At 44.5% G+C, this 288,358-nt stretch overlaps 2 protein-coding genes across 5 annotated transcripts; one reads left to right on the top strand and one right to left on the bottom strand.

Annotated features, from left to right (window-relative positions):
• Positions 1-51,531: 51,531 nt before the first annotated feature.
• LOC139575398 (COUP transcription factor 2-like) lies at positions 51,532-60,397 on the top strand. The gene is made up of 3 exons (XM_071400325.1): positions 51,532-52,759; positions 54,157-54,684; positions 57,176-60,397. Exons 1-3 carry the CDS (start codon positions 52,294-52,296, stop codon positions 57,448-57,450), a joined length of 1,269 nt encoding a protein of 422 aa, XP_071256426.1. The 5' UTR covers positions 51,532-52,293; the 3' UTR covers positions 57,451-60,397.
• A 30,080-nt stretch (positions 60,398-90,477) lies between these two features.
• On the bottom strand, positions 90,478-284,880 carry mctp2b (multiple C2 domains, transmembrane 2b). 4 transcript variants are annotated; one of them, XM_071400321.1, is made up of 23 exons: positions 284,721-284,879; positions 205,831-206,501; positions 183,211-183,270; positions 178,174-178,297; positions 137,579-137,721; positions 137,192-137,268; positions 134,092-134,206; positions 133,754-133,783; positions 124,840-125,043; positions 124,628-124,758; positions 120,821-121,007; positions 118,675-118,768; positions 116,578-116,680; positions 116,259-116,361; positions 111,841-111,942; positions 105,505-105,579; positions 105,294-105,413; positions 102,242-102,355; positions 101,594-101,635; positions 99,359-99,468; positions 94,180-94,289; positions 93,865-93,962; positions 90,478-91,562 (listed from the first exon to the last, which is right to left on the bottom strand). In XM_071400321.1, the coding sequence occupies exons 2-23, from the start codon at positions 206,401-206,403 to the stop codon at positions 91,488-91,490; spliced, it is 2,790 nt and encodes a 929-aa protein (XP_071256422.1). In that variant the 5' UTR covers positions 206,404-206,501; positions 284,721-284,879; the 3' UTR covers positions 90,478-91,487. The 4 variants fall into 4 exon arrangements, with proteins under 4 accessions (XP_071256422.1, XP_071256423.1, XP_071256424.1 ...); XM_071400322.1 differs by having other exon boundaries at positions 124,840-125,004; XM_071400323.1 differs by lacking the exon at positions 183,211-183,270 and having other exon boundaries at positions 284,721-284,880.
• Positions 284,881-288,358: the final 3,478 nt, after the last annotated feature.

Raw genomic sequence — 288,358 nt, 5'->3', positions numbered from 1 at the left:
TCACTGCCTGACTGGCAAGCTGGCTGACTGACTGGCTGGCTGCCTGACTGGTAAGCTGGCTGAGTGGCTGGCTGCCTGACTGGCAAGCTAACTGGCTGGCTGGCTGCCTGACTGGCAAGCTGGCTGACTGCCTGACTGGCAAGCTAACTGGCTGGCTGGCTGGCTGACTGACAAGCTAACTAACTAACTGGCTGGCTGACTGGCAAGCTAACTAACTGGCTTGCTGGCTGACTGGCAAGCTAACTGGCTGGCTGGCTGGCTGACTGGCAAGCTAACTGGCTGGCTGGCTGGCTGACTGGCAAGCTAACTGGCTGGCTTGCTGCCTGACTGGCAAGCTAACTGACTGGCTTGCTGGCTGACTGGCAAGCTAACTGGCTGGCTTGCTGCCTGACTGGCAAGCTAACTGGCTGGCTGGCTGGCTGACTGGCAAGCTAACTGGCTGGCTGGCTGACTGGCAAGCTAACTAACTGGCTGGCTGGCTGGCTGACTGGCAAGCTAACTGGCTGGCTGGCTGACTGGCAAGCTAACTGGCTGGCTTGCTGGCTGACTGCTGTTGTCATCACAACACACTACTATTCACTCTTTATTCTGGTCTTTAAGAGACATTTCTGATCAGTTTTATCCACATTAACAGGCCTCCTCCGGCCTGGGATGATTGTTCTAAGCCAGACAACACAGTGGTAGTACTGGCTGGGTAGAATTCAGTGGTTTTTGTCAGGGCCACAGGAGGTGGAGTTGTTGTCGTCTGTCATGTGTTGTCCTCTCTGGGTGCAGATAGACAGGGTCAGTCCTGACCTGATCCATCAGAGTGTCTGTCTGACTGTTCTCCTCAGGTCTCCTCTGGCCTGGGATGATTGTTCTGAGCCAGACAACACCGTGGTAGTCTGTCATGTGTTGTCCTCTCTGGGTGCAGGTAGACAGGGTCAGTCCTGACCTGATCCATCAGAGTGTCTGTCTGACTGTTCTCCTCAGGTCTCCTCTGGCCTGGGATGATTGTTCTGAGCCAGACAACACCGTGGTAGTCTGTCATGTGTTGTCCTCTCTGGGTGCAGATAGACAGGGTCAGTCCTGACCTGATCCATCAGAGTGTCTGTCTGTCTGTTCTCCTCAGCTCAACATATCATAGGAAATCTCTTTCAGTTCCAACCAGTCCCAATGAACATATGGAAGCATCCCCACTAGATAATCTGAATGATTTAAGCTTATGATTGTCTTTTGATTCTGACTGGTTGTTTGGTCCTAGTCCATCCTCTTAAAGGAGGAGCTAGTTGAACCTGCCATTAAACCAATGTTTAATTTGATAGACAGGTTTGCTAATGGGTTAGCAGGTTAGAGTTCCACCACAGATGATAGACAGGTTTACCAGCAGGCTAGTGAGTTAGCAGGTTAGAGTCCCACCACAGATGATAGACAGGTTTACCAGCAGCCTAGTGGGTTAGCAGGTTAGACTCCCACCACAGATGATAGACAGGTTTACCAGCAGGCTAGTGGGTTAGCAGGTTAGAGTCCCACCACAGATGATAGACAGGTTTACCAGCAGGCTAGTGGGTTAGCAGGTTAGAGTCCCACCACAGATGATAGACAGGTTTACCAGCAGGCTAGTGGGTTAGCAGGTTAGAGTCCCACCACAGATGATAGACAGGTTTACCAGCAGGCTAGTGGGTTAGCAGGTTAGAGTCCCACCACAGATGATAGACAGGTTTACCAGCAGCCTAGTGGGTTAGCAGGTTAGAGTCCCACCACAGATGATAGACAGGTTTACCAGCAGGCTAGTGGGTTAGCAGGTTAGAGTTCCACCACAGATGAGTTGGAGATAGGGTTGCAAAATTCCAGTAATTTCCCCAAAATGTCATGGTTTTCCAGAAATCCTAGTTGAAAGATTCCAGATTTCCTGCTTATTCCACCCTGATTGGATGATTCCAGATTTCCTGCTTATTCCACCCTGATTCCGGGAACCTTCCAGGTAGGATTTCTGGAAAACGTGGTAATTTTACTCGAGTTTTGCAAACCTAGTTAGAGTTAAAGATATATTGAAGATAGTGATAACCCCCATAGAGAGATCATCTCTAGATCATGTTTTAACCACTCATCAACTGTAATCTGTTTTATAGAAGAAGTCTAGAATGTTCTGGCACTACATATGGCTGAACTCTTTACTTCATTCACTGTGGTGTTAGTAAATGTGTGGACGTCACTGCACCAGACTCAGACAGAGATCATTACTTCAACTGTTTGGACACTCAACACCCTCTGGTTCTTCTTCTGAAACGCCGTATTCAGGAGTTTTCCAGGAGCTTTTCTAACCAGGAAGAACTCTGGGCTCTAGTCATGATCCAGGAATAACTCTGGGCTCTAGTCATGATCCAGGAATAACTCTGGGCTCTAGTCATGATCAAGGAAAATGGTTGTCAGTTCAACCATATCGCTGGCTGTTTGGCAACGATATTGTTCTGCTTATCATATGAATGTATTTTATTTGTTCATTTAGAATGTTTCTCCTTGATAGACTTTTATGAAAAGTGGTAGCCATCAAGAGAAAGCTATAACTTCCAAAAGCATATTATAAAAAACACTAACAGTGGCAGCAGGTGATAATATTATTTTGATGAAAAAGCTTGCTGATTTATGCATGTAAACATATATTCAGTATGTCACTTGCACGGACATGGGAGTGGCTGATGGGTTACATCTATATTGAGCAGTTATTAGCCTTCAGTTCCAGAATGTTCCAGAAGACTTTATCAAAATGCATTGTGACCAAGACTAAACAGTTCTCTCATGGATAACGGTCAAATACTGACCCGGTCTCACAAAAAGAAGTCTGACTTTTAGTTTTTAGTAAAACGTACATTATATTTTAATGTGTTATGCGTCAAAAACATAACACATACTCATCTGTCGAGCTATCTACCACTGAAACAATTGATGTATTTATCCTTTGTCAAGGTTATAGTAGGACCATGTTATAGTATGACCAGGTTATAGTAGGACCAGGTTATAGTAGGACCAGGTTATATGACCAGGTTATAGTATGACCAGGTTATAGTAGGACCAGGTTATAGTAGGACCAGGTTATATGACCAGGTTATAGTAGGACCAGGTTATAGTAGGACCACGTTATAGTAGGACCAGGTTATAGTATGACCAGGTTATAGTAGGACCAGGTTATATGACCAGGTTATAGTAGGACCAGGTTATAGTAGGACCACGTTATAGTAGGACCAGGTTATAGTAGGACCAGGTTATAGTAGGACCAGGTTATAGTAGGACCAGGTTATAGTAGGACCAGGTTATAGTAGGACCAGGTTATAGTAGGTCAGAGTACCAAGGGATGTAGGACCAGGTTATAGTAGGACCAGGTTATAGTAGGACCAGGCTATAGTATGACCAGGTTATAGTAGGACCAGGTTATAGTAGGACCAGGTTATAGTAGGACCATGTTATAGTAGGACCAGGTTATAGTGGGACCATGTTATAGTAGGACCATGTTATAGTAGGACCAGGTTATAGTAGGACCATGTTATAGTAGGACCAGGTTATAGTAGGTCAGGGTACCAAGGGATGTAGGACCAGGTTATAGTAGGACCAGGTTATAGTAGGACCAGGTTATAGTAGGTCAGGGTAACAAGGGATGTAGTACCAGGTTATAGTAGGACCAGGTTATAGTAGTACCATGTTATAGTAGGACCAGGTTATAGTAGGACCATGTTATAGTAGGACCAGGTTATAGTAGGACCAGGTTATAGTAGGTCAGGGTAACAAGGGATGTAGTACCAGGTTATAGTAGGACCAGGTTATAGTAGCACCAGGTTATAGTAGGACCATGTTATAGTAGTACCAGGTTATAGTACCAAGGGATGTAGGACCAGGTTATAGTAGGACCATGTTATAGTAGGATCATGTTATAGTAGGACCAGGTTATAGTAGGACCAGGTTATAGTGGGACCAGGTTATAGTAGGACCAGGTTATAGTAGGACCAGGTTATAGTAGGACCATGTTAGAGTAGGACCAGGTTATAGTGGGACCATGTTATAGTAGGACCATGTTATAGTAGGACCAGGTTATAGTAGGACCATGTTATAGTAGGTCAGAGTACCAAGGGATGTAGGACCAGGTTATAGTAGGACCAGGTTATAGTAGGACCAGGTTATAGTAGGACCAGGTTATAGTAGGTCAGGGTAACAAGGGATGTAGTACCAGGTTATAGTAGGACCAGGTTATAGTAGCACCACGTTATAGTGGGACCATGTTATAGTAGGACCAGGTTATAGTGGGACCAGGTTATAGTAGGACCAGGTTATAGTAGGACCAGGTTATAGTACCAAGGGATGTAGGACCAGGTTATAGTAGGACCATGTTATAGTAGGACCAGGTTATAGTAGGTCAGGGTACCAAGGGATGTAGGACCAGGTTATAGTAGGACCAGGTTATAGTAGGACCAGGTTATAGTAGGTCAGGGTAACAAGGGATGTAGTACCAGGTTATAGTAGGACCAGGTTATAGTAGCACCAGGTTATAGTGGGACCATGTTATAGTAGGACCAGGTTATAGTGGGACCAGGTTATAGTAGGACCAGGTTATAGTAGGACCAGGTTATAGTACCAAGGGATGTAGGACCAGGTTATAGTAGGACCAGGTTATAGTAGGACCAGGTTATAGTACCAAGGGATGTAGGACCAGGTTATAGTAGGACCAGGTTATAGTAGGACCAGGTAATAGTACCAATGCATGTAGGACCAGGTTATAGTAGGACCCGGTTATAGTAGGACCAGGTTATAGTAGGACCATGTTATAGTAGGACCAGGTAATAGTACCAATGCATGTAGGACCAGGTTATAGTAGGACCAGGTTATATGGTAGGACCATGTTATAGTAGGACCAGGTTATAGTACCAGGGGATGTAGGACCAGGTTATAGTAGGACCGGGTTATAGTAGGACCATGTTATAGTAGGACCAGGTTATAGTAGGACCAGGTTATAGTAGGACCAGGTTATAGTAGGATCCAGGTTATAATAGGACCAGGTTATAGTAGGACCAGGTTATAGTACCAAGGGATGTAGGACCATGTTATAGTAGGACCAGGTTATAGTAGGACCAGGTTATAGTAGGTCAGAGTACCAAGGGATGTAGGACCAGGTTATAGTAGGACCAGGTTATAGTATGACCAGGTTATAGTATGACCAGGTTATAGTAGGACCAGGTTATAGTACCAAGGGATGTAGGACCAGGTTATAGTAGGACCAGGTTATAGTAGGACCATGTTATAGTAGGACCATTTTATAGTAGGACCAGGTTATAGTACCAAGGGATGTAGGACCAGGTTATAGTAGGACCAGGTTATAGTAGGACCAGGTTATAGTAGGACCAGGTTATAGTACCAAGGCATGTAGGACCAGGTTATAGTAGGACCAGGTTATAGTAGGAACAGGTTATAGTAGGACCAGGTTATAGTATGACCAGGTTATAGTAGGTCAGAGTACCAAGGGATGTAGGACCAGGTTATAGTAGGACCAGGTTATAGTAGGACCAGGTTATAGTAGGACCAGGTTATAGTAGGACCAGGTTATAGTAGGACCAGGTTATAGTAAAATATTTACTAAATAAGCTAAAGTAAAAAATTGTAAAAACACAATAACTTAACAATAACGAGGCTATATACAGGGGGTACCGTAACGAGTCAGTGTGCGGGGATACAGGTTAGAGATCATTTGTACATGTAGTTAGGGGTGAAGTGACTATGAATAGATAATAAACAGTGAGTAGCAGCAGTGTACAAAACAAATGGAGGGGGAGGGGAGTCAATGTAATAGTCCGGTGGACATTTGATTAATTGTTCAGCAGTCTTATGGCTTTGGGGTAGAAGCTGTTAAGGAGCCTTTTGGTCCTAGACTTGCCGCTCCGGTACTGCTTGCCGTGCGGTAGCAGAGAAAATACTCTATGACTTGGTGATTGGAGTCTCTGTCAATTTTATGGTCTTTTCTCTGACACTGCCTATTATATAGGTCCTAGATTGCAGGAAGCTTGGCCCCAGTGATGTACTGGGCTGTACTCACTAACCTCTGTAGCGCCATACCAGGCAGAGATGCAACCGGGTCAGGATGCTCTCAATGGTGCAGCTGTATGACTTTTTGAGGATCTGGGGACCCATGCCAAATCTTTTTCTCCTGAGGGGGAAAAGGTTTTGTTGTGCCCTCTTCACAACTGTCTTGGTGTGTTTGGACCATGATAGATCATTGGTGATGTGAACACCAAGGAACTTGAAACTCTCAACCCGCTCCACTACAGCCCCGTTGATGTTAATGGGGGCAAGTTCAGCCTGCCTTTTCCTGTAGTCCACAATCAGCTCCTTTGTCTTGCTCACATTGAGGGAGAGGTTTTTGTCCTGGCACCACATGGCCAGATCTCTGACCTCCTCCCTATAGCCTGTCTCATCGTTGTCGATGATCAGGCCTACCACTGTTGTGTTGTCAGCAAACTTAATGATGGTGTTGGAGTCGTGTTTGTCCACTCAGTCGTGGGTGAACAGGGAGTACAGGAGTACAGGAGGGGACTTAAGTACACACCCCTGAGGGGCCCCCGTGTTGAGGATCAGCGTGGCAGACGTGTTGTTGCCTACCCTTACCACCTGGGGGCAGCCCGTCAGAAGTCCAGGATCCAGTTGCAGAGGGAGGTGTTTAGTCCCAGGGTCCTTAGCTTAGTGATGAGCTTCGTGGGCACTATGGTGTTGATCGCTGAGCTGTAGTCAATAAATAGCATTCTCACATAGGTGTTAATTTTGTCCAGGTGGGAAAGGGCAGTGTGGAGTGCGATTGAGATTGTGTCATCTGTGGATCTGTTGGGGCGGTATGCGAATTGGAGTGGGTCTAGGGTTTCTGGGATGATGCTGTTGGTATGAGCCATGACCAGCCTTTCAAAGCACTCCATGGCTACGGATGTGAGTGCTACGGGCGGTAATCATTTAGGCAGATTACCTTTGCTTCCTTGGGCACAGGGACTATGGTGGTCTGCTTGAAACATGTAAGTATTACAGACTCAGTCAGGGAGAGGTTGAAAATGTCAGTGAAGACAATTGCCAGTTGGTCCGTGCATGCTTTGAGTACACGTCCTGGTAATCCATCTGGCCCCGCGGATTTGTGAATGTTGACCTGTTTAAAGGTCTTGCTCACATCGGCTACCGAGAGCGGTATCACAGTCATCCAGAACAGCTGGTGCCCTCGTGCATGCTTCAGTGTTGCTTGCCTGGAAGCAAGCATAAAAGGCATTTAGCTCGTCTGGTAGGCTCGCTTCACTGGGCAGCTTGTGTCGTGGGTTTCCCTTTGTAGTCCGTAATACTTTTCAAGACCTTGGGGCGGCAGGGTAGCCTAGTGGTTAGAGCGTTGGACTAACTGAAAGGTTGCAAGTTCAAATCCCCGAGCTGACAAGGGACAAATCTGTCATTCTGCCCCTGAACAGGCAGTTAACCCACTGTTCCCCGGCAGGCCATCATTGAAAATAAGAATTTGTTCTTAACTGACTTGCCTAGTTAAATAAAGGTAAGAAGAAAAAGAAACATCCAACGAGCATCAGAGCTGTTGTAGTAGGATTCAATCTTAATCCTGTATTGACGCTTTGCTTGTTTGATGGTTTGTCTAATGTTGTGCTCTTATCCTGCATTGGTATAGGCTCTGAGATTTAAATAGGCAGTGATGTATATACAGGGGGTACCGGTACAGAGTCAATTTGGAGACTATATACAGGGGGTACCGGTACAGAGTCAATGTGGAGGCTATATACAGGGGGAACCGGTACAGAGTCAATGTGGAGGCTATATACAGGGGGAACCTGTACAGAGTCAATGTGGAGGTTATATACAGGGGGTACCGGTACAGAGTCAATGTGGAGACTATATACAGGGGGTACCGGTACAGAGTTAATGTGGAGGCTATATACTCCTAGTTGTCAACTCCTAGCTGTGTCTCCCTGCCTGGCTGCTGGGTCATAAACTAAACTAACTCCTAGATGTGTCTCCCTGCCTGTCTGCTGGGTCATAAACTAAACTAACTCCTAGCTGTGTCTCCCTGCCTGTCTGCTGGGTCATAAGCTAAACTAACTCCTAGATGTGTCTCCCTGCCTGTCTGCTGGGTCATAAACTAAACTAACTCCTAGCTGTGTCTCCCTGCCTGTCTGCTGGGTCATAAGCTAAACTAACTCCTAGCTGTGTCTCCCTCACTGTCTGCTGGGTCATAAACTAAACTAACTCCTAGCTGTGTCTCCCTTCCTGTCTGCTGGGTCATAAGCTAAACTAACTCCTAGCTGTGTCTCCCTCACTGTCTGCTGGGTCATAAACTAAACTAACTCCTAGCTGTGTCTCCCTTCCTGTCTGCTGGGTCATAAGCTAAACTAACTCCTAGCTGTGTCTCCCTTCCTGTCTGCTGGGTCATAAGCTAAATTAACTCCTAGCTGTCAACTCCTAGCTGTGTCTCCCTGCCTGTCTGCTGGGTCATAAGCTAAACTAACTCCTAGCTGTGTCTCCCTGCCTGTCTGCTGGGTCATAAACTAAACTTTTTATTTTATTTTATTTTTTTATTTCACCTTTATTTAACCAGGTAGGCTAGTTGAGAACAAGTTCTCATTTGCAACTGCGACCTGGCCAAGATAAAGCATAGCAGTGTGAACAGACAACACAGAGTTACACATGGAGTAAACAATAAACAAGTCAATAACATGGTAGAAAAAAAAAGAGAATCTATATACAATGTGTGCAAAAGGCATGAGGTAGGCAATAAATCGAATAATTACAATTTAGCAGATTAACACTGGAGTGATAAATCATCAGATGATCATGTGCAAGAAGAGATACTGGTGTGCAAAAGAGCAGAAAAGTAAATAAATAAAAGCAGTATGGGGGGTGAGGTAGGTAAATTGGGTGGGTAGTTTACAGATGGACTATGTACAGCTGCAGCGATCGGTTAGCTGCTCGGATAGCAGATTTTTAAAGTTGTTGAGGGAGATAAAAGTCTCCAACTTCAGAGATTTTTGCAATTCGTTCCAGTCGCAGGCAGCAGAGAACTGGAAGGAAAGGCGTCCAAATGAGGTTTTGGCTTTAGGGATGATCAGTGAGATACACCTGCTGGAGCGCGTGCTGCGGGTGGGTGTAGCCATCGTGACCAGTGAACTGAGATAAGGCGGCACTTTACCTAGCATAGCCTTGTAGATGACCTGGAGCCAGTGGGTCTGACGACGAACATGTAGCGAGGGCCAGCCGACTAGGGCATACAGGTCGCAGTGGTGGGTCGTATAAGGTGCTTTAGTAACAAAACGAATGGCACTGTGATAAACTGCATCCAGTTTGCTGAGTAGAGTATTGGAAGCTATTTTGTAGATGACATCGCCGAAGTCGAGGATCGGTAGGATAGTCAGTTTTACTAGGGTAAGTTTGGCGGCGTGAGTGAAGGAGGCTTTGTTGCGGAATAGAAAGCCGATTCTTGATTTGATTTTGGATTGGAGATGTTTGATATGAGTCTGGAAGGAGAGTTTGCAGTCTAGCCAGACACCTAGGTACTTATAGATGTCCACATATTCTAGGTCGGACCCGTCCAGGGTGGTGATGCTAGTCGGGCGTGCGGGTGCAGGCAGCGAACGGTTGAAAAGCATGCATTTGGTTTTACTAGCGTTTAAGAGCAGTTGGAGGCCACGGAAGGAGTGTTGTATGGCATTGAAGCTCGTTTGGAGGTTAGATAGCACAGTGTCCAAGGAAGGGCCGGAAGTATATAGAATGGTGTCGTCTGCGTAGAGGTGGATCAGGGAATCGCCCGCAGCAAGAGCAACATCATTGATGTATACAGAGAAAAGAGTCGGCCCGAGAATTGAACCCTGTGGTACCCCCATAGAGACTGCCAGAGGACCGGACAACATGCCCTCCGATTTGACACACTGAACTCTGTCTGCAAAGTAGTTGGTGAACCAGGCAAGGCAGTCATTAGAAAAACCGAGGCTACTGAGTCTGCCGATAAGAATATGGTGATTGACAGAGTCGAAAGCCTTGGCCAGGTCGATGAAGACGGCTGCACAGTAATGTCTTTTATCGATGGCGGTTATGATATCGTTTAGTACCTTGAGCGTGGCTGAGGTGCACCCGTGACCGGCTCGGAAACCGGATTGCACAGCGGAGAAGGTACGGTGGGATTCGAGATGGTCAGTGATCTGTTTGTTGACTTGGCTTTCGAAGACCTTAGATAGGCAGGGCAGGATGGATATAGGTCTGTAACAGTTTGGGTCCAGGGTGTCTCCCCCTTTGAAGAGGGGGATGACCGCGGCAGCTTTCCAATCCTTGGGGATCTCAGATGATACGAAGGAGAGGTTGAACAGGCTGGTAATAGGGGGTGCGACAATGGCGGCGGACAGTTTCAGAAATAGGGGGTCCAGATTGTCAAGCCCAGCTGATTTGTATGGGTCCAGGTTTTCCAGCTCTTTCAAAACATCTGCTATCTGGATTTGGGTAAAGGAGAAGCTGGGGAGGCTTGGGCGAGTAGCAGCGGGGGGGGCGGGGCTGTTGGCCAAGGTTGGAGTCGCCAGGAGGAAGGCATGGCCAGCCATTGAGAAATGCTTGTTGAAGTCTTCGATTATCACGGATTTATCGGTGGTGACCGTGTTACCTAGCCTCAGTGCAGTGGGCAGCTGGGAGGAGGTGCTCTTGTTCTCCATGGACTTTACAGTATCCCAGAACTTTTTGGAGTTAGAGCTACAGGATGCAAATTTCTGCTTGAAAAAGCTGGCCTTTGCTTTCCTGACTGACTGCGTGTATTGGTTCCTGACTTCCCTGAACAGTTGCATATCGCGGGGGCTCTTCGATGCTATTGCAGTTCGCCACAGGATGTTTTTGTGCTGGTCGAGGGCAGTCAGGTCTGGAGTGAACCAAGGGCTATATCTGTTCTTGGTTCTGCATTTTTTGAACGGAGCATGCTTGTCTAATATGGTGAGGAAGTAACATTTAAAGAATGACCAGGCATCTTCAACTGACGGGATGAGGTCAATATCCTTCCAGGGTACCCGGGCCAGGTCGATTAGAAAGGCCTGCTCGCAGAAGTGTTTTAGGGAGCGTTTGACAGTGATGAGGGGTGGTCGTTTGACCGCGGACCCGTGGCGGATACAGGCAATGAGGCAGTGATCGCTGAGATCTTGATTGAAGACAGCAGAGGTGTATTTGGAGGGCAGGTTGGTCAGGATAATGTCTATTAGGGTGCCCATGTTTAGGGATTTAGGGTTGTACCTGGTGGGTTCCTTGATGATTTGTGTGAGATTGAGGGCATCAAGCTTGGATTGTAGGACTGCCGGGGTGTTAAGCATATCCCAGTTTAGGTCACCTAACAGAACAAACTCTGAAGCTAGATGGGGAGCGATCAATTCACAGATGGTGTCCAGGGCACAGCTGGGAGCTGAGGGGGGTCGGTAGCAGGCGGCAACAGTGAGAGACTTATTTCTGGAGAGATTAATTTTTAAAATTAGAAGTTCGAACTGTTTGGGCATAGACCTGGAAAGTATGACAGAACTTTGCAGGCTATCTCTGCAGTAGATTGCAACTCCTCCCCCTTTGGCAGTTCTATCTTGACGGAAAGTGTTATAGTTGGGTATGGAAATCTCAGAATTTTTGGTGGCCTTCCTAAGCCAGGATTCGGACACGGCAAGGACATCAGGGTTGGCAGAGTGTGCTAAAGCGGTGAGTAAGGCAAACTTAGGGAGGAGGCTTCTGATGTTGACATGCATGAGGCCAAGGCTTTTTCGATCACAGAAGTCAACAAATGAGGGTGACTGGGGACATGCAGGGCCTGGGTTTACCTCCACATCACCCGAGGAACAGAGGAGTAGTAGGATGAGGGTGCGGCTAAAGGCTATCAAAACTGGTCGCCTAGAGCGTTGGGGACAAAGAATAAAAGGAGCAGATTTATGGGCGTGGTAGAATAGATTCTGGGCATAATGTGCAGACAGGGGTATAGTGGGGCGCGGGTACAGCGGAGGCAAGCCCAGGCACTGGGTGATGATAAGAGAGGTTGTATCTCTGGACATGCTGGTCTCAATGGGTGAGGTCACCGCATGTGTGGGGGGTGGGACAAAGGAGGTATCAGAGGTACGGAGAGTGGAACTACAGGGTCCATTGCAAACCAAAACAATGATAATGATAACTAGCCTGAACAACAGTATGCAAGGCATATTGATATTTGAGAGAGACATACAATAAGGCATAAAGTGATTGCAGGTCTTGATTGGGAGAGCTAGCTAAAACAACAGGTAAGATAACAGCAGCAATAACAGGGTGCTAGTCTAACACAGCAACAACAGGTAAAAATGGCGACGACTAGGCAGAGAACTAACTCCTAGCTGTGTCTCCCTGCCTGTCTGCTGGGTCATAAGCTAAACTAACTCCTAGCTGTGTCTCGCTGCCTGTCTGCTGGATCATAAGCTAAACTAACTCCTAGCTGTGTCTCCCTGCCTGTCTGCTGGGTCATAAACTAAACTAGCTCCTAGCTGTGTCTCCCTGCCTGTCTGCTGGGTCATAAGCTAAACTAACTCCTAGCTGTGTCTCCCTGCTTGTCTGCTGGATCATAAGCTAAACTAACTCCTAGCTGTCAACTCCTAGCTGTGTCTCCCTGCTTGTCTGCAGCCAGCGTGCTGTACGTGGTCCGAAGTGCACCGGTCTATGGCAGATCTTAAGTATGTTCCAAATGGCACCCTATTCCCTATATAGTGCACTACTTTAGACCAGGGCCCTATGGCACCCTATTCCCTATATAGTGCACTACTTTAGACCAGAGCCCAATGGCACCCTATTCCCTATATAGTGCACTACTTTAGACCAGAGCCCTATGGTCCTGGTCAAACCTCTGGTCTAAAGTAGTGCATTATAAGGGAAGAGTGCTTTATAGTGCAGTATTCCTACTGCTTATTGCTTTCTTTTCTTCCCAGCAGCAGCAGGACTGTTTTCTTTAGGCACCACGGTGCTGGAAGCCTTTAGCCTTGACCACTGAATCAACAGCATGGCCTATAGGTTCTCTCCCAGAGCCCTGAGTACCAGGCCATTAGGACCTGATGGTCCTAATGTTGGAGTGTAGCGTCAGGTAACCTTGACCACTGAATCAACAGCATGGCCTATAGGTTCTCTCCCAGAGCCCTGAGTACCAGGCCATTAGGACCTGATGGTCCTAATGTTGGAGTGTAGCGTCAGGTAACCTTGACCACTGAATCAACAGCATGGCCTATAGGTTCTCTCCCAGAGCCCTGAGTACCAGGCCATTAGGACCTGATGGTCCTAATGTTGGAGTGTAGCGTCAGGTAACCTTGACCACTGAATCAACAGCATGGCCTATAGGTTCTCTCCCAGAGCCCTGAGTACCAGGCCATTAGGACCTGATGGTCCTAATGTTGGAGTGTAGCGTCAGGTAACCTTGACCACTGAATCAACAGCATGGCCTATAGGTTCTCTCCCAGAGCCCTGAGTACCAGGCCATTAGGACCTGATGGTCCTAATGTTGGAGTGTAGCGTCAGGTAACCTTGACCACTGAATCAACAGCATGGCCTATAGGTTCTCTCCCAGACTCATGGATAGAAATGTTGGAGTGTACAAAGGCACAACAAGCATCATTTTAATCTTTTTTTCTGGCTTGGGCTCATAAGCCTATGCATAGACTGTAATATACCTATGGGTGTTTTGACTGAATCATCACTTTAGAAAGCGCTGTCCATTTGGTTGTATTAGGCTTTGAAACAACATCCACAGCAACCAAGTTTTACACTGTTTCAACCAGTTTTAACAGTAAGAGGCTGTTTTGAGGATAAGTGTTTCATGTGATTTTCCATGGCATTTGCAATAGTGTCAGAGTGGTTGGAGGGACAATAGAGCCCTGAGTACCAGGCCATTAGGACCTGATGGAGGGACGACAGAGCCCTGAGTACCAGGCCATTATGACCTGATGGAGGGACAATAGAGCCCTGAGTACCAGGCCATTAGGACCTGATGGAGGGACAATAGAGCCCTGAGTACCAGGTCATTAGGACCTGATGGAGGGACGACAGAGCCCTGAGTACCAGGCCATTAGGACCTGATGGAGGGACAACAGAGCCCTGAGTACCAGGCCATTAGGACCTGATGGAGGGACGACAGAGCCCTGAGTACCAGGCCATTAGGACCTGATGGAGGGACAACAGAGCCCTGAGTACCAGGCCATTTGGACCTGATGGAGGGACGACAGAGCCCTGAGTACCAGGCCATTAGGACCTGATGGAGGGACAACAGAGCCCTGAGTACCAGGCCATTTGGACCTGATGGAAGGACAATAGAGCCCTGACTCCCAGGCCATTAGTACCTGATGGAGGGACGACAGAGCCCTGAGTACCAGGCCATTAGGACCTGATGGAGGGACGACAGAGCCCTGAGTACCAGGCCATTAGGACCTATGGAGGGACAATAGAGCCCTGAGTACGGGGCCATTAGGACCTGATGGAGGGACAATAGAGCCCTGAGTACCAGGCCATTATGACCTGATGGAGGGACAATAGAGCCCTGAGTACCAGGCCATTAGGACCTGATGGAGGGACGACAGAGCCCTGAGTACCAGGCCATTAGGACCTGATGGAGGGACAACAGAGCCCTGAGTACCAGGCCATTTGGACCTGATGGAGGGACGACAGAGCCCTGAGTACCAGGCCATTAGGACCTGATGGAGGGACAACAGAGCCCTGAGTACCAGGCCATTTGGACCTGATGGAAGGACAATAGAGCCCTGACTCCCAGGCCATTAGTACCTGATGGAGGGACGACAGAGCCCTGAGTACCAGGCCATTAGGACCTGATGGAGGGACGACAGAGCCCTGAGTACCAGGCCATTAGGACCTATGGAGGGACAATAGAGCCCTGAGTACGGGGCCATTAGGACCTGATGGAGGGACAATAGAGCCCTGAGTACCAGGCCATTATGACCTGATGGAGGGACAATAGAGCCCTGAGTACCAGGCCATTAGGACCTGATGGAGGGACGACAGAGCCCTGAGTACCAGGCCATTAGGACCTGATGGAGGGACGACAGAGCCCTGAGTACCAGGCCATTAGGACCTGATGGAGGGACGACAGAGCCCTGAGTACCAGGCCATTAGGACCTGATGGAGGGACAATAGAGCCCTGAGTACCAGGTCATTAGGACCTGATGGAGGGACGACAGAGCCCTGAGTACCAGGCCATTAGGACCTGATGGAGGGACGACAGAGCCCTGAGTACCAGGCCATTAGGACCTGATGGAGGGACAACAGAGCCCTGAGTACCAGGCCATTTGGACCTGATGGAGGGACAACAGAGCCCTGAGTACCAGGCCATTTGGACCTGATGGAAGGACAATAGAGCCCTGACTCCCAGGCCATTAGTACCTGATGGAGGGACGACAGAGCCCTGAGTACCAGGCCATTAGGACCTGATGGAGGGACGACAGAGCCCTGAGTACCAGGCCATTAGGACCTGATGGAGGGACAACAGAGCCCTGAGTACCAGGCCATTAGGACCTGATGGAGGGACGACAGAGCCCTGAGTACCAGGCCATTAGGACCTGATGGAGGGACAACAGAGCCCTGAGTACCAGGCCATTTGGACCTGATGGAGGGACAACAGAGCCCTGAGTACCAGGCCATTTGGACCTGATGGAAGGACAATAGAGCCCTGACTCCCAGGCCATTAGTACCTGATGGAGGGACGACAGAGCCCTGAGTACCAGGCCATTAGGACCTGATGGAGGGACGACAGAGCCCTGAGTACCAGGCCATTAGGACCTATGGAGGGACAATAGAGCCCTGAGTACGGGGCCATTAGGACCTGATGGAGGGACAATAGAGCCCTGAGTACCAGGCCATTATGACCTGATGGAGGGACAATAGAGCCCTGAGTACCAGGCCATTAGGACCTGATGGAGGGACGACAGAGCCCTGAGTACCAGGCCATTAGGACCTGATGGAGGGACGACAGAGCCCTGAGTACCAGGCCATTAGGACCTGATGGAGGGACGACAGAGCCCTGAGTACCAGGCCATTAGGACCTGATGGAGGGACAATAGAGCCCTGAGTACCAGGTCATTAGGACCTGATGGAGGGACGACAGAGCCCTGAGTACCAGGCCATTAGGACCTGATGGAGGGACGACAGAGCCCTGAGTACCAGGCCATTAGGACCTGATGGAGGGACAACAGAGCCCTGAGTACCAGGCCATTTGGACCTGATGGAGGGACAACAGAGCCCTGAGTACCAGGCCATTTGGACCTGATGGAAGGACAATAGAGCCCTGACTCCCAGGCCATTAGTACCTGATGGAGGGACGACAGAGCCCTGAGTACCAGGCCATTAGGACCTGATGGAGGGACGACAGAGCCCTGAGTACCAGGCCATTAGGACCTGATGGAGGGACAACAGAGCCCTGAGTACCAGGCCATTAGGACCTGATGGAGGGACGACAGAGCCCTGAGTACCAGGCCATTAGGACCTGATGGAGGGACAACAGAGCCCTGAGTACCAGGCCATTTGGACCTGATGGAGGGACAACAGAGCCCTGAGTACCAGGCCATTTGGACCTGATGGAAGGACAATAGAGCCCTGACTCCCAGGCCATTAGTACCTGATGGAGGGACGACAGAGCCCTGAGTACCAGGCCATTAGGACCTGATGGAGGGACGACAGAGCCCTGAGTACCAGGCCATTAGGACCTGATGGAGGGACAACAGAGCCCTGACTCCCAGGCCATTTGGACCTGATGGAAGGACAATAGAGCCCTGACTCCCAGGCCATTAGTACCTGATGGAGGGACGACAGAGCCCTGAGTACCAGGCCATTAGGACCTGATGGAGGGACGACAGAGCCCTGAGTACCAGGCCATTAGGACCTGATGGAGGGACGACAGAGCCCTGAGTACCAGGCCATTAGGACCTATGGAGGGACAATAGAGCCCTGAGTACGGGGCCATTAGGACCTGATGGAGGGACAATAGAGCCCTGAGTACCAGGCCATTATGACCTGATGGAGGGACAATAGAGCCCTGAGTACCAGGCCATGAGGGACCTGATGGAGGGACAATAGAGCCATGAGTACCAGGCCATTAGGACCTGATGGTAGTTAGCTATTTTTTTGTGTACTACCACATCCACTTAGTGTGATATGTTTGGTCCTGCAATTATTTATTTTTTTGTGCAATTTGATCACGGACTGCATCTTCAAGGAAGTACAGTGAAATTCCAATTCTCTACTATGCTTTATAATAAGGACCATTTGGAATTGGAATTTGGTTTACTTTTTGAATTGGCTGGAATTGAAATGGAATGGACACCAACCCTGTGGTGAACCTGGGCTGACCACGTTCATAAAGGTTGAAGGGGAACCCTGGGCTGACCACGTTCATAAAGGTTGAAGGGGAACCCTGGGCTGACCACGTTCATAAAGGTTGAAGGGGAACCCTGGGCAGACCACGTTCATAAAGGTTGAAGGGGAACCCTGGGCTGACCACGTTCATAAAGGTTGAAGGGGAACCCTGGGCAGACCACGTTCATAAAGGTTGAAGGGGAACCCTGGGCTGACCACGTTCATAAAGGTTGAAGGGGAACCCTGGGCTGACCACGTTCATAAAGGTTGAAGGGGAACCCTGGGCTGACCACGTTCATAAAGGTTGAAGGGGAACCCTGGGCAGACCACGTTCATAAAGGTTGAAGGGGAACCCTGGGCTGACCACGTTCATAAAGGTTGAAGGGGAACCCTGGGCTGACCACGTTCATAAAGGTTGAAGGGGAACCCTGGGCTGACCACGTTCATAAAGGTTGAAGGGGAACCCTGGGCTGACCACGTTCATAAAGGTTGAAGGGGAACCCTGGGCTGACCACGTTCATAAAGGTTGAAGGGGAACCCTGGGCTGACCACGTTCATAAAGGTTGAAGGGGAACCCTGGGCTGACCACGTTCATAAAGGTTGAAGGGGAACCCTGGGCTGACCACGTTCATAAAGGTTGAAGGGGAACCCTGGGCTGACCACGTTCATAAAGGTTGAAGGGGATCCCTGGGCTGACCACGTTCATAAAGGTTGAAGGGGATCCCTGGGCTGACCACGTTCATAAAGGTTGAAGGGGAACCCTGGGCTGACCACGTTCATAAAGGTTGAAGGGGAACCCTGGGCTGACCGGGTTCATAAAGGTTGAAGGGGAACCCTGGGCTGACCACGTTCATAAAGGTTGAAGGGGAACCCTGGGCTGACCAGGTTCATAAAGGTTGAAGGGGATCCCTGGGCTGACCACGTTCATAAAGGTTGAAGGGGAACCCTGGGCTGACCACGTTCATAAAGGTTGAAGGGGAACCCTGGGCTGACCACGTTCATAAAGGTTGAAGGGGAACCCTGGGCTGACCAGGTTCATAAAGGTTGAAGGGGAACCCTGGGCTGACCACGTTCATAAAGGTTGAAGGGGAACCCTGGGCTGACCAGGTTCATAAAGGTTGAAGGGGAACCCTGGGCTGACCACGTTCATAAAGGTTGAAGGGGAACCCTGGGCTGACCACGTTCATAAAGGTTGAAGGGGAACCCTGGGCTGACCACGTTCATAAAGGTTGAAGGGGAACCCTGGGCTGACCACGTTCATAAAGGTTGAAGGGGAACCCTGGGCTGACCACGTTCATAAAGGTTGAAGGGGAACCCTGGGCTGACCACGTTCATAAAGGTTGAAGGGGAACCCTGGGCTGACCACGTTCATAAAGGTTGAAGGGGAACCCTGGGCTGACCAGGTTCATAAAGGTTGAAGGGGGCAGTGGGGTGTTGGTTTGCGTTAGAAGGTGATAAACACACCAAGCTCATGGCACTTTGCAGGAAATCTTTTAAAACTATAAAGGCATTGAAATATGAAAATATCCTCTACCTGTATTTTAAACATGTCAGACTTTAAGATATGGTCCAAATGCTTCTTTCAATTTATTTGATCTTTTTTCAAAATGCATACATTTATATTTAAAAATGTTAAGTTCTGTATATGACTTGTAAAAGATGACATGATTGTATGTTCATTGTAAATACATTAAATACTATTTTAGTTTTTACTATGCCCTGTTGGTCCTCCTTACTGCAACACAGTATTTATAGGCTACTGTCTGTTGATGTCCTATTACACTATTATACTAGTAATAATATATTAAGTTCCTGTTGAAAAATAAGAGAAGTTTCTGTTTATGACATACAGTATTTTCCCTCCCTGTCCAGCAGATGGCACTGTTGAGCATATAAAATCCATCCCCTCTTACAGTCATACTGCCCAATGACTAAGGCCGGGATTCAATCCCATTGCTCCTTTTCGGCTATGCACCATTTAAAAGCAATGTTACCACGGTAACATTACCATGATTACATTCAAAGCAAACACTGCAGACGTTGAATAATGACATAACATAGATAGATAATGACAGTATAATAACATAGATAGACAATAACATTATAATGGAATAGATAGATAATGACATGTTATAATAACATAGATAGATAACGACATTATAATGGCATAAGTAGATCATGACATGACATAATAATATAGATAGATCATGACATAAAAGCATAGATTGATAATGACATTATAATAACGTTTTTATTTTTTTATTTCACCATTATTTAACCAGGTAAGCTAGTTGAGAACAAGTTCTCATTTACAACTGCGACCTGGCCAAGATAAAGCAAAGCAGTGCGACAAACAACACAGAGTTACATGGAATAAACAAGCGTACAGTCAATAACACAATAGAAAAAAAAGGAAGTCTATATACAGTGTGTGCAAATGGCATGAGGCGGTAAGGCAATAAATAGGCCATAGTAGCAAAGTAATTACAATTTAGCAAATTAACACTGGAGTGATTGATGTGTAGATGATGATGTGCAAGTAGAAATACTGGTGTACAAAAGAGCAGAAAAGTAAATAAAACAATATGGGGATGAGGTAGGTAGATTAGGTGGGCTATTTACAGATGGGCTATGTACAGCTGCAGCGATCAGTTAGCTGCTCTGATAACTGATGTTTAAAGTTAGTGAGGGAAATATAAGTCTCCAGCTTCAGTGATTTTTGCAATTCGTTCCAGTCAATGGCAGCAGAGAACTGGAAGGAAAGGCGGCCAAAGGAGGTGTTGGCTTTGGGGATGACCAGTGAAATATACCTGCTGGAGCGCGTGCTACGGGTGGGTGCTGCTATGGTGACCAGTGAGATATACCTGCTGGAGCGCGTGCTATCATTATCTATCTATGTTATTGTGTTGTTATCGTGACCATTGAGCTGAGATAAGGCAGAGCTTAACCTAGCAAAGACTAGATAGATAATGGCATTATAATAATGACATTATAATAACACAGATAGATAATGATATTATAATAATATAAATAGATAATGACATGTTATAATGACATAGATAGATAATGACATTATAATAACAGATCAATAATGACATAATATAAATAGATAATGACATGTTATAATGACATAATATAAATAGATAATGACATAATATAAATAGATAATGACATGTTATAATAACATAGATAGATAATGACATAATAACATAGATAGATAATGACATTATTATAACATAGATAGATGACAGTATAATAACATAGATAAATATTGACAGTTTAATAACATAGATAGATAATGACATTATAATGGCATAAGTAGATCATGACATGACACAATAATATAGATAGATAATGACATTATAAAAGCATAGATTGATAAAGACATTACATAATAATATAGATTGACAATGACATAATAACATAGATAATGACATTTTAATAATATAAATAGATAATGCCATGTTATAATAACAGATCGATAATGACATTATAATAACGTAGATAGACATAATAATATAGATTGATAATGACATAATAATAACAGATCGATAATTATATAATAATAACATAGATAGATAATGACATTATAATAACATAGATAGATAATGACATTATAATAACATAGATAGATAATGGCATTATAATAACATAGATAGATAATGACATTATAATAATATAGATAGATAATGGCATAATAATATAGATTGATAATGACATTATAATAATAACATAGATATATAATGATATAATAATAACATAGATATATAATGACATTATAATAACATAGATTGATAATGACATTATAATAACATAGATTGACAATGACATTATAATAATATAGATAGATAATGACACGAGGTTATAATAACATAGATAGATAATGACATGAGATTATGGCCTAGGGTGATCTAGCGGTTTAACCCGCTGCCTCCTATTGACATACACTGCTGCAGCATGGGTTTGAATCTGGCCTGCTGCTATTCAGCACACTCTCCTCTTTCCTCTACCTCTGTCAGACAATAAACACAACAACTAAATATGTGAGGAGTGGGACTGACCCACTCATACAAAAATAACTCAAAGAAAACCTTCTGCCTTTACTTTGAGAGGTGCAGGGTTACCCTAACCAACCAGATTCAATGTTAGCTAGCTAACATTAGGCTATAACCAGCAATGCAAATTAAGTTCTGATTTGAATAATATTACTATACAGATCATACATGTAACGTTAGCTAGCGAGTCAGCAAGCTAACGTTCGCTAGCTAGCGAACAGTACGCTTTAACTTGCAATTAAAATTACTTTCTGACAAAATTAGAAACTTGTAATATCTGAAAATGTAGCTAGACTCTTACCCATGATGAACGCTTCACACTGACTGGAACCATTTAACTCTGTTCTGTTTGTAGCTACATCTTGTTTGGCCAGCGTTGTGTCAAGTCACTCCGGTTCACACTGACCGGAACCATTTAACTCTGTTCTGTTTGTAGCTACATCTTGTTTGGCCAGCGTTGTGTCAAGTCACTCCGGTTCACACTGACTGGAACCATTTAACTCTGTTCTGTTTGTAGCTACATCTTGTTTGGCCAGCGTTGTGTCTAGTCACTCCGGTTCACACTGACCGGAACCATTTAACTCTGTTCTGTTTGTAGCTACATCTTGTTTGGCCAGCGTTGTGTCAAGTCACTCCGGTTCACACTGACTGGAACCATTTAGCTCTGGTTTGTTTGTAGCTACATCTTGTTTGGCCAGCGTTGTGTCAAGTCACTCCAGCTTCACACTGACTGGAACCATTTAACTCTGTTCCGTTTGTAGCTACATCTTGTTTGGCCAGCGTTGTGTCTAGTCACTCCGGTTCACACTGACTGGAACCATTTAGCTCTGGTTTGTTTGTAGCTACATCTTGTTTGGCCAGCGTTGTGTCAAGTCACTCCAGGTTCACACTGACTGGAACCATTTAGCTCTGGTTTGTTTGTAGCTACATCTTGTTTGGCCAGCGTTGTGTCAAGTCACTCCAGGTTCACACTGACTGGAACCATTTAACTCTGTTCCGTTTGTAGCTACATCTTGTTTGGCCAGCGTTGTGTCAAGTCACTCCGGTTCACACTGACTGGAACCATTTAACTCTGTTCCGTTTGTAGCTACATCTTGTTTGGCCAGCGTTGTGTCAAGTCACTCCGGTTCACACTGACTGGAACCATTTAACTCTGTTCCGTTTGTAGCTACATCTTGTTTGGCCAGCGTTGTGTCAAGTCACTCCGGTTCACACTGACTGGAACCATTTAACTCTGTTCTGTTTGTAGCTACATCTTGTTTGGCCAGCGTTGTGTCTAGTCACTCCGGTTCACACTGACCGGAACCATTTAACTCTGTTCCGTTTGTAGCTACATCTTGTTTGGCCAGCGTTGTGTCTAGTCACTCCGGTTCACACTGACCGGAACCATTTAACTCTGTTCTGTTTGTAGCTACATCTTGTTTGGCCAGCGTTGTGTCAAGTCACTCCGGTTCACACTGACCGGAACCATTTAACTCTGTTCCGTTTGTAGCTACATCTTGTTTGGCCAGCGTTGTGTCTAGTCACTCCGGTTCACACTGACTGGAACCATTTAACTCTGTTCCGTTTGTAGCTACATCTTGTTTGGCCAGCGTTGTGTCAAGTCACTCCGGTTCACACTGACCGGAACCATTTAACTCTGTTCTGTTTGTAGCTACATCTTGTTTGGCCAGCGTTGTGTCTAGTCACTCCGGTTCACACTGACCGGAACCATTTAACTCTGTTCTGTTTGTAGCTACATCTTGTTTGGTCAGCGTTGTGTCTAGTCACTCCGGTTCACACTGACCGGAACCATTTAACTCTGTTCTGTTTGTAGCTACATCTTGTTTGGCCAGCGTTGTGTCTAGTCACTCCGGTTCACACTGACCGGAACCATTTAACTCTGTTCTGTTTGTAGCTACATCTTGTTTGGCCGGCGTTGTGTCAAGTCACTCCGGTTCACACTGACCGTGGCGTGTGCAGACAGTAGCCCATCACTTTTTCCAACTGATAATTCAGGGCATCAATGTTGTTGAGAAAAGTAGCAAAACGTTTGTAGTTCTCGATGGCTGACATGATATCTTTCAAAATACTGAACAGCTCCGGTTATAGACAGAAGCATGGTACATGGTAGACCAATCCAAACTCATCTCCCGGCAAATCCAGCTCATCCATTATCTCAACCAATCATGGCTAGCGGGAAGGTTCCTGACTTTTTCCGTGGCTACACCAACTAGGCTCGTAATTTTAACAATTTTAGTTGTATTTATGTGTGTCGGAACATTGTTAATTAAAAGACATTGAACCAACATCGCATAGCCGTTGAATTGGGTCACTATCATTCTAATTCTAGAGGGTTTAGGCGAGTTTCATTCCGGAACTGTGGAAGGGCCGCATTCTAGCATGATTGAAATGTAAAGGTCATTTCCGATTGAGGGAATGACCTTTACATCACCACATTGTTAAGACTACATTCAGTTCCTGGTCTGAAAACATCACCACATTGTTAAGACTACATCCAGTTCCTGGTCTGAAAACATCACCACATTGTTAAGACTATATCCAGTTCCTGGTCTGAAAACATCACCACATTGTTAAGACTACATTCAGTTCCTGGTCTGAAAACATCACCACATTGTTAAGACTACATCCAGTTCCTGGTCTGAAAACATCACCACATTGTTAAGACTATATCCAGTTCCTGGTCTGAAAACATCACCACATTGTTAAGACTACATTCAGTTCCTGGTCTGAAAACATCACCACATTGTTAAGACTATATCCAGTTCCTGGTCTGAAAACATCACCACATTGTTAAGACTATATCCAGTTCCTGGTCTGAAAACATCACCACATTGTTAAGACTACATCCAGTTCCTGGTCTGAAAACATCACCACATTGTTAAGACTATATCCAGTTCCTGGTCTGAAAACATCACCACATTGTTAAGACTATATCCAGTTCCTGGTCTGAAAACATCACCACATTGTTAAGACTACATCCAGTTCCTGGTCTGAAAACATCACCACATTGTTAAGACTATATCCAGTTCCTGGTCTGAAAACATCACCCCATTGTTAAGACTACATCCAGTTCCTGGTCTGAAAACATCACCACATTGTTAAGACTACATCCAGTTCCTGGTCTGAAAACATCACCACATTGTTAAGACTATATCCAGTTCCTGGTCTGAAAACATCACCACATTGTTAAGACTACATCCAGTTCCTGGTCTGAAAACATCACCACATTGTTAAGACTACATCCAGTTCCTGGTCTGAAAACATCACCACATTGTTAAGACTATATCCAGTTCCTGGTCTGAAAACATCACCACATTGTTAAGACTACATTCAGTTCCTGGTCTGAAAACATCACCACATTGTTAAGACTACATCCAGTTCCTGGTCTGAAAACATCACCACATTGTTAAGACTACATCCAGTTCCTGGTCTGAAAACATCACCACATTGTTAAGACTATATCCAGTTCCTGGTCTGAAAACATCACCACATTGTTAAGACTACATCCAGTTCCTGGTCTGAAAACATCACCACATTGTTAAGACTATATCCAGTTCCTGGTCTGAAACATCACCCCATTGTTAAGACTACATCCAGTTCCTGGTCTGAAAACATCACCACATTGTTAAGACTACATCCAGTTCCTGGTCTGAAAACATCACCACATTGTTAAGACTACATCCAGTTCCTGGTCTGAAAACATCACCACATTGTTAAGACTACATCCAGTTCCTGGTCTGAAAACATCACCACATTGTTAAGACTATATCCAGTTCCTGGTCTGAAAACATCACCACATTGTTAAGACTACATCCAGTTCCTGGTCTGAAAACATCACCACATTGTTAAGACTATATCCAGTTCCTGGTCTGAAAACATCACCACATTGTTAAGACTACATTCAGTTCCTGGTCTGAAAACATCACCACATTGTTAAGACTACATCCAGTTCCTGGTCTGAAAACATCACCACATTGTTAAGACTACATCCAGTTCCTGGTCTGAAAACATCACCACATTGTTAAGACTACATCCAGTTCCTGGTCTGAAAACATCACCACATTGTTAAGACTACATCCAGTTCCTGGTCTGAAAACATCACCACATGGTTAAGACTAAATCCAGTTCCTGGTCTGCCATGTGTTGAAAACAGAGCCACAGACAAAACATCAACACATTTTATTGAACCCTTTTTTTACCAGGTAAGTTAACTGAAAACATTCTATTTTACAGCAGCGACCTAGGGAATAGTTACAGAGGAGAGGAGGGGGGATGAATGAGTCAAAACTAAACTGGGGATTGGGTTTGGGCCAGATTGGGAGTTTTGTCAGGACACCCTTTTAAAGTCCGATCCAAAAGACAGCACCCTACACAGGGCAATGTCCCCAATCACTGCCCTGGGGCATTGGGATAAGTTTTAGACCAGAGGAAAGGGTGCCTCCTACTGGCCCTCCAACACCACCTCCAGCAGCATCTGGTCTCCCATCAAGGGACCAACCAGGACCGAATAAAGAACAAGAAGGCCCGCACACTGTGAAAGCTCCCAATTCCCTGCTTTATTGACAACGTTTCCATCTGAAAAGGATCTTCGTAAGGTCAAACAAACCAACCAGGACCGATCCTGCTTAGCGTCAGAGGCAAGCCAGCAGTGGGACGCAATAAATCACTATTTACAAATACTTTATTTCCAACTGTATTTCACAGGCAAACCCATCATAGAAAACATCACAGACGCCACCTACGGGAGCAGAAAGACTATCTATGTGATCAGCTGTGATCAGCTGTTCTTGCAGTGGTGGGTTAACATTACTGAAGGAGCCATACAACACATTACCATGTTACCATGTTACCATTCCCACCTCAACAAATTACCATGTTACCATGTTACCATTCCCACCTCAACAAATTACCATGTTACCATGTTACCATTCCCATCTCAACAAATTACCATGTTACCATGTTACCATTCCCATCTCAACAAATTACCATGTTACCATGCACACCTCAACAAATTACCATGTTACCATTCACACCTCAACAAATTACCATGTTACCATGCACACCTCAACAAATTACCATGTTACCATTCCCATCTCAACAAATTACCATGTTACCATTCCCATCTCAACAAATTACCATGTTACCATGCACACCTCAACAAAACAAATTACCATGTTACCATTCCCATCTCAACAAATTACCATGTTACCATGCACACCTCAACAAATTACCATGTTACCATGTTACCATTCACACCTCAACAAATTACCATGTTACCATGTCACCATTCACACCTCAACAAATTACCATGTTACCATTCACACCTCAACAAATTACCATGTTACCATGCACACCTCAACAAATGACCATGTTATCAAATAAAATGTTCTACTCAAAAATGTTCTTCTATTCGGCCTGTGGTGCCTCCAACAGGTGGGTCTAATGTCCTGTTCTCACAGGGGAAATTACAGCCTCAAAAGGCTTCTTTTGGGGAATAAAAAATTACTTCTGTTGCAAAAGGTTGATAAAAGAAAAAGTATTACTGCTTGGCAGACAGTGTCTCTTTGCAAACATTACCAAAAATCTAATTACACCCGTTGGTGCTTTTCAGAAAAAAATATGTTGGAGCTTTTAGGGTTAATTTAAAAGTTTTTTTTAAATGATGAAGCAATCGCAGACTGTGTCTTGAAGAATGCCTCTAAATCTATTAGAACGATGTGATATACAACATAATCTATTAGAACGATGTGATATACAACATAATCTATTAGAACGATGTGATATACAACATAATCTATTAGAACGATGTGATATACAACCTAATCTATTAGAACGATGTGATATACAACATAATCTATTAGAACGATGTGATATACAACATAATCTATCAGAACGATGTGATATACAACCTAATCTATTAGAACGATGTGATATACAACATAATTTATCAGAATGATGCGATATACAACATAATTTATCAGAATGATGTGATATACAACATAATCTATCAGAACGATGTGATATACAACATAATCTATTAGAACGATGTGATATACAACATAATCTATTAGAACGATGTGATATACAACATAATCTATTAGAACGATGTGATATACAACATAATCTATTAGAACGATGTGATATACAACATAATGTATTAGAACGATGTGATATACAACATAATCTGCATACTACACCATTGTATTTGGTACAAATCATTCCTTAAGTGCTAGACCTCAGCTGAATCTGGTAATGAATGGTGTGGCTGTTGAATAAGTTTAGGAGACTAAATTATTTGGCGTTACCTTAGATTGTAAACTGTCATGGTCAAAACATATAGATTCAATGGTTGTAAAGATGGGAGAGGTCTAGCTGTAATAAAGAGATTCTCTGCTTTTTTGACACCCCACTCCAAAAAGAAGTTCTGCAGGCTCTAGTTTTGTCTAATCTTGATTATTGTCCAGTCGTGTGGTCCAGTGTTGCAAGGAAAGACCTAGTTAAGCTGCAGCTGGCCCACAACAGAGCGGCACGTCTTGCTCTTCATTGTAATCAGAGGGCTGATATTAATACTATGCAGCCAGTCTCTCTTCGCTAAGAGTTGAGGAGAGACTGACTGTGTCACTTCTTCTTTTTATAAGAAACATTAATGTGTTGAAAATACCTAATTGTTTACATAGTCAACTTACACACAGCACTGACATACACACTTACCCCACCAGACATGCCACCAGGGGTCTTTTCACAGTCCCCAAATCCAGAACAAATTCAAGAAAGCGTACAGTATTATATGGAGCCCTTATTGCATGGAACTTCCTTCCATCTCATATTGCTCAAATAAACAGCAAACCTGGTTTCAAAAAACAGATAAAGCAACACCTCACGGCACAACGCCTCTCCCCTATTGGACCTGGATAGTTTGTGTGTATGTATTGATATGTAGTGTGTGGGCCTTTTTTTAAATGTATGTAGTTCTGTTTTTGAGCTGTTCTTGTCTATTGATGTTCTGTATTATGTAATTCTGTATCATGTCATTCTGTATTATGTCATGTTTTCTGTGGACCCCAGGAAGAGTAGCTGCTGCTTTTGCAACAGCTAATGGGGATCCTAACAAAATACCAAACTCCAGCACCACTACAGTAACTACAACAACACTGTCCACATGCTGCCCACAGATCAAGGCCCAACTCCAGCACCACTACAGTAACTACAACAACACTGTCCCCATGCTGCCCACAGATCAAGGCCCAACTCCAGCACCACTACAGTAACTACAACAACACTGTCCCCATGCTGCCCACAGATCAAGGCCCAACTCCAGCACCACTACAGTAACTACAACAACACTGTTCACATCCTGCCCACAGATCAAGGCCCAACTCCAGCATCACTACAGTAACTACAACAACACTGTCCCCATGCTGCCCACAGATCAAGGCCCAATTCCAGCATCACTACAGTAACTACAACAACACTGTCCACATGCTGCCCACAGATCAAGGCCCAACTTACAGAGCCTTCAGAAAGTACTCACACCCCTTGACTTTTTCCACATTTTGTTGTGTTACAGCCTGAATTTAAAATTGATTAAATTCAGATTTTTTGGGGTCACTGGCCTACACACAATATCCCATAAGGTCAAAGAGGAATTATGTTTTTCAAAATGTTAACAAAATGAATTAAAAATTAAAAGCTGAAATGTTTTGAGTCAATAAGTATTCAAGCCCGTTGTTATGGCAAGCCTAAATAAGCTTAACAAGTCACATAATAAGTTGTGTGGACTTGATTTCTGAATGACTACTACACATACAATTATCTGAAAGGTCCCTAAATCGAGCAGAGGATTTCAAACACAGATTCCACAACAAAGACCAGGAAGGTTTCCAAAGCCTCAAAAAGCAGACATTGAATATCTCTTTGAGCAGGGTGAATTTATTAATTACACTTTGGATGGTGGATCAATACATCAATGGAGGCTGTTAAGGGGAGGACGGCTCATAATAATGTCTGGAGCGAATGGAATAACATCAAACCATGTGTTTGATGTATTTGATACCATTCCACTTGCCCATCCTCCCCAATTAAGGTGCCACCAACCCCCTGTGCAATACATCCAGTCACTACAAAGATACAGGCGTCCTTCCTAACTCAGTTGCCAGAGAGGGGATTTCACCACGAGGCCAATGGTGACTGTAAAACACAGAGATGAATGGCTGTGAAAGGAGATAACTGAGGATGGATCAACAACATTGTAGTGACTCTACAATACTAACCTAAATGACAGACTGAAAAGAAGGAAGCCTGTACAGAATACAAATATTCCAAAACATGCATCCTGTTTGCTACAAGGCTCTATAGTAAAACTGCAAAAAATGTGGCAAAGAAATTAACTTTATGTCCTGAATACATAATATGTTTGTGGCGAATCCACCGGAAGTAGCCACTAGAAGTCAACCGCTCATGGAAACAGAGAGAGAATAACTGGGTATCCCTCTGAAGATATATATATCCCCAGCTTGATAGGGAGGAGATGACACGTCGCCCCTCTGTGTCCCAAAGTCACAGGAGTCATGAAGCTGGCTGCTCTTTGTGGTGGACGCCATGACACGTCGTCCCTCTGTGTCCCAAAGTCACAGGAGTCATGAAGCTGGCTGCTCTTTGTGGTGGACGCCATGACACGTCGTCCCTCTGTGTCCCAAAGTCACAGGAGCCATGAAGCTGGCTGTGCTTTGTGGTGGACCCCATGACACATCGCCCCTCTGTGTCCCAAAGTCACAGGAGTCATGAAGCTGGCTGCTCTTTGTGGTGGACGCCATGACACGTCGTCCCTCTGTGTCCCAAAGTCACAGGAGCCATGAAGCTGGCTGCTCTTTGTAGTGGACGCCATGACACGTCGTCCCTCTGTGTCCCAAAGTCACAGGAGTCATGAAGCTGGCTGCTCTTTGTGGTGGACCCCATGACACGTCGCCCCTCTGTGTCCCAAAGTCACAGGAGCCATGAAGCTGGCTGCTCTTTGTAGTGGACGCCATGACACGTCGTCCCTCTGTGTCCCAAAGTCACAGGAGCCATGAAGCTGGCTGTGCTTTGTGGTGGACCCCATGACACATCGCCCCTCTGTGTCCCAAAGTCACAGGAGTCATGAAGCTGGCTGCTCTTTGTGGTGGACGCCATGACACATCGCCCCTCTGTGTCCCAAAGTCACAGGAGCCATGAAGCTGGCTGCTCTTTGTGGTGGACGCCATGACACGTCGTCCCTCTGTGTCCCAAAGTCACAGGAGCCATGAAGCTGGCTGCTCTTTGTAGTGGACGCCATGACACGTCGTCCCTCTGTGTCCCAAAGTCACAGGAGTCATGAAGCTGGCTGTGCTTTGTGGTGGACCCCATGACACGTCGTCCCTCTGTGTCCCTTCAAAATACTTACCACAATTCACAAAACCACACACCCAAACTGCAAAATACCTCATATATCCTGCAAAATGAAGCACTGCAACCAAAACTACATATAGCATTATCAAACTCAAACGTTTGCACGAAATGGCACACACTTCATTCATATTACCAGATTTTTGTCTAACCAACTACACACTGTTGGGCGTAAGGAAAAGCCCTCTCATCTTTAGTATGCTTTGCCATAATACTAAAATAGTTCAAATTGTAGAAAATTCTTCCGATGCACAGAAATATTTGCAGATACACACACATGCTGTTGAAACATGTTATTTTTTATTTTTCACCAAACAAGTCAGTGCAACATATGCACAGCAGATATATTTACATTGGACTGAACAAAAATATGCTCACAAAAAAACAGTAAACTGAAAAAGAAAATGTGCAGAAAAAATATATTGAAAAAAAGAGGCAAGAAAACTAATTAGGCAGCATCTTGCCGCACAGCTGGGTCTGGCCACAACGCCTCGTCCACATCACAGCTGGGTCTGGCCACAACGCCTCGTCCACATCACAGCTGGGTCTGGCCACAACGCCTCGTCCACATCACAGCTGGGTCTGGCCACAACGCCTCGTCCACATCACAGCTGGGTCTGGCCACAACGCCTCGTCCACATCACAGCTGGGTCTGGCCACAACGCCTCGTCTCACAGCTGGGTCTGGCCACAACGCCTCGTCCACATCACAGCTGGGTCTGGCCACAACGCCTCGTCCACATCACAGCTGGGTCTGGCCACAACGCCTCGTCCACATCACAGCTGGGTCTGGCCACAACGCCTCGTCCACATCACAGCTGGGTCTGGCCACAACGCCTCGTCCACATCACAGCTGGGTCTGGCCACAACGCCTTGCCTCACAGCTGGGTCTGGCCACAACGCCTCGTCCACATCACAGCTGGGTCTGGCCACAACGCCTCGTCCACATCACAGGCAACAGCTGGGTCTGGCCACAACGCCTCGTCCACATCACAGGCCACAGCTGGGTCTGGCCACAACGCCTCGTCCACATCACAGGCCACAGCTGGGTCTGGCCACAACGCCTCGTCCACATCACAGGCCACAGCTGGGTCTGGCCACAATGCCTCGTCCACATCACAGGCCACAGCTGGGTCTGGCCACAACGCCTCGTCCACATCACAGGCCACAGCTGGGTCTGGCCACAACGCCTCGTCCACATCACAGGCCACAGCTGGGTCTGGCCACAACGCCTCGTCCACATCACAGCTGGGTCTGGCCACAACGCCTCGTCCACATCACAGCTGGGTCTGGCCACAACGCCTCGTCCACATCACAGGCAATATCATATGCTCGTCTGACCTCTTTATTTCTTTGAGAGTTTCTCTCAAACGGCACCTTATAAAGTTGTTTCATTCTGATTTGGTTTCGCTTGAGAATGCGAGCCAATGTGGACAGACTGACTCGTTGAATGTTGTTGAATATGGTGTTGTCTTGGATGATGTGGCTTTGAATTTCTCGTAATCTGATTTTATTATTTTCCAAAACCAAGTTTACAATGGCAGCTTCCTGTTCCCCGGTGAACATTTGGCCCCTTCCTCCACCATGGTTGCGTCTCTCAGTCCTTTAGAAAAAAAAAAATAAAAAAATATAGGGCTTGGACAATGCAGCCTAAAGATATTTCCCCCGCAGTAAATTCTACAGGAAATGTGTGCAGTTAGTGTATGACATCAGCCATTCATGAAGTAAACAGGTGTCACCCAAGTGATACACTATGACATGGGGTGTACTACATTGTGTGAAAGAAATGTTGGTTACATACCTGTACTCCAGTCTAAATGTCCGGATGACACAGGCGACAGTAAAACGGCTCAAGTTGGGCTGCACTCTCTGTCCAGCCTCTCGCATTGTCAGCCCATGGTTGATGACATGATCAACTAAGGTTGCTCTGATTTCATTTGAAAGTTGTTGTCTTCTTTGGCCATGAACTCCTCTACCAGCTCTACCCCTACCTCTCACTCTTCCTCCCCCTCTCATTCTCACCCTTCCTCTTCCTCTTCCTCTCTCTGCAACGGCTTCCATTGTTGTTGTAAAACAAAAGGTGCTCACCTGTGGTCTTTTCATAGTGCTTACTTCCTGATTGAAGTGGTAACAATTAACCATAGGGGCCTGTGGGCGCACAGTGTGTTGTGAAATCTGTGAATGTATTGTAATGTTTTTTAAATTGTATAACTGCCTACATTTTGCTGGACACCAGGAAGAGTAGCTCCTGCCTTGGCAGGAACTACTAAGGATCCATAATAAATACAAACTCAACACATCACTGAGTACCACTCTTCATATTTTCAAGCATGGTGGTGGCTGCATCATGTTATGGGTATGCTTGTCATCGGCAAGGGAGGTTTTGTTAATCATAAAAAGAAACGGAATAGAGCTAAGCACAGGAAAAATCCTAGACAAAAACCTGGTTCAGTCTGCTTTCCAACAGTTCATCTTTCAGCATGACCGTAACCTAAAACACAAGACCAAATATACATTGGAGTTGCTTACCAAGATGACATTGAATGTTCCTGAGCCTAGTTCCAGTTTTGACATAAATCGACTTGAACATCTATGAAAAAAAACTTGAAAATGGCTGTCTAGCAATGATCAACAACCAACTTGACAAAGCTTGAAGAATTACAAAAAAAGAATAATATGGAAATATCATACAATCCAAGTTTGCAATGTTCTTAAACTCACAGCTGTAATTACTGCCGAAGTTGATTCTAACATGTACCGACTTAAATACTTATTAAATCAAGATATATTACTGTTTTATTTTTCATATTTTTTTTCTCTCAATTAAATAAATGTTAATTTAAATTTGTAACACAACAGAAAGAGGAAAAAGTAAAGCAGTGTGAATGCTTTCTGAAGGCTCTGTATCTAACATGATGACAAAGCTGTAAAACATGAATATCAACACCATTGGTGTTTAATATGTTTCAGCATGAAATATCCTTTATGTATTTGTTTACACACTTTCATTTATCTTACTATGTCAACAGGTGTTTGTTGTAAATGTTTTGTCGCCAAACTGTTGGCAGTTGTGAAAAAAGCCAAGAGTTGGCAGAGTTGCAGAGTTAATTGAAAATAAAATGCCATAGTTTATCAGATGCTTCTTTTCATTAATTCATTTTCTCTTTAACCATATAGACTATCTACTAAAAACTAATGGACAATATGGATACAGATATACAAAATGAATACTATATATGAATTACCAAAGTTACCATAGATTGCCATAGATTACCTGTTAATTACCATAAACAACTGAATATTCCGGTAACTTTGGTAAATTACTGGTACATTTGAAACCCTTCTTGTGTTACTTTATCCTAAAAGCTTTCCACAAAACTGAATCTGCTGTGTTCTCTCTCTCTCTGTGTGTGTGTGTGTGTGTGTGTGTGTGTGTGTGTGTGTGTGTGTGTGTGTGTGTGTGTGTGTGTGTGTGTGTGTGTGTGTGTGTGTGTGTGTGTGTGTGTGTGTGTGTGTGTGTGTGTGTGTGTCTGTGTGCGTCTGTGTGCGCGCGTGTGTGTGTGTGTGTGTGTGTGTGTGTGTGTGTGTGTGTGTGTGTGTGTGTGTGTGTGTGTGTGTGTGTGTGTGTGTGTGTGTGCGTGTGTGTGTGTGTGTGTGTGTGAGAGAGATCTGCTGTGTGTATTACTGTCAGTCCGGAAATGAGTGTGTATGTGGGGTAATCCTTCATAGGGATGATGACTCTAGGGTTAAAGGTTAAATAGGACTTTGTACTGGGTCTAATGAGGGTGTGTTGGCCCTGCTTGGAGAGAGGTCACCATGCCATCAGACAAATACTACATGTTTCCTAGTAGTAGTAGTAATAGTAGTAGTTATATTAATACTATTAGTAGTAGTATTATTGTATATGTCTTTGTTAGTTTGTAAATATATCTTAAACTCTGCCACGGTGCGTCTGTTTAGTTTGCTTTGTAATTGTATCTTGCCATGTAACTAAAATGGTTCCATGTTTTCCAGTGGAGAGAGAGAGAGCCTTGGGGTTGTGGGACAGGATATTGTCCAATCTCCAGTCATTTAGTCATACAGTAAAGGTTACTCTTACAGCTGTGTCCTATCTCCAGTCATTTACTCATACAGTAAAGGTTACTCTTACAGCTGTGTCCTATCTCCAGTCATTTACTCATACAGTAAAGGTTACTCTTACAGCTGTGTCATGTTCTACGTGTTATTAGAACTTGTGCCATACAGAAAATAACTTCTAAAAAAAGATACTTAAATTGAAGTGGAAAATGGTGTAAAGACAGAAATGGTCTGTTTTGGTAAACTCTGGTCAATAGTAAGGGCAGTAGGGAGTGATTCTGTTTTGGTAAACTCTGGTCAATAGTAAGGGCAGTAGGGAGTGATTCTGTTTTGGTAAACTCTGGTCAATAGTAAGGGCAGTAGGGAGTGATTCTGTTTTGGTAAACTCTGGTCAATAGTAAGGGCAGTAGAGAGTGATTCTGTTTTGGTAAACTCTGGTCAATAGTAAGGGCAGTAGGGAGGGATTCTGTTTTGGTAAACTCTGGTCAATAGTAAGGGCAGTAGGGAGGGATTCTGTTTTGGTAAACTCTGGTCAATAGTAAGGGCAGTAGAGAGTGATTCTGTTTTGGTAAACTCTGGTCAATAGTAAGGGCAGTAGGGAGGGATTCTGTTTTGGTAAACTCTGGTCAATAGTAAGGGCAGTAGGGAGGGATTCTGTTTTGGTAAACTCTGGCCAATAGTAAGGGCAGTAGGGAGTGATTCTGTTTTGGTAAACTCTGGTCAATAGTAAGGGCAGTAGGGAGTGATTCTGTTTTGGTAAACTCTGGTCAATAGTAAGGGCAGTAGGAGGTGATTCTGTTTTGGTAAACTCTGGTCAATAGTAAGGGCAGTAGGGAGTGATTCTGTTTTAGTAAACTCTGGTCAATAGTAAGGGCAGTAGGAGGTGATTCTGTTTTGGTAAACTCTGGTCAATAGTAAGGGCAGTAGGGAGTGATTCTGTTTTGGTAAACTCTGGTCAATAGTAAGGGCAGTAGGGAGTGATTCTGTTTTGGTAAACTCTGGTCAATAGTAAGGGCAGTAGGAGGTGATTCTGTTTTGGTAAACTCTGGCCAATAGTAAGGGCAGTAGGGAGTGATTCTGTTTTGGTAAACTCTGGTCAATAGTAAGGGCAGTAGGGAGTGATTCTGTTTTGGTAAACTCTGGTCAATAGTAAGGGCAGTAGGGAGTGATTCTGTTTTGGTAAACTCTGGTCAATAGTAAGGGCAGTAGGGAGTGATTCTGTTTTAGTAAACTCTGGTCAATAGTAAGGGCAGTAGGAGGTGATTCTGTTTTGGTAAACTCTGGTCAATAGTAAGGGCAGTAGGGAGTGATTCTGTTTTGGTAAACTCTGGTCAATAGTAAGGGCAGTAGGGAGTGATTCTGTTTTAGTAAACTCTGGTCAATAGTAAGGGCAGTAGGAGGTGATTCTGTTTTGGTAAACTCTGGTCAATAGTAAGGGCAGTAGGGAGTGATTCTGTTTTGGTAAACTCTGGTCAATAGTAAGGGCAGTAAGGAGTGATTCTGTTTTGGTAAACTCTGGTCAATAGTAAGGGCAGTAGGGAGTGATTCTGTTTTGATAAACTCTGGTCAATAGTAAGGGCAGTAGGGAGTGATTCTTGGAATGGTTGATGTGCAGTAAGCTTGACTATTGTTGCCAAGGATTTGCCCTGCTTAACTTGGCTAACTGGATTTACTATTAGCTCCAATGGCAGCCAAGGTTGAGGATCATCAGATCACCTTCCTATTGATGCTGGAGCTGTGATCTCATACAGACTAACTCTGTAGCCTGTCTGTAGCCCGTCTGTAGCCTGTCTGTCTGTAGCCTGTCTGTCTGCAGCCTGTCTGTCTGCAGCCTGTCTGTCTCTCTGTCTGCCGCCTGTCTGTCTCTCTGTCTGCAGCCTGTCTGTCTCTCTGTCTGCAGCATGTCTGTCTGCAGCCTATCTGTCTGTCTGCAGTCGGTCTGTCTGAGGCCTGTCTGTCTGTCCGTCTCTGTCTGCAGCCTGTCTGTCTGTACCCTGTCTGTCTCTCTGTCTGCCGGTCTGTCTGTCTGCAGCCTATCTGTCTGTCTCCCACATAACAAAAAGGACATTACAGACAAAAGACTTTACAATTTACATGACATGTAGTGTGTGTATCTATCAGTTACACATACATGTCAGTACATACAACCAGTAGGTCACATGTCAGTACATACAACCAGTAGGTCACATGTCAGTACATACACACAACCAGTAGGTCACATGTCAGCACATACAACCAGTAGGTCACATGTCAGTACATACAACCAGTAGGTCACATGTCAGTACATACACACAACCAGTAGGTCACATGTCAGTACACACAACAAGTAGGTCACATGTCAGTACATACACACAACCAGTAGGTCACATGTCAGTACACACAACAAGTAGGTCACATGTCAGTACACACAACCAGTAGGTCACATGTCAGTACATACAACCAGTAGGTCACATGTCAGTACACACACACAACCAGTAGGTCACATGTCAGTACATACAACAAGTAGGTCACATGTCAGTACATACACACAACCAGTAGGTCACGTGTCAGTACATACAACAAGTAGGTCACATGTCAGTACATACAACCAGTAGGTCACATGTCAGTACATACACACAACCAGTAGGTCACATGTCAGTACACACAACCAGTAGGTCACATGTCAGTACACACACACAACCAGTAGGTCACATGTCAGTACATACAACCAGTAGGTCACATGTCAGTACACACACACAACCAGTAGGTCACATGTCAGTACATACACACAACCAGTAGGTCACATGTCAGTACATACAACCAGTAGGTCACATGTCAGTACATACAACCAGTAGGTCACATGTCAGTACACACACACAACCAGTAGGTCACATGTCAGTACATACACACAACCAGTAGGTCACATGTCAGTACACACAACCAGTAGGTCACATGTCAGTACATACAACCAGTAGGTCACATGTCAGTACATACACACAACCAGTAGGTCACATGTCAGTACATACGACCAGTAGGTCACATGTCAGTACATACAACCAGTAGGTCACATGTCAGTACATACACACAACCAGTAGATCACATGTCAGTACATACACACAACCAGTAGGTCACATGTCAGTACATACAACAAGTAGGTCACATGTCAGTACATACACACAACCAGTAGGTCACATGTCAGTACATACAACCAGTAGGTCACATGTCAGTACATACACACAACCAGTAGGTCACATGTCAGTACATACACACAACCAGTAGGTCACATGTCAGTACACACAACCAGTAGGTCACATGTCAGTACATACACACAACCAGTAGGCCACATGTCAGTACATACACACAACCAGTAGGTCACATGTCAGTACATACAACCAGTAGGTCACATGTCAGTACATACAACCAGTAGGTCACATGTCAGTACATACACACAACCAGTAGGTCACATGTCAGTACATACACACAACCAGTAGGTCACATGTCAGTACATACACACAACCAGTAGGTCACATGTCAGTACATACAACCAGTAGGTCACATGTCAGTACACACACACAACCAGTAGGTCACATGTCAGTACACACACACAACCAGTAGGTCACATGTCAGTACATACACACAACCAGTAGGTCACATGTCAGTACACACAACCAGTAGGTCACATGTCAGTACATACACACAACCAGTAGGTCACATGTCAGTACATACAACCAGTAGGTCACATGTCAGTACACACACACAACCAGTAGGTCACATGTCAGTACATACAACCAGTAGGTCACATGTCAGTACATACACACAACCAGTAGGTCACATGTCAGTACATACACACAACCAGTAGGTCACATGTCAGTACACACAACCAGTAGGTCACATGTCAGTACATACACACAACCAGTAGGTCACATGTCAGTACACACAACCAGTAGGTCACATGTCAGTACATACACACAACCAGTAGGTCACATGTCAGTACATACACACAACCAGTAGGTCACATGTCAGTACATACAACCAGTAGGTCACATGTCAGTACACACAACCAGTAGATCACATGTCAGTACATACACACAACCAGTAGGTCACATGTCAGTACATACACACAACCAGTAGGTCACATGTCAGTACATACAACCAGTAGGTCACATGTCAGTACATACAACCAGTAGGTCACATGTCAGTACATACAACCAGTAGGCCACATGTCAGTACATACAACCAGTAGGTCACATGTCAGTACATACAACCAGTAGGTCACATGTCAGTACATACAACCAGTAGGTCACATGTCAGTACATACAACCAGTAGGTCACATGTCAGTACACACAACCAGTAGGTCACATGTCAGTACATACACACAACCAGTAGGTCACATGTCAGTACAGACAACCAGTAGGTCACATGTCAGTACAGACAACCAGTAGGTCACATGTCAGTACATACAACCAGTAGGTCACATGTCAGTACACACAACCAGTAGGTCACATGTCAGTACATACAACCAGTAGGTCACATGTCAGTACATACAACCAGTAGGTCACATGTCAGTACATACAACCAGTAGGTCACATGTCAGTACATACACACAACCAGTAGGTCACATGTCAGTACATACACACAACCAGTAGGTCACATGTCAGTACACACAACCAGTAGGTCACATGTCAGTACATACACACAACCAGTAGGTCACATGTCAGTACATACAACCAGTAGGTCACATGTCAGTACACACAACCAGTAGGTCACATGTCAGTACATACACACAACCAGTAGGTCACATGTCAGTACATACACACAACCAGTAGGTCACATGTCAGTACATACACACAACCAGTAGGTCACATGTCAGTACATACACACAACCAGTAGGTCACATGTCAGTACACACAACAAGTAGGTCACATGGGGGAGAGGCGTTGTGTCGTGAGGTTTTGCTTTAAGTGTTTTTGAAACCAGGTTTGCTGTTCACTTGCACTTCATAAGATGGAAGTTCCATGCACTCATGGCTCTATAATACTGTACTTTTCCTTTAATTTGTTCTGGACCTGGGGACTGTGAAAAGACCCCTGGTGGCACGTCTGGTGGGGTATGTGTGTGTGTCAGAGCTGTGTGTAAGTTGAATGTGCAAACAATTTGGAATTTCCATCACATTTATGTTTCTTATAAAAACAAGTAGTGACGCAGTTAGTATTTCCTCAACTCTTAATCAAGAGAGACTGGCATGCATAGTATTTATATCAGCCCTCTCATTACAATGAAGAGCAAGACATGCCGCTCTGTTCTGGGCCAGCTGCAGCTTAACTAGGTCTTTCCTTGCAGCACTCGACCACACGACTGGACAATAATCAAGACAAGACAAAACTAGAGCCTGCAGGACTTGCTTTGCGGAGGGTGGTGTCAAAAAATCTGACAGACCTCTCCCCATCTTTACAACCGTTGAATCTATATGTTTTGACCATAACAGTTTACAATCTAAGGTAGCACCAAGTAATTTAGTCTCCTCAACTTGCTCAACAGCCACACCATTCATTACCAGATTCAGCTGAGGTCCAGAACTTACGGAATGATTTGTATCAAATACAATGCTCTTAGTTGTAGAGATGTTCAGGACCAGTTTATTACTGGCCACCCATTCCAAAACAGACTGCAACTCTTTGTTAAGGGTTTCAGCGACTTCATTAGCTGTGGTTGCTGATGCATATATGGTTGAATCATCAGCATACATGTACACACATGCTTTGTTTAATGCCAGTGGCAGGTCATTGGTAAAAATAGAAAAAAGTAGAGGACCTAAAGAGCTTCCCTGCGGTACACCAAACTCTTCATGTTTGACATTAGAGAAGCTCCCAATAAAGAAAAAAAGAAAACAGAAAACCCTCCGTTTATTAGATAGCTCTGAATCCACGTCATGGCAGAGGTTGAAAAGCTGAAGCACAGAGGGCCTTCTTTTCACTACGGCATTTAGGTTAGTATTGTGGAGTAACGCCAACGTTGTTGATCCATCCTCTGTTTTCTATCACAGCCATTAAACTCTGTGTTTTAAAGTCACCATTGGCCTCATGGTGAAATCCCAAAGCAGTTTCCTTCCTCTCCGGCAACTGAGTTAGGAAGGACGCCTGTATCTTTGTAGTGACTGGATGTACTGATACACTATCCAAAGTGTAATGAAAAACGTCACCCTGCTCAAAGGGATATTCAATGTCAGCTTTTTTAAAATCTACCAATAGGTGCCTTTTTTGCGAGGCATTGGAAAAGCTTCGTGGTCTTTGTGCTTGAACCTGTGTTTAAAATGCACTGCTCGACTGAGGGACCTTAGGGTTAGGGTTAACTAATACCCCTCAACACCAGGATGGAGTGTAAACGAATGCCCCTCATCACCAGGATGGGGTGTAAACTAATACCCCTCAACACCAGGATGGGGTGTAAACTAATAACTTCAACACCAGGATGGAGTGTAAACTAATGCCCCTCAACACCAGGATGGGGTGTAAACTAATACCCCTCAACAACAGGATGGGGTGTAAACTAATACCCCTCAACACCAGGATGGGGTGTAAACTAGTACCCCTCAACACCAGGATGGGGTGTAAACTAATACCCCTCAACACCAAGATGGGGTGTAAACTAATACCCTTCAACACCAGGATGGAGTGTAAACTAATACCCCTCAACATCAGGATGGGGTGTAAACTAATACCCCTCAACACCAGGATGGGGTGTAAACTAATACCCCTCAACACCAGGATGGGGTGTAAACTAATAACCCTCAACAACAGGATGGGGTGTAAACTAATACCCTTCAACAACAGGATGGGGTGTAAACTCAATACCCCTCAACACCAGGATGGGGTGTAAACTAATACCCCTCAACACCAGGATATGGTGTAAACTAATAACCCTCAACAACAGGATGGGGTGTAAACTAATACCCTTCAACACCACACGTTTGTGATTTGGCCCTGCAGGTGGTAACAATTAGTAAATCTGGCCCTGATGTACACCTACAGTACAGTTCTTCCCTACAGTACAGTCCTTCCCTACAGTATAGTCCATCCCTACAGTCCTTCCCTATAGTACAGTCATTCCCTACAGTATAGTCCTTCCCTACAGTCCTTCCCTACAGTATAGTCCTTCCCTACAGTCCTTCCCTACAGTATAGTCCTTCCCTACAGTATAGTCCTTCCCTACAGTCCTTCCCTACAGTCCTTCCCTACAGTTCCTCCCTAAAGTCCTTCCCTACAGTATAGTCCTTCCCTACAGTACAGTTCTTCCCTACAGTACAGTCCTTCCCTACAGTATAGTCCATCCCTACAGTCCTTCCCTATAGTACAGTCATTCCCTACAGTATAGTCCTTCCCTACAGTCCTTCCCTACAGTATAGTCCTTCCCTACAGTCCTTCCCTACAGTATAGTCCTTCCCTACAGTATAGTCCTTCCCTACAGTATAGTCCTTCCCTACAGTCCTTCCCTACAGTCCTTCCCTACAGTTCCTCCCTAAAGTCCTTCCCTACAGTATAGTCCTTCCCTACAGTACAGTCCTTCCCTACAGTCCTCCCCTACAGTCCTTCCCTACAGTACTTCCCTACAGTACTTCCCTACAGTATAGTCCTTCCCTACAGTATAGTCCTTCCCTACAGTCCTTCCCTACAGTCCTTCCCTACAGTATAGTCCATCCCTACAGTCCTTCCCTATAGTACAGTCATTCCCTACAGTATAGTCCTTCCCTACAGTCCTTCCCTACAGTCCTTCCCTACAGTCCTTCCCTACAGTATAGTCCTTCCCTACAGTCCTTCCGTACAGTACAGTCCTTCCCTACAGTATAGTCCTTCCCTACTGTCCTTCCCTACAGTACTTCCCTACAGTACAGTCCTTCCCTACAGTACAGTCCTTCCCTATAGTACAGTCCTTCCCTACAGTGTAGTCCTTCCCTACAGTATAGTCCTTCCCTACAGGACAGTCCTTCCCTACAGTCCTTCCCTACAGTATAGTCCTTCCTTACAGTATAGTCCTTCCCTACAGTACAGTCCTTCCCTACAGTACAGTCCTTCCCTATAGTACAGTCCTTCCCTACAGTGTAGTCCTTCCCTACAGTGTAGTCCTTCCCTACAGTATAGTCCTTCCCTACAGTATAGTCCTTCCCTACAGGACAGTCCTTCCCTACAGTACTTCCCTACAGTATAGTCCTTCCTTACAGTATAGTCCTTCCCTACAGTACAGTCCTTCCCTACAGTACAGTCCTTCCCTACAGTATAGTCCTTCCCTACAGTATAGTCCTTCCCTACAGTATAGTCCTTCCCTAGAGTCCTTCCCTACAGTCCTTCCCTACAGTAGAGTCCTTCCCTACAGTATAGTCCTTCCCTACTGTCCTTCCCTACAGTACTTCCCTACAGTACAGTCCTTCCCTACAGTACAGTCCTTCCCTATAGTACAGTCCTTCCCTACAGTGTAGTCCTTCCCTACAGTATAGTCCTTCCCTACAGGACAGTCCTTCCCTACAGTCCTTCCCTACAGTATAGTCCTTCCTTACAGTATAGTCCTTCCCTACAGTACAGTCCTTCCCTACAGTACAGTCCTTCCCTATAGTACAGTCCTTCCCTACAGTGTAGTCCTTCCCTACAGTGTAGTCCTTCCCTACAGTATAGTCCTTCCCTACAGTATAGTCCTTCCCTACAGGACAGTCCTTCCCTACAGTACTTCCCTACAGTATAGTCCTTCCTTACAGTATAGTCCTTCCCTACAGTACAGTCCTTCCCTACAGTACAGTCCTTCCCTACAGTATAGTCCTTCCCTACAGTATAGTCCTTCCCTACAGTATAGTCCTTCCCTAGAGTCCTTCCCTACAGTCCTTCCCTACAGTAGAGTCCTTCCCTACAGTATAGTCCTTCCCTACAGTACAGTCCTTCCCTACAGTCCTTCCCTACAGTATAGTCCTTCCCTACAGTCCTTCCGTACAGTACAGTCCTTCCCTACAGTATAGTCCTTCCCTACAGTATAGTCCTTCCCTACAGTCCTTCCCTACAGTCCTTCCCTACAGTCCTTCCCTACAGTATAGTCCTTCCCTACAGTCCTTCCGTACAGTACAGTCCTTCCGTACAGTATAGTCCTTCCCTACAGTCCTTCCCTACAGTCCTTCCCTACAGTACAGTCCTTCCCTACAGTACAGTCCTTCCCTACAGTCCTTCCCTACAGTACAGTCCTTCCCTACAGTACAGTCCTTCCCTACAGTACAGTCTTTCCCTACAGTACAGTCCTTCCCTACAGTACAGTCCTTCCCTACAGTACAGTCCTTCTCTACAGTACAGTCCTTCCCCACAATACAGTCCTTCCCTACAGTACAGTCCTTCCCTACAGTACAGTCCTTCCCTACAGTCCTTCCGTACAGTACAGTCCTTCCCTACAGTATAGTCCTTCCCTACAGTATAGTCCTTCCCTACAGTATAGTCCTCCCTACAGTATAGTCCTTCCCTACAGTCCTTCCCTACAGTCCTTCCCTACAGTCCTTCCCTACAGTCCTTCCCTACAGTATAGTCCTTCCCTACAGTCCTTCCGTACAGTACAGTCCTTCCCTACAGTATAGTCCTTCCCTACAGTCCTTCCCTACAGTACAGTCCTTCCCTAAAGTACAGTCCTTCCCTACAGTACAGTCCTTCCCTACAGTACAGTCCTTCCCTATAGTACAGTCCTTCCCTACAGTACAGTCTTTCCCTACAGTACAGTCCTTCCCTACAGTATAGTTCTTCTCTACAGTACAGTCTTTCCCTACAGTACAGTCCTTCCCTACAGTACAGTCCTTCCCTACAGTACAGTCCTTCTCTACAGTACAGTCCTTCCCCACAGTACAGTCCTTCCCTACAGTACAGTCCTTCCCTACAGTACAGTCCTTCCCTACAGTACAGTCCTTCCCCACAGTACAGTCCTTCCCTACAGTACAGTCCTTCCCTACAGTACAGTCCTTCCCTACAGTACAGTCCTTCCCTACAGTACAGTCCTTCCCTGGTGCTCTCAGTACAGGGACATCTGCCTGGTGCTCTCTCAGCAAGTAGAGCATCTGATTGGTCTGGGACATCTGCCTGGTGCTCTCTCAGCAAGCAGAGCATCTGATTGGTCTGGGACATCTGCCTGGTGCTCTCTCAGCAGGTAGAGCATCTGATTGGTCTGGGACATGTAAGTGTGTCGTTGACTACAGTTAACACCAGTATGCCGCTAGGGGGCATCAGATTACCGACCAAACAAACCCAGTCTGCCACTAGGGGGCATCAGATTACTGACCAAACAAACCCAGTCTGTCACTAGGGGGCATCAGATTACTGACCAAACAAACCCAGTCTGTCACTAGGGGACATCAGATTACTGACCAAACAAACCCAGTCTGTCACTAGGGGGCATCAGATTACTGACCAAACAAACCCGGTCTGCCACTAGGGGGCATCAGATTACCGACCAAACAAACCCAGTCTGTCACTAGGGGGCATCAGATTACTGACCAAACAAACCCAGTCTGCCACTAGGGGGCATCAGATTACTGACCAAACAAACCTGGTCTGCCACTAGGGGGCATCAGATTACTGACCAAACAAACCCGGTCTGCCACTAGGGGACATCAGATTACCGACCAAACAAACCCAGTCTGCCACTAGGGGACATCAGATTACTGACCAAACAAACCCGCTCTGTCACTAGGGGGCATCAGATTACTGACCAAACAAACCCGCTCTGTCACTAGGGGGCATCAGATTACTGACCAAACAAACCCGCTCTGTCACTAGGAGGCATCAGATTACTGACCAAACAAACCCGCTCTGTCACTAGGGGGCATCAGATTACTGACCAAACAAACCCGCTCTGTCACTAGGAGGCATCAGATTACTGACCAAACAAACCCAGTCTGCCACTAGGGGGTATCAGATTACTGACCAAACAAACCCGCTCTGTCACTAGGAGGCATCAGATTACTGACCAAACAAACCCAGTCTGTCACTAGGGGGCATCAGATTACTGACCAAACAAACCCGCTCTGTCACTAGGAGGCATCAGATTACTGACCAAACAAACCCAGTCTGCCACTAGGGGGTATCAGATTACTGACCAAACAAACCCAGTCTGTCACTAAGGGGTATCAGATTACTGACCAAACAAACCCAGTCTGTCACTAGGGGGCATCAGATTACTGACCAAACAAACCCAGTCTGCCACTAGGGGGCATCAGATTACTGACCAAACAAACCCAGTCTGCCACTAGGGGGCATCAGATTACTGACCAAACAAACCCAGTCTGTCACTAGGGGGCATCAGATTACTGACCAAACAAACCCGCTCTGTCACTAGGAGGCATCAGATTACTGACCAAACAAACCCAGTCTGCCACTAGGGGGCATCAGATTACTGACCAAACAAACCCAGTCTGTCACTAGGGGGCATCAGATTACCGACCAAACAAACCCAGTCTGCCACTAGGGGGCATCAGATTACTGACCAAACAAACCCAGTCTGCCACTAGGGGACATCAGATTACTGACCAAACAAACCCAGTCTGCCACTAGGGGGCATCAGATTACTGACCAAACAAACCCAGTCTGTCACTAGGGGGCATCAGATTACTGACCAAACAAACCCAGTCTGCCACTAGGGGGTATCAGATTACTGACCAAACAAACCCAGTCTGCCACTAGGGGGCATCAGATTACTGACCAAACAAACCCAGTCTGCCACTAGGGGGCATCAGATTACTGACCAAACAAACCCAGTCTGTCACTAGGGGGCATCAGATTACTGACCAAACAAACCCAGTCTGTCACTAGGGGACATCAGATTACTGACCAAACAAACCCAGTCTGCCACTAGGGGACATCAGATTACTGACCAAACAAACCCAGTCTGCCACTAGGGGGCATCAGATTACTGACCAAACAAACCCAGTCTGCCACTAGGGGGCATCAGATTACTGACCAAACAAACCCAGTCTGCCACTAGGGGGCATCAGATTACCGACCAAACAAACCCAGTCTGCCACTAGGGGGCATCAGATTACTGACCAAACAAACCCAGTCTGCCACTAGGGGGCATCAGATTACTGACCAAACAAACCCAGTCTGCCACTAGGGGGCATCAGATTACTGACCAAACAAACCCAGTCTGCCACTAGGGGGCATCAGATTACTGACCAAACAAACCCAGTCTGCCACTAGGGGGTATCAGATTACCGACCAAACAAACCCAGTCTGTCACTAGGAGGCATCAGATTACCGACCAAACAAACCTGGTCTGCCACTAGGGGGCATCAGATTACCGACCAAACAAACCCAGTCTGCCACTAGAGGGCATCAGATTACCGACCAAACAAACCCAGTCTGTCACTAGGAGGCATCAGATTACCGACCAAACAAACCCAGTCTGTCACTAGGAGGCATCAGATTACTGACCAAACAAACCCAGTCTGCCACTAGAGGGCATCAGATTACCGACCAAACAAACCCAGTCTGTCACTAGGAGGCATCAGATTACTGACCAAACAAACCCAGTCTGCCACTAGGGGGCATCAGATTACCGACCAAACAAACCCAGTCTGTCACTAGGAGGCATCAGATTACCGACCAAACAAACCCAGTCTGTCACTAGGAGGCATCAGATTACTGACCAAACAAACCCGGTCTGCCACTAGAGGGCATCAGATTACCGACCAAACAAACCCAGTCTGTCACTAGGGGACATCAGATTACTGACCAAACAAACCCAGTCTGTCACTAGGAGGCATCAGATTACTGACCAAACAAACCCAGTCTGCCACTAGGGGGCATCAGATTACTGACCAAACAAACCCAGTCTGTCACTAGGGGGCATCAGATTACTGACCAAACAAACCCAGTCTGCCACTAGGGGACATCAGATTACTGACCAAACAAACCCAGTCTGCCACTAGGAGGCATCAGATTACCGACCAAACAAACCCAGTCTGTCACTAGGGGGCATCAGATTACTGACCAAACAAACCTGGTCTGTCACTAGGGGGCATCAGATTACTGACCAAACAAACCCAGTCTGTCACTAGGAGGCATCAGATTACTGACCAAACAAACCTGGTCTGTCACTAGGGGACATCAGATTACTGACCAAACAAACCCAGTCTGTCACTAGGAGGCATCAGATTACCGACCAAACAAACCTGGTCTGTCACTAGGAGGCATCAGATTACCGACCAAACAAACCCAGTCTGCCACTAGGGGGCATCAGATTACTGACCAAACAAACCCAGTCTGCCACTAGGGGGCATCAGATTACTGACCAAACAAACCCAGTCTGTCACTAGGGGGCATCAGATTACTGACCAAACAAACCCAGTCTGTCACTAGGGGCCATCAGATTACTGACCAAACAAACCCAGTCTGCCACTAGGGGGCATCAGATTACTGACCAAACAAACCCAGTCTGTCACTAGGGGACATCAGATTACTGACCAAACAAACCCAGTCTGCCACTAGGGGGCATCAGATTACTGACCAAACAAACCCAGTCTGTCACTAGGGGGCATCAGATTACTGACCAAACAAACCCAGTCTGCCACTAGGGGGCATCAGATTACTGACCAAACAAACCCAGTCTGTCACTAGGAGGCATCAGATTACTGACCAAACAAACCCAGCCTACCTTAATATGGTTCTCAATCAGAGGAAACGTCAAACACCTGCCCCTAATTGAGAACCATATCAGGCAACACATTTAACCCAACATAGAAACACATAACATAGAATGCCCACCCCAACTCACGCCCTGACCAACTAAACACATACAAAAACAAGGAAAACAGGTCAGGAACGTGACACTAATAGAGGAGGAAACTACATGTATTACAACCAGTATGCTGTCTAAATGTAATATAATTTATCCCTGTTACAACCTAATAGAGGAAACTACATGTATTACAACCAGTATGCTGTCTAAATGTAATATAATGTATCACTGTTACAGAGCTGTATGGAGCCATTTAATACCCAGTGGTAGGCTATATATACAGACACACAGGGAGATACAGAGCTGTATGGGGCCATTTAATACCCAGTGGTAGGCTATATATACAGACACACAGGGAGATACAGAGCTGTATGGGGCCATTTAATACCCAGTGGTAGGCTATATATACAGACACACAGTGAGATACAGAGCTGTATGGGGCCATTTAATACCCAGTGGTAGGCTATATATACAGACACACAGGGAGATACAGAGCTGTATGGGGCCATTTAATACCCAGTGGTAGGCTATATATACAGACACACAGGGAGATACAGAGCTGTATGGAGCCATTTAATACCCAGTGGTAGGCTATATATACAGACACACAGGGAGATATAGAGCTGTATGGAGCCATTTAATACCCAGTGGTAGGCTATATATACAGACACACAGGGGGATACAGAGCTGTATGGAGCCATGTAATACCCAGTGGTAGGCTATATATACAGACACACAGGGAGATACAGAGCTGTATGGGGCCATTTAATACCCAGTGGTAGGCTATATATACAGACACACAGGGAGATACAGAGCTGTATGGGGCCATTTAATACCCAGTGGTAGGCTATATATACAGACACACAGGGAGATACAGAGCTGTATGGAGCCATTTAATACCCAGTGGTAGGCTATATATACAGACACACAGGGAGATACAGAGCTGTATGGAGCCATTTAATACCCAGTGGTAGGCTATATATACAGACACACAGGGAGATACAGAGCTGTATGGAGCCATTTAATACCCAGTGGTAGGCTATATATACAGACACACAGGGAGATACAGAGCTGTATGGAGCCATTTAATACCCAGTGGTAGGCTATATATACAGACACACAGGGAGATACAGAGCTGTATGGAGCCATTTAATACCCAGTGGTAGGCTATATATACAGACACACAGGGAGATACAGAGCTGTATGGAGCCATTTAATACCCAGTGGTAGGCTATATATACAGACACACAGGGAGATACAGAGCTGTATGGAGCCATTTAATACCCAGTGGTAGGCTATATATACAGACACACAGGGAGATACAGAGCTGTATGGAGCCATTTAATACCCAGTGGTAGGCTATATATACAGACACACAGGGAGATACAGAGCTGTATGGAGCCATTTAATACCCAGTGGTAGGCTATATATACAGACACACAGGGAGATACAGAGCTGTATGGAGCCATTTAATACCCAGTGGTAGGCTATATATACAGACACACAGGGAGATACAGAGCTGTATGGAGCCATTTAATACCCAGTGGTAGGCTATATATACAGACACACAGGGAGATACAGAGCTGTATGGGGCCATTTAATACCCAGTGGTAGGCTATATATACAGACACACAGGGAGATACAGAGCTGTATGGGGCCATTTAATACCCAGTGGTAGGCTATATATACAGACACACAGGGAGATACAGAGCTGTATGGAGCCATTTAATACCCAGTGGTAGGCTATATATACAGACACACAGGGAGATACAGAGCTGTATGGAGCCATTTAATACCCAGTGGTAGGCTATATATACAGACACACAGGGAGATACAGAGCTGTATGGAGCCATTTAATACCCAGTGGTAGGCTATATATACAGACACACAGGGAGATACAGAGCTGTATGGAGCCATTTAATACCCAGTGGTAGGCTATATATACAGACACACAGGGAGATACAGAGCTGTATGGAGCCATTTAATACCCAGTGGTAGGCTATATATACAGACACACAGGGAGATACAGAGCTGTATGGAGCCATTTAATACCCAGTGGTAGGCTATATATACAGACACACAGGGAGATACAGAGCTGTATGGAGCCATTTAATACCCAGTGGTAGGCTATATATACAGACACACAGGGAGATACAGAGCTGTATGGAGCCATTTAATACCCAGTGGTAGGCTATATATACAGACACACAGGGAGATACAGAGCTGTATGGAGCCATTTAATACCCAGTGGTAGGCTATATATACAGACACACAGGGAGATACAGAGCTGTATGGAGCCATTTAATACCCAGTGGTAGGCTATATATACAGACACACAGGGAGATACAGAGCTGTATGGAGCCATTTAATACCCAGTGGTAGGCTATATATACAGACACACAGGGAGATACAGAGCTGTATGGAGCCATTTAATACCCAGTGGTAGGCTATATATACAGACACACAGGGAGATACAGAGCTGTATGGAGCCATTTAATACCCAGTGGTAGGCTATATATACAGACACACAGGGAGATACAGAGCTGTATGGAGCCATTTAATACCCAGTGGTAGGCTATATATACAGACACACAGGGAGATACAGAGCTGTATGGGGCCATTTAATACCCAGTGGTAGGCTATATATACAGACACACAGGGAGATACAGAGCTGTATGGAGCCATTTAATACCCAGTGGTAGGCTATATATACAGACACACAGGGAGATACAGAGCTGTATGGGGCCATTTAATACCCAGTGGTAGGCTATATATACAGACACACAGGGAGATACAGAGCTGTATGGAGCCATTTAATACCCAGTGGTAGTCTATATATACAGACACACAGGGAGATACAGAGCTGTGTTATCAGAAATAAACCAATGAACGTGCGGCATGCTAGTTCATCTCTCTAAACCCCGATCTCTCCAAAACCAATGAGAACTCTATTCCGGTAAACCAATAGGCCTAGTTTCCACCTGGTACTGGGCCTTCTCCATTCGCGCACAGACCAAAGGACTTCCTCGCTCCTTATATGGCTGACCCGCTCAATGGAGACGTCAGAGGCACACCCGTCTTGTCCAAGCACATTATCCCATTCTACAGGACACGTCCAGCCATCATCAGAAACCGCTTTCTCTCGCCGTTGTCTTTCTTTTTTACGATAACTTCTATCTCATCGGAATAGCACGAGCCACGGTGCAGCTGTTTTCATGAACCCAGTTCTAGTTGCTGCGTCACCGCCTCGGCTCCATACAACACCGGGTATCTGATTAGTGTGCACCGTTCTACTGGGTTGGATAGAGGGAATAGAGAATGACTCACATGTTGGAAAAGGGAAAATGCTTTGACTCCAGTGTGGATTGTGACTGGATGCAGGTGTGTGTTTCTGATGGTGCATCACTCAGACTGGGTTGATTCTCTGGACCGAGCTATTTAGAAATGTTACTTTAATTTGCTGAGTGGCTAACTATATTCAGTCAGAACTACCCGCACTTTACATACTGTTATGCTTTATGCATCTTAATTACTGAATACAACGATGCAATAATTGTGTATTTATATATTTGTGCCTTTACTTGTCGACACCCGCGGGCAGCACACTGGGGTAACAACGAAACGGAAAGTTTGGAAACATTGACGGATAGATATGGCGATGGTAACGTGGAGAAACGGCGAGGACGATGTCGCCCGCGACTCTCAGGGCGGAATCTCTTCCCCCGTCTCTCAAGTCGGACCGTTATCCCTCTCTACCGACCTAACGGGACACCTCAGTCCCATATCCTCTCTGGATATCCCCTCAACACATCAGACACCCCACGGCGCTCATTCAAGCAATACATCTCATTCTATCACTAGCCAAACGTGGACTAACTCCGTGGACAAACAACAGCCGCAGCAGATCGCGTGTGTGGTGTGCGGGGATAAATCCAGCGGGAAGCACTATGGCCAGTTGACATGTGAGGGGTGTAAGAGCTTCTTCAAACGGAGCGTCAGACGGAACCTCTGCTACACCTGCCGCGCTAGCAGGAACTGTCCCATTGATCAACACCACAGGAACCAATGCCAGTACTGCCGCCTCAAGAAATGTGTCAAAGTGGGAATGCGGAGAGAAGGTAAACACGCGTGTTTCTCATCTCCCTTTAGGTCACTATAGCCTGTAGCTGTAGTCATTACAAGCCAATGATTTAAAACCAAGACAGATTCTCTAAAGATAAGGTTCGTAAACTCAATACATTATAACAACATATTCATACGTGTAGTTCAGATAGGCTATAAGATAATATAACACTGTTAAATCTCCATTATTGAGCTCCTAATAATAGTCTCCGTGCTGTTATTGTCCATGAGCTTATTGTCTCAGAGGAATAAAGGCAGTGGGTTGTGTGTGTTTTTCCACGCGTAGAAAGAGTTCTATAGGATCTAGAACCTTGTAGGAATCAAGCGCTAGAACCCGTTTCGTTCCATCAGGATTGGTAGGCATGTATTCAGACGGACACGCCGTTATTCACTACACTTACCAGTAGTATCTGTCACCTTGTAGGCCAACGCACCGTTATCTACCAGACATTAATATATCACCTTGTAGGCCAACGCACCGTTATCTACCAGACATTAATATTGATATATCACCTTGTAGGCCAACGCACCGTTATCTACCAGACATTAATATTGATATATCACCTTGTAGGCCAACGCACCGTTATCTACCAGACATTAATATTGATATGTCACCTTGTAGGCCAACGCACCGTTATCTACCAGACATTAATATTGATATGTCACCTTGTAGGCCAACGCACCGTTATCTACCAGACATTAATATTGATATATCACCTTGTAGGCCAACGCACCGTTATCTACCAGACATTAATATTGATATGTCACCTTGTAGGCCAACGCACCGTTATCTACCAGACATTAATATTGATATGTCACCTTGTAGGCCAACGCACCGTTATCTACCAGACATTAATATTGATATGTCACCTTGTAGGCCAACGCACCGTTATCTACCAGACATTAATATTGATATATCACCTTGTAGGCCAACGCACCGTTATCTACCAGACATTAATATTGATATGTCACCTTGTAGGCCAACGCACCGTTATCTACCAGACATTAATATTGATATGTCACCTTGTAGGCCAACGCACCGTTATCTACCAGACATTAATATTGATATGTCACCTTGTAGGCCAACGCACCGTTATCTACCAGACATTAATATTGATATGTCACCTTGTAGGCCAACGCACCGTTATCTACCAGACATTAATATTGATATGTCACCTTGTAGGCCAACGCACCGTTATCTACCAGACATTAATATTGATATGTCACCTTGTAGGCCAACGCACCGTTATCTACCAGACATTAATATTGATATGTCACCTTGTAGGCCAACGCACCATTATCTACCAGACATTAATATTGATATGTCACCTTGTAGGCCAACGCACTGTTATCTACCAGACATGAATACTGTCTCTGTCTCGTTGTATCACAGCCGTTCAGAGAGGGAGGATGCTCCCTACTCAACCGTACCACGGTCAGTTCTCCATAACCAGCGGAGACCCTCTCCAATGCCACTCCTACCTATCTGGATACATCTCCCTGCTCATGCGAGCCGAGCCCTACCCCACCTCCAGATACAGCACGCAGTGTATGCAGTCCAACAACCTCGTGGGGATCGAGAACATCTGTGAGCTGGCCGCCCGGATGCTGTTCTCGGCGGTGGAGTGGGCCCGAAACATCCCCTTCTTCCCCGACCTCCAGATCACCGACCAGGTCGCCCTGCTCCGGCTCACTTGGAGCGAGTTGTTCGTGCTGAACGCGGCCCAGTGCTCAATGCCGGTGCATGTGGCTCCTCTCCTGGCCGCGGCAGGGCTGCACGCCGCCCCCATGTCGGCGGAGAGAGTCGTGTCTTTCATGGACCATATCCGGCTCTTCCAGGAGCAGGTGGAGAAGCTGAAGGTTCTGCATGTCGACTCAGCCGAGTACAGCTGCATTAAGGCTATAGTTCTCTTTACGTCAGGTAAACACACAACGCTATGCTTCACTGCTGTTTACTATGACTGGTATCAATACAAACCGAAACATAGACTAGCAGCACCCTCATCGGCAACAGGAACAGCTGTAGTTGTGTTCCCCAAATCACCACAAATGAAGTATATCAATTACCCCTCAAATTCACTTTTCAACCAATCCTACGAGTTGAATGCAGAATGTGGAAACGTAAGAGGTCTACTATAAATACCTTCAACAACATTGAGGCAATTGGACTCAACAACGTTCGTGAATTATATAAATATATGATGATTTTATATTTTTGTTTTTACAATAATTAATTCAGCATGGTTATTATATAGGCCCCTGTGAATTATATGATATGATTAATAATATTATTGGGCGTTTGATTTAATTAATTTGATTTATTTTCAAACTAATAATAATTATTATCAAAATATGTTACAGGCTAATTTTGCTAGGTGAATGTCCTACAGACATGTAGGTTATTCACCTATCATCAGCCACACAACTTAACCATTACCGACAGAAAATTTTAATGTTTAATAATAAAGAATAAAGAAAAGTCTACCTATATTTAATTTCGTTTTGCAGAATTTCTTAAATGCCGTAATGTATTTAAACAACTAGGCCTGAGCCTAAAAGGTCTTATGGTGGCGAGATGAATGAACATTCATTTTTTATGTCCTATAAAATAAAATAAAATGAAATCATGTATTTTGTCAACTCAAGTCGATGGATGCCTTGACTGACGGTAAAATAAATAGTATTAGACTCGTCACAGCAGAGCCAGGAGCGGTGTTCTGTGCACGTGTTGTAGAACCAGGCCAGAACCCGTTATTCACCCCTCTATTGTAGCGCTGCTACACTCAGGAAAAACGGTGTCTTCTAGAACCTAAAAGGGTTCTTCGGCTGGCCCCATACGAGAACCCTTTGAATAACCTTAGAACCCTTTCCACAGAGGGAAGCCAAAAAAAGGTTATTCTATGGGGACAGTCGATGAACCCTTTTGGAAGCCGTTTTTCTAAGCGTGTATCCTCAGATAACATGGAGGTAGCAACATGGACAGCACCACAGCGTTGCATTCAGAATTATGTTTTTAAATCTGCTTTTAAAAAATGCATTTGAAGAGTGCATCTATAGTGTGGAGCAGTCTGAGTAAAGGCCTATAGGACTGTTTGTAATGTTATTGCGGACCCGTTTCATTTCAAAGACTGGGTTGTACGTTCTAAAGCCCCGTTTATTATGCATTTCAGACCCGTTTTATTTAGCAGACAGGGTTGTACGTTCTAAAGCCCCGTTTATTATGCATTTCAGACCCGTTTTATTTAGCAGACAGGGTTGTACGTTCTAAAGCCCCGTTTATTATGCATTTCAGACCCGTTTTATTTAGCAGACAGGGCTGTACGTTCTAAAGCCCCGTTTATTATGCATTTCAGACCCGTTTTATTTAGCAGACAGGGCAGTACGTTCTAAAGCCCCGTTTATTATACATTTCAGACCCGTTTTATTTAGCAGACAGGGTTGTACGTTCTAAAGCCCCGTTTATTATGCATTTCAGACCCGTTTTATTTAGCAGACAGGGTTGTACGTTCTAAAGCCCCGTTTTATTTAGCAGACAGGGCTGTACGTTCTAAAGCCCCGTTTATTATGCATTTCAGAACCGTTTTATTTAGCAGACTGGGTTGTACGTTATATAGGCCTGTTTGTGATGTTATTTCGGACCCGTTTTATTTAGTAGACAGGGCTGTACGTTATATAGGCCTGTTGTGATGTTATTTCAGACCCGTTTTATTTAGTAGACAGGGCTGTACGTTATATAGGCCTGTTTGTAATGTTATTTCAGACCCGTTTTATTTAGTAGACAGGGCAGTACGTTATATAGGCCTGTTTGTGATGTTATTTCAGACCCGTTTTATTTAGCAGACAGGGCTGAACGTTATATAGGCCTGTTGTGATGTTATTTCAGACCCGTTTTATTTAGCAGACAGGGCTGTACGTTATATAGGCCTGTTTGTGATGTTATTTCAGACCCGTTTAAATTCAAAGAGAGGGCCGTGTTCTATTGATAAGCCCCTGTAGCGCCATTTTGAGTTAAGAAAATACGGCATAATTTGCTTTGTCTTGTTTTTAACGCAGTTAAATTGATTTCATAAATTGGAGTGGGCCTATATAGGCATACAACATACTGTATTAACAATAGCCTATATTAATACTGATTTCGAAAAATTACAGTAGGCGTTAAATGTCTATGCCGTATTTGCTGGATTTACACAAGCAGCCCAATTCTGATAGTTTGCCCAATTATTGGTTAAAGAACTGATCCGATTGATCAAAAGAGCAAAAACAAGATCGGAATTGGGCTGCCTGTGTAAACTCAGCCATTGTGTACTTTGTAATTAATTGATGATCTAATATTAGCCAATATTGCATTGTACACGAAGAAGATAAGCCTATATTATTGATAATGATTTCTGATTTGAATTCTGTTTTTATAGATGCGTGCGGTCTGTCAGACGTGACTCACGTGGACGATCTTCAGGAGAAGTCCCAGTGCGCCCTGGAAGAGTACATCAGGAGCCAGTACCCTAACCAACCGAACCGGTTTGGGAAGCTACTACTCCGTCTGCCCTCTCTACGCACCGTCTCCTCGTCCGTTATAGAACAGTTATTCTTCATCCGGTTGGTCGGAAAAACACCAATAGAAACTCTCATTAGGGATATGTTGCTTTCCGGAAGCAGTTTTAATTGGCCTTACATGTCGATGCAGTAGAATAAGAAAATTCCAGAACACTCCAGGAAGGGAATCATAGAACTAGAATGGTTCTATGGATGGAACCTTAGACACTGTCAGAGGAACAGGCAGCATTCTAAAGCAGTTCACAACCTTTATCTGTTACTGTACCACCAACTAAATGTTGCTCTGCCCGGACTACCCCTGGAGTACCCTCTCAGGTGCATTTTACCAGTAGGCCTGTGGTCTCAGGAGTCTTCTCCAGTACCTCCTGAGGATAGGCCAAGTACCCCCAGGGGTCCTAGTGCCCATGGTTGGGAACCACAGTTCTAAAGCATGAAAAGAGACAGATTAAATGGCAGGGATCCTCCTTACAAATCATGATTTTGGAAACAAAAAATAGTATTTATTTGACCCTGTATGTATATTTATTGTGCTTGTTAATAATTTGTTTTATACAAATGTTTTTCATTTGACCCTGATAAGAAAATGACAAGGGAATAGTTATAGTTTTTTCCTACTTAGTCTTTTGTCCAAACATGTCCTTCTGTATAATGTGCTGCAAACATGGCACTAAAAACATGAATAGTTTCTTTAAATATGTCAATGAACACAGTAGTCCAGGGGTACTCTAATACTATTAGAGATTATCTGGTCACACAGATGTCCTAGATGGCAAAGGTCCGGATGGATACTGTCATTAGAGATGACCCGCTCACACAGATGTCCTAGATGGCAAAGGTCCGGATGGATATTGTCATTAGAGATGACCCGCTCACACAGATGTCCTAGATAGCAAAGGTCCGGATGGATACTGTCATTAGAGATGACCCGCTCACACAGATGTCCTAGATGGCAAAGGTCCGGATGGATACTGTCATTAGAGATGACCCGCTCACACAGATGTCCTAGATGGCAAAGGTCCGGATGGATATTGTCATTAGAGATGACCCGCTCACACAGATGTCCTAGATGGCAAAGGTCCGGATGGATATTGTCATTAGAGATGACCCGCTCACACAGATGTCCTAGATAGCAAAGGTCCGGATGGATATTGTCATTAGAGATGACCCGCTCACACAAATGTCCTAGATAGCAAAGATCTGGATGGATACTGTCATTAGAGATGACCCGCTCACACAGATGTCCTAGATGGCAAAGGTCCGGATGGATATTGTCATTTATTTACATTTACATTTAAGTCATTTAGCAGACGCTCTTATCCAGAGCGACTTACAAATTGGAAAGTTCATACATATTCATCCTGGTCCCCCCGTGGGGAATGAACCCACAACCCTGGCGTTGCAAGCGCCATGCTCTACCAACTGAGCCACACGGGACCAGTGTAACAGACTCTCACAACCCATGTGACCCAAACCGTTCCAATTCTACACATTTTACATGTCTTCTGTGTGTTCATATGATACCAGGAGTCAAATCCCGACCGAATTAAATGTGAAAATGTTATGTTTAAAAAAAAAATGTTTTAACTTGTTCTGGGTCCTACGGTCCTTATTGAGTATGGCTGGTATAGTGCACCATATCGCCAGTTCATGTTACCACCATCCCACTGACAGAACTATATTCATGTTACCACCATCCTACTGACAGAACTATATTCATGTTACCACCATCCCACTGACAGAACTATATTCATGTTACCACCATCCTACTGACAGAACTATATTCATGTTACCACCATCCTACTGACAGAACTATATTCATGTTACCACCATCCTACTGACAGATCTATATTCATGTTACCACCATCCTACTGACAGAACTATATTCATGTTACCACCATCCTACTGACAGAACTATATTCATGTTACCACCATCCTACTGACAGAACTATATTCATGTTACCACCATCCTACTGACAGAACTATATTCATGTTACCACCATCCTACTGACAGAACTATATTCATGTTACCACCATCCTACTGACAGAACTATATTCATGTTACCACCATCCTACTGACAGAACTATATTCATGTTACCACCATCCTACTGACAGAACTATATTCATGTTACCACCATCCTACAGACAGAACTATATTCATGTTACCACCATCCTACAGACAGAACTATATTCATGTTACCACCATCCTACAGACAGAACTATATTCATGTTACCACCATCCTACTGACAGAACTATATTCATGTTACCACCATCCTACTGACAGATCTATATTCATGTTACCACCATCCTACAGACAGATGGGTTCCAGTTGAAATTAGTTAAGTCATCATTGTAAGTATCAGGATATATCTGGTAACTTTCATGTGGTGGTTTGCCTGCGTTTCTACATCATTAACAAATAAAGTCAATTTGAAAAAGCTATTTTCACTCCTTAAGAAGATACATAATTTAGGGTTTCCACATGGACAACTAAATACTAGGTCATTCATCAGATGTAATGAGCAGTGTGGTTGGGAATGACTTCCTCAGTCATATACTGTATCACTGCAGTGTATTGGTAACCTTCATCAGATGTAATGAGCAGTGTGGTTGTGAATGACTTCCTCAGTCATATACTGTATCACTGCAGTGTATTGGTAACCTTCATCAGATGTAATGAGCAGTGTGGTTGTGAATGACTTCCTCAGTCATATACTGTATCACTGCAGTGTATTGGTAACCTTCATCAGATGTAATGAGCAGTGTGGTTGGGAATGACTTCCTCAGTCATATACTGTATCACTGCAGTGTATTGGTAACCTTCATCAGATGTAATGAGCAGTGTGGTTGTGAATGACTTCCTCAGTCATATACTGTATCACTGCAGTGTATTGGTAACCTTCAATACTTTCTGCTGCAAATGACTGCAGCTGATGTGCTTGTGTGTGTGACCTCTTTTATTGATACAAATTCTGTTTGAGGTTTGTTGATTTTGAAACAACACTCTGATGTACTGCGGCAAAGTATTGCCACACCATATTAAATGATAAATCATGATTTATTAATAAAAGGTATTTCTCATTAAAATGTCTCTAGTTCCTGTGTGTGTGTGGACACAGTGCTGCCGTGGAATGTGATACTGGTGTGATCAGGAGTTGTTCCTTCCAACTTGACGTTCTAAATCACAGTAATCTCTTTCTTAGACTGGCGCCATACCGGTGTCAACATTCATTGGAGTTTCTGCCATTTCACGTTACGATATTTCAGAAGCCAACCAACCATAGAGAGCTACTGTATTCAAAAAGCAATCATGCAGTCAATGGGTCGTAAAACATGTGTCGCTTTGGATAAAAATAGCCCAGATGTATTTTCATGACTGAAAAATACAAAATAATAATAGTTTCCTTTCAAATGTACGTCTAACTTTGTGCACAAAACATTACTTAACCAGATGTAGGCTGACGAGGTTGTCTTGCTTATAGGCCTATTTGAAGGCTTATAGACAAATATTTCTCATTTACGCCCTGTTTATTCCAACATCTACACTGAACTAGGTCTACAGTTGGCCTGGGTTTATAGGCCTGACACGGTCTAATAAAATCTCTCCATTATAAATCCTTGCGTTGCCAGGTAAACTCTAGTCAACAGGGCGTGAGAGCAGGCGGCCGATTACGATTGGCTCCCGCAGAGTCGTGTATTAGCGCACGGACAGCGACCTAATGAGCGCCCCCTCAGAGCGGTGTCACACGACGTTAAACCGGAGGGACCGCAATATATTAATAGCTCAATATTTAGCCCACCACAATACACAGGCCTATACGTAGTATATGTTATAGGTAGGCGAAAGCTTTCTGTTTGGGCATACCGTTGACAGTCTTCCAACAGCTTCTTAACTGAAGGTCTACATAATGTAATATTGATATATAAATAACAATATACGTTGAATTGTTCGTTTAAAAGTCTACCATTAGACCTGGCCTACATCTATTTTATAATCGCCTTATCAAATATTGTAAGCCTAAAAACATTAAATTAGTCCCAACATTAATTTTTTAAAGTGTAACCTTTATTTAACAAGGCAAGTCAGTTAATAACAAATTCTTATTTACAATGACGGCCTACCAAAAGGCCTCCTGCAGGGACTGGGGCTGGGATTAAATACATAAATAAAAATAACATATGAATATAGGACAAAACACACATCACGACAAGAGAGACAACACAACACTACATAAGAGACCTAAGACAACAACACAACAAGGCAGCAACACAACATGGTGGCAGCACAACATGGTACAAACATTATTGGCCACAGACAACAGCACAAAGGGAAAGAAGGTAGAGACAACAATACATCACACAAAGCAGCCACAACTGTCAGTAAGAGTGTCCATGATTGAGTCTTTGAATGAAGAGATGGAGATAAAACTGTCCAGTTTGAGTGTTTTTTGCAGCTCGTTCCAGTCGCTAGCTGCAGTGAACTGAAAAGACAAGCGACCCAGGGATGTGTGTGCTTTGGGGACCTTTAACAGAATGTGACTGGCAGAATGGGTGTTGTATGTGGAGGATGAGGGCTGCAGTAGATATCTCAGATAGGGGGGAGTGAGGCCTAAGAGGGTTTTATAAATAAGCATCAACCAGTGGGTCTTGCGACGGTATACAGAGATGACCAGTTTATAGAGGAGTATAGAGTGCAGTGATGTGTTCTATAAGGAGCATTGGTGGCAAATCTGATGGCCGAATGGTAAAGAACATCTAGCCGCTCAGAGCACCCTTACCTGACGATCTATAAATCACGTCTCCGTAATCTAGAATGGGTAGGATGGTCATCTGAATCAGGGTTAGTTTGGCAGCTGGGGTGAAAGAGGAGCGATTACGATAAAGGAAACGAAGTCTAGATTTAAGGAAAATATGACGTCAAAGATGATTCATTTATTTATTTTAATTAACAGGCCTATCGAATGTTTGTGTTTAGAGTTTTAAATAGCAAACTAATAATTCTACTCATTAGGCCCAGACTACTGTCATGCGGCCATTTTAGTAATGAACTAAACTTTAGACAGACCACACATGAGATGCCTTATAAAAAGCAGCAAGAGAAAAGACCTTGTAAAATAAATAGTCTTAACTTGACATACACTTTATTTGCCCCATAACATACGGAATTTGACACTTTTAAATATGAGGCTACCTATAGGTTACCGCCACGGGACTATCACCGCCACTGAGGCCTATAACCTTTTGATTCGATATAATATAAACTTTACTTTTGCGGTGATTTCATTATAGTTGATCATTTATAAAATAAAAAATAAACATACGCCCATTTGTATTTCATAAAAATAGTTAAGAGATCTGCAATGTTATTCTCAGAATTACGTTTTTATTGTTGTGTTATAAATTGCTTTCATTTTCTAGGTGTTGACCCAAACTGTTGACGTCATAGGCTTTACTTTCCTCTAAAGAACATGTAACGAAAACAGTTAAAACAGTTTAGGTAAATGTGTCAAATAGCGACGTTAAGATGTTAGCTAATACCCACATCACCCCATACCTCAACTCTAAATCCTCTTTTCAAGTCGATTTTCTTAATGACCTTTGAACTTTAGTTGTCAAATGGCCAATTCCAGGAATGCGGCGTAAGCTAGTCACAACTTCAGGCCTTTAACATTTATAGGAGTATCATTTAGAAATTCCAATCGTAGTTATATTGACTGTGGTTTATTTGATGGGAGTTGGAGGACTACGAATATAATAGACAGAGTGAAAACACCTTTAAAGAGATGGAACTCCTCAGCAGTTTACCCGCTGAACTTCTATAAATGTATTGAGTTAGGATTTATTCACATTTCAATTGTTACATCCCACGGAAATTGTTTATTGTTCTCCCTTTTGAGGAATAGACCTATCAACAAAGATAGAGACCTAGATGTATACTAGTGGAATAGACCTATCAATAAAGATAGCGACCTAGATGTATACTAGTGGAATAGACCTATCAATAAAGATAGTGAACTAGGTGTATACTAGAGGAATAGATAATCAATAAAGATAGTGAACTAGGTGTATACTAGAGGAATAGATAATCAATAAAGATAGTGAACTAGGTGTATACTAGAGGAATAGATAATCAATAAAGATAGTGAACTAGGTGTATACTAGAGGAATGGATAATCAATAAAGATAGTGAACTAGGTGTATACTAGAGGAATAGATAATCAATAAAGATAGTGACCTAGAGGAATAGACCTATCACAAAGCTAGTGAACTAGATGTATACTAGGCTTTTCTGTCTGAAACAATATTGAATTATAATGGAAGGAAATTGTCATTATTAAATTGAGTCACTAGTATTGTTTAACTATATGTAATTACAGTAATAAGTCAGGCTGTAACTGCGTAATTTAATATAATCTGTGAGCAAATGATGCAATCTGTTCACCTTCTAAACTCCACAACTTGTTCATGGATTAAAGTTTTTCTTTGAATTTTACGGTAATATTACATAGATGGTGTGATCATTTCAACTCTGTTTAATTGACATTTTTCAATCCAGACTCAGCATCTTTTATTCTATACAAACACGATAGATTTTTCTCAAATACAAATTCACGCAAATTCAACCCACTATTTGTTTTAAATATTGCAGACGGACAATTAAACCAGACCTATTTTGATATCTTCTGACCCAGAAAATGTTGCGGTAGCTCTATAGTTGAAACCGTTCTGTGAGGACTGTCGTTGGCCAATCAGATGTCTAACGTGCCCTCCAGGTCCGGATAATAGAACGCCGGAAGACGTTCAGCAAACCCACGGATAATAATGACTTGTTTTAAAATCCGACAAACCATTTCTGTTTATGAAGGTAATCGAGCCTACACCAGGCTACTTGCCCAAAGCCCTACAATGACAATATCGCATTATTTCGATTTTGAAAAGATATCAAAATACAGTTTGAAAAGAGTAAAATGCTTGAAGAATATCCTAAGTAAATAACATCGAAATGCGCTACAAATAGACGGCAGTCAATGAAGAGAATGAGAAGTAGCCACGAAGATGGATATATACAGGAAGCATAAGGATATGACCATACATCACACCACTAAGATGGATATATACAGGAACCATAAGGATATGACCATACATCACACCACTAAGATGGATATATACAGGAAGCATAAGGATATGACCATACATCACACCACTAAGATGGATATATACAGGAAGCATAAGGATATGACCATACATCACACCACCTAGATGGATATATACAGGAACCATAAGGATATGACCATACATCACACCACTAAGATGGATATATACAGGAAGCATAAGGATATGACCATACATCACACCACTAAGATGGATATATACAGGAACCATATGACCATACATCACACCACTAAGATGGATATATACAGGAAGCATAAGGATATGACCATACATCACACCACTAAGATGGATATATACAGGAACCATAAGGATATGACCATACATCACACCACTAAGATGGATATATACAGGAAGCATAAGGATATGACCATACATCACACCACTAAGATGGATATATACAGGAAGCATAAGGATATGACCATACATCACACCACCTAGATGGATATATACAGGAACCATAAGGATATGACCATACATCACACCACTAAGATGGATATATACAGGAAGCATAAGGATATGACCATACATCACACCACTAAGATGGATATATACAGGAACCATATGACCATACATCACACCACTAAGATGGATATATACAGGAAGCATAAGGATATGACCATACATCACACCACTAAGATGGATATATACAGGAAGCATAAGGATATGACCATACATCACACCACTAAGATGGATATATACAGGAAGCATAAGGATATGACCATACATCACACCACTAAGATGGATATATACAGGAAGCATAAGGATATGACCATACATCACACCACCTATGGAGATTCAGAGGGACTGTAGGGCATTGTTTTAGGATAGATCTATATAATAACTAACTATACCATAGAAATATAACGTAATTCTCCGTGGTGAATAGTCAAATCAAAATCAAATCAAATTTATTTATATAGCCCTTCTTACATCAGCTGATATCTCAAAGTGCTGTACAGAAACCCAGCCTAAAACCCCAAACAGCAAGCAATGCAGGTGTAGAAGCACGAATAGAATATTATACTACTTAAGTAAAAATACTTGAACATACTTAAGTCATTTCTTAAGGTATCTGTATTTGACTTTATTAATATTTGTGACAACTTTCACTTCATATCATTCCTAAAGAAAATCTGTCCTTTTTACTCCATTAATTTCCCCTGCCACCCTAATGTACTGTTACATTTAGAAGGCTCAGGCAGGACGGCAATATGGTCCAATTCACCATCCATCCCTGCTGCCTCCGATCTGGCGGACTCACTAAACACAAATACTGCGTTTGTAAATTATGTCTGAGTGTTGGAGTGTGCCGTTCTGTCCATAAATTAAAATAACTACAAAATGGTGTCCAGTTTGCTTAATAGAAGGGATCTGATGTATAACATTTACTAAAGTATGACAGCTGACTAGTTTCTCCACCAGCGGTCATCAAATCAAATTGTATTTGTCACATGTGCTGAATACAACAGGTGTAGTAGACCTTACAGTGAAATGCTGAATACAACAGGTGTAGTAGACCTCACAGTGAAATGCTGAATACAACAGGTGTAGTAGACCTTACAGTGAAATGCTGAATACAACAGGTGTAGTAGACCTCACAGTGAAATGCTGAATACAACAGGTGTAGTAGACCTCACAGTGAAATGCTGAATACAACAGGTGTAGACCTCACTGTGAAATGCTGAATACAACAGGTGTAGACCTCACTGTGAAATGCTGAATACAACAGGTGTAGACCTCACAGTGAAATGCTGAATAGAACAGGTGTAGACCTCACTGTGAAATGCTGAATAAAACAGGTGTAGACCTCACAGTGAAATGCTGAATACAACAGGTGTAGTAGACCTTACAGTGAAATGCTGAATACAACAGGTGTAGGTAGACCTCACTGTGAAATGCTGAATACAACAGGTGTAGACCTCACTGTGAAATGCTGAATACAACAGGTGTAGTAGACCTTACAGTGAAATGCTGAATACAACAGGTGTAGGTAGACCTCACTGTGAAATGCTGAATACAACAAGTGTAGACCTCACTGTGAAATGCTGAATACAACAGGTGTAGGTAGACCTCACTGTGAAATGCTGAATACAACAAGTGTAGACCTCACTGTGAAATGCTGAATACAACAGGTGTAGTAGACCTTACAGTGAAATGCTGAATACAACAGGTGTAGTAGACCTCACAGTGAAATGCTGAATACAACAGGTGTAGTAGACCTTACAGTGAAATGCTGAATACAACAGGTGTAGTAGACCATACAGTGAAATGCTGAATACAACAAGTGTAGTAGACCTCATAGTGAAATGCTGAATACAACAGGTGTAGACCTCACTGTGAAATGCTGAATACAACAGGTGTAGTAGACCTTACAGTGAAATGCTGAATACAACAGGTGTAGTAGACCTTACAGTGTAATGCTGAATACAACAGGTGTAGTAGACCTTACAGTGAAATGCTGAATACAACAGGTGTAGTAGACCTCACAGTGAAATGCTGAATACAACAGATGTAGTAGACCTCACAGTGAAATGCTGAATACAACAGGTGTAGTAGACCTCACAGTGAAATGCTGAATACAACAGGTGTAGTAGACCTTACAGTGAAATGCTGAATACAACAGGTGTGGTAGACCTTACAGTGAAATGCTGAATACAACAGGTGTGGTAGACCTTACAGTGAAATGCTGAATACAACAGGTGTAGTAGACCTCACAGTGAAATGCTGAATACAACAGGTGTAGACCTCACTGTGAAATGCTGAATACAACAGGTGTAGACCTCACTGTGAAATGCTGAATACAACAGGTGTAGTAGACCTCACAGTGAAATGCTGAATACAACAGGTGTAGTAGACCTTACAGTGAAATGCTGAATACAACAGGTGTAGTAGACCTTGCAGTGAAATGCTGAATACAACAGGTGTAGTAGACCTTACAGTGAAATGCTGAATACAACAGGTGTAGTAGACCTTACAGTTAAATGCTGAATACAACAGGTGTAGTAGACCTCACAGTGAAATGCTGAATACAACAGGTGTAGTAGACCTCACAGTGAAATGCTGAAAACAACCTTACAAGCCTTAGCCTGAAGTTAAGGGCCCTTTTTTCTCCATTTCCGCCTGACTGACGTGCCCAAAGTAAACTGCCTGTTGCTCAGGCCCTGAAGCCAGGATATACAGATAATTGGTACCATTGGAAAGAAAATACTCTGTAGTTTGTAGAAATGTTAAAATAATGTAGGAGACTATAACACAATAGATATGGTAGGAGAAAATCCAAAGAAAAACCAACCAGATTTTTATTTTGAGAGCCTATGCTCTTACAATGGAAAGTATAGGGAAATAATTAAATCTAGCTCCCAGTATGAAATTCCTATGGCTTCCACTGGGTGTCAGTAGTCTTTGGTCAAGGTTTCAGGCTTGTTTCTTCCAAAATGAGTAAGAATAATGAGTTTTAGTACAAGGACATATGCTTGGAAATTTGTGTGCGCACGCACAATGAAGACAACGTGCACCTGCTAATATCGCTTTCCTATTGAACATACTTCTTTCCGTATTAAATATTATAGTTTGATTACATTTTAGGGTATCTGAGGAATAAATAGAAACTGATTTTGACTTGTTGAAACAAAGTTTAGGGGTAGAGTACCGGATTCCGATCTTGGCATGTTGAACGAGTGGATTACTCAAATCGATGGCGCCAACTAAACTGACTTTTTGGGATATAAAGAAGGATTTTATCTAACAAAATTACACTGCGTGTTATAGCTGGGACCCTTTGGATGACAAATCAGAGGAAGATTTTCAGAAAGTAAGTGAATATTTAATTGCTATTTGTGAATTTATGAAACCTGTGCAGGTGGAAAAATATTTTGATGTGGGGCGCCGTCCTCAAACAATCGCATGGCATGCTTTTGTTGTAAAGCCTATTGTAAATCGGACAGTGAAGTTAGATTAACAAGAATTTAAGATTTAAACCGATATAAGACATTTCTATGTACCTAAATGTTTAATATCCATCATTTTTATGATTATTTATTTGAATTGCCGGAGGTTGTCCTGCTAGCGGGATGCCTAACCTTAGGAATTTACCAACAATGCAGTTCAAGAAATAGAGTTAAGAAAATATTTACTAAATAAACGAAGGTCAAAAATTTAAAATAACACAATAAATAACAATGAGGCTATATACAGGGGGTACCGGTATATGTGATACATGTCCAATAGGATAAAGCTGCTACAATCACACAGCACAACAACCACTCACAAGGGGCCAATTAGATAGCACACACACCGGTAGACAAGAGGAAGTAGTGATGGTGAACATGACCGACCACCTATAAACATACTGGTAGAATAGAGGAAGTAGTGATGGTGAACATGATTAACCACCTATAAACATACTGGTAGAATAGAGGAAGTAGTGATGGTGAACATGATTAACCACCTATAAACATACTGGTAGAATAGAGGAAGTAGTGATGGTGAACATGACCGACCACCTATAAACATACTGGTAGAATAGAGGAAGTAGTGATGGTGAACATGACCGACCACCTATAAACATACTGGTAGAATAGAGGAAGTAGTGATGGTGAACATGACCGACCACCTATAAACATACTGGTAGAATAGAGGAAGTAGTGATGGTGAACATGATTAACCACCTATAAACATACTGGTAGAATAGAGGAAGTAGTGATGGTGAACATGACCGACCACCTATAAACATACTGGTAGAATAGAGGAAGTAGTGATGGTGAACATGATTAACCACCTATAAACACACTGGTAGAATAGAGGAAGTAGTGATGGTGAACATGATTAACCACCTATAAACATACTGGTAGAATAGAGGAAGTAGTGATGGTGAACATGATTAACCACCTATAAACATACTGGTAGAATAGAGGAAGTAGTGATGGTGAACATGACCGACCACCTATAAACATACTGGTAGAATAGAGGAAGTAGTGATGGTGAACATGATTAACCACCTATAAACATACTGGTAGAATAGAGGAAGTAGTGATGGTGAACATGACCGACCACCTATAAACATACTGGTAGAATAGAGGAAGTAGTGATGGTGAACATGACCGACCACCTATAAACATACTGGTAGAATAGAGGAAGTAGTGATGGTGAACATGATTAACCACCTATAAACATACTGGTAGAATAGAGGAAGTAGTGATGGTGAACATGATTAACCACCTATAAACATACTGGTAGAATAGAGGAAGTAGTGATGGTGAACATGATTAACCACCTATAAACATACTGGTAGAATAGAGGAAGTAGTGATGGTGAACATGACCGACCACCTATAAACATACTGGTAGAATAGAGGAAGTAGTGATGGTGAACATGATTAACCACCTATAAACATACTGGTAGAATAGAGGAAGTAGTGATGGTGAACATGATTAACCACCTATAAACATACTGGTAGAATAGAGGAAGTAGTGATGGTGAACATGATTAACCACCTATAAACATACTGGTAGAATAGAGGAAGTAGTGATGGTGAACATGACCGACCACCTATAAACATACTGGTAGAATAGAGGAAGTAGTGATGGTGAACATGATTAACCACCTATAAACATACTGGTAGAATAGAGGAAGTAGTGATGGTGAACATGATTAACCACCTATAAACATACTGGTAGAATAGAGGAAGTAGTGATGGTGAACATGACCGACCACCTATAAACATACTGGTAGAATAGAGGAAGTAGTGATGGTGAACATGATTAACCACCTATAAACATACTGGTAGAAGAGGAAGTAGTGATGGTGAACATGATTAACCACCTATAAACATACTGGTAGAACAGAGGAAGTAGTGATGGTGAACATGATTAACCACCTATAAACATACTGGTAGAACAGAGGAAGTAGTGATGGTGAACATGATTAACCACCTATAAACATACTGGTAGAATAGAGGAAGTAGTGATGGTGAACATGACCGACCACCTATAAACATACTGGTAGAATAGAGGAAGTAGTGATGGTGAACATGATTAACCACCTATAAACATACTGGTAGAATAGAGGAAGTAGTGATGGTGAACATGACCGACCACCTATAAACATACTGGTAGAATAGAGGAAGTAGTGATGGTGAACATGATTAACCACCTATAAACATACTGGTAGAAGAGGAAGTAGTGATGGTGAACATGATTAACCACCTATAAACATACTGGTAGAATAGAGGAAGTAGTGATGGTGAACATGATTAACCACCTATAAACATACTGGTAGAATAGAGGAAGTAGTGATGGTGAACATGATTAACCACCTATAAACATACTGGTAGAATAGAGGAAGTAGTGATGGTGAACATGATTAACCACCTATAAACATACTGGTAGAATAGAGGAGGTAGTGATGGTGAACATGATTAACCACCTATAAACATACTGGTAGAATAGAGGAAGTAGTGATGGTGAACATGACCGACCACCTATAAACATACTGGTAGAATAGAGGAAGTAGTGATGGTGAACATGATTAACCACCTATAAACATACTGGTAGAATAGAGGAAGTAGTGATGGTGAACATGATTAACCACCTATAAACATACTGGTAGAATAGAGGAAGTAGTGATGGTGAACATGATTAACCACCTATAAACATACTGGTAGAACAGAGGAAGTAGTGATGGTGAACATGATTAACCACCTATAAACACACTGGTAGAATAGAGGAAGTAGTGATGGTGAACATGACCGACCACCTATAAACATACTGGTAGAATAGAGGAAGTAGTGATGGTGAACATGATTAACCACCTATAAACATACTGGTAGAATAGAGGAAGTAGTGATGGTGAACATGATTAACCACCTATAAACATACTGGTAGAATAGAGGAAGTAGTGATGGTGAACATGACCGACCACCTATAAACATACTGGTAGAATAGAGGAAGTAGTGATGGTGAACATGATTAACCACCTATAAACATACTGGTAGAATAGAGGAGGTAGTGATGGTGAACATGATTAACCACCTATAAACATACTGGTAGAATAGAGGAAGTAGTGATGGTGAACATGACCGACCACCTATAAACATACTGGTAGAATAGAGGAAGTAGTGATGGTGAACATGATTAACCACCGATAAACATACTGGTAGAAGAGGAAGTAGTGATGGTGAACATGATTAACCACCTATAAACATACTGGTAGAATAGAGGAAGTAGTGATGGTGAACATGATTAACCACCTATAAACATACTGGTAGAATAGAGGAAGTAGTGATGGTGAACATGATTAACCACCTATAAACATACTGGTAGAATAGAGGAAGTAGTGATGGTGAACATGACCGACCACCTATAAACATACTGGTAGAATAGAGGAAGTAGTGATGGTGAACATGATTAACCACCTATAAACATACTGGTAGAAGAGGAAGTAGTGATGGTGAACATGATTAACCACCTATAAACATACTGGTAGAATAGAGGAAGTAGTGATGGTGAACATGACCGACCACCTATCAACATACTGGTAGAATAGAGGAAGTAGTGATGGTGAACATGACCGACCACCTATAAACATACTGGTAGAATAGAGGAAGTAGTGATGGTAAACATGACCGACCACCTATAAACATACTGGTAGAATAGAGGAAGTAGTGATGGTGAACATGATTAACCACCTATAAACATACTGGTAGAATAGAGGAAGTAGTGATGGTGAACATGACCGACCACCTATAAACATACTGGTAGAATAGAGGAAGTAGTGATGGTGAACATGATTAACCACCTATAAACATACTGGTAGAATAGAGGAAGTAGTGATGGTGAACATGATTAACCACCTATAAACATACTGGTAGAATAGAGGAAGTAGTGATGGTGAACATGATTAACCACCTATAAACATACTGGTAGAATAGAGGAAGTAGTGATGGTGAACATGACCGACCACCTATAAACATACTGGTAGAATAGAGGAAGTAGTGATGGTGAACATGACCGACCACCTATAAACATACTGGTAGAATAGAGGAAGTAGTGATGGTGAACATGATTAACCACCTATAAACATACTGGTAGAATAGAGGAAGTAGTGATGGTGAACATGATTAACCACCTATAAACATACTGGTAGAATAGAGGAAGTAGTGATGGTGAACATGATTAACCACCTATAAACATACTGGTAGAATAGAGGAAGTAGTGATGGTGAACATGATTAACCACCTATAAACATACTGGTAGAATAGAGGAAGTAGTGATGGTGAACATGATTAACCACCTATAAACATACTGGTAGAATAGAGGAAGTAGTGATGGTGAACATGACCGACCACCTATAAACATACTGGTAGAATAGAGGAAGTAGTGATGGTGAACATGATTAACCACCTATAAACATACTGGTAGAATAGAGGAAGTAGTGATGGTGAACATGATTAACCACCTATAAACATACTGGTAGAATAGAGGAAGTAGTGATGGTGAACATGACCGACCACCTATAAACATACTGGTAGAATAGAGGAAGTAGTGATGGTGAACATGATTAACCACCTATAAACATACTGGTAGAATAGAGGAAGTAGTGATGGTGAACATGATTAACCACCTATAAACATACTGGTAGAATAGAGGAAGTAGTGATGGTGAACATGATTAACCACCTATAAACATACTGGTAGAATAGAGGAAGTAGTGATGGTGAACATGATTAACCACCTATAAACATACTGGTAGAATAGAGGAAGTAGTGATGGTGAACATGATTAACCACCTATAAACATACTGGTAGAATAGAGGAAGTAGTGATGGTGAACATGATTAACCACCTATAAACATACTGGTAGAATAGAGGAAGTAGTGATGGTGAACATGACCGACCACCTATAAACATACTGGTAGAATAGAGGAAGTAGTGATGGTGAACATGACCGACCACCTATAAACATACTGGTAGAATAGAGGAAGTAGTGATGGTGAACATGATTAACCACCTATAAACATACTGGTAGAATAGAGGAAGTAGTGATGGTGAACATGATTAACCACCTATAAACATACTGGTAGAATAGAGGAAGTAGTGATGGTGACCATGACCGACCACCTATAAACATACTGGTAGAATAGAGGAAGTAGTGATGGTGAACATGATTAACCACCTATAAACATACTGGTAGAACAGAGGAAGTAGTGATGGTGAACATGATTAACCACCTATAAACATACTGGTAGAATAGAGGAAGTAGTGATGGTGAACATGACCGACCACCTATAAACATACTGGTAGAATAGAGGAAGTAGTGATGGTGAACATGACCGACCACCTATAAACATACTGGTAGAATAGAGGAAGTAGTGATGGTGAACATGACCGACCACCTATAAACATACTGGTAGAATAGAGGAAGTAGTGATGGTGAACATGATTAACCACCTATAAACATACTGGTAGAATAGAGGAAGTAGTGATGGTGAACATGATTAACCACCTATAAACATACTGGTAGAATAGAGGAGGTAGTGATGGTGAACATGATTAACCACCTATAAACATACTGGTAGAATAGAGGAAGTAGTGATGGTGAACATGACCGACCACCTATAAACATACTGGTAGAATAGAGGAAGTAGTGATGGTGAACATGACCGACCACCTATAAACATACTGGTAGAAGAGGAAGTAGTGATGGTGAACATGATTAACCACCTATAAACATACTGGTAGAAGAGGAAGTAGTGATGGTGAACATGATTAACCACCTATAAACATACTGGTAGAATAGAGGAAGTAGTGATGGTGAACATGATTAACCACCTATAAACATACTGGTAGAAGAGGAAGTAGTGATGGTGAACATGATTAACCACCTATAAACATACTGGTAGAATAGAGGAGGTAGTGATGGTGAACATGATTAACCACCTATAAACATACTGGTAGAAGAGGAAGTAGTGATGGTGAACATGATTAACCACCTATAAACATACTGGTAGAATAGAGGAAGTAGTGATGGTGAACATGATTAACCACCTATAAACATACTGGTAGAATAGAGGAAGTAGTGATGGTGAACATGATTAACCACCTATAAACATACTGGTAGAATAGAGGAAGTAGTGATGGTGAACATGACCGACCACCTATAAACATACTGGTAGAATAGAGGAAGTAGTGATGGTGAACATGATTAACCACCTATAAACATACTGGTAGAAGAGGAAGTAGTGATGGTGAACATGATTAACCACCTATAAACATACTGGTAGAATAGAGGAAGTAGTGATGGTGAACATGACCGACCACCTATCAACATACTGGTAGAATAGAGGAAGTAGTGATGGTGAACATGACCGACCACCTATAAACATACTGGTAGAATAGAGGAAGTAGTGATGGTGAACATGACCGACCACCTATAAACATACTGGTAGAATAGAGGAAGTAGTGATGGTGAACATGATTAACCACCTATAAACATACTGGTAGAATAGAGGAAGTAGTGATGGTGAACATGACCGACCACCTATAAACATACTGGTAGAATAGAGGAAGTAGTGATGGTGAACATGATTAACCACCTATAAACATACTGGTAGAATAGAGGAAGTAGTGATGGTGAACATGACCGACCACCTATAAACATACTGGTAGAATAGAGGAAGTAGTGATGGTGAACATGATTAACCACCTATAAACATACTGGTAGAATAGAGGAAGTAGTGATGGTGAACATGATTAACCACCTATAAACATACTGGTAGAATAGAGGAAGTAGTGATGGTGAACATGACCGACCACCTATAAACATACTGGTAGAATAGAGGAAGTAGTGATGGTGAACATGATTAACCACCGATAAACATACTGGTAGAAGAGGAAGTAGTGATGGTGAACATGATTAACCACCTATAAACATACTGGTAGAATAGAGGAAGTAGTGATGGTGAACATGATTAACCACCTATAAACATACTGGTAGAATAGAGGAAGTAGTGATGGTGAACATGATTAACCACCTATAAACATACTGGTAGAATAGAGGAAGTAGTGATGGTGAACATGATTAACCACCTATAAACATACTGGTAGAATAGAGGAAGTAGTGATGGTGAACATGATTAACCACCTATAAACATACTGGTAGAATAGAGGAAGTAGTGATGGTGAACATGATTAACCACCTATAAACATACTGGTAGAATAGAGGAAGTAGTGATGGTGAACATGACCGACCACCTATAAACATACTGGTAGAATAGAGGAAGTAGTGATGGTGAACATGACCGACCACCTATCAACACTGTAAGAGGACAAGTATGTGTTCCAAATGGCACCCTACTCCCTACATAGTGCACTTCTATTGACCAGAGCCCTACTCCCTACATAGTGCACTTCTATTGACCAGAGCCCTACTCCCTACATAGTGCACTTCTATTGACCAGAGCCCTACTCCCTACATAGTGCACTTCTATTGACCAGAGCCCTACTCCCTACATAGTGCACTTCTATTGACCAGAGCCCTACTCCCTACATAGTGCACTTCTATTGACCAGAGCCCTACTCCCTACATAGTGCACTTCTATTGACCAGAGCCCTACTCCCTACATAGTGCACTTCTATTGACCAGAGCCCTACTCCCTACATAGTGCACTTCTATTGACCAGAGCCCTATAGGGAATAGGTTGCCATTTGGGACACAGCCCAAGTGTTTCGTGTTCCCTCCAGCCCTCAACTTGTCCCCAGACTGCCCTTTTAATCCCCTGCCCCCTGGTATGTGTTGGTGACATCACACCGATCCCCGCCCCTCCCTCCGGCCAGGCCTGGCGAGTCGATCGGGAGACTGACTGGCTCCATTCTCTGACCTCTGCCATTATCAAGATGGCGTCTGTCTGTCCGTCCGACAGGCTCAGAAGAGGATTGATATCATGGATACACATTACAGACAGATGAGAGATACTACATCTACTGTAATATAAGTATTGCGTGGCCAGCCTTCCAACATCCCATCTCATTCACTCCACTACGGTAAGAAGCCTGGGTTTTGGAGGCTACAGTAATATCTACTGGAACTGTTAGCATCAACAACATAATCCAGGAAGGAGACCAATCAACTGAAGGACTGTTCTGATGTTGCTATGAGACAGATGCAGAGGAACTTCTCTGAAAAGGTTGGCCATGACGTCTCCTGGAGGATCCCTCCTAAAGCTCCATCTCAAATGGTACCCTATTCCCTATTTAGTGCCATAGGGCTCTGGTCCGGATAACATGCCCTCTGATATGACACACTGAACTCTGTCTGCAAAGTAGTTGGTGAACCAGGCGAAGCAGTCATTAGAAAAACCAAGGCTATTGAGTCTTCCGGACATCATGTTACACAATACATGTATGTTTTGTTCGATAATGTGCATATTTATATCCAAAAATCTCAGTTTACATTGGCGCGTTACGTGCAGTAATGTTTTGATTCCAAAACATCCGGTGATTTTGCAGATAGCCACATAGTTTCACAGAAATACTCATAATAAACATTGATAAAAGATACAAGTGTTATTCACAGAATTAAAGATAGACTTCTCCTTAATGCAACCGCTGTGTCAGATTTCAAAAAAACTTTACGGAAAAAGCATAATCTGAGTACGGCGCTCAGAGCCCAATCCAGCCAAAGAAATATCCGCCATGTTGGAGTCAACAGAAGTTAGAAAATACATTATAAATATTCACTTACCTTTGATGATCTTCATCAGAATGCACTCCCGGGAATCCCAGTTCGACAATAAATGACTGATTTGTTCCATAAAGTCCATCATTTATGTCCAAATAGCCACTAGTTGTTAGCGTGTTCAGCCCAGTAATCCATCTTCATGAGGCGCGAGCACTACGTCCAGACAAAAACTCGAAAAGTTCCGTTAAAGGTCGTAGAAATATGTCAAACGATGTATGGAATCAATCTTTAGGATGTTTTTAACATAAAACTTCAATAATGTTCCAACCGGAGAATTCCATTGTCTGTAGAAAAGCACTGGAACGAGAGCTAACTCTGTCGGGAGAGTCTGAGACACTCTGCCAGACCCATGACTCATTCAGCTCCCATTCCCCCCTCCATTATAGCAGAAGCCTGAAACAAGTTTCTGAAGATGATTGACATCTAGTGGAAGCCTTAGGAAGTGCAACTTGACCCCATAGACACTGTATATTCGATAGGCAATGAGTTGAAAAACTACAAACCTCAGATTTCCCACTTCCTGGTTGGATTTTTCTCAGCTTTTCGCCTGCCATTTGAGTTCTGTTATACTCACAGACATCATTCAAACAGTTTTAGAAACTTCAGAGTGTTTTCTATCCAATACTACTAATAATATGCATATATTAGCATCTGGGACTGAGTAGGAGGCAGTTCACTCTGGGCACGCTATTCATCCAAAAGTGAAAATGCTGCCCCCTATCCCAAACAGGCTTAAAACAGGCAAATCAAATTGTTTGGGGACAGACTTGGTGGAGACAACCGAGCACTGAAGGTGATCCTTGGTAAAGATTGCCACTCCCCCACCTTTGGAAGATCTGTCTTGCCAAAAATGGTTATAACCAGAAAGGTTAACATCAGTATTCAAAACACTCTTCCTTAACCACATCTCAGTAATGACCAACACATCTTGATTGGAACTGTGAACCCACACTTTAAATTGATCCATTTTAGGTAATAAGCTTCTAGTGTTAATGTGCAGAAAACCCAGGCTTTTGCGAGAGCAGAAATCAGTGAAGCAGATATCAGAGCACAAGTCAGATTACAATGAAGAGCAAGACGTGCCGCTCTGTTCTGGGCCAGCTGCAGCTTAACTAGATCTTTCCTTGCAGCACTGGACCACACGACTGTTTAAAAAAACAGAGCATCTCTTTATTATGGACAGACCTCTCCCCATCTTTACAACCATTTAATCAATATGTTTTAACCATAACTGTTTACAATCTAAGGTAGCACCAAGTAATTTAGTCTCCTCAACTTGCTCAACAGCCACACCATTCATTACCAGATTCAGCTGAGGTCTATAATTTAGGGAATGATTTGTACCAAATACAATGCTCTTACTTTTAGAGATATTCAGGACCAGTTTATTACTGGCCACCCATTCCAAAACAGACTGCAACTCTTTGACTTCATTAGCTGTGGTTGCTGATGCGTATATGGTTGAATCATCAGCGTACATGGACACATGCTTTGTTTAATGCCAGTGTCAGGTCATTGATAAAAATAGAAAAGAGTAGAGGACCTAGACGGCTGCCCTGTGGTACACCACACTTTACATATTTGACATTAGAGAAGTTTCCATGAAATAAATATTTTGAGTTTAGAATGGATCGGCCTTACGGTTGAAAAGTCATAACTCAAGAGGTTAAGTTTAGAATGGATCGGCCTTAAGGTTGAAAAGTCCTAACTCAAGAGCCTTAAGTTTAGAATGGATCGGCCTTACGGTTGCAGGCTGTAAAGCTCTTATTGGTGGCTTCATTGAGGCAAGGCCATGACAACTGGTGTGAGCTGTGAGGACAAAGAGAGGAGAGAGATGTCTATAGACTGGGAGAACAGACAGAGACAGCACATCTGATCTGGGGGACACCTCTCTCAGACGCCTCCGGCCTCCCCCTCTCTCTCTCACTCCCATGACCCCTCGTCCCCACTCCATCTCCATAAAGGATCCTCTCTCCTTCTCTCCGTCACTCCTTCCCCTGACCCCTCGTCCCCACCACGTCTCCATAAAGCAAAGCTTCCTCTCCCTCTCCCCTGCTCTCTGTCTCCACTTCTCTCCCTCTCTCCTGGTCTCCTTCCCCAGTGTCTCCATAAAGCCTGTGGTGGTCATTATTTTGGGCAGATGGAGGAGAGGTTAGCGTCTGTCACTCCTGAAGAGGGGATCGTAGGGATGACAGAGAAGAAAGAGCTCATCAGAGAAAAGACCAGAAGCAGGAGGGAGCTTTTCATTGGTGTGAAAGACGTTGAAGAGGATAAGGAGCGCTGGGAAGCGCTGGGCATACAAATAGTCTCTCTAGAATGGGCTTAGAGCCTCTAACCCTGGCCATTTGAATGGGTATGGCCGTTCTACTCATTCTGGGGTCCCCTGTCCTCACAGTCAGCTGACAGAGAGAAAGAGAAGAATGGCAGGGTTCAAGGCCCTCTCTAGGACCCACACAATAGGAGTGGCTCGCTCTTCTTCTCCTTTCAGACATGTAGCTTGAATATCTCCAGATGAAGATGGCAGAAGCCCTGAGAGAGAGATTCCACAAGGCTGTGAACGATCTGAGAGGCAACATGGGCCTTCTATGCCATCAAAAGGAACATCAAATTTGACATAACAATTAGGATCTGGCTAAAAAATACTTGAATCAGTTATAGAACCCATTGCCCTTTATGGTTGTGAGGTCTGGGGTCCGCTCACCAACCAAGAATTCACTAAATAGGACAAACACCAGATTGAGACTCTGCAAATGTCAGAGATTAAGATACAGTCGAATAGTATAGAATACAGTATATACATATGAGTAATGCAAGATATGCAAATATTATTAAAGTGACTAGTGTTCCATTTATTAAAGTGGCCAGTGTTTTCAAGTCTATGTATATAGGCAGCAGCCTCTAATGTGCTAGTGATGGCTATTTAACAGTCGGATGGCCTTGAGATAGAAGCTGTTTTTCAGTCTGTCGGTTCCAGCTTTGATGCACGTGTACTGACCTCGCCTTCTGGAGGATAGTGGGGAGAACAGGCAGTGGCTCGGGTGGTTTTTGTCCTTGATGGTCTTTTTGTCCTTCCTGTGACATCGGGTGTTGTATGTGTCCTGGAGGGCAGGTAGTTTGCCCTTGGTGATGCATTGGGCAGAACACACAACCTTCTGGAGAGCCCTGCCGTTGCGGGCTGTTGCGCTTTCTTCACCACACTGTCTGCGTGGGTGGACCATTTCAGTTTGTCAGTGAAGCATTCCACCTTCTCCACTGCGGTCCTGTCGATGTGGATCGAGGGGTGCTTCCTCTGCTGTTTCCTGAAGTCCATGATCATCTCCTTTGTTTTGTTGACGTTGAGTGAGAGATTATTTTCCTGGCACCACACTCCCAGAGGCGTGAGGCTGTCTCGTCATTGTTGGTAATCAAGCCTACTACTGTTGTGTTGTCTGCAACCTTGATGATTGAGTTGGAGGCCTGCTTGGCCACACAGTCATGGTGAACAGGATGGGGTTTGTGGGGCCCCAGCGTTGAGGATCACCGAAGTGGAGGTGTTGTTTCCTACCTTCACCACCTGGGGGCGGCCCGTCAGGAAGTCCAGGACTCAGTTGCACAGGGTGGTGGGGTACTGTTGTATTGTAGGGTGGTGGGGTACTGTTGTGTTGTAGGGTGGTGGGGTACTGTTGTGTTGTAGGGTGGTGGGGTACTGTTGTGTTGTGTTGTAGGGTGGTGGGGTACTGTTGTATTGTAGGGTGGTGGGGTACTGGTGTGTTGTGGGGTGGTGGGGTACTGTTGTGTTGTAGAGTGGTGGGGTACTGTTGTATTGTAGGGTGGTGGGGTACTGTTGTGTTGTGTTGTAGGGTGGTGGGGTACTGTTGTGTTGTAGGGTGGTGGGGTACTGTTGTATTGTAGGGTGGTGGGGTACTGTTGTGTTGTAGGGTGGTGGGGTACTGTTGTATTGTAGGGTGGTGGGGTACTGTTGTGTTGTGTTGTGTTGTAGGGTGGTGGGGTACTGTTGTGTTGTGTTGTGTTGTAGGGTGGTGGGGTACTGTTGTGTTGTAGGGTGGTGGGGTACTGTTGTGTTGTATTGTAGGGTGGTGGGGTACTGTTGTGTTGTAGGGTGGTGGGGTACTGTTGTGTTGTGTTGTAGGGTGGTGGGGTACTGTTGTATTGTAGGGTGGTGGGGTACTGTTGTGTTGTGTTGTAGGGTGGTGGGGTACTGTTGTATTGTAGGATGGTGGGGTACTGTTGTGTTGTAGGATGGTGGGGTACTGTTGTGTTGTAGGGTGGTGGGGTACTGTTGTGTTGTGTTGTAGGGTGGTGGGGTACTGTTGTGTTGTAGGGTGGTGGGGTACTGTTGTGTTGTAGGGTGGTGGGGTACTGTTGTGTTGTATTGTAGGGTGGTGGGGTACTGTTGTGTTGTAGGGTGGTGGGGTACTGTTGTATTGTAGGGTGGTGGGGTACTGTTGTGTTGTAGGGTGGTGGGGTACTGTTGTATTGTAGGGTGGTGGGGTACTGTTGTGTTGTAGGGTGGTGGGGTACTGTTGTATTGTAGGGTGGTGGGGTACTGTTGTATTGTAGGGTGGTGGGGTACTGTTGTGTTGTATTGTAGGGTGGTGGGGTACTGTTGTGTTGTAGGGTGGTGGGGTACTGTTGTGTTGTGTTGTGTTGTAGGGTGGTGGGGTACTGTTGTGTTGTGTTGTGTTGTAGGGTGGTGGGGTACTGTTGTGTTGTAGGGTGGTGGGGTACTGTTGTGTTGTATTGTAGGGTGGTGGGGTACTGTTGTGTTGTAGGGTGGTGGGGTACTGTTGTGTTGTGTTGTAGGGTGGTGGGGTACTGTTGTATTGTAGGGTGGTGGGGTACTGTTGTGTTGTGTTGTAGGGTGGTGGGGTACTGTTGTATTGTAGGATGGTGGGGTACTGTTGTGTTGTAGGATGGTGGGGTACTGTTGTGTTGTAGGGTGGTGGGGTACTGTTGTGTTGTGTTGTAGGGTGGTGGGGTACTGTTGTGTTGTAGGGTGGTGGGGTACTGTTGTGTTGTAGGGTGGTGGGGTACTGTTGTGTTGTATTGTAGGGTGGTGGGGTACTGTTGTGTTGTAGGGTGGTGGGGTACTGTTGTATTGTAGGGTGGTGGGGTACTGTTGTGTTGTAGGGTGGTGGGGTACTGTTGTATTGTAGGGTGGTGGGGTACTGTTGTGTTGTAGGGTGGTGGGGTACTGTTGTATTGTAGGGTGGTGGGGTACTGTTGTATTGTAGGGTGGTGGGGTACTGTTGTGTTGTAGGGTGGTGGGGTACTGTTGTATTGTAGGGTGGTGGGGTACTGGTGTGTTGTGGGGTGGTGGGGTACTGTTGTGTTGTAGAGTGGTGGGGTACTGTTGTATTGTAGGGTGGTGGGGTACTGTTGTGTTGTGTTGTAGGGTGGTGGGGTACTGTTGTGTTGTAGGGTGGTGGGGTACTGTTGTATTGTAGGGTGGTGGGGTACTGTTGTGTTGTAGGGTGGTGGGGTACTGTTGTATTGTAGGGTGGTGGGGTACTGTTGTGTTGTGTTGTGTTGTAGGGTGGTGGGGTACTGTTGTGTTGTGTTGTGTTGTAGGGTGGTGGGGTACTGTTGTGTTGTAGGGTGGTGGGGTACTGTTGTGTTGTATTGTAGGGTGGTGGGGTACTGTTGTGTTGTAGGGTGGTGGGGTACTGTTGTGTTGTGTTGTAGGGTGGTGGGGTACTGTTGTATTGTAGGGTGGTGGGGTACTGTTGTGTTGTGTTGTAGGGTGGTGGGGTACTGTTGTATTGTAGGATGGTGGGGTACTGTTGTGTTGTAGGATGGTGGGGTACTGTTGTGTTGTAGGGTGGTGGGGTACTGTTGTGTTGTGTTGTAGGGTGGTGGGGTACTGTTGTGTTGTAGGGTGGTGGGGTACTGTTGTGTTGTATTGTAGGGTGGTGGGGTACTGTTGTGTTGTATTGTAGGGTGGTGGGGTACTGTTGTGTTGTAGGGTGGTGGGGTACTGTTGTATTGTAGGGTGGTGGGGTACTGTTGTGTTGTAGGGTGGTGGGGTACTGTTGTATTGTAGGGTGGTGGGGTACTGTTGTGTTGTAGGGTGGTGGGGTACTGTTGTGTTGTGTTGTGTTGTAGGGTGGTGGGGTACTGTTGTGTTGTGTTGTGTTGTAGGGTGGTGGGGTACTGTTGTGTTGTAGGGTGGTGGGGTACTGTTGTGTTGTATTGTAGGGTGGTGGGGTACTGTTGTGTTGTAGGGTGGTGGGGTACTGTTGTGTTGTGTTGTAGGGTGGTGGGGTACTGTTGTATTGTAGGGTGGTGGGGTACTGTTGTGTTGTGTTGTAGGGTGGTGGGGTACTGTTGTATTGTAGGATGGTGGGGTACTGTTGTGTTGTAGGATGGTGGGGTACTGTTGTGTTGTAGGGTGGTGGGGTACTGTTGTGTTGTGTTGTAGGGTGGTGGGGTACTGTTGTGTTGTAGGGTGGTGGGGTACTGTTGTGTTGTAGGGTGGTGGGGTACTGTTGTGTTGTATTGTAGGGTGGTGGGGTACTGTTGTGTTGTAGGGTGGTGGGGTACTGTTGTATTGTAGGGTGGTGGGGTACTGTTGTGTTGTAGGGTGGTGGGGTACTGTTGTATTGTAGGGTGGTGGGGTACTGTTGTGTTGTAGGGTGGTGGGGTACTGTTGTATTGTAGGGTGGTGGGGTACTGTTGTATTGTAGGGTGGTGGGGTACTGTTGTGTTGTAGGGTGGTGGGGTACTGTTGTGTTGTAGGGTGGTGGGGTACTGTTGTATTGTAGGGTGGTGGGGTACTGTTGTGTTGTAGGGTGGTGGGGTACTGTTGTGTTGTAGGGTGGTGGGGTACTGTTGTGTTGTAGGGTGGTGGGGTACTGTTGTGTTGTAGGGTGGTGGGGTACTGTTGTGTTGTAGGGTGGTGGGGTACTGTTGTATTGTAGGGTGGTGGGGTACTGTTGTATTGTAGGGTGGTGGGGTACTGTTGTGTTGTAGGGTGGTGGGGTACTGTTGTGTTGTAGGGTGGTGGGGTACTGTTGTGTTGTAGGGTGGTGGGGTACTGTTGTGTTGTAGGGTGGTGGGGTACTGTTGTGTTGTAGGGTGGTGGGGTACTGTTGTGTTGTAGGGTGGTGGGGTACTGTTGTGTTGTAGGGTGGTGGGGTACTGTTGTGTTGTAGGGTGGTGGGGTACTGTTGTGTTGTAGGGTGGTGGGGTACTGTTGTGTTGTAGGGTGGTGGGGTACTGTTGTGTTGTAGGGTGGTGGGGTACTGTTGTGTTGTAGGGTGGTGGGGTACTGTTGTGTTGTAGGGTGGTGGGGTACTGTTGTGTTGTATTGTAGGGTGGTGGGGTACTGTTGTGTTGTATTGTAGGGTGGTGGGGTACTGTTGTGTTGTAGGGTGGTGGGGTACTGTTGTGTTGTAGGGTGGTGGGGTACTGTTGTGTTGTAGGGTGGTGGGGTACTGTTGTGTTGTAGGGTGGTGGGGTACTGTTGTGTTGTAGGGTGGTGGGGTACTGTTGTGTTGTAGGGTGGTGGGGTACTGTTGTGTTGTAGGGTGGTGGGGTACTGTTGTGTTGTAGGGTGGTGGGGTACTGTTGTGTTGTAGGGTGGTGGGGTACTGTTGTGTTGTAGGGTGGTGGGGTACTGTTGTGTTGTAGGGTGGTGGGGTACTGTTGTGTTGTAGGGTGGTGGGGTACTGTTGTGTTGTAGGGTGGTGGGGTACTGTTGTGTTGTAGGGTGGTGGGGTACTGTTGTGTTGTAGGGTGGTGGGGTACTGTTGTGTTGTAGGGTGGTGGGGTACTGTTGTGTTGTAGGGTGGTGGGGTACTGTTGTGTTGTAGGGTGGTGGGGTACTGTTGTGTTGTAGGGTGGTGGGGTACTGTTGTGTTGTAGGGTGGTGGGGTACTGTTGTGTTGTACGGTGGTGGGGTACTGTTGTGTTGTAGGGTGGTGGGGTACTGTTGTGTTGTAGGGTGGTGGGGTACTGTTGTGTTGTAGGGTGGTGGGGTACTGTTGTATTGTAGGGTGGTGGGGTACTGTTGTGTTGTAGGGTGGTGGGGTACTGTTGTGTTGTAGGGTGGTGGGGTACTGTTGTATTGTGTTGTGGGGTGGTGGGGTACTGTTGTGTTGTAGGGTGGTGGGGTACTGTTGTATTGTAGGGTGGTGGGGTACTCTTGTGTTGTAGGGTGGTGTGTACTGTTGTATTGTAGGGTGGTGGTGTACTGTTGTGTTGTATTGTAGGGTGGTGGGGTACTGTTGTGTTGTAGGGTGGTGGGGTACTGTTGTGTTGTAGGGTGGTGGGGTACTGTTGTGTTGTAGGGTGGTGGGGTACTGTTGTATTGTAGGGTGGTGGGGTACTGTTGTGTTGTAGGGTGGTGGGGTACTGTTGTGTTGTAGGGTGGTGGGGTACTGTTGTGTTGTAGGGTGGTGGGGTACTGTTGTATTGTGTTGTGGGGTGGTGGGGTACTGTTGTGTTGTAGGGTGGTGGGGTACTGTTGTATTGTAGGGTGGTGGGGTACTCTTGTGTTGTAGGGTGGTGTGTACTGTTGTATTGTAGGGTGGTGGTGTACTGTTGTGTTGTATTGTAGGGTGGTGGGGTACTGTTGTGTTGTAGGGTGGTGGGGTACTGTTGTGTTGTAGGGTGGTGGGGTACTGTTGTGTTGTAGGGTGGTGGGGTACTGTTGTGTTGTAGGGTGGTGGGGTACTGTTGTGTTGTAGGGTGGTGGGGTACTGTTGTGTTGTAGGGTGGTGGGGTACTGTTGTGTTGTAGGGTGGTGGGGTACTGTTGTGTTGTATTGTAGGGTGGTGGGGTACTGTTGTGTTGTAGGGTGGTGGGGTACTGTTGTGTTGTAGGGTGGTGGGGTACTGTTGTGTTGTAGGGTGGTGGGGTACTGTTGTGTTGTAGGGTGGTGGGGTACTGTTGTATTGTAGGGTGGTGGGGTACTGTTGTGTTGTAGGGTGGTGGGGTACTGTTGTGTTGTAGGGTGGTGGGGTACTGTTGTGTTGTATTGTAGGGTGGTGGGGTACTGTTGTGTTGTATTGTAGGGTGGTGGGGTACTGTTGTGTTGTAGGGTGGTGGGGTACTGTTGTATTGTAGGATGGTGGGGTACTGTTGTGTTGTGGGGTGGTGGGGTACTGTTGTGTTGTAGGGTGGTGGGGTACTGTTGTGTTGTAGGGTGGTGGGGTACTGTTGTGTTGTAGGGTGGTGGGGTACTGTTGTATTGTAGGGTGGTGGGGTACTGTTGTGTTGTAGGGTGGTGGGGTACTGTTGTATTGTAGGGTGGTGGGGTACTGTTGTATTGTAGGGTGGTGGGGTACTGTTGTGTTGTAGGGTGGTGGGGTACTGTTGTGTTGTAGGGCGGTGGGGTACTGTTGTGTTGTAGGGCGGTGGGGTACTGTTGTGTTGTAGGGTGGTGGGGTACTGTTGTGTTGTAGGGTGGTGGGGTACTGTTGTGTTGTGTTGTAGGGTGGTGGGGTACTGTTGTGTTGTAGGGTGGTGGGGTACTGTTGTGTTGTATTGTAGGGTGGTGGGGTACTGTTGTGTTGTAGGGTGGTGGGGTACTGTTGTGTTGTAGGGTGGTGGGGTACTGTTGTATTGTGTTGTAGGGTGGTGGGGTACTGTTGTGTTGTCGGGTCGAATAGTTGTGTGGAAGCTAGGTAGCGAGGTAGCAGACAGCCTGGTAGCTTGGTGGGTGGGTTGTGTGGTAGCTAGTTAGAACATGACTGAATGCCTGGTAGCTTGGTGGGTGGGTGGTGTGGTACCTGGGTAGCAGATAGCCTGATAGCTGGGTGACAGACAGACATAGACAGATAGCCAGTCAGAGACAGACAGTCAGATAGACTGTAAAAGTATCCGTTGAGTTAAATCATGCTGTGTTTATTGTATGGAGAGAGAAACTCTTCATCTGTGGTCCTCATTCAGAAATAACACCAATACATGACATCAGGTGTTTAAATATGGACATATTGGTCCCATAGCATTCAGCAACATGAGCATGTTCAGGACCATCAGGAAGGTAGAGGGAAGAAACATTTCAGTCAAACAGCCAAGACACACAATATTACACATTCAGTGTGAAGGTTAGGCATTGTATAACATGTAGTACATCAAATAATACATATAGTATTAAAGCTTTTTACCTGCTATACTGTATATAATGATAGGAGAAATGTTGAGGGTCTTGAATGTTTACATGATACTGTATATAATGAGGATAGGATAAATGTTGAGGTCTTGAATGTTTACATGATACTGTATATGATGAGGATAGGAGAAATGTTGAGGGTCTTGAATGTTTACATGATACTGTATATGATGGGAATGAGGATAGGAGAAATGTTGAGGTATTGAATGTTTACATGATACTGTATATAATGAGGATAGGAGAAATGTTGAGGGTCTTTAATGTTTACATGATACTGTATATAATGAGGATAGGAGAAATGTTGAAGGTCTTGAATGTTTACATGATACTGTATATAATGAGGATAGGAGAAATGTTGAGGGTCTTGAATGTTTACATTATAGTGTATATAATGAGGATAGGAGAAATGTTGAGGTATTGAATGTTTACATGATACTGTATATGATGAGGATAGGAGAAATGTTGAGGGTCTTGAATGTTTACATGATACTGTATATAATGAGGATGAGGATAGGAGAAATGTTGAGGGTCTTGAATGTTTACATGATACTGTATATGATGAGGATGAGGATAGGAGAAATGTTGAGGATCTTGAATGTTTACATGATACTGTATATGATGAGGATAGGAGAAATGTTGAGGGTCTTGAATGTTTACATGATACTGTATATGATGGGAATGAGGATGAGGAGAAATGTTGAGGTATTGAATGTTTACATGATACTGTATATAATGAGGATAGGAGAAATGTTGAGGGTCTTGAATGTTTACATGATACTGTATATGATGGGAATGAGGATAGGAGAAATGTTGAGGGTCTTGAATGTTTAAATGATACTGTATATGATGAGGGTAGGAGAAATGTTGAGGGTCTTGAATGTTTACATGATACTGTATATAATGAGGATAGGAGAAATGTTGAGGGTCTTGAATGTTTACATGATACTGTATATGATGAGGGTAGGAGAAATGTTGAGGGTCTTGAATGTTTACATGATACTGTATATGATGAGGGTAGGAGAAATGTTGAGGGTCTTGAATGTTTACATGATACTGTATATAATGAGGATAGGAGAAATGTTGAGGGTCTTGAATGTTTACATGATACTGTATATGATGGGAATGAGGATGAGGAGAAATGTTGAGGTATTGAATGTTTACATGATACTGTATATAATGAGGATAGGAGAAATGTTGAGGGTCTTGAATGTTTACATGATACTGTATATGATGAGGATGAGGATAGGAGAAATGTTGAGGGTCTTGAATGTTTACATGATACTGTATATGATGAGGATGAGGATAGGAGAAATGTTGAGGGTCTTGAATGTTTACATGATACTGTATATGATGAGGATAGGATAAATGTTGAGGGTCTTGAATGTTTACATGATCCTGTATATAATGAGGATAGGAGAAATGTTGAGGGTCTTGAATGTTTACATGATACTGTATATGATGAGGATAGGAGAAATGTTGAGGGTCTTGAATGTTTACATGATCCTGTATATAATGAGGATAGGAGAAATGTTGAGGGTCTTGAATGTTTACATGATACTGTATATGATGAGGATGAGGATAGGAGAAATGTTGAGGGTCTTGAATGTTTACATGATACTGTATATGATGAGGATAGGATACATGTTGAGGGTCTTGAATGTTTACATGATCCTGTATATAATGAGGATAGGAGAAATGTTGAGGGTCTTGAATGTTTACATGATACTGTATATGATGAGGATAGGAGAAATGTTGAGGGTCTTGAATGTTTACATGATCCTGTATATAATGAGGATAGGAGAAATGTTGAGGGTCTTGAATGTTTACATGATACTGTATATGATGAGGATGAGGATAGGAGAAATGTTGAGGGTCTTGAATGTTTACATGATACTGTATATGATGGGAATGAGGATAGGAGAAATGTTGAGGGTCTTGAATGTTTACATGATCCTGTATATAATGAGGATGAGGAGAAATGTTGAGGGTCTTGAATGTTTACATGATACTGTATATGATGAGGATGAGGATAGGAGAAATGTTGAGGTATTGAATGTTTACATGATACTGTATATAATGAGGATAGGAGAAATGTTGAGGGTCTTGAATGTTTACATGATACTGTATATGATGAGGATGAGGAGAAATGTTGAGGGTCTTGAATGTTTACATGATTCTGTATATAATGAGGATAGGAGAAATGTTGAGGGTCTTGAATGTTTACATGATACTGTATATAATGAGGATAGGATAAATGTTGAGGGTCTTGAATGTTTACATGATACTGTATATGATGAGGATGAGGAGAAATGTTGATGGTCTTGAATGTTTACATGATACTGTATATAATGAGGATGGGAGAAATGTTGAGGGTCTTGAATGTTTACATGATACTGTATATAATGAGGATAGGAGAAATGTTGAGGGTCTTGAATGTTTACATGATACTGTATATGATGAGGATAGGAGAAATGTTGAGGGTCTTGAATGTTTACATGATACTGTATATAATGAGGATAGGAGAAATGTTGAGGGTCTTGAATGTTTACATGATACTGTATATGATGAGGATGAGGAGAAATGTTGAGGTTCTTGAATGTTTACATGATACTGTATATGATGAGGATGAGGAGAAATGTTGAGGTTCTTGAATGTTTACATGATACTGTATATGATGAGGATGAGGAGAAATGTTGAGGTTCTTGAATGTTTACATGATACTGTATATGATGAGGATAGGAGAAATGTTGAGGGTCTTGAATGTTTACATGATACTGTATATGATGAGGATGAGGAGAAATGTTGAGGTTCTTGAATGTTTACATGATACTGTATATGATGAGGATAGGAGAAATGTTGAGGGTCTTGAATGTTTACATGATACTGTATATGATGAGGATAGGAGAAATGTTGAGGGTCTTGAATGTTTACATGATACTGTATATAATGAGGATAGGAGAAATGTTGAGGGTCTTGAATGTTTACATGATACTGTATATAATGAGGATAGGAGAAATGTTGAGGTATTGAATGTTTACATGATACTTCTGATTTTAGATATGAGGGGGGGGGTTGTACACTGAGGACCAAGTAACATCTCAATATGGTGCATTCTATAAAGAAAGTCTAATCCAGAAATATTGATTATTATTGATTATTATTTCATTATCTGTAAAAACACATTTCAACCTGATCTAGATTTACAGCAGAAAGAACGGTAGAATAAGACATTAGATATCTACTGACGGGCTAAAGCAGCTGTTGATTCATTCATATCTCTCTCTTAACAATATAAAAAGATCATATTCTGAAACTTTAACAACTACAATTGTTGATACTTTCAACAGAAATACATTTTAGTCAGAAAAGTCAGAAAAGTGGAGAAGAACAAATCAGGATAAAACTGTTTTTGATTCAAAAGTATCTTACAATAAACAAAGATAAGGTAACAATATTATGAAAAGTGTTGAGGCCGTCTTGATGTAGAGTAGATGGAAACCATGCTGGTGATCTTTAGCCTGCTGGTTTTACAATATCCATGTCTGACTGCTAATATACACTGAACACAAATACAAACACAACATGTAAAGTGTTGGTCCCATGTTTCATGAGCTGAAATAAAAGATCCCAGAAATGTTCCATACGCACAAGAAGCTTTTACATCCCTCTATTAGTGAGTTGCCAAGATAATCCATCCATCTGTATTCCTGCCCCGTCATGTGAAATCCATTGATTAGGACTGAAAGAATTCATTTAAATTGACTGATTTTCTTCTATGAACTGTAAGTCAGTAAAATCTTTGAAATTGTTGCATGTTTCTTTGCCATTTTGTTCAGTATAGATGCCATGTAGCAGAAGCTTTTATCCCAAAGAGACTTAGTTATGCGTGTATACGTTTTATACATATGGGTGATCTCAGGAATTATACCCACTATCCTGGCACAGCAAATGCCATGTTCTACAACCCGAGCTACAGAGGACCTGTAACTCAGGAGCAGTTTTCTAACTAACTCTGAACATAGAGGAACGTGATCCAGATATGGCCTGCATTTCCTCCACTATACGCCCAGTTTCACACAGGGCACAACAGTCTGAGGCGGCCACAGTGTGCATGGCCATGTCTTCCATTGGGAACCATCACTCCTCCATCACCTCCTCTCGATGGTTCTCTTCCTCCTCAGAGGACTCTGGGCGCTCCAAGTCTTCAGCTCACTGTACTGCACCTACACACAGAGGAATATAGCCTGGTATCATTCATAACAGCAGAGCTGCAGGGCTACAGTGTCTGAGGTCATACTACCAGTTGAGGTCACAGTAGCTCTCAACTAGTGTTGTAAAATTCTGCTAAACTTCCCCAATTGGAGGATTCACACATTTCCTGTTTATTCCCTCCTGAATCCATGAATCTTCCAACAGATTTCCCCCAAAAAACTACAACTTTTGGCAAAGTTAACAGAATTTTGCAACCCTACTCTCAACTCTGTGGTGACAATAGTCACAGAGGTGATCAACTCTGTGGTGACAATAGTCACAGATGTTAGCAACTCTGTGGTGACAATAGTCACAGAGGGGATCAACTCTGTGGTGACAATAGTCACAGATGTTATCAACTCTGTGGTGACAATAGTCACAGAGGGGATCAACTTTGTGGTGACAATAGTCACAGAGGGGATCAACTCTGTGGTGACAATAGTCACAGAGGGGATCAACTCTGTGGTGACAATAGTCACAGAGGGGATCAACTCTGTGGTGACAATAGTCACAGAGGGGATCAACTCTGTGGTGTCTTCGCTCGGCAACTGAAAGGCACCTAACCCTAACACCTTGTATAATCCACAAGGGATGTTAGGGAGGAAACATCATAACAGAAATTAGACCGGGCTATAATTACACAGGCAACAACCAGGTAACATAGAAACAACCTGAGGGGTTTACAGCAGAAAGCAGCGCTGAAAGACTAGAGGTTTACTGGCTTCCTGAATCTGATCTAGAGGTTTACTGGCTTCCTGAATCTGATCTAGAGGTTTACTGGCTTCCTGAATCTGATCTAGAGGTTTACTGGCTTCCTGAATCTGATCTAGAGGTTTACTGGCTTCCTGAATCTGATCTAGAGGCTATAACCTGTAATACTAGAGGTTTACTGGCTTCCTGAATCTGATCTAGAGGTTTACTGGCTTCCTGAATCTGATCTAGAGGTTTACTGGCTTCCTGAATCTGATCTAGAGGCTATAACCTGTAATACTAGAGGTTTACTGGCTTCCTGAATCTGATCTAGAGGTTTACTGGCTTCCTGAATCTGATCTAGAGGTTTACTGGCATCCTGAATCTGATCTAGAGGTTTACTGGCTTCCTGAATCTGATCTAGAGGTTTACTGGCTTCCTGAATCTGATCTAGAGGCTATAACCTGTAATACTAGAGGTTTACTGGCTTCCTGAATCTGATCTAGAGGTTTACTGGCTTCCTGAATCTGATCTAGAGGTTTACTGGCATCCTGAATCTGATCTAGAGGTTTACTGGCTTCCTGAATCTGATCTAGAGGTTTACTGGCATCCTGAATCTAATCTAGAGGTTTACTGGCTTCCTGAATCTGATCTAGAGGCTATAACCTGTAATACTAGAGGTTTACTGGCTTCCTGAATCTGATCTAGAGGTTTACTGGCTTCCTGAATCTGATCTAGAGGTTTACTGGCATCCTGAATCTGATCTAGAGGTTTACTGGCTTCCTGAATCTGATCTAGAGGCTTACTGGCATCCTGAATCTGATCTAGAGGTTGACTGGCTTCCTGAATCTGATCTAGAGGCTTACTGGCATCCTGAATCTGATCTAGAGGTTTACTGGCTTCCTGAAATCTGATCTAGAGGTTGACTGGCTTCCTGAATCTGATCTAGAGGCTTACTGGCATCCTGAATCTGATCTAGAGGTTTACTGGCATCCTGAATCTAATCTAGAGGTTTACTGGCTTCCTGAATCTGATCTAGAGGTTTACTGGCATCCTGAATCTGATCTAGAGGTTTACTGGCTTCCTGAATCTGATCTAGAGGCTTACTGGCATCCTGAATCTGATCTAGAGGTTGACTGGCTTCCTGAATCTGATCTAGAGGCTTACTGGCATCCTGAATCTGATCTAGAGGTTTACTGGCTTCCTGAATCTGATCTAGAGGTTTACTGGCTTCCTGAATCTGATCTAGAGGCTATAACCTGAAAAGGGTAATTCCACCCCTTTTTAAACTCCTCTTCATTATGTCCAGCACCACACCAGTGTCTACATATGTGAATAACGACACATTTCTATGTTCTGTAGTTACAAACATAAGAAGAAAAGGTCCTTTAAAAGTGCACTGGATGACATCATCACATATGCAGGGTGTGACTTCTCATGCAGAGTTTCTACATTGACATGTGATAACTTTCCAGGCAGGAAGAGCATTATCCGGCTCCCCGGCAATCTCACAGTCTTCCTAAATCACTGTTTTATCTGTTGAAAAGTGGTGGGATTGCCCTTTAACCTTCTATAGACACTTACCTTGTGGACATCTGAAGGAACTCTCCTCAGGAAATCAAACACCTCATTGTTGTCGATGGCGTACGGAGCCCGTAATTTCTTGGTGAATTTATTAATTCCTGAAAACAGACATTCAGGAGAAGCTAAATAAAACAGTCTGTATAAACCAGTAATCTGGGTGGATCTGATGCAGCTATAATTCAATAAAAAGGAAAAGGAACAAGTGTATGATCCTGTATTGTTTTGGTGTATTTGATATGATGACCTCATGAAATCAATTGACATGGAAATGGACAGAAGTTCTAGATATCTTAACAAAAGAGAACATGCCCTTACCCCATACTAGAAGGATATATCGTACAGGGATGAAGTATGTCAGAACTGTTACTGTCACCAGGATCAGGAAGGCTAAGTTGGAGAGGAACGGTACTGACCAGTTAAAGGTGCTGAGGAAGAGGACACAAATACATATTCATATTGAGGAGAAACACAATACATATTCATATTGAGTAGAAACACAATTCATATTGATTAGAAACACAATACATATTCATATTGAGTAGAAACACAATACATATTCATATTGAGTAGAAACACAATACATATTCATATTGAGGAGAAACACAATACATATTCATATTGAGGAGAAACACAATACATATTGAGTAGAAACACAATACATATTCATATTGAGTAGAAACACAATACATATTCATATTGATTAGAAACACAATACATATTCATATTGAGTAGAAACACAATACATATTCATAGAGGAGAAACACAATACATATTCATATTGATTAGAAACACAATACATATTCATATTGATTAGAAACACAATACATATTCATATTGAGGAGAAACACAATACATATTCATATTGAGGAGAAACACAATACATATTCATATTGATTAGAAACACAATACATATTCATATTGAGGAGAAACACAATACATATTCATATTGAGGAGAAACACCATACACATTCATATTGAGTAGAAACACAATACATATTCATATTGAGTAGAAACACAATACATATTCATATTGAGGAGAAACAAAATACATATTGAGTAGAAACACAATACATATTCATATTGAGTAGAAACACAATACATATTCATATTGATTAGAAACACAATACATATTCATATTGATTAGAAACACAATACATATTCATATTGAGTAGAAACACAATACATATTCATATTGATTAGAAACACAATACATATTCATATTGAGTAGAAACACAATACATATTCATATTGAGGAGAAACACAATACATATTCATATTGAGGAGAAACACCATACATATTCATATTGAGTAGAAACACCATACATATTCATATTGAGGAGAAACACAATACATATTCATATTGAGTAGAAACACAATACATATTCATATTGATTAGAAACACAATACATATTCATATTGATTAGAAACACAATACATATTCATATTGAGGAGAAACACAATACATATTCATATTGAGGAGAAACACAATACATATTCATATTGAGGAGAAACACAATACATATTGAGTAGAAACACAATACATATTCAGATTGAGTAGAAACACAATACATATTCATATTGATTAGAAACACAATACATATTGATTAGAAACACAATACATATTCATATTGATTAGAAACACAATACATATTCATATTGAGGAGAAACACAATACATATTCATATTGAGGAGAAACACCATACATATTCATATTGATTAGAAACACAATACATATTCATATTGATTAGAAACACAATACATATTCATATTGAGGAGAAACACAATACATATTCATATTGATTAGAAACACAATACATATTCATATTGATTAGAAACACAATACATATTCATATTGAGGAGAAACACAATACATATTCATATTGAGGAGAAACACAATACATATTCATATTGAGGAGAAACACAATACATATTCATATTGATTAGAAACACAATGCATATTCATATTGATTAGAAACACAATACATATTCATATTGAGGAGAAACACAATACATATTCATATTGAGGAGAAACACAATACATATTGAGTAGAAACACAATACATATTCATATTGAGTAGAAACACAATACATATTCATATTGATTAGAAACACAATACATATTGATTAGAAACACAATACATATTCATATTGATTAGAAACACAATACATATTCATATTGAGGAGAAACACAATACATATTCATATTGAGGAGAAACACCATACATATTCATATTGATTAGAAACACAATACATATTCACATTGAGTAGAAACACAATACATATTCATATTGAGGAGAAACACAATACATATTCATATTGATTAGAAACACAATACATATTCATATTGATTAGAAACACAATACATATTCATATTGAGGAGAAACACAATACATATTCATATTGATTAGAAACACAATACATATTCATATTGATTAGAAACACAATACATATTCATATTGAGGAGAAACACAATACATATTCATATTGAGGAGAAACACAATACATATTCATATTGAGGAGAAACACAATACATATTCATATTGATTAGAAACACAATGCATATTCATATTGATTAGAAACACAATACATATTCATATTGAGGAGAAACACAATACATATTCATATTGATTAGAAACACAATACATATTCATATTGAGGAGAAACACAATACATATTCATATTGAGTAGAAACACAATACATATTCATATTGAGGAGAAACACAATACATATTCATATTGAGGAGAAACACAATACATATTCATATTGATTAGAAACACAATACATATTCATATTGATTAGAAACACAATACATATTCATATTGAGGAGAAACACAATACATATTCATATTGAGGAGAAACACCATACATATTCATATTGAGTAGAAACACAATACATATTCATATTGATTAGAAACACAATACATATTCATATTGAGTAGAAACACAATACATATTCATATTGAGGAGAAACACAATACATATTCATATTGATTAGAAACACAATACATATTCATATTGAGTAGAAACACAATACATATTCATATTGAGTAGAAACACAATACATATTCATATTGATTAGAAACACAATACATATTCATATTGATTAGAAACACAATACATATTGATTAGAAACACAATACATATTGATTAGAAACACAATACATATTCATATTGATTAGAAACACAATACATATTCATATTGAGGAGAAACACAATACATATTCATATTGAGGAGAAACACAATACATATTCAAATTGAGGAGAAACACAATACATATTCATATTGAGGAGAAACACAATACATATTCATATTGAGGAGAAACACAATACATATTCATATTGAGGAGAAACACAATACATATTCATATTGAGGAGAAACACAATACATATTCATATTGAGGAGAAACACAATACATATTCATATTGAGTAGAAACACAATACATATTCATATTGATTAGAAACACAATACATATTCATATTGATTAGAAACACAATACATATTCATATTGATTAGAAACACAATACATATTCATATTGAGGAGAAACACAATACATATTCATATTGAAGAGAAACACCATACATATTCATATTGAGTAGAAACACAATACATATTCATATTGATTAGAAACACAATACATATTCATATTGAGTAGAAACACAATACATATTCATATTGAGGAGAAACACAATACATATTCATATTGATTAGAAACACAATACATATTCATATTGATTAGAAACACAATACATATTCATATTGAGTAGAAACACAATACATATTCATATTGAGGAGAAACACAATACATATTCATATTGATTAGAAACACAATACATATTCATATTGATTAGAAACACAATACATATTGATTAGAAACACAATACATATTCATATTGATTAGAAACACAATACATATTCATATTGAGGAGAAACACAATACATATTCATATTGAGGAGAAACACAATACATATTCATATTGAGGAGAAACACAATACATATTCATATTGAGGAGAAACACAATACATATTCATATTGAGGAGAAACACAATACATATTCATATTGAGGAGAAACACAATACATATTCATATTGAGGAGAAACACAATACATATTCATATTGAGGAGAAACACAATACATATTCATATTGAGGAGAAACACAATACATATTCATATTGATTAGAAACACAATACATATTCATATTGAGGAGAAAGACATTACATATTCATATTGAGTAGAAACACAATACATATTCATATTGATGAGAAACACAATACATATTCATATTGAGTAGAAACACAATACATATTCATATTGAGGAGAAACACAATACATATTCATATTGAGGAGAAACACAATACATATTCATATTGAGTAGAAACACAATACATATTCATATTGAGTAGAAACACATTACATATTCATATTGAGGAGAAACACAATACATATTCATATTGAGTAGAAACACAATACATATTCATATTGAGGAGAAACACAATACATATTCATATTGAGGAGAAACACAATACATATTCATATTGAGGAGAAACACAATACATATTCATATTGATTAGAAACACAATACATATTCATATTGAGGAGAAAGACATTACATATTCATATTGAGGAGAAACACAATACATATTCATATTGAGTAGAAACACAATACATATTCATATTGATGAGAAACACAATACATATTCATATTGAGGAGAAACACAATACATATTCATATTGAGGAGAAACACAATACATATTCATATTGAGTAGAAACACAATACATATTCATATTGAGTAGAAACACATTACATATTCATATTGAGGAGAAACACAATACATATTCATATTGAGTAGAAACACAATACATATTCATATTGAGGAGAAACACAATACATATTCATATTGAGGAGAAACACAATACATATTCATATTGATTAGAAACACAATACATATTCATATTGATTAGAAACACAATACATATTCATATTGAGGAGAAACACAATACATATTCATATTGAGTAGAAACACAATACATATTCATATTGAGGAGAAACACAATACATATTCATATTGAGGAGAAACACAATACATATTCATATTGATTAGAAACACAATACATATTCATATTGATTAGAAACACAATACATATTCATATTGAGGAGAAACACAATACATATTCATATTGAGGAGAAACACCATACATATTCATATTGAGTAGAAACACAATACATATTCATATTGAGGAGAAACACAATACATATTCATATTGAGTAGAAACGTGATAAAACATTATTGCAGGAATATAACACACTATCTAATTATTCTATATTTCAATGATAAAACTAAGTAATTGACATGCACAAACCAGAACCATGTACAGAATAAATGGATGGACAATTAAAATAAATACATGTCAAAACCACAACACCGTGACAAATCAACATTTATGGACAATTAAAATAAATAAATGTCTAATTCAGACTAAAATGCTCACTTCTTAATTCTCTCCCCGAAGCATGCGATTTCCTCCAACAGGTTTTGGACAGTGATGACAGTCTCTTGAACCATGTGAATTTTTTCCATCAAACCTCTCTTCTCGGATTCCTACAACATTAAAGGACCAGTCAGTTGTACATGTCTTTAGATTCCTCCAACATTAAAGGACCAGTCAGTTCGACATGTCTTTAGATTCCTCCAACATTAAAGGACCAGTCAGTTCTACATGTCTTTAGATTCATCCAACATTAAAGGACCAGTCAGTTCAACATGTCTTTAGATTCCTCCAACATTAAAGGACCAGTCAGTTCGACATGTCTTTAGATTCCTCCAACATTAAAGGACCAGTCAGTTCTACATGTCTTTAGATTCCTACAACATTAAAGGACCAGTCAGTTCTACATGTCTTTAGATTCCTCCAACATTAAAGGACCAGTCAGTTCGACATGTCTTTAGATTCCTCCAACATTAAAGGACCAGTCAGTTCTACATGTCTTTAGATTCCTCCAACATTAAAGGACCAGTCAGTTCTACATGTCTTTAGATTCCTCCAACATTAAAGGACCAGTCAGTTCTACATGTCTTTAGATTCCTACAACATTAAAGGACCAGTCAGTTCTACATGTCTTTAGATTCCTCCAACATTAAAGGACCAGTCAGTTCTACATGTCTTTAGATTCCTCCAACATTAAAGGACCAGTCAGTTCTACATGTCTTAGATTCCTACAACATTAAAGGACCAGTCAGTTCAACATGTCTTTAGATTCCTCCAACATTAAAGGACCAGTCAGTTCTACATGTCTTTAGATTCCTCCAACATTAAAGGACCAGTCAGTTCTACATGTCTTTAGATTCCTCCAACATTAAAGGACCAGTCAGTTCTACATGTCTTTAGATTCCTCCAACATTAAAGGACCAGTCAGTTCAACATGTGTTTAGATTCCTCCAACATTAAAGGACCAGTCAGTTCAACATGTCTTTAGATTCCTACAACATTAAAGGACTAGTCAGTTCAACATGTGTTTAGATTCCTACAACATTAAAGGACCAGTCAGTTCAACATGTCTTTAGATTCCTCCAACATTAAAGGACCAGTCAGTTCTACATGTCTTTAGATTCCTACAACATTAAAGGACCAGTCAGTTCAACATGTCTTTAGATTCCTCCAACATTAAAGGACCAGTCAGTTCTACATGTCTTTAGATTCCTCCAACATTAAAGAACCAGTCAGTTCAACATGTCTTTAGATTCCTACAACATTAAAGGACCAGTCAGTTCGACATGTCTTTAGATTCCTACAACATTAAAGGACCAGTCAGTTCGACATGTCTTTAGATTCCTACAACATTAAAGGACCAGTCAGTTCAACATGTCTTTAGATTCCTACAACATTAAAGGACCAGTCAGTTCTACATGTCTTTAGATTCCTCCAACATTAAAGAACCAGTCAGTTCAACATGTCTTTAGATTCCTCCAACATTAAAGGACCAGTCAGTTCTACATGTCTTTAGATTCCTCCAACATTAAAGGACCAGTCAGTTCTACATGTCTTTAGATTCCTCCAACATTAAAGGACCAGTCAGTTCTACATGTCTTTAGATTCCTCCAACATTAAAGGACCAGTCAGTTCTACATGTCTTTAGATTCCTACAACATTAAAGGACCAGTCAGTTCAACATGTCTTTAGATTCCTACAACATTAAAGGACCAGTCAGTTCTACATGTCTTTAGATTCCTCCAACATTAAAGAACCAGTCAGTTCAACATGTCTTTAGATTCCTACAACATTAAAGGACCAGTCAGTTCGACATGTCTTTAGATTCCTCCAACATTAAAGGACCAGTCAGTTCTACATGTCTTTAGATTCCTACAACATTAAAGGACCAGTCAGTTCGACATGTCTTTAGATTCCTCCAACATTAAAGGACCAGTCAGTTCTACATGTCTTTAGATTCCTACAACATTAAAGGACCAGTCAGTTCGACATGTCTTTAGATTCCTCCAACATTAAAGGACCAGTCAGTTCTACATGTCTTTAGATTCCTACAACATTAAAGGACCAGTCAGTTCTACATGTCTTTAGATTCCTCCAACATTAAAGGACCAGTCAGTTCGACATGTCTTTAGATTCCTACAACATTAAAGGACCAGTCAGTTCGACATGTCTTTAGATTCCTCCAACATTAAGGAAGAGAACAGAAAGGAAATGAAACCTAATGGGAAACTATGCTACCTTTTCATCTTCATCGTCTTCATCGCCCAAGTCCATATTCTCCTAGAAAGAAAAGATGAGTAGAGTGAAGGATAGGAAATGCCCAGACCCGGTTCACCATATTAATCCAGACATTATTATGAGCTGTCCTCCCCTCAGCAGTTCTATAATCTAGGGGATAGTGGTAATAGTTCTAGAATCTAGGAGATAGTTGAAATAGTTCTAGAATCTAGGGGATCGTGGTAATAGTTGTAGAATCTAGGGGATCGTGGTACTAGTTGTAGAATCTAGGGGATCGTGGTACTAGTTGTAGAATCTAGGGGATAGTGGTACTAGTTGTAGAATCTAGGGGATAGTGGTAATAGTTGTAGAATCTAGGGGATAGTAGTACTAGTTCTAGAATCTAGGGGATAGTGGTAATAGTTGTAGAATCTAGGGGATAGTAGTAATAGTTCTAGAATCTAGGGGATAGTGGTAATAGTTGTAGAATCTAGAGGATAGTGGTAATAGTTGTAGAATCTAGGGGATAGTAGTACTAGTTCTAGAATCTAGGGGATAGTGGTAATAGTTGTAGAATCTAGGGGATAGTGGTAATAGTTGTAGAATCTAGGGGATCATGGTAGTAGTTCTAGGGGAATAGGACTGTTTGGAGCGAGGCTCTGTACTGACCAGGTCCTGGTTGGCCCGTCCAGATGCAATCTGAAGATAGTTCCATGTTATGAGCAGAACCAGACAGAGAGGCAACATGTAGAACTCCCAATGCCACACCGCCAGCAGGAATATCTAGAGGAAGAGATGAGAGGACAGGAGAGAAGAGGAGAGGAGGAGAGAAGTAGGATAGGAGAGAGGGGAGCGGAGTAGGGAAGGAGATGAGGGGAGAGGAGTAGGGGATGAGAGGGGAGGAGGAGAAGAGAGGAGCGGGGAGGAGTGGGGGAAGAGAGGAGAGGAGAGGCAGGGACGAGAGGGAAGGAGAGAAGAGGAGGGGAAGAAAAGAGAGGAGGAGAGGGGAGGAGAGAAAATGAGAGAAAAGGAGGGGAAGAGGAGATGAAGAGAAGAGTAAAGGAGGAGAGGAGAAGGAAGGGGAGAGGAGGAGAGGGGAGGAAGGGAGTAGGGAGGGGGAAGAGGAGGGGAGAGGAGGAGAGGGGAGGAAGGGAGTAGGGAGGGGAGATGAGAGGAGGAGGAGGGGAGAAGTAGGGGAGGAGGGGAGAGGAAAGGAGAGAAGCAGAGGAAAAGAGAAGAGGAGAGGAAAGGAGAGGAGTAGGGGGGGAGAGGAGGGGAGGAGAGGAGGAAAGAGGAGAGGAAAGGAGTGGAGAACAGGGGAGGAGTAGGAGGAGAGGAGAGAAGAAGAGTAGGGAGGGGAGATGAGAGGATGAGTACAGGAGAGAAGGAGTACAGGGGAGGAGTAGGGGAGAGAAGAGGCGGATGGGAGAGGAGGGGAGGAGAGGAGAAACTGATAAAGGGTCACTTCATTAATTGAACGTCAAATACATGACATATACTGTATTTACCATACACTCAATCTCTTCTTCTCCTCTAGTGGAACCATTCTACACTGTATCTGAGGGCTGAGGCTAGATCCTACCCTCTCACAGTACATATACTGTATTTACCATACACTCCATCTCTTCTTCTCCTCTAGTGAGACCATTCTACACTGTAGCTGAGGGCTGAGGCTAGATCCTAACCTCTCACAGTACATATACTGTATTTACCATACACTCCATCTCTTCTTCTCCTCTAGTGGGACCATTCTACACTGTAGCTGAGGGCTGAGGCTAGATCCTAACCTCTCACAGTACATATACTGTATTTACCATACCATCTCTTCTTCTCCTCTAGTGAGACCATTCTACACTGTAGCTGAGGGCTGAGGCTAGATCCTACCCTCTCACAGTACATATACTGTATTTACCATACCATCTCTTCTTCTCCTCTAGTGAGACCATTCTACACTGTATCTGAGGGCTGAGGCTAGATCCTAACCTCTCACAGTACATATACTGTATTTACCATACACTCAATCTCTTCTTCTCCTCTAGTGGAACCATTCTACACTGTATCTGAGGGCTGAGGCTAGATCCTATCCTCTCACAGTACATATACTGTATTTACCATACCATCTCTTCTTCTCCTCTAGTGGAACCATTCTACACTGTAGCTGAGGGCTGAAGGTAGATCCTAACCTCTCACAGTACATATCTATAGCAGGGGCTAGAATCTGTCCTCTCACAGTACATATCTAAAGCAGGGGCTAGATCCTAACCTCCCACAGTACATATCTATAGCAATGGCTAGATGCTAACCTCTCACAGTACATATCTATATCAGGGGCTAGATCCTGTCCTCTCACAGTACATATCTATAGCAGGGGCTAGAATCTGTCCTCTCACAGTACATAACTATAGCAGGGGCTAGATCCTGTCCTCTCACAGTACATATATATAGCAGGGGCTAGATCTTATCCTCTCACAGTACATATCTATAGCAGGGGCTAGAATCTGTCCTCTCACAGTACATATCTATAGCAGGGGCTAGATCTTATCCTCTCACAGTACATATCTATATCAGGGGCTAAAATCTGTCCTCTCAGTACATATCTATAGCAGGGGCTAGATCCTATCCTCTCACAGTACATATCTATAGCAGGGGCTAGATCCTGACCTCTCACAGTACATATCTATAGCAGGGGCTAGATCCTACCCTCTCACAGTACATATCTATAGCAGGGGCTAGATCTTATCCTCTCACAGTACATATCTATAGCAGGGGCTAGAATCTGTCCTCTCACAGTACATATCTATAGCAGGGGCTAGAATCTGTCCTCTCACAGTACATATCTATAGCAGGGGCTAGAATCTGTCCTCTCACAGTACATATCTATAGCAGGGGCTAGATCCTACCCTCTCACAGTACATATCTATAGCAGGGGCTAGAATCTGTCCTCACAGTACATATCTATATCAGGGGCTAGATCCTGTCCTCTCACAGTACATATCTATAGCAGGGGCTAGACCCTGACCTCTCACAGTACATATCTATAGCAGGGGCTAGAATCTGTCCTCTCACAGTACATATCTATAGCAGGGGCTAGATCCTATCCTCTCACAGTACATATCTATAGCAGGGGCTAGAATCTGTCCTCTCACAGTACATATCTATAGCAGGGGCTAGATCCTAACCTCCCACAGTACCTGAAACAGTGGAGTTATTGAAGTTAGTTCCAAGAAAGCTGCTTGTGAAAAGGAGTGAGCGGCTGAATGGCAGGCTAGCTGGTGCAGCAAAACACATCACAGCATTGATTCACATTATCACTGAGCGAGAGAGAGAGAGAGAGACAGAGAGAGAGACAGAGAGAGAGACAGAGAGAGAGACAGAGAGAGAGACCGAGAGAGAGAGACCGAGAGAGAGAGACCGAGAGAGAGAGACCGAGAGAGAGAGACCGAGAGAGAGAGAGAGAGAGAGAGAGAGAGAGAGAGAGAGAGAGAGAGAGAGAGAGAGAGAGAGAGAGAGAGAGAGAGAGAGATAATTCAAGGAGAGGCTGACTGCTACAGAGACAGAGAGAGAGAGATTCCCATATTGAGAACACCAATTGACTTGAAATGGGGAACCCCCTGCTAGGAATTGTGGTTGTATGGGAGAAACTGCAGCTGGTGCTGCTACACTACAGTACATCTAGTTTGGTAATGCTACGTGTAGATGTTGAAAAGGGTGAATGCCTCACCAGGAAGGCTATGAGACTCCTCTGGAAACTCTCCCACTGGAAACAGCTCCTGATGTACTGGAATGTGGACTGCACTGCTCTGTATAGGTTACGCACGCGGAGCACGTTCCGCGCCAAGATCTGGAAGGAATACAGAAATACACGTTAAAAAGATGCTACCAACAAAATGTCTGCCTGTTACACAATATTTTAACTATGGAGATTCATTTACCTTTTTAGAAAACTTTGGATTGTCTTCCAAGAATTTCTTCTCCTTTGGTTTAAATGTTCTGATAGCTGCTCTGACCTAAAAACACAGAGAGAGATGGAGACACAGGTTGTTCCTGTTTAAATGGAGAGATGGAGACACAGGTTGTTCCTGTTTAAATGGAGAGATGGAGACACAGGTTGTTCCTGTTTAAATGGAGAGAGATGGAGACACAGGTTGTTCCTGTTTAAATGGAGAGAGATGGAGACACAGGTTGTTCCTGTTTAAATGGAGAGATGGAGACACAGGTTGTTCCTGTTTAAATGGAGAGAGAGATGGAGACACAGGTTGTTCCTGTTTAAATGGAGAGATGGAGACACAGGTTGTTCCTGTTTAAATGGAGAGATGGAGACACAGGTTGTTCCTGTTTAAATGGAGAGATGGAGACACAGGTTGTTCCTGTTTAAATGGAGAGAGAGATGGAGACACAGGTTGTTCCTGTTTAAATGGAGAGATGGAGACACAGGTTGTTCCTGTTTAAATGGAGAGAGGGATGGAGACACAGGTTGTTCCTGTTTAAATGGAGAGAGAGATGGAGACACAGGTTGTTCCTGTTTAAATGGAGAGAGAGATGGAGACACAGGTTGTTCCTGTTTAAATGGAGAGATGGAGACACAGGTTGTTCCTGTTTAAATGGAGAGAGATGGAGACAAAGGTTGTTCCTGTTTAAATGGAGAGATGGAGACACAGGTTGTTCCTGTTTAAATGGAGAGATGGAGACACAGGTTGTTCCTGTTTAAATGGAGAGAGAGATGGAGACACAGGTTGTTCCTGTTTAAATGGAGAGAGAGATGGAGACACAGGTTGTTCCTGTTTAAATGGAGAGAGAGATGGAGACACAGGTTGTTCCTGTTTAAATGGAGAGAGATGGAGACACAGGTTGTTCCTGTTTAAATGGAGAGAGAGATGGAGACACAGGTTGTTCCTGTTTAAATGGAGAGAGAGATGGAGACACAGGTTGTTCCTGTTTAAATGGAGAGAGATGGAGACACAGGTTGTTCCTGTTTAAATGGAGAGAGAGATGGAGACACAGGATGTTCCTGTTTAAATGGAGAGAGAGATGGAGACACAGGTTGTTCCTGTTTAAATGGAGAGATGGAGACACAGGTTGTTCCTGTTTAAATGGAGAGAGAGATGGAGACACAGGTTGTTCCTGTTTAAATGGAGAGAGAGATGGAGACACAGGTTGTTCCTGTTTAAATGGAGAGATGGAGACACAGGTTGTTCCTGTTTAAATGGAGAGATGGAGACACAGGTTGTTCCTGTTTAAATGGAGAGATGGAGACACAGGTTGTTCCTGTTTAAATGGAGAGAGAGATGGAGACACAGGTTGTTCCTGTTTAAATGGAGAGAGATGGAGACACAGGTTGTTCCTGTTTAAATGGAGAGAGAGATGGAGACACAGGTTGTTCCTGTTTAAATGGAGAGATGGAGACACAGGTTGTTCCTGTTTAAATGGAGAGAGAGATGGAGACACAGGTTGTTCCTATGTAAATGTATGTATGTATGTAAATCTATGTTCGACCAATGAACTAAAAGGGATTGACTCCAGCACCTCTCTGATTAGATCACGTTAAATCCATCTGTGTTCTAGTTCACACCGTGAACGCACAAACAGTATCTGACAGGACCATCTGTATTAAACATCATTACAGATGGCCCTACAGTACAGTATCTGACAGGACCATATGTATTAAACATCATTACAGATGGCCCTACAGTACAGTATCTGACAGGACCATCTGTATTAAACATCATTACAGATGGCCCTACAGTACAGTATCTGACAGGACCATATGTATTAAACATCATTACAGATGGCCCTACAGTACAGTATCTGACAGGACCATCTGTATTAAACATCATTAGAGATGACCCTACAGTACGGTATCTGACAGGACTGGTCCATCTGTATTAAACATTATTAGAGATGACCCTACAGTACAGTATCTGACAGGACCATCTGTATTAATCATCATTAGAGATGACCCAACAGTACGGTATCTGACAGGACTGGTCCATCTGTATTAAACATCATTAGAGATGACCCTACAGTACGGTATCTGACAGGACTGGTCCATCTGTATTAAACATCATTAGAGATGACCCTACAGTACAGTATCTGACAGGACCATATGTATTAAACATCATTACAGATGGCCCTACAGTACAGTATCTGACAGGACCATCTGTATTAAACATCATTAGAGATGACCCTACAGTACGGTATCTGACAGGACTGGTCCATCTGTATTAAACATTATTAGAGATGACCCTACAGTACAGTATCTGACAGGACCATCTGTATTAATCATCATTAGAGATGACCCAACAGTACGGTATCTGACAAGACTGGTCCATCTGTATTAAACATCATTAGACATGACACTACAGTACGGTATCTGACAGGACTGGTCCATCTGTATTAAACATCATTAGAGATGACCCTACAGTACAGTATCTGACAGGACCGGTCCATCTGTATTAAACATCATTAGAGATGGCCCTACAGTACAGTATCTGACAGGACCGGTCCATCTGTATTACACATCATTAGAGATGACCCTACAGTACGGTATCTGACAGGACCGGTCCATCTGTATTAAACATCATTAGAGATGACCCTACAGTACAGTATCTGACAGGACCGCTCCATCTGTATTAAACATCATTACAGATGACCCTACAGTACAGTATCTGACAGGACCGGTCCATCTGTATTAAACATCATTAGAGATGACCCTACAGTACGGTATCTGACAGGACCGGTCCATCTGTATTAAACATCATGACAGATGACCCTACAGTACGGTATCTGTCAGGACCATCTGTATTAAACATCATTAGAGATGACCCTACAGTACGGTATCTGACAGGACCGGTCCATCTGTATTAAACATCATTAGAGATGACCCTAGAGTACGGTATCTGACAGGACCGGTCCATCTGTATTAAACATCATTACAGATGACCCTACAGTACGGTATCTGACAGGACCGGTCCATCTGTATTACATATCATTAGAGATGACCCTACAGTACGGTATCTGACAGGACCGGTCCATCTGTATTAAACATCATTAGAGATGACCGTACAGTATCTGACAGGACTGGTCCATCTGTATTAAACATAATTAGAGATGACCCTACAGTACGGTATCTGTCAGGACCATCTGTATTAAACATCATTAGAGATGACCCTACAGTACAGTATCTGACAGGACTGGTCCATCTGTATTAAACATCATTACAGATGACCCTACAGTACGGTATCTGACAGGACCGGTCCATCTGTATTACACATCATTAGAGATGACCCTACAGTACGGTATCTGACAGGACCGGTCCATCTGTATTAAACATCATTACAGATGACCCTACAGTACGGTATCTGACAGGACCGGTCCATCTGTATTAAACATCATTAAAGATGACCCTACAGTACGGTATCTGACAGGACCGGTCCATCTGTATTAAACATCATTACAGATGACCCTACAGTACGGTATCAGACAGGACCGGTCCATCTGTATTAAACATCATTAGAGATGACCCTACAGTACAGTATCTGACAGGACCGGTCCATCTGTATTAAACATCATTACAGATGACCCTACAGTACGGTATCTGACAGGACCGGTCCATCTGTATTAAACATCATTAGAGATGACCCTACAGTACGGTATCTGACAGGACCGGTCCATCTGTATTAAACATCATTACAGATGACCCTACAGTACGGTATCTGACAGGACCGGTCCATCTGTATTAAGCATCATTAGAGATGACCGTACAGTATCTGACAGGACTGGTCCATCTGTATTAAACATCATTAGAGATGACCCCATTGTACGGTATCTGACAGGACCGGTCCATCTGTATTAAACATCATTACAGATGACCCTACAGTACGGTATCTGTCAGGACCATCTGTATTAAACATCATTAGAGATGACCCTACAGTACAGTATCTGACAGGACCGGTCCATCTGTATTAAACATCATTAGAGATGACCCTACAGTACGGTATCTGACAGGACCAGTCCATCTGTATTAAACATCATTAGAGATGACCCTACAGTACGGTATCTGACAGGACCGGTCCATCTGTATTAAACATCATTACACATGACCCTACAGTACGGTATCTGACAGGACCGGTCCATCTGTATTAAACATCATTAGAGATGGCCCTACAGTACAGTATCTGACAGGACCGGTCCATCTGTATTACACATCATTAGAGATGACCCTACAGTACGGTATCTGACAGGACCGGTCCATCTGTATTAAACATCATTAGAGATGACCCTACAGTACAGTATCTGACAGGACCGCTCCATCTGTATTAAACATCATTACAGATGACCCTACAGTACAGTATCTGACAGGACCGGTCCATCTGTATTAAACATCATTAGAGATGACCCTACAGTACGGTATCTGACAGGACCGGTCCATCTGTATTAAACATCATGACAGATGACCCTACAGTACGGTATCTGTCAGGACCATCTGTATTAAACATCATTAGAGATGACCCTACAGTACGGTATCTGACAGGACCGGTCCATCTGTATTACACATCATTAGAGATGACCCTACAGTACGGTATCTGACAGGACCGGTCCATCTGTATTAAACATCATTAGAGATGACCGTACAGTATCTGACAGGACTGGTCCATCTGTATTAAACATAATTAGAGATGACCCTACAGTACGGTATCTGTCAGGACCATCTGTATTAAACATCATTAGAGATGACCCTACAGTACAGTATCTGACAGGACTGGTCCATCTGTATTAAACATCATTACAGATGACCCTACAGTACGGTATCTGACAGGACCGGTCCATCTGTATTACACATCATTAGAGATGACCCTACAGTACGGTATCTGACAGGACCGGTCCATCTGTATTAAACATCATTACAGATGACCCTACAGTACGGTATCTGACAGGACCGGTCCATCTGTATTAAACATCATTACAGATGACCCTACAGTACGGTATCTGACAGGACCGGTCCATCTGTATTAAACATCATTACAGATGACCCTACAGTACGGTATCAGACAGGACCGGTCCATCTGTATTAAACATCATTAGAGATGACCCTACAGTACGGTATCTGACAGGACCGGTCCATCTGTATTAAACATCATTACAGATGACCCTACAGTACGGTATCTGACAGGACCGGTCCATCTGTATTAAACATCATTAGAGATGACCCTACAGTACGGTATCTGACAGGACCGGTCCATCTGTATTAAACATCATTACAGATGACCCTACAGTACGGTATCTGACAGGACCGGTCCATCTGTATTAAACATCATTAGAGATGACCGTACAGTATCTGACAGGACTGGTCCATCTGTATTAAACATCATTAGAGATGACCCCATTGTACGGTATCTGACAGGACCGGTCCATCTGTATTAAACATCATTACAGATGACCCTACAGTACGGTATCTGTCAGGACCATCTGTATTAAACATCATTAGAGATGACCCTACAGTACAGTATCTGACAGGACCGGTCCATCTGTATTAAACATCATTAGAGATGACCCTACAGTACGGTATCTGACAGGACCAGTCCATCTGTATTAAACATCATTAGAGATGACCCTACAGTACGGTATCTGACAGGACCGGTCCATCTGTATTAAACATCATTACACATGACCCTACAGTACGGTATCTGACAGGACCGGTCCATCTGTATTAAACATCATTAGAGATGACCCTACAGTACGGTATCTGACAGGACTGGTTAATAGGTAGCAGATGAGTCCCAAACAGCCCCCTATGAGCCCCGGCCAACAGAAGGAGGGGACCAGACAGGACTGGTTAATAGGTAGCATATGAGTCCCAAACAGCCCCCTATGAGCCCCGGCCAACAGAGTGAGGGGACCAGACAGGACTGGTTAATAGGTAGCAGATGAGTCCTAAACAGCCCCCTCTGAGCCCCGGCCAACAGAAGGAGGGGATCAGACAGGACTGGTTAATAGGTAGCAGATGAGTCCCAAACAGCCCCCTCTGAGCCCCGGCCAACAGAAGGAGGGGATCAGACAGGACTGGTTAATAGGTAGCAGATGAGTCCCAAACAGCCCCCTATGAGCCCCGGCCAACAGAAGGAGGGGATCAGACAGGACTGAATAATAGGTAGCAGATGAGTCCTAAACAGCCCCCTATGAGCCCTGGCCAACAGAAGGAGGGGACCAGACAGTGTGACTGGAGCCCCGGCCAACAGAAGGAGGGGATCAGACAGTGTCACTGGACTCACTGGGTTGAAGATGAGCTCCAGCTCCAGGGAGATGCTTCCTTTAGACAGACCCCCCAGATCCTCTTTCTTCAGGGGACAGCAGATCGCTTGACCGTTGTGGATCTGGAGGGGACAGAGAGTGTCATGTAATGTACAGAGACCAACACGAAGCTGGAACAGTGGATTACTGTAAAACACAGGGTTAGTCTCAACTATGAAGACATGACCCGACTAAGGCCCTCTTGACTTGAACTCACATTGATCTAATGAAAATACATATCGCTGTAATATGTCAGAGGATTTACACTACTCACAGAGAGTAGAGGAATGGCCACTATGCTACTCACAGAGAGTAGAGGAATGGCCACTATGCTACTCACAGAGAGTAGAGGAATGGCCACTATGCTACTCACAGAGAGTAGAGGAATGGCCACTATGCTACTCACAGAGAGCAGAGGAATGGCCACTATGCTACTCACAGAGAGTAGAGGAATGGCCACTATGCTACTTACTGAAAGCAGAGGAATGGCCACTATGCTACTCACAGAGAGTAGAGGAATGGCCACTATGCTACTCACAGAGAGTAGAGGAATGGCCACTATGCTACTCACAGAGTGTAGAGGAATGGCCACTATGCTACTCACAGAGAGTAGAGGAATGGCCACTATGCTACTCACAGAGAGTAGAGGAATGGCCACTATGCTACTCACAGAGAGTAGAGGAATGGCCACTATGCTACTCACAGAGAGTAGAGGAATGGCCACTATGCTACTCACAGAGAGTAGAGGAATGGCCACTATGCTACTCACAGAGAGTAGAGGAATGGCCACTATGCTACTCACAGAGAGTAGAGGAATGGCCACTATGCTACTCACAGAGAGTAGAGGAATGGCCACTATGCTACTCACAGAGAGTAGAGGAATGGCCACTATGCTACTCACAGAGAGTAGAGGAATGGCCACTATGCTACTCACAGAGATTAGAGGAATGGCCACTATGCTACTCACAGAGAGTAGAGGAATGGCCACTATGCTACTCACAGAGAGTAGAGGAATGGCCACTATGCTACTCACAGAGAGTAGAGGAATGGCCACTATGCTACTCACAGAGAGTAGAGGAATGGCCACTATGCTACTCACAGAGAGTAGAGGAATGGCCACTATGCTACTCACAGAGAGTAGAGGAATGGTCACTATGCTACTCACAGAGAGTAGAGGAATGGCCACTATGCTACTCACAGAGAGTAGAGGAATGGTCACTATGCTACTCACAGAGAGTAGAGGAATGGTCACTATGCTACTCACAGAGAGTAGAGGAATGGCCACTATGCTACTCACAGAGAGTAGAGGAATGGCCACTATGCTACTCACAGAGAGTAGAGGAATGGCCACTATGCTACTCACAGAGAGCAGAGGAATGGCCACTATGCTACTCACAGAGAGTAGAGGAATGGCCACTATGCTACTTACTGAAAGCAGAGGAATGGCCACTATGCTACTCACAGAGAGTAGAGGAATGGCCACTATGCTACTCACAGAGAGTAGAGGAATGGCCACTATGCTACTCACAGAGTGTAGAGGAATGGCCACTATGCTACTCACAGAGAGTAGAGGAATGGCCACTATGCTACTCACAGAGAGTAGAGGAATGGCCACTATGCTACTCACAGAGAGTAGAGGAATGGCCACTATGCTACTCACAGAGAGTAGAGGAATGGCCACTATGCTACTCACAGAGAGTAGAGGAATGGCCACTATGCTACTCACAGAGAGTAGAGGAATGGCCACTATGCTACTCACAGAGAGTAGAGGAATGGCCACTATGCTACTCACAGAGAGTAGAGGAATGGCCACTATGCTACTCACAGAGAGTAGAGGAATGGCCACTATGCTACTCACAGAGAGTAGAGGAATGGCCACTATGCTACTCACAGAGATTAGAGGAATGGCCACTATGCTACTCACAGAGAGTAGAGGAATGGCCACTATGCTACTCACAGAGAGTAGAGGAATGGCCACTATGCTACTCACAGAGAGTAGAGGAATGGCCACTATGCTACTCACAGAGAGTAGAGGAATGGCCACTATGCTACTCACAGAGAGTAGAGGAATGGCCACTATGCTACTCACAGAGAGTAGAGGAATGGTCACTATGCTACTCACAGAGAGTAGAGGAATGGCCACTATGCTACTCACAGAGAGTAGAGGAATGGTCACTATGCTACTCACAGAGAGTAGAGGAATGGTCACTATGCTACTCACAGAGAGTAGAGGAATGGCCACTATGCTACTCACAGAGAGTAGAGGAATGGCCACTATGCTACTCACAGAGAGTAGAGGAATGGCCACTATGCTACTCACAGAGAGCAGAGGAATGGCCACTATGCTACTCACAGAGAGTAGAGGAATGGCCACTATGCTACTTACTGAAAGCAGAGGAATGGCCACTATGCTACTCACAGAGAGTAGAGGAATGGCCACTATGCTACTCACAGAGAGTAGAGGAATGGCCACTATGCTACTCACAGAGTGTAGAGGAATGGCCACTATGCTACTCACAGAGAGTAGAGGAATGGCCACTATGCTACTCACAGAGAGTAGAGGAATGGCCACTATGCTACTCACAGAGAGTAGAGGAATGGCCACTATGCTACTCACAGAGAGTAGAGGAATGGCCACTATGCTACTCACAGAGAGTAGAGGAATGGCCACTATGCTACTCACAGAGAGTAGAGGAATGGCCACTATGCTACTCACAGAGAGTAGAGGAATGGCCACTATGCTACTCACAGAGAGTAGAGGAATGGCCACTATGCTACTCACAGAGAGTAGAGGAATGGCCACTATGCTACTCACAGAGAGTAGAGGAATGGCCACTATGCTACTCACAGAGAGTAGAGGAATGGCCACTATGCTACTCACAGAGAGTAGAGGAATGGCCACTATGCTACTCACAGAGAGTAGAGGAATGGCCACTATGCTACTCACAGAGAGTAGAGGAATGGCCACTATGCTACTCACAGAGAGTAGAGGAATGGCCACTATGCTACTCACAGAGAGTAGAGGAATGGCCACTATGCTACTCACAGAGAGTAGAGGAATGGTCACTATGCTACTCACAGAGAGTAGAGGAATGGCCACTATGCTACTCACAGAGAGTAGAGGAATGGTCACTATGCTACTCACAGAGAGTAGAGGAATGGTCACTATGCTACTCACAGAGAGTAGAGGAATGGCCACTATGCTACTCACAGAGAGTAGAGGAATGGTCACTATGCTACTCACAGAGAGTAGAGGAATGGTCACTATGCTACTCACAGAGAGTAGAGGAATGGCCACTTTGCTACTTACTGAAAGCAGAGGAATGGTCACTATGCTACTCACAGAGAGTAGAGGAATGGCCACTATGCTACTTACTGAAAGCAGAGGAATGGCCACTATGCTACTTACGGAAAGCAGAGGAATGGCCACTTTGCTACTTACTGAAAGCAGAGGAATGGCCACTTTGCTACTCACAGAGAGTAGAGGAATGGCCACCATGCTACTTACTGAAACCAGAGGAATGGCCACTATGCTACTTACTGAAAGCAGAGGAATGGCCACTATGCTACTTACGGAAAGCAGAGGAATGGCCACTATGCTACTTACTGAAAGCAGAGGAATGGCCACTATGCTACTTACGGAAAGCAGAGGAATGGCCACTTTGCTACTTACTGAAAGCAGAGGAATGGCCACTATGCTACTTACGGAAAGCAGAGGAATGGCCACTTTGCTACTTACTGAAACCAGAGGAATGGCCACTATGCTACTTACTGAAAGCAGAGGAATGGCCACTATGCTACTTACGGAAAGCAGAGGAATGGCCACTTTGCTACTTACTGAAAGCAGAGGAATGGCCACTTTGCTACTCACAGAGAGTAGAGGAATGGCCACCATGCTACTTACTGAAACCAGAGGAATGGCCACTATGCTACTTACGGAAAGCAGAGGAATGGCCACCATGCTACTTACTGAAAGCAGAGGAATGGCCACTATGCTACTTACGGAAAGCAGAGGAATGGCCACCATGCTACTTACTGAAAGCAGAGGAATGGCCACTATGCTACTTACTGAAAGCAGAGGAATGGCCACTATGCTACTTACTGAAAGCAGAGGAATGGCCACCATGCTACTTACTGAAAGCAGAGGAATGGCCACTATGCTACTTACTGAAAGCAGAGGAATGGCCACCATGCTACTTACTGAAAGCAGAGGAATGGCCACTATGCTACTTACTGAAAGCAGAGGAATGGCCACCATGCTACTTACTGAAAGCAGAGGAATGGCCACCATGCTACTTACTGAAAGCAGAGGAATGGCCACCATGCTACTTACTGAAAGCAGAGGAATGGCCACCATGCTACTTACTGAAAGCAGAGGAATGGCCACCATGCTACTTACTGAAAGCAGAGGAATGGCCACTTTGCCCAGGAAGTCAGGCGCTTTGTCTCCATCCTCATCAAAGATGGTCAGCTCCAGAATATCATGGATGTCTTTTACTGGACTGGACAACACACACATGGATATAAATACAGCAGAAACATCAACTGGAATATAAACCTGGGGTGTGTGGTTAATATGGCAACTGACCATCCACCGGTGAGAGAAATATTGGAATACAACAGAACATCTTTAAAAATAAAGATTTGTAATAGCACGTTAAATCCCATGTTTAAAGGGAAACTAAGAGGATTAAAAGCAGAGCTGGTGTGTGACTGACATGGTGAAGACTTTGTTCCAGGTGGGGTGGAGGGTTTTATAGATGGTGTGAGTCTGCAGTCTGTCGTTCCCCAACTCCAACACACAGAACGGGTCACTCTTCCCTGCAACAGACACCCATCCAACCACACAGCCAGTGTTAGTTTCTATATACAGTAGCATACGGGTCACTCTTCCCTGCAACAGACAGACACCCATCCAACCACACACAGCCAGTGTTAGTTTCTATATACAGTAGCATACGGGTCACTCTTCCCTGCAACAGACAGAGACACCCATCCAACCACACAGCCAGTGATACTTTCTATATACAGTTGCTTTTGAAGTAAGAACATAATTTCTGTGTGGTAAAATGAAGTGCAACACTAACGGATATAGCAGTTCTACAGTGAAATGAGGTGCAACACTAACGGATATAGCTAGTTCTACAGTGAAATGAGGTGCAACACTAACGGATATAGCAGTTCTACAGTGAAATGAGGTGCAACACTAACGAATATAGCTAGTTCTACAGTGAAATGAGGTGCAACACTAACAGATATAGCTAGTTCTACAGTGAAATGAGGTGCAACACTAACGGATATAGCAGTTCTACAGTGAAATGAGGTGCAACACTAACGGATATAGCTAGTTCTACAGTGAAATGAGGTGCAACACTAACGGATATAGCTAGTTCTTCAGTGAAATGAGGTGCAACACTAATGGATATAGCAGTTCTACAGTGAAATGAGGTGCAACACTAACAGATATAGCTAGTTCTACAGTGAAATGAGGTTCAACACTAACGGATATAGCAGTTCTACAGTGAAATGAGGTGCAACACTAACGGATATAGCAGTTCTACAGTGAAATGAGGTGCAACACTAACGGATATAGCTAGTTCTACAGTGAAATGAGGTGCAACACTAACGGATATAGCTAGTTCTACAGTGAAATGAGGTGCAACACTAACGGATATAGCTAGTTCTACAGTGAAATGAGGTGCAACACTAACGGATATAGCTAGTTCTACAGTGAAATGAGGTGCAACACTAACGGATATAGCAGTTCTACAGTGAAATGAGGTGCAACACTAACGGATATAGCTAGTTCTACAGTGAAATGAGGTGCAACACTAACGGATATAGCAGTTCTACAGTGAAATGAGGTGCACCACTAATGGATATAGCTAGTTCTACAGTGAAATGAGGTGCAACACTAACGGATATAGCTAGTTCTACAGTGAAATGAGGTGCAACACTAACGGATATAGCTAGTTCTACAGTGAAATGAGGTGCAACACTAACGGATATAGCAGTTCTACAGTGAAATGAGGTGCAACACTAATGGATATAGCAGTTCTACAGTGAAATGAGGTGCAACACTAACGGATATAGCAGTTCTACAGTGAAATGAGGTGCAACACTAACGGATATAGCTAGTTCTACAGTGAAATGAGGTGCAACACTAATGGATATAGCAGTTCTACAGTGAAATGAGGTGCAACACTAACGGATATAGCTAGTTCTACAGTGAAATGAGGTGCAACACTAATGGATATTGCAGTTCTACAGTGAAATGAGGTGCAACACTAACGGATATAGCTAGTTCTACAGTGAAATGAGGTGCAACACTAACGGATATAGCTAGTTCTACAGTGAAATGAGGTGCAACACTAACGGATATAGCTAGTTCTACAGTGAAATGAGGGGCAACACTAACGGATATAGCTAGTTCTACAGTGAAATGAGGTGCAACACTAACGGATATAGCTAGTTCTACTGTGAAATGAGGTGCAACACTAACGGATATAGCTAGTTCTACAGTGAAATGAGGTGCAACACTAACGGATATAGCAGTTCTACAGTGAAATGAGGTGCAACACTAACGGATATAGCTAGTTCTACAGTGAAATGAGGTGCAACACTAACGGATATAGCTAGTTCTTCAGTGAAATGAGGTGCAACACTAACGGATATAGCAGTTCTACAGTGAAATGAGGTGCAACACTAACGGATATAGCTAGTTCTACAGTGAAATGAGGTGCAACACTAATGGATATAGCTAGTTCTACAGTGAAATTAAGAAGTTCACATTAACACAGTGAAGTGCTTCCTACCATTTAAATCAGCTGCCAACAGATCAGTAGCCTTGATAATCTTGACTTGAAGGAAACCAACATCCCGGAGGTTCCTGAAGGAACTTTTGAAACTCTGAGGAGAGAACATCAGAAACAAAACCTGTAAAACAACACATTACAGACAGGACTGACCCTGTAAAACAACACATTACCGACAGGACTGACCCTGTAAAACAACAGTACTGATGTATCTATAACTGAGAGGAGTGAGGTACAGTTGAAGTCGGAAGTTTACATACACTTAGGTTGGAGTCATTAAAACTAGTTTTTCAACCACTCCACAAATGTCTTGTTAACAAACTATAGTTTTGGCAAGTTGGTTAGGACATCTACTTTGTGCATGACACAAGTAATTTTCCCAACAACTGTTTACAGACAGATTATTTCACTTATAATTCACTGCATCACAATTCCAGTGGGTCATAAGTGTACATTCACTAAATTGACTGTGCCTTTTAAACAGCTTGGAAAATTCCAGAAAATGATGTCATGCTTTAGAAGCTTCTGATTGGCTAATTGACATAATTTGAGTCAATTGGAGGTGTACCTGTGGATGTATTTCAAGGCCTACCTTCAAACTCAGTGCCTCTTTGCTTGGCATCATGGGAAAATCAAAAGAAATCAGCCAAGACCTCAGAAAATAAATTGTAGACGTCCACAAGTCTGGTTCATCATTGGGAGCAATTTCCAAATGCCTGAAGGTACCACGTTCATCTGTACAAACAATAGTACGCAAGTATAAACACCATGGGACCACGCAGCTGTCATACCGCTCAGGAAGGAGATGCGTTCTGTCTCCTAGAGATGAACATACTTTGGTGAGAAAAGTGCAAATCAATCCCAGAACAACAGCATCGGACCTTGTGAAGATGCTGGAGGAAACAGGTACAAAAGTATCTGTATCCACAGTAAAATAAGTCCTATATCGACATAACCTGAAAGGCCGCTCAGCAAGGAAGAAGCCACTGCTCCAAAACCGCCATAAAAAAGCCAGACTATGGTTTGCAACTGTACATGGGGACAAAGATCGTACTTTTTGGAGAAATGTCCTCTGGTCTTATGAAACAAAAATAGAACTGTTTGGCCATAATGACCACCGTTATGTTTGGAGGAAAAAGGGGGAGGCTTGAAAGCCAAAGAACACCATCCCAACCGTGAAGCACAGGGGTGGCAGCATCATGTTGTGGGGGTGCTTTGCTGCAGGAGGGACCGGTGCACTTCACAAAATAGATGGCATCATGAGGGAGGAAAATTATATGGATATATTGAATCAGTCAGGAAGTTAAAGCTTGGTCGCAAATGGGTCTTATAAATGGACAATGACCCCAAGCATACTTCCAAAGTTGTGGCAAATTGGCTTAAGGACAACAAAGTCAAGGTATTGGAGTGGCCATCACAAAGCACTGACCTCAATTCTATAGAACATTTGTGGGCAGAACTGAAAAAGCGTGTGCGAGCAAGGAGGCCTAGAAACCTGACTCAGTTACACCAGCTGTCAGGAGGAATGGGCCACAATTCACCCAACTTATTGTGGGAAGCTTGTGGAAGGCTACCCGAAACATTTGACCCAAGTTAAACAATTTAAAGGCAATGCTACCAAATACTAATTGAGTGAATGTAAACTTCTGACCCACTGGGAATGTGATGAAAGAAATAAAAGCTGAAATAAATCATTCTCTCTACTGTTATTCTGACATTTCACATTCTTAAAATAAAGTTGTGATCCTAACTGACATAAAACAGGGAATTTTTACTGGGATTAAATGTCAGGAATTGTGAAAATGTTTGTTTAAATGTATATTAATATTATATTATTATATGACAGTACTGATGTATCTATAACTGAGGAGTGAGGTATATTAATATTATATTATTATATGACAGTACTGACATATTTCTCCAATGAGAACAGAGAGGTAACAGTACTGACATATTTCTCCAATGAGAACAGAGAGGTAACAGTACTGACATATTTCTCCAATGAGAACAGAGAGATAACAGTACTGACATATTTCTCCAATGAGAACAGAGAGGTAACAGTACTGATGTATTTATCCAATGAGAACAGAGAGGTAACAGTACTGACATATTTCTCCAATGAGAACAGAGAGGTAACAGTACTGACGTATTTCTCCAGAGTGTTCTCTCTCTCCTGAGGCTCCTCGAGGGGCGGGGCACACATGTCGGAGATGGAGACGCCACTACACGTGCTCAGAGTGATCAGGAAGACCACCCGACCTTTTCCCTCTTTCAGAACCCGCGTGAACAGCTGAGACTGGTTGGGTAGAACACTGGACAGGTCCACCTCACACCTGATACACACAGAGACAGAACACACAGAGACAGAACACACAGAGACAGGACACACAGAGACAGGACACACAGAGACAGAACACACAGAGACAGGACACACAGAGACAGGACACACAGAGATAGAACACACAGAGACAGAACACACAGAGACAGGACACACAGAGACAGGACACACAGAGACAGGACACACAGAGACAGAACACACAGAGACAGGACACACAGAGACAGGACACACAGAGACAGGACACACAGAGACAGGACACACAGAGACAGAACACACAGAGACAGGACACACAGAGACAGAACACACAGAGACAGGACACACAGAGACAGGACACACAGAGACAGGACACACAGAGACAGGACACACAGAGACAGGACACACAGAGACAGGACACACAGAGACGGAACACACAGAGACGGAACACACAGAGACGGGACACACAGAGACGGGACACACAGAGACGGGACACACAGAGACGGGACACACAGAGACGGAACACACAGAGACGGAACACACAGAGACGGAACACACAGAGACGGGACACACAGAGACGGGACACACAGAGACGGGACACACAGAGACGGGACACACAGAGACGGGACACACAGAGACGGGACACACAGAGACGGGACACACAGAGACGGGACACACAGAGACGGGACACACAGAGACGGGACACACAGAGACGGGACACACAGAGACGGGACACACAGAGACGGGACACACAGAGACGGGACACACAGAGACGGGACACACAGAGACGGGACACACAGAGACGGGACACACAGAGACGGAACACACAGAGACGGGACACACAGAGACAGGACACACAGAGACAGGACACACAGAGACAGAACACACAGAGACAGGACACACAGAGACAGGACACACAGAGACAGGACACACAGAGACAGGACACACACATCAACAATGAGGCAGTAATGTTTGGTTCATACAAGGAGGAAAGGTTCTTATGCATTTGCAAGGAAAAGAGACTATAAAGTTGAGGGCTGAAAGAAAGACACATCAGTGGTACCATTCACTTGACATCATAATGATTCTACAGAGATCCAGTATGACCATGTTGTAACTAAAGGGATCCAGAATGACCATGTTGTAACTAAAGGGATCCAGAATGACCACGTTGTAACTAAATGGATCCAGGATGACCATGTTGTAACTCAAGGGATCCAGAATGACCACGTTGTAACTAAAGGGATCCAGGATGACCACGTTGTAACTAAAGGGATCCAGAATGACCACGTTGTAACTCAAGGGATCCAGAATGACCATGTTGTAACTCAAGGGATCCAGAATGACCATGTTGTAACTCAAGGGATCCAGAATGACCATGTTGTAACTCAAGGGATCCAGAATGACCATGTTGTAACTCAAGGGATCCAGAATGACCATGTTGTAACTAAAGGGATCCAGAATGACCATGTTGTAACTCAAGGGATCCAGAATGACCATGTTGTAACTACAGGGATCCAGAATGACCATGTTGTAACTAAAGGGATCCAGAATGACCATGTTGTAACTAAAGGGATCCAGAAAGACCATGTTGTAACTAAAGGGATCCAGAATGACCATGTTGTAACTAAAGGGATTCAGAATGACCATGTTGTAACTAAAGGGATCCAGAATGACCATGTTGTAACTACAGGGATCCAGAATGACCATGTTGTAACTAAAGGGATCCAGAATGACCATGTTGTAACTAAAGGGATCCAGAATGACCATGTTGTAACTACAGAGATCCAGAATGACCATGTTGTAACTACAGGGATCCAGAATGACCATGTTGTAACTAAAGGGATCCAGAATGACCATGTTGTAACTAAAGGGATCCAGAATGACCATGTTGTAACTAAAGGGATCCAGAATGACCATGTTGTAACTAAAGGGATCCAGAATGACCATGTTGTAACTAAAGGGATCCAGAATGACCATGTTGTAACTACAGAGATCCAGAATGACCATGTTGTAACTACAGAGATCCAGAGTGACCATGTTGTAACTAAAAGGATCCAGAATGACCATGTTGTAACTAAAGGGATCCAGAATGACCATGTTGTAACTAAAGGGATCCAGAATGACCATGTTGTAACTAAAGGGATCCAGAAGGACCTTGTTGTAACTAAAGGGATCCAGAATGACCATGTTGTAACTAAAGGGATCCAGAATGACCATGTTGTAACTACAGAGATCCAGAATGACCATGTTGTAACTACAGGGATCCAGAATGACCATGTTGTAACTAAAGGGATCCAGAATGACCATGTTGTAACTAAAGGGATCCAGAATGACCATGTTGTAACTAAAGGGATCCAGAATGACCATGTTGTAACTAAAGGGATCCAGAATGACCATGTTGTAACTAAAGGGATCCAGAATGACCATATTGTAACTAAAGGGATCCAGAATGACCATGTTGTAACTAAAGGGATCCAGAATGACCATGTTGTAACTAAAGGGATCCAGAATGACCATGTTGTAACTAAAGGGATCCAGAATGACCATGTTGTAACTAAAGGGATCCAGAATGACCATGTTGTAACTAAAGGGATCCAGAATGACCATGTTGTAACTAAAGGGATCCAGAATGACCATGTTGTAACTAAAGGGATCCAGAATGACCATGTTGTAACTGTAGAGATCCAGAATGACCATGTTGTAACTGCAGAGATCCAGAATGACCATGTTGTAACTACAGAGATCCAGAATGACCATGTTGTAACTACAGAGATCCAGAATGACCATGTTGTAACTACAGAGATCCAGAATGACCATGTTGTAACTAGAGAGATCCAGAATGACCATGTTGTAACTACAGAGATCCAGAATGACCATGTTGTAACTACAGAGATCCAGAATGACCATGTTGTAACTACAGAGATCCAGAATGACCATGTTGTAACTACAGAGATCCAGAATGACCATGTTGTAACTACAGAGATCCAGAATGACCATGTTGTAACTAAAGGGATTTAGAATGACCATGTTGTAACTACAGAGATCCAGAATGACCATGTTGTAACTACAGAGATCCAGAATGACCATGTTGTAACTAAAGGGATCCAGAATGACCATGTTGTAACTAAAGGGATCCAGAATGACCATGTTGTAACTAAAGGGATCCAGAATGACCATGTTGTAACTAAAGGGATCCAGAATGACCATGTTGTAACTACAGAGATCCAGAATGACCATGTTGTAACTAAAGGGATCCAGAATGACCATGTTGTAACTACAGAGATCCAGAATGACCATGTTGTAACTACAGAGATCCAGAATGACCATGTTGTAACTAAAGGGATCCAGAATGACCATGTTGTAACTAAAGGGATCCAGAATGACCATGTTGTAACTACAGAGATCCAGAATGACCATGTTGTAACTAAAGGGATCCAGAATGACCATGTTGTAACTACAGAGATCCAGAATGACCATGTTGTAACTACAGAGATCCAGAATGACCATGTTGTAACTACAGAGATCCAGAATGACCATGTTGTAACTACAGAGATCCAGAATGACCATGTTGTAACTACAGAGATCCAGAATGACCATGTTGTAACTACAGAGATCCAGAATGACCATGTTGTAACTCACATGCCGTAACACTCCTCATATTTGCGTCCCTCTTTGTTCCAGACTTCTATCTCCAGGACCCCAGGACCCTCCGGGAACCGGTTGAAGTCAAACCTCTCCCTCCACTGGGGGTTGGCCTTCTTGGGCTGGTTCTGAAGACAGGAGGGGAGAGAGGACTTAGAGGCAGAGAGAGAAAGAGAGTGTGTGTGTGTGTGTGTGTGGCATTCTCCTACCCTGCTCTTGTATCTCTGCTCCCCCAGTCTGAATCGTACAAACAGCTCTCCAGGTCCTTCCTCTGGCAGGTCCTGTCCCTCCACCAGGGTCACCCCCACTACACCTGACCACAGCTGACACTTCCTCAGAGACTCTGATAGACGACCACTCTGGGCCAGCGGAGACTGGAGGGAGGAGGACGAGAGGACAGTTCTATTGATAACCTGTTCAAATAACATGCTCTGTCACCACTACTGTTATCGTGCTACACGATCACTATACACTGTGTTATAACACAGATAAACACCAGGTCAATGGATTTCAAATGAGCCATGCTATATCACCATTATAACACAGATAAACACCAGGTAAATGGATTCAAATGAGCCATGCTATATCACCGTTATAACACAGATAAACACGAGGTCAATGGATTTCAAATGAGCCATGCTATATCACCGTTATAACACAGATAAACACGAGGTACATGGATTTCAAATGAGCCATGCTATATCACCGTTATAACACAGATAAACACCAGGTACATGGATTTCAAATGAGCCATGCTATATCACCGTTATAACACAGATAAACACCAGGTACATGGATTTCAAATGAGCCATGCTATATCACCGTTATAACACAGATAAACACCAGGTCAATAGATTTCAAATGAGCCATGCTATATCACCGTTATAACACAGATAAACACGAGGTATATGGATTTCAAATGAGCCATGCTATATCACTATTATAACACAGATAAACACCAGGTAAATGGATTTCAAATGAGCCATGCTATATCACTGTTATAACACAGATAAACACCAGGTACATGGATTTCAAATGAGCCATGCTATATCACCGTTATAACACAGATAAACACAAGGTACATGGATTTCAAATGAGCCATGCTATATCACCGTTATAACACAGATAAACACCAGGTAAATGGATTTCAAATGAGCCATGCTATATCACCGTTATAACACAGATAAACACCAGGTACATGGATTTCAAATGAGCCATGCTATATCACCGTTATAACACAGATAAACACCAGGTCAATAGATTTCAAATGAGCCATGCTATATCACCGTTATAACACAGATAAACACGAGGTATATGGATTTCAAATGAGCCATGCTATATCACCGTTATAACACAGATAAACACGAGGTACATGGAATTCAAATGAGCCATGCTATATCACCGTTATAACACAGATAAACACCAGGTACATGGATTTCAAATGAGCCATGCTATATCACCGTTATAACACAGATAAACACGAGGTATATGGATTTCAAATGAACCATGCTATATCACCGTTATAACACAGATAAACACCAGGTAAATGGATTTCAAATGAGCCATGCTATATCACCGTTATAACACAGATAAACACCAGGTCAATGGATTTCAAATGAGCCATGCTATATCACTATTATAACACAGATAAACACCAGGTAAATGGATTTCAAATGAGCCATGCTATATCACTGTTATAACACAGATAAACACCAGGTACATGGATTTCAAATGAGCCATGCTATATCACCGTTATAACACAGATAAACACAAGGTACATGGATTTCAAATGAGCCATGCTATATCACCGTTATAACACAGATAAACACCAGGTAAATGGATTTCAAATGAGCCATGCTATATCACCGTTATAACACAGATAAACACCAGGTCAATAGATTTCAAATGAGCCATGCTATATCACCGTTATAACACAGATAAACACGAGGTATATGGATTTCAAATGAGCCATGCTATATCACCGTTATAACACAGATAAACACGAGGTACATGGAATTCAAATGAGCCATGCTATATCACCGTTATAACACAGATAAACACCAGGTACATGGATTTCAAATGAGCCATGCTATATCACTATTATAACACAGATAAACACCAGGTAAATGGATTTCAAATGAGCCATGCTATATCACCGTTATAACACAGATAAACACCAGGTCAATGGATTTCAAATGAGCCATGCTATATCACTATTATAACACAGATAAACACCAGGTAAATGGATTTCAAATGAGCCATGCTATATCACTGTTATAACACAGATAAACACCAGGTACATGGATTTCAAATGAGCCATGCTATATCACCGTTATAACACAGATAAACACAAGGTACATGGATTTCAAATGAGCCATGCTATATCACCGTTATAACACAGATAAACACCAGGTAAATGGATTTCAAATGAGCCATGCTATATCACCGTTATAACACAGATAAACACCAGGTACATGGATTTCAAATGAGCCATGCTATATCACCGTTATAACACAGATAAACACCAGGTCAATAGATTTCAAATGAGCCATGCTATATCACCGTTATAACACAGATAAACACCAGGTACATGGATTTCAAATGAGCCATGCTATATCACCGTTATAACACAGATAAACACCAGGTACATGGATTTCAAATGAGCCATGCTATATCACCGTTATAACACAGATAAACACCAGGTACATGGATTTCAAATGAGCCATGCTATATCACCATTATAACGCAGATAAACACCAGGTATATGGATTTCAAATGAGCCATGCTATATCACCGTTATAACACAGATAAACACCAGGTCAATGGATTTCAAATGAGCCATGCTATATCACCGTTATAACACAGATAAACACCAGGTACATGGATTTCAAATGAGCCATGCTATATCACCGTTATAACACAGATAAACACCAGGTACATGGATTTCAAATGAGCCATGCTATATCACCGTTATAACACAGATAAACACCAGGTAAATGGATTTCAAATGAGCCATGCTATATCACCGTTATAACACAGATAAACACCAGGTCAATGGATTTCAAATGAGCCATGCTATATCACTATTATAACACAGATAAACACCAGGTAAATGGATTTCAAATGAGCCATGCTATATCACCGTTATAACACAGATAAACACCAGGTCAATGGATTTCAAATGAGCCATGCTATATCACTATTATAACACAGATAAACACCAGGTCAATGGATTTCAAATGAGCCATGCTATATCACCATTATAACACAGATAAACACCAGGTATATGGATTTCAAATGAGCCATGCTATATCACCGTTATAACACAGATAAACACCAGGTACATGGATTTCAAATGAGCCATGCTATATCACCGTTATAACACAGATAAACACCAGGTACATGGATTTCAAATGAGCCATGCTATATCACCATTATAACACAGATAAACACCAGGTCAATGGATTTCAAATGAGCCATGCTATATCACCATTATAACACAGATAAACACCAGGTATATGGATTTCAAATGAGCCATGCTATATCACCATTATAACACAGATAAACACAAGGTCAATGGATTTCAAATGAGCCATGCTATATCACCATTATAACACAGATAAACACCAGGTCAATGGATTTCAAATGAGCCATGCTATATCACCATTATAACACAGATAAACACCAGGTACATGGATTTCAAATGAGCCATGCTATATCACCGTTATAACACAGATAAACACCAGGTACATGGATTTCAAATGAGCCATGCTATATCACCGTTATAACACAGATAAACACCAGGTAAATGGATTCAAATGAGCCATGCTATATCTGTTTAAATCTGTTTCATACTGTACGCATACAGCGGAGGACGACACACTGCTAATTACAGATGTTTCAATCTGTTTCATACTGTATGCATACAGCGGAGGACGACACACTGCTAATAACAGATGTTTCAATCTGTTTCATACTGTATGCATACAGCGGGGGACGACACACTGCTAATAACAGATGTTTCAATCTGTTTCATACTGTACGCATACAGCAGAGGACGACACACTGCTAATAACAGATGTTTCAATCTGTTTCATACTGTATGCATACAGCGGAGGACGACACACTGCTAATAACAGATGTTTCAATCTGTTTCATACTGTATGCATACAGCGGAGGACGACACACTGCTAATAACAGATGTTTCAATCTGTTTCATACTGTATGCATACAGCGGGGGACGACACACTGCTAATAACAGATGTTTCAATCTGTTTCATACTGTACGCATACAGCAGAGGACGACACACTGCTAATAACAGATGTTTCAATCTGTTTCATACTGTATGCATACAGCGGAGGACGACACACTGCTAATAACAGATGTTTCAATCTGTTTCATACTGTATGCATACAGCAGAGGACGACACACTGCTAATAACAGATGTTTCAATCTGTTTCATACTGTATGCATACAGCGGAGGACGACACACTGCTAATAACAGATGTTTCAATCTGTTTCATACTGTATGCATACAGCGGAGGACGACACACTGCTAATAACAGATGTTTCAATCTGTTTCATACTGTATGCATACAGCGGGGGACGACACACTGCTAATAACAGATGTTTCAATCTGTTTCATACTGTATGCATACAGCGGAGGACGACACACTGCTAATAACAGATGTTTCAATCTGTTTCATACTGTATGCATACAGCGGAGGACGACACACTGCTAATAACAGATGTTTCAATCTGTTTCATACTGTACGCATACAGCGGAGGACGACACACTGCTAATTACAGATGTTTCAATCTGTTTCATACTGTATGCATACAGCGGAGGACGACACACTGCTAATAACAGATGTTTCAATCTGTTTCATACTGTATGCATACAGCGGAGGACGACACACTGCTAATTACAGATGTTTCAATCTGTTTCATACTGTATGCATACAGCGGAGGACGACACACTGCTAATAACAGATGTTTCAATCTGTTTCATACTGTATGCATACAGCGGAGGACGACACACTGCTAATAACAGATGTTTCAATCTGTTTCATACTGTATGCATACAGCGGAGGACGACACACTGCTAATAACAGATGTTTCAATCTGTTTCATACTGTATGCATACAGCGGGGGACGACACACTGCTAATAACAGATGTTTCAATCTGTTTCATACTGTACGCATACAGCGGAGGACGACACACTGCTAATAACAGATGTTTCAATCTGTTTCATACTGTATACATACAGCGGAGGACAATCTGTTTCATACTGTATACATACAGCGGAGGACGACACACTGCTAATAACAGATGTTTCAATCTGTTTCATACTGTATGCATACAGCGGAGGACGACACACTGCTAATAACAGATGTTTCAATCTGTTTCATACTGTATGCATACAGCGGAGGACGACACACTGCTAATAACTGATGTTTAATCTGTTTCATACTGTATGCATACAGCGGAGGACGACACACTGCTAATAACAGATGTTTCAATCTGTTTCATACTGTATGCATACAGCGGAGGACGACACACTGCTAATAAATAGAACCAACCTGCTTTAACATCCTCAAATCAACCAATACATCCTTTAAGATATTAGTAGGGTTGGGGCAGTAACTCACTGTAAAACACTGAACGGTTCTTGGTGCTACACTGCCCTCTAGTGTAGAAATAAAATACCAATGTCCAGTTTCATGGGACTGATTCACTTCAAACAAATGAATTGTTCCAATGACAAACTGTCCGTTTTGGATCCTGATTAAATAGTGGTGTCAGTTCACTAGAGTGGATCCTGATTGAATAGTGGTGTCAGTACACTAGAGTGGATCCTGATTAAATAGTGGTGTCAGTTCACTAGAGTGGATCCTGATTAAATAGTGGTGTCAGTTCACTAGAGTGGATCCTGATTAAATAGTGGTGCCAGTTCACTAGAGTGGATCCTTAGTGATTAAATAGTGGTGTCAGTTCACTAGAGTGGATCCTTAGTGATTAAATAGTGGTGTCAGTACACTAGAGTGGATCCTTAGTGATTAAATAGTGGTGTCAGTTCACTAGAGTGGATCCTGATTAAATAGTGGTGTCAGTACACTAGAGTGGATCCTGATTAAATAGTGGTGTCAGAACACTAGAGTGGATCCTAAGTGGTGTCAGTACACTATAGTGGATCCTAAGTGATTAAATAGTGGTGTCAGTACACTAGAGTGGATCCTCAGTGGTGTCAGTTCACTAGAGTGGATCCTTAGTGATTAAATAGTGGTGTCAGTTCACTAGAGTGGATCCTTAGTGATTAAATAGTGGTGTCAGTTCAATAGAGTGGATCCTGATTAAATAGTGGTGTCAGTACACTAGAGTGGATCCTGATTAAATAGTGGTGTCAGAACACTAGAGTGGATCCTAAGTGGTGTCAGTACACTAGAGTGGATCCTAAGTGATTAAATAGTGGTGTCAGTACACTAGAGTGGATCCTCAGTGGTGTCAGTTCACTAGAGTGGATCCTTAGTGATTAAATAGTGGTGTCAGTTCACTAGAGTGGATCCTGAGTGATTAAATAGTGGTGTCAGTTCCCTAGAGTGGATCCTGATTAAATAGTGGTGTCAGTTCACTAGAGTGGATCCTTAGTGATTAAATAGTGTTGTCAGTACACTAGAGTGGATCCTGAGTGATTAAATAGTGGTGTCAGTTCACTAGAGTGGATCCTTAGTGATTAAATAGTGGTGTCAGTTCACTAGAGTGGATCCTTAGTGATTAAATAGTGGTGTCAGAACACTAGAGTGGATCCTAAGTGATTAAATAGTGGTGTCAGTACACTAGAGTGGATCCTTAGTGAGTAAATAGTGGTGTCAGTACACTAGAGTGGATCCTTAGTGGTGTCAGATCACTAGAGTGGATCCTTAGTGATTAAATAGTGGTGTCAGTACACTAGAGTGGATCCTGATTAAATACTGGTGTCAGTTCCCTAGAGTGAATCCTTAGTGGTGTCAGTTCCCTAGAGTGGATCCTTAGTGATTAAACAGTGGTGTCAGTACACTAGAGTGGATCCTGATTAAATAGTGGTGTCAGTACACTAGAGTGGATCCTAAGTGATTAAATAGTGGTGTCAGTTCACTAGAGTGGATCCTTAGTGGTGTCAGTTCACTAGAGTGGATCCTTAGTGATTAAATAGTGGTGTCAGTACACTAGAGTGGATCCTTAGTGATTAAATAGTGGTGTCAGTACACTAGAGTAGATCCTAAGTGATTAAATAGTGGTGTCAGTTCACTAGAGTGGATCCTTAGTGATTAAATAGTGGTGTCAGTACACTAGAGTAGATCCTAAGTGATTAAATAGTGGTGTCAGTTCACTAGAGTGGATCCTTAGTGATTAAATAGTGGTGTAAGTACACTAGAGTGGATCCTTAGTGATTAAACAGTGGTGTCAGTACACTAGAGTGGATCCTTAGTGATTAAATAGTGGTGTCAGTTCACTAGAGTGGATCCTTAGTGATTAAATAGTGGTGTAAGTACACTAGAGTGGATCCTTAGTGATTAAACAGTGGTGTCAGTACACTAGAGTGGATCCTTAGTGATTAAATAGTGGTGTCAGTACACTAGAGTGGATCCTGATTAAATAGTGGTGTCAGTACACTAGAGTGGATCCTTAGTGATTAAATAGTGGTGTCAGTACACTAGAGTGGATCCTTAGTGATTAAATAGTGGTGTCAGTACACTAGAGTGGATCCTGATTAAATAGTGGTGTCAGAACACTAGAGTGGATCCTAAGTGATTAAATAGTGGTGTCAGTTCACTAGAGTGGATCCTTAGTAATTAAATAGTGGTGTCAGTACACTAGAGTGGATCCTAAGTGATTAAATAGTGGTGGCAGTTCACTGGAGTGGATCCTTAGTGATTAAATAGTGGTGTCAGTACACTAGAGTGGATCCTTAGTGATTAAATAGTAGTGTCAGTACACTAGAGTGGATCCTGATTAAATAGTGGTGTCAGAACACTAGAGTGGATCCTAAGTGATTAAATAGTGGTGTCAGTACACTAGAGTGGATCCTTAGTGATTAAATAGTGGTGTCAGTACACTAGAGTGGATCCTAAGTGATTAAATAGTGGTGTCAGTTCACTAGAGTGGATCCTTATTGATTAAATAGTGGTGTCAGTTCACTAGAGTGGATCCTTAGTGATTAAATAGTGGTGTCAGTACCCTAGAGTGGATCCTAAGTGATTAAATAGTGGTGTCAGTTCACTTGAACTGGATCCTACGTCCTTAGTGATTAAATAGTGGTGTCAGTACACTAGAGTGGATCTTAAGTGATTAAATAGTGGTGTCAGTTCACAAGAGTGGATCCTTAGTGATTAAATAGTGGTGTCAGTACCCTAGAGTGGATCCTACGTGATTAAATAGTGGTGTCAGTACACTAGAGTGGATCCTTAGTGATTAAATAGTGGTGTCAGTTCACTAGAGTGGATCCTACGTGATTAAATAGTGGTGTCAGTACACTAGAGTGGATCCTTAGTGATTAAATAGTGGTGTCAGTACACTAGAGTGGATCCTTAGTGATTAAATAGTGGTGTCAGTTCACTAGAGTGGATCCTACGTGATTAAATAGTGGTGTCAGTACACTAGAGTGGATCCTTAGTGATTAAATAGTGGTGTCAGTACACTAGAGTGGATCCTTAGTGATTAAATAGTGGTGTCAGTACACTAGAGTGGATCTTAAGTGATTAAATAGTGGTGTCAGTTCACTAGAGTGGATCCTACGTGATTAAATAGTGGTGTCAGTACACTAGAGTGGATCCTTAGTGATTAAATAGTGGTGTCAGTACACTAGAGTGGATCCTTAGTGATTAAATAGTGGTGTCAGTTCACTAGAGTGGATCCTACGTGATTAAATAGTGGTGTCAGTACACTAGAGTGGATCCTTAGTGATTAAATAGTGGTGTCAGTACACTAGAGTGGATCCTTAGTGGTGTCAGTACACTAGAGTGGATCATTAGTGGTGACAGTTCACTAGAGTGGATCATTAGTGGTGACAGTTCACTAGAGTGGATCCTAAGTGATTAAAGTGGTGTCAGTTCACTAGAGTGGATATCGTTGGATGACTTACCCTGATACTCCTCTTCCTCTTAGGCCACCTCTGCAACAAGTACATGCAGGTTACAAGCACAACAGAACAACACACTGTCACAGTTAGTAGAGGAACCAAAACATGCAAATATATCTGCAGAATATGTCAAAACATAAGGTAGACATCATAGTTGGGGTCAATTCCATCAAACTCAGTCAAATCAGGAAGTAAAAAACAAATATTTCATTTTCTTCAAAGCTTATCTATGAGAAACAAATGGAATTGGAAATTCAGTTTACTTCCTGAATTGACTGAACTGAAAAGTAATTGACCCCAAGCCTGTTAGATATGGTATATTGTATTGTCTAGTTCCTTACAGAGTTCCTCTCGTTGTCTCTATCCCTGAGAGAGAGAGACATGTCCAGCATGATGACTCCCATGTCCTCCTCCAGACTGTTGGGGTCGTCCAGACGCACGGACAGCTCACACACCCTGGGGATACAACAGGGTTAGCTTAGCATAAAACATGGTTCAGTTAGCCTGGGTTAGCTTAGCATAGTCACTATTCAGTTAGCCTGGGTTAGCTTAGCATAGTCACTATTCAGTTAGCCTGGGTTAGTTCAGCTAGGGCTGTGACGGACGGATGGACGATAATGGGGGTTTGTACATTTTATCACATGGATATGCTTCTTAATAAAAACCTTCTTGAAACAAGCCATTACGCTTTGTTATGCCAGGTTGGAGAGAATCTGTCTCATTATGAAGAAATGCCAGGTTGAAGAGAATCTGTCTCATTATGAAGAAATGCCAGGTTGGAGAGGATCTGTCTCATTATGAAGAAATGCCAGGTTGGAGAGAATCTGTCTCATTATGAAGAAATGCCAGGTTGGAGAGAATCTGTGTCATTATGAAGAAATGCCAGGTTGGAGAGAATCTGTCTCATTATGAAGAAATGCCAGGTTGGAGAGAATCTGTCTCATTATGAAGAAATGCCAGGTTGGAGAGAATCTGTCTCATTATGAAGAAATGCCAGGTTGGAGAGAATCTGTCTCATTATGAAGAAATGCCAGGTTGGAGAGAATCTGTCTCATTATGAAGAAATGCCAGGTTGGAGAGAATCTGTCTCATTATGAAGAAATGCCAGGTTGGAGAGAATCTGTCTCATTATGAAGAAATGCCAGGTTGGAGAGAATCTGTCTCATTATGAAGAAATGCCAGGTTGGAGAGAATCTGTCTCATTATGAAGAAATGCCAGGTTGGAGAGGATCTGTCTCATGTGAAGAAATGCCAGGTTGGAGAGGATCTGTCTCATGTGAAGAAATGCCAGGTTGGAGAGGATCTGTCTCATGTGAAGAAATGCCAGGTTGGAGAGGATCTGTCTCATGTGAAGAAATGCCAGGTTGGAGAGGATCTGTCTCATGTGAAGAAATGCCAGGTTGGAGAGAATCTGTCTCATTATGACGAAATGCCAGGTTGGAGATTTTCGTATTGACAACATTAACGGCATCAGAATACTTGTCTGTACTGACATGTGTAACTGATAGATGCACACACACACCACGTGTTAATGTTTTTAAATGTATAAGATTACTTTACTGATCATATTCCACTAGAAACTGAGATTAGCTCCGGTTGCTGGCTCTCTAACCTCTCTAACCTCCCTGACCTCTCTAACCTCCCTGACCTCTCTAACCTCCCTGACCTATCTAACCTCTCTAACCTCCCTAACCTCCCTAACCTCTCTAACCTCTCTAACCTCTCTAACCTCTCTAACCTCTCTAACCTCTCTAACCTCCCTGACCTCTCTAACCTCTCTAACCTCTCTAACCTCCCTGATCTCCCTGACCTCCCTGACCTCCCTGGCCTCTCTAGCCTCTCTAACCTCTCTAACCACTCTGACCTCTCTAACCTCTCTAACCTCTCTGACCTCTCTGACCTCCCTAACCTCTCTAACCTCTCTAACCTCTCTAACATCACTGACCTCTCTAACCTCTCTAACCTCTCTAACCTCTCTAACCTCTCTAACCTCTCTAACCTCTCTAACCTCTCTAACCTCTCTAACCTCTCTAACCTCTCTAACCTCTCTAACCTCTCTAAACTCTCTGCCCTCTCTAACCTCTCTAACCTCTCTAACCTCCCTAACCTCCCTAACCTCTCTAATCTCTCTAACATCCCTGACCTCCCTGACCTCTCTAACCTCTCCAACCTCCCTAACCTCTCTAGCCTCTCTAACCTCTCTGACCTCTCTGACCTCCCTAACCTCCCTAACACCTCTAACACCTCTAACCTCTCTAACCCCCCTAACCCCTCTAACCTCTCTGACCTCTCTAACCTCTCTGACCTCTCTAACCTCTCTAACCTCCCTGACCTCTCTAACCTCCCTGACCTCTCTAACCTCCCTAACCTCCCTGACCTCCCTGATCTCCCTGACCTCCCTGATCTCTCTAACCTCTCTAACCTCTCTGACCTCTCTAACCTCTCTAACCTCTCTAACCTCTCTAACCTCTCTAACATCCCTGACCTCTCTAACCTCTCTAACCTCTCTAACCTCTCTAACCTCTCTGGTCTCTCTAACCTCTCTAACCTCTCTGGCCTCTCTGACCTCTCTGACCTCTCTAACCTCTCTAACCTCCCTGACCTCCCTGACCTCTCTAACCACTCTGACCTCTCTGACCTCTCTAACCCCCTAACCTCTCTGACCTCCCTAACCTCTCTAACCCCTCTAACCTCTCTATCCTCTCTATCCTCTCTAACCTCCCTAACCTCTCTAACCTCTCTAACCCCTCTAACCTCCCTGACCTCTCTATCCTCTCTAACCTCCCTAGCCTCTCTGACCTCCCTAACCTCCCTAACCTCTCTGACCTCTCTGACCTCTCTGACCTCCCTGACCTCTCTAACCCCCCTAACCCCCCTAACCCCTCTAACCTCTCTAACCTCTCTGACCTCTCTGACCTCCCTAACCTCTCTAACCTCTCTAACCTCTCTAACCTCTCTAACCTCTCTAACATCCCTGACCTCTCTAACCGCTCTAACCTCTCTAACCTCCCTAACCTCTCTAACCTCTCTAGCCTCTCTAACCTCTCTAACCTCTCTAACCTCTCTAACCTCCCTGACCTCCCTGACCTCTCTAACCTCTCTAACCCCTCTAACCTCTCTAACCTCCCTAACCTCCCTAACCTCTCTAACCTCTCTAACCCCTCTGACCCCTCTGACCTCTCTAACCTCTCTAACCTCTCTAACCTCTCTAACCTCTCTGACCTCTCTGACCTCTCTGACCTCTCTAACCCCCTACCTCTCTACCTCTCTAACCTCTCTAACCCCTCTAACCTCTCTACCTCTCTGACCTCTCTGACCTCTCTGACCTCTCTGACCTCTCTGACCTCTCTGACCTCTCTGACCTCTCTAACCTCCAGGTTACCTGCTGCCAGAGTTACAACAATCAATCATCATCTCCACTTTTTAAAATGTGTCACTCACTTTTCCATCTCCAGATCACTGAGGAGAACGTAGCTGGATCCCATGAAGTCATCCATGGTCAGGTCCCGGTCATACACCTGCAAGGTGGACCAGAGGAAGACGCTTAATAAAGAGTGAAACAGAACAAAGAGCAGAAACACTGACCAGAATGGCCCCTACTGGGCCAGCGTGGGGTATGTCCTAACCCCAACTTAACCCCTACTGGGCCAGAGTGGGGTATGTCCTAACTCCTACCTTAATATACAGTCTCTGGTCCAGGTCTCTGACAGGGAAAGAGAAGGACTCGTTCCATGTTGGGTTGAGGTTCTTATAAACCAGAACAAAGAGCAGAAACACTGACCAGAATGGCCCCTACTGGGCCAGCGTGGGGTATGTCCTAACTCCTACCTTAATATACAGTCTCTGGTCCAGGTCTCTGACAGGGAAAGAGAAGGACTCGTTCCATGTTGGGTTGAGGTTCTTATAAACCACTCGGCTCTTGTATAGTGTCTTCCCATCCAGTTTAAACTTCACGTAAGGATCACTCGTACCTGAGAACGGACAAAACATGGAGATGGAATATTTCTATGAGTGGACTGATGACTTCATCATACACTATGGACCTGATTTAATGACATTATTATGGGATGGCCTCAGTGGTCTTGAGGTTAGTGTGTCTGCACAGAGATTGGAAGGTTGGTGAGAGTGAACGTGTAGTCACCATTTCCTTGTACTGTGTAACATGTGTATCCTGTGCATATGACTAATAAACTGGACTTGGTTAATGATTAATGGAATGCAAACAATAAGCAGGAAGAGATTTCACTGAGAGTCAGGAAGTGAAAAACAGGATTCCTCTCAATCTCAACACAATGTCGGTATACTCAACACTCTACATTCAGTCATGTTCCAGCTCACATCTCTAGTCCTGTCTTAGTACTGAGAGGGTTTCATGTTCCAGCTCACATCTCTAGTCCTGTCTTAGTACTGAGAGGGTTTCATGTTCCAGCTCACATCTCTAGTCCTGTCTTAGTACTGAGAGGGTTTCATGTTCCAGCTCACATCTCTAGTCCTGTCTTAGTACTGAGAGGGTTTCATGTTCCAGCTCACATCTCTAGTCATGTCTTAGTACTGAGAGGGTTTCATGTTCCAGCTCACAGCTCTAGTCCTGTCTTAGTACTGAGAGGGTTTCATGTTCCAGCTCACATCTCTAGTCCTGTCTTAGTACTGAGAGGGTTTCATGTTCCAGCTCACATCTATAGTCATGTCTTAGTACTGAGAGGGTTTCATGTTCCAGCTCACATCTCTAGTCCTGTCTTAGTACTGAGAGGGTTTCATGTTCCAGCTCACATCTCTAGTCCTGTCTTAGTACTGAGAGGGTTTCATGTTCCAGCTCACATCTCTAGTCCTGTCTTAGTACTGAGAGGGTTTCATGTTCCAGCTCACATCTCTAGTCCTGTCTTAGTACTGAGAGGGTTTCATGTTCCAGCTCACATCTCTAGTCCTGTCTTAGTACTGAGAGGGTTTCATGTTCCAGCTCACATCTCTAGTCCTGTCTTAGTACTGAGAGGGTTTCATGTTCCAGCTCACATCTCTAGTCCTGTCTTAGTACTGAGAGGGTTTCATGTTCCAGCTCACATCTCTAGTCCTGTCTTAGTACTGAGAGGGTTTCATGTTCCAGCTCACATCTCTAGTCCTGTCTTAGTACTGAGAGGGTTTCATGTTCCAGCTCACATCTCTAGTCCTGTCTTAGTACTGAGAGGGTTTCATGTTCCAGCTCACATCTCTAGTCCTGTCTTAGTACTGAGAGGGTTTCATGTTCCAGCTCACATCTCTAGTCCTGTCTTAGTACTGAGAGGGTGTCATGTTCCAGCTCACATCTCTAGTCCTGTCTTAGTACTGAGAGGGTTTCATGTTCCAGCTCACATCTCTAGTCCTGTCTTAGTACTGAGAGGGTTTCATGTCCCAGCTCACATCTCTAGTCATGTCTTAGTACTGAGAGGGTTTCATGTTCCAGCTCACATCTCTAGTCATGTCTTAGTACTGAGAGGGTTTCATGTTCCAGCTCACATCTCTAGTCCTGTCTTAGTACTGAGAGGGTTTCATGTTCCAGCTCACATCTCTAGTCCTGTCTTAGTACTGAGAGGGTTTCATATTCCAGCTCACATCTCTAGTCCTGTCTTAGTACTGAGAGGGTTTCATGTTCCAGCTCACATCTCTAGTCCTGTCTTAGTACTGAGAGGGTTTCATGTTCCAGCTCACATCTCTAGTCCTGTCTTAGTACTGAGAGGGTTTCATGTTCCAGCTCACATCTCTAGTCCTGTCTTAGTACTGAGAGGGTTTCATGTTCCAGCTCACATCTCTAGTCCTGTCTTAGTACTGAGAGGGTTTCATGTTCCAGCTCACATCTCTAGTCCTGTCTTAGTACTGAGAGGGTTTCATGTTGCAGCTCACATCTCTAGTCCTGTCTTAGTACTGAGAGGGTTTCATGTTCCAGCTCACATCTCTAGTCCTGTCTTAGTACTGAGAGGGTTTCATGTTCCAGCTCACATCTCTAGTCCTGTCTTAGTACTGAGAGGGTTTCATGTTCCAGCTCACATCTCTAGTCCTGTCTTAGTACTGAGAGGGTTTCATGTTCCAGCTCACATCTCTAGTCCTGTCTTAGTACTGAGAGGGTTTCATGTTCCAGCTCACATCTCTAGTCCTGTCTTAGTACTGAGAGGGTTTCATGTTGCAGCTCACATCTCTAGTCCTGTCTTAGTACTGAGAGGGTTTCATGTTCCAGCTCACATCTCTAGTCCTGTCTTAGTACTGAGAGGGTTTCTTCTACATTCAGTCATGTCCCAGCTCACATCTCTAGTCCTGTCTTAGTACTGAGAGGGTTTCATGTTCCAGCTCACATCTCTAGTCCTGTCTTAGTACTGAGAGGGTTTCATGTTCCAGCTCACATCTCTAGTCCTGTCTTAGTACTGAGAGGGTTTCATGTTCCAGCTCACATCTCTAGTCCTGTCTTAGTACTGAGAGGGTTTCATGTTCCAGCTCACATCTCTAGTCCTGTCTTAGTACTGAGAGGGTTTCATGTTCCAGCTCACATCTCTAGTCCTGTCTTAGTACTGAGAGGGTTTCATGTTCCAGCTCACATCTCTAGTCCTGTCTTAGTACTGAGAGGGTTTCATGTTGCAGCTCACATCTCTAGTCCTGTCTTAGTACTGAGAGGGTTTCATGTTCCAGCTCACATCTCTAGTCCTGTCTTAGTACTGAGAGGGTTTCTTCTACATTCAGTCATGTCCCAGCTCACATCTCTAGTCCTGTCTTAGTACTGAGAGGGTTTCATGTTCCAGCTCACATCTCTAGTCCTGTCTTAGTACTGAGAGGGTTTCATGTTCCAGCTCACATCTCTAGTCCTGTCTTAGTACTGAGAGGGTTTCATGTTCCAGCTCACATCTCTAGTCCTGTCTTAGTACTGAGAGGGTTTCATGTTCCAGCTCACATCTCTAGTCCTGTCTTAGTACTGAGAGGGTTTCATGTTCCAGCTCACATCTCTAGTCCTGTCTTAGTACTGAGAGGGTTTCATGTTCCAGCTCACATCTCTAGTCATGTCTTAGTACTGAGAGGGTTTCATGTTCCAGCTCACAGCTCTAGTCCTGTCTTAGTACTGAGAGGGTTTCATGTTCCAGCTCACATCTCTAGTCCTGTCTTAGTACTGAGAGGGTTTCATGTTCCAGCTCACATCTATAGTCATGTCTTAGTACTGAGAGGGTTTCATGTTCCAGCTCACATCTCTAGTCCTGTCTTAGTACTGAGAGGGTTTCATGTTCCAGCTCACATCTCTAGTCCTGTCTTAGTACTGAGAGGGTTTCATGTTCCAGCTCACATCTCTAGTCCTGTCTTAGTACTGAGAGGGTTTCATGTTCCAGCTCACATCTCTAGTCCTGTCTTAGTACTGAGAGGGTTTCATGTTCCAGCTCACATCTCTAGTCCTGTCTTAGTACTGAGAGGGTTTCATGTTCCAGCTCACATCTCTAGTCCTGTCTTAGTACTGAGAGGGTTTCATGTTCCAGCTCACATCTCTAGTCCTGTCTTAGTACTGAGAGGGTTTCATGTTCCAGCTCACATCTCTAGTCCTGTCTTAGTACTGAGAGGGTTTCATGTTCCAGCTCACATCTCTAGTCCTGTCTTAGTACTGAGAGGGTTTCATGTTCCAGCTCACATCTCTAGTCCTGTCTTAGTACTGAGAGGGTTTCATGTTCCAGCTCACATCTCTAGTCCTGTCTTAGTACTGAGAGGGTTTCATGTTCCAGCTCACATCTCTAGTCCTGTCTTAGTACTGAGAGGGTGTCATGTTCCAGCTCACATCTCTAGTCCTGTCTTAGTACTGAGAGGGTTTCATGTTCCAGCTCACATCTCTAGTCCTGTCTTAGTACTGAGAGGGTTTCATGTCCCAGCTCACATCTCTAGTCATGTCTTAGTACTGAGAGGGTTTCATGTTCCAGCTCACATCTCTAGTCATGTCTTAGTACTGAGAGGGTTTCATGTTCCAGCTCACATCTCTAGTCCTGTCTTAGTACTGAGAGGGTTTCATGTTCCAGCTCACATCTCTAGTCCTGTCTTAGTACTGAGAGGGTTTCATATTCCAGCTCACATCTCTAGTCCTGTCTTAGTACTGAGAGGGTTTCATGTTCCAGCTCACATCTCTAGTCCTGTCTTAGTACTGAGAGGGTTTCATGTTCCAGCTCACATCTCTAGTCCTGTCTTAGTACTGAGAGGGTTTCATGTTCCAGCTCACATCTCTAGTCCTGTCTTAGTACTGAGAGGGTTTCATGTTCCAGCTCACATCTCTAGTCCTGTCTTAGTACTGAGAGGGTTTCATGTTCCAGCTCACATCTCTAGTCCTGTCTTAGTACTGAGAGGGTTTCATGTTGCAGCTCACATCTCTAGTCCTGTCTTAGTACTGAGAGGGTTTCATGTTCCAGCTCACATCTCTAGTCCTGTCTTAGTACTGAGAGGGTTTCATGTTCCAGCTCACATCTCTAGTCCTGTCTTAGTACTGAGAGGGTTTCATGTTCCAGCTCACATCTCTAGTCCTGTCTTAGTACTGAGAGGGTTTCATGTTCCAGCTCACATCTCTAGTCCTGTCTTAGTACTGAGAGGGTTTCATGTTCCAGCTCACATCTCTAGTCCTGTCTTAGTACTGAGAGGGTTTCATGTTGCAGCTCACATCTCTAGTCCTGTCTTAGTACTGAGAGGGTTTCATGTTCCAGCTCACATCTCTAGTCCTGTCTTAGTACTGAGAGGGTTTCTTCTACATTCAGTCATGTCCCAGCTCACATCTCTAGTCCTGTCTTAGTACTGAGAGGGTTTCATGTTCCAGCTCACATCTCTAGTCCTGTCTTAGTACTGAGAGGGTTTCATGTTCCAGCTCACATCTCTAGTCCTGTCTTAGTACTGAGAGGGTTTCATGTTCCAGCTCACATCTCTAGTCCTGTCTTAGTACTGAGAGGGTTTCATGTTCCAGCTCACATCTCTAGTCCTGTCTTAGTACTGAGAGGGTTTCATGTTCCAGCTCACATCTCTAGTCCTGTCTTAGTACTGAGAGGGTTTCATGTTCCAGCTCACATCTCTAGTCATGTCTTAGTACTGAGAGGGTTTCATGTTCCAGCTCACAGCTCTAGTCCTGTCTTAGTACTGAGAGGGTTTCATGTTCCAGCTCACATCTCTAGTCCTGTCTTAGTACTGAGAGGGTTTCATGTTCCAGCTCACATCTATAGTCATGTCTTAGTACTGAGAGGGTTTCATGTTCCAGCTCACATCTCTAGTCCTGTCTTAGTACTGAGAGGGTTTCATGTTCCAGCTCACATCTCTAGTCCTGTCTTAGTACTGAGAGGGTTTCATGTTCCAGCTCACATCTCTAGTCCTGTCTTAGTACTGAGAGGGTTTCATGTTCCAGCTCACATCTCTAGTCCTGTCTTAGTACTGAGAGGGTTTCATGTTCCAGCTCACATCTCTAGTCCTGTCTTAGTACTGAGAGGGTTTCATGTTCCAGCTCACATCTCTAGTCCTGTCTTAGTACTGAGAGGGTTTCATGTTCCAGCTCACATCTCTAGTCCTGTCTTAGTACTGAGAGGGTTTCATGTTCCAGCTCACATCTCTAGTCCTGTCTTAGTACTGAGAGGGTTTCATGTTCCAGCTCACATCTCTAGTCCTGTCTTAGTACTGAGAGGGTTTCATGTTCCAGCTCACATCTCTAGTCCTGTCTTAGTACTGAGAGGGTTTCATGTTCCAGCTCACATCTCTAGTCCTGTCTTAGTACTGAGAGGGTTTCATGTTCCAGCTCACATCTCTAGTCCTGTCTTAGTACTGAGAGGGTGTCATGTTCCAGCTCACATCTCTAGTCCTGTCTTAGTACTGAGAGGGTTTCATGTTCCAGCTCACATCTCTAGTCCTGTCTTAGTACTGAGAGGGTTTCATGTCCCAGCTCACATCTCTAGTCATGTCTTAGTACTGAGAGGGTTTCATGTTCCAGCTCACATCTCTAGTCATGTCTTAGTACTGAGAGGGTTTCATGTTCCAGCTCACATCTCTAGTCCTGTCTTAGTACTGAGAGGGTTTCATGTTCCAGCTCACATCTCTAGTCCTGTCTTAGTACTGAGAGGGTTTCATATTCCAGCTCACATCTCTAGTCCTGTCTTAGTACTGAGAGGGTTTCATGTTCCAGCTCACATCTCTAGTCCTGTCTTAGTACTGAGAGGGTTTCATGTTCCAGCTCACATCTCTAGTCCTGTCTTAGTACTGAGAGGGTTTCATGTTCCAGCTCACATCTCTAGTCCTGTCTTAGTACTGAGAGGGTTTCATGTTCCAGCTCACATCTCTAGTCCTGTCTTAGTACTGAGAGGGTTTCATGTTCCAGCTCACATCTCTAGTCCTGTCTTAGTACTGAGAGGGTTTCATGTTGCAGCTCACATCTCTAGTCCTGTCTTAGTACTGAGAGGGTTTCATGTTCCAGCTCACATCTCTAGTCCTGTCTTAGTACTGAGAGGGTTTCATGTTCCAGCTCACATCTCTAGTCCTGTCTTAGTACTGAGAGGGTTTCATGTTCCAGCTCACATCTCTAGTCCTGTCTTAGTACTGAGAGGGTTTCATGTTCCAGCTCACATCTCTAGTCCTGTCTTAGTACTGAGAGGGTTTCATGTTCCAGCTCACATCTCTAGTCCTGTCTTAGTACTGAGAGGGTTTCATGTTGCAGCTCACATCTCTAGTCCTGTCTTAGTACTGAGAGGGTTTCATGTTCCAGCTCACATCTCTAGTCCTGTCTTAGTACTGAGAGGGTTTCATGTTCCAGCTCACATCTCTAGTCCTGTCTTAGTACTGAGAGGGTTTCATGTTCCAGCTCACATCTCTAGTCCTGTCTTAGTACTGAGAGGGTTTCATGTTCCAGCTCACATCTCTAGTCCTGTCTTAGTACTGAGAGGGTTTCATGTTCCAGCTCACATCTCTAGTCCTGTCTTAGTACTGAGAGGGTTTCATGTTCCAGCTCACATCTCTAGTCATGTCTTAGTACTGAGAGGGTTTCATGTTCCAGCTCACAGCTCTAGTCCTGTCTTAGTACTGAGAGGGTTTCATGTTCCAGCTCACATCTCTAGTCCTGTCTTAGTACTGAGAGGGTTTCATGTTCCAGCTCACATCTATAGTCATGTCTTAGTACTGAGAGGGTTTCATGTTCCAGCTCACATCTCTAGTCCTGTCTTAGTACTGAGAGGGTTTCATGTTCCAGCTCACATCTCTAGTCCTGTCTTAGTACTGAGAGGGTTTCATGTTCCAGCTCACATCTCTAGTCCTGTCTTAGTACTGAGAGGGTTTCATGTTCCAGCTCACATCTCTAGTCCTGTCTTAGTACTGAGAGGGTTTCATGTTCCAGCTCACATCTCTAGTCCTGTCTTAGTACTGAGAGGGTTTCATGTTCCAGCTCACATCTCTAGTCCTGTCTTAGTACTGAGAGGGTTTCATGTTCCAGCTCACATCTCTAGTCCTGTCTTAGTACTGAGAGGGTTTCATGTTCCAGCTCACATCTCTAGTCCTGTCTTAGTACTGAGAGGGTTTCATGTTCCAGCTCACATCTCTAGTCCTGTCTTAGTACTGAGAGGGTTTCATGTTCCAGCTCACATCTCTAGTCCTGTCTTAGTACTGAGAGGGTTTCATGTTCCAGCTCACATCTCTAGTCCTGTCTTAGTACTGAGAGGGTTTCATGTTCCAGCTCACATCTCTAGTCCTGTCTTAGTACTGAGAGGGTGTCATGTTCCAGCTCACATCTCTAGTCCTGTCTTAGTACTGAGAGGGTTTCATGTTCCAGCTCACATCTCTAGTCCTGTCTTAGTACTGAGAGGGTTTCATGTCCCAGCTCACATCTCTAGTCATGTCTTAGTACTGAGAGGGTTTCATGTTCCAGCTCACATCTCTAGTCATGTCTTAGTACTGAGAGGGTTTCATGTTCCAGCTCACATCTCTAGTCCTGTCTTAGTACTGAGAGGGTTTCATGTTCCAGCTCACATCTCTAGTCCTGTCTTAGTACTGAGAGGGTTTCATATTCCAGCTCACATCTCTAGTCCTGTCTTAGTACTGAGAGGGTTTCATGTTCCAGCTCACATCTCTAGTCCTGTCTTAGTACTGAGAGGGTTTCATGTTCCAGCTCACATCTCTAGTCCTGTCTTAGTACTGAGAGGGTTTCATGTTGCAGCTCACATCTCTAGTCCTGTCTTAGTACTGAGAGGGTTTCATGTTCCAGCTCACATCTCTAGTCCTGTCTTAGTACTGAGAGGGTTTCTTCTACATTCAGTCATGTCCCAGCTCACATCTCTAGTCCTGTCTTAGTACTGAGAGGGTTTCATGTTCCAGCTCACATCTCTAGTCCTGTCTTAGTACTGAGAGGGTTTCATGTTCCAGCTCACATCTCTAGTCCTGTCTTAGTACTGAGAGGGTTTCATGTTCCAGCTCACATCTCTAGTCCTGTCTTAGTACTGAGAGGGTTTCATGTTCCAGCTCACATCTCTAGTCCTGTCTTAGTACTGAGAGGGTTTCATGTTCCAGCTCACATCTCTAGTCCTGTCTTAGTACTGAGAGGGTTTCATGTTCCAGCTCACATCTCTAGTCATGTCTTAGTACTGAGAGGGTTTCATGTTCCAGCTCACAGCTCTAGTCCTGTCTTAGTACTGAGAGGGTTTCATGTTCCAGCTCACATCTCTAGTCCTGTCTTAGTACTGAGAGGGTTTCATGTTCCAGCTCACATCTCTAGTCCTGTCTTAGTACTGAGAGGGTTTCATGTTCCAGCTCACATCTCTAGTCCTGTCTTAGTACTGAGAGGGTTTCATGTTCCAGCTCACATCTCTAGTCCTGTCTTAGTACTGAGAGGGTTTCATGTTCCAGCTCACATCTCTAGTCCTGTCTTAGTACTGAGAGGGTTTCATGTTCCAGCTCACATCTCTAGTCCTGTCTTAGTACTGAGAGGGTTTCATGTTCCAGCTCACATCTCTAGTCCTGTCTTAGTACTGAGAGGGTTTCATGTTCCAGCTCACATCTCTAGTCCTGTCTTAGTACTGAGAGGGTTTCATGTTCCAGCTCACATCTCTAGTCCTGTCTTAGTACTGAGAGGGTTTCATGTTCCAGCTCACATCTCTAGTCCTGTCTTAGTACTGAGAGGGTTTCATGTTCCAGCTCACATCTCTAGTCCTGTCTTAGTACTGAGAGGGTTTCATGTTCCAGCTCACATCTCTAGTCCTGTCTTAGTACTGAGAGGGTTTCATGTTCCAGCTCACATCTCTAGTCCTGTCTTAGTACTGAGAGGGTTTCATGTTCCAGCTCACATCTCTAGTCCTGTCTTAGTACTGAGAGGGTTTCATGTTCCAGCTCACATCTCTAGTCCTGTCTTAGTACTGAGAGGGTTTCATGTTCCAGCTCACATCTCTAGTCCTGTCTTAGTACTGAGAGGGTTTCATGTTCCAGCTCACATCTCTAGTCCTGTCTTAGTACTGAGAGGGTTTCATGTTCCAGCTCACATCTCTAGTCCTGTCTTAGTACTGAGAGGGTTTCATGTTCCAGCTCACATCTCTAGTCCTGTCTTAGTACTGAGAGGGTTTCATGTTCCAGCTCACATCTCTAGTCCTGTCTTAGTACTGAGAGGGTTTCATGTTCCAGCTCACATCTCTAGTCCTGTCTTAGTACTGAGAGGGTTTCATGTTCCAGCTCACATCTCTAGTCCTGTCTTAGTACTGAGAGGGTTTCATGTTCCAGCTCACATCTCTAGTCCTGTCTTAGTACTGAGAGGGTTTCATGTTCCAGCTCACATCTCTAGTCCTGTCTTAGTACTGAGAGGGTTTCATGTTCCAGCTCACATCTCTAGTCCTGTCTTAGTACTGAGAGGGTGTCATGTTCCAGCTCACATCTCTAGTCCTGTCTTAGTACTGAGAGGGTTTCATGTTCCAGCTCACATCTCTAGTCCTGTCTTAGTACTGAGAGGGTTTCATGTTCCAGCTCACATCTCTAGTCCTGTCTTAGTACTGAGAGGGTTTCATGTTCCAGCTCACATCTCTAGTCCTGTCTTAGTACTGAGAGGGTTTCATGTTCCAGCTCACATCTCTAGTCCTGTCTTAGTACTGAGAGGGTTTCATGTTCCAGCTCACATCTCTAGTCCTGTCTTAGTACTGAGAGGGTTTCATGTTCCAGCTCACATCTCTAGTCCTGTCTTAGTACTGAGAGGGTTTCATGTTCCAGCTCACATCTCTAGTCCTGTCTTAGTACTGAGAGGGTTTCATGTTCCAGCTCACATCTCTAGTCCTGTCTTAGTACTGAGAGGGTTTCATGTTCCAGCTCACATCTCTAGTCCTGTCTTAGTACTGAGAGGGTTTCATGTTCCAGCTCACATCTCTAGTCCTGTCTTAGTACTGAGAGGGTTTCATGTTCCAGCTCACATCTCTAGTCCTGTCTTAGTACTGAGAGGGTTTCATGTTCCAGCTCACATCTCTAGTCCTGTCTTAGTACTGAGAGGGTTTCATGTTCCAGCTCACATCTCTAGTCCTGTCTTAGTACTGAGAGGGTTTCATGTTCCAGCTCACATCTCTAGTCATGTCTTAGTACTGAGAGGGTTTCATGTTCCAGCTCACAGCTCTAGTCCTGTCTTAGTACTGAGAGGGTTTCATGTTCCAGCTCACATCTCTAGTCCTGTCTTAGTACTGAGAGGGTTTCATGTTCCAGCTCACATCTATAGTCATGTCTTAGTACTGAGAGGGTTTCATGTTCCAGCTCACATCTCTAGTCCTGTCTTAGTACTGAGAGGGTTTCATGTTCCAGCTCACATCTCTAGTCCTGTCTTAGTACTGAGAGGGTTTCATGTTCCAGCTCACATCTCTAGTCCTGTCTTAGTACTGAGAGGGTTTCATGTTCCAGCTCACATCTCTAGTCCTGTCTTAGTACTGAGAGGGTTTCATGTTCCAGCTCACATCTCTAGTCCTGTCTTAGTACTGAGAGGGTTTCATGTTCCAGCTCACATCTCTAGTCCTGTCTTAGTACTGAGAGGGTTTCATGTTCCAGCTCACATCTCTAGTCCTGTCTTAGTACTGAGAGGGTTTCATGTTCCAGCTCACATCTCTAGTCCTGTCTTAGTACTGAGAGGGTTTCATGTTCCAGCTCACATCTCTAGTCCTGTCTTAGTACTGAGAGGGTTTCATGTTCCAGCTCACATCTCTAGTCCTGTCTTAGTACTGAGAGGGTTTCATGTTCCAGCTCACATCTCTAGTCCTGTCTTAGTACTGAGAGGGTTTCATGTTCCAGCTCACATCTCTAGTCCTGTCTTAGTACTGAGAGGGTGTCATGTTCCAGCTCACATCTCTAGTCCTGTCTTAGTACTGAGAGGGTTTCATGTTCCAGCTCACATCTCTAGTCCTGTCTTAGTACTGAGAGGGTTTCATGTCCCAGCTCACATCTCTAGTCATGTCTTAGTACTGAGAGGGTTTCATGTTCCAGCTCACATCTCTAGTCATGTCTTAGTACTGAGAGGGTTTCATGTTCCAGCTCACATCTCTAGTCCTGTCTTAGTACTGAGAGGGTTTCATGTTCCAGCTCACATCTCTAGTCCTGTCTTAGTACTGAGAGGGTTTCATATTCCAGCTCACATCTCTAGTCCTGTCTTAGTACTGAGAGGGTTTCATGTTCCAGCTCACATCTCTAGTCCTGTCTTAGTACTGAGAGGGTTTCATGTTCCAGCTCACATCTCTAGTCCTGTCTTAGTACTGAGAGGGTTTCATGTTCCAGCTCACATCTCTAGTCCTGTCTTAGTACTGAGAGGGTTTCATGTTCCAGCTCACATCTCTAGTCCTGTCTTAGTACTGAGAGGGTTTCATGTTCCAGCTCACATCTCTAGTCCTGTCTTAGTACTGAGAGGGTTTCATGTTGCAGCTCACATCTCTAGTCCTGTCTTAGTACTGAGAGGGTTTCATGTTCCAGCTCACATCTCTAGTCCTGTCTTAGTACTGAGAGGGTTTCATGTTCCAGCTCACATCTCTAGTCCTGTCTTAGTACTGAGAGGGTTTCATGTTCCAGCTCACATCTCTAGTCCTGTCTTAGTACTGAGAGGGTTTCATGTTCCAGCTCACATCTCTAGTCCTGTCTTAGTACTGAGAGGGTTTCATGTTCCAGCTCACATCTCTAGTCCTGTCTTAGTACTGAGAGGGTTTCATGTTGCAGCTCACATCTCTAGTCCTGTCTTAGTACTGAGAGGGTTTCATGTTCCAGCTCACATCTCTAGTCCTGTCTTAGTACTGAGAGGGTTTCTTCTACATTCAGTCATGTCCCAGCTCACATCTCTAGTCCTGTCTTAGTACTGAGAGGGTTTCATGTTCCAGCTCACATCTCTAGTCCTGTCTTAGTACTGAGAGGGTTTCATGTTCCAGCTCACATCTCTAGTCCTGTCTTAGTACTGAGAGGGTTTCATGTTCCAGCTCACATCTCTAGTCCTGTCTTAGTACTGAGAGGGTTTCATGTTCCAGCTCACATCTCTAGTCCTGTCTTAGTACTGAGAGGGTTTCATGTTCCAGCTCACATCTCTAGTCCTGTCTTAGTACTGAGAGGGTTTCATGTTCCAGCTCACATCTCTAGTCCTGTCTTAGTACTGAGAGGGTTTCATGTTCCAGCTCACATCTCTAGTCCTGTCTTAGTACTGAGAGGGTTTCATGTTGCAGCTCACATCTCTAGTCCTGTCTTAGTACTGAGAGGGTTTCATGTTCCAGCTCACATCTCTAGTCCTGTCTTAGTACTGAGAGGGTTTCTTCTACATTCAGTCATGTCCCAGCTCACATCTCTAGTCCTGTCTTAGTACTGAGAGGGTTTCATGTTCCAGCTCACATCTCTAGTCCTGTCTTAGTACTGAGAGGGTTTCATGTTCCAGCTCACATCTCTAGTCCTGTCTTAGTACTGAGAGGGTTTCATGTTCCAGCTCACATCTCTAGTCCTGTCTTAGTACTGAGAGGGTTTCATGTTCCAGCTCACATCTCTAGTCCTGTCTTAGTACTGAGAGGGTTTCATGTTCCAGCTCACATCTCTAGTCCTGTCTTAGTACTGAGAGGGTTTCATGTTCCAGCTCACATCTCTAGTCATGTCTTAGTACTGAGAGGGTTTCATGTTCCAGCTCACAGCTCTAGTCCTGTCTTAGTACTGAGAGGGTTTCATGTTCCAGCTCACATCTCTAGTCCTGTCTTAGTACTGAGAGGGTTTCATGTTCCAGCTCACATCTATAGTCATGTCTTAGTACTGAGAGGGTTTCATGTTCCAGCTCACATCTCTAGTCCTGTCTTAGTACTGAGAGGGTTTCATGTTCCAGCTCACATCTCTAGTCCTGTCTTAGTACTGAGAGGGTTTCATGTTCCAGCTCACATCTCTAGTCCTGTCTTAGTACTGAGAGGGTTTCATGTTCCAGCTCACATCTCTAGTCCTGTCTTAGTACTGAGAGGGTTTCATGTTCCAGCTCACATCTCTAGTCCTGTCTTAGTACTGAGAGGGTTTCATGTTCCAGCTCACATCTCTAGTCCTGTCTTAGTACTGAGAGGGTTTCATGTTCCAGCTCACATCTCTAGTCCTGTCTTAGTACTGAGAGGGTTTCATGTTCCAGCTCACATCTCTAGTCCTGTCTTAGTACTGAGAGGGTTTCATGTTCCAGCTCACATCTCTAGTCCTGTCTTAGTACTGAGAGGGTTTCATGTTCCAGCTCACATCTCTAGTCCTGTCTTAGTACTGAGAGGGTTTCATGTTCCAGCTCACATCTCTAGTCCTGTCTTAGTACTGAGAGGGTTTCATGTTCCAGCTCACATCTCTAGTCCTGTCTTAGTACTGAGAGGGTGTCATGTTCCAGCTCACATCTCTAGTCCTGTCTTAGTACTGAGAGGGTTTCATGTTCCAGCTCACATCTCTAGTCCTGTCTTAGTACTGAGAGGGTTTCATGTCCCAGCTCACATCTCTAGTCATGTCTTAGTACTGAGAGGGTTTCATGTTCCAGCTCACATCTCTAGTCATGTCTTAGTACTGAGAGGGTTTCATGTTCCAGCTCACATCTCTAGTCCTGTCTTAGTACTGAGAGGGTTTCATGTTCCAGCTCACATCTCTAGTCCTGTCTTAGTACTGAGAGGGTTTCATATTCCAGCTCACATCTCTAGTCCTGTCTTAGTACTGAGAGGGTTTCATGTTCCAGCTCACATCTCTAGTCCTGTCTTAGTACTGAGAGGGTTTCATGTTCCAGCTCACATCTCTAGTCCTGTCTTAGTACTGAGAGGGTTTCATGTTCCAGCTCACATCTCTAGTCCTGTCTTAGTACTGAGAGGGTTTCATGTTCCAGCTCACATCTCTAGTCCTGTCTTAGTACTGAGAGGGTTTCATGTTCCAGCTCACATCTCTAGTCCTGTCTTAGTACTGAGAGGGTTTCATGTTGCAGCTCACATCTCTAGTCCTGTCTTAGTACTGAGAGGGTTTCATGTTCCAGCTCACATCTCTAGTCCTGTCTTAGTACTGAGAGGGTTTCATGTTCCAGCTCACATCTCTAGTCCTGTCTTAGTACTGAGAGGGTTTCATGTTCCAGCTCACATCTCTAGTCCTGTCTTAGTACTGAGAGGGTTTCATGTTCCAGCTCACATCTCTAGTCCTGTCTTAGTACTGAGAGGGTTTCATGTTCCAGCTCACATCTCTAGTCCTGTCTTAGTACTGAGAGGGTTTCATGTTGCAGCTCACATCTCTAGTCCTGTCTTAGTACTGAGAGGGTTTCATGTTCCAGCTCACATCTCTAGTCCTGTCTTAGTACTGAGAGGGTTTCTTCTACATTCAGTCATGTCCCAGCTCACATCTCTAGTCCTGTCTTAGTACTGAGAGGGTTTCATGTTCCAGCTCACATCTCTAGTCCTGTCTTAGTACTGAGAGGGTTTCATGTTCCAGCTCACATCTCTAGTCCTGTCTTAGTACTGAGAGGGTTTCATGTTCCAGCTCACATCTCTAGTCCTGTCTTAGTACTGAGAGGGTTTCATGTTCCAGCTCACATCTCTAGTCCTGTCTTAGTACTGAGAGGGTTTCATGTTGCAGCTCACATCTCTAGTCATGTCTTAGTACTGAGAGGGTTTCATGTTCCAGCTCACATCTCTAGTCCTGTCTTAGTACTGAGAGGGTTTCATGTTCCAGCTCACATCTCTAGTCCTGTCTTAGTACTGAGAGGGTTTCATGTTCCAGCTCACATCTCTAGTCCTGTCTTAGTACTGAGAGGGTTTCATGTTCCAGCTCACATCTCTAGTCCTGTCTTAGTACTGAGAGGGTTTCATGTTCCAGCTCACATCTCTAGTCCTGTCTTAGTACTGAGAGGGTTTCATGTTCCAGCTCACATCTCTAGTCCTGTCTTAGTACTGAGAGGGTTTCATGTTCCAGCTCACATCTCTAGTCCTGTCTTAGTACTGAGAGGGTTTCATGTTCCAGCTCACATCTCTAGTCCTGTCTTAGTACTGAGAGGGTTTCATGTTCCAGCTCACATCTCTAGTCCTGTCTTAGTACTGAGAGGGTTTCATGTTCCAGCTCACATCTCTAGTCCTGTCTTAGTACTGAGAGGGTTTCATGTTCCAGCTCACATCTCTAGTCCTGTCTTAGTACTGAGAGGGTTTCATGTCCCAGCTCACATCTCTAGTCATGTCTTAGTACTGAGAGGGTTTCATGTTCCAGCTCACATCTCTAGTCATGTCTTAGTACTGAGAGGGTTTCATGTTCCAGCTCACATCTCTAGTCCTGTCTTAGTACTGAGAGGGTTTCATGTTCCAGCTCACATCTCTAGTCCTGTCTTAGTACTGAGAGGGTTTCATATTCCAGCTCACATCTCTAGTCCTGTCTTAGTACTGAGAGGGTTTCATGTTCCAGCTCACATCTCTAGTCCTGTCTTAGTACTGAGAGGGTTTCATGTTCCAGCTCACATCTCTAGTCCTGTCTTAGTACTGAGAGGGTTTCATGTTCCAGCTCACATCTCTAGTCCTGTCTTAGTACTGAGAGGGTTTCATGTTCCAGCTCACATCTCTAGTCCTGTCTTAGTACTGAGAGGGTTTCATGTTCCAGCTCACATCTCTAGTCCTGTCTTAGTACTGAGAGGGTTTCATGTTGCAGCTCACATCTCTAGTCCTGTCTTAGTACTGAGAGGGTTTCATGTTCCAGCTCACATCTCTAGTCCTGTCTTAGTACTGAGAGGGTTTCATGTTCCAGCTCACATCTCTAGTCCTGTCTTAGTACTGAGAGGGTTTCATGTTCCAGCTCACATCTCTAGTCCTGTCTTAGTACTGAGAGGGTTTCATGTTCCAGCTCACATCTCTAGTCCTGTCTTAGTACTGAGAGGGTTTCATGTTCCAGCTCACATCTCTAGTCCTGTCTTAGTACTGAGAGGGTTTCATGTTCCAGCTCACATCTCTAGTCCTGTCTTAGTACTGAGAGGGTTTCATGTTCCAGCTCACATCTCTAGTCCTGTCTTAGTACTGAGAGGGTTTCTTCTACATTCAGTCATGTCCCAGCTCACATCTCTAGTCCTGTCTTAGTACTGAGAGGGTTTCATGTTCCAGCTCACATCTCTAGTCCTGTCTTAGTACTGAGAGGGTTTCATGTTCCAGCTCACATCTCTAGTCCTGTCTTAGTACTGAGAGGGTTTCATGTTCCAGCTCACATCTCTAGTCCTGTCTTAGTACTGAGAGGGTTTCATGTTCCAGCTCACATCTCTAGTCCTGTCTTAGTACTGAGAGGGTTTCATGTTCCAGCTCACATCTCTAGTCCTGTCTTAGTACTGAGAGGGTTTCATGTTCCAGCTCACATCTCTAGTCCTGTCTTAGTACTGAGAGGGTTTCATGTTCCAGCTCACATCTCTAGTCCTGTCTTAGTACTGAGAGGGTTTCATGTTCCAGCTCACATCTCTAGTCCTGTCTTAGTACTGAGAGGGTTTCATGTTCCAACTCACATCTCTAGTCCTGTCTTAGTACTGAGAGGGTTTCATGTTCCAGCTCACATCTCTAGTCCTGTCTTAGTACTGAGAGGGTTTCATGTTCCAGCTCACATCTCTAGTCCTGTCTTAGTACTGAGAGGGTTTCATGTTCCAGCTCACATCTCTAGTCCTGTCTTAGTACTGAGAGGGTTTCATGTTCCAGCTCACATCTCTAGTCCTGTCTTAGTACTGAGAGGGTTTCATGTTGCAGCTCACATCTCTAGTCATGTCTTAGTACTGAGAGGGTTTCATGTTCCAGCTCACATCTCTAGTCCTGTCTTAGTACTGAGAGGGTTTCTTCTACATTCAGTCATGTCCCAGCTCACATCTCTAGTCCTGTCTTAGTACTGAGAGGGTTTCATGTTCCAGCTCACATCTCTAGTCCTGTCTTAGTACTGAGAGGGTTTCATGTTCCAGCTCACATCTCTAGTCCTGTCTTAGTACTGAGAGGGTTTCATGTTCCAGCTCACATCTCTAGTCCTGTCTTAGTACTGAGAGGGTTTCATGTTCCAGCTCACATCTCTAGTCCTGTCTTAGTACTGAGAGGGTTTCATGTTCCAACTCACATCTCTAGTCCTGTCTTAGTACTGAGAGGGTTTCATGTTGCAGCTCACATCTCTAGTCCTGTCTTAGTACTGAGAGGGTTTCATGTCCCAGCTCACATCTCTAGTCCTGTCTTAGTACTGAGAGGGTTTCATGTTCCAGCTCACATCTCTAGTCCTGTCTTAGTACTGAGAGGGTTTCATGTTCCAGCTCACATCTCTAGTCCTGTCTTAGTACTGAGAGGGTTTCATGTTGCAGCTCACATCTCTAGTCATGTCTTAGTACTGAGAGGGTTTCAGGTTCCAGCTCACATCTCTAGTCCTGTCTTAGTACTGAGAGGGTTTCATGTTCCAGCTCACATCTCTAGTCCAGTCTTAGTACTGAGAGGGTTTCATGTTCCAGCTCACATCTCTAGTCATGTCTTAGTACTGAGAGGGTTTCATGTTCCAGCTCACATCTCTAGTCCTGTCTTAGTACTGAGAGGGTTTCATGTTCCAGCTCACATCTCTAGTCCTGTCTTAGTACTGAGAGGGTTTCATGTTCCAGCTCACATCTCTAGTCCTGTCTTAGTACTGAGAGGGTTTCATGTTCCAGCTCACATCTCTAGTCCTGTCTTAGTACTGAGAGGGTTTCATGTTGCAGCTCACATCTCTAGTCCTGTCTTAGTACTGAGAGGGTTTCATGTTCCAGCTCACATCTCTAGTCCTGTCTTAGTACTGAGAGGGTTTCATGTTCCAGCTCACATCTCTAGTCCTGTCTTAGTACTGAGAGGGTTTCATGTTCCAGCTCACATCTCTAGTCCTGTCTTAGTACTGAGAGGGTTTCATGTTGCAGCTCACATCTCTAGTCCTGTCTTAGTACTGAGAGGGTTTCATGTTCCAGCTCACATCTCTAGTCCTGTCTTAGTACTGAGAGGGTTTCTTCTACATTCAGTCATGTCCCAGCTCACATCTCTAGTCCTGTCTTAGTACTGAGAGGGTTTCATGTTCCAGCTCACATCTCTAGTCCTGTCTTAGTACTGAGAGGGTTTCATGTTCCAGCTCACATCTCTAGTCCTGTCTTAGTACTGAGAGGGTTTCATGTTCCAGCTCACATCTCTAGTCCTGTCTTAGTACTGAGAGGGTTTCATGTTCCAGCTCACATCTCTAGTCCTGTCTTAGTACTGAGAGGGTTTCATGTTCCAACTCACATCTCTAGTCCTGTCTTAGTACTGAGAGGGTTTCATGTTCCAGCTCACATCTCTAGTCCTGTCTTAGTACTGAGAGGGTTTCATGTTCCAGCTCACATCTCTAGTCCTGTCTTAGTACTGAGAGGGTTTCATGTTCCAGCTCACATCTCTAGTCCTGTCTTAGTACTGAGAGGGTTTCATGTTCCAGCTCACATCTCTAGTCCTGTCTTAGTACTGAGAGGGTTTCATGTTCCAGCTCACATCTCTAGTCCTGTCTTAGTACTGAGAGGGTTTCATGTTCCAGCTCACATCTCTAGTCCTGTCTTAGTACTGAGAGGGTTTCATGTTGCAGCTCACATCTCTAGTCATGTCTTAGTACTGAGAGGGTTTCATGTTCCAGCTCACATCTCTAGTCCTGTCTTAGTACTGAGAGGGTTTCTTCTACATTCAGTCATGTCCCAGCTCACATCTCTAGTCCTGTCTTAGTACTGAGAGGGTTTCATGTTCCAGCTCACATCTCTAGTCCTGTCTTAGTACTGAGAGGGTTTCATGTTCCAGCTCACATCTCTAGTCCTGTCTTAGTACTGAGAGGGTTTCATGTTCCAGCTCACATCTCTAGTCCTGTCTTAGTACTGAGAGGGTTTCATGTTCCAGCTCACATCTCTAGTCCTGTCTTAGTACTGAGAGGGTTTCATGTTCCAACTCACATCTCTAGTCCTGTCTTAGTACTGAGAGGGTTTCATGTTGCAGCTCACATCTCTAGTCCTGTCTTAGTACTGAGAGGGTTTCATGTCCCAGCTCACATCTCTAGTCCTGTCTTAGTACTGAGAGGGTTTCATGTTCCAGCTCACATCTCTAGTCCTGTCTTAGTACTGAGAGGGTTTCATGTTCCAGCTCACATCTCTAGTCCTGTCTTAGTACTGAGAGGGTTTCATGTTGCAGCTCACATCTCTAGTCATGTCTTAGTACTGAGAGGGTTTCAGGTTCCAGCTCACATCTCTAGTCCTGTCTTAGTACTGAGAGGGTTTCATGTTCCAGCTCACATCTCTAGTCCAGTCTTAGTACTGAGAGGGTTTCATGTTCCAGCTCACATCTCTAGTCATGTCTTAGTACTGAGAGGGTTTCATGTTCCAGCTCACATCTCTAGTCCTGTCTTAGTACTGAGAGGGTTTCATGTTCCAGCTCACATCTCTAGTCCTGTCTTAGTACTGAGAGGGTTTCATGTTCCAGCTCACATCTCTAGTCCTGTCTTAGTACTGAGAGGGTTTCATGTTCCAGCTCACATCTCTAGTCCTGTCTTAGTACTGAGAGGGTTTCATGTTGCAGCTCACATCTCTAGTCCTGTCTTAGTACTGAGAGGGTTTCATGTTCCAGCTCACATCTCTAGTCCTGTCTTAGTACTGAGAGGGTTTCATGTTCCAGCTCACATCTCTAGTCCTGTCTTAGTACTGAGAGGGTTTCATGTTCCAGCTCACATCTCTAGTCCTGTCTTAGTACTGAGAGGGTTTCATGTTGCAGCTCACATCTCTAGTCCTGTCTTAGTACTGAGAGGGTTTCATGTTCCAGCTCACATCTCTAGTCCTGTCTTAGTACTGAGAGGGTTTCTTCTACATTCAGTCATGTCCCAGCTCACATCTCTAGTCCTGTCTTAGTACTGAGAGGGTTTCATGTTCCAGCTCACATCTCTAGTCCTGTCTTAGTACTGAGAGGGTTTCATGTTCCAGCTCACATCTCTAGTCCTGTCTTAGTACTGAGAGGGTTTCATGTTCCAGCTCACATCTCTAGTCCTGTCTTAGTACTGAGAGGGTTTCATGTTCCAGCTCACATCTCTAGTCCTGTCTTAGTACTGAGAGGGTTTCATGTTCCAACTCACATCTCTAGTCCTGTCTTAGTACTGAGAGGGTTTCATGTTCCAGCTCACATCTCTAGTCCTGTCTTAGTACTGAGAGGGTTTCATGTTGCAGCTCACATCTCTAGTCATGTCTTAGTACTGAGAGGGTTTCAGGTTCCAGCTCACATCTCTAGTCCTGTCTTAGTACTGAGAGGGTTTCATGTTCCAGCTCACATCTCTAGTCCAGTCTTAGTACTGAGAGGGTTTCATGTTCCAGCTCACATCTCTAGTCATGTCTTAGTACTGAGAGGGTTTCATGTTCCAGCTCACATCTCTAGTCCTGTCTTAGTACTGAGAGGGTTTCATGTTCCAGCTCACATCTCTAGTCCTGTCTTAGTACTGAGAGGGTTTCATGTTCCAGCTCACATCTCTAGTCCTGTCTTAGTACTGAGAGGGTTTCATGTTCCAGCTCACATCTCTAGTCCTGTCTTAGTACTGAGAGGGTTTCATGTTGCAGCTCACATCTCTAGTCCTGTCTTAGTACTGAGAGGGTTTCATGTTCCAGCTCACATCTCTAGTCCTGTCTTAGTACTGAGAGGGTTTCATGTTCCAGCTCACATCTCTAGTCCTGTCTTAGTACTGAGAGGGTTTCATGTTCCAGCTCACATCTCTAGTCCTGTCTTAGTACTGAGAGGGTTTCATGTTGCAGCTCACATCTCTAGTCCTGTCTTAGTACTGAGAGGGTTTCATGTTCCAGCTCACATCTCTAGTCCTGTCTTAGTACTGAGAGGGTTTCTTCTACATTCAGTCATGTCCCAGCTCACATCTCTAGTCCTGTCTTAGTACTGAGAGGGTTTCATGTTCCAGCTCACATCTCTAGTCCTGTCTTAGTACTGAGAGGGTTTCATGTTCCAGCTCACATCTCTAGTCCTGTCTTAGTACTGAGAGGGTTTCATGTTCCAGCTCACATCTCTAGTCCTGTCTTAGTACTGAGAGGGTTTCATGTTCCAGCTCACATCTCTAGTCCTGTCTTAGTACTGAGAGGGTTTCATGTTCCAACTCACATCTCTAGTCCTGTCTTAGTACTGAGAGGGTTTCATGTTCCAGCTCACATCTCTAGTCCTGTCTTAGTACTGAGAGGGTTTCATGTTCCAGCTCACATCTCTAGTCCTGTCTTAGTACTGAGAGGGTTTCATGTTCCAGCTCACATCTCTAGTCCTGTCTTAGTACTGAGAGGGTTTCATGTTCCAGCTCACATCTCTAGTCCTGTCTTAGTACTGAGAGGGTTTCATGTTGCAGCTCACATCTCTAGTCATGTCTTAGTACTGAGAGGGTTTCATGTTCCAGCTCACATCTCTAGTCCTGTCTTAGTACTGAGAGGGTTTCATGTTCCAGCTCACATCTCTAGTCCTGTCTTAGTACTGAGAGGGTTTCATGTTCCAGCTCACATCTCTAGTCCTGTCTTAGTACTGAGAGGGTTTCATGTTGCAGCTCACATCTCTAGTCCTGTCTTAGTACTGAGAGGGTTTCATGTTCCAGCTCACATCTCTAGTCATGTCTTAGTACTGAGAGGGTTTCATGTTCCAGCTCACATCTCTAGTCCTGTCTTAGTACTGAGAGGGTTTCATGTTCCAGCTCACATCTCTAGTCCTGTCTTAGTACTGAGAGGGTTTCATGTTCCAGCTCACATCTCTAGTCCTGTCTTAGTACTGAGAGGGTTTCATGTTCCAGCTCACATCTCTAGTCCTGTCTTAGTACTGAGAGGGTTTCATGTTGCAGCTCACATCTCTAGTCCTGTCTTAGTACTGAGAGGGTTTCATGTTCCAGCTCACATCTCTAGTCCTGTCTTAGTACTGAGAGGGTTTCATGTTCCAGCTCACATCTCTAGTCCTGTCTTAGTACTGAGAGGGTTTCATGTTCCAGCTCACATCTCTAGTCCTGTCTTAGTACTGAGAGGGTTTCATGTTCCAGCTCACATCTCTAATCCTGTCTTAGTACTGAGAGGGTTTCATGTTCCAGCTCACATCTCTAGTCCTGTCTTAGTACTGAGAGGGTTTCTTCTACATTCAGTCATGTCCCAGCTCACATCTATAGTCCTGTCTTAGTACTGAGAGGGTTTCATGTTCCAGCTCACATCTCTAGTCCTGTCTTAGTACTGAGAGGGTTTCATGTTCCAGCTCACATCTCTAGTCCTGTCTTAGTACTGAGAGGGTTTCATGTTCCAGCTCACATCTCTAGTCCTGTCTTAGTACTGAGAGGGTTTCATGTTCCAGCTCACATCTCTAGTCCTGTCTTAGTACTGAGAGGGTTTCATGTTCCAGCTCACATCTCTAGTCCTGTCTTAGTACTGAGAGGGTTTCATGTCCCAGCTCACATCTCTAGTCATGTCTTAGTACTGAGAGGGTTTCATGTTCCAGCTCACATCTCTAGTCATGTCTTAGTACTGAGAGGGTTTCATGTTCCAGCTCACATCTCTAGTCCTGTCTTAGTACTGAGAGGGTTTCATGTTCCAGCTCACATCTCTAGTCCTGTCTTAGTACTGAGAGGGTTTCATATTCCAGCTCACATCTCTAGTCCTGTCTTAGTACTGAGAGGGTTTCATGTTCCAGCTCACATCTCTAGTCCTGTCTTAGTACTGAGAGGGTTTCATGTTCCAGCTCACATCTCTAGTCCTGTCTTAGTACTGAGAGGGTTTCATGTTCCAGCTCACATCTCTAGTCCTGTCTTAGTACTGAGAGGGTTTCATGTTCCAGCTCACATCTCTAGTCCTGTCTTAGTACTGAGAGGGTTTCATGTTCCAGCTCACATCTCTAGTCCTGTCTTAGTACTGAGAGGGTTTCATGTTCCAGCTCACATCTCTAGTCCTGTCTTAGTACTGAGAGGGTTTCATGTTCCAGCTCACATCTCTAGTCCTGTCTTAGTACTGAGAGGGTTTCATGTTCCAGCTCACATCTCTAGTCCTGTCTTAGTACTGAGAGGGTTTCATGTCCCAGCTCACATCTCTAGTCATGTCTTAGTACTGAGAGGGTTTCATGTTCCAGCTCACATCTCTAGTCATGTCTTAGTACTGAGAGGGTTTCATGTTCCAGCTCACATCTCTAGTCCTGTCTTAGTACTGAGAGGGTTTCATGTTCCAGCTCACATCTCTAGTCCTGTCTTAGTACTGAGAGGGTTTCATATTCCAGCTCACATCTCTAGTCCTGTCTTAGTACTGAGAGGGTTTCATGTTCCAGCTCACATCTCTAGTCCTGTCTTAGTACTGAGAGGGTTTCATGTTCCAGCTCACATCTCTAGTCCTGTCTTAGTACTGAGAGGGTTTCATGTTCCAGCTCACATCTCTAGTCCTGTCTTAGTACTGAGAGGGTTTCATGTTCCAGCTCACATCTCTAGTCCTGTCTGAGTACTGAGAGGGTTTCATGTTCCAGCTCACATCTCTAGTCCTGTCTTAGTACTGAGAGGGTTTCATGTTCCAGCTCACATCTCTAGTCCTGTCTTAGTACTGAGAGGGTTTCATGTTCCAGCTCACATCTCTAGTCCTGTCTTAGTACTGAGAGGGTTTCATGTTCCAGCTCACATCTCTAGTCCTGTCTTAGTACTGAGAGGGTTTCTTCTACATTCAGTCATGTCCCAGCTCACATCTCTAGTCCTGTCTTAGTACTGAGAGGGTTTCATGTTCCAGCTCACATCTCTAGTCCTGTCTTAGTACTGAGAGGGTTTCATGTTCCAGCTCACATCTCTAGTCCTGTCTTAGTACTGAGAGGGTTTCATGTTCCAGCTCACATCTCTAGTCCTGTCTTAGTACTGAGAGGGTTTCATGTTCCAGCTCACATCTATAGTCCTGTCTTAGTACTGAGAGGGTTTCATGTTCCAACTCACATCTCTAGTCCTGTCTTAGTACTGAGAGGGTTTCATGTTCCAGCTCACATCTCTAGTCCTGTCTTAGTACTGAGAGGGTTTCATGTTCCAGCTCACATCTCTAGTCCTGTCTTAGTACTGAGAGGGTTTCATGTTCCAGCTCACATCTCTAGTCCTGTCTTAGTACTGAGAGGGTTTCATGTTCCAGCTCACATCTCTAGTCCTGTCTTAGTACTGAGAGGGTTTCATGTTGCAGCTCACATCTCTAGTCATGTCTTAGTACTGAGAGGGTTTCATGTTCCAGCTCACATCTCTAGTCCTGTCTTAGTACTGAGAGGGTTTCTTCTACATTCAGTCATGTCCCAGCTCACATCTCTAGTCCTGTCTTAGTACTGAGAGGGTTTCATGTTCCAGCTCACATCTCTAGTCCTGTCTTAGTACTGAGAGGGTTTCATGTTCCAGCTCACATCTCTAGTCCTGTCTTAGTACTGAGAGGGTTTCATGTTCCAGCTCACATCTCTAGTCCTGTCTTAGTACTGAGAGGGTTTCATGTTCCAGCTCACATCTCTAGTCCTGTCTTAGTACTGAGAGGGTTTCATGTTCCAACTCACATCTCTAGTCCTGTCTTAGTACTGAGAGGGTTTCATGTTGCAGCTCACATCTCTAGTCCTGTCTTAGTACTGAGAGGGTTTCATGTCCCAGCTCACATCTCTAGTCCTGTCTTAGTACTGAGAGGGTTTCATGTTCCAGCTCACATCTCTAGTCCTGTCTTAGTACTGAGAGGGTTTCATGTTCCAGCTCACATCTCTAGTCCTGTCTTAGTACTGAGAGGGTTTCATGTTGCAGCTCACATCTCTAGTCATGTCTTAGTACTGAGAGGGTTTCAGGTTCCAGCTCACATCTCTAGTCCTGTCTTAGTACTGAGAGGGTTTCATGTTCCAGCTCACATCTCTAGTCCAGTCTTAGTACTGAGAGGGTTTCATGTTCCAGCTCACATCTCTAGTCATGTCTTAGTACTGAGAGGGTTTCATGTTCCAGCTCACATCTCTAGTCCTGTCTTAGTACTGAGAGGGTTTCATGTTCCAGCTCACATCTCTAGTCCTGTCTTAGTACTGAGAGGGTTTCATGTTCCAGCTCACATCTCTAGTCCTGTCTTAGTACTGAGAGGGTTTCATGTTCCAGCTCACATCTCTAGTCCTGTCTTAGTACTGAGAGGGTTTCATGTTGCAGCTCACATCTCTAGTCCTGTCTTAGTACTGAGAGGGTTTCATGTTCCAGCTCACATCTCTAGTCCTGTCTTAGTACTGAGAGGGTTTCTTCTACATTCAGTCATGTCCCAGCTCACATCTCTAGTCCTGTCTTAGTACTGAGAGGGTTTCATATTCCAGCTCACATCTCTAGTCCTGTCTTAGTACTGAGAGGGTTTCATGTTCCAGCTCACATCTCTAGTCCTGTCTTAGTACTGAGAGGGTTTCATGTTCCAGCTCACATCTCTAGTCCTGTCTTAGTACTGAGAGGGTTTCATGTTGCAGCTCACATCTCTAGTCCTGTCTTAGTACTGAGAGGGTTTCATGTTCCAGCTCACATCTCTAGTCCTGTCTTAGTACTGAGAGGGTTTCTTCTACATTCAGTCATGTCCCAGCTCACATCTCTAGTCCTGTCTTAGTACTGAGAGGGTTTCATGTTCCAGCTCACATCTCTAGTCATGTCTTAGTACTGAGAGGGTTTCATGTTCCAGCTCACATCTCTAGTCCTGTCTTAGTACTGAGAGGGTTTCATGTTCCAGCTCACATCTCTAGTCCTGTCTTAGTACTGAGAGGGTTTCATGTTCCAGCTCACATCTCTAGTCCTGTCTTAGTACTGAGAGGGTTTCATGTTCCAGCTCACATCTCTAGTCCTGTCTTAGTACTGAGAGGGTTTCATGTTGCAGCTCACATCTCTAGTCCTGTCTTAGTACTGAGAGGGTTTCATGTTCCAGCTCACATCTCTAGTCCTGTCTTAGTACTGAGAGGGTTTCTTCTACATTCAGTCATGTCCCAGCTCACATCTCTAGTCCTGTCTTAGTACTGAGAGGGTTTCATGTTCCAGCTCACATCTCTAGTCCTGTCTTAGTACTGAGAGGGTTTCATGTTCCAGCTCACATCTCTAGTCCTGTCTTAGTACTGAGAGGGTTTCATGTTCCAGCTCACATCTCTAGTCCTGTCTTAGTACTGAGAGGGTTTCATGTTCCAGCTCACATCTCTAGTCCTGTCTTAGTACTGAGAGGGTTTCATGTTCCAGCTCACATCTCTAGTCCTGTCTTAGTACTGAGAGGGTTTCATGTTCCAACTCACATCTCTAGTCCTGTCTTAGTACTGAGAGGGTTTCATGTTCCAGCTCACATCTCTAGTCCTGTCTTAGTACTGAGAGGGTTTCATGTTCCAGCTCACATCTCTAGTCCTGTCTTAGTACTGAGAGGGTTTCATGTTCCAGCTCACATCTCTAGTCCTGTCTTAGTACTGAGAGGGTTTCATGTTCCAGCTCACATCTCTAGTCCTGTCTTAGTACTGAGAGGGTTTCATGTTCCAGCTCACATCTCTAGTCCTGTCTTAGTACTGAGAGGGTTTCATGTTGCAGCTCACATCTCTAGTCATGTCTTAGTACTGAGAGGGTTTCATGTTCCAGCTCACATCTCTAGTCCTGTCTTAGTACTGAGAGGGTTTCATGTTCCAGCTCACATCTCTAGTCCTGTCGTAGTACTGAGAGGGTTTCATGTTCCAGCTCACATCTCTAGTCCTGTCTTAGTACTGAGAGGGTTTCATGTTGCAGCTCACATCTCTAGTCCTGTCTTAGTACTGAGAGGGTTTCATGTTCCAGCTCACATCTCTAGTCATGTCTTAGTACTGAGAGGGTTTCATGTTCCAGCTCACATCTCTAGTCCTGTCTTAGTACTGAGAGGGTTTCATGTCCAGCTCACATCTCTAGTCCTGTCTTAGTACTGAGAGGGTTTCATGTTCCAGCTCACATCTCTAGTCCTGTCTTAGTACTGAGAGGGTTTCATGTTCCAGCTCACATCTCTAGTCCTGTCTTAGTACTGAGAGGGTTTCATGTTGCAGCTCACATCTCTAGTCCTGTCTTAGTACTGAGAGGGTTTCATGTTCCAGCTCACATCTCTAGTCCTGTCTTAGTACTGAGAGGGTTTCATGTTCCAGCTCACATCTCTAGTCCTGTCTTAGTACTGAGAGGGTTTCATGTTCCAGCTCACATCTCTAGTCCTGTCTTAGTACTGAGAGGGTTTCATGTTGCAGCTCACATCTCTAGTCCTGTCTTAGTACTGAGAGGGTTTCATGTTCCAGCTCACATCTCTAGTCCTGTCTTAGTACTGAGAGGGTTTCTTCTACATTCAGTCATGTCCCAGCTCACATCTCTAGTCCTGTCTTAGTACTGAGAGGGTTTCATATTCCAGCTCACATCTCTAGTCCTGTCTTAGTACTGAGAGGGTTTCATGTTCCAGCTCACATCTCTAGTCCTGTCTTAGTACTGAGAGGGTTTCATGTTCCAGCTCACATCTCTAGTCCTGTCTTAGTACTGAGAGGGTTTCATGTTGCAGCTCACATCTCTAGTCCTGTCTTAGTACTGAGAGGGTTTCATGTTCCAGCTCACATCTCTAGTCCTGTCTTAGTACTGAGAGGGTTTCTTCTACATTCAGTCATGTCCCAGCTCACATCTCTAGTCCTGTCTTAGTACTGAGAGGGTTTCATGTTCCAGCTCACATCTCTAGTCATGTCTTAGTACTGAGAGGGTTTCATGTTCCAGCTCACATCTCTAGTCCTGTCTTAGTACTGAGAGGGTTTCATGTTCCAGCTCACATCTCTAGTCCTGTCTTAGTACTGAGAGGGTTTCATGTTCCAGCTCACATCTCTAGTCCTGTCTTAGTACTGAGAGGGTTTCATGTTCCAGCTCACATCTCTAGTCCTGTCTTAGTACTGAGAGGGTTTCATGTTGCAGCTCACATCTCTAGTCCTGTCTTAGTACTGAGAGGGTTTCATGTTCCAGCTCACATCTCTAGTCCTGTCTTAGTACTGAGAGGGTTTCTTCTACATTCAGTCATGTCCCAGCTCACATCTCTAGTCCTGTCTTAGTACTGAGAGGGTTTCATGTTCCAGCTCACATCTCTAGTCCTGTCTTAGTACTGAGAGGGTTTCATGTTCCAGCTCACATCTCTAGTCCTGTCTTAGTACTGAGAGGGTTTCATGTTCCAGCTCACATCTCTAGTCCTGTCTTAGTACTGAGAGGGTTTCATGTTCCAGCTCACATCTCTAGTCCTGTCTTAGTACTGAGAGGGTTTCATGTTCCAGCTCACATCTCTAGTCCTGTCTTAGTACTGAGAGGGTTTCATGTTCCAACTCACATCTCTAGTCCTGTCTTAGTACTGAGAGGGTTTCATGTTCCAGCTCACATCTCTAGTCCTGTCTTAGTACTGAGAGGGTTTCATGTTCCAGCTCACATCTCTAGTCCTGTCTTAGTACTGAGAGGGTTTCATGTTCCAGCTCACATCTCTAGTCCTGTCTTAGTACTGAGAGGGTTTCATGTTCCAGCTCACATCTCTAGTCCTGTCTTAGTACTGAGAGGGTTTCATGTTCCAGCTCACATCTCTAGTCCTGTCTTAGTACTGAGAGGGTTTCATGTTGCAGCTCACATCTCTAGTCATGTCTTAGTACTGAGAGGGTTTCATGTTCCAGCTCACATCTCTAGTCCTGTCTTAGTACTGAGAGGGTTTCATGTTCCAGCTCACATCTCTAGTCCTGTCGTAGTACTGAGAGGGTTTCATGTTCCAGCTCACATCTCTAGTCCTGTCTTAGTACTGAGAGGGTTTCATGTTGCAGCTCACATCTCTAGTCCTGTCTTAGTACTGAGAGGGTTTCATGTTCCAGCTCACATCTCTAGTCATGTCTTAGTACTGAGAGGGTTTCATGTTCCAGCTCACATCTCTAGTCCTGTCTTAGTACTGAGAGGGTTTCATGTCCAGCTCACATCTCTAGTCCTGTCTTAGTACTGAGAGGGTTTCATGTTCCAGCTCACATCTCTAGTCCTGTCTTAGTACTGAGAGGGTTTCATGTTCCAGCTCACATCTCTAGTCCTGTCTTAGTACTGAGAGGGTTTCATGTTGCAGCTCACATCTCTAGTCCTGTCTTAGTACTGAGAGGGTTTCATGTTCCAGCTCACATCTCTAGTCCTGTCTTAGTACTGAGAGGGTTTCATGTTCCAGCTCACATCTCTAGTCCTGTCTTAGTACTGAGAGGGTTTCATGTTCCAGCTCACATCTCTAGTCCTGTCTTAGTACTGAGAGGGTTTCATGTTGCAGCTCACATCTCTAATCCTGTCTTAGTACTGAGAGGGTTTCATGTTCCAGCTCACATCTCTAGTCCTGTCTTAGTACTGAGAGGGTTTCTTCTACATTCAGTCATGTCCCAGCTCACATCTCTAGTCCTGTCTTAGTACTGAGAGGGTTTCATGTTCCAGCTCACATCTCTAGTCCTGTCTTAGTACTGAGAGGGTTTCATGTTCCAGCTCACATCTCTAGTCCTGTCTTAGTACTGAGAGGGTTTCATGTCCCAGCTCACATCTCTAGTCATGTCTTAGTACTGAGAGGGTTTCATGTTCCAGCTCACATCTCTAGTCATGTCTTAGTACTGAGAGGGTTTCATGTTCCAGCTCACATCTCTAGTCCTGTCTTAGTACTGAGAGGGTTTCATGTTCCAGCTCACATCTCTAGTCCTGTCTTAGTACTGAGAGGGTTTCATATTCCAGCTCACATCTCTAGTCCTGTCTTAGTACTGAGAGGGTTTCATGTTCCAGCTCACATCTCTAGTCCTGTCTTAGTACTGAGAGGGTTTCATGTTCCAGCTCACATCTCTAGTCCTGTCTTAGTACTGAGAGGGTTTCATGTTCCAGCTCACATCTCTAGTCCTGTCTTAGTACTGAGAGGGTTTCATGTTCCAGCTCACATCTCTAGTCCTGTCTTAGTACTGAGAGGGTTTCATGTTCCAGCTCACATCTCTAGTCCTGTCTTAGTACTGAGAGGGTTTCATGTTCCAGCTCACATCTCTAGTCCTGTCTTAGTACTGAGAGGGTTTCATGTCCCAGCTCACATCTCTAGTCATGTCTTAGTACTGAGAGGGTTTCATGTTCCAGCTCACATCTCTAGTCATGTCTTAGTACTGAGAGGGTTTCATGTTCCAGCTCACATCTCTAGTCCTGTCTTAGTACTGAGAGGGTTTCTTCTACATTCAGTCATGTCCCAGCTCACATCTTAGTACTGAGAGGGTTTCATGTTCCAGCTCACATCTCTAGTCCTGTCTTAGTACTGAGAGGGTTTCATGTTCCAGCTCACATCTCTAGTCCTGTCTTAGTACTGAGAGGGTTTCATGTTCCAGCTCACATCTCTAGTCCTGTCTTAGTACTGAGAGGGTTTCATGTTCCAGCTCACATCTATAGTCCTGTCTTAGTACTGAGAGGGTTTCATGTTCCAACTCACATCTCTAGTCCTGTCTTAGTACTGAGAGGGTTTCATGTTCCAGCTCACATCTCTAGTCCTGTCTTAGTACTGAGAGGGTTTCATGTTCCAGCTCACATCTCTAGTCCTGTCTTAGTACTGAGAGGGTTTCATGTTCCAGCTCACATCTCTAGTCCTGTCTTAGTACTGAGAGGGTTTCATGTTCCAGCTCACATCTCTAGTCCTGTCTTAGTACTGAGAGGGTTTCATGTTGCAGCTCACATCTCTAGTCATGTCTTAGTACTGAGAGGGTTTCATGTTCCAGCTCACATCTCTAGTCCTGTCTTAGTACTGAGAGGGTTTCTTCTACATTCAGTCATGTCCCAGCTCACATCTCTAGTCCTGTCTTAGTACTGAGAGGGTTTCATGCTCCAGCTCACATCTCTAGTCCTGTCTTAGTACTGAGAGGGTTTCATGTTCCAGCTCACATCTCTAGTCCTGTCTTAGTACTGAGAGGGTTTCATGTTCCAGCTCACATCTCTAGTCCTGTCTTAGTACTGAGAGGGTTTCATGTTCCAGCTCACATCTCTAGTCCTGTCTTAGTACTGAGAGGGTTTCATGTTCCAACTCACATCTCTAGTCCTGTCTTAGTACTGAGAGGGTTTCATGTTGCAGCTCACATCTCTAGTCCTGTCTTAGTACTGAGAGGGTTTCATGTCCCAGCTCACATCTCTAGTCCTGTCTTAGTACTGAGAGGGTTTCATGTTCCAGCTCACATCTCTAGTCCTGTCTTAGTACTGAGAGGGTTTCATGTTCCAGCTCACATCTCTAGTCCTGTCTTAGTACTGAGAGGGTTTCATGTTGCAGCTCACATCTCTAGTCATGTCTTAGTACTGAGAGGGTTTCAGGTTCCAGCTCACATCTCTAGTCCTGTCTTAGTACTGAGAGGGTTTCATGTTCCAGCTCACATCTCTAGTCCAGTCTTAGTACTGAGAGGGTTTCATGTTCCAGCTCACATCTCTAGTCATGTCTTAGTACTGAGAGGGTTTCATGTTCCAGTTCACATCTCTAGTCCTGTCTTAGTACTGAGAGGGTTTCATGTTCCAGCTCACATCTCTAGTCCTGTCTTAGTACTGAGAGGGTTTCATGTTCCAGCTCACATCTCTAGTCCTGTCTTAGTACTGAGAGGGTTTCATGTTCCAGCTCACATCTCTAGTCCTGTCTTAGTACTGAGAGGGTTTCATGTTGCAGCTCACATCTCTAGTCCTGTCTTAGTACTGAGAGGGTTTCATGTTCCAGCTCACATCTCTAGTCCTGTCTTAGTACTGAGAGGGTTTCATGTTCCAGCTCACATCTCTAGTCCTGTCTTAGTACTGAGAGGGTTTCATGTTCCAGCTCACATCTCTAGTCCTGTCTTAGTACTGAGAGGGTTTCATGTTGCAGCTCACATCTCTAGTCCTGTCTTAGTACTGAGAGGGTTTCATGTTCCAGCTCACATCTCTAGTCCTGTCTTAGTACTGAGAGGGTTTCTTCTCCATTCCGTCATATCCCAGCTCACATCTCTAGTCCTGTCTTCGTACTGAGAGGGTTTCATGTTCCAGCTCACATCTCTAGTCCTGTCTTAGTACTGAGAGGGTTTCATGTTCCAGCTCACATCTCTAGTCCTGTCTTAGTACTGAGAGGGTTTCATGTTCCAGCTCACATCTCTAGTCCTGTCTTAGTACTGAGAGGGTTTCATGTTCCAGCTCACATCTCTAGTCCTGTCTTAGTACTGAGAGGGTTTCATGTTCCAGCTCACATCTCTAGTCCAGTCTTAGTACTGAGAGGGTTTCATGTTCCAGCTCACATCTCTAGTCATGTCTTAGTACTGAGAGGGTTTCATGTTCCAGCTCACATCTCTAGTCCTGTCTTAGTACTGAGAGGGTTTCATGTTCCAGCTCACATCTCTAGTCCTGTCTTAGTACTGAGAGGGTTTCATGTTCCAGCTCACATCTCTAGTCCTGTCTTAGTACTGAGAGGGTTTCATGTTCCAGCTCACATCTCTAGTCCTGTCTTAGTACTGAGAGGGTTTCATGTTGCAGCTCACATCTCTAGTCCTGTCTTAGTACTGAGAGGGTTTCATGTTCCAGCTCACATCTCTAGTCCTGTCTTAGTACTGAGAGGGTTTCATGTTCCAGCTCACATCTCTAGTCCTGTCTTAGTACTGAGAGGGTTTCATGTTCCAGCTCACATCTCTAGTCCTGTCTTAGTACTGAGAGGGTTTCATGTTGCAGCTCACATCTCTAGTCCTGTCTTAGTACTGAGAGGGTTTCATGTTCCAGCTCACATCTCTAGTCCTGTCTTAGTACTGAGAGGGTTTCTTCTACATTCAGTCATGTCCCAGCTCACATCTCTAGTCCTGTCTTAGTACTGAGAGGGTTTCATGTTCCAGCTCACATCTCTAGTCCTGTCTTAGTACTGAGAGGGTTTCATGTTCCAGCTCACATCTCTAGTCCTGTCTTAGTACTGAGAGGGTTTCATGTTCCAGCTCACATCTCTAGTCCTGTCTTAGTACTGAGAGGGTTTCATGTTCCAGCTCACATCTCTAGTCCTGTCTTAGTACTGAGAGGGTTTCATGTTCCAGCTCACATCTCTAGTCCTGTCTTAGTACTGAGAGGGTTTCATGTTCCAGCTCACATCTCTAGTCCTGTCTTAGTACTGAGAGGGTTTCATGTTCCAACTCACATCTCTAGTCCTGTCTTAGTACTGAGAGGGTTTCATGTTGCAGCTCACATCTCTAGTCCTGTCTTAGTACTGAGAGGGTTTCATGTCCCAGCTCACATCTCTAGTCCTGTCTTAGTACTGAGAGGGTTTCATGTTCCAGCTCACATCTCTAGTCCTGTCTTAGTACTGAGAGGGTTTCATGTTCCAGCTCACATCTCTAGTCCTGTCTTAGTACTGAGAGGGTTTCATGTTGCAGCTCACATCTCTAGTCATGTCTTAGTACTGAGAGGGTTTCAGGTTCCAGCTCACATCTCTAGTCCTGTCTTAGTACTGAGAGGGTTTCATGTTCCAGCTCACATCTCTAGTCCTGTCTTAGTACTGAGAGGGTTTCATGTTCCAGCTCACATCTCTAGTCATGTCTTAGTACTGAGAGGGTTTCATGTTCCAGCTCACATCTCTAGTCCTGTCTTAGTACTGAGAGGGTTTCATGTTCCAGCTCACATCTCTAGTCCTGTCTTAGTACTGAGAGGGTTTCATGTTCCAGCTCACATCTCTAGTCCTGTCTTAGTACTGAGAGGGTTTCATGTTCCAGCTCACATCTCTAGTCCTGTCTTAGTACTGAGATGGTTTCATGTTGCAGCTCACATCTCTAGTCCTGTCTTAGTACTGAGAGGGTTTCATGTTCCAGCTCACATCTCTAGTCATGTCTTAGTACTGAGAGTGTTTCATGTTCCAGCTCACATCTCTAATCCTGTCTTAGTACTGAGAGGGTTTCATGTTCCAGCTCACATCTCTAGTCCTGTCTTAGTACTGAGAGGGTTTCATGTTCCAGCTCACATCTCTAGTCCTGTCTTAGTACTGAGAGGGTTTCATGTTCCAGCTCACATCTCTAGTCCTGTCTTAGTACTGAGAGGGTTTCATGTTCCAACTCACATCTCTAGTCCTGTCTTAGTACTGAGAGGGTTTCATGTTCCAGCTCACATCTCTAGTCCTGTCTTAGTACTGAGAGGGTTTCATGTTCCAGCTCACATCTCTAGTCCTGTCTTAGTACTGAGAGGGTTTCATGTTCCAGCTCACATCTCTAGTCCTGTCTTAGTACTGAGAGGGTTTCATGTTGCAGCTCACATCTCTAGTCATGTCTTAGTACTGAGAGGGTTTCATGTTCCAGCTCACATCTCTAGTCCTGTCTTAGTACTGAGAGGGTTTCATGTTCCAGCTCACATCTCTAGTCCTGTCTTAGTACTGAGAGGGTTTCATGTTCCAGCTCACATCTCTAGTCCTGTCTTAGTACTGAGAGGGTTTCATGTTGCAGCTCACATCTCTAGTCCTGTCTTAGTACTGAGAGGGTTTCATGTTCCAGCTCACATCTCTAGTCATGTCTTAGTACTGAGAGGGTTTCATGTTCCAGCTCACATCTCTAGTCCTGTCTTAGTACTGAGAGGGTTTCATGTTCCAGCTCACATCTCTAGTCCTGTCTTAGTACTGAGAGGGTTTCATGTTCCAGCTCACATCTCTAGTCCTGTCTTAGTACTGAGAGGGTTTCATGTTCCAGCTCACATCTCTAGTCCTGTCTTAGTACTGAGAGGGTTTCATGTTGCAGCTCACATCTCTAGTCCTGTCTTAGTACTGAGAGGGTTTCATGTTCCAGCTCACATCTCTAGTCCTGTCTTAGTACTGAGAGGGTTTCATGTTCCAGCTCACATCTCTAGTCCTGTCTTAGTACTGAGAGGGTTTCATGTTCCAGCTCACATCTCTAGTCCTGTCTTAGTACTGAGAGGGTTTCATGTTGCAGCTCACATCTCTAGTCCTGTCTTAGTACTGAGAGGGTTTCATGTTCCAGCTCACATCTCTAGTCCTGTCTTAGTAATGAGAGGGTTTCTTCTACATTCAGTCATGTCCCAGCTCACATCTCTAGTCCTGTCTTAGTACTGAGAGGGTTTCATGTTCCAGCTCACATCTCTAGTCCTGTCTTAGTACTGAGAGTGTTTCATGTTCCAGCTCACATCTCTAGTCCTGTCTTAGTACTGAGAGGGTTTCATGTTCCAGCTCACATCTCTAGTCCTGTCTTAGTACTGAGAGGGTTTCATGTTCCAGCTCACATCTCTAGTCCTGTCTTAGTACTGAGAGGGTTTCATGTTCCAACTCACATCTCTAGTCCTGTCTTAGTACTGAGAGGGTTTCATGTTCCAGCTCACATCTCTAGTCCTGTCTTAGTACTGAGAGGGTTTCATGTTCCAGCTCACATCTCAAGTCCTGTCTTAGTACTGAGAGGGTTTCATGTTCCAGCTCACATCTCTAGTCCTGTCTTAGTACTGAGAGGGTTTCATGTTCCAGCTCACATCTCTAGTCCTGTCTTAGTACTGAGAGGGTTTCATGTTGCAGCTCACATCTCTAGTCATGTCTTAGTACTGAGAGGGTTTCATGTTCCAGCTCACATCTCTAGTCCTGTCTTAGTACTGAGAGGGTTTCATGTTCCAGCTCACATCTCTAGTCCTGTCTTAGTACTGAGAGGGTTTCTTCTACATTCAGTCATGTCCCAGCTCACATCTCTAGTCCTGTCTTAGTACTGAGAGGGTTTCATGTTCCAGCTCACATCTCTAGTCATGTCTTAGTACTGAGAGGGTTTCATGTTCCAGCTCACATCTCTAGTCCTGTCTTAGTACTGAGAGGGTTTCATGTTCCAGCTCACATCTCTAGTCCTGTCTTAGTACTGAGAGGGTTTCTTCTACATTCAGTCATGTCCCAGCTCACATCTCTAGTCCTGTCTTAGTACTGAGAGGGTTTCATGTTCCAGCTCACATCTCTAGTCCTGTCTTAGTACTGAGAGGGTTTCATGTTGCAGCTCACATCTCTAGTCCTGTCTTAGTACTGAGAGGGTTTCATGTCCCAGCTCACATCTCTAGTCATGTCTTAGTACTGAGAGGGTTTCATGTTCCAGCTCACATCTCTAGTCATGTCTTAGTACTGAGAGGGTTTCATGTTCCAGCTCACATCTCTAGTCCTGTCTTAGTACTGAGAGGGTTTGTTCCAGAGGAAGTGGTTTTGTTGATGGGCGCAATGTGAGACAGCAGTTTCCTAAGAGAACCAGTCATGACAACGCAGTATCCATGGTGCAACATTTAGAAGAGCAATGGTGAAAACCATCTAAGAGAAGACAATATCTTCACTACTCTAGACATGACCAGGAGACAATATCTTCACTACTCTAGACATGACCAGGAGACAATATCTTCACTACTCTAGACATGACCAGGAGACAATATCTTCACTACTCTAGACATGAACAGGAGACAATATCTTCACTACTCTAGACATGACCAGGAGACAATATCTTCACTACTCTAGACATGACCAGGAGACAATATCTTCACTACTCTAGACATGACCAGGAGACAATATCTTCACTACTCTAGACATGACCAGGAGACAATATCTTCACTACTCTAGACATGACCAGGAGACAATATCTTCACTACTCTAGACATGACCAGGAGACAATATCTTCACTACTCTAGACATGACCAGGAGACAATATCTTCACTACTCTAGACATGACCAGGAGACAATATCTTCACTACTCTAGACATGAACAATATCTTCACTACTCTAGACATGACCAGGAGACAATATCTTCACTACTCTAGACATGACCAGGAGACAATATCTTCACTACTCTAGACATGACCAGGAGACAATATCTTCACTACTCTAGACATGAACAATATCTTCACTACTCTAGACATGACCAGGAGACAAAATCTTCACTACTCTAGACATGACCAGGAGACAATATCTTCACTACTCTAGACATGAACAGGAGACAATATCTTCACTACTCTAGACATGAACAATATCTTCACTACTCTAGACATGACCAGGAGACAATATCTTCACTACTCTAGACATGACCAGGAGACAATATCTTCACTACTCTAGACATGAACAATATCTTCACTACTCTAGACATGACCAATATCTTCACTACTCTAGACATGACCAGGAGACAATATCTTCACTACTCTAGACATGAACAGGAGACAAAATCTTCACTACTCTAGACATGACCAGGAGACAATATCTTCACTACTCTAGACATGACCAGGAGACAATATCTTCACTACTCTAGACATGACCAGGAGACAATATCTTCACTACTCTAGACATGACCAGGAGACAATATCTTCACTACTCTAGACATGACCAGGAGACAATATCTTCACTACTCTAGACATGACCAGGAGACAATATCTTCACTACTCTAGACATGAACAGGAGACAATATCTTCACTAGTCTAGAACTTTATATTTTTGTTCCGTGTACAATGCAAGACTTCCAACAGCTGAAGAAGCTATGTAGTAACATTAACACTATGCCTTCTCAATGCAGTCGCTGTACTCGTATTATAAAGGAGAACTATCGCCTTATGGTGTGGATAGTCATGTTGCAAGCCCAGCTTCAGACGCAATCGTTAGGCAAGAGTAACTTCAGTGTAGGAAAGGATGAAACAGCGTCTGTGCCACCAGTACAGATAGTAGTATAAATCCCCCCGCACAGTCCCCACAGCCGGACAACTTTCTCAAGGCTTCTGGAGGGAAATGCTGTTGGAATGCTCAACCGGTGTCGCTCATTCAGCCGACAGAAACTTTCAACCGGTTTTCCCCATTAAGTAGCGAGTCGGAGTCTGAGGCCGAGTCTTCTCAGGTCTCCCCTTCACCTGTTACGGGATCTGAGCCGCCGAAGCCTCCCACCATTAGCTCTGACAAAAGTAAAACCCTAGTCATTGGCGACTCCATTTACGCAGTATTAGACTTAAAACGAATCATCCAACGATCATACACTGTTTACCAGGGGGCAGGGCTACCGACATTAAGGCTAATCTGAAGATGGTGCTGGCTAAGGCTAAAACTGGCGAGTGTAGAGAGTATAGAGATATTGTTATCCACGTCGGCACCAACGATGTTAGGATGAAACAGTCAGAGGTCACCAAGCGCAACATAGCTTCAGCGTGTAAATCAGCTAGAAAGATGTGTCGGCATCGACTAATAATCTCTGGCCTCCACAAACAGGACCAAGCCTGGCCTGCTGAGAAGTGACGGACTCCATCCTAGCTGGAGGGGTGCTCTCATCTTATCTACCAACATAGACAGGGCTCTAACTCCTCTAGCTCCACAATGAAATAGGGTGCAGGCCAGGCAGCAGGCTGTTAGCCAGCCTGCCAGCTTAGTGGAGTCTGCCACTAGCATAGTCAGTGTAGTCAGCTCAGCTATCCCCATTGAGACTGTCTGTGCCTCGACCTAGGTTGGGCAAAACTAAACATGGCGGTGTTCGCCTTAGCAATCTCACTGGGATAAAGACCTCCTCCATTCCTGCCATTATTGAAAGAGATCGTGATACCTCACATCTCAAAATAGGGCTACTTAATGTTAGATCCCTCACTTCAAAGGCAGTTATAGTCAATGAACTAATCACTGATCATAATCTTGATGTGATTGGCCTGACTGAAACATGGCTTAAGCCTGATGAATTTACTGTGTTAAATGAGGCTTCTCCTCCTGGTTACACTAATGACTATATCCCCTATATTTATTTAATTTTTATGACTGCGTTATATATATATATATTTTTTTACTTCTAGTCATGAAGCTGACTCAATCCCTTTTTATAGCTAGTGTTTACATGCCTCCTGGGCCGAATACAGCGTTCCTCACAGAGTTCCCTGACTTCCTATCGGACCTTGTAGTCATGGCAGATAATATTCAAATTTTTGGTGACTTCAATATTTACATGGAAAAGTCCACAGACCCACTCCAAAAGGCTTACCAGAGAGGTCTCTAACGACCAGGTTTTATGTGTTATGAAGTGTTATGAAGTGTAATAACAGCGTTACCACAGCGGTCTCTGATGACCAGGTTTTATGTGTTATGAAGTGTAATAACAGCGTTACCAGAGAGGTCTCTAACGACCAGGTTTTATGTGTTATGAAGTGTTATGAAGTGTAATAACAGCGTTACCACAGCGGTCTCTGATGACCAGGTTTTATGTGTTATGAAGTGTAATAACAGCATTACCACAGCGGTCTCTGATGACCAGGTTTTATGTGTTATGAAGTGTAATAACAGCATTACCACAGCGGTCTCTGATGACCAGGTTTTATGTGTTATGAAGTGTTATGAAGTGTAATAACAGTCTTACCACAGCGGTCTCTAATGACCAGGGTTTATGTGTTATGAAGTGTAATAGCAGCGTTACCACAGCGGTCTCTGATGACCAGGTTTTATGTGTTATGAAGTGTAATAACAGTGTTACCACAGCGGTCTCTGATGACCAGGTTTTATGTGTTATGAAGTGTAATAACAGTGTTACCACAGCGGTCTCTAATGACCAGGTTTTATGTGTTATGAAGTGTAATAGCAGCGTTACCACAGCGGTCTCTGATGACCAGGTTTTATGTGTTATGAAGTGTAATAACAGTGTTACCACAGCGGTCTCTAATGACCAGGTTTTATGTGTTATGAAGTGTAATAACAGCATTACCACAGCGGTCTCTGATGACCAGGTTTTATGTGTTATGAAGTGTAATAACAGCGTTACCACAGCGGTCTCTAATGACCAGGTTTTATGTGTTATGAAGTGTTATGAAGTGTAATAACAGCGTTACCACAGCGGTCTCTGATGACCAGGTTTTATGTGTTATGAAGTGTTATGATAACAGCGTTACCACAGCGGTCTCTGATGACCAGGTTTTATGTGTTATGAAGTGTTATGAAGTGTAATAACAGCGTTACCACAGCGGTCTCTGATGACCAGGTTTTATGTGTTATGAAGTGTTATGAAGTGTAATAACAGCGTTACCACAGCGGTCTCTAATGACCAGGTTTTATGTGTTATGAAGTGTAATAACAGCGTTACCACAGCGGTCTCTGATGACCAGGTTGCGTCCTTCCTTCAGGTTGATAGAGAGGAGGTAGGACCTCTGGGACTCTCTGGTGCTGTCGGATACACTCAGCATGTCAGCAGGACTCCCCGTCTCAAACTGTTGGAGTACATGATGGAAACACTTGAGCAAATGAAGGATACAGAGTATATTGAAAGCAGTAACCACAGGTGTGGTTCCTGAGTTCATAAGCAATTAACACATCCCATCATGCTTAGGGTCATGTAGAAAATGTCCAGACCAATATTTTGGCTTCCATGGATACAAGAAAAGATCTCAGTGACTTTGAAAGAGGAGTCTCAAAGGAAGATAGGGGGTTTAAAGAGTGTTTGTGTCTCAGTCACCAGATCCCAACCCAGTTGAAAAATGAGGGGAGATTAAGGAGCGGCGCCTGAGGCAGCGTTTTCTACCACCATCAACAAAACAAGAAAACATGGAATTTATTAATGGAAGAATGGCGTCTCATCCCTCCAATAGAGTTCCACTGTAGAATCTACACTCGTAGAACAAAGGGCCAGAATGGTGTCTCATCCCTCCAATAGAGTTCCACTGTAGAATCTACACTCGTAGAACAAAGGGCCAGAATGGTGTCTCATCCCTCCTATAGAGTTCCACTGTAGAATCTACACTCGTAGAACAAAGGGCCAGAATGGTGTCTCATCCCTCCAATAGAGTTCCACTGTAGAATCTACACTCGTAGAACAAAGGGCCAGAATGGTGTCTCATCCCTCCAATAGAGTTCCAGACTCTGTAGAATCTACACTCGTAGAACAAAGGGCCAGAATGGTGTCTCATCCCTCCAATAGAGTTCCAGACTCTGTAGAATCTACACTCGTAGAACAAAGGGCCAGAATGGTGTCTCATCCCTCCAATAGAGTTCCAGACTCTGTAGAATCTACACTCGTAGAACAAAGGGCCAGAATGGTGTCTCATCCCTCCAATAGAGTTCCACTGTAGAATCTACACTCGTGGAACAAAGGGCCAGAATGGTGTCTCATCCCTCCAATAGAGTTCCACTGTAGAATCTACACTCGTAGAACAAAGGGTTCCAAAAGGGGTTTTCAGCTGTCCCCACAGGAGAACCCTTTTAGGTTCTAGGAAGAACCCTTTTTGGTTTCAGGTAGAACCCTTTTGGGTCCATGTAGAACCTTTTCTACAGAGGGTTCTACATGGAACCCAAAAGTGTTCTACCTGGAACAAAAAGGGTTCTACCTGCAACCTTCAAGGGTTCTTCAAAGAGTTCTCCAATGGGGACAGCCAAAGAACCCTTGGCGGTTCTACATAGCACCTTTTACTAAGAGTGTATGACAAGGCGTATTGAAGCTGTTCTGGTTCGTGGCCCTACTGAGACACTTTATGTTGCTACACTATACGTACCAAAGTATGTGGGCACCCCTTCAAATTAGTGGGTTAGAGCCAGTTACTGACCCCATCCAGACAAGACCAGTCCAGCTCAGAGCTCTAACCTTCTATCCCTCTAACCCTGTCCAGCTCAGAGGTCTAACCCTCTAACCCCATCCACACCAGACCAGCTCAGAACTCTGACTCTATAACCCTGACCAGACCATCGCAGAGCTCTAACTCTATAACCCTGAGCAGACCAGACCAGAGCTCTAACTCTATAACCCTGACCAGACCAGCTCAGAGCTCTAACTCTATAACCCTGACCAGACCAGCTCAGAGCTGTAACTCTATAACCCAGACCAGCTCAGAGCTCTAACTCTATAACCCTGATCAGACCAGCTCAGAGCTCTAACTCTATAACCCAGACCAGACCAGACCAGCTCAGAGCTCTAACTCTATAACCCTGACCAGTCCAGCTCAGAGCTCTAACTCTATAACCCAGACCAGACCAGACCAGCTCAGATCTCTAACTCTATAACCCTGACCAGACCAGACCAGCTCAGATCTCTAACTCTATAACCCTGACCAGTCCAGCTCAGAGCTCTAACTCTATAACCCTGACCAAACCAGCTCAGAGCTCTAACTCTATAACCCTGACCAGACCAGACCAGCTCAGATCTCTAACTCTATAACCCTGACCAGACCAGCTCAGAGCTCTAACTCTATAACCCTGACCAGACCAGCTCAGATCTCTAACTCTATAACCCTGACCAGACCAGCTCAGAGCTCTAACTCTATAACCCTGACCAAACCAGCTCAGAGCTCTAACTCTATAACCCTGACCAGACCAGCTCAGATCTCTAACTCTATAACCCTGACCAGACCAGCTCAGATCTCTAACTCTATAACCCTGACCAGACCAGCTCAGATCTCTAACTCTATAACCCTGACCAGACCAGCTCAGATCTCTAACTCTATAACCCTGACCAGACCAGCTCAGAGCTCTAACTCTATAACCCTGACCAGCTCAGAGCTCTAACTCTATAACCCTGACCAGACCAGCTCAGAGCTGTAACTCTATAACCCTGACCAGACCAGCTCAGAGCTCTAACTCTATAACCCTGACCAGACCAGCTCAGAGCTCTAACTCTATAACCCTGACCAGACCAGTCCAGCTCAGAGCTCTAACTCTATAACCCTGACCAGACCAGACCAGAGCTGTAACTCTATAACCCTGACATGACCAGCTCAGAGCTCTAACTCTATAACCCTGACCAGACCAGCTCAGAGCTCTAACTCTATAACCCTGACCAGACCAGTTCAGAGCTGTAACTCTATAACCCTGACATGACCAGCTCAGAGCTCTAACTCTATAACCCTGACCAGACCAGCTCAGAGCTCTAACTCTATAACCCTGACCAGACCAGTCCAGCTCAGAGCTCTAACTCTATAACCCTGACCAGTCCAGCTCAGAGCTCTAACTCTATAACCCTGACCAGACCAGCTCAGAGCTCTAACTCTATAACCCAGACCAGACCAGCTCAGAGCTCTAACTCTATAACCCAGACCAGACCAGCTCAGAGCTCTAACTCTATAACCCTGACCAGACCAGCTCAGAGCTCTAACTCTATAACCCTGACCAGACCAGAGCTCTAACTCTATAACCCTGACCAGCTCAGAGCTCTAACTCTATAACCCTGACCAGCTAAGAGCTCTAACTCTATAACCCTGACCAGCTCAGAGCTCTAACTCTATAACCCAGACCAGACCATCTCAGAGCTCTAACTCTATAACCCTGACCAGACCAGCTCAGAGCTCTAACTCTATAACCCTGACCAGACCAGACCAGCTCAGAGCTCTAACTCTATAACCCTGACCAGACCATCTCAGAGCTCTAACTCTAAAACCCTGATCAGACCAGACCAGCTCAGAGCTCTAACTCTATAACCCTGACCAGACCAGTTCAGAGCTGTAACTCTATAACCCAGACCAGACCAGCTCAGAGCTCTAACTCTATAACCCTGACCAGACCTGACCAGCTCAGAGCTATAACTCTATAACCCTGACCAGACCAGCTCAGAGCTCTAACTCTATAACCCTGACCTGACCAGCTCAGAGCTATAACTCTATAACCCTGACCAGACCAGCTCAGAGCTATAACTCTATAACCCAGACCAGACCAGCTCAGAGCTCTAACTCTATAACCCTGACCAGACCAGCTCAGAGCTCTAACTCTATAACCCTGACCAGACCAGCTCAGAGCTCTAACTCTATAACCCTGACCAGACCAGCTCAGAGCTCTAACTCTATAACCCTGGCCAGACCAGCTCAGAGCTCTAACACTATAACCCTGACCAGACCAGCTCAGAGCTCTAACTCTATAACCCTGACCAGACCAGCTCAGAGCTCTAACACTATAACCCTGACCAGACCAGCTCAGAGCTCTAACTCTATAACCCTGACCAGACCAGTCCAGCTCAGAGCTCTAACTCTATAACCCTGACCAGACCAGCTCAGAGCTCTAATTCTATAACCCTGATCAGACCAGACCATCTCAGAGCTCTAACTCTATAACCCTGACCAGCTCCGAGCTGTAACTCTATAACCCTGACCAGACCAGCTCAGAGCTCTAACTCTATAACCGAGACCAGACCAGCTCAGAGCTCTAACTCTATAACCCTGACCAGCCCAGATCTCTAACTCTATAACCCAGACCAGACCAGCTCAGAGCTCTAACTCTATAACCCTGACCAGACCAGTTCAGAGCTGTAACTCTATAACCCTGACCAGACCAGCTCAGAGCTCTAACTCTATAACCCAGACCAGACCATCTCAGAGCTCTAACTCTATAACCCAGACCAGCTCAGAGCTCTAACTCTATAACCCTGACCAGACCAGTTCAGAGCTGTAACTCTATAACCCAGACCAGACCAGCTCAGAGCTCTAACTCTATAACCCTGACCAGACCAGCTCAGAGCTCTAACTCTATAACCCTGACCAGACCAGCTCAGAGCTCTAACTCTATAACCCAGACCAGACCAGCTCAGAGCTCTAACTCTATAACCCTGACCAGACCAGACCAGCTCAGAGCTCTAACTCTATAACCCTGACCAGACCAGCTCAGAGCTCTAACTCTATAACCCTGACCAGTCCAGCTCAGAGCTCTAACTCTATAACCCTGACCAGTCCAGCTCAGAGCTCTAACTCTATAACCCTGACCAGACCAGCTCAGAGCTCTAACTCTATAACCCAGACCAGACCAGCTCAGAGCTCTAACTCTATAACCCTGACCAGTCCAGCTCAGAGCTCTAACTCTATAACCCTGACCAGACCAGCTCAGAGCTCTAACTCTATAACCCTGACCAGACCAGCTCAGAGCTCTAACTCTATAACCCTGACCAGACCAGACCAGACCAGAGCTCTATCTCTATAACCCTGACCAGACCAGACCAGCTCAGAGCTATAACTCTGTAACGCTGACCAGCCCAGCTCAGAGCTCAAACCCTTTCAGTCAGTCAGTCAGTGAACCTGCCAGTCAGCCAGTCAGCCAGCCAATCAGTGGTACAGTGTCCATCTGGGACACAGTGTTAGACCTCTGTGGTACAGTGTCCATTAGGGACGCAGAATTAGACTCCTGTGGTACAGTGTGCCCTTGATTTAGAACTTACACTGTTGTTCTCCATGTCTTGTGATGTTTGGGTCTCAAGGTCATGGCTGTCACCGTTCTGCTGTTGAGACAGACACACACATTCATTCCATTAACAAACAGTCATAACCCACAAGATACAGTATTATCCTTTTATACCATGATGTCACCAGAAACAAAGCCTGACAGAAACAATGACAGTAAGATTTTCAGATCAAGTCCATGTAACATTCTGGAAGTACATCTCTACAGATGTAGGATCTTCATTTGACCTATATTGTAACAGAAAAATAATCCTGCAGGATTTGAAAGTTTAGTGGATAATGTTGCTTGATCGGTGGCTATTAGCTGTCCGGAAGTAGATGAAAAGGGCAATGCTGTTAATATAACTGTGTGTTAGTGTGGGGTTTCAGTTCATTTCTGTAGATCATCAAGCTCATCTGCATCTCCTGCCACGCAGGAAAATGTTCAGCAACAAAAGAGTGATCAAATGACGATCCTAAACCTGTAAACTATAGCCGGTGCCTGTCAGCCAGTCTCTTGTATTTCCTGACCTGGATTAAACTCTCCGTGTCCATGTAGTTATGAAACATTCCTCTGCTGCGGGATACAAAGAATGATAAGCCACACAACTGAGATTAATGACTTGAACAATTTGACTTCTCTCTACGTAGCTGATGTCATGACCCTTTCTGGGTATCGTAGCTTCCCCCTCGCTCTTATTCTCTCCTTCACCCAGGTTCTGTTATCTCAGGCCATACATTCCTGGCGGAGACTCTCTCCCCCTGGTCATGCAGAGAGAGAGAACAAGGGATTTCACTGGGCCAAACTCCTAAATCCCCCAAAATGGGTGTTTTAAACAATATGTCCACCTTTGAGAGTGTGGGATTGGTCCGTGGACACTTAAGGGACAGTTATGACGAGTGTGTTTCATTTGGTGACCTCATGGAGGACAGGAAACACACAACTATATCTCTGAATGTGTACATTTCTCAATTATGGGGTTTGCATCTAATTATTGTATAAAATGAATGAGTAAAGATGAAACTATTTGTGAAATTATGTAATGTGATGTTAACCTTTAATTTTGAGAGAATTTCATTCCCTGTAATGTTTAACTAGTCAGCGGCCACGCCCCCGTGAGCATAGACATGATCTGGCATCCTGGAACTGCCTCTTCTATTGTTACGAATAAACCCCCCTCCTGAAGAAATCCTCTTCAGACTAAGCAAACCCACAGCGGGAGCTGTGATCGGGAATAGTTGAGTACCAAAACTAGAACACACAAACCTCGGTGTCCGCTAAGGTTGTAATGATTGTTGAATTCCTAACCAAACCACGTGGAGCATTGGCTACACGGATGGAAATGGTTAAACTCTAAAACTATCGATCCCTACAGAATAAGAGCAAATCTAAGATATTAATTACTAGACTGTAGCAAGAAATTATGTAACTCTAGGATGCGAATAGCGACAACCGCCGAAACATCTATTCTAAGAACAATGGACGCCTGACGTATCCATTACAACAGACACCATCAGGAGCCGCTGATAGACCTATAACCACAGAAACATCTATTCTAAGAACAATGGACGCCTGACGTATACATTACAACAGACACTATCAGGAGCCGCTGATAGACCTACAACCACCGAAACATCTATTCTAAGAACAATGGACGCCTGACGTATCCATTACAACAGACACCATCAGGAGCCGCTGATAGACCTACAGCCACCGAAACATCTATTCTAAGAACAATGGACGCCTGACGTATCCATTACAACAGACACCATCAGGAGCCGCTGATAGACCTACAACCACCGAAACATCTATTCTAAGAACAATGGACGCCTGACGTATCCATTACAACAGACACTAATCAGGAGCCGCTGATAGACCTACAACCACCGAAACATCTATTCTAAGAACAATGGACGCCTGACGTATCCTTTACAACAGACACCAACAGGAGCCGCTGATAGACCTACAACCACCGAAACATCTATTCTAAGAACAATGGACGCCTGACGTATACATTACAACAGACACTATCAGGAGCCGCTGATAGACCTACAACCACCGAAACATCTATTCTAAGAACAATGGACGCCTGACGTATCCATTACAACAGACACCATCAGGAGCCGCTGATAGACCTACAACCACCGAAACATCTATTCTAAGAACAATGGACGCCTGCCGTATCCATTACAACAGACACCATCAGGAGCCGCTGATAGACCTACAACCACCGAAACATCTATTCTAAGAACAATGGACGCCTGACGTATCCATTACAACAGACACCATCAGGAGCCGCTGATAGACCTACAACCACCGAAACATCTATTCTAAGAACAATGGACGCCTGACGTATCCATTACAACAGACACTAATCAGGAGCCGCTGATAGACCTACAACCACCGAAACATCTATTCTAAGAACAATGGACGCCTGACGTATCCTTTACAACAGACACCATCAGGAGCCGCTGATAGACCTACAACCACCGAAACATCTATTCTAAGAACAATGGACGCCTGACGTATCCATATCAACAGACACCATCAGGAGCCGCTGATAGACCTACAACCACCGAAACATCTATTCTAAGAACAATGGACGCCTGACGTATCCATTACAACAGACACTAATCAGGAGCCGCTGATAGACCTACAACCACCGAAACATCTATTCTAAGAACAATGGACGCCTGACGTATCCTTTACAACAGACACCATCAGGAGCCGCTGATAGACCTACAACCACCGAAACATCTATTCTAAAAACAATGGACGCCTGACGTATCCATTACAACAGACACTAATCAGGAGCCGCTGATAGACCTACAACCACCGAAACATCTATTCTAAGAACAATGGACGCCCGACGTATCCATTACAACAGACACCATCAGGAGCCGCTGATAGACCTACAACCACCGAAACATCTATTCTAAGAACAATGGACGCCTGACGTATCCATTACAACAGACACCATCAGGAGCCGCTGATAGACCTACAGCCACCGAAACATCTATTCTAAGAACAATGGACGCCTGACGTATCCATTACAACAGACACCATCAGGAGCCGCTGATAGACCTACAACCACCGAAACATCTATTCTAAGAACAATGGACGCCTGACGTATCCATTACAACAGACACTAATCAGGAGCCGCTGATAGACCTACAACCACCGAAACATCTATTCTAAGAACAATGGACGCCTGACGTATCCTTTACAACAGACACCAACAGGAGCCGCTGATAGACCTACAACCACCGAAACATCTATTCTAAGAACAATGGACGCCTGACGTATACATTACAACAGACACTATCAGGAGCCGCTGATAGACCTACAACCACCGAAACATCTATTCTAAGAACAATGGACGCCTGACGTATCCATTACAACAGACACCATCAGGAGCCGCTGATAGACCTACAACCACCGAAACATCTATTCTAAGAACAATGGACGCCTGCCGTATCCATTACAACAGACACCATCAGGAGCCGCTGATAGACCTACAACCACCGAAACATCTATTCTAAGAACAATGGACGCCTGACGTATCCATTACAACAGACACCATCAGGAGCCGCTGATAGACCTACAACCACCGAAACATCTATTCTAAGAACAATGGACGCCTGCCGTATCCATTACAACAGACACCATCAGGAGCCGCTGATAGACCTACAACCACCGAAACATCTATTCTAAGAACAATGGACGCCTGACGTATCCATTACAACAGACACCATCAGGAGCCGCTGATAGACCTACAACCACCGAAACATCTATTCTAAGAACAATGGACGCCTGACGTATCCATTACAACAGACACTAATCAGGAGCCGCTGATAGACCTACAACCACCGAAACATCTATTCTAAGAACAATGGACGCCTGACGTATCCTTTACAACAGACACCATCAGGAGCCGCTGATAGACCTACAACCACCGAAACATCTATTCTAAGAACAATGGACGCCCGACGTATCCATATCAACAGACACCATCAGGAGCCGCTGATAGACCTACAACCACCGAAACATCTATTCTAAGAACAATGGACGCCTGACGTATCCATTACAACAGACACTAATCAGGAGCCGCTGATAGACCTACAACCACCGAAACATCTATTCTAAGAACAATGGACGCCTGACGTATCCTTTACAACAGACACCATCAGGAGCCGCTGATAGACCTACAACCACCGAAACATCTATTCTAAAAACAATGGACGCCTGACGTATCCATTACAACAGACACTAATCAGGAGCCGCTGATAGACCTACAACCACCGAAACATCTATTCTAAGAACAATGGACGCCTGACGTATCCATTACAACAGACACCATCAGGAGCCGCTGATAGACCTACAACCACCGAAACATCTATTCTAAGAACAATGGACACCATCAGGAGCCGCTGATAGACCTACAACCACCGAAACATCTATTCTAAGAACAATGGACGCCTGACGTATACATTACAACAGACACCATCAGGAGCCGCTGATAGACCTACAACCACGAAACATCTATTCTAAGAACAATGGACGCCTGACGTATCCATTACAACAGACACCATCAGGAGCCGCTGATAGACCTAAAACCACCGAAACATCTATTCTAAGAACAATGGACGCCTGACGTACCCTTTACAACAGACACCATCAGGAGCCGCTGATAGACCTACAACCCCCGAAACATCTATTCTAAGAACAATGGACGCCTGACGTATCCATTACAACAGACACCATCAGGAGCCGCTGATAGACCTACAACCACCGAAACATCTATTCTAAGAACAATGGACACCATCAGGAGCCGCTGATAGACCTACAACCACCGAAACATCTATTCTAAGAACAATGGACGCCTGACGTATACATTACAACAGACACCATCAGGAGCCGCTGATAGACCTACAACCACGAAACATCTATTCTAAGAACAATGGACGCCTGACGTATCCATTACAACAGACACTATCAGGAGCCGCTGATAGACCTAAAACCACCGAAACATCTATTCTAAGAACAATGGACGCCTGACGTACCCTTTACAACAGACACCATCAGGAGCCGCTGATAGACCTACAACCACCGAAACATCTATTCTAAGAACAATGGACGCCTGACGTATCCATTACAACAGACACCATCAGGAGCCGCTGATAGACCTACAACCACCGAAACATCTATTCTAAGAACAATGGACGCCTGACGTATCCATTACAACAGACACCATCAGGAGCCGCTGATAGACCTACAACCACCGAAAAATCTATTCTAAGAACAATGGACGCCTGACGTATCCATTACAACAGACACCATCAGGAGCCGCTGATAGACCTACAACACCCCAAAACATATTTTCTAAGAACAATGGGCGCCTGACGTATCCATTACAACAGACACCATCAGGAGCCGCTGATAGACCTACAACCACCGAAACATCTATTCTAAGAACAATGGACGCCTGACGTATCCATTACAACAGACACCATCAGGAGCCGCTGATAGACCTACAACCACCGAAACATCTATTCTAAGAACAATGGACGCCTGACGTATCCATTACAACAGACACCATCAGGAGCCGCTGATAGACCTACAACCACCGAAACATCTATTCTAAGAACAATGGACGCCCGACGTATCCATTACAACAGACACCATCAGGAGCCGCTGATAGACCTACAACCACCGAAACATCTATTCTAAGAACAATGGACGCCCGACGTATCCATTACAACAGACACTAATCAGGAGCCGCTGATAGACCTACAACCACCGAAACATCTATTCTAAGAACAATGGACGCCTGACGTATCCATTACAACAGACACTAATCAGGAGCCGCTGATAGACCTACAACCACCGAAACATCTATTCTAAGAACAATGGACGCCCGACGTATACATTACAACAGACACTAAGACAGACCGACGATTCCAACAGAGAAGACAACAACCACATGTGGGCGTAAATATAGTGAATGCAATTATTCCCGAATGAGTGAGCTTTCATGTGCAAAGGATTAGCATTTCAATGAATATAATTATCACCTGTGTGTAGTGATCCCTTTTGTCTTTCCCGCCCTTCCCAGTCCACACCCCCTTCCCTTTGTCCACCAAGCCGTCATATCGGTTTAGCCCACTAGGGGACCTTCCCTATCATTGCTAGTAACCATATCTACTGTTTGTGTGTTTATGTATTTCTGTGATTATTTAGTTAGTTAGTAAATAAATGATTAAGCCAATTGGTGCATGGGTGATTCATGGTTTAGGCTGGGTTCGTGCAGATAACCAACAATTCTACAATGTTTGAAATGAGACTAATTTGAGATAAAGAACAATTCATTAATGGAAGACTAATTGATCAGAATAAATGTATTTATTATGATGTGAATACACATCAGACTACTACCACTACTACCACTACCACTACTACTACTACTACTACCACCACTACCACTACTACTACTACTACTACTACTACTACTATAGTGTTCCATACACATCAGACTACTACTACCACTACTACTACTACTACTACTACTACCGCTACCGCTACCGCTACTACTACTACTACTACTACTACTACCGCTACCGCTACCGCTACTACTACTACTACTACTATAGTGTTCCATACACATCAGACTACTACTACTACTACTACTATAGTGTTCCATACACATCAGACTACTACTACTACTACTACTATAGTGTTCCATACACATCAGACTACTACTACTACTACCACCACCACCACCACTACCGCCGCCACCACCACCACTACCACCACCGCTACTACTACTACTACTACTACTACTACTATAGTGTTCCATACACATCAGACTACTACTACTACTACCACCACCACCACCACTACCGCCGCCACCACCACCACCACCACCACCGCTACTACTACTACTACTACTACTACTATAGTGTTCCATACACATCAGACTACTACTACTACTACTACTACTATAGTGTTCCATACACATCAGTTTACTACTACTACTACTACTATAGTGTTCCATACACATCAGACTACTATTACTACTACTACTACTACTACTACTACTATAGTGTTCCATACACATCAGACTACTACTACTACTACTACTATAGTGTTCCATACACATCAGACTACTACTACTACTACTACTACTACTACTACTACTACTACTACTACTATAGTGTTCCATACACATCAGACTACTACTACTACTACTACTACTACTACTACTACTATAGTGTTCCATACACATCAGACTACTACTACCACTACTACTACCACCACTACCACTACCACTACTACTAGTACTACTACCGCTACCGCTACTACTACTACTACTACTATAGTGTTCCATACACATCAGACTACTACTACTACTACTACTACTATAGTGTTCCATACACATCAGACTACTACTACTACTACTACTACTACTACTACTACTACTACTACTACTACTACTACTATAGTGTTCCATACACATCAGACTACTACTACTACTATAGTGTTCCATACACATCAGACTACTACTACTACTACTACTATAGTGTTCCATACACATCAGACTACTACTACTACTATAGTGTTCCATACACATCAGACTACTACTACTACTACTACTACTATAGTGTTCCATACACATCAGACTACTACTACTACCACCACCACCACCACTACTACTACTACTACTACTACTACTACTACTACTATAGTGTTCCATACACATCAGACTACTACTACTACTACCACCACCACTACCACTACTACTACTACTACTACTACCGCTACCGCTACTACTACTACTACTACTATAGTGTTCCATACACATCAGATTACTACTACTACTACTACTATAGTGTTCCATACACATCAGACTACTACTACTACTACTACTACACCTACTATAGTGTTCCATACACATCAGACTACTACTACTACTACTACTACTATAGTGTTCCATACACATCAGACTACTACTACTACTACTACTACTATAGTGTTCCATACACATCAGATTACTACTACTACTACTACTATAGTGTTCCATACACATCAAACTACTACTACTACTACTACTATAGTGTTCCATACACATCAGACTACTACTACTACTACTACTACTACTACTACTATAGTGTTCCATACACATCAGACTACTACTACTACCACCACCACCACTACTACTACTACTACTACTACTACTACTACTACTACTATAGTGTTCCATACACATCAGACTACTACTACTACTACTACTACTACTACTACTATAGTGTTCCATACACATCAGACTTACTACTACTACTACTACTATAGTGTTCCATACACATCAGACTACTACTACTACCACCACCACCGCCGCCGCCGCCGCCGCCGCCGCCGCCACCACTACTACTACTACTACTACTACTACTACTACTACTACTACTACTATAGTGTTCCATACACATCAGACTACTACTACTACTACTACTACTACTACTACTATAGTGTTCCATACACATCAGACTACTACTACCACTACTACTACCACCACTACCACTACTACTACTACTACTACTATAGTGTTCCATACACATCAGACTACTACTACTACTACTATAGTGTTCCATACACATCAGACTACTACCACTACTACCACTACCACTACTACTACTACTACTACTACTACTACTACTACTACTACTACTACTACTACTATAGTGTTCCATACACATCAGACTACTACTACCACTACTACTACCACCACTACCACTACTACTACTACTACTACTACCGCTACCGCTACTACTACTACTACTACTACTATAGTGTTCCATACACATCAGACTACTACTACTACTACTACTACTACTACTACTACTACTATACACATAGTAGATGTGTATCCCCAGGGCTCTGTTCTAGGCCCTCTCCTATTCTCGCTATACACCAAGTCACTTGGCTCTGTCATAACCTCACATGGTCTCTCCTATCACTGCTATGCAGACGACACACAATTAATCTTCTCCTTTCCCCCTTCTGATGACCAGGTGGCGAATCGCATCTCTGCATGTCTGGCAGACATATCAGTGTGGATGACGGATCACCACCTCAAGCTGAACCTCGGCAAGACGGAGCTGCTCTTCCTCCCGGGGAAGGACTGCCCGTTCCATGATCTCGCCATCACGGTTGACAACTCCATTGTGTCCTCCTCCCAGAGCGCTAAGAACCTTGGCGTGATCCTGGACAACACCCTGTCGTTCTCAACTAACATCAAGGCGGTGGCCCGTTCCTGTAGGTTCATGCTCTACAACATCCGCAGAGTACGACCCTGCCTCACACAGGAAGCGGCGCAGGTCCTAATCCAGGCACTTGTCATCTCCCGTCTGGATTACTGCAACTCGCTGTTGGCTGGGCTCCCTGCCTGTGCCATCAAACCCCTACAACTCATCCAGAACGCCGCAGCCCGTCTGGTGTTCAACCTTCCCAAGTTCTCTCACGTCACCCCGCTCCTCCGCTCTCTCCACTGGCTTCCAGTTGAAGCTCGCATCCGCTACAAGACCATGGTGCTTGCCTACGGAGCTGTGAGGGGAACGGCACCTCAGTACCTTCAGGCTCTGATCAGGCCCTACACCCAAACAAGGGCTCTGCGTTCATCCACCTCTGGCCTGCTCGCCTCCCTACCACTGAGGAAGTACAGTTCCCGCTCAGCCCAGTCAAAACTGTTCGCTGCTCTGGCACCCCAATGGTGGAACAAACTCCCTCACGACGCCAGGACAGCGGAGTCAATCACCACCTTCCGGAGACACCTGAAACCCCACCTCTTCAAGGAATACCTAGGATAAAGCAATCCTTCTGCCCCCCCCCCCCCCCCCCCCTTAAAAGATTTAGATGCACTATTGTAAAGTGGCTGTTCCACTGGATGTCATTAGGTGAATGCACCAATTTGTAAGTCGCTCTGGATAAGAGCGTCTGCTAAATGACTTAAATGTAAATGTACTATAGTGTTCCATACACATCAGACTACTACTACTACTACTACTACTATAGTGTTCCATACACATCAGACTACTACTACTACTACTACTACTACTACTACTACTACTACTATAGTGTTCCATACACATCAGACTACTACTACTACTACTACTACTACTACTACTACTACTACTACTACTACTACTACTACTACTACTACTACTACTACTACTACTACTACTATAGTGTTCCATACACATCAGACTACTACTACTACTACTACTACTACTATAGTGTTCCATACACATCAGGTGTAGTTTCTAACCATACTGTAACACACCCAGTACAGAACTAACTAATGATTTACTGCTTTACATATTGGGTTAGTGTTGTTGAACACTGGTCTAACCAAACAAACATCAGTGTGTGTAAGATAACCTTGCAGATCTTTACTGGGCTGGGATAGATTTGGACTGTTTGTTTATAGCTCGGTCCCACCCAGAGGTCATCAGTGGTTTAGCTTTTAAAAACGCAAGGCTCCTCAATGGACGTCATCCCCTTGAGTCTAACAGTCATTTTGACCATGTCTTTTTTCCTCATGAATTTACTCAGACCTGTCTGTGTCCTTGTGTCTTTTCACAACACCAGAACTCAGACCTGTCTGTGTCCGTGTGTCTTTTCACAACACCAGAACTCAGACCTGTCTGTGTCCGTGTGTCTTTTCACAACACCAGAACTCAGACCTGTCTGTGTCCGTGTGTCTTTTCACAACACCAGAACTCAGACCTGACTGTGTCCGTGTGTCTTTTCACAACACCAGAACTCAGACCTGTCTGTGTCCGTGTGTCTTTTCACAACACCAGAACTCAGACCTGTATGTGTCCGTGTGTCTTTTCACAACACCAGTACTCAGACCTGTCTGTGTCCGTGTGTCTTTTCACAACACCAGTACTCAGACCTGTCTGTGTCCGTGTGTCTTTTCACAACACCAGTACTCAGACCTGTCTGTGTCCGTGTGTCTTTTCACAACACCAGTACTCAGACCTGTCTGTGTCCGTGTGTCTTTTCACAACACCAGTACTCAGACCTGTCTGTGTCCGTGTGTCTTTTCACAACACCAGAACTCAGACCTGTCTGTGTCCGTGTGTCTTTTCACAACACCAGTACTCAGACCTGTCTGTGTCCGTGTGTCTTTTCACAACACCAGAACTCAGACCTGTCTGTGTCCGTGTGTCTTTTCACAACACCAGAACCATGTAACCTGGGTACCAGTCTGTTTGTGAGATCACTCCATTCTCCCGAACATGACAAGGAGTTGGGATGATCGCACAAACTGATCTGGGACCAGGCGAAGAAGCATGTGATTATTCAACTGATCTGGGACCAGGCTAAGAAGCATGTGATTATTTAAACAGATCTGGGACCAGGCTAAGAAGCATGTGGTTAATTCAACAGATCTGGGACCAGGCTAAGAAGCATGTGGTTATTTAAACAGATCTGGGACCAGGCTAAGAAGCATGTGGTTAATTCAACAGATCTGGGACCAGGCTAAGAAGCATGTGGTTAATTCAACAGATCTGGGACCAGGCTAAGAAGCATGTGGTTAATTCAACAGATCTGGGACCAGGCTAAGAAGCATGTGGTTATTTAAACAGATCTGGGACCAGGCTAAGAAGCATGTGGTTAATTCAACAGATCTGGGACCAGGCTAAGAAGCATGTGGTTAATTCAACAGATCTGGGACCAGGCTAAGAAGCATGTGGTTAATTCAACAGATCTGGGACCAGGCTCTCATATATTAATAGCTAATATTAATAATATGCATGTCAATCTCTCCTGGCTCAAAGTGGAGGAGAGATTGACTTCATCACTACTTGTATTTATGAGAGGTATTGACATCCTGAAAGCACCAAGCTGTCTGTTTAAAGTACTGGCACACAGCTCAGACACCCATGCATACCCCACAAGACATGCCACCAGAGGTCTCTTCACAGTTCCTAAGTCCAGATCAGACTATGGGAGGCGCAAAGTACTACATAGAGCCATGACTACATGGAACTCTATTCCACAGTACTACATAGAGCCATGACTACATGGAACTCTATTCCACAGTACTACATAGAGCCATGACTACATGGAACTCTATTCCACAGTACTACATAGAGCCATGACTACATGGAACTCTATTCCACATCAGGTAACTGATGCAGCAGTAGAACCAGATTTACAAAACATAACAAACACCTTATGGAACAGCGGGGACTGTGAAGCAACACAAACATAGACACAGACACACACACACTATAACATACGCACTATACACACACATACACACCGATTTGTGTTATAGATATGTGGTTTAAACAATGCCACTTTAAACAATGCCACTTAATATAATGTATATGTATATACTGTACTCTATATCATCTACTGCATCTTGCCATCTTTATGTAATACATGTATCACTAGCCACTTTAAACTATGCCACTTTATGTTTACATACCCTACATTACTCATCTCATATGTATATACCGTACTCTATACCATCTACTGCATCTTGCCTATGCCGTTCTGTACCATCACTCATTCATATATCTTTATGTACATATTCTTTATCCCTTTACACTTGTGTGTATAAGGTAGTAGTTGTGGAATTGTTAGGTTAGATTACTCGTTGGTTATTACTGCATTGTCGGAACTAGAAGCACAAGCATTTCGCTACACTCGCATTAACATCTGCTAACCATGTGTATGTGACAAATAACATTTGATTTGATTTGGTAGTAGAGCAGAGGCCTGAGGGCACACACTTAATATATTGAGAAATATGTTATGAATGTATTGTAATGTTTTTAAAATGTATAACTGCCTTCATTTTGCTGGACCCCAGGAATAGTAGCTGCTGCCTTAGCAGGAACTAATGGGGATCCATAATAAACCCCAGGAAGAGTAGCTGCTGCCTTGGCGGGAACTAATGGGGATCCATAATAAACCCCAGGAAGAGTAGCTGCTGCCTTAGCAGGAACTAATGGGGATCCATAATAAACCCCAGGAAGAGTAGCTCCTGCCTTGTCAGGACCTAATGGGGATCCATAATAAACCCCAGGAAGAGTAGCTGCTGCCTTGGCAGGAACTAATGGGGATCCATAATAAACCCCAGGAAGAGTAGCTGCTGCCTTGGCAGGAACTAATGGGGATCCATAATAAACCCCAGGAAGAGTAGCTGCTGCCTTAGCAGGAACTAATGGGGATCCATAATAAACCCCAGGAAGAGTAGCTGCTGCCTTGGCAGGAACTAATGGGGATCCATAATAAACCTCAGGAAGAGTAGCTGCTGCCTTGGCAGGAACTAATTGGGATCCATAATAAACCCCAGGAAGAGTAGCTGCTGCCTTAGCAGGAACTAATGAGGATCCATAATAAACCCCAGGAAGAGTAGCTGCTGCCTTGGCGGGAACTAATGGGGATCCATAATAAACACCAGGAAGAGTAGCTCCTGCCTTGTCGGGACCTAATGGGGATCCATAATAAACCCCAGGAAGAGTAGCTGCTGCCTTGGCAGGAACTAATGGGGATCCATAATAAACCCCAGGAAGAGTAGCTGCTGCCTTGGCAGGAACTAATGGGGATCCATAATAAACCCCAGGAAGAGTAGCTGCTGCCTTGGCAGGAACTAATGGGGATCCATAATAAACCCCAGGAAGAGTAGCTGCTGCCTTAGCAGGAACTAATGGGGATCCATAATAAACCCCAGGAAGAGTAGCTGCTGCCTTGACAGGAACTAATGGGGATCCATAATAAACCCCAGGAAGAGTAGCTTGCTGCCTTAGCAGGAACTAATGGGGATCCATAATAAACCCCAGGAAGAGTAGCTGCTGCCTTGGCAGGAACTAATGGGGATCCATAATAAACCCCAGGAAGAGTAGCTGCTGCCTTGGCAGGAACTAATGGGGGTCCATAATAAACACCAGGAAGAGTAGCTGCTGTCTTGACAGACACTAATGGGGGTCCATAATAAACACCAGGAAGAGTAGCTGCTGTCTTGACAGACACTAATGGGGATCCATAATAAACACCAGGAAGAGTAGCTGCTGTCTTGACAGGAACTAATGGGGATCCATAATAAACACCAGGAAGAGTAGCTGCTGTCTTGACAGGAACTAATGGGGATCCATAATAAACACCAGGAAGAGTAGCTGCTGTCTTGACAGACACTAATGGGGATCCATAATAAACCCCAGGAAGAGTAGCTGCTGCCTTGGCGGGAACTAATGGGGATCCATAATAAACACCAGGAAGAGTAGCTCCTGCCTTGTCAGGACCTAATGGGGATCCATAATAAACCCCAGGAAGAGTAGCTGCTGCCTTGGCAGGAACTAATGGGGATCCATAATAAACCCCAGGAAGAGTAGCTGCTGCCTTGGCAGGAACTAATGGGGATCCATAATAAACCCCAGGAAGAGTAGCTGCTGCCTTAGCAGGAACTAATGGGGATCCATAATAAACCCCAGGAAGAGTAGCTGCTGCCTTGGCAGGAACTAATGGGGATCCATAATAAACACCAGGAAGAGTAGCTGCTGTCTTGACAGACACTAATGGGGATCCATAATGAATACAAATAAAAAAATGCTTAGCAGGACAGGAAAATGGTCCAATTCACACACTTATCAAGAGAACATCCCTGGTCATCTGTCCAGGTGAGTCTCATGAGGCGCAGGTGCGCATAACGAGCACCGGAGAGGGGGAGCGGGGGGAGACGTGACAGTAGGAGAATATGCTTCCTTCCAGGCCTGAGGGCACATACTTTCTAGCAGGCTTAAATTGAATATATGGCAAATAGGAGCGGCAATATCGTCCACTATTATCCTCAGTCATTCTCCATCCAGGTTGTCAGACCCCGGTGGCTTGTCATTGTTGATACACAACAATAATTATTTCACCTCTTCCACACTCACTTTATGAAATTCTTGTCTTTCATAATTTGGTCAGATATACTTGGATGTGTAGTTTCAGCATTTGTTGCTGGCATGTTATGCCTAAATTTGCTAATCTTGCCAATGAAAAAATCATTAAAGTAGTTGGCAATATCAGTGGGTTTTGTGATGAATGAGCGATCTGATTCAATGAATGATGGAGCGGAGAAGTGTTTGACCAGATACAATGCTATTTAACAGTAAACAAATTGACAACAGAATTTCAACACGCTTATAGGGAAGGAATTTCAACAAGCACAGCACTTACACAAATGACTGATGATTGGCTGAGAGAAATTGATCAATACATATTGATGATTTCATTCCTGTACTGTTTGTAACGACCCTGTTAGGTTGATTGATAATCTGAAACAGGTTGCAGGTACTAGTTACAGTTTGAAGCAGTGGGCAGCCTGATGAGAACCAGTCAATATTTAACATCACCCAGAAAATATACTTCTATGTTGATATCACATATATTATCAAGCATTTCACACACTGTTAGCACTTGGTGGTCTATAGCAGCTTCCCACCAGAATGGGCTTTAGGTGAGGCAGATGAACCTGTAGCCATATTACTTAAACAGTATTTAACATTAGATCCTCTCTAAGCTTGCCAGGAATGTGGTTCTGAATATAAATGGCCACACCTCCACCTTCGGCATTTCTGTCTTTTCTGTAAATTATATAACCATGTATTGCTACCACTGTATCAAGGTGTTATCTAAGTGAGTTTCAGAGATAGTCAGAATATGAATGTCATCTGTTACTAGCAAGTTATTGACTTCATGGACCTTGTTTCATAAGTTACATATGTTAACGTGGGCTATTTTTAACACTTCTGGGATGCCTGATTGTTTTTCTTGCTGTACTGGGAAGCTTAGCAGAGGTAGACATGCTCAGGTTATTTATGTTAGTGCAGGGAGGGCTGCACACAGTGGTCTTCCTGCTCGGGCACATCACCTCAGTGCTAGCAGTATAACTCTGGTTTAAAGGCATATGATTACTGTATACAACAGCTGTAGGATCAGCAGAGACATTCAGGGCAGTTAGGTTATTTATGTGGACAGTGGTCTTCCTGCTAGGGCACATCACCTCAGTGCTAGCAGTATAACTCTGGTTTAAAGGCATATGATTACTGTATACAACAGCTGTAGGATCAGCAGAGACATTCAGGGCAGTTAGGTTATTTATGTGGACAGTGGACTTCCTGCTAGGGCACATCCCCTCAGTGCTAGCAGTATAACTCTGGTTTAAAGGCATATGATTACTGTATACAACAGCTGTAGGATCAGCAGAGACATTGATGGCAGTAAGAGGGACAGACATTAGGTTACATTGTGTCTTCCAACGCCCCTGGAATAATGTACATTTGCTGCAGCATTATGATGACTCAGCGACACGATGGGAGGGATTAACTGAGCTGGGCTTGGGTCATTGATGACTCAGCGACACGATGGGAGGGATTAACTGAGCTGGGCTTGGGTCACTGATAAGTCTTGTCTCAACGCATCCTTATAATGCTGTGAAAGGATCCAGGAACCCAAATGATTTGGGTGGATCCCATCCTCCTTATAATGCTGTGAAATGATCCAGGAACCCAAATGATTTGGGTGGATCCCATCCTCCTCATATAATACGAGCTTTGTTACCAGAAGGTATAAGAATTGTCAATACATGTTACACTGAAATAGTCTCGTAGCCAGTAATGGAGGGATAAAAGTCTGCTGGAACGTTCAATGCCACAATTTAGTGAGGGCATAGGGCCAGATATTATGGGGTGTTTGTTGGTGTCAAGTAGTGACCCAATCAGTTCTTTAAAATACATCTTCTGCTGTTCTGAGCTGCCCTTCATAATGCCATTCGACCCCACATGAACCATGACAGTATCAGCCCCCGGTAACTGACTCACAGCCTCGGGAATCAACCTGGTGATATCCTGAACTTTGACCCCACATGAACCATGACCGTATCAGTCCCCGGTGACTGACTCACAGCCTCGGGGAGCAACATGGTGATATCCTGAACTTTGACCCCACATGAACCATGACAGTATCAGCCCCCGGTGACTGACTCACAGCCTCGGGGAGCAACATGGTGATATCCTGAACTTTGACCCCACATGAACCATGACCGTATCAGCCCCCGGTGACTGACTCACAGCTTCGGGAATCAACCTGGTGATATCCTGAACTTTGACCCCACATGAACCATGACCGTATCAGTCCCCGGTGACTGACTCACAGCCTCGGGGAGCAACATGGTGATATCCTGAACTTTGACCCCACATGAACCATGACAGTATCAGCCCCCGGTGACTGACTCACAGCCTCGGGGAGCAACATGGTGATATCCTGAACTTTGACCCCACATGAACCATGACCGTATCAGCCCCCGGTGACTGACTCACAGCTTCGGGAAACAACCTGGTGATATCCTGAACTTTGACCCCACATGAACCATGACAGTATCAGCCCCCGGTGACTGACTCACAGCCTCGGGGAGCAACATGGTGATATCCTGAACTTTGACCCCACATGAACCATGACAGTATCAGCCCCCAGGTGACTGACTCACAGCCTCGGGAATCAACCTGGTGATATCCTGAACTTTGACCCCACATGAACCATGACAGTATCAGTCCCCGTTGACTGACTCACAGCCTCGGGGAACAACCTGGTGATATCCTGAACTTTGACCCCACATGAACCATGACAGTATCAGCCCCCAGGTGACTGACTCACAGCCTCGGGAAACAACCTGGTGATATCCTGAACTTTGACCCCACATGAACCATGACAGTATCAGTCCCCGGTGACTGACTCACAGCCTCGGGAAACAACCTGGTGATATCCTGAACTTTGACCCCACATGAACCATGACAGTATCAGCCCCCAGGTGACTGACTCACAGCCTCGGGAAGCAACCTGGTGATATCCTGAACTTTGACCCCACATGAACCATGACAGTATCAGCCCCCAGGTGACTGACTCACAGCCTCGGGAAACAACCTGGTGATATCCTGAACTTTGACCCCACATGAACCATGATAGTATCATGGTTGAACACTCAAGCCCTCAGCAGAAGACAGCTGGTACAGGGGCCATGATGGGAACACACAAGTCCCTGGCAGAAGACAGCTGGTACAGGGGCCATGATACCAATTACATCGGTACCCCGGGTAATCTTAGGTTTCATTACATACAGTCGGGAGGAACTACTGAATATACGATTAACGTCAACTCATCATCGTTCCTACCAGGAATATGACTTTCCCGAAACGGATCCAGTGTCTTGCCTTCCACACAATACAATGGATCTGATCCCAGCCGGCGACCCTGTGCGACGCCGAAAAAGGGGAAAACGTGGCGGTCTCGTGGTCAGGCTTCGGAGACGGGCACATCGCGCTCCACTCCCTAGCATACTACTCGCCAATGTCCAGTCTCTTGACAATAAGGTTGATGAAATCCGAGCACGGGTAGCATTCCAGAGAGACATCAGGGATTGCAACGTGCTCTGCTTCACGGAAACATGGCTAACTCAAGGGACGCTAACGGAGTCGGTGCAGCCAGCTGGTTTCTCCATGCATCGCGCCGACAGAAACAAACATCTTTCCGGTAAGAAGAGGGGCGGGGGGGTATGCCTTATGATTAACGAGAAGTGGTGTGATCATCATAACAACACACAAGAACTCAAGTCGTTCTGTTCACCTGATCTAGAACTCCTCACAATCAAATGTCGACCGCATTATCTACCAAGGGAATTCTCGTCAATCATAATCACAGCCGTATACATTCCCCCCCAAGCAGACACATCGATGGCCCTGAACGAACTTTATCTGACTCTTTGTAAACTGGAAACCACACACCCTGAGGCTGCATTCATCGTAGCTGGGGATTTTAACAAGGCTAATCTAAAAACAAAACTCCCTAAATTCTATCAGCATATCGATTGTGCTACCAGGGCTGGAAAAACACTAGACCATTGTTACACTAATTTCCGCGACGCTTATAAGGCCCTCCCCCGCACCCCTTTCGGAAAAGCTGACCACGACTCCATTTTGTTGATTCCAGCCTACAAACAAAAACTCAAACAACAAGCTCCCGCGCTCAGGTCTGTTCAACGCTGGTCCGACCAATCTGAATCCACGCTTCAAGACTGCTTCGATCACGCAGATTGGAATATGTTCCGCATCGCGTCCAACAACAATATTGACGAATATGCTGATTCGGTGAGCGAGTTCATTAGGAAGTGCATTGACGATGTCGTACCCACAGCAACGATAAAAACATTCCCAAACCAGAAACCGTGGATTGACGGCAGCATTCGCGTGAAACTGAAAGCGCGAACCACTGCTTTTAACCTGGGCAAGGTGACCGGAAGCATGACCGAATACAAACAGTGTAGCTATTCTCTCCGCAAGGCAATCAAACAGGCCAAGTCTCAGTACAGAGACAAAATCGAGTCGAAATTCAACAGCTCAGACACAAGAGGTATGTGGCAGGGTCTACAGTCAATCACGGATTACAAAAAGAAAACCAGCCCCGTCGAGGACCAGGATGTCTTGCTCCCAGACAGGCTAAACAACTTTTTTGCCCGCTTTGAGGACAATACAGTGCCACTGACACGGCCCCCTACCAAAACCTGCGGGCTCTCCTTCACTGCAGCCGAGGTGAGTAAAACATTTAAACGTGTTAACCCTCGCAAGGCTGCAGGCCCAGACGGCATTCCCAGCCGCGTCCTCAGAGCATGCGCAGACCAGCTGGCTGGTGTGTTTACGGACATATTCAATCAATCCTTATCCCAGTCTGCTGTTCCCACATGCTTCAAGAGGGCCACCATTGTTCCTGTTCCCAAGAAAGCTAAGGTAACTGAGCTAAACGACTACCGCCCCGTAGCACTCACTTCCGTCATCATGAAGTGCTTTGAGAGACTAGTCAAGGACCATATCACCTCCACCCTACCGGACACCCTAGACCCACTCCAATTTGCTTACCGACCCAATAGGTCCACAGACGACGCAATCGCAACCACACTGCACACTGCCCTAACCCATCTGGACAAGAGGAATACCCATGTGAGAATGCTGTTCATCGATTACAGCTCAGCATTTAACACCATAGTACCCTCCAAACTCGTCATCAAGCTCGAGACCCTGGGTCTCGACCCCGCCCTGTGCAACTGGGTCCTGGACTTCCTGACGGGCCGCCCCCAGGTGGTGAGGGTAGGTAACAACATCTCCACCCCGCTGATCCTCAACACTGGGGCCCCACAAGGGTGCGTTCTGAGCCCTCTCCTGTACTCCCTGTTCGCCCACGACTGCGTGGCCATGCACGCCTCCAACTCAATCATCAAGTTTGCGGATGACACTACAGTGGTAGGCTTGATCACCAACAACGACGAGACGGCCTACAGGGAGGAGGTGAGGGCCCTCGGAGTGTGGTGTCAGGAAAATAACCTCATACTCAACGTCAACAAAACAAAGGAGATGATTGTGGACTTCAGGAAACAGCAGAGGGAGCACCCCCCTATCCACATCGACGGGTCAGTAGTGGAGAAGGTGGAAAGTTTTAAGTTCCTCGGTGTACACATCACGGACAAACTGAACTGGTCCACCCACACAGACAGCGTTGTGAAGAAGGCGCAGCAGCGCCTCTTCAACCTCAGGAGGCTGAAGAAATTCGGCTTGTCACCAAAAGCACTCACAAACTTCTACAGATGCACAATCGAGAGCATCCTGTCGGGCTGTATCACCGCCTGGTACGGCAACTGCTCCGCCCACAACCGTAAGGCTCTCCAGAGGGTAGTGAGGTCTGCAGAACGCATCACCAGGGGCAAACTACCTGCCCTCCAGGACACCTACACCACCCGATGTCACAGGAAGGCCATAAAGATCATCAAGGACAACAACCACCCAAGCCACTGCCTGTTCACCCCGCTATCATCCAGAAGGCGAGGTCAGTACAGGTGCATCAAAGCAGGGACCGAGAGACTGAAAAACAGCTTCTATCTCAAGGCCATCAGACTGTTAAACAGCCACCACTAACATTTAGCGGCCGCTGCCAACATACTGACTCAACTCCAGCCACTTTAAAAATGGGAATTGATGGAAATTATGTAAAAATGTACCACTAGCCACTTTAAGCAATGCCACTTAATACAATGTTTACATACCCTACATTACCCATCTCATATGTATATATACTGTACTCTATATCATCTACTGCATCTTGCCATCTTTATGCAATACATGTACCACTAGCCACTTTAAACTATGCCACTTTATGTTTACATACCCTACAGTACTCATCTCATATGTATATACCGTACTCTATACCATCTACTGCATCTGCCATGCCGTTCTGTACCACCACTCATCCATATATCTTTATGTACATATTCTTTATCCCTTACACTTGTGTGTGTGTAAGGTAGTAGTGTGGAATTGTTAGGTTAGATTACTGTTGGTTATTACTGCATTGTCGGAACTAGAAGCACAAGCATTTCGCTACACTCGCATTAACATCTGCTAACCATGTGTATGTGACTAATAAAATTTGATTTGATTTGATTTGATGGGAACACACAAGCCCCAGGCAGAAGACAGCTGATACATGGGCCATGATGGGAACACACAAGCCCCCGGCAGAAGACAGCTGGTACAGGGGCCATGGTGGGAACACACAAGCCCTAGGCAGAAGACAGCTGGTACAGGGGCCATGGTGGAACACACAAGCCCCCGGCAGAAAAAGCGATTTGCAAGTCTTATTAAGTCTGGAAGCGGGGAAAAAGGCAGGCGCGCCGAGAAAATGTAACCAGTACTTTTGGGTGTCAGGGAAAATGTAACCAGTACTTTTGGGTGTCAGGGAAAATGTAACCAGTACTTTTGGGTGTCAGGGAAAATGTACGGAGTAAAAAGTACATTATTTTATTTGGGAATGTAGTGAAATAAAATATAAATATAAATAAAATAAAATAAAAATAGTTAAGTAGAGTAACACCAGCCATAATACACCACAGTAACACCAGCCATAATACACCACAGTAACACCAGCCATAATACACCACAGTAACACCAGCCATAATACACCACAGTAACACCAGCCATAATACACCACAGTAACACCAGCCATAATACACCACAGTAACACCAGCCATAATACACCACAGTAACACCAGCCATAATACACCATAGTAACACCAGCCATAATACACCATAGTAACACCAGCCATAATACACCACAGTAACACCAGCCATAATACACCACAGTAACACCAGCCATAATACACCATAGTAACACCAGCCATAATACACCACAGTAACACCAGCCATAATACACCACAGTAACACCAGCCATAATACACCACAGTAACACCAGCCATAATACACCACAGTAACACCAGCCATAATACACCACAGTAACACCAGCCATAATACACCACAGTAACACCAGCCATAATACACCACAGTAACACCAGCCATAATACACCACAGTAACACCAGCCATAATACACCACAGTAACACCAGCCATAATACACCACAGTAACACCAGCCATAATACACCACAGTAACACCAGCCATAATACACCACAGTAACACCAGCCATAATACACCATAGTAACATAGTAACAAGCCGTAAAACTCTGTTTACCTGCGTCATGTCCTCTGATATCTCCACTGAGGGGATCTCTCTGCTGTGCAGGCCAGTGGGAGTGTGTTCACTACAGTGTCCCGTGTGGTCCTGCAGCTCCAAGGCCTCTGTCCCTGACCCCCCTCCAGCAGAGGCAGCTCTCTGCGCATGGCTCTCCTCTGGTAGGTCCTCCTCCTCATAAGAAGCAGCACTGGGTCCACTACACACTGACTCCTGGGACGTCCAGTCAGCCTGGTCCACCGGAACACTCAGTCTGTTCAGAGCAGCGTCGCTCCCAGCACTCCCAGCCGTGTTAACAGTGTGGGAGTTAGCACCTCCTCCCTGTCTTCTGTCTCCAACAGTCTTCATGACGGGAGTGTTGGGGCTGCTGTAGGTCTGGTAGTCCTGCTGGGCCAGGGAAGAGGTGGGGGTGATGTCTGGGACAGAGGAACTCATCCTGTGGTTTAAGACATGTTCCGGAAACACCTCAGTCTTACTGGGGCTCTTCCTGCCCCGCCGGATGGTAGAGAGGAGGGGCCCGGCGCGCTGCCGCAGGTGGGACAACACACCGGACTTCTTAGAAGGGGAGTCCATGGTGATGAGCAGGAAGAGGAGGATGAGCAGGAAGAGGAGGAAGAGGGTATAGATAGTGCTCTGAGGATTATCTAGGGTTTAACATCCATCACTGAAAGCTGTGAAATAGAGAGACAGAAAGACACAATTAGACTGAAACTGTGAACTGTATGTGTCATCATTACCACAACCACATTTTCACTGGTTAGTAGCAAACTACGAAAACCATCTACCGACTTAGACTGAGGAGCATAGAAGAACTTGATGATTAGATTAGAATACATCAAGGTAATGTTCTACATCAGATCTAGAACTTGATTATTAGATTAGAATACATCAAGGTAATGTTCTACATCAGATCTAGAACTTGATTATTAGATTAGAATACATCAAGGTAATGTTCTACATTAGATCTAGAACTTGATTATTAGATTAGAATACATCAAGGTAATGTTCTACATCAGATCTAGAACTTGATTATTAGATTAGAATACATCAAGGTAATGTTCTACATCAGATCTAGAACTTGATTATTAGATTAGAATACATCAAGGTAATGTTCTACATCAGATCTAGAACTTGATGATTAGATTAGAATACATCAAGGTAATGTTCTACATTAGATCTAGAACTTGATTATTAGATTAGAATACATCAAGGTAATGTTCTACATTAGATCTAGAACTTGATTATTAGATTAGAATACATCAAGGTAATGTTCTACATCAGATCTAGAACTTGATTATTAGATTAGAATACATCAAGGTAATGTTCTACATTAGATCTAGAACTTGATTATTAGATTAGAATACATCAAGGTAATGTTCTACATCAGATCTAGAACTTGATTATTAGATTAGAATACATCAAGGTAATGTTCTACATCAGATCTAGAACTTGATTATTAGATTAGAATACATCAAGGTAATGTTCTACATCAGATCTAGAACTTGATTATTAGATTAGAATACATCAAGGTAATGTTCTACATCAGATCTAGAACTTGATTATTAGATTAGAATACATCAAGGTAATGTTCTACATCAGATCTAGAACTTGATGATTAGATTAGAATACATCAAGGTAATGTTCTACATCAGATCTAGAACTTGATTATTAGATTAGAATACATCAAGGTAATGTTCTACATCAGATCTAGAACTTGATTATTAGATTAGAATACATCAAGGTAATGTTCTACATCAGATCTAGAACTTGATTATTAGATTAGAATACATCAAGGTAATGTTCTACATCAGATCTAGAACTTGATTATTAGATTAGAATACATCAAGGTAATGTTCTACATCAGATCTAGAACTTGATTATTAGATTAGAATACATCAAGGTAATGTTCTACATCAGATCTAGAACTTGATGATTAGATTAGAATACATCAAGGTAATGTTCTACATTAGATCTAGAACTTGATTATTAGATTAGAATACATCAAGGTAATGTTCTACATCAGATCTAGAACTTGATTATTAGATTAGAATACATCAAGGTAATGTTCTACATCAGATCTAGAACTTGATTATTAGATTAGAATACATCAAGGTAATGTTCTACATCAGATCTAGAACTTGATTATTAGATTAGAATACATCAAGGTAATGTTCTACATCAGATCTAGAACTTGATTATTAGATTAGAATACATCAAGGTAATGTTCTACATCAGATCTAGAACTTGATGATTAGATTAGAATACATCAAGGTAATGTTCTACATCAGATCTAGAACTTGATTATTAGATTAGAATACATCAAGGTAATGTTCTACATCAGATCTAGAACTTGATTATTAGATTAGAATACATCAAGGTAATGTTCTACATCAGATCTAGAACTTGATTATTAGATTAGAATACATCAAGGTAATGTTCTACATCAGATCTAGAACTTGATTATTAGATTAGAATACATCAAGGTAATGTTCTACATCAGATCTAGAACTTGATTATTAGATTAGAATACATCAAGGTAATGTTCTACATCAGATCTAGAACTTGATGATTAGATTAGAATACATCAAGGTAATGTTCTACATCAGATCTAGTTCTATGACTGCATTCACCATGAGATGAGGGTGTTCAGAATAAACCTGATAGATTGTATTGGCTGTCGTTCATGTGACATCACAGCAGTCTGGCCCCTGGATATTCTTCCTTCCTTTCACATGTAAACTATATGTGTGTCATCATCCCACCACTGACAGCAGTCCCAATAGTTCCCTGTTACAGTAGTCAAACTACAAATTCACAGTACAATACATGTTGATAAGAGCTCAACTTAGTACGCTGCTAACCTGCTAACATCAAGCCTGAAACCACTGCTGTATGCTGCTAACCTGCTAACATCTAGCCTGATATCACTGCTGTATCCTGCTAACCTCTACCTCTAGTCCGATATCACTGCTGTATCCTGCTAACCTGCTAACATCTAGCCTGATATCACTGCTGTATGCTGCTAACCTGCTAACATCTAGCCTGATATCACTGCTGTATCCTGCTAACCTCTACCTCTAGCCTGATATCACTGCTGTATCCTGCTAACCTGCTAACATCTAGCCTGATATCACTGCTGTATCCTGCTAACCTCTACCTCTAGCCTGATATCACTGCTGTATGCTGCTAACCTCTACATCTAGCCTGATATCACTGCTGTATGCTGCTAACCTCTACCTCTCGCCTGATATCACTGCTGTATGCTGCTAACCTCTACCTCTAGTCTGATATCACTGCTGTATGCTGCTATCACTGTACAGATACTGGTTTAATGAAGTATAGATATAGACCAAGCTACAACTGGTTTAATGAAGTATAGATACAGACCAAGCTACAACTGGTTTAATGAAGTATAGATACAGACCAAGCTACAACTGGTTTAATGAAGTATAGATACAGACCAAGCTACAACTGGTTTAATGCTCGGTCGCAAATTGGTCTTTCATATGGACAATGACCCCAAGCATACTTCCAAAGTTATGGCAAAATGGCTTCAGAACAACAAAGTCAAGAGTGGACATCACAAAGCCAAAATCTCAATCCTATAGAACATTTATGGGCAGAACTGAAAAAGCGTGTGCGAGCAAGGAGGCCTACAAACCTGACTCAGTTACACCAGCTCTGTCAGGAGGAATGGGCCACAATTCACCCAACTTATTGTCGGAAGCTTCTGGAAGGCTACCCGAAATGTTTGACCCAAGTTAAACAATTTAAAGACAATGCTACCAAATACTAATTGAGTGTATGTAAACTTCTGACCCACTGGGAATGTGATGAAAGAAATAAAAGCTGAAATAAATAATTCTCTCTACTATTATTCTGACATTTCACATTCTTAAAATAAAGTGGTGATCCTAACTGACCTAAAATAAGGAATTTTTACTAGGATTAAATGTCAGGAATTGTGAAAAACTGAGTTTAAATGTATTTGGCTAAGGTGTATGTAAACTTCAGACTTCAACTGTACATATGGACAGTACCAAAACAAATGATCTAATGATTCTGTCTCTTCGCAGAAAAATCTGCAGAGCTGGGAAGGTGGTATCCCTCATATAAATAACATTATAATGGTTGCAAGAATTTTCAAATGGAAAAAAGAATCCGGCGTCGTTTTGCGTATCAGTTCATAAACCATGGAATCGGTACATCAAAAATCTCTTCCCAACTATTTTGCAATCTATATGGGGCAGCAGGTAGCCTAGTGGTTAGAGCATTGTTCTGCCCCTGAACAAGGCAGTTAACCCACTGTTCCCCGGTAGGCCGTCATCGTAAAATAAGAGTTTGTTCTTAACTGACTTGCCTAGTTAAATAAAGGTTACAAATGGCACGACTGTCAATTTTTTGGTCCTTAAATGAAACTGGTATACTTTTTTATTTATCACAATTTTCTTTAACCGATTATGGTCTTTAATTCAGACAGACAGGTTCCTTCCACTTTCCTCTTCCATTTTATAATGCTGCAATTAGTTGGTTGTAGTTTTGGGTCGAGCAGACGAGAGATAACTCCACCAGTCGAGCAGACGAGAGATAACTCCACCAGTCGAGCAGACGAGAGAACTCCACCAGTCGATCAGACGAGAGATAACTCCACCAGTCGAGCAGACGAGAGATAACTCCACCAGTCGATCAGACGAGAGATAACTCCACCAGTCGATCAGACGAGAGATAACTCCACCAGTCGATCAGACGAGAGATAACTCCACCAGTCGATCAGACGAGAGTTAACTCCACCAGTCGAGCAGACGAGAGAGAACTCCACCAGTCGAGCAGACGAGAGATAACTCCACCAGTCGAGCAGACGAGAGATAACTCCACCAGTCGATCAGACGAGAGATAACTCCACCAGTCGATCAGACGAGAGATAACTCCACCAGTCGATCAGACGAGAGTTAACTCCACCAGTCGATCAGACGAGAGTTAACTCCACCAGTCGATCAGACGAGAGATAACTCCACCAGTCGAGCAGACGAGAGATAACTCCACCAGTCGATCAGACGAGAGATAACTCCACCAGTCGATCAGACGAGAGATAACTCCACCAGTCGATCAGACGAGAGATAACTCCACCAGTCGATCAGACGAGAGATAACTCCACCAGTCGATCAGACGAGAGAGAACTCCACCAGTCGATCAGACGAGAGAGAACTCCACCAGTCGATCAGACGAGAGAGAACTCCACCAGTCGAGCAGACGCGAGATAACTCCACCAGTCGAGCAGACGAGAGAGAACTCCACCAGTCGATCAGACGAGAGAGAACTCCACCAGTCGATCAGACGAGAGAGAACTCCACCAGTCGATCAGACGAGAGAGAACTCCACCAGTCGAGCAGACGCGAGATAACTCCACCAGTCGATCAGACGAGAGAGAACTCCACCAGTCGAGCAGACGAGAGATAACTCCACCAGTCGATCAGACGAGAGATAACTCCACCAGTCGATCAGACGAGAGATAACTCCACCAGTCGATCAGACGAGAGAGAACTCCACCAGTCGATCAGACGAGAGAGAACTCCACCAGTCGATCAGACGCGAGAGAACTCCACCAGTCGAGCAGACGCGAGATAACTCCACCAGTCGATCAGACGCGAGAGAACTCCACCAGTCGATCAGACGAGAGAGAACTCCACCAGTCGAGCAGACGCGAGAGAACTCCACCAGTCGAGCAGACGCGAGATAACTCCACCAGTCGATCAGACGCGAGAGAACTCCACCAGTCGATCAGACGAGAGAGAACTCCACCAGTCGAGCAGACGCGAGATAACTCCACCAGTCGAGCAGACGAGAGATAACTCCACCAGTCGAGCAGACGAGAGATAACTCCACCAGTCGATCAGACGAGAGATAACTCCACCAGTCGATCAGACGAGAGATAACTCCACCAGTCGATCAGACGAGAGATAACTCCACCAGTCGATCAGACGAGAGATAACTCCACCAGTCGATCAGACGAGAGATAACTCCACCAGTCGATCAGACGAGAGACAACTCCACCAGTCGAGCAGACGAGAGACAACTCCACCAGTCGAGCAGACGAGAGATAACTCCACCAGTCGAGCAGACGAGAGATAACTCCACCAGTCGAACAGACGAGAGATAACTCCACCAGTCGATCAGACGAGAGATAACTCCACCAGTCGATCAGACGAGAGATAACTCCACCAGTCGATCAGACGAGAGATAACTCCACCAGTCGATCAGACGAGAGATAACTCCACCAGTCGATCAGACGAGAGAGATAACTCCACCAGTCGATCAGACGAGAGATAACTCCACCAGTCGATCAGACGAGAGATAACTCCACCAGTCGAGCAGACGAGAGATAACTCCACCAGTCGATCAGACGAGAGATAACTCCACCAGTCGATCAGACGAGAGATAACTCCACCAGTCGATCAGACGAGAGATAACTCCACCAGTCGATCAGACGAGAGATAACTCCACCAGTCGATCAGACGAGAGATAACTCCACCAGTCGAGCAGACGAGAGATAACTCCACCAGTCGAGCAGACGAGAGATAACTCCACCAGTCGATCAGACGAGAGATAACTCCACCAGTCGAGCAGACGAGAGATAACTCCACCAGTCGAGCAGACGAGAGATAACTCCACCAGTCGAGCAGACGAGAGATAACTCCACCAGTCGAGCAGACGAGAGATAACTCCACCAGTCGAGCAGACGAGAGATAACTCCACCAGTCGATCAGACGAGAGATAACTCCACCAGTCGATCAGACGAGAGATAACTCCACCAGTCGATCAGACGAGAGAGAACTCCACCAGTCGATCAGACGAGAGAGAACTCCACCAGTCGATCAGACGAGAGAGAACTCCACCAGTCGAGCAGACGCGAGATAACTCCACCAGTCGAGCAGACGAGAGATAACTCCACCAGTCGAGCAGACGAGAGATAACTCCACCAGTCGATCAGACGAGAGATAACTCCACCAGTCGATCAGACGAGAGATAACTCCACCAGTCGATCAGACGAGAGATAACTCCACCAGTCGATCAGACGAGAGATAACTCCACCAGTCGATCAGACGAGAGTTAACTCCACCAGTCGATCAGACGAGAGTTAACTCCACCAGTCGATCAGACGAGAGATAACTCCACCAGTCGATCAGACGAGAGATAACTCCACCAGTCGATCAGACGAGAGACAACTCCACCAGTCGAGCAGACGAGAGATAACTCCACCAGTCGATCAGACGAGAGATAACTCCACCAGTCGAGCAGACGAGAGACAACTCCACCAGTCGAGCAGACGAGAGATAACTCCACCAGTCGAACAGACGAGAGATAACTCCACCAGTCGATCAGACGAGAGATAACTCCACCAGTCGATCAGACGAGAGATAACTCCACCAGTCGATCAGACGAGAGATAACTCCACCAGTCGATCAGACGAGAGATAACTCCACCAGTCGATCAGACGAGAGATAACTCCACCAGTCGAGCAGACGAGAGATAACTCCACCAGTCGATCAGACGAGAGATAACTCCACCAGTCGATCAGACGAGAGATAACTCCACCAGTCGATCAGACGAGAGATAACTCCACCAGTCCTATGCATGATATCATTTATGAACATACCTTTTTTTAATCAATTAGTATATTTGAGTATTATTATTATTGGCTGTATTTGTTGTTCTGTCTTTTCTGGTGGATTAGATTGAAATTGCAACCAACTTTATAGGTATTGTTTTAAAAATAGCCATATTTGGGAGATGATTTCCTTTACAAATAACTGAAAGGGAGAGATTATAATCTGAATAAAGGGAGAGATTATAATCTGAATAAAGGGAGAGGTTGTAATCTGAATAAAGGGAGAGGTTGTAATCTGAATAAAGGGAGAGATTATAATCTGAATAAAGGGAGAGGTTGTAACCTGAATAAAGGGAGAGATTATAATCTGAATAAAGGGAGAGATTATAATCTGAATAAAGGGAGAGGTTGTAATCTGAATAAAGGGAGAGATTATAATCTGAATAAAGGGAGAGATTATAATCTGAATAAAGGGAGAGGTTGTAATCTGAATAAAGGGAGAGGTTATAATCTGAATAAATGGAGAGGTTGTAACCTGAATAAAGGGAGAGGTTGTAACCTGAATAAAGGGAGAGGTTGTAATCTGAATAAAGGGAGAGGTTGTAATCTGAATAAAGGGAGATATTGTAATCTGAATAAAGGAAGAGTATATAATCTGAATAAAGGGAGAGGTTGTAATCTGAATAAAGGGAGAGGTTGTAACCTGAATAAGGGGAGAGGTTGTAATCTGAATAAAGGGAGAGGTTGTAATCTGAATAAAGGGAGAGGTTGTAACCTGAATAAAGGGAGAGGTTGTAATCTGAATAAATGGAGAGGTTGTAATCTGAATAAAGGGAGAGGTTGTAATCTGAATAAAGGGAGAGGTTGTAATCTGAATAAAGGGAGATGTTGTAATCTGAGTAAAGGGAGAGGTTGTAATCTGAATAAAGGGAGAGGTTGTAATCTGAATAAAGGCAGAGGTTGTAATCTGAACAAAGGGAGAGGTTGTAATCTGAAGAAAGGGAGAGGTTGTAATCTGAAAAAAGGGAAAAAGGCCATTCTAGAAAAGGGTGTGACATTCTTACTAATTTTCTAGAGAACTAGTTTGGATTTAAGTATGACTTCTGTTTGACTGAAGCTTTTAGTGAGGGTCTAATGCTTTAATATTTAATCATTTCTGCCGTCCGAATTCATATTCATTATATAAATAGGCCAGTTAAATATTGTCTGGCTTGCCGTTCCAAATAAAATTGATTTAAAAAACTGTTCGCTAGGTGTAGGCAAGACCATAAGCAAATAGGTAAACTGGGATATGACTAAAGAGTTAATCAGTGTAAACTGGGATATGACTAAAGAGTTAATCAGGGTAAACTGGGATATGACTAATGTCACGTTCCTGACCTTATTTCCTTTGTTTAGTATTAGTTTAGTTGGTCAGGTCGTGAGCTGGGTGGGCATTCTATGTTTTGTGTTTCTATGTTGGGTTTGTTGTTTGGCCTAATATGGTTCTCAATCAGAGGCAGGTGTTTGTCATTGTCTCTGATTGGGAACCATATTAAGGTTGCCTGTTTTCACTGTTTGTTTGTGGGTGATTGTTCCTGTTCGTGTGTTCATCTGTTCTGTGTTCCCATGTTCAGGACTGTAACGTTTTCGGTTCCTTCTGTCAGTTTGTTGTTTTGTTCGTCGTTTAAATATCCTAATTAAATTATGGATTATCTTCACGCTGCGTTTTGGTCCGATCCTTGCTCCTCCTCAGACGAGAAGGATTACGACAGTCGTTACAACTAAAGAGTTAATCAGGATGATTTTTCCTATTTTCCTTTTCATGGTAGCAAGATCTATGTTTGCTAACTTTCTATTAAAATGTATTGTAGTCAGATCATTTATTTATTTCAGGATATGTATACTGAGTATATCCACATCCCCATCAGACCATTTTATTGGTAAACTACACGGTAATGTTAAAGGTGTATTTTATTGGTAAACTACACGGTAATGTTAAAGTTGTATTTTATTGGTAAACTACACGGTAATGTTAAAGTTGTATTTTATTGGTAAACTACACGGTAATGTTAAAGGTGTATTTTATTGGTAAACTACACGGTCATGTTAAAGGTGTATTTTATTGGTAAACTACACGGTCATGTTAAAGGTGTATTTTATTGGTAAACTACACGGTCATGTTAAAGGTGTATTTTATTGGTAAACTACACGGTAATGTTAAAGGTGCAGTTTATTGGTAAACTACACGGTAATGTTAAAGGTGCATTTTATTGGTAAACTACACGGTAATGTTAAAGGTGTATTTTATTGGTAAACTACACGGTAATGTTAAAGGTGTATTTTATTGGTAAACTACACGGTAATGTTAAAGGTGTATTTTATTGGTAAACTACACGGTAATGTTAAAGGTGTATTTTATTGGTAAACTACACGGTCATGTTAAAGGTGTATTTTATTGGTAAACTACACGGTCATGTTAAAGGTGTATTTTATTGGTAAACTACACGGTAATGTTAAAGGTGTATTTTATTGGTAAACTACACGGTAATGTTAAAGGTGTATTTTATTGGTAAACTACACGGTAATGTTAAAGGTGTATTTTATTGGTAAACTACACGGTAATGTTAAAGTTGTATTGTATTGGTAAACTACACGGTCATGTTAAAGGTGTATTTTATTGGTAAACTACACGGTAATGTTAAAGGTGTATTTTATTGGTAAACTACACGGTCATGTTAAAGGTGTATTTTATTGGTAAACTACACGGTAATGTTAAAGGTGTATTTTATTGGTAAACTACACGGTAATGTAAAAGTTGTATTGTATTGGTAAACTACACGGTAATGTTAAAGTTGTATTTTATTGGTAAACTACACGGTAATGTTAAAGTTGTATTGGTAAACTACACGGTAATGTTAAAGGTGTATTTTATTGGTAAACTACACGGTAATGTTAAAGGTGCATTTTATTGGTAAACTACACGGTAATGTTAAATTTGTATTTTATTGGTAAACTACACGGTAATGTTAAAGGTGTATTTTATTGGTAAACTACACGGTAATGTTAAAGGTGTATTTTATTGGTAAACTACACGGTAATGTTAAAGGTGTATTTTTTACTGATCCAATACGTAATATAGTAACTGATCATATAATGGTTTTAATCCAGAGAGGTTAGATAAAGTATCTAGATCCTCTATGAGGCCGTGGAGAGATTCTAATTGTGGATTTAAAAGAAGACATGAATCAGAGTACAATGACACCTTTGTTTTTCATCCCTGGATTTCTAACCATTGATATTATTGTTGGATCTGATTTTAATAGCTAACATTTCCATGGGCATAATAAATAGATATGCCGATAGTGGACAACCTTGTTTTACTCCTCTTGACAGTTTAAAAACTTTCTGAGAAGCAGCCATTATTTACTATTTTACACCTAGGGTTTTAACCCATTTTATACGAGATTCTCCAAAATCGAAATGTTCAAGGCATTTATATATAAACTCCAGTCGTACTTTATCAAAAGCCTTTTCAAAATCAGCGATGAAAACCAGGCCTGGTGTCCCCGATATTTCATAGTATTCTATTGTTTCCAGTACTTGTCTTATATTATCTCCAATGTATCGTCCATGTAAAAAACCTGTCTGATTAGGATTAATAATATCTGACAATACTTTTTAATTCTATGCGCTATACATTTTGCTCAAATTTTCATAAATGTGTTACGAACGTGTTCATAAATGTGTTAATGTTAATAAATGTGCTATGAATGTGTTAATATGTTAAATGAACGTGTTCATAAGTGTTATGAATGTGTTAATGTTAATAAATGTGTTATGAATGTGTTAATGTGTTATGCATGTGTTAATCTGTTATGAATGTGTTAATGTGTTATTAATGTGTTCATCTGTTATGAATGTGTTAATGTGTTATTAATGTGTTCATCTGTTATGAATGTGTTAATGTGTTATGAATGGCCTAAAGACTATTAGTCAAGCAGTCAGCAGCAACATTCCTATGGAAATGTACTGAGAATTAAACTGAGGAGGAGTTATGTGATTGGCAGCGATCCCAGAGCAGATGATGAATGTTGACATGCACCGACATGATGACATCTCCACCCCAGAGAGACTAGAGATCCTGCCACAAAGAGTAGAGCTTCTACGGACCAGAGAGACTAGAGCAGAGATCCTGCCACAAAGAGTAGAGCTTCTACGGACCAGAGAGACTAGAGCAGAGATCCTGCCACAAAGAGTAGAGCTTCTACGGACCAGAGAGACTAGAGCAGAGATCCTGCCACAAAGAGTAGAGCTTCTACGGACCAGAGAGACTAGAGCAGAGATCCTGACACAAAGAGTAGAGCTTCTACGGACCAGAGAGACTAGAGATCCTGCCACAAAGAGTAGAGATTCTACGGACCAGAGAGACTAGAGCAGAGATCCTGACACAAAGAGTAGAGATTCTACGGACCAGAGAGACTAGAGATCCTGCCACAAAGAGTAGAGCTTCTACGGACCAGAGAGACTAGAGCAGAGATCCTGCCACAAAGAGTAGAGCTTCTACGGACCAGAGAGACTAGAGATCCTGCCACAAAGAGTAGAGCTTCTACGGACCAGAGAGACTAGAGCAGAGATCCTGCCACAAAGAGTAGAGCTTCTACGGACCAGAGAGACTAGAGCAGAGATCCTGACACAAAGAGTAGAGCTTCTACGGACCAGAGAGACTAGAGCAGACATCCTGCCACAAAGAGTAGAGCTTCTACGGACCAGAGAGACTAGAGCAGAGATCCTGCCACAAAGAGTAGAGCTTCTACGGACCAGAGAGACTAGAGCAGAGATCCTGCCACAAAGAGTAGAGCTTCTACGGACCAGAGAGACTAGAGCAGAGATCCTGCCACAAAGAGTAGAGCTTCTACGGACCAGAGAAACGATACAGACCGACTGTTTTTAAATCAGCAGAAAATCTTCTGTTTTAACTCTTTCTGAAATATAAAACAACTCAATTCATCCAATCAGAAAACGCTGAGCAGAGACGAGAGCTTCCATCATTGAAACAATATACTGTTAACATTTCCTGTTTAATGTACATAAAATAATGAGATTCATAATATTTGAAATGCCTATAAATACTATAAATACACAATCCATTCCCAAGTATTGAGTCCAAGAACATTTGAATCTAGATCAAGTTTATGATAACTGGCTGAACTGTGGTGACACACCTCCTGTGTTTACATGGCTGGGCCCGGCCCCGGCCCCAACCCTGAGTAATCTGCTGTGTCCTTGTGGTGACACACCTCCTGTGTTTACATGGCTGGGCCCGGCCCCGGCCCCAACCCTGAGTAATCTGCTGTGTCCTTGTGGTGACACACCTCCTGTGTTTACATGGCTGGGCCCGGCCCCGGCCCCAACCCTGAGTAATCTGCTGTGTCCTTGTGGTGACACACCTCCTGTGTTTACATGGCTGGGCCCGGCCCCGGCCCCAACCCTGAGTAATCTGCTGTGTCCTTGTGGTGACACACCTCCTGTGTTTACATGGCTGGGCCTGGCCCCGGCCCCAACCCTGAGTAATCTGCTGTGTCCTTGTGGTGACACACCTCCTGTGTTTACATGGCTGGGCCCGGCCCCGGCCCCAACCCTGAGTAATCTGCTGTGTCCTTGTGGACAGTGGAACACCTAGAGTGCGTCCCAAATGGAACCCTATTCCCTGTTATAGTGCACTACTTTAGACCAGAGCCCTATGGAACCCTATTCCCTATATAGTGCACTACTTTAGACCAGAGCCCTATGGCACCCTATATAGTGCACTACTTTAGACCAGAGCCCTATTCCCTTTCTAGTGCACTACTTTAGACCAGAGCCCTATGGCACCCTATATAGTGCACTACTTTAGACCAGAGCCCTATTCCATTTCTAGTGCACTACTTTAGACCAGAGCCCTATGGAACCCTATTCCCTATATAGTGCACTACTTTAGACCAGAGCCCTATAGAACCCTATTCCCTGTATAGTGCACTACTTTAGACCAGAGCCCTATAGAACCCTATTCCCTGTATAGTGCACTACTTTAGACCAGAGCCCTATGGAACCCTATTCCCTATATAGTGCACTACTTTAGACCAGAGCCCTATGGAACCCTATTCCCTATATAGTGCACTACTTTAGACCAGAGCCCTATAGAACCCTATTCCCTGTATAGTGCACTACTTTAGACCAGAGCCCTATGGAACCCTATTCCCTATATAGTGCACTACTTTAGACCAGAGCCCTATGGAACCCTATTCCCTATATAGTGCACTACTTTAGACCAGAGCCCTATGGAACCCTATTCCCTATATAGTGCACTACTTTAGACCAGAGCCCTATGGAACCCTATTCCCTATATAGTCCACTACTTTAGACCAGAGCCCTATGGAACCCTATTCCCTGTATAGTGCACTACTTTAGACCAGAGCCCTATGGAACCCTATTCCCTATATAGTGCACTACTTTAGACCAGAGCCCTATAGAACCCTATTCCCTGTATAGTGCACTACTTTAGACCAGAGCCCTATGGAACCCTATTCCCTATATAGTGCACTACTTTAGACCAGAGCCCTATAGAACCCTATTCCCTATATAGTGCACTACTTTAGACCAGAGCCCTATGGAACCCTATTCCCTGTATAGTGCACTACTTTAGACCAGAGCCCTATGGAACCCTATTCCCTATATAGTGCACTACTTTTGACCAGAGCCCTATAGAACCCTATTCCCTGTATAGTGCACTACTTTAGACCAGAGCCCTATAGAACCCTATTCCCTATATAGTGCACTACTTTTGACCAGAGCCCTATAGAACCCTATTCCCTGTATAGTGCACTACTTTAGACCAGAGCCCTATGGAACCCTATTCCCTATATAGTGCACTACTTTAGACCAGAGCCCTATAGAACCCTATTCCCTATATAGTGCACTACTTTAGACCAGAGCCCTATAGAACCCTATTCCCTATATAGTGCACTACTTTAGACCAGAGCCCTATAGAACCCTATTCCCTGTATAGTGCACTACTTTTGACCAGAGCCCTAAAGAACCCTATTCCCTGTATAGTGCACTACTTTAGACCAGAGCCCTATGGAACCCTATTCCCTATATAGTGCACTACTTTTGACCAGAGCCCTATAGAACCCTATTCCCTGTATAGTGCACTACTTTAGACCAGAGCCCTATGGAACCCTATTCCCTATATAGTGCACTACTTTTGACCAGAGCCCTATAGAACCCTATTCCCTGTATAGTGCACTACTTTAGACCAGAGCCCTATAGAACCCTATTCCCTATATAGTGCACTACTTTAGACCAGAGCCCTATAGAACCCTATTCCCTATATAGTGCACTACTTTAGACCAGAGCCCTATGGAACCCTATTCCCTATATAGTGCACTACTTTAGACCAGAGCCCTATAGAACCCTATTCCCTGTATAGTGCACTACTTTAGACCAGAGCCCTATGGAACCCTATTCCCTATATAGTGCACTACTTTAGACCAGAGCCCTATAGAACCCTATTCCCTATATAGTGCACTACTTTAGACCAGAGCCCTATAGAACCCTATTCCCTATATAGTGCACTACTTTAGACCAGAGCCCTATAGAACCCTATTCCCTATATAGTGCACTACTTTAGACCAGAGCCCTATAGAACCCTATTCCCTATATAGTGCACTACTTTAGACCAGAGCCCTATGGAACCCTATTCCCTATATAGTGCACTACTTTAGACCAGAGCCCTATAGAACCCTATTCCCTGTATAGTGCACTACTTTAGACCAGAGCCCTATAGAACCCTATTCCCTATATAGTGCACTACTTTAGACCAGAGCCCTATGGAACCCTATTCCCTATATAGTGCACTACTTTAGACCAGAGCCCTATAGAACCCTATATAGTGCACTACTTTAGACCAGAGCCCTATAGAACCCTATTCCCTATATAGTGCACTACTTTAGACCAGAGCCCTATAGAACCCTATTCCCTATATAGTGCACTACTTTAGACCAGAGCCCTATAGAACCCTATTCCCTATATAGTGCACTACTTTAGACCAGAGCCCTATAGAACCCTATTCCCTATATAGTGCACTACTTTAGACCAGAGCCCTATGGAACCCTATTCCCTATATAGTGCACTACTTTAGACCAGAGCCCTATAGAACCCTATTCCCTATATAGTGCACTACTTTTGACCAGAGCCCTATGGAACCCTATTCCCTATATAGTACACTACTTTAGACCAGAGCCCTATGGAACCCTATTCCCTGTATAGTGCACTACTTTTGACCAGAGCCCATAGTGCACTACATAGGGAGAATTGTCATTTGGGCCTGGAATAAGGGTCTTCGTTCCATTTCACCAATATTCCTATACACTGAGAACACAATGACTTATACAGGAACATGAATAGTGCTGTTAGTGTTACATCCGGCTAGATCTCCTTTGTGTGTGTCATCTCAACATTCATGCTACCTCCGTCACAGCCCAGAAGCTTCTTAAATATTTGCCATGTATCAATATAGAAATGTCTAGCGCTTCGGGCCGTCCATTAAAATGGAACCATTGTTTCATGAACCTGATCCGTCCAGCTGAATCATATCTGTTGATCAGAAGAGTTGGAGTTGGACAGAAGGGGAACTTAATGTGTCCTTTGTCTAGCCTGGTGCCAGATCTGTGTCTGTTATTACCAACTCCATTTCTCATTTCTCTTTTACTTGAGTCATTTTAAACATGACCATTTCATCAGCGGTGGAAAAAGTACTCAATTGTAAAGATCGCTTAATAGAAAATGACTCAAGTAAAAGGGAAAGTCACCCAGTAAAATACGACTTGATTAAAAGTCTAAAAGTTTTTGGTTTTATATATACTTAAGTATCAAAAGTAAATGGAATTGCTAAAAGGTACTTAAGTATCATTTAAAAATATATATATATTTCACCTTTATTTAACCAGGTGGCCAGTTGAGAACACCTTTATTTAACCAGGTGGCCAGTTGAGAACACCTTTATTTAACCAGGTAGGCTAGTTGAGAACACCTTTATTTAACCAGGTAGGCTAGTTGAGAACACCTTTATTTAACCAGGTAGGCTAGTTGAGAACACCTTTATTTAACCAGGTAGGATAGTTGAGAACACCTTTATTTAACCAGGTAGGCCAGTTGAGAACACCTTTATTTAACCAGGTAGGATAGTTGAGAACACCTTTATTTAACCAGGTAGGCTAGTTGAGAACACCTTTATTTAACCAGGTAGGCTAGTTGAGAACACCTTTATTTAACCAGGTAGGCTAGTTGAGAACACCTTTATTTAACCAGGTAGGCCAGTTGAGAACACCTTTATTTAACCAGGTAGGCTAGTTGAGAACACCTTTATTTAACCAGGTAGGCTAGTTGAGAACACCTTTATTTAACCAGGTAGGCCAGTTGAGAACACCTTTATTTAACCAGGTGGCCAGTTGAGAACACCTTTATTTAACCAGGTAGGCTAGTTGAGAACACCTTTATTTAACCAGGTAGGCTAGTTGAGAACACCTTTATTTAACCAGGTAGGGCTAGTTGAGAACACTTTTATTTAACCAGGTGGCCAGTTGAGAACACCTTTATTTAACCAGGTAGGCCAGTTGAGAACACCTTTATTTAACCAGGTGGCCAGTTGAGAACACCTTTATTTAACCAGGTAGGCTAGTTGAGAACACCTTTATTTAACCAGGTAGGCTAGTTGAGAACACCTTTATTTAACCAGGTAGGCCAGTTGAGAACACCTTTATTTAACCAGGTAGGCTAGTTGAGAACACCTTTATTTAACCAGGTAGGCCAGTTGAGAACACCTTTATTTAACCAGGTAGGCTAGTTGAGAACACCTTTATTTAACCAGGTAGGATAGTTGAGAACACCTTTATTTAACCAGGTGGCCAGTTGAGAACACCTTTATTTAACCAGGTAGGCTAGTTGAGAACACCTTTATATAACCAGGTAGGCTAGTTGAGAACACCTTTATTTAACCAGGTAGGCCAGTTGAGAACACCTTTATTTAACCAGGTGGCCAGTTGAGAACACCTTTATTTAACCAGGTAGACTAGTTGAGAACACCTTTATTTAACCAGGTAGGCTAGTTGAGAACACCTTTATTTAACCAGGTAGGCTAGTTGAGAACACCTTTATTTAACCAGGTAGGCTAGTTGAGAACACCTTTATTTAACCAGGTAGGCTAGTTGAGAACACCTTTATTTAACCAGGTAGGCAAGTTGAGAACACCTTTATTTAACCAGGTAGGCTAGTTGAGAACACCTTTATTTAACCAGGTGGGCTAGTTGAGAACACCTTTATTTAACCAGGTAGGCTAGTTGAGAACACCTTTATTTAACCAGGTAGGCTAGTTGAGAACACCTTTATTTAACCAGGTGGCCAGTTGAGAACACCTTTATTTAACCAGGTAGGCTAGTTGAGAACACCTTTATTTAACCAGGTAGGCCAGTTGAGAACACCTTTATTTAACCAGGTAGGCTAGTTGAGAACACCTTTATTTAACCAGGTCGGCCAGTTGAGAACACCTTTATTTAACCAGGTAGGCCAGTTGAGAACACCTTTATTTAACCAGGTAGGCTAGTTGAGAACACCTTTATTTAACCAGGTGGCCAGTTGAGAACACCTTTATTTAACCAGGTAGGCTAGTTGAGAACACCTTTATTTAACCAGGTGGCCAGTTGAGAACACCTTTATTTAACCAGGTGGCCAGTTGAGAACACCTTTATTTAACCAGGTAGGCTAGTTGAGAACACCTTTATTTAACCAGGTAGGCTAGTTGAGAACACCTTTATTTAACCAGGTAGGCCAGTTGAGAACACCTTTATTTAACCAGGTAGGCCAGTTGAGAACACCTTTATTTAACCAGGTGGCCAGTTGAGAACACCTTTATTTAACCAGGTAGGCTAGTTGAGAACACCTTTATTTAACCAGGTAGGCTAGTTGAGAACACCTTTATTTAACCAGGTAGGCTAGTTGAGAACACCTTTATTTAACCAGGTAGGCTAGTTGAGAACACCTTTATTTAACCAGGTGGCCAGTTGAGAACACCTTTATTTAACCAGGTAGGCCAGATGAGAACACCTTTATTTAACCAGGTAGGCTAGTTGAGAACACCTTTATTTAACCAGGTAGGCTAGTTGAGAACACCTTTATTTAACCAGGTGGCCAGTTGAGAACACCTTTATTTAACCAGGTAGGCTAGTTGAGAACACCTTTATTTAACCAGGTGGCCAGTTGAGAACACCTTTATTTAACCAGGTAGGCTAGTTGAGAACACCTTTATTTAACCAGGTAGGCTAGTTGAGAACACCTTTATTTAACCAGGTGGCCAGTTGAGAACACCTTTATTTAACCAGGTAGGCTAGTTGAGAACACCTTTATTTAACCAGGTAGGCTAGTTGAGAACACCTTTATTTAACCAGGTAGGCTAGTTGAGAACACCTTTATTTAACCAGGTAGGCTAGTTGAGAACACCTTTATTTAACCAGGTAGGCTAGTTGAGAACACCTTTATTTAACCAGGTAGGCTAGTTGAGAACACCTTTATTTAACCAGGTAGGCTAGTTGAGAACACCTTTATTTAACCAGGTAGGCCAGATGAGAACACCTTTATTTAACCAGGTAGGCTAGTTGAGAACACCTTTATTTAACCAGGTAGGCTAGTTGAGAACACCTTTATTTAACCAGGTGGCCAGTTGAGAACACCTTTATTTAACCAGGTAGGCTAGTTGAGAACACCTTTATTTAACCAGGTAGGCTAGTTGAGAACACCTTTATTTAACCAGGTAGGCTAGTTGAGAACACCTTTATATAACCAGGTAGGCTAGTTGAGAACACCTTTATTTAACCAGGTGGCTAGTTGAGAACACCTTTATTTAACCAGGTAGGCTAGTTGAGAACACCTTTATTTAACCAGGTAGGCTAGTTGAGAACACCTTTATTTAACCAGGTAGGCTAGTTGAGAACACCTTTATTTAACCAGGTAGGCTAGTTGAGAACACCTTTATTTAACCAGGTAGGCTAGTTGAGAACACCTTTATTTAACCAGGTGGCCAGTTGAGAACACCTTTATTTAACCAGGTAGGCCAGTTGAGAACACCTTTATTTAACCAGGTAGGCTAGTTGAGAACACCTTTATTTAACCAGGTAGGCTAGTTGAGAACACCTTTATTTAACCAGGTAGGCTAGTTGAGAACACCTTTATTTAACCAGGTAGGCTAGTTGAGAACACCTTTATTTAACCAGGTAGACTAGTTGAGAACACCTTTATTTAACCAGGTAGGCTAGTTGAGAACACCTTTATTTAACCAGGTTGGCCAGTTGAGAACACCTTTATTTAACCAGGTAGGCTAGTTGAGAACACCTTTATTTAACCAGGTAGGCCAGTTGAGAACACCTTTATTTAACCAGGTTGGCCAGTTGAGAACACCTTTATTTAACCAGGTAGGCCAGTTGAGAACACCTTTATTTAACCAGGTAGACTAGTTGAGAACACCTTTATTTAACCAGGTAGGATAGTTGAGAACACCTTTATTTAACCAGGTTGGCCAGTTGAGAACACCTTTATTTAACCAGGTTGGCCAGTTGAGAACACCTTTATTTAACCAGGTAGGCTAGTTGAGAACACCTTTATTTAACCAGGTAGGCTAGTTGAGAACACCTTTATTTAACCAGGTAGGCTAGTTGAGAACACCTTTATTTAACCAGGTGGCCAGTTGAGAACACCTTTATTTAACCAGGTAGGCCAGTTGAGAACACCTTTATTTAACCAGGTAGGCCAGTTGAGAACACCTTTATTTAACCAGGTAGGCTAGTTGAGAACACCTTTATTTAACCAGGTAGGCTAGTTGAGAACACCTTTATTTAACCAGGTAGGCCAGTTGAGAACACCTTTATTTAACCAGGTAGGCCAGTTGAGAACACCTTTATTTAACCAGGTAGGCCAGTTGAGAACACCTTTATTTAACCAGGTAGGCCAGTTGAGAACAAGTTCTCATTTACAACTGCGACCTGGCCAAGATAAAGCAAAGCAGTGTGACACAAACAACAACACAGAGTTACACATGGAGTAAACATAACATACAGTCAATAACACAATAGAAAAAGTTTATATACAATGTGTGCAAATGGCGTGAGGTAAGGCAATAAAGACCATAGGAGCGAATTACAATTTAGCAAATTAACACTGGAGTGACAGATGTGCAGATGATGATGTGCAAGTAGAAATACTGGTGTGCAAAAGAGCAGCAAAGTAAATTAAAACAGTATGGGGATGAGGTAGGTAGATTGGGCTATTTACAGATGGGCTATGTACAGCTGCAGCGATCGGTTAGCTGCTCAGATAGCACTTTGGGTGTCAGGGAAAATGTTTGGAGAAAAAAAAACATTATTTTATTTAGGAACATAGTGAAATAAAAGTAAAAGTTTTAAAATATGAATAGAAACCCCAAAAAGCAGTAACAGACTGGCATCGAGGCTTCCTTTCAGAACAGAGGGACTGTTTCATTACATCTATATTAGCATCACAACACTTCTGTGACAGGAAGTCTTTTCCCTAGTGTGTTTGAACTTAAATGCCTTGAACAACAGCTTTCCTGGGATCATCTCGGAGCATTGTCATGTCCAGTCTCTTCACCACACGATGGAGAAAATTAAGTCCTACTTTACAGCACAATCAAAAGGGCAGTAAAAAGGACATGTCTGACAGCCATACACAGCAGGAACATAATCCACTGTAATCCCTGTAGAGTAGAGGGCCAGGCAGCTTCCATTATCTGGGCTGAGAGCTGCACTGCACCCAGCTGCGGTTCGTCTCCAGAGAACCACTGGTCATTAAGCCTCTTATACAGCCTGTGGGTTTACGATGCTCTTCAAACGGCACCCGATTCCCTACACTCTTAGAACAAAAGATACCATCTAGAACCTAAAAGGGTTATTCATCTGTCCCCATAGGAGAACCCTTTCAAGAACCCTTGCTGGTTCCAGGTAGAATTGTTTTGGGTTCCATGTAGAACCCTTTCCACAGAGGGTTCTACATGGAACCCAACATGGTTCTCCCTGGAACCAAAAAGGGTTCTCCCTGGAACCAAAAAGGGTTCTCCCTGGAACCAAAAAAGGTTCTCCCTGGAACCAAAAAGGGTTCTCCCTGGAACCAAAAAAGGTTCTCCTAATGGGACAGCCGAAGAACCCTTTTGGATCCCTTTTCTATAAGAGTGTATCTGTCTCCTGACTCTGGTATCTATGAGGTAGGGGTCAGATGTCAGCTCTGTCTCCTGACTCTGGTATCTATGAGGTAGGGGTCAGATGTCAGCTCTGTCTCCTGACTCTGGTATCTATGAGGTAGGGGTCAGATGTCAGCTCAGTCTCCTGACTCTGGTATCGATGAGGTAGGGGTCAGATGTCAGCTCTGTCTCCTGACTCTGGTATCTATGAGGTAGGGGTCAGATGTCAGCTCTGTCTCCTGACTCTGGTATCTATGAGGTAGGGGTCAGATGTCAGCTCTGTCTCCTGACTCTGGTATCTATGAGGTAGGGGTCAGATGTCAGCTCTGTCTCCTGACTCTGGTATCTATGAGGTAGGGGTCAGATGTCAGCTCTGTCTCCTGACTCTGGTATCTATGAGGTAGGGGTCAGATGTCAGCTCTGTCTCCTGACTCTGGTATCTATGAGGTAGGGGTCAGATGTCAGCTCAGTCTCCTGACTCTGGTATCGATGAGGTAGGGGTCAGATGTCAGCTCTGTCTCCTGACTCTGGTATCTATGAGGTAGGGGTCAGATGTCAGCTCTGTCTCCTGACTCTGGTATCTATGAGGTAGGGGTCAGATGTCAGCTCTGTCTCCTGACTCTGGTATCTATGAGGTAGGGGTCAGATGTCAGCTCTGTCTCCTGACTCTGGTATCTATGAGGTAGGGGTCAGATGTCAGCTCTGTCTCCTGACTCTGGTATCTATGAGGTAGGGGTCAGATGTCAGCTCTGTCTCCTGACTCTGGTATCTATGAGGTAGGGGTCAGATGTCAGCTCTGTCTCCTGACTCTGGTATCTATGAGGTAGGGGTCAGATGTCAGCTCTGTCTCCTGACTCTGGTATCTATGAGGTAGGGGTCAGATGTCAGCTCTGTCTCCTGACTCTGGTATCTATGAGGTAGGGGTCAGATGTCAGCTCTGTCTCCTGACTCTGGTATCTATGAGGTAGGGGTCAGATGTCAGCTCTGTCTCCTGACTCTGGTATCTATGAGGTAGGGGTCAGATGTCAGCTCTGTCTCCTGACTCTGGTATCTATGAGGTAGGGGTCAGATGTCAGCTCTGTCTCCTGACTCTGGTATCTATGAGGTAGGGGTCAGATGTCAGCTCTGTCTCCTGACTCTGGTATCTATGAGGTAGGGGTCAGATGTCAAATCAGTCTCCTGACTCTGGTATCTATGAGGTAGGGGTCAGATGTCAGCTCTGTCTCCTGACTCTGGTATCTATGAGGTAGGGGTCAGATGTCAGCTCTGTCTCCTGACTCTGGTATCTATGAGGTAGGGGTCAGATGTCAGCTCTGTCTCCTGACTCTGGTATCTATGAGGTAGGGGTCAGATGTCAGCTCTGTCTCCTGACTCTGGTATCTATGAGGTAGGGGTCAGATGTCAGCTCTGTCTCCTGACTCTGGTATCTATGAGGTAGGGGTCAGATGTCAGCTCTGTCTCCTGACTCTGGTATCTATGAGGTAGGGGTCAGATGTCAGCTCAGTCTCCTGACTCTGGTATCTATGAGGTAGGGGTCAGATGTCAGCTCTGTCTCCTGACTCTGGTATCTATGAGGTAGGGGTCAGATGTCAGCTCTGTCTCCTGACTCTGGTATCTATGAGGTAGGGGTCAGATGTCAGCTCTGTCTCCTGACTCTGGTATCTATGAGGTAGGGGTCAGATGTCAGCTCTGTCTCCTGACTCTGGTATCTATGAGGTAGGGGTCAGATGTCAGCTCTGTCTCCTGACTCTGGTATCTATGAGGTAGGGGTCAGATGTCAGCTCTGTCTCCTGACTCTGGTATCTATGAGGTAGGGGTCAGATGTCAGCTCAGTCTCCTGACTCTGGTATCTATGAGGTAGGGGTCAGATGTCAGCTCTGTCTCCTGACTCTGGTATCTATGAGGTAGGGGTCAGATGTCAGCTCTGTCTCCTGACTCTGGTATCTATGAGGTAGGGGTCAGATGTCAGCTCTGTCTCCTGACTCTGGTATCTATGAGGTAGGGGTCAGATGTCAGCTCTGTCTCCTGACTCTGGTATCTATGAGGTAGGGGTCAGATGTCAGCTCTGTCTCCTGACTCTGGTATCTATGAGGTAGGGGTCAGATGTCAGCTCTGTCTCCTGACTCTGGTATCTATGAGGTAGGGGTCAGATGTCAGCTCTGTCTCCTGACTCTGGTATCTACTAGTATATCATAATGACAGCAGGTCCAGACATACCTAATACTCTACTAGTGTATCATAATGACAGCAGGTCCAGACATACCTAATAATCTACTAGTGTATCATAATGACAGCAGGTCCAGACATACCTAATACTCTACTAGTGTATCATAATGACAGCAGGTCCAGACATACCTAATACTCTACTAGTGTATCATAATGACAGCAGGTCCAGACATACCTAATACTCTACTAGTGTATCATAATGACAGCAGGTCCAGACATACCTAATACTCTACTAGTGTATCATAATGACAGCAGGTCCAGACATACCTAATACTCTACTAGTATATCATAATGACAGCAGGTCCAGACACACCTAATACTATACTAGTGTATCATAATGACAGCAGGTCCAGACACACCTAATACTCTACTAGTGTATCATAATGACAGCAGGTCCAGACATACCTAATACTCTACTAGTGTATCATAATGACAGCAGGTCCAGACATACCTAATACTCTACTAGTGTATCATAATGACAGCAGGTCCAGACATACCTAATACTCTACTAGTATATCATAATGACAGCAGGTCCAGACATACCTAATACTCTACTAGTGTATCATAATGACAGCAGGTCCAGACATACCTAATACTCTACTAGTGTATCATAATGACAGCAGGTCCAGACATACCTAATACTCTACTAGTGTATCATAATGACAGCAGGTCCAGACATACCTAATACTCTACTAGCGTATCATAATGACAGCAGGTCCAGACATACCTAATACTCTACTAGTGTATCATAATGACAGCAGGTCCAGACATACCTAATACTCTACTAGTGTATCATAATGACAGCAGGTCCAGACATACCTAATACTCTACTAGTGTATCATAATGACAGCAGGTCCAGACATACCTAATACTCTACTAGTGTATCATAATGACAGCAGGTCCAGACATACCTAATACTCTACTAGTGTATCATAATGACAGCAGGTCCAGACATACCTAATACTCTACTAGTGTATCATAATGACAGCAGGTCCAGACATACCTAATACTCTACTAGTGTATCATAATGACAGCAGGTCCAGACATACCTAATACTCTACTAGTGTATCATAATGACAGCAGGTCCAGACATACCTAATACTCTACTAGTGTATCATAATGACAGCAGGTCCAGACATACCTAATACTCTACTAGTGTATCATAATGACAGCAGGTCCAGACATACCTAATACTCTACTAGTGTATCATACTGACAGCAGGTCCAGACATACCTAATACTCTACTAGTGTATCATAATGACAGCAGGTCCAGACATACCTAATACTCTACTAGTGTATCATAATGACAGCAGGTCCAGACATACCTAATACTCTACTAGTGTATCATAATGACAGCAGGTCCAGACATACCTAATACTCTACTAGTGTATCATAATGACAGCAGGTCCAGACATACCTAATACTCTACTAGTATATCATAATGACAGCAGGTCCAGACATACCTAATACTCTACTAGTGTATCATAATGACAGCAGGTCCAGACATACCTAATACTCTACTAGTGTATCATAATGACAGCAGGTCCAGACATACCTAATACTCTACTAGTGTATCATAATGACAGCAGGTCCAGACATACCTAATACTCTACTAGTGTATCATAATGACAGCAGGTCCAGACATACCTAATACTCTACTAGTGTATCATAATGACAGCAGGTCCAGACATACCTAATACTCTACTAGTATATCATAATGACAGCAGGTCCAGACATACCTAATACTCTACTAGTATATCATAATGACAGCAGGTCCATACATACCTAATACTCTACTAGTATATCATAATGACAGCAGGTCCAGACATACCTAATACTCTACTAGTATATCATAATGACAGCAGGTCCAGACATACCTAATACTCTACTAGTGTATCATAATGACAGCAGGTCCAGACATACCTAATACTCTACTAGTGTATCATAATGACAGCAGGTCCAGACATACCTAATACTCTACTAGTGTATCATAATGACAGCAGGTCCAGACATACCTAATACTCTACTAGTGTATCATAATGACAGCAGGTCCAGACATACCTAATACTCTACTAGTGTATCATAATGACAGCAGGTCCAGACATACCTAATACTATACTAGTGTATCATAATGACAGCAGGTCCAGACATACCTAATACTCTACTAGTGTATCATAATGACAGCAGGTCCAGACCTACCTAATACTCTACTAGTGTATCATAATGACAGCAGGTCCAGACATACCTAATACTATACTAGTGTATCATAATGACAGCAGGTCCAGACATACCTAATACTCTACTAGTGTATCATAATGACAGCAGGTCCAGACATACCTAATACTCTACTAGTGTATCATAATGACAGCAGGTCCAGACATACCTAATACTCTACTAGTGTATCATAATGACAGCAGGTCCAGACATACCTAATACTCTACTAGTGTATCATAATGACAGCAGGTCCAGACATACCTAATACTCTACTAGTATATCATAATGACAGCAGGTCCATACATACCTAATACTATACTAGTATATCATAATGACAGCAGGTCCAGACATACCTAATACTCTACTAGTATATCATAATGACAGCAGGTCCAGACATACCTAATACTCTACTAGTGTATCATACTGACAGCAGGTCCAGACATACCTAATACTCTACTAGTGTATCATAATGACAGCAGGTCCAGACCTACCTAATACTCTACTAGTATATCATAATGACAGCAGGTCCAGACATACCTAATACTATACTAGTGTATCATAATGACAGCAGGTCCAGACATACCTAATACTCTACTAGTGTATCATAATGACAGCAGGTCCAGACATACCTAATACTCTACTAGTATATCATAATGACAGCAGGTCCAGACATACCTAATACTATACTAGTGTATCATAATGACAGCAGGTCCAGACATACCTAATACTCTACTAGTGTATCATAATGACAGCAGGTCCAGACATACCTAATACTATACTAGTGTTTCATAATGACAGCAGGTCCAGACATACCTACTACTATACTAGTGTATCATAATGACAGCAGGTCCAGACATACCTAATACTCTACTAGTGTATCATAATGACAGCAGGTCCAGACATACCTAATACTCTACTAGTGTATCATAATGACAGCAGGTCCAGACATACCTAATACTCTACTAGTGTATCATAATGAAGGCAGGTCCAGACATACCTAATACTCTACTAGTATATCATAATGACAGCAGGTCCAGACATACCTAATACTCTACTAGTGTATCATAATGACAGCAGGTCCAGACATACCTAATACTCTACTAGTGTATCATAATGACAGCAGGTCCAGACATACCTAATACTCTACTAGTGTATCATAATGACAGCAGGTCCAGACATACCTAATACTCTACTAGTGTATCATAATGACAGCAGGTCCAGACATACCTAATACTCTACTAGTGTATCATAATGACAGCAGGTCCAGACATACCTAATACTCTACTAGTATATCATAATGACAGCAGGTCCAGACATACCTAATACTCTACTAGTGTATCATAATGACAGCAGGTCCAGACATACCTAATACTCTACTAGTGTATCATAATGACAGCAGGTCCAGACATACCTAATACTCTACTAGTGTATCATAATGACAGCAGGTCCAGACATACCTAATACTCTACTAGTGTATCATAATGACAGCAGGTCCAGACATACCTAATACTCTACTAGTATATCATAATGACAGCAGGTCCAGACATACCTAATACTCTACTAGTGTATCATAATGACAGCAGGTCCAGACATACCTAATACTCTACTAGTGTATCATAATGACAGCAGGTCCAGACATACCTAATACTCTACTAGTGTATCATAATGACAGCAGGTCCAGACATACCTAATACTCTACTAGCGTATCATAATGACAGCAGGTCCAGACATACCTAATACTCTACTAGTGTATCATAATGACAGCAGGTCCAGACATACCTAATACTCTACTAGTGTATCATAATGACAGCAGGTCCAGACATACCTAATACTCTACTAGTGTATCATAATGACAGCAGGTCCAGACATACCTAATACTCTACTAGTGTATCATAATGACAGCAGGTCCAGACATACCTAATACTCTACTAGTGTATCATAATGACAGCAGGTCCAGACATACAGTGGGGAGAACAAGTATTTGATACACTGCCGATTTTGCAGGTTTTCCTACTTACAAAGCATGTAGAGGTCTGTCATTTTTATCATAGGTACACTTCAACTGTGAGAGACGGAATCTAAAACAAAAATCCAGAAAATCACATTGTATGATTTTTAAGTAATTAATTTGCATTTTATTGCATGACATAAGTATTTGATCACCTACCAACCAGTAAGAATTCCGGCTCTCACAGACCTGTTAGTTTTTCTTTAAGAAGCCCTCCTGTTCTCCACTCATTACCTGTATTAACTGCACCTGTTTGAACTCGTTACCTGTATAAAAGACACCTGTCCACACACTCAATCAAACAGACTCCAACCTCTCCACAATGGCCAAGACCAGAGAGCTGTGTAAGGACATCAGGGATAAATTGTAGACCTGTACAAGGCTGGGATGGGCTACAGGACAATAGCCAAGCAGCTTGGTGAGAAGGCAACAACTGTTGGCACAATTATTAGAAAATGGAAGAAGTTCAAGATGACGGTCAATCACCCTCGGTCTGGGGCTCCATGCAAGATCTCACCTCGTGGGGCATCAATGATCATGAGGAATGTGAGGGATCAGCCCAGAACTACACGGCAGGACCTGGTCAATGACCTGAAGAGAGCTGGGACCACAGTCTCAAAGAAAACCATTAGTAACACACTACGCCGTCATGGATTAAAATCCTGCAGCGCACGCAAGGTCCCCCTGCTCAAGCCAGCGCATGTCCAGGCCCGTCTGAAGTTTGCCAATGACCATCTGGATGATCCAGAGGAGGAATGGGAGAAGGTCATGTGGTCTGATGAGACAAAAATAGAGCTTTTTGCTCTAAACTCCACTCGCCGTGTTTGGAGGAATAGAAGGATGAGTACAACCCCAAGAACACCATCCCAACCGTGAAGCATGGAGGTGGAAACATCATTCTTTGGGGATGCTTTTCTGCAAAGGGGACAGGACGACTGCACCGTATTGAAGGGAGGATGGATGGGGCCATGTATCGCGAGATCTTGACCAACAACCTCCTTCCCTCAGTAAGAGCATTGAAGATGGGTCGTGGCTGGGTCTTCCAGCATGACAACGACCCGAAACACACAGCCAGGGCAACTAAGGAGTGGCTCCGTAAGAAGCATCTCAAGGTCCTGGAGTGGCCTAGCCAGTCTCCAGACCTGAACCCAATAGAAAATCTTTGGAGGGAGCCGAAAGTCCGTATTGCCCAGCGACAGCCCCGAAACCTGAAGGATCTGGAGAAGGTCTGTATGGAGGAGTGGGCCAAAATCCCTGCTGCAGTGTGTGCAAACCTGGTCAAGAACTACAGGAAACGTATGATCTCTGTAATTGCAAACTAAGGTTTCTGTACCAAATATTCAGTTCTGCTTTTCTGATGTATCAAATACTTATGTCATGCAATAAAATGCAAATTAATTAATAAAAAATCATACAATGTGATTTTCTGGATTTTTGTTTTAGATTCCTTCTCTCACAGTTGAAGTGTACGTATGATAAAAATTACAGACCTCTACATGCTTTGTAAGTAGGAAAACCTGCAAAATTGTCAGTGTATCAAATACTTGTTCTCCCCACTGTACCTAATACTCTACTAGTGTATCATAATGACAGCAGGTCCAGACATACCTAATACTCTACTAGTGTATCATAATGACAGCAGGTCCAGACATACCTAATACTCTACTAGTGTATCATAATGACAGCAGGTCCAGACATACCTAATACTCTACTAGCGTATCATAATGACAGCAGGTCCAGACATACCTAATACTCTACTAGTGTATCATAATGACAGCAGGTCCAGACATACCTAATACTCTACTAGTGTATCATAATGACAGCAGGTCCAGACATACCTAATACTCTACTAGTGTATCATAATGACAGCAGGTCCAGACATACCTAATACTCTACTAGTGTATCATAATGACAGCAGGTCCAGACATACCTAATACTCTACTAGTGTATCATAATGACAGCAGGTCCAGACATACCTAATACTCTACTAGTGTATCATAATGACAGCAGGTCCAGACATACCTAATACTCTACTAGTGTATCATAATGACAGCAGGTCCATTATGTGTCCATGTTAATCTCGTCATTTCTTTCGTGTCACTTCAGAGAGGACGTCTGCTTGGAAGAAATCAGTTTCCTGTTAATCCAGGACGCAGGGCGAGGGCTCTGACCCAGATGAGGGGATTAGAGGAGGAGGAATAAAATGTTGACAGAAACATAGAATAAAACAGTGTGAAGGATGGATGTAGGATGATGTTAGAGAGAGACTGGGCCTGATAGGAGACTAGTGAAGGATGATGTTAGAGAGAGACTGGGACTGACAGGAGACTAGTGAAGGATGATGTTAGAGAGAGACTGGGACTGACAGGAGACTAGTGAAGGATGATGTTAGAGAGAGACTGGGACTGACAGGAGACTAGTGAAGGATGATGTTAGAGAGAGACTGGGACTGACAGGAGACTAGTGAAGGATGGATGTAGGATGATGTTAGAGAGAGACTGGGACTGACAGGAGACTAGTGAAGGATGATGTTAGAGAGAGACTGGGACTGACAGGAGACTAGTGAAGGATGGATGTAGGACAATGTTAGAGAGAGACTGGGACTGACAGGAGACTAGTGAAGGATGGATGTAGGATGATGTTAGAGAGAGACTGGGACTGACAGGAGACTAGTGAAGGATGGATGTAGGATGATGTTAGAGAGAGACTGGGCCTGACAGGAGACTAGTGAAGGATGGATGTAGGATGATGTTAGAGAGAGACTGGGCCTGACAGGAGACTAGTGAAGGATGATGTTAGAGAGAGACTGGGCCTGACAGGAGACTAGTGACGGATGGATGTAGGACAATGTTAGAGAGAGACTGGGACTGACAGGAGACTAGTGAAGGATGGATGTAGGATGATGTTAGAGAGAGACTGGGACTGACAGGAGACTAGTGAAGGTGGGACTGACTGTGACTACTTTTGATCAGGGCTTGTAGGGGTCAGAAGTCGTCACTGTATTGGGAGTGTGCTGTCATTTGGGACACCGGCCTGTTCTGCTGTCAGATAACAGTCAATTCCAGACGGGTAATAATAGCATCATACCATCCAACAAGGCCTTAAAGGAAGTGGCAACATCCTCACCACCTGCAGTACAGTTGGAAGTAGCTAGTGACCAATGTCATGTAAAAACATCTGTTAACAATGCCAACACTGATGAACAAAATGGATGTCCATGGAAATGAACACTATTTACCTACATAAATACTACATACATTTCTATACAGATTGACAGATTCTACGCTACTAGAGTGATCATGGATTTTATAAAATGTGTCCAGAAATATAGCTAAATATTTAATAGTCTTTAATAATCATAATAATCATAATCTGCCAGCAGTATTCAGTTCAGTCACTAAGCTAACTACTGGGGTCAGTTTTGGTGCAGGAGAGAGCGAGAGAGAGAGCGAGAGAGAGAGAGCGAGAGAGAGAGCGAGAGAGAGAGCGAGAGAGAGAGCGAGAGCAAGAGCGAGAGAGAGAGAGAGAGAGAGAGAGAGTCTTGATGGCTGACGGCTTAACTACTATTACACACAACAACTCCTCCTATCATCACAACACTGTCCCTCACTATTAGCCAGGCTGGCCAGAGCAGAGATAATCTACCTCCCTAATGCATTACACAACAACTCCTCCTATCATCACAACACTGTCCCTCACTATTAGCCAGGCTGGCCAGAGCAGAGATAATCTACCTCCCTAATGCATTACACAACAACTCCTCCTATCATCACAACACTGTCCCTCACTATTAGCCAGGCTGGCCAGAGCAGAGATAATCTACCTCCCTAATGCATTACACAACTCCTCCTATCATCACAACACTGTCCCTCACTATTAGCCAGGCTGGCCAGAGCAGAGATAATCTACCTCCCTAATGCATTACACAACTCCTCCTCCTATCATCACAACACTGTCCCTCACTATTAGCCAGGCTGGCCAGAGCAGAGATAATATACCTCCCTAATACATTACACAACAACTCCTCCTATCATCCACAACACTGTCCCTCACTATTAGCCAGGCTGGCCAGAGCAGAGATAATATACCTCCCTAATACATTACACAACAACTCCTCCTATCATCCACAACACTGTCCCTCACTATTAGCCAGGCTGGCCAGAGCAGAGATAATCTACCTCCCTAATGCATTACACAACTCCTCCTCCTATCATCACAACACTGTCCCTCACTATTAGCCAGGCTGGCCAGAGCAGAGATAATATACCTCCCTAAGGACACCCTATTCCCTATAGCGTGCACTACTTTACACCAGGGCCTATAGGGCTCAGATCAAATATAGTCCACTATATAGGGAATTTAGTAGCATTTGGGACGCAGGCAGAGAGAGAGAGAGCTAGCTCCACTAATCCTGACAAACGACTGCTCTATCAGCCATCCATCCGTCCTGCAGAGTAGAGGCAGGGTGAGACTACAGTACAGTTGGCCCTGAACATCCATCCTGCAGAGTAGAGGCAGAGTGAGACTACAGTACAGAGTAGAGGCAGGGTGAGACGACAGTACAGTTGGCCCTGAACATCCATCCTGCAGAGTAGAGGCAGAGTGAGACTACAGTACAGAGTAGAGGCAGGGTGAGACGACAGTACAGTTGGCCCTGAACATCCATCCTGCAGAGTAGAGGCAGGGTGAGACTACAGTACAGTTGGCCCTGAACATCCATCCTGCAGAGTAGAGGCAGGGTGAGACGACAGTACAGTTGGCCCTGAACATCCCTCCTGCAGAGTAGAGGCAGGGTGAGACTACAGTACAGTTGGCCCTGAACATCCCTCCTGCAGAGTAGAGGCAGGGTGAGACTACAGTACAGTTGGCCCTGAACATCCCTCCTGCAGAGTAGAGGCAGGGTGAGACTACAGTACAGTTGGCCCTGAACATCCATCCTGCAGAGTAGAGGCAGGGTGAGACTACAGTACAGTTGGCCCTGAACATCCATCCTGCAGAGTAGAGGCAGGGTGAGACTACAGTACAGTTGGCCCTGAACATCCCTCCTGCAGAGTAGAGGCAGGGTGAGACTACAGTACAGTTGGCCCTGAACATCCCTCCTGCAGAGTAGAGGCAGGGTGAGACTACAGTACAGTTGGCCCTGAACATCCCTCCTGCAGAGTAGAGGCAGGGTGAGACTACAGTACAGTTGGCCCTGAACATCCCTCCTGCAGAGTAGAGGCAGGGTGAGACTACAGTACAGTTGGCCCTGAACATCCATCCTGCAGAGTAGAGGCAGGGTGAGACTACAGTACAGTTGGCCCTGAACATCCATCCTGCAGAGTAGAGGCAGAGTGAGACTACAGTACAGTTGGCCCTGAACATCCATCCTGCAGAGTAGAGGCAGGGTGAGACTACAGTACAGTTGGCCCTGAACATCCCTCCTGCAGAGTAGAGGCAGGGTGAGACGACAGTACAGTTGGCCCTGAACATCCATCCTGCAGAGTAGAGGCAGGGTGAGACTACAGTACAGTTGGCCCTGAACATCCATCCTGCAGAGTAGAGGCAGGGTGAGACTACAGTACAGTTGGCCCTGAACATCCATCCTGCAGAGTAGAGGCAGGGTGAGACTACAGTACAGTTGGCCCTGAACATCCATCCTGCAGAGTAGAGGCAGGGTGAGACTACAGTACAGTTGGCCCTGAACATCCATCCTGCAGAGTAGAGGCAGGGTGAGACTACAGTACAGTTGGCCCTGAACATCCATCCTACAGAGTAGAGGCAGGGTGAGACTACAGTACAGTTGGCCCTGAACATCCATCCTGCAGAGTAGAGGCAGGGTGAGACTACAGTACAGTTGGCCCTGAACATCTGTCTCATTACGAAGGCAGTGTGTTGTGGCCATGCTGAGACCACACGAGACCACAGGGACGGGCTGCGTACCAATAGGCACCCTATTCACTATATAGTGCACTACGTTTGACCAGAGTAGTAGTAGTAGTACACTAGAGGAGAGGGGACAGGGAGCCCCATCAGCTAGCACACTAGGCAGATCAGCCCACCACACAGAGAGGACAGGGAGCCCCATCAGCTAGCACACTAGGCAGATCAGCCCACCACACAGAGAGGGGACAGGGAGCCCCATCAGCTAGCACACTAGGCAGATCAGCCCACCACACAGAGAGGACAGGGGGCCCCATCAGCTAGCACACTAGGCAGATCAGCCCACCACACAGAGAGGACAGGGAGCCCCATCAGCTAGCACACTAGGCAGATCAGCCCACCACACAGAGAGGACAGGGGGCCCCATCAGCTAGCACACTAGGCAGATCAGCCCACCACACAGAGAGGGGACAGGGAGCCCCATCAGCTAGCACACTAGGCAGATCAGTCCACCACACAGAGAGGACAGGGAGCCCCATCAGCTAGCACACTAGGCAGATCAGCCAACCACACAGAGAGGACAGGACAAGGGTCAGAGTTCACACAGGGTCAGCACACCTTCTCCAGGCAGATCAGCCCACCACACAGAGAGGACAGGAGAAAACAAGACAAGGGTCAGAGTTCACACAAGGTCAGAACACCTTCTCTAGGCAGATCAGCCCACCACACAGAGAGGACAGGACAAGGGTCAGAGTTCACACAGGGTCAGCACACCTTCTCTAGGCAGATCAGCCCACCACACAGAGAGGACAGGAGAGAACAGGACAAGGGTCAGAGTTCACACAGGGTCAGAACACCTTCTCTAGGCAGATCAGCCCACCACACAGAGAGGACAGGACAAGGGTCAGAGTTCACACAGGGTCAGAACACCTTCTCTAGGCAGATCAGCCCACCACACAGAGAGGACAGGAGAGAACAGGACAAGGGTCAGAGTTCACACAAGGTCAGAACACCTCATCTCTGGACCAGACAGATAAATGAACAGATGAATGTTGTCCTGGTGGACCTTGTTCACTGCCTCAAGCCTCAGTCCGACTGTACACATCTAATCTACAGTGATTTCTCTAACTACATCATGCTTTAATGGGTTTCCTCGTGTGCGACTACTCTCTCCAAAGGGATGCAGACAGTTTGAGTTCACTACAAACAAGGGCTGTGAAATAGGGTTAATGTGATGTCACAACACTGTCTAATGTTATTGTAGGATGTGGCTAGATGAGGTGTTATTGCAGGCTGATGGCTAGATGAGGTGTTATTGCAGGCTGTGGCTAGATGAGGTGTTATTGCAGGCTGTGGCTAGATGAGGTGTTATTGCAGGCTGTGGCTAGATGAGGTGTTATTGCAGGCTGTGGCTAGATGAGGTGTTATTGCAGGCTGATGGCTAGATGAGGTGTTATTGCAGGCTGTGGCTGGATGAGGTGTTATTGCAGGCTGTGGCTAGATGAGGTGTTATTGCAGGCTGTGGCTAGATGAGGTGTTATTGCAGGCTGTGGCTAGATGAGGTGTTATTGCAGGCTGATGGCTAGATGAGGTGTTATTGCAGGCTGTGGCTAGATGAGGTGTTATTGCAGGCTGTGGCTAGATGAGGTGTTATTGCAGGCTGATGGCTAGATGAGGTGTTATTGCAGGCTGATGGCTAGATGAGGTGTTATTGCAGGCTGATGGCTAGATGAGGTGTTAATATAGGCTGTGGCTGGATGAGGTGTTATTGCAGGCTGTGGCTAGATGAGGTGTTATTGCAGGCTGTGGCTGGATGAGGTGTTATTGTAGGCTGTGGCTGGATGAGGTGTTATTGTAGGCTGTGGCTGGATGAGGTGTTATTGCAGGCTGTGGCTAGATGAGGTGTTATTGTAGGCTGTGGCTGGATGAGGTGTTATTGTAGGCTGTGGCTGGATGAGGTGTTATTGCAGGCTGTGGCTGGATGAGGTGTTATTGTAGGCTGTGGCTAGATGAGGTGTTATTGCAGGATGTGGCTAGATGAGGTGTTATTGCAGGCTGTGGCTAGATGAGGTGTTATTGCAGGCTGTGGCTAGATGAGGTGTTATTGCAGGCTGTGGCTAGATGAGGTGTTATTGTAGGCTGTGGCTAGATGAGGTGTTATTGCAGGCTGCGGCTGGATGAGGTGTTATTGTAGGCTGTGGCTGGATGAGGTGTTATTGCAGGCTGATGGCTAGATGAGGTGTTATTGCAGGCTGTGGCTGGATGAGGTGTTATTGCAGGCTGTGGCTAGATGAGGTGTTATTGCAGGCTGCGGCTGGATGAGGTGTTATTGTAGGCTGTGGCTGGATGAGGTGTTATTGCAGGCTGATGGCTAGATGAGGTGTTATTGTAGGCTGTGGCTGGATGAGGTGTTATTGCAGGCTGATGGCTAGATGAGGTGTTATTGCAGGCTGTGGCTGGATGAGGTGTTATTGCAGGCTGTGGCTAGATGAGGTGTTATTGTAGGCTGTGGCTGGATGAGGTGTTATTGCAGGCTGATGGCTAGATGAGGTGTTATTGCAGGCTGTGGCTAGATGAGGTGTTATTGCAGGCTGATGGCTAGATGAGGTGTTATTGCAGGCTGTGGCTGGATGAGGTGTTATTGCAGGCTGTGGCTGGATGAGGTGTTATTGTAGGCTGTGGCTAGATGAGGTGTTATTGTAGGCTGTGGCTGGATGAGGTGTTATTGCAGGCTGTGGCTGGATGAGGTGTTATTGTAGGCTGTGGCTAGATGAGGTGTTATTGCAGGCTGTGGCTAGATGAGGTGTTATTGCAGGCTGTGGCTAGATGAGGTGTTATTGCAGGCTGTGGCTGGATGAGGTGTTATTGTAGGATGTGGCTAGATGAGGTGTTATTGCAGGCTGTGGCTAGATGAGGTGTTATTGCAGGCTGTGGCTGGATGAGGTGTTATTGTAGGCTGATGGCTAAATGAGGTGTTATTGCAGGCTGTGGCTAGATGAGGTGTTATTGTAGGCTGATGGCTAGATGAGGTGTTATTGCAGGCTGTGGCTAGATGAGGTGTTATTGCAGGCTGTGGCTAGATGAGGTGTTATTGCAGGCTGTGGCTAGATGAGGTGTTATTGCAGGCTGTGGCTAGATGAGGTGTTATTGCAGGCTGTGGCTAGATGAGGTGTTATTGCAGGCTGTGGCTGGATGAGGTGTTATTGCAGGCTGTGGCTAGATGAGGTGTTATTGCAGGCTGTGGCTAGATGAGGTGTTATTGCAGGCTGTGGCTGGATGAGGTGTTATTGTAGGCTGTGGCTAGATGAGGTGTTATTGTAGGCTGTGGCTAGATGAGGTGTTACTGCAGGCTGTGGCTAGATGAGGTGTTATTGCAGGCTGTGGCTAGATGAGGTGTTATTGCAGGCTGTGGCTAGATGAGGTGTGCTAGCAGTGCTGGTCTACAACACGGTATAGAGTCCAGACATTTGTAATGGGAGGCCCTTGTCAATAACGGAGTTATTTTGATGGGAAATTCCTGTATGAGTCCAACCCTAACCCTGTATGAGTCCAACCCTAACCCTGTATGAGTCCAAACCCAACCCTGTATGAGTCCAACCCCAACCCTGTATGAGTCCAACCCTGTATGAGTCCAACCCCAACCCTGTATGAGTCCAACCCTGTATGAGTCCAACCCTGTATGAGTCCAACCCTAACCCTGTATGAGTCCAACCCTGTATGAGTCCAACCCTAACCCTGTATGAGCCCAACCCTGTATGAGTACAACCCCAACCCTGTATGAGTCCAAACCCTGTATGAGTCCAACCCTAACCCTGTATGAGTCCAACCCTGTATGAGTCCAACCCCAACCCTGTATGAGTCCAACCCTGTATGAGTCCAACCCCAACCCTGTATGAGTCCAACCCCAACCCTGTATGAGTCCAATCCTGTATGAGTCCAACCCTGTATGAGTCCAACCCTGTATGAGTCCAACCCTGTATGAGTCCAAACCTGTATGAGTCCAACCACAACCCTGTATGAGTCCAACCCTAACCCTGTATGAGTCCAACCCTGTATGAGTCCAACCCCAACCCTGTATGAGTCCAACCCTGTATGAGTCCAACCCTAACCCTGTATGAGTCCAACCCTGTATGAGTCCAACCCCATCCCTGTATGAGCCCAACCCTGTATGAGTCCAACCCTGTATGAGTCCAACCCTAACCCTGTATGAGTCCAACCCTGTATGAGTCCAACCCTGTATGAGTCCAACCCTAACCCTGTATGAGTCCAACCCTAACCCTGTATGAGTCCAACCCTGTATGAGTCCAACCCTGTATGAGTCCAACCCTGTATGAGTCCAACCCCAACCCTGTATGAGTCCAACCCTGTATGAGTCCAAACCTGTATGAGTCCAACCCCAACCCTGTATGAGTCCAACCCTAACCCTGTATGAGTCCAACCCTGTATGAGGCCAACCCCAACCCTGTATGAGTCCAACCCTAACCCTGTAACCCTGTATGAGTCCAACCCTGTATGAGTCCAACCCTAACCCTGTATGAGTCCAACCCTGTATGAGTCCAACCCCATCCCTGTATGAGCCCAACCCTGTATGAGTCCAACCCTGTATGAGTCCAACCCTAACCCTGTATGAGTCCAACCCTAACCCTGTATGAGTCCAACCCTGTATGAGTCCAACCCTGTATGAGTCCAACCCTGTATGAGTCCAACCCCAACCCTGTATGAGTCCAACCCTAACCCTGTATGAGTCCAAACCCAACCCTGTATGAGTCCAACCCCAACCCTGTATGAGTCCAACCCTGTATGAGTCCAACCCCAACCCTGTATGAGTCCAACCCTGTATGAGTCCAACCCTGTATGAGTCCAACCCTAACCCTGTATGAGTCCAACCCTGTATGAGTCCAACCCTGTATGAGTCCAACCCTAACCCTGTATGAGCCCAACCCTGTATGAGTACAACCCCAACCCTGTATGAGTCCAAACCCTGTATGAGTCCAACCCTAACCCTGTATGAGTCCAACCCTGTATGAGTCCAACCCCAACCCTGTATGAGTCCAACCCTGTATGAGTCCAACCCCAACCCTGTATGAGTCCAACCCCAACCCTGTATGAGTCCAATCCTGTATGAGTCCAACCCTGTATGAGTCCAACCCTGTATGAGTCCAAACCTGTATGAGTCCAACCCCAACCCTGTATGAGTCCAACCCTAACCCTGTATGAGTCCAACCCTGTATGAGTCCAACCCCAACCCTGTATGAGTCCAACCCTGTATGAGTCCAACCCTAACCCTGTATGAGTCCAACCCTGTATGAGTCCAACCCCATCCCTGTATGAGCCCAACCCTGTATGAGTCCAACCCTGTATGAGTCCAACCCTAACCCTGTATGAGTCCAACCCTGTATGAGTCCAACCCTGTATGAGTCCAACCCTAACCCTGTATGAGTCCAACCCTAACCCTGTATGAGTCCAACCCTGTATGAGTCCAACCCTGTATGAGTCCAACCCTGTATGAGTCCAACCCTGTATGAGTCCAACCCCAACCCTGTATGAGTCCAACCCTGTATGAGTCCAAACCTGTATGAGTCCAACCCCAACCCTGTATGAGTCCAACCCTAACCCTGTATGAGTCCAACCCTGTATGAGGCCAACCCCAACCCTGTATGAGTCCAACCCTAACCCTGTATGAGTCCAACCCTGTATGAGTCCAACCCCATCCCTGTATGAGCCCAACCCTGTATGAGTCCAACCCTGTATGAGTCCAACCCTAACCCTGTATGAGTCCAACCCTAACCCTGTATGAGTCCAACCCTGTATGAGTCCAACCCTGTATGAGTCCAACCCTGTATGAGTCCAACCCCAACCCTGTATGAGTCCAACCCTAACCCTCTATGAGTCCAACCCTGTATGAGCCCAACCCTGTATGAGTCCAACCCTATATGAGTCCAACCCTAACCCTGTATGAGTCCAACCCTATCCCTGTATGAGTCCAACCCCAACCCTGTATGAGTCCAACCCCAACCCTTTATGAGTCCAACCCCAACCCTGTATGAATCCAACCCTATATGAGTCCAACCCTAACCCTGTATGAGTCCAACCCTATATGAGTCCAACCCTATCCCTGTATGAGTCCAACCCTATCCCTGTATGAGCCCAACCCCAACCCTGTATGAGTCCAACCCCAACCCTGTATGAGTCCAACCTCAACCCTGTATGAGTCCAACCCCAACCCTGTATGAGCCCAAACCTGTATGAGTCCAACACTAACCCTGTATGAGTCCAACCCTGTATGAGTCCAACCCTGTATGAGTCCAACCCTGTATGAGTCCAATCCCAACCCTGTATGAGTCCAACCCTAACCCTGTATGAGTCCAACCCTGTATGAGTCCAACCCTAACCCTGTATGAGTCCAACCCCAACCCTGTATGAGTCCAACCCTGTATGAGTCCAACCCTGTATGAGTCCAACCCCAACCCTGTATGAGTCCAAACCTGTATGAGTCCAACCCCAACCCTGTATGAGTCCAACCCTAACCCTGTATGAGTCCAACCCTGTATGAGTCCAACCCCAACCCTGTATGAGTCCAACCCTAACCCTGTATGAGTCCAACCCTGTATGAGTCCAACCCTGTATGAGTCCAACCCTAACCCTGTATGAGTCCAACCCTGTATGAGTCCAACCCCATCCCTGTATGAGCCCAACCCTGTATGAGTACAACCCTGTATGAGTCCAACCCTAACCCTGTATGAGTCCAACCCTGTATGAGTCCAACCCTGTATGAGTCCAATCCTGTATGAGTCCAACCCCAACCCTGTATGAGTCCAACCCTAACCCTGTATGAGTCCAACCCTGTATGAGCCCAACCCTGTATGAGTCCAACCCTATATGAGTCCAAACCAACCCTGTATGAGTCCAACCCCAACCCTTTATGAGTCCAACCCCAACCCTTTATGAGTCCAACCCTATATGAGTCCAACCCTAAACCTGTATGAGTCCAACCCTTTATGAGTCCAACCCTAACCCTGTATGAGTCCAACCCTAACCCTGTATGAGTCCAACCCTATCCCTGTATGAGCCCAACCCCAACCCTGTATGAGTCCAACCCCAACCCTGTATGAGTCCAACCTCAACCCTGTATGAGTCCAACCCCAACCCTGTATGAGCCCAAACCTGTATGAGTCCAACCCTAACCCTGTATGAGTCCAACCCTGTATGAGTCCAACCCTGTATGAGCCCAACCCCAACCCTGTATGAGCCCAACCCCAACCCTGTATGAGTCCAACCCCAACCCTATATGAGTCCAACCCCAACCCTGTATGAGTCCAACCCCAACCCTGTATGAGTCCAACCCTAACCCTGTATGAGTCCAACCCTGTATGAGTCCAACCCCAACCCTGTATGAGTCCAACCCTAACCCTGTATGAGTCCAACCCTGTATGAGTCCAACCCTGCATGAGTCCAACCCTGTATGAGCCCAACCCCAACCCTGTATGAGTCCAACCCCAACCCTATGGAGTCCAACCCCAACCCTGTATGAGTCCAACCCCAACCCTGTATGAGTCCAACCCTGTATGAGTCCAACCCTATCCCTGTATGAGCCCAATCCCAACCCTGTATGAGTCCAACCCCAACCCTTTATGAGTCCAACCCCAACCCTGTATGAGTCCAACCCTATATGAGTCCAACCCTAAACCTGTATGAGTCCAACCCTGTATGAGTCCAACCCTGTATGAGTCCAACCCTATCCCTGTATGAGCCCAACCCCAACCCTGTATGAGTCCAACCCAACCCTGTATGAGTCCAACCCCAACCCTGTATGAGTCCAACCCTATATGAGTCCAACCCTGTATGAGTCCAACCCTGTATGAGTCCAACCCTAACCCTGTATGAGTCCAACCCTATCCCTGTATGAGCCCAACCCCAACCCTGTATGAGTCCAACCCCAACCCTTTATGAGTCCAACCCCAACCCTGTATGAGTCCAACCCTATATGAGTCCAACCCTAACCCTGTATGAGTCCAACCCTGTATGAGTCCAACCCTATCCCTGTATGAGCCCAACCCCAACCCTGTATGAGTCCAACCCTAACCCTGTATGAGCCCAACCCCAACCCTGTATGAGTCCAACCCTAACCCTATATGAGTCCAACCCCAACCCTGTATGAGTCCAACCCTGTATGAGTCCAACCCTGTATGAGCCCAACCCTGTATGAGCCCAACCCCAACCCTGTATGAGTCCAACCCCAACCCTGTATGAGTCCAACCCTGTATTAGTCCAACCCTGTATGAGCCCAACCCTAACCCTGTATGAGCCCAACCCCATCCCTGTATGAGCCCAACCCTGTATGAGTCCAACCCTAACCCTGTATGAGCCCAACCCCAACCCTGTATGAGCCCAACCCTGTATGAGCCCAACCCTGTATGAGTCCAACCCTGTATGAGCCCAACCCTGTATGAGCCCAACCCTGTATGAGTCCAACCCTGTATGAGTCCAACCCTGTATGAGTCCAACCCTAACCCTGTATGAGTCCAACCCTGTATGAGTCCAACCCCATCCCTGTATGAGACCAACCCTGTATGAGTCCAACCCTGTATGAGTCCAACCCTAACCCTGTATGAGTCCAACCCTGTATGAGTCCAACCCTGTATGAGTCCAACCCTAACCCTGTATGAGTCCAACCCTGTATGAGTCCAACCCTGTATGAGTCCAACCCTGTATGAGTCCAACCCTGTATGAGTCCAAACCTGTATGAGTCCAACCCCAATCCTGTATGAGTCCAACCCTAACCCTGTATGAGTCCAACCCTGTATGAGGCCAACCCCAACCCTGTATGAGTCCAACCCTAACCCTGTATGAGTCCAACCCTGTATGAGTCCAACCCTAACCCTGTATGAGTCCAACCCTGTATGAGTCCAACCCCATCCCTGTATGAGCCCAACCCTGTATGAGTCCAACCCTGTATGAGTCCAACCCTAACCCTGTATGAGTCCAACCCTAACCCTGTATGAGTCCAACCCTGTATGAGTCCAACCCTGTATGAGTCCAACCCTGTATGAGTCCAACCCCAACCCTGTATGAGTCCAACCCTAACCCTGTATGAGTCCAACCCTGTATGAGCCCAACCCTGTATGAGTCCAACCCTATATGAGTCCAACCCTAACCCTGTATGAGTCCAACCCTATCCCTGTATGAGTCCAACCCCAACCCTGTATGAGTCCAACCCCAACCCTTTATGAGTCCAACCCCAACCCTGTATGAATCCAACCCTATATGAGTCCAACCCTAACCCTGTATGAGTCCAACCCTATATGAGTCCAACCCTATCCCTGTATGAGTCCAACCCTATCCCTGTATGAGCCCAACCCCAACCCTGTATGAGTCCAACCCCAACCCTGTATGAGTCCAACCTCAACCCTGTATGAGTCCAACCCCAACCCTGTATGAGCCCAAACCTGTATGAGTCCAACCCTGTATGAGTCCAACCCTGTATGAGTCCAATCCCAACCCTGTATGAGTCCAACCCTAACCCTGTATGAGTCCAACCCTGTATGAGTCCAACCCTAACCCTGTATGAGTCCAACCCCAACCCTGTATGAGTCCAACCCTGTATGAGTCCAACCCTGTATGAGTCCAACCCCAACCCTGTATGAGTCCAAACCTGTATGAGTCCAACCCCAACCCTGTACGAGTCCAACCCTAACCCTGTATGAGTCCAACCCTGTATGAGTCCAACCCCAACCCTGTATGAGTCCAACCCTAACCCTGTATGAGTCCAACCCCAACCCTGTATGAGTCCAACCCTGTATGAGTCCAACCCTAACCCTGTATGAGTCCAACCCTGTATGAGTCCAACCCCATCCCTGTATGAGCCCAACCCTGTATGAGTACAACCCTGTATGAGTCCAACCCTAACCCTGTATGAGTCCAACCCTGTATGAGTCCAACCCTGTATGAGTCCAATCCTGTATGAGTCCAACCCCAACCCTGTATGAGTCCAACCCTAACCCTGTATGAGTCCAACCCTGTATGAGCCCAACCCTGTATGAGTCCAACCCTATATGAGTCCAACCCAACCCTGTATGAGTCCAACCCCAACCCTGTATGAGTCCAACCCTATATGAGTCCAACCCTAAACCTGTATGAGTCCAACCCTTTATGAGTCCAACCCTAACCCTGTATGAGTCCAACCCTAACCCTGTATGAGTCCAACCCTATCCCTGTATGAGCCCAACCCCAACCCTGTATGAGTCCAACCCCAACCCTGTATGAGTCCAACCTCAACCCTGTATGAGTCCAACCCCAACCCTGTATGAGCCCAAACCTGTATGAGTCCAACCCTAACCCTGTATGAGTCCAACCCTGTATGAGTCCAACCCTGTATGAGCCCAACCCCAACCCTGTATGAGCCCAACCCCAACCCTGTATGAGTCCAACCCCAACCCTATATGAGTCCAACCCCAACCCTGTATGAGTCCAACCCCAACCCTGTATGAGTCCAACCCTAACCCTGTATGAGTCCAACCCTGTATGAGTCCAACCCCAACCCTGTATGAGTCCAACCCTAACCCTGTATGAGTCCAACCCTGTATGAGTCCAACCCTGCATGAGTCCAACCCTATATGAGTCCAACCCTAACCCTGTATGAGTCCAACCCTGTATGAGTCCAACCCTATCCCTGTATGAGCCCAACCCCAACCCTGTATGAGTCCAACCCTAACCCTGTATGAGCCCAACCCCAACCCTGTATGAGTCCAACCCTATCCCTGTATGAGCCCAACCCCAACCCTGTATGAGTCCAACCCAACCCTGTATGAGTCCAACCCCAACCCTGTATGAGTCCAACCCTATATGAGTCCAACCCTGTATGAGTCCAACCCTGTATGAGGCCAACCCCAACCCTGTATGAGTCCAACCCTAACCCTGTATGAGTCCAACCCTGTATGAGTCCAACCCTGTATGAGTCCAACCCTAACCCTGTATGAGTCCAACCCTGTATGAGCCCAACCCTGTATGAGTCCAACCCTGTATGAGTCCAACCCTAACCCTGTATGAGTCCAACCCTAACCCTGTATGAGTCCAACCCTGTATGAGTCCAACCCTGTATGAGTCCAACCCTGTATGAGTCCAACCCCAACCCTGTATGAGTCCAACCCTAACCCTGTATGAGTCCAACCCTGTATGAGCCCAACCCTGTATGAGTCCAACCCTATATGAGTCCAACCCTAACCCTGTATGAGTCCAACCCTATCCCTGTATGAGTCCAACCCCAACCCTGTATGAGTCCAACCCCAACCCTTTATGAGTCCAACCCCAACCCTGTATGAATCCAACCCTATATGAGTCCAACCCTAACCCTGTATGAGTCCAACCCTATATGAGTCCAACCCTATCCCTGTATGAGTCCAACCCTATCCCTGTATGAGCCCAACCCCAACCCTGTATGAGTCCAACCCCAACCCTGTATGAGTCCAACCTCAACCCTGTATGAGTCCAACCCCAACCCTGTATGAGCCCAAACCTGTATGAGTCCAACACTAACCCTGTATGAGTCCAACCCTGTATGAGTCCAACCCTGTATGAGTCCAACCCTGTATGAGTCCAATCCCAACCCTGTATGAGTCCAACCCTAACCCTGTATGAGTCCAACCCTGTATGAGTCCAACCCTAACCCTGTATGAGTCCAACCCCAACCCTGTATGAGTCCAACCCTGTATGAGTCCAACCCTGTATGAGTCCAACCCCAACCCTGTATGAGTCCAAACCTGTATGAGTCCAACCCCAACCCTGTACGAGTCCAACCCTAACCCTGTATGAGTCCAACCCTGTATGAGTCCAACCCCAACCCTGTATGAGTCCAACCCTAACCCTGTATGAGTCCAACCCCAACCCTGTATGAGTCCAACCCTGTATGAGTCCAACCCTAACCCTGTATGAGTCCAACCCTGTATGAGTCCAACCCCATCCCTGTATGAGCCCAACCCTGTATGAGTACAACCCTGTATGAGTCCAACCCTAACCCTGTATGAGTCCAACCCTGTATGAGTCCAACCCTGTATGAGTCCAATCCTGTATGAGTCCAACCCCAACCCTGTATGAGTCCAACCCTAACCCTGTATGAGTCCAACCCTGTATGAGCCCAACCCTGTATGAGTCCAACCCTATATGAGTCCAACCCAACCCTGTATGAGTCCAACCCCAACCCTGTATGAGTCCAACCCTATATGAGTCCAACCCTAAACCTGTATGAGTCCAACCCTTTATGAGTCCAACCCTAACCCTGTATGAGTCCAACCCTAACCCTGTATGAGTCCAACCCTGTATGAGTCCAACCCTGTATGAGTCCAACCCTGTATGAGTCCAACCCCAACCCTGTATGAGTCCAACCCTAACCCTGTATGAGTCCAAACCCAACCCTGTATGAGTCCAACCCCAACCCTGTATGAGTCCAACCCTGTATGAGTCCAACCCCAACCCTGTATGAGTCCAACCCTGTATGAGTCCAACCCTGTATGAGTCCAACCCTAACCCTGTATGAGTCCAACCCTGTATGAGTCCAACCCTGTATGAGTCCAACCCTAACCCTGTATGAGCCCAACCCTGTATGAGTACAACCCCAACCCTGTATGAGTCCAAACCCTGTATGAGTCCAACCCTAACCCTGTATGAGTCCAACCCTGTATGAGTCCAACCCCAACCCTGTATGAGTCCAACCCTGTATGAGTCCAACCCCAACCCTGTATGAGTCCAACCCCAACCCTGTATGAGTCCAATCCTGTATGAGTCCAACCCTGTATGATTCCAACCCTGTATGAGTCCAAACCTGTATGAGTCCAACCCCAACCCTGTATGAGTCCAACCCTAACCCTGTATGAGTCCAACCCTGTATGAGTCCAACCCCAACCCTGTATGAGTCCAACCCTGTATGAGTCCAACCCTAACCCTGTATGAGTCCAACCCTGTATGAGTCCAACCCCATCCCTGTATGAGCCCAACCCTGTATGAGTCCAACCCTGTATGAGTCCAACCCTAACCCTGTATGAGTCCAACCCTGTATGAGTCCAACCCTGTATGAGTCCAACCCTAACCCTGTATGAGTCCAACCCTAACCCTGTATGAGTCCAACCCTGTATGAGTCCAACCCTGTATGAGTCCAACCCTGTATGAGTCCAACCCTGTATGAGTCCAACCCCAACCCTGTATGAGTCCAACCCTGTATGAGTCCAAACCTGTATGAGTCCAACCCCAACCCTGTATGAGTCCAACCCTAACCCTGTATGAGTCCAACCCTGTATGAGGCCAACCCCAACCCTGTATGAGTCCAACCCTAACCCTGTATGAGTCCAACCCTGTATGAGTCCAACCCCATCCCTGTATGAGCCCAACCCTGTATGAGTCCAACCCTGTATGAGTCCAACCCTAACCCTGTATGAGTCCAACCCTAACCCTGTATGAGTCCAACCCTGTATGAGTCCAACCCTGTATGAGTCCAACCCTGTATGAGTCCAACCCCAACCCTGTATGAGTCCAACCCTAACCCTGTATGAGTCCAACCCTGTATGAGCCCAACCCTGTATGAGTCCAACCCTATATGAGTCCAACCCTAACCCTGTATGAGTCCAACCCTATCCCTGTATGAGTCCAACCCCAACCCTGTATGAGTCCAACCCCAACCCTTTATGAGTCCAACCCCAACCCTGTATGAATCCAACCCTATATGAGTCCAACCCTAACCCTGTATGAGTCCAACCCTATATGAGTCCAACCCTATCCCTGTATGAGTCCAACCCTATCCCTGTATGAGCCCAACCCCAACCCTGTATGAGTCCAACCCCAACCCTGTATGAGTCCAACCTCAACCCTGTATGAGTCCAACCCCAACCCTGTATGAGCCCAAACCTGTATGAGTCCAACACTAACCCTGTATGAGTCCAACCCTGTATGAGTCCAACCCTGTATGAGTCCAACCCTGTATGAGTCCAATCCCAACCCTGTATGAGTCCAACCCTAACCCTGTATGAGTCCAACCCTGTATGAGTCCAACCCTAACCCTGTATGAGTCCAACCCCAACCCTGTATGAGTCCAACCCTGTATGAGTCCAACCCTGTATGAGTCCAACCCCAACCCTGTATGAGTCCAAACCTGTATGAGTCCAACCCCAACCCTGTATGAGTCCAACCCTAACCCTGTATGAGTCCAACCCTGTATGAGTCCAACCCCAACCCTGTATGAGTCCAACCCTAACCCTGTATGAGTCCAACCCTGTATGAGTCCAACCCTGTATGAGTCCAACCCTAACCCTGTATGAGTCCAACCCTGTATGAGTCCAACCCCATCCCTGTATGAGCCCAACCCTGTATGAGTACAACCCTGTATGAGTCCAACCCTAACCCTGTATGAGTCCAACCCTGTATGAGTCCAACCCTGTATGAGTCCAATCCTGTATGAGTCCAACCCCAACCCTGTATGAGTCCAACCCTAACCCTGTATGAGTCCAACCCTGTATGAGCCCAACCCTGTATGAGTCCAACCCTATATGAGTCCAAACCAACCCTGTATGAGTCCAACCCCAACCCTTTATGAGTCCAACCCCAACCCTTTATGAGTCCAACCCTATATGAGTCCAACCCTAAACCTGTATGAGTCCAACCCTTTATGAGTCCAACCCTAACCCTGTATGAGTCCAACCCTAACCCTGTATGAGTCCAACCCTATCCCTGTATGAGCCCAACCCCAACCCTGTATGAGTCCAACCCCAACCCTGTATGAGTCCAACCTCAACCCTGTATGAGTCCAACCCCAACCCTGTATGAGCCCAAACCTGTATGAGTCCAACCCTAACCCTGTATGAGTCCAACCCTGTATGAGTCCAACCCTGTATGAGCCCAACCCCAACCCTGTATGAGCCCAACCCCAACCCTGTATGAGTCCAACCCCAACCCTATATGAGTCCAACCCCAACCCTGTATGAGTCCAACCCCAACCCTGTATGAGTCCAACCCTAACCCTGTATGAGTCCAACCCTGTATGAGTCCAACCCCAACCCTGTATGAGTCCAACCCTAACCCTGTATGAGTCCAACCCTGTATGAGTCCAACCCTGCATGAGTCCAACCCTGTATGAGCCCAACCCCAACCCTGTATGAGTCCAACCCCAACCCTATGGAGTCCAACCCCAACCCTGTATGAGTCCAACCCCAACCCTGTATGAGTCCAACCCTGTATGAGTCCAACCCTGTATGAGTCCAACCCTATCCCTGTATGAGCCCAATCCCAACCCTGTATGAGTCCAACCCCAACCCTTTATGAGTCCAACCCCAACCCTGTATGAGTCCAACCCTATATGAGTCCAACCCTAAACCTGTATGAGTCCAACCCTGTATGAGTCCAACCCTGTATGAGTCCAACCCTATCCCTGTATGAGCCCAACCCCAACCCTGTATGAGTCCAACCCAACCCTGTATGAGTCCAACCCCAACCCTGTATGAGTCCAACCCTATATGAGTCCAACCCTGTATGAGTCCAACCCTGTATGAGTCCAACCCTAACCCTGTATGAGTCCAACCCTATCCCTGTATGAGCCCAACCCCAACCCTGTATGAGTCCAACCCCAACCCTTTATGAGTCCAACCCCAACCCTGTATGAGTCCAACCCTATATGAGTCCAACCCTAACCCTGTATGAGTCCAACCCTGTATGAGTCCAACCCTATCCCTGTATGAGCCCAACCCCAACCCTGTATGAGTCCAACCCTAACCCTGTATGAGCCCAACCCCAACCCTGTATGAGTCCAACCCTAACCCTATATGAGTCCAACCCCAACCCTGTATGAGTCCAACCCTGTATGAGTCCAACCCTGTATGAGCCCAACCCTGTATGAGCCCAACCCCAACCCTATATGAGTCCAACCCCAACCCTGTATGAGTCCAACCCTGTATTAGTCCAACCCTGTATGAGCCCAACCCTAACCCTGTATGAGCCCAACCCCATCCCTGTATGAGCCCAACCCTGTATGAGTCCAACCCTAACCCTGTATGAGCCCAACCCTGTATGAGCCCAACCCTGTATGAGTCCAACCCTGTATGAGCCCAACCCTGTATGAGCCCAACCCTGTATGAGTCCAACCCTGTATGAGTCCAACCCTGTATGAGTCCAACCCTAACCCTGTATGAGTCCAACCCTGTATGAGTCCAACCCCATCCCTGTATGAGACCAACCCTGTATGAGTCCAACCCTGTATGAGTCCAACCCTAACCCTGTATGAGTCCAACCCTGTATGAGTCCAACCCTGTATGAGTCCAACCCTAACCCTGTATGAGTCCAACCCTGTATGAGTCCAACCCTGTATGAGTCCAACCCTGTATGAGTCCAACCCTGTATGAGTCCAAACCTGTATGAGTCCAACCCCAATCCTGTATGAGTCCAACCCTAACCCTGTATGAGTCCAACCCTGTATGAGGCCAACCCCAACCCTGTATGAGTCCAACCCTAACCCTGTATGAGTCCAACCCTGTATGAGTCCAACCCTGTATGAGTCCAACCCTAACCCTGTATGAGTCCAACCCTGTATGAGTCCAACCCCATCCCTGTATGAGCCCAACCCTGTATGAGTCCAACCCTGTATGAGTCCAACCCTAACCCTGTATGAGTCCAACCCTAACCCTGTATGAGTCCAACCCTGTATGAGTCCAACCCTGTATGAGTCCAACCCTGTATGAGTCCAACCCCAACCCTGTATGAGTCCAACCCTAACCCTGTATGAGTCCAACCCTGTATGAGCCCAACCCTGTATGAGTCCAACCCTATATGAGTCCAACCCTAACCCTGTATGAGTCCAACCCTATCCCTGTATGAGTCCAACCCCAACCCTGTATGAGTCCAACCCCAACCCTTTATGAGTCCAACCCCAACCCTGTATGAATCCAACCCTATATGAGTCCAACCCTAACCCTGTATGAGTCCAACCCTATATGAGTCCAACCCTATCCCTGTATGAGTCCAACCCTATCCCTGTATGAGCCCAACCCCAACCCTGTATGAGTCCAACCCCAACCCTGTATGAGTCCAACCTCAACCCTGTATGAGTCCAACCCCAACCCTGTATGAGCCCAAACCTGTATGAGTCCAACCCTGTATGAGTCCAACCCTGTATGAGTCCAATCCCAACCCTGTATGAGTCCAACCCTAACCCTGTATGAGTCCAACCCTGTATGAGTCCAACCCTAACCCTGTATGAGTCCAACCCCAACCCTGTATGAGTCCAACCCTGTATGAGTCCAACCCTGTATGAGTCCAACCCCAACCCTGTATGAGTCCAAACCTGTATGAGTCCAACCCCAACCCTGTACGAGTCCAACCCTAACCCTGTATGAGTCCAACCCTGTATGAGTCCAACCCCAACCCTGTATGAGTCCAACCCTAACCCTGTATGAGTCCAACCCCAACCCTGTATGAGTCCAACCCTGTATGAGTCCAACCCTAACCCTGTATGAGTCCAACCCTGTATGAGTCCAACCCCATCCCTGTATGAGCCCAACCCTGTATGAGTACAACCCTGTATGAGTCCAACCCTAACCCTGTATGAGTCCAACCCTGTATGAGTCCAACCCTGTATGAGTCCAATCCTGTATGAGTCCAACCCCAACCCTGTATGAGTCCAACCCTAACCCTGTATGAGTCCAACCCTGTATGAGCCCAACCCTGTATGAGTCCAACCCTATATGAGTCCAACCCAACCCTGTATGAGTCCAACCCCAACCCTGTATGAGTCCAACCCTATATGAGTCCAACCCTAAACCTGTATGAGTCCAACCCTTTATGAGTCCAACCCTAACCCTGTATGAGTCCAACCCTAACCCTGTATGAGTCCAACCCTATCCCTGTATGAGCCCAACCCCAACCCTGTATGAGTCCAACCCCAACCCTGTATGAGTCCAACCTCAACCCTGTATGAGTCCAACCCCAACCCTGTATGAGCCCAAACCTGTATGAGTCCAACCCTAACCCTGTATGAGTCCAACCCTGTATGAGTCCAACCCTGTATGAGCCCAACCCCAACCCTGTATGAGCCCAACCCCAACCCTGTATGAGTCCAACCCCAACCCTATATGAGTCCAACCCCAACCCTGTATGAGTCCAACCCCAACCCTGTATGAGTCCAACCCTAACCCTGTATGAGTCCAACCCTGTATGAGTCCAACCCCAACCCTGTATGAGTCCAACCCTAACCCTGTATGAGTCCAACCCTGTATGAGTCCAACCCTGCATGAGTCCAACCCTATATGAGTCCAACCCTAACCCTGTATGAGTCCAACCCTGTATGAGTCCAACCCTATCCCTGTATGAGCCCAACCCCAACCCTGTATGAGTCCAACCCTAACCCTGTATGAGCCCAACCCCAACCCTGTATGAGTCCAACCCTATCCCTGTATGAGCCCAACCCCAACCCTGTATGAGTCCAACCCAACCCTGTATGAGTCCAACCCCAACCCTGTATGAGTCCAACCCTATATGAGTCCAACCCTGTATGAGTCCAACCCTGTATGAGGCCAACCCCAACCCTGTATGAGTCCAACCCTAACCCTGTATGAGTCCAACCCTGTATGAGTCCAACCCTGTATGAGTCCAACCCTAACCCTGTATGAGTCCAACCCTGTATGAGTCCAACCCCATCCCTGTATGAGCCCAACCCTGTATGAGTCCAACCCTGTATGAGTCCAACCCTAACCCTGTATGAGTCCAACCCTAACCCTGTATGAGTCCAACCCTGTATGAGTCCAACCCTGTATGAGTCCAACCCTGTATGAGTCCAACCCCAACCCTGTATGAGTCCAACCCTAACCCTGTATGAGTCCAACCCTGTATGAGCCCAACCCTGTATGAGTCCAACCCTATATGAGTCCAACCCTAACCCTGTATGAGTCCAACCCTATCCCTGTATGAGTCCAACCCCAACCCTGTATGAGTCCAACCCCAACCCTTTATGAGTCCAACCCCAACCCTGTATGAATCCAACCCTATATGAGTCCAACCCTAACCCTGTATGAGTCCAACCCTATATGAGTCCAACCCTATCCCTGTATGAGTCCAACCCTATCCCTGTATGAGCCCAACCCCAACCCTGTATGAGTCCAACCCCAACCCTGTATGAGTCCAACCTCAACCCTGTATGAGTCCAACCCCAACCCTGTATGAGCCCAAACCTGTATGAGTCCAACACTAACCCTGTATGAGTCCAACCCTGTATGAGTCCAACCCTGTATGAGTCCAACCCTGTATGAGTCCAATCCCAACCCTGTATGAGTCCAACCCTAACCCTGTATGAGTCCAACCCTGTATGAGTCCAACCCTAACCCTGTATGAGTCCAACCCCAACCCTGTATGAGTCCAACCCTGTATGAGTCCAACCCTGTATGAGTCCAACCCCAACCCTGTATGAGTCCAAACCTGTATGAGTCCAACCCCAACCCTGTACGAGTCCAACCCTAACCCTGTATGAGTCCAACCCTGTATGAGTCCAACCCCAACCCTGTATGAGTCCAACCCTAACCCTGTATGAGTCCAACCCCAACCCTGTATGAGTCCAACCCTGTATGAGTCCAACCCTAACCCTGTATGAGTCCAACCCTGTATGAGTCCAACCCCATCCCTGTATGAGCCCAACCCTGTATGAGTACAACCCTGTATGAGTCCAACCCTAACCCTGTATGAGTCCAACCCTGTATGAGTCCAACCCTGTATGAGTCCAATCCTGTATGAGTCCAACCCCAACCCTGTATGAGTCCAACCCTAACCCTGTATGAGTCCAACCCTGTATGAGCCCAACCCTGTATGAGTCCAACCCTATATGAGTCCAACCCAACCCTGTATGAGTCCAACCCCAACCCTGTATGAGTCCAACCCTATATGAGTCCAACCCTAAACCTGTATGAGTCCAACCCTTTATGAGTCCAACCCTAACCCTGTATGAGTCCAACCCTAACCCTGTATGAGTCCAACCCTATCCCTGTATGAGCCCAACCCCAACCCTGTATGAGTCCAACCCCAACCCTGTATGAGTCCAACCTCAACCCTGTATGAGTCCAACCCCAACCCTGTATGAGCCCAAACCTGTATGAGTCCAACCCTAACCCTGTATGAGTCCAACCCTGTATGAGTCCAACCCTGTATGAGCCCAACCCCAACCCTGTATGAGCCCAACCCCAACCCTGTATGAGTCCAACCCCAACCCTATATGAGTCCAACCCCAACCCTGTATGAGTCCAACCCCAACCCTGTATGAGTCCAACCCTAACCCTGTATGAGTCCAACCCTGTATGAGTCCAACCCCAACCCTGTATGAGTCCAACCCTAACCCTGTATGAGTCCAACCCTGTATGAGCCCAACCCCAACCCTGTATGAGTCCAACCCCAACCCTGTATGAGTCCAACCTCAACCCTGTATGAGTCCAACCCCAACCCTGTATGAGCCCAAACCTGTATGAGTCCAACCCTGTATGAGTCCAACCCTGTATGAGTCCAACCCTGTATGAGTCCAATCCCAACCCTGTATGAGTCCAACCCTAACCCTGTATGAGTCCAACCCTGTATGAGTCCAACCCTAACCCTGTATGAGTCCAACCCCAACCCTGTATGAGTCCAACCCTGTATGAGTCCAACCCTGTATGAGTCCAACCCCAACCCTGTATGAGTCCAAACCTGTATGAGTCCAACCCCAACCCTGTACGAGTCCAACCCTAACCCTGTATGAGTCCAACCCTGTATGAGTCCAACCCCAACCCTGTATGAGTCCAACCCTAACCCTGTATGAGTCCAACCCCAACCCTGTATGAGTCCAACCCTGTATGAGTCCAACCCTAACCCTGTATGAGTCCAACCCTGTATGAGTCCAACCCCATCCCTGTATGAGCCCAACCCTGTATGAGTACAACCCTGTATGAGTCCAACCCTAACCCTGTATGAGTCCAACCCTGTATGAGTCCAACCCTGTATGAGTCCAATCCTGTATGAGTCCAACCCCAACCCTGTATGAGTCCAACCCTAACCCTGTATGAGTCCAACCCTGTATGAGCCCAACCCTGTATGAGTCCAACCCTATATGAGTCCAACCCAACCCTGTATGAGTCCAACCCCAACCCTGTATGAGTCCAACCCTATATGAGTCCAACCCTAAACCTGTATGAGTCCAACCCTTTATGAGTCCAACCCTAACCCTGTATGAGTCCAACCCTAACCCTGTATGAGTCCAACCCTATCCCTGTATGAGCCCAACCCCAACCCTGTATGAGTCCAACCCCAACCCTGTATGAGTCCAACCTCAACCCTGTATGAGTCCAACCCCAACCCTGTATGAGCCCAAACCTGTATGAGTCCAACCCTAACCCTGTATGAGTCCAACCCTGTATGAGTCCAACCCTGTATGAGCCCAACCCCAACCCTGTATGAGCCCAACCCCAACCCTGTATGAGTCCAACCCCAACCCTATATGAGTCCAACCCCAACCCTGTATGAGTCCAACCCCAACCCTGTATGAGTCCAACCCTAACCCTGTATGAGTCCAACCCTGTATGAGTCCAACCCCAACCCTGTATGAGTCCAACCCTAACCCTGTATGAGTCCAACCCTGTATGAGTCCAACCCTGCATGAGTCCAACCCTATATGAGTCCAACCCTAACCCTGTATGAGTCCAACCCTGTATGAGTCCAACCCTATCCCTGTATGAGCCCAACCCCAACCCTGTATGAGTCCAACCCTAACCCTGTATGAGCCCAACCCCAACCCTGTATGAGTCCAACCCTATCCCTGTATGAGCCCAACCCCAACCCTGTATGAGTCCAACCCAACCCTGTATGAGTCCAACCCCAACCCTGTATGAGTCCAACCCTATATGAGTCCAACCCTGTATGAGTCCAACCCTGTATGAGGCCAACCCCAACCCTGTATGAGTCCAACCCTAACCCTGTATGAGTCCAACCCTGTATGAGTCCAACCCTGTATGAGTCCAACCCTAACCCTGTATGAGTCCAACCCTGTATGAGTCCAACCCCATCCCTGTATGAGCCCAACCCTGTATGAGTCCAACCCTGTATGAGTCCAACCCTAACCCTGTATGAGTCCAACCCTAACCCTGTATGAGTCCAACCCTGTATGATTTCAACCCTGTATGAGTCCAACCCTGTATGAGTCCAACCCCAACCCTGTATGAGTCCAACCCTAACCCTGTATGAGTCCAACCCTGTATGAGCCCAACCCTGTATGAGTCCAACCCTATATGAGTCCAACCCTAACCCTGTATGAGTCCAACCCTATCCCTGTATGAGTCCAACCCCAACCCTGTATGAGTCCAACCCCAACCCTTTATGAGTCCAACCCCAACCCTGTATGAATCCAACCCTATATGAGTCCAACCCTAACCCTGTATGAGTCCAACCCTATATGAGTCCAACCCTATCCCTGTATGAGTCCAACCCTATCCCTGTATGAGCCCAACCCCAACCCTGTATGAGTCCAACCCCAACCCTGTATGAGTCCAACCTCAACCCTGTATGAGTCCAACCCCAACCCTGTATGAGCCCAAACCTGTATGAGTCCAACACTAACCCTGTATGAGTCCAACCCTGTATGAGTCCAACCCTGTATGAGTCCAACCCTGTATGAGTCCAATCCCAACCCTGTATGAGTCCAACCCTAACCCTGTATGAGTCCAACCCTGTATGAGTCCAACCCTAACCCTGTATGAGTCCAACCCCAACCCTGTATGAGTCCAACCCTGTATGAGTCCAACCCTGTATGAGTCCAACCCCAACCCTGTATGAGTCCAAACCTGTATGAGTCCAACCCCAACCCTGTACGAGTCCAACCCTAACCCTGTATGAGTCCAACCCTGTATGAGTCCAACCCCAACCCTGTATGAGTCCAACCCTAACCCTGTATGAGTCCAACCCCAACCCTGTATGAGTCCAACCCTGTATGAGTCCAACCCTAACCCTGTATGAGTCCAACCCTGTATGAGTCCAACCCCATCCCTGTATGAGCCCAACCCTGTATGAGTACAACCCTGTATGAGTCCAACCCTAACCCTGTATGAGTCCAACCCTGTATGAGTCCAACCCTGTATGAGTCCAATCCTGTATGAGTCCAACCCCAACCCTGTATGAGTCCAACCCTAACCCTGTATGAGTCCAACCCTGTATGAGCCCAACCCTGTATGAGTCCAACCCTATATGAGTCCAACCCAACCCTGTATGAGTCCAACCCCAACCCTGTATGAGTCCAACCCTATATGAGTCCAACCCTAAACCTGTATGAGTCCAACCCTTTATGAGTCCAACCCTAACCCTGTATGAGTCCAACCCTAACCCTGTATGAGTCCAACCCTATCCCTGTATGAGCCCAACCCCAACCCTGTATGAGTCCAACCCCAACCCTGTATGAGTCCAACCTCAACCCTGTATGAGTCCAACCCCAACCCTGTATGAGCCCAAACCTGTATGAGTCCAACCCTAACCCTGTATGAGTCCAACCCTGTATGAGTCCAACCCTGTATGAGCCCAACCCCAACCCTGTATGAGCCCAACCCCAACCCTGTATGAGTCCAACCCCAACCCTATATGAGTCCAACCCCAACCCTGTATGAGTCCAACCCCAACCCTGTATGAGTCCAACCCTAACCCTGTATGAGTCCAACCCTGTATGAGTCCAACCCCAACCCTGTATGAGTCCAACCCTAACCCTGTATGAGTCCAACCCTGTATGAGTCCAACCCTGCATGAGTCCAACCCTATATGAGTCCAACCCTAACCCTGTATGAGTCCAACCCTGTATGAGTCCAACCCTATCCCTGTATGAGCCCAACCCCAACCCTGTATGAGTCCAACCCTAACCCTGTATGAGCCCAACCCCAACCCTGTATGAGTCCAACCCTATCCCTGTATGAGCCCAACCCCAACCCTGTATGAGTCCAACCCAACCCTGTATGAGTCCAACCCCAACCCTGTATGAGTCCAACCCTATATGAGTCCAACCCTGTATGAGTCCAACCCTGTATGAGGCCAACCCCAACCCTGTATGAGTCCAACCCTAACCCTGTATGAGTCCAACCCTGTATGAGTCCAACCCTGTATGAGTCCAACCCTAACCCTGTATGAGTCCAACCCTGTATGAGTCCAACCCCATCCCTGTATGAGCCCAACCCTGTATGAGTCCAACCCTGTATGAGTCCAACCCTAACCCTGTATGAGTCCAACCCTAACCCTGTATGAGTCCAACCCTGTATGAGTCCAACCCTGTATGAGTCCAACCCTGTATGAGTCCAACCCCAACCCTGTATGAGTCCAACCCCAACCCTGTATGAGTCCAACCCTAACCCTATATGAGTCCAACCCCAACCCTGTATGAGTCCAACCCTGTATGAGTCCAACCCTGTATGAGCCCAACCCTGTATGAGCCCAACCCCAACCCTATATGAGTCCAACCCCAACCCTGTATGAGTCCAACCTTGTATTAGTCCAACCCTGTATGAGCCCAACCCTAACCCTGTATGAGCCCAACCCCATCCCTGTATGAGCCCAACCCTGTATGAGTCCAACCCTAACCCTGTATGAGCCCAACCCCAACCCTGTATGAGCCCAACCCTGTATGAGCCCAACCCTGTATGAGTCCAACCCTGTATGAGCCCAACCCTGTATGAGCCCAACCCTGTATGAGTCCAACCCTGTATGAGTCCAACCCTAACCCTGTATGAGTCCAACCCTAACCCTGTATGAGTCCAACCCTGTATGAGTCCAACCCTGTATGAGTCCAATCCTGTATGAGTCCAACCCCAACCCTGTATGAGTCCAACCCTAACCCTGTATGAGTCCAACCCTGTATGAGCCCAACCCTGTATGAGTCCAACCCTATATGAGTCCAACCCTAACCCTGTATGAGTCCAACCCTATCCCTGTATGAGTCCAACCCCAACCCTGTATGAGTCCAACCCCAACCCTTTATGAGTCCAACCCTATATGAGTCCAACCCTAACCCTGTATGAGTCCAACCCTATATGAGTCCAACCCTATCCCTGTATGAGTCCAACCCCAACCCTGTATGAGTCCAACCCCAACCCTTTATGAGTCCAACCCCAACCCTGTATGAATCCAACCCTATATGAGTCCAACCCTAACCCTGTATGAGTCCAACCCTATATGAGTCCAACCCTATCCCTGTATGAGTCCAACCCTATCCCTGTATGAGCCCAACCCCAACCCTGTATGAGTCCAACCCCAACCCTGTATGAGTCCAACCTCAACCCTGTATGAGTCCAACCCCAACCCTGTATGAGCCCAAACCTGTATGAGTCCAACACTAACCCTGTATGAGTCCAACCCTGTATGAGTCCAACCCTGTATGAGTCCAACCCTGTATGAGTCCAATCCCAACCCTGTATGAGTCCAACCCTAACCCTGTATGAGTCCAACCCTGTATGAGTCCAACCCTAACCCTGTATGAGTCCAACCCCAACCCTGTATGAGTCCAACCCTGTATGAGTCCAACCCTGTATGAGTCCAACCCCAACCCTGTATGAGTCCAAACCTGTATGAGTCCAACCCCAACCCTGTACGAGTCCAACCCTAACCCTGTATGAGTCCAACCCTGTATGAGTCCAACCCCAACCCTGTATGAGTCCAACCCTAACCCTGTATGAGTCCAACCCCAACCCTGTATGAGTCCAACCCTGTATGAGTCCAACCCTAACCCTGTATGAGTCCAACCCTGTATGAGTCCAACCCCATCCCTGTATGAGCCCAACCCTGTATGAGTACAACCCTGTATGAGTCCAACCCTAACCCTGTATGAGTCCAACCCTGTATGAGTCCAACCCTGTATGAGTCCAATCCTGTATGAGTCCAACCCCAACCCTGTATGAGTCCAACCCTAACCCTGTATGAGTCCAACCCTGTATGAGCCCAACCCTGTATGAGTCCAACCCTATATGAGTCCAACCCAACCCTGTATGAGTCCAACCCCAACCCTGTATGAGTCCAACCCTATATGAGTCCAACCCTAAACCTGTATGAGTCCAACCCTTTATGAGTCCAACCCTAACCCTGTATGAGTCCAACCCTAACCCTGTATGAGTCCAACCCTATCCCTGTATGAGCCCAACCCCAACCCTGTATGAGTCCAACCTCAACCCTGTATGAGTCCAACCCCAACCCTGTATGAGCCCAAACCTGTATGAGTCCAACCCTAACCCTGTATGAGTCCAACCCTGTATGAGTCCAACCCTGTATGAGCCCAACCCCAACCCTGTATGAGCCCAACCCCAACCCTGTATGAGTCCAACCCCAACCCTATATGAGTCCAACCCCAACCCTGTATGAGTCCAACCCCAACCCTGTATGAGTCCAACCCTAACCCTGTATGAGTCCAACCCTGTATGAGTCCAACCCCAACCCTGTATGAGTCCAACCCTAACCCTGTATGAGTCCAACCCTGTATGAGTCCAACCCTGCATGAGTCCAACCCTATATGAGTCCAACCCTAACCCTGTATGAGTCCAACCCTGTATGAGTCCAACCCTATCCCTGTATGAGCCCAACCCCAACCCTGTATGAGTCCAACCCTAACCCTGTATGAGCCCAACCCCAACCCTGTATGAGTCCAACCCTATCCCTGTATGAGCCCAACCCCAACCCTGTATGAGTCCAACCCAACCCTGTATGAGTCCAACCCCAACCCTGTATGAGTCCAACCCTATATGAGTCCAACCCTGTATGAGTCCAACCCTGTATGAGGCCAACCCCAACCCTGTATGAGTCCAACCCTAACCCTGTATGAGTCCAACCCTGTATGAGTCCAACCCTAACCCTGTATGAGTCCAACCCTGTATGAGTCCAACCCCATCCCTGTATGAGCCCAACCCTGTATGAGTCCAACCCTGTATGAGTCCAACCCTAACCCTGTATGAGTCCAACCCTAACCCTGTATGAGTCCAACCCTGTATGAGTCCAACCCTGTATGAGTCCAACCCTGTATGAGTCCAACCCCAACCCTGTATGAGTCCAACCCCAACCCTGTATGAGTCCAACCCTAACCCTATATGAGTCCAACCCCAACCCTGTATGAGTCCAACCCTGTATGAGTCCAACCCTGTATGAGCCCAACCCTGTATGAGCCCAACCCCAACCCTATATGAGTCCAACCCCAACCCTGTATGAGTCCAACCCTGTATTAGTCCAACCCTGTATGAGCCCAACCCTAACCCTGTATGAGCCCAACCCCATCCCTGTATGAGCCCAACCCTGTATGAGTCCAACCCTAACCCTGTATGAGCCCAACCCCAACCCTGTATGAGCCCAACCCTGTATGAGCCCAACCCTGTATGAGTCCAACCCTGTATGAGCCCAACCCTGTATGAGCCCAACCCTGTATGAGTCCAACCCTGTATGAGTCCAACCCTAACCCTGTATGAGTCCAACCCTAACCCTGTATGAGTCCAACCCTGTATGAGTCCAACCCTGTATGAGTCCAATCCTGTATGAGTCCAACCCCAACCCTGTATGAGTCCAACCCTAACCCTGTATGAGTCCAACCCTGTATGAGCCCAACCCTGTATGAGTCCAACCCTATATGAGTCCAACCCTAACCCTGTATGAGTCCAACCCTATCCCTGTATGAGTCCAACCCCAACCCTGTATGAGTCCAACCCCAACCCTTTATGAGTCCAACCCTATATGAGTCCAACCCTAACCCTGTATGAGTCCAACCCTATATGAGTCCAACCCTATCCCTGTATGAGTCCAACCCTATCCCTGTATGAGCCCAACCCCAACCCTGTATGAGTCCAACCCCAACCCTGTATGAGTCCAACCCCAACCCTGTATGAGCCCAAACCTGTATGAGTCCAACCCTAACCCTGTATGAGTCCAACCCTGTATGAGTCCAACCCTGTATGAGTCCAATCCCAACCCTGTATGAGTCCAACCCTAACCCTGTATGAGTCCAACCCTGTATGAGTCCAACCCTAACCCTGTATGAGTCCAACCCCAACCCTGTATGAGTCCAACCCTGTATGAGTCCAACCCTGTATGAGTCCAACCCCAACCCTGTATGAGTCCAAACCTGTATGAGTCCAACCCCAACCCTGTATGAGTCCAACCCTAACCCTGTATGAGTCCAACCCTGTATGAGTCCAACCCCAACCCTGTATGAGTCCAACCCTAACCCTGTATGAGTCCAACCCTGTATGAGTCCAACACCAACCCTGTATGAGTCCAACCCTGTATGAGTCCAACCCTAACCCTGTATGAGTCCAACCCTGTATGAGTCCAACCCCATCCCTGTATGAGCCCAACCCTGTATGAGTACAACCCTGTATGAGTCCAACCCTAACCCTGTATGAGTCCAACCCTGTATGAGTCCAACCCTGTATGAGTCCAACCCTGTATGAGTCCAATCCTGTATGAGTCCAACCCCAACCCTGTATGAGTCCAACCCTAACCCTGTATGAGTCCAACCCTGTATGAGCCCAACCCTGTATGAGTCCAACCCTATATGAGTCCAACCCAACCCTGTATGAGTCCAACCCCAACCCTTTATGAGTCCAACCCCAACCCTGTATGAGTCCAACCCTATATGAGTCCAACCCTAAACCTGTATGAGTCCAACCCTTTATGAGTCCAACCCTAACCCTGTATGAGTCCAACCCTAACCCTGTATGAGTCCAACCCTGTATGAGGCCAACCCCAACCCTGTATGAGTCCAACCCTAACCCTGTATGAGTCCAACCCTGTATGAGTCCAACCCTGTATGAGTCCAACCCTAACCCTGTATGAGTCCAACCCTGTATGAGTCCAACCCCATCCCTGTATGAGCCCAACCCTGTATGAGTCCAACCCTGTATGAGTCCAACCCTAACCCTGTATGAGTCCAACCTAACCCTGTATGACCCCAACCCTGTATGAGTCCAACCCTGTATGAGTCCAACCCTGTATGAGTCCAACCCCAACCCTGTATGAGTCCAACCCCAACCCTGTATGAGTCCAACCCTAACCCTATATGAGTCCAACCCCAACCCTGTATGAGTCCAACCCTGTATGAGTCCAACCCTGTATGAGCCCAACCCTGTATGAGCCCAACCCCAACCCTATATGAGTCCAACCCCAACCCTGTATGAGTCCAACCCTGTATTAGTCCAACCCTGTATGAGCCCAACCCTAACCCTGTATGAGCCCAACCCCATCCCTGTATGAGCCCAACCCTGTATGAGTCCAACCCTAACCCTGTATGAGCCCAACCCCAACCCTGTATGAGCCCAACCCTGTATGAGCCCAACCCTGTATGAGTCCAACCCTGTATGAGCCCAACCCTGTATGAGCCCAACCCTGTATGAGTCCAATCCTGTATGAGTCCAACCCCAACCCTGTATGAGTCCAACCCTAACCCTGTATGAGTCCAACCCTGTATGAGCCCAACCCTGTATGAGTCCAACCCTATATGAGTCCAACCCTAACCCTGTATGAGTCCAACCCTATCCCTGTATGAGTCCAACCCCAACCCTGTATGAGTCCAACCCCAACCCTTTATGAGTCCAACCCTATATGAGTCCAACCCTAACCCTGTATGAGTCCAACCCTATATGAGTCCAACCCTATCCCTGTATGAGTCCAACCCCAACCCTATATGAGTCCAACCCAACCCTGTATGAGTCCAACCCCAACCCTTTATGAGTCCAACCCCAACCCTGTATGAGTCCAACCCTATATGAGTCCAACCCTAAACCTGTATGAGTCCAACCCTTTATGAGTCCAACCCTAACCCTGTATGAGTCCAACCCTAACCCTGTATGAGTCCAACCCTGTATGAGGCCAACCCCAACCCTGTATGAGTCCAACCCTAACCCTGTATGAGTCCAACCCTGTATGAGTCCAACCCTGTATGAGTCCAACCCTAACCCTGTATGAGTCCAACCCTGTATGAGTCCAACCCCATCCCTGTATGAGCCCAACCCTGTATGAGTCCAACCCTGTATGAGTCCAACCCTAACCCTGTATGAGTCCAACCCTAACCCTGTATGAGTCCAACCCTGTATGAGTCCAACCCTGTATGAGTCCAACCCTGTATGAGTCCAACCCCAACCCTGTATGAGTCCAACCCTAACCCTATATGAGTCCAACCCCAACCCTGTATGAGTCCAACCCTGTATGAGTCCAACCCTGTATGAGCCCAACCCTGTATGAGCCCAACCCCAACCCTATATGAGTCCAACCCCAACCCTGTATGAGTCCAACCCTGTATTAGTCCAACCCTGTATGAGCCCAACCCTAACCCTGTATGAGCCCAACCCCATCCCTGTATGAGCCCAACCCTGTATGAGTCCAACCCTAACCCTGTATGAGCCCAACCCCAACCCTGTATGAGCCCAACCCTGTATGAGCCCAACCCTGTATGAGTCCAACCCTGTATGAGCCCAACCCTGTATGAGCCCAACCCTGTATGAGTCCAATCCTGTATGAGTCCAACCCCAACCCTGTATGAGTCCAACCCTAACCCTGTATGAGTCCAACCCTGTATGAGCCCAACCCTGTATGAGTCCAACCCTATATGAGTCCAACCCTAACCCTGTATGAGTCCAACCCTATCCCTGTATGAGTCCAACCCCAACCCTGTATGAGTCCAACCCCAACCCTTTATGAGTCCAACCCTATATGAGTCCAACCCTAACCCTGTATGAGTCCAACCCTATATGAGTCCAACCCTATCCCTGTATGAGTCCAACCCCAACCCTGTATGAGTCCAACCCCAACCCTTTATGAGTCCAACCCCAACCCTGTATGAATCCAACCCTATATGAGTCCAACCCTAACCCTGTATGAGTCCAACCCTATATGAGTCCAACCCTATCCCTGTATGAGTCCAACCCTATCCCTGTATGAGCCCAACCCCAACCCTGTATGAGTCCAACCCCAACCCTGTATGAGTCCAACCTCAACCCTGTATGAGTCCAACCCCAACCCTGTATGAGCCCAAACCTGTATGAGTCCAACACTAACCCTGTATGAGTCCAACCCTGTATGAGTCCAACCCTGTATGAGTCCAACCCTGTATGAGTCCAATCCCAACCCTGTATGAGTCCAACCCTAACCCTGTATGAGTCCAACCCTGTATGAGTCCAACCCTAACCCTGTATGAGTCCAACCCCAACCCTGTATGAGTCCAACCCTGTATGAGTCCAACCCTGTATGAGTCCAACCCCAACCCTGTATGAGTCCAAACCTGTATGAGTCCAACCCCAACCCTGTACGAGTCCAACCCTAACCCTGTATGAGTCCAACCCTGTATGAGTCCAACCCCAACCCTGTATGAGTCCAACCCTAACCCTGTATGAGTCCAACCCCAACCCTGTATGAGTCCAACCCTGTATGAGTCCAACCCTAACCCTGTATGAGTCCAACCCTGTATGAGTCCAACCCCATCCCTGTATGAGCCCAACCCTGTATGAGTACAACCCTGTATGAGTCCAACCCTAACCCTGTATGAGTCCAACCCTGTATGAGTCCAACCCTGTATGAGTCCAATCCTGTATGAGTCCAACCCCAACCCTGTATGAGTCCAACCCTAACCCTGTATGAGTCCAACCCTGTATGAGCCCAACCCTGTATGAGTCCAACCCTATATGAGTCCAACCCAACCCTGTATGAGTCCAACCCCAACCCTGTATGAGTCCAACCCTATATGAGTCCAACCCTAAACCTGTATGAGTCCAACCCTTTATGAGTCCAACCCTAACCCTGTATGAGTCCAACCCTAACCCTGTATGAGTCCAACCCTATCCCTGTATGAGCCCAACCCCAACCCTGTATGAGTCCAACCTCAACCCTGTATGAGTCCAACCCCAACCCTGTATGAGCCCAAACCTGTATGAGTCCAACCCTAACCCTGTATGAGTCCAACCCTGTATGAGTCCAACCCTGTATGAGCCCAACCCCAACCCTGTATGAGCCCAACCCCAACCCTGTATGAGTCCAACCCCAACCCTATATGAGTCCAACCCCAACCCTGTATGAGTCCAACCCCAACCCTGTATGAGTCCAACCCTAACCCTGTATGAGTCCAACCCTGTATGAGTCCAACCCCAACCCTGTATGAGTCCAACCCTAACCCTGTATGAGTCCAACCCTGTATGAGTCCAACCCTGCATGAGTCCAACCCTATATGAGTCCAACCCTAACCCTGTATGAGTCCAACCCTGTATGAGTCCAACCCTATCCCTGTATGAGCCCAACCCCAACCCTGTATGAGTCCAACCCTAACCCTGTATGAGCCCAACCCCAACCCTGTATGAGTCCAACCCTATCCCTGTATGAGCCCAACCCCAACCCTGTATGAGTCCAACCCAACCCTGTATGAGTCCAACCCCAACCCTGTATGAGTCCAACCCTATATGAGTCCAACCCTGTATGAGTCCAACCCTGTATGAGGCCAACCCCAACCCTGTATGAGTCCAACCCTAACCCTGTATGAGTCCAACCCTGTATGAGTCCAACCCTGTATGAGTCCAACCCTAACCCTGTATGAGTCCAACCCTGTATGAGTCCAACCCCATCCCTGTATGAGCCCAACCCTGTATGAGTCCAACCCTGTATGAGTCCAACCCTAACCCTGTATGAGTCCAACCCTAACCCTGTATGAGTCCAACCCTGTATGAGTCCAACCCTGTATGAGTCCAACCCTGTATGAGTCCAACCCCAACCCTGTATGAGTCCAACCCCAACCCTGTATGAGTCCAACCCTAACCCTATATGAGTCCAACCCCAACCCTGTATGAGTCCAACCCTGTATGAGTCCAACCCTGTATGAGCCCAACCCTGTATGAGCCCAACCCCAACCCTATATGAGTCCAACCCCAACCCTGTATGAGTCCAACCCTGTATTAGTCCAACCCTGTATGAGCCCAACCCTAACCCTGTATGAGCCCAACCCCATCCCTGTATGAGCCCAACCCTGTATGAGTCCAACCCTAACCCTGTATGAGCCCAACCCCAACCCTGTATGAGCCCAACCCTGTATGAGCCCAACCCTGTATGAGTCCAACCCTGTATGAGCCCAACCCTGTATGAGCCCAACCCTGTATGAGTCCAACCCTGTATGAGTCCAACCCTAACCCTGTATGAGTCCAACCCTAACCCTGTATGAGTCCAACCCTGTATGAGTCCAACCCTGTATGAGTCCAATCCTGTATGAGTCCAACCCCAACCCTGTATGAGTCCAACCCTAACCCTGTATGAGTCCAACCCTGTATGAGCCCAACCCTGTATGAGTCCAACCCTATATGAGTCCAACCCTAACCCTGTATGAGTCCAACCCTATCCCTGTATGAGTCCAACCCCAACCCTGTATGAGTCCAACCCCAACCCTTTATGAGTCCAACCCTATATGAGTCCAACCCTAACCCTGTATGAGTCCAACCCTATATGAGTCCAACCCTATCCCTGTATGAGTCCAACCCTATCCCTGTATGAGCCCAACCCCAACCCTGTATGAGTCCAACCCCAACCCTGTATGAGTCCAACCCCAACCCTGTATGAGCCCAAACCTGTATGAGTCCAACCCTAACCCTGTATGAGTCCAACCCTGTATGAGTCCAACCCTGTATGAGTCCAATCCCAACCCTGTATGAGTCCAACCCTAACCCTGTATGAGTCCAACCCTGTATGAGTCCAACCCTAACCCTGTATGAGTCCAACCCCAACCCTGTATGAGTCCAACCCTGTATGAGTCCAACCCTGTATGAGTCCAACCCCAACCCTGTATGAGTAAAAAACCTGTATGAGTCCAACCCCAACCCTGTATGAGTCCAACCCTAACCCTGTATGAGTCCAACCCTGTATGAGTCCAACCCCAACCCTGTATGAGTCCAACCCTAACCCTGTATGAGTCCAACCCTGTATGAGTCCAACACCAACCCTGTATGAGTCCAACCCTGTATGAGTCCAACCCTAACCCTGTATGAGTCCAACCCTGTATGAGTCCAACCCTGTATGAGTCCAACCCTGTATGAGTCCAATCCTGTATGAGTCCAACCCCAACCCTGTATGAGTCCAACCCTAACCCTGTATGAGTCCAACCCTGTATGAGCCCAACCCTGTATGAGTCCAACCCTATATGAGTCCAACCCAACCCTGTATGAGTCCAACCCCAACCCTTTATGAGTCCAACCCCAACCCTGTATGAGTCCAACCCTATATGAGTCCAACCCTAAACCTGTATGAGTCCAACCCTTTATGAGTCCAACCCTAACCCTGTATGAGTCCAACCCTAACCCTGTATGAGTCCAACCCTATCCCTGTATGAGCCCAACCCCAACCCTGTATGAGTCCAACCCCAACCCTGTATGAGTCCAACCTCAACCCTGTATGAGTCCAACCCCAACCCTGTATGAGCCCAAACCTGTATGAGTCCAACCCTAACCCTGTATGAGTCCAACCCTGTATGAGTCCAACCCTGTATGAGCCCAAACCCAACCCTGTATGAGCCCAACCCCAACCCTGTATGAGTCCAACCCCAACCCTATATGAGTCCAACCCCAACCCTGTATGAGTCCAACCCCAACCCTGCATGAGTCCAACCCTGTATGAGTCCAACCCTGTATGAGTCCAACCCTGCATGAGTCCAACCCTGTATGAGCCCAACCCCAACCCTGTATGAATCCAACCCCAACCCTATATGAGTCCAACCCCAACCCTGTATGAGTCCAACCCCAACCCTGTATGAGTCCAACCCTGTATGAGTCCAACCCTGTATGAGTCCAACCCTATCCCTGTATGAGCCCAACCCCAACCCTTTATGAGTCCAACCCCAACCCTGTATGAGTCCAACCCTATATGAGTCCAACCCTAAACCTGTATGAGTCCAACCCTGTATGAGTCCAACCCTATCCCTGTATGAGCCCAACCCCAACCCTGTATGAGTCCAACCCAACCCTGTATGAGTCCAACCCCAACCCTGTATGAGTCCAACCCTATATGAGTCCAACCCTGTATGAGTCCAACCCTGTATGAGTCCAACCCTAACCCTGTATGAGTCCAACCCTATCCCTGTATGAGCCCAACCCCAACCCTGTATGAGTCCAACCCCAACCCTTTATGAGTCCAACCCCAACCCTGTATGAGTCCAACCCTATATGAGTCCAACCCTAACCCTGTATGAGTCCAACCCTGTATGAGTCCAACCCTATCCCTGTATGAGCCCAACCCCAACCCTGTATGAGTCCAACCCTAACCCTGTATGAGCCCAACCCCAACCCTGTATGAGTCCAACCCTAACCCTATATGAGTCCAACCCCAACCCTGTATGAGTCCAACCCTGTATGAGTCCAACCCTGTATGAGCCCAACCCTGTATGAGCCCAACCCCAACCCTGTATGAGTCCAACCCCAACCCTATATGAGTCCAACCCCAAACCTGTATGAGTCCAACCCTGTATTAGTCCAACCCTGTATGAGCCCAACCCTAACCCTGTATGAGCCCAACCCCATCCCTGTATGAGCCCAACCCTGTATGAGTCCAACCCTAACCCTGTATGAGCCCAACCCCATCCCTGTATGAGCCTAACCCTGTATGAGTCCAACCCTGTATGAGCCCAACCCTGTATGAGCCCAACCCTGTATGAGCCCAACCCTGTATGAGCCCAACCCTGTATGAGTCCAACCCTGTATGAGTCCAACCCTAACCCTGTATGAGTCCAACCCTGTATGAGTCCAACCCCATCCCTGTATGAGCCCAACCCTGTATGAGTCCAACCCTGTATGAGTCCAACCCTAACCCTGTATGAGTCCAACCCTAACCCTGTATGAGTCCAACCCTGTATGAGTCCAACCCTGTATGAGTCCAATCCTGTATGAGTCCAATCCTGTATGAGTCCAACCCCAACCCTGTATGAGTCCAACCCTAACCCTGTATGAGTCCAACCCTGTATGAGCCCAACCCTGTATGAGTCCAACCCTATATGAGTCCAACCCTAACCCTGTATGAGTCCAACCCTATCCCTGTATGAGTCCAACCCCAACCCTGTATGAGTCCAACCCCAACCCTTTATGAGTCCAACCCCAACCCTGTATGAGTCCAACCCTATATGAGTCCAACCCTAACCCTATATGAGTCCAACCCTATCCCTGTATGAGTCCAACCCTATCCCTGTATGAGCCCAACCCCAACCCTGTATGAGTCCAACCCCAACCCTGTATGAGCCCAAACCTGTATGAGTCCAACCCTAACCCTGTATGAGTCCAACCCTGTATGAGTCCAACCCTGTATGAGTCCAATCCCAACCCTGTATGAGTCCAACCCTAACCCTGTATGAGTCCAACCCTGTATGAGTCCAACCCTAACCCTGTATGAGTCCAACCCCAACCCTGTATGAGTCCAACCCTGTATGAGTCCAACCCTGTATGAGTCCAACCCCAACCCTGTATGAGTCCAAACCTGTATGAGTCCAACCCCAACCCTGTATGAGTCCAACCCTAACCCTGTATGAGTCCAACCCTGTATGAGTCCAACCCCAACCCTGTATGAGTCCAACCCCAACCCTGTATGAGTCCAACCCTGTATGAGTCCAACCCCAACCCTGTATGAGTCCAACCCTGTATGAGTCCAACCCTAACCCTGTATGAGTCCAACCCTGTATGAGTCCAACCCCATCCCTGTATGAGCCCAACCCTGTATGAGTACAACCCTGTATGAGTCCAACACTAACCCTGTATGAGTCCAACCCTGTATGAGTCCAACCCTGTATGAGTCCAACCCTGTATGAGTCCAATCCTGTATGAGTCCAACCCCAACCCTGTATGAGTCCAACCCTAACCCTGTATGAGTCCAACCCTGTATGAGCCCAACCCTGTATGAGTCCAACCCTATATGAGTCCAACCCAACCCTGTATGAGTCCAACCCCAACCCTTTATGAGTCCAACCCCAACCCTGTATGAGTCCAACCCTATATGAGTCCAACCCTAAACCTGTATGAGTCCAACCCTTTATGAGTCCAACCCTAACCCTGTATGAGTCCAACCCTAACCCTGTATGAGTCCAACCCTATCCCTGTATGAGCCCAACCCCAACCCTGTATGAGTCCAACCCCAACCCTGTATGAGTCCAACCTCAACCCTGTATGAGTCCAACCCCAACCCTGTATGAGCCCAAACCTGTATGAGTCCAACCCTAACCCTGTATGAGTCCAACCCTGTATGAGCCCAACCCCAACCCTGTATGAGCCCAACCCCAACCCTGTATGAGTCCAACCCCAACCCTATATGAGTCCAACCCCAACCCTGTATGAGTCCAACCCCAACCCTGTATGAGTCCAACCCTGTATGAGTCCAACCCTGTATGAGTCCAACCCTGCATGAGTCCAACCCTGTATGAGTCCAACCCCAACCCTGTATGAGTCCAACCCCAACCCTATATGAGTCCAACCCCAACCCTGTATGAGTCCAACCCTGTATGAGTCCAACCCTATCCCTGTATGAGCCCAACCCCAACCCTGTATGAGTCCAACCCCAACCCTTTATGAGTCCAACCCCAACCCTGTATGAGTCCAACCCTATATGAGTCCAACCCTAAACCTGTATGAGTCCAACCCTGTATGAGTCCAACCCTGTATGAGTCCAACCCTATCCCTGTATGAGCCCAACCCCAACCCTGTATGAGTCCAACCCAACCCTGTATGAGTCCAACCCCAACCCTGTATGAGTCCAACCCTATATGAGTCCAACCCTGTATGAGTCCAACCCTGTATGAGTACAACCCTAACCCTGTATGAGTCCAACCCTATCCCTGTATGAGCCCAACCCCAACCCTGTATGAGTCCAACCCCAACCCTTTATGAGTCCAACCCCAACCCTGTATGAGTCCAACCCTATATGAGTCCAACCCTAACCCTGTATGAGTCCAACCCTGTATGAGTCCAACCCTATCCCTGTATGAGCCCAACCCCAACCCTGTTTGAGTCCAACCCTAACCCTGTATGAGCCCAACCCCAACCCTGTATGAGTCCAACCCTAACCCTATATGAGTCCAACCCCAACCCTGTATGAGTCCAACCCTGTATGAGCCCAACCCTGTATGAGCCCAACCCCAACCCTGTATGAGTCCAACCCCAACCCTATATGAGTCCAACCCCAACCCTGTATGAGTCCAACCCTGTATTAGTCCAACCCTAACCCTGTATGAGTCCAACCCTGTATTAGTCCAACCCTAACCCTGTATGAGCCCAACCCCATCCCTGTATGAGCCCAACCCTGTATGAGTCCAACCCTAACCCTGTATGAGCCCAACCCCATCCCTGTATGAGCCTAACCCTGTATGAGTCCAACCCTGTATGAGCCCAACCCTGTATGAGCCCAACCCTGTATGAGTCCAACCCTGTATGAGTCCAACCCTGTATGAGTCCAACCCCAACCCTGTATGAGCCCAACCCTGTATGAGTCCAACCCTGTATGAGTCCAACCCCAACCCTGTATGAGTCCTACGGTAATACCACCACAACAAGGACTGAGACTTACGGTAATACCACCACAACAAGGACTGAGACGTAATACGATGGTAATAACACTGAATGTGACTAACACTACTACATCATTAGATGGTAATAACACTACTACATCATTAGATGGTAATAACACTACTACAGCATTAGATGGTAATAACACTACTACATCATTAGATGGTAATAACACTACTACAGCATTAGATGGTAATAACACTACTACATCATTAGATGGTAATAACACTACTACATCATTAGATGGTAATAACACTACTACATCATTAGATGGTAATAACACTACTACATCATTAGATGGTAATAACACTACTACATCATTAGATGGTAATAACACTACTACATCATTAGATGGTAATAACACTACTACAGCATTAGATGGTAATAACACTACTACAGCATTAGATGGTAATAACACTACTACAGCATTAGATGGTAATAACACTACTACATCATTAGATGGTAATAACACTACTACAGCATTAGATGGTAATAACACTACTACATCATTAGATGGTAATAACACTACTACATCATTAGATGGTAATAACACTACTACATCATTAGATGGTAATAACACTACTACATAATTAGATGGTAATAACACTACTACAGCATTAGATGGTAATAACACTACTACATCATTAGATGGTAATAACACTACTACAGCATTAGATGGTAATAACACTACTACATCATTAGATGGTAATAACACTACTACAGCATTAGATGGTAATAACACTACTACATCATTAGATGGTAATAACACTGAATGTGACTAACACTACTACATCATTAGATGGTAATAACACTACTACATCATTAGATGGTAATAACACTACTACATCATTAGATGGTAATAACACTGAATGTGACTAACACTACTACATCATTAGATGGTAATAACACTACTACAGCATTAGGTGGTAATAACACTACTACAGCATTAGATGGTAATAACACTACATCATTAGATGGTAATAACACTACTACAGCATTAGATGGTAATAACACTACTACAACATTAGATGGTAATAACACTGAATGTGACTAACACTACTACATCATTAGATGGTAATAACACTGAATGTGAATAACACCACTAGAGCATTAGATGGTAATAACACTGAATGTGAATAACACTACTACATCATTAGATGGTAATAACACTACTACAGCATTAGATGGTAATAACACTGAATGTGAATAACACCACTACAGCATTAGATGGTAATAACACTACTACAGCATTAGATGGTAATAACACTACTAGAGCATTAGATGGTAATAACACTACTACATCATTAGATGGTAATAACACTACTACATCATTAGATGGTAATAATACTACTACATCATTAGATGGTAATAACACTACTACATCATTAGATGGTAATAACACTACTAGAGCATTAGATGGTAATAACACTACTACAGCATTAGATGGTAATAACACTACTACATCATTAGATGGTAATAACACTACTAGAGCATTAGATGGTAATAACACTACTACAGCATTAGATGGTAATAACACTACTACAGCATTAGATGGTAATAACACTACTACATCATTAGATGGTAATAACACTACTAGAGCATTAGATGGTAATAACACTACTACATCATTAGATGGTAATAATACTACTACAGCATTAGATGGTAATAACACTGAATGTGAATAACACCACTACAGCATTAGATGGTAATAACACTACTAGAGCATTAGATGGTAATAACACTACTACAGCATTAGATGGTAATAACACTACTACAGCATTAGATGGTAATAACACTGAATGTGAATAACACCACTACAGCATTAGATGGTAATAACACTACTACAGCATTAGATGGTAATAACACTACTACAGCATTAGATGGTAATAACACTGAATGTGAATAACACCACTACAGCATTAGATGGTAATAACACTACTACAGCATTAGATGGTAATAACACTACTACAGCATTAGATGGTAATAACACCACTACAGCATTAGATGGTAATAACACTACTACAGCATTAGATGGTAATAACACTACTACAGCATTAGATGGTAATAACACTGAATGTGAATAACACCACTACAGCATTAGATGGTAATAACACTACTACAGCATTAGATGGTAATAACACTGAATGTGAATAACACCACTACAGCATTAGATGGTAATAACACTACTACATCATTAGATGGTAATAACACTACTACAGCATTAGATGGTAATAACACCACTACAGCATTAGATGGTAATAACACTACTACATCATTAGATGGTAATAACACCACTACTACATTAGATGGTAATAACACTACTACAGCATTAGATGGTAATAACACTACTACATCATTAGATGGTAATAACACTGAATGTGACTAACACTACTACATCATTAGATGGTAATAACACTGAATGTGACTAACACTACTACAGCATTAGATGGTAATAACACTACTACATCATTAGATGGTAATAACACTACTACAGCATTAGATGGTAATAACACTACTACATCATTAGATGGTAATAACACTGAATGTGACTAACACTACTACATCATTAGATGGTAATAACACTGAATGTGACTAACACTACTACATCATTAGATGGTAATAACACTACTACATCATTAGATGGTAATAACACTGAATGTGACTAACACTACTACATCATTAGATGGTAATAACACTGAATGTGACTAACACTACTACATCATTAGATGGTAATAACACTACTACATCATTAGATGGTAATAACACCACTACAGCATTAGATGGTAATAACACTACTACATCATTAGATGGTAATAACACTACTACATCATTAGATGGTAATAACACTACTACAGCATTAGATGGTAATAACACTAAGACAGCATTAGATGGTAATAACACTACTACATCATTAGATGGTAATAACACTACTACATCATTAGATGGTAATAACACTGAATGTGACTAACACTACTACATCATTAGATGGTAATAACACTACTACATCATTAGATGGTAATAACACTGAATGTGACTAACACTACTACATCATTAGATGGTAATAACACTACTACAGCATTAGATGGTAATAACACTGAATGTGACTAACACTACTACATCATTAGATGGTAATAACACTACTACAGCATTAGATGGTAATAACACTGAATGTGACTAACACTACTACATCATTAGATGGTAATAACACTACTACAGCATTAGATGGTAATAACACTACTACATCATTAGATGGTAATAACACTACTACAGCATTAGATGGTAATAACACTGAATGTGACTAATACGACTACATCATTAGATGGTAATAACACTACTACAACATTAGATGGTAATAACACTACTACAGCATTAGATGGTAATAACACTACTACATCATTAGATGGTAATAACACTACTACAACATTAGATGGTAATAACACTGAATGTGACTAACACTACTACATCATTAGATGGTAATAACACTACTACATCAGTAGATGGTAATAACACTACTACAGCATTAAATGGTAATAACACTTAATGTGACTAATACTACTACATCATTAGATGGTAATAACACTACTACATCATTAGATGGTAATAACACTGAATGTGACTAACACTACTACATCATTAGATGGTAATAACACTGAATGTGACTAACACTACTACAGCATTAGATGGTAATAACACTACTACAGCATTAGATGGTAATAACACTACTACATCATTAGATGGTAATAACACTACTACATCATTAGATGGTAATAACACTGAATGTGACTAATACTACTACAGCATTAGATGGTAATAACACTGAATGTGACTAATACTACTACAGCATTAGATGGTAATAACACTACTACATCATTAGATGGTAATAACACTACTACATCATTAGATGGTAATAACACTACTACATCATTAGATGGTAATAACACTGAATGTGACTAATACTACTACAGCATTAGATGGTAATAACACTGAATGTGACTAATACTACTACAGCATTAGATGGTAATAACACGACTACATCAGTAGATGGTAATAACACTGAATGTGACTAATACTACTACAGCATTAGATGGTAATAATACTACTACATCATTAGATGGTAATAACACTGAATGTGACTAACACTACTACATCATTAGATGGTAATAACACTACTACAACATTAGATGGTAATAACACTACTACAGCATTAGATGGTAATAACACTACTACATCATTAGATGGTAATAATACTACTACATCATTAGATGGTAATAACACTACTACAACATTAGATGGTAATAACACTACTACAACATTAGATGGTAATAACACTGCTACATCATTAGATGGTAATAACACTACTACATCATTAGATGGTAATAACACTACTACAGCATTAGATGGTAATAACACTACTACAGCATTAGATGGTAATAACACTTAATGTGACTAATACTACTACATCATTAGATGGTAATAACACTACTACATCATTAGATGGTAATAACACTACTACAGCATTAGATGGTAATAACACTACTACAGCATTAGATGGTAATAACACTACTACAGCATTAGATGGTAATAACACTTAATGTGACTAATACTACTACATCATTAGATGGTAATAACACTACTACATCATTAGATGGTAATAACACTACTACAGCATTAGATGGTAATAACACTACTACAGCATTAGATGGTAATAACACTACTACATCATTAGATGGTAATAACACTACTACAGCATTAGATGGTAATAACACTACTACATCATTAGATGGTAATAACACTACTACAACATTAGATGGTAATAACACTACTACAGCATTAGATGGTAATAACACTACTACATCATTAGATGGTAATAACACTACTACAGCATTAGATGGTAATAACACTACTACAGCATTAGATGGTAATAACACTGAATGTGACTAACACTACTACATCATTAGATGGTAATAACACTACTACAGCATTAGATGGTAATAACACTACTACATCATTAGATGGTAATAACACTACTACAGCATTAGATGGTAATAACACTACTACAGCATTAGATGGTAATAACACTACTACATCATTAGATGGTAATAACACTACTACATCATTAGATGGTAATAACACTACTACAGCATTAGATGGTAATAACACTACTACAGCATTAGATGGTAATAACACTGAATGTGACTAACACTACTACAGCATTAGATGGTAATAAGCACTTTGAACTGCATAATTTTTAAAAACATAATGAAGTGCTTTATAAATGAAATGTGATTGATTGAATAAGATGTTAAGAATTGTGGAATAGATGTTAGATGTGCTTAAGCCTGTTCCGTTGACGTTGACACTACAGATGTTGAGCAACAGTCCAAACGTGTCCTGTCAAAGAGGCATTTCTTGATCAATGTGTTTTCCTGTTGAGTGTATAGACAGAGCTAGCTGCTGCCTGCTGGTCTCAGTGTTTAGGAAACAGGACAGAGAGCATCATGGGAAAGTTAGCAGTTAACTTTCATCTAATATATGGCACCTTTCTGCCTTCACGTAGCCCTAATAGAACATCCACAGTCTTAAACATATTGTAAACTGTTTTGAATAAATTATTATTTACAACAGATTTGTATCATAGAAGATGACAGTGTGTTTGCTTGCATGTTGATTGCTTAACATTGTGTTTTGGAGCACTTTCCATAACATCAGGGGAAAGTTACCAGATACCTATAAAAAGGAACACGATACATTATATGATTTTATGACAGATACTAGGTGCCATATGAGATTTTACATGACATGGTTTTATGGCAGGTGTGCTTGTTTGGTCTGTTGAAGTGTTTTCCATACAGACCAATAGGTTTACACTTTGTTTAAAACAACCATGCTGGTCTTTTGTCATTATCCACTTTAGAATTGATAAACCTGTTTTAGGGAGGATACCCCTTTCGAAATCTTCACAATCACATTCCTAAATTCCAAACATTACTTCGGCATTTAAATGAAATTTAGGCTACATGGTATAAAAGGACAGTAGTTCTGACAACTTTTACAGCACATTGTTGAAGTCGACAACGTCACCAAGTTCACACCTGTACTGTACAGCCTCGTGGAGGGCAACTCCAGACAGGTAACTTTACAATCATAAACGCGACCTGTAAAATAAGACATCACGTCATTTACCTTCATCTCCGTTGCTGAAAACATTCTCAAACGTCTCTGTCCCATGCACGTCAAGGTTGCGCGATAGGTTTGTTGAAGGGAGAAACACGACACATCTGCAATCTCCTTTAGCGTAGCGGTACTTCTGAACAAACGACGGGACTTCCTCGTCGAATACGGGAGCGCGCTATGAATAGGAGCGCGCAGTGGATTAAAGGGCAGTGGCGCAAACAGGTCAATGTTTGGCCGACGTTTAAAATATGGGTGAATTCACTAGGAACCTTATTTTACGCCTGCTGCGTAACCATTACCAAACCGAAGCAAACAGGTGGGACCTACCTGTTTAGAAACTCTTGTTTTCATTGCGAAAGTTTTAGCAACTGTTTACTATGGTGTGCACTATATCTCCTGGTGTGTATTCATGTATGCCAAGGGAAGCCCCAAAAAATGTACCAAGAAAATTAAAATAAAAACATTAAATAATGTATATTTCTTCTCTATGTGTTTCATAAATTTCCTTCAATTGGCAAGAGGCTGAACGTATCCCTCCAGAGAAAACATCCGAGTGAAACAGCGCCCCTCTGTCTCTGTATGTATAGGCCATCTATCTGATGCTGTCTCTGTATGTAGAGGCCATCTATCTGATGCTGTCTCTGTATGTATAGGCCATCTATCTGATGCTGTCTCTGTATGTAGAGGCCATCTATCTGATGCTGTCTCTGTATGTAGAGGCCATCTATCTGATGCTGTCTCTGTATGTATAGGCCATCTATCTGATGCTGTCTCTGTATGTAGAGGCCATCTATCTGATGCTGTCTCTGTATGTAGAGGCCATCTATCTGATGCTGTCTCTGTATGTAGAGGCCATCTATCTGATGCTGTCTCTGTATGTAGAGGCCATCTATCTGATGCTGTCTCTGTATGTAGAGGCCATCTATCTGATGCTGTCTCTGTATGTAGAGGCCATCTATCTGATGCTGTCTCTGTATGTAGAGGCCATCTATCTGATGCTGTCTCTGTATGTAGAGGCCATCTATCTGATGCTGTCTCTGTATGTAGAGGCCATCTATCTGATGCTGTCTCTGTATGTAGAGGCCATCTATCTGATGCTGTCTCTGTATGTAGAGGCCATCTATCTGATGCTGTCTCTGTATGTAGAGGCCATCTATCTGATGCTGTCTCTGTATGTAGAGGCCATCTATCTGATGCTGTCTCTGTATGTAGAGGCCATCTATCTGATGCTGTCTCTGTATGTAGAGGCCATCTATCTGATGCTGTCTCTGTATGTAGAGGCCATCTATCTGATGCTGTCTCTGTATGTAGAGGCCATCTATCTGATGCTGTCTCTGTATGTAGAGGCCATCTATCTGATGCTGTCTCTGTATGTAGAGGCCATCTATCTGATGCTGTCTCTGTATGTAGAGGCCATCTATCTGATGCTGTCTCTGTATGTAGAGGCCATCTATCTGATGCTGTCTCTGTATGTAGAGGCCATCTATCTGATGCTGTCTCTGTATGTAGAGGCCATCTATCTGATGCTGTCTCTGTATGTAGAGGCCATCTATCTGATGCTGTCTCTGTATGTAGAGGCCATCTATCTGATGCTGTCTCTGTATGTAGAGGCCATCTATCTGATGCTGTCTCTGTATGTAGAGGCCATCTATCTGATGCTGTCTCTGTATGTAGAGGCCATCTATCTGATGCTGTCTCTGTATGTAGAGGCCATCTATCTGATGCTGTCTCTGTATGTAGAGGCCATCTATCTGATGCTGTCTCTGTATGTAGAGGCCATCTATCTGATGCTGTCTCTGTATGTAGAGGCCATCTATCTGATGCTGTCTCTGTATGTAGAGGCCATCTATCTGATGCTGTCTCTGTATGTAGAGGCCATCTATCTGATGCTGTCTCTGTATGTAGAGGCCATCTATCTGATGCTGTCTCTGTATGTAGAGGCCATCTATCTGATGCTGTCTCTGTATGTAGAGGCCATCTATCTGATGCTGTCTCTGTATGTAGAGGCCATCTATCTGATGCTGTCTCTGTATGTAGAGGCCATCTATCTGATGCTGTCTCTGTATGTAGAGGCCATCTATCTGATGCTGTCTCTGTATGTAGAGGCCATCTATCTGATGCTGTCTCTGTATGTAGAGGCCATCTATCTGATGCTGTCTCTGTATGTAGAGGCCATCTATCTGATGCTGTCTCTGTATGTAGAGGCCATCTATCTGATGCTGTCTCTGTATGTAGAGGCCATCTATCTGATGCTGTCTCTGTATGTATAGGCCATCTATCTGATGCTGTCTCTGTATGTAGAGGCCATCTATCTGATGCTGTCTCTGTATGTAGAGGCCATCTATCTGATGCTGTCTCTGTATGTAGAGGCCATCTATCTGATGCTGTCTCTGTATGTAGAGGCCATCTATCTGATGCTGTCTCTGTATGTATAGGCCATCTATCTGATGCTGTCTCTGTATGTAGAGGCCATCTATCTGATGCTGTCTCTGTATGTATAGGCCATCTATCTGATGCTGTCTCTGTATGTATAGGCCATCTATCTGATGCTGTCTCTGTATGTAGAGGCCATCTATCTGATGCTGTCTCTGTATGTAGAGGCCATCTATCTGATGCTGTCTCTGTATGTAGAGGCCATCTATCTGATGCTGTCTGGACAGTGAAACAGCACCCCTCTGTCTCTGTATGTAGAGGCCATCTATCTGATGCTGTCTGGTCAGTGAAACAGCACCCCTCTGTCTCTGTATGTAGAGGCCATCTATCTGATGCTGTCTCTGTATGTAGAGGCCATCTATCTGATGCTGTCTGGACAGTGAAACAGCACCCCTCTGTCTCTGTATGTAAAGGCCATCTATCTGATGCTGTCTGGACAGTGAAACAGCACCCCTCTGTCTCTGTATGTAGAGGCCATCTATCTGATGCTGTCTCTGTATGTATAGGCCATCTATCTGATGCTGTCTCTGTATGTAGAGGCCATCTATCTGATGCTGTCTCTGTATGTAGAGGCCATCTATCTGATGCTGTCTCTGTATGTAGAGGCCATCTATCTGATGCTGTCTCTGTATGTAGAGGCCATCTATCTGATGCTGTCTCTGTATGTATAGGCCATCTATCTGATGCTGTCTCTGTATGTAGAGGCCATCTATCTGATGCTGTCTCTGTATGTATAGGCCATCTATCTGATGCTGTCTCTGTATGTATAGGCCATCTATCTGATGCTGTCTCTGTATGTAGAGGCCATCTATCTGATGCTGTCTCTGTATGTAGAGGCCATCTATCTGATGCTGTCTGGACAGTGAAACAGCACCCCTCTGTCTCTGTATGTAGAGGCCATCTATCTGATGCTGTCTGGTCAGTGAAACAGCACCCCTCTGTCTCTGTATGTAGAGGCCATCTATCTGATGCTGTCTCTGTATGTAGAGGCCATCTATCTGATGCTGTCTGGACAGTGAAACAGCACCCCTCTGTCTCTGTATGTAAAGGCCATCTATCTGATGCTGTCTGGACAGTGAAACAGCACCCCTCTGTCTCTGTATGTAAAGGCCATCTATCTGATGCTGTCTCTGTATGTAGAGGCCATCTATCTGATGCTGTCTCTGTATGTATAGGCCATCTATCTGATGCTGTCTCTGTATGTATAGGCCATC

Source organism: Salvelinus alpinus, chromosome 5 (genome assembly GCF_045679555.1).
Source record: "Salvelinus alpinus chromosome 5, SLU_Salpinus.1, whole genome shotgun sequence".
Taxonomy (NCBI): Eukaryota; Metazoa; Chordata; class Actinopteri; order Salmoniformes; family Salmonidae; genus Salvelinus; species Salvelinus alpinus.
Note: the sequence above shows the minus strand (reverse complement) of the source record. Positions and strands in the feature narration are given on the sequence as shown.

Coding starts and splice junctions, on each gene's coding strand:
- mctp2b (XM_071400321.1), bottom strand. CDS start 206,403: ATGGACTCCCCTTCTAAGAAGTCCGGTGTGTTGTCCCACCTGCGGCAG. Junction 137,269..137,578: donor ACCAGAGACTGTATATTAAG/GTAGGAGTTAGG, acceptor TCCACCTTGCAG/GTGTATGACCGGGACCTGAC. Junction 99,469..101,593: donor AAGACGATGAAGATGAAAAG/GTAGCATAGTTT, acceptor TTAATGTTGTAG/GAATCCGAGAAGAGAGGTTT.
- LOC139575398 (XM_071400325.1), top strand. CDS start 52,294: ATGGCGATGGTAACGTGGAGAAACGGCGAGGACGATGTCGCCCGCGAC. Junction 52,760..54,156: donor AGTGGGAATGCGGAGAGAAG/GTAAACACGCGT, acceptor GTTGTATCACAG/CCGTTCAGAGAGGGAGGATG. Junction 54,685..57,175: donor TATAGTTCTCTTTACGTCAG/GTAAACACACAA, acceptor CTGTTTTTATAG/ATGCGTGCGGTCTGTCAGAC.